Source organism: Heloderma suspectum, chromosome 9 (assembly GCF_057233095.1).
Source record: "Heloderma suspectum isolate Gila_16-S chromosome 9, 16-S_ref, whole genome shotgun sequence".
NCBI lineage: Eukaryota > Metazoa > Chordata > Lepidosauria > Squamata > Helodermatidae > Heloderma > Heloderma suspectum.
The window spans coordinates 41,307,118-41,595,475 of NC_139466.1; the positions used below are offsets into that span (position 1 = coordinate 41,307,118).

General features: G+C 45.4%; 3 protein-coding genes across 15 annotated transcripts; 1 reads left to right on the forward strand and 2 right to left on the reverse strand.

The window, feature by feature from the left end:
• Positions 1-54,943: 54,943 nt before the first annotated feature.
• Positions 54,944-134,047, reverse strand: ABCB7 (ATP binding cassette subfamily B member 7). Of its 4 annotated transcripts, none has more exons than XM_084814200.1 (17): positions 133,861-134,011; positions 106,543-106,620; positions 101,935-102,021; positions 96,108-96,227; positions 94,852-95,052; positions 86,684-86,816; positions 85,406-85,674; positions 83,672-83,760; positions 83,496-83,583; positions 81,756-81,930; positions 80,842-80,999; positions 80,143-80,306; positions 79,872-80,001; positions 73,184-73,355; positions 67,648-67,751; positions 66,242-66,349; positions 54,944-56,123 (listed from the first exon to the last, which is right to left on the reverse strand). In XM_084814200.1, exons 6-17 carry the CDS (start codon positions 86,811-86,813, stop codon positions 55,905-55,907), a joined length of 1,806 nt encoding a protein of 601 aa, XP_084670326.1. In that variant the 5' UTR covers positions 86,814-86,816; positions 94,852-95,052; positions 96,108-96,227; positions 101,935-102,021; positions 106,543-106,620; positions 133,861-134,011; the 3' UTR covers positions 54,944-55,904. The 4 variants fall into 4 exon arrangements, with proteins under 4 accessions (XP_084670326.1, XP_084670325.1, XP_084670324.1 ...); XM_084814199.1 differs by lacking the exon at positions 94,852-95,052 and adding an exon at positions 121,579-121,614 and having other exon boundaries at positions 133,861-133,925; XM_084814198.1 differs by lacking the exon at positions 94,852-95,052 and having other exon boundaries at positions 133,861-134,047.
• Positions 134,048-139,594: 5,547 nt separating this feature from the next.
• Positions 139,595-174,621, forward strand: UPRT (uracil phosphoribosyltransferase homolog). Of its 4 annotated transcripts, XM_084814210.1 has the most exons (8): positions 139,595-140,026; positions 161,163-161,205; positions 164,015-164,084; positions 167,590-167,652; positions 168,065-168,226; positions 169,054-169,152; positions 170,792-170,899; positions 172,591-174,621. In XM_084814210.1, exons 1-7 carry the CDS (start codon positions 139,662-139,664, stop codon positions 170,896-170,898), a joined length of 909 nt encoding a protein of 302 aa, XP_084670336.1. In that variant the 5' UTR covers positions 139,595-139,661; the 3' UTR covers position 170,899; positions 172,591-174,621. The 4 variants fall into 4 exon arrangements, with proteins under 4 accessions (XP_084670336.1, XP_084670335.1, XP_084670338.1 ...); XM_084814209.1 differs by lacking the exon at positions 172,591-174,621 and having other exon boundaries at positions 170,792-171,246; XM_084814212.1 differs by lacking the exons at positions 168,065-168,226; positions 172,591-174,621 and having other exon boundaries at positions 170,792-171,246.
• ZDHHC15 (zDHHC palmitoyltransferase 15) lies at positions 173,902-219,525 on the reverse strand. 7 transcript variants are annotated; one of them, XR_014784879.1, is made up of 13 exons: positions 219,372-219,525; positions 204,334-204,360; positions 200,072-200,166; positions 199,388-199,508; positions 197,555-197,624; positions 192,734-192,766; positions 190,314-190,434; positions 188,316-188,448; positions 186,588-186,714; positions 186,203-186,303; positions 182,383-182,467; positions 179,937-180,390; positions 173,902-176,661 (listed from the first exon to the last, which is right to left on the reverse strand). XR_014784879.1 is itself a non-coding variant. In XM_084814205.1 (12 exons), exons 1-11 carry the CDS (start codon positions 219,487-219,489, stop codon positions 182,424-182,426), a joined length of 990 nt encoding a protein of 329 aa, XP_084670331.1. In that variant the 5' UTR covers positions 219,490-219,525; the 3' UTR covers positions 178,320-180,390; positions 182,383-182,423. The 7 variants fall into 7 exon arrangements, 6 of the variants coding, with proteins under 6 accessions (XP_084670331.1, XP_084670334.1, XP_084670329.1 ...); XM_084814205.1 differs by lacking the exon at positions 173,902-176,661 and having other exon boundaries at positions 178,320-180,390; XM_084814208.1 differs by lacking the exons at positions 173,902-176,661; positions 204,334-204,360 and having other exon boundaries at positions 178,320-180,390.
• Positions 219,526-288,358: the final 68,833 nt, after the last annotated feature.

Genomic DNA, 288,358 nt, shown 5'->3' on the forward strand with positions numbered 1-288,358 from the left:
GTTGCAGCAGCCAGAGCAGCCTTCCCCAACTTGGTGCTCTCCAGATGCCTTCAGCCATGCGGGCTGAGGATTGTGGGAGTTGCAGCTGAGCACATCTGGAGGGCACCAGGTTGGGGGAGACTGGGCTACAGCATACCTCAGTGTTCTGTAGTGTCCAAAGGTGTGCGGAGTCACCAGGCAATGCAATGTCTAAAAAGACTCTTTGGGGCAAGACTCCTATGTACTTGGCTGCCACTGGAACAACATCCGTGAGTTGCCCCTACATCTTTCAAATGTAAGAGAAGGACATTATGATGCTTGGCACACAGAAATGTGATTAGATTTTTTATTTTATCTTCAAGGCTTAGAGAGGAAGAGCTCCCACAGCAGCATCTATCCCCAAATCCTCATCCTAAGAAAACAGGAACCAACAACCACCTTTTGAAAATCTGATTGCATTGTGAATGCTAAACACTTTTTGAAATATCTGGCACCACATATATGGTTACCTTCCAGATGAAAATAGGTATCACATGGGATTGAACTATTTCTCAACTGTTCCTTTAGTCATATTGTCTAAAACCATGAATGGGCTGTAAATTGCAATTACTAATCAGCAATGGCGTTCTGATTGCTTCACACACACTAATTTCTTCACACACTCTAATTTCAGGGCTTTAAACTGCTGCCACCCACCCACCTGAAGCACAAACCCAAACTCCCACATTGGCAATAAAAAGGACCTTTGTGAATTTCATGGAGCCTTTAGTTCTTCCTCCTCTCTAGAGCGACAGAAATTTTGCTTGAGGCATGGAGAGATTTTGGATCACATTATGCCCAGCCAATCTTCAAAAATGAGAAGAGAAAGACACCTTTGGTTAAGGAATACAGATAAGATGTCGTAATTATGGGACTCTGGATATTAGAGGTTCCCACATTGAGAGGGATCAATGATGTTCTATGAAGATGTGAAACCAAGTAATGGCTCTTATTTACATTTTCTTTTCAGGTTCCAGTTTTTGCTGTCTACTACAGCAAGAACAATCTGAGATTAACACTTCATGCATCTGGTGAGGCAGAGAGTGTCCACCAAAGCTTATGCCAGAATAAATTTATTAGTCTTTACGATGCCACAGGACTCTTTGTGGTTCTTTTCAGGTGTAATTAAGGCAATCTTGAGAAGAGGTGCTAGACTTATATGCAGCTTGTGCTGATGATGAAAAGACTTGGCAAAAGAAATGCTTTTGAAGAATATTTACATGTTTTAATTGCAGATCAAATCTACATGACACATTTATAATTGACCTGCATTGTGGCAGTTAAGCAAAATATAGTTCACAATCTTTATGGGTGGAGACAATTTTGTGAACAAAGTGTTCTAGGTGGCAGCAACAATGAAAGGAAAAGGGGCACTAGAACAAGAAAGGCTTTGCAAGGAGGGGTTCAAAGAAATGAACAGAGCACCAGGCAGGGCTCTTCATTACTACTGTTGCCTCATTTTGGCTAAGACAGAATACACATGAATACCACATGCCCTGTCTACTGTCCACCAGACATAGGAAGAGATATTGCACAACTGATCTGGGCCACAGGGTGTGGGGAGAAGGCTACTCTTCCTTTAGTTGGAGCTTTGGGGATAATAATTCAATGGAACTGTCCCTGCAAGCAAAGAACTCTAAATATACCTAGTTTTATATGGTCCACTGTCATTTTCAAAGCCAATAATCAAGACACAGATCAGTGAGAATTGTCACCATGAATTCCTAAGCACATTTGTGTGCAAATGTTTTAATATATCCATCTTATCACCTCCTGATCTTTCCTTTACCAATCACAAATGCCACCAGGGTGCCAGTTCTATTCCCAAAACAAAGATATAGGATTGGTGGTACAGGATTAATTAATTAAGAGAGATTTAAAGCATGAAGTTAAGTTCATTCTCTCGTAGAAATGAAATAAAGCACTGGTGCATAGCAGATTTATTCACTGAACAGGTTGACTTAACAGACATGATGCACGTCAAACCCTACTCATGGGCTTACATAATTGTTGACTACTTAACCAGTTTGCTCTTTTGTCAAATATTGTTTTAAAAAGCAGTTTATGGATTATTGCTGCCTCCTGCAACATCCCCATATATTAACAACTACATTCAAGTCAGCTGAAAGTGGAAGTTGGATGTTTTCTGCCTCTGTACTGATATCCAACCCCACCACCCATCACAGTCCTATACATATAGCATGTGTAGAAAATACCATGTTCCTAATGCAGATCATTGAAAGCACATGCTCAAGAACCATTGCTGGCAGTCCTGTAATCCCCTTACCCACCCTCTTTGCCTGCCCTGCCAAGTCCATGCAGGCAGAAGGGTTGTAGCCTCTCCAGCTGCTATTGTTTTGACTGCTGATGTCACAGAGGGGGGCTGATCAGCTTTCGGCTAGGGAAGAGGGGGTCAAAGGAGGCCTCCATCACTTTAACATTGGAATTTCATGACTGAATACTTAATTATTTTAGAATGCTCATGCCTTCCCCATACTGGTATCCTCCAGATGTTTTGGCCTTCAGCTCCCAGCATTCCTGACCATTGGCCATGCTGGCAGGGACTTCTGGGAGTTGAAGTCCAAAAAATCTGAAGATCTACCATCTGCCCACTCATGACATAGGCAATAACAATTTGATTGGAGCACTATCAGTAAAATTGGTTCAGAACTTTTTGATGGAGGACAGGCAGATGGCACTGACTGTTTACAGAAGGTGGTTTTATCTGTTATGTATTTCACACACATTGCCTACCTGAAGTCCACTGGATAGAGTAGGCTACAAAATCTAAATAAAATACATATGTACAATTTACTTTCTAGCACTCAGATTTTTCCCCCCTGTAGTCAGGATAGCTACCGCATTACCATGCATCTCAAGTGGTATCAGCAAGTAGGTACCTAAACAGATCTAAATGCTAGGGTGTGTGGATAGCAGGGAAGTAAATAACGACCATAGAGAAGAGAAAAGCAAGCTCCATGGGAGAAGGAGTGAGGTAAGCTAGAAATACAAATGGGAGAGTAGGGCAGAACCAATTCCATGGCCAAGAAAAACACTGACACTAGAAAAATCCCCCCACCACACATTTACCTTGCAATTCCTCCTTATACACACACATACTCCTTCAACTGATGTGAACATACATCAGTTGTATGTTCATCCAGATTGGGGAAGGCTAATATAGAATTATCTTTACCAAAAATTAAGCTTCCAGATGGAGCTAAAGACATGAGTGGACCCTTTTCTGCATCCCAAGTTCCTTCACAGCTGTGTTAATATATTGTGATAATATTCTCTGTAATTAGTTAAGCACAGTTAATAAGAGAGTTTGAAGCCATTTTTTTATAGGTCAGCTATCATCATCCACATAGGTAAAATCCTGCACTTTGTAAGCCAGCTATACTCTTCTGGGATGGCACAAGTGTACAAGCAGTTGAGAAATTATAGCATCAAACTAAAAATGCAAAACTCTAAGAGCCCAATTTATAATTGCTCACTGGAAAGATGTTTAATGATATTCATAGCTGCATTTTTCACTCAAGTAGTGTTTCAAATAATCAGCCAGTTTTATTAGATTAGCCAGTTTAACATGGAAAGTGACCATTAACTTTAATGATTTGGGGGTCTGTTGACCATTTCTCTTGCCCCCCCCCCAAGTTATTTCCAGCATTCAAGCTTATGTGCTGTAAATAAGTAGCATAGAGTCATGTGTTAGCCAGTGTGTAAAGGAGTGTAAGAACAGCAAATCACTCGTGGCCTCTTTCACTTCCATGATCTGGAACATTTCCCAGCTGCTACCAAAAAAACCCTGATCACTATCAGAATGCCAAGAAAATAAAGACAATTCCACTCCCTGCCCCCCTCCCTTAAAGTGCTTTAATACCAGAATTTAACAGAGTACTAAATTCCTCAGCAGACCCCCATAGATAAATTACTGAACAGCTGACCAAGAACTACTTGATAAATATTTCTCCATGAACACCGGACAAGTAGGTACATTTTCATTCTGAAAGAACGAGCGAAAATACTTCTGTTTTTAATTGACTGCTGCATTTAAGTTTAAAGACAAGGTGTCAAGAAAGAGGCAGTTTGGGATCCATAATACTCAGGCCTAACGCACATCCACACACAGAGACCTAGTATTTGTAACATCCATTCACTTTTCGGCGAGCCAGCAATCCTATACACGCACACACACGTCTCTCTTTTTTCCTCCACTCCCAGGGGATCATACATTAAAACAGCTGCTAATTAATTATGATAACCTCTGGCCCCTGCATTCCACAGAAAACCAGGAGCGAGAATTCGGATTTTTAAGTATTCCACGTTTAACAAAGGCGATGGGATTGCGAACGGTCCCCCCTCTTCTTTGGCAGATCTACAAAAAAGGGACTTGGGAACTTAAAACCATGCGCTCCCCCCACCCCCCCACCCCCACCCCGCTTTGCATGCCCCCTTCCTTCCAACCCCTCCCGATCCCCCCCTCGCGCCCCCCGCCCAGGATTGGAGGCATTTGGACTGGCACAATCTCGGCTTCCCTTCCGGCACCCCTAACACCGCTCGCTCGCTCCAAAGAAAAGCCATTGCTAAGCGCCCCTCTCCCCGCCAGCCCTTCCTGCGGCTTTTTGGGCCTTGTCGCCCACCCCGTGCAAAGAAGAGGGGGGCTCCTGAGGAGGGCTGCGGCGGGGCTCGGGCTGCCTGCATTCGCCCCCCCCCCCGCGGCTCGCCTCCTGCCCTCCCCCCTTCCCGGTCTGCTGCAGCGGCAGCTCCAACCAAGCCCGGAGAAAAAGCCGCCGCCGCCGCCGCCGCGTCCTTCCCTCACGGGCACAAAAGGGCTCCCCCGCCGCCACCTCACCTCGCGCGCAGAAAGGCGACGCGGGCTCCTGCTCGGGCTCCGTTCCCGAAGGCTCACCTCCGAGCGCGGGAGGCGGAGAGGCCTGCGCGGGGACGGGCTGCTCCCGCGGCGTGAGAGCGAGTCTGCGGCGGCGGCGGCGGCGGCGGCGGCTGCGGCACTCGCGGCCGCTTCTCCAGGAGCCCGGCGCTCCAGCGCGTGCAGGTGGACGCGCCTGCCGCTGCTCCCGCAGCCTCCGCCTCCGCCTCCTTCTCTGGGAGGGGAAAAGGATGGAGAGGGAGCCGCCGCCGCCGCCGCCGCTCGTGTGGCGAGGGGCTCCCCGCAGCCGTGCCAGCCGGCGCCCGCAAGCTTCGGCCCCGCGCAGCTCTCGTCGGCCGGGCAGGGAGGGGGGCGCGCCTGCCGCCGCCGCCGCCGCCTCCTCCTCCTCCTCCTCCTCCTCCTCGGCGGCTGCTGGGGCTTCCTCGCCTCCTCCGCCTCCCAACCCACTCGGGTTGCTTTTGCCCATTCAGAAGGTGCCTATTGCGCTCCCGCCGCTGCCATCGTCGCCGCGCCGCGCCGCGCTCGCTCGCTCGGGCAGGCTTCCCTTCGCCCGCCCGCCCGCCAGGCGCACGCTCGCGTCCCCCCTCCCTGCATACTATGTAGCCTCTCCCCCCGCCCCCCGGCAGCGTTTGAAGAGCGGCGCGCGCAACAACGCGCGGCCACCCGGCATATAAAGGGCGCGCAACCCCCGGCGCTCGGGAGGCGCGCTTGGGGAAGGCTGTGGCGCACGCAGCGCCGCCGCCGCCGCGCGCGCGCGCGCCGCCGACCCTGCGCGCCCGGCTTGCCGAGGAGGGGCGGCGGCGGCGGGAGAGTCTTTCATGGCGTGTGGAGCGGAAAGTTCAGAAAGAGGAGCGGGCATGCAAGGATGCCCCCTTCCCTTAAAAGCGGCGTTAGCAACCACAGACGTCAGGGCTTCGCCTGTGCAGAGAACAGCTGCCCGAGCTCCGGCGGCTTCTCTTGCCTTCTCTCATGAGTATTTCTGTTACAACCGGATGCGTACAGTGTCTAAGCTGTCCTTACAACAAGCCTGTAAGGGAGGCTAGTATTATCTCTGCCAGTGGAGGCTGGGGGCTCCAATGGCAGTGGGGTGGTGCATCCGGTCTGGGTTTCAGTCAGAACCAGCCAGCACTCTAAAGGAGCTGTCCAAGGTGCGGAGCACTCCACTGATATCGGTGCCACCAGCCTCCACTGATCTCCGGCCTTGGCCTTCTCTGAGGGAGAAGGCCAGTCCTCCCCAGACCCACTTCCTGCTGCTTTGCAGGCCCCAGGAAGAACCTGTACTGGGGAGGTCGGTATTGTGAGCTGCACCCTGGCAGGCAGAAACTCTCCAGGATTTTTGACCAGAGTCTTTCCCAGCCTTACCTGCAAATGCGAGGGACTAAAACCAAGACCTTCTGGACACAAGACTGCAGAGGGGTTCTGTTGTAAAGTCTCTTAACCACGACCCTCCACCAGATGTCTATAGTATTATTTCGTAATAGTATTTAGAAGTTGCCTGAAGGCAACATACCATATTAAAAACCAACAATGCAGGGAAATAATAAAAATAACTAAAATCCAATATCATAATCAAAAAGAAGCTTTTGATTAGATAAGAGGAGATAAAGTAGACTCAGTGCATCTGCTTCATAGCATACACAAAGTTGTGTTCACCCAACACATAAATAAGCAAAAGGTTGTTTACTTGCCCCATACATCACTATTACCTCCTGAAGACATATTGCTATAACAAAAACATAAAAAGCAGGGTATATAGATGTCACACATTTAATGTAAAATAGGGGTTTCACCTCCACATCTCCTTCCACTGCCAAGTCACAGCACTCAAGCATGTGGCATACAAATAAAGGAAATGATTTTGAGCATATGCAGAATGGACTTTCCCTCATTATTAAGTATCCTGTCACATCTGGGCTCTTTTTAAACTGATGATGTGGGGAGGGGGAGGAGCAATTTTAAAGGGTGGCAAGATTTCATCCATGGAACCAACAGATTCATCAACTAACGCTTCGAGTAATTAATGAGTGCAGGCAAATTTCAATCACAGTAGCACCAAACCACAAGCAAAGGGCACATTTCAAAAATAACAATAATTCTGTAAAGCAGGGGGCAGGCAATATGTCACAGGCACCTTCCTTGGTGGCCACCAAGACACCTACTCCTCCCAATTCTTATTTTTAAAATATTTTAATATTTTCTTACTGGCAGCTGGGATTGCTTCAAACTGAAGTGGGAGCCTCTAGCTGCTGCCCTCTTAAGTTCCCATGATGCCTGTAGGCAGGTTCCTTGTTCCCTGTGACTAGCAGTGCCCACCCATAGCAGCCATTTTATGGTTGTACCAGTACAGTTTCTCCAATGGGCCCAAAGGCTGTAAGATGAGTATTCTTCTTCTATTGTGTTATAGACTGCTACAGACCAGGCAAGTCTGTAGCAGGAGTGAGATGACAACCCAGGACTTCCTGCTTCATAGTTCCATCTCTTAAAGTGCAATCCTATGCATGGCTGGTTGAGGAATGCTGGGAATTGTAGGACTTTTTCTGTCTAAACATGCATAGGATTGTGACCTTTGTCGCTATGCTACACCAGGTCATGACAGTTATAAAAGTCATCACAGAGAGCCAGTGTGGTATAGTAGCTAGAGTGTTGGACAGGGAGTCAGGAGATCCGGGTTCTAGTCCCCGCTCAGCCATGGAAGCTCACTGGGTGACTTCGGGCCAGTCACAGACTCTCAGCCCAACCTACCTCACAGGGTTGTTGTGAGGATAAAATGGAGAGGAGGGGCCTTAAGTATGCCACCTTGGTTTCCTTAAGGAGGAAAAAAGGCAGGATATAAATGTAATTTATAACTCAACAAAGCAAAGGAGATCGTTACCTTGTCGTGATGCTGGAGCTTGAGCACCTCAATGACGTCATGAGCTAAATCGTGAAGGGACACCCAAGACGGGAAGGTCATGGCAGGGAGGTCAAACTAAATACGATCCCTGGGGAAGGAAACGGCAACCCACCCCAGTAGTCTTGCCATGAAAACTAAATGGATCAGTACAACCAGAGATATGTCAGTATACCATTGGAAGATGGGACTCCCAGGTCGGAAGATGGTCAAAATGCTACTGGGGAGGAACAGAGGATAAGTTCAACTAGCCCCAGATGTGATGACGCAGCTAGCTCAAAGCCGAAAGGACGGCTAGCAGCCGATGGTGCTGGTGGTGAACGACGAATCCGATGTTCTAAAGATCAACAAACCATAGGAACCTGGAATGTAAGATCTATGAGCCAGGGCAAATTGGATGTGGTTATTGGGGAGATGTCAAGATTAAATATAGACATTTTGGGTGTCAGTGAACTGAAATGGACTGGAATGGGCCACTTCACATCAAATGACCACCAGACCTACTACTGTGGACAAGAGGACCACAGAAGAAATGGAGTAGCCTTCATAATTAATAATAATGTGGCTAAAGCAGTGCTTGGATACAATCCAAACAATGACAGAATGATCTCAATTCGAATTCAGGGTAAGCCATTTAACATCACAGTGATCCAAATATACACCCCAACCACAGATGCTGAAGAAGCAGAAGTAGATCAGTTCTATGAGAAGCTGCAGCACCTACTGGATAGTACGCCAAAAAAAAGATGTTATTTTCATTATAGGAGACTGGAATGCTAAGGTGGGTAGTCAAACGACACCTGGAATTACAGGCAAGCATGGTCTGTGCCATGAAGCAGGCCGCGGTGGCTTAGTGGTTAAGATGCTGAACTGCAGACCGGAAGGTCGGCAGGACAGCAGTTCAAGACCCAAGTGCTGCGTGACAGAGTGAGCTCCTGTCTTCAGTCCCAGCTCCTGCCAACCTAGCAGTTTGAAAGCAAGAAAGTTGTTGTTGTTGTTGTTCAGTTGTTCAGTCGTGCCCAACTCTTCGTGACCCCATGGACCATAGCACGCCAGGCCTTCCTGTCCTGCGCTCTCTCCCGGAGTGTGCTCAAGTTCATATTCATTGCATCGGTGATGCTATCTAGCCATCTCATCCTCTGCTGTCCCCTTCTCCTTTTGCCTTCAGTCTTTCCCAGCATCAGGGTCTTTTCCAGAGAGTTTTCTCTTCGCATTAGGTGGCCAAAATATTGGAGCTTCAGCTTCAGTATCTGTCCTTCCAATGAGCAGTCAGGGTTGATTTCCTTTAGGATGGACTGATTTGACCTTCTTGCAGTCCAGGGGACTCGTAAGAGTCTTCTCCAGCACCACAGTTCGAAAGCATCAATTCTTCGGCGCTCAGCCTTCCTTACAGTCCAGCTCTCACAGCCATACATTACTACTGGGAAAACCATAGCTTTGATTAGACAGACCTTTGTCGGCAAGGTGATGTCTCTGCTTCTTATTATGCTGTCTAGGTTTGCCATAGCTTTCCTCCCAAGGAGCAAGCGTCTTTGAATGTCATGGCTACAGTCACCGTCTGCGGTGATCTTGGAGCCCAAGAAACTAACATCTGTCACTGCTTCCATTTCTTCCCCTTCTATATGCCAGGAAGTGATGGGGCCAGATGCCATGATCTTCGTTTTTTTAATGTTGAGTTTCAAACCAGCTTTTGCACTCTCACCCTCAAGAAGAGGCTCTTTAGATCCTCTTCGCTTTCTGCCATTAGGGTGGTATGATCTGCATATTGGAGGTTGTTGATAATTCTCCCAGCAATCTTAATTCTGACCTGTGATTCATCCAACCCAGCGTTTTTCATGATGTACTCTGCATATAAGTTAAATAAGCAGGGTGACAATATGCAGCCTTGTCGTACTCCTTTCCCAATTTTGAACCACTCGGTTGTTCCATGTCTGGTTCTTACTGTTTCTTCTTGACCCTCGTGCAGGTTTCTCAGGAGATAGGTAAGGTGGTCTGGTACTCCCATCACTTTAGGAATTTGCCACAGTTTGTTGTGATCCACACAATCAAAGGCTTTAGCATAGTCAATGAAGCAGAAATAGACGTTTTTCTGGAATTCTCTTGCTTTCTCCATGATCCAGCGAATGTTGGCGATTTGATCTCTAGTTCCTCTGCCTCTTCGAAACCCAGCTTGTACTTCCGGTAGTTCTCGGTTCGCATACTGCTGAAGCCTAGCTTGTAGGATTTTGAGCATCACCTTGCTGGCATGTGAAATGAGCACAATTGTGCGGTAGTTTGAACACTCTTTGGCGTTGCCCTTCTTTGGAATTGGAATGTAAACTGACCTGTTCCAGTCTTGCGGCCATCGTTGAGTGTTCCAGATTTGTTGGCATATTGAATGCAGCACTTTAACAGCATCATCTTTTAGGATTTTAAATAGCTCAGCTGGAATACTGTCATCTCCGCTAGCTTTGTTGTTACTAATGCTTCCTAAGGCCCACTTGACTTCACTCTCTAGGATGTCCGGCTCAAGTTCAGTGACCGCAAGTAGATAAATAGGTACCACTTCAGCGGGAAAGGTAACAGCATTCCGGGCACCTTGGTGTTCAGTCATGCTGGCCACATCACCACGGAAGCATCTTCAGACAGCGCTGGCTCTTCGGCTTAGAAATGGAGATGAGCACCACACCCTAGAGTCGGACACAACTGGTTGGGGACACCTTTACCTTTTTTTACCTTTATAGGCTTATAGAATTTTGCCAAGACAACTCACTGTGCATACAAACACTCTCTTCCAACAACCTAAGAGATGACTTTATACATGGACTTCACCAGACGGTCGACACCAAAATCAGATTGACTATATCCTTTGTAGCCAAAGGTGGTGGACATCTATGCAGTCGGTAAAAACAAGACCTGGAGCTGATCGTAGTTCAGATCACGAACTTCTTATTGCACAATTTAGAATCGGACTAAAGAGAATAGGGAAGACCCACAGATCAGTTAGATATGAGCTCACTAATATTCCTAATGAATATGCAGTGGAGGTGAAGAATAGATTTAAGGGACTAGATTTAATAGATAGGGTCCCGGAACAACTATGGACAGAAGTTCGCAACATTGTTCAGGAGGCGGCAACAAAAAACGTCCCAAAGAAAAAGAAAACCAAGAAGGCAAGATGGCTGTCTGCTGAGACACTGAGACTTGGGGAAGCAGCCCAAGAAAGAAGGAAAGCAAAAGGCAACAGTGATAGGGGGAGATATGCCCAATTAAATGCAAAATTCCAGAGGTTAGCCAGAAGAGATAAGGAATTATTTTTAAACAAGCAATGCTCGGAAGCGGAAGAAGATAATAGAATAGGAAGGACAAGAGACCTCTTCCAGAAAATTAGAAACATCAGAGGTAAATTCCAGGCAAAAATGGGTATGATCAAAAACAAAGATGGCAAGGCCCTAACAGAAGCAGAAGAGATCAAGAAAAGGTGGCAAGAATATACGGAAGATCTGTATAGGAAGGATAATAATATTGGGGATAGATTTGACGGTGTGGTCAGTGAGCTAGAACCAGACATCCTGAAAAGTGAGGTTGAATGGGCCTTAAATAGCATTGCTAATAACAAGGCAGCAGGAGATGACGGTATCCCAGCTGAACTGTTTAAAATCTTGCAAGATGATGCTGTCAAGGTGATGCATGCCATATGCCAGCAAATTTGGAAAACACAAGAATGGCCAACAGATTGAAAAAAAATAACTTATATCCCCATACCAAAAAAGGGAAGCACCAAAAAACGTTCAAACTATCGAACAGCGGCACTTATTTCACATGCCAGTAAGGTAATGCTCAAGATCTTGCAAGGTAGACTCCAGCAATTCATGGAATGAGAATTGCCAGATGTACAAGCTGGGTTTAGAAAAGGCAGAGGAACTAGAGACCAAATTGCCAATATCCGCTGGATAATGGAGAAAGCCAGGGAGTTTCAGAAAAACATCTATTTCTGTTTTATTGACTATTCTAAAGCCTTTGACTGTGTGGATCATCACAAATTGTGGCAAGTTCTTGGTGGTATGGGGATACCAAGTCATCTTGTCTGTCTCCTGAGGAATCTGTATAACGACCAAGTAGCAACAGTAAGAACAGACCATGGAACAACAGACTGGTTTAAGATTGGGAAAGGAGTACGGCAGGGTTGTATACTCTCACCCTACCTATTCAACCTGTACGCAGAACACATCATGCGACGTGCTAGGCTTGATGAAGCCAAGGCTGGAGTTAAAATCACTGGAAGAAACATTAACAGTCTCTGATATGCAGATGATACCACTTTGATGGCTGAAAGCGAGGAGGAGCTGAGGAGCCTCATGACGAAGGTGAAAGAAGAAAGTTGAAAAGCTGGGTTGCAGTTCAACCTCAAAAAAAGCAAGATTATGGCAACCAGCTTGATTGAGAACTGGCAAATAGAGGGAGAAAATGTGGAGATAGTGACAGACTTTGTCTTTCTAGGCGCAAAGATTACTGCAGACACTGACTGCAGCCAGGAAGTCAGAAGATGTTTACTTCTTGGGAGGACAGCAAAGACAAATCTTCATAAAATAGTGAAGAGCAGAGACATCTCACTGACAACAAAGGTCCACATAGTTAAAGCAATGGTATTCCCCGTAGTAACCTATGGCTGCGAGAGCTGGACCATAAGGAAGGCTGAGCGAAGGGAGATAGATGCTTTTGAACTGTGGTGCTGGAGGAAAATTCTGAGAGTGCCTTGGACTGCAAGAAGATCAAACCAGTCCATACTCCAGGAAAGAAAGCCAGACTGCTCACTTGAGGGAATGATATTAAAGGCAAAACTGAAGTACTTTGGCCACATCATGAGAAGACAGGATACCCTGGAGAAGATGCTGATGCTAGGGAAAGTGGAAGGCAAAAGGAAGAGGGGCCGACTAAGGGCAAGATGGATGGATGATATTCTGGAGGTGACGGACTCGACCTTGGGGGAGCTGGGGGTGGCAACAGCAGACAGGAAGCTCTGGCATGGGCTGGTCCATGAAGTCACGAAGAGTCGGAAGCGACTGACCAAATAAACAACAAAATAAATGTAATAAATAAATAATGAGCCAAGATGGATATTCAAACAACTCACAGAATCATTGTCTCAAGGGTGTATATACTGCATTGCAAAAGTTAACATGCTGCATCAAGTTGGCTCAAATTCAGAGCCAAGAAAAACAGGATTTTGTGACCTGTATAGATGATGCACAAGTTTAACGTTTGCATATTTGTTGTGCACAGTTGTTTCCACTTCTGGCAGTAATGTAATTAGGATGAACACAACCTGGACAGGGCCACAGAATGAACATCAAACATTCATGAAATATATGGACACTTCCTAAAATAATTCCCAAATCCATGTTGTTGTAAATACTTTATTTGGCCAACCAAGAGAACACCCAAAAATTTTGCAAGCTTTTGAGATGCCTGATCTCTTTTTCAGGCAAGACGTTAAAAAGGCAAGTGTGTGGGGGGAGGGGGACTAGATGGTAAAGTCACATTGTCTGCAAATCCCGGCATGACTTGCTGACCTACAGACTCCTTCTCCCACACCACACCTGTGGCTAACTAGTCTGGATTTGCAGAAAATGTGACTTCAGCATCTAGTCACCATTTTCCCCATCCCGCCCCCCTCACCTGCCTTTTTAACCCTTTGCTTGAAAAAGAGATCTGGGGGTCTCAAAAGCTTGCACAATGGTGGATTTTGTGAGGGCGGGGTGTTGGTGATTTTTTGGTAGGCCTAATAAAGGTATTACAGCAACATGGATTTTGGAATTAGTTTAGGAAGTGTCCATATATTTCATGATCTTTTGACATAGCTACCTTTGCTTTTTTACCAAAATTATGTGGATGATACTTTTTTTTTTTTAGTATGGAGTTAAGCATGTTTCGAAGATATAGATGGAAAGTTAAGCTACAGGTTGTTCACAGGTTTATTCAGGGCAGTATGCCAGGTGGAATGGCAATAGTGTAATGTTCTCACTGGCCCTCTACCTGCAGCCTAACTCAGTAAAGCACATTAAGGGTGCAATCCCATGCATGTTTAGACAGAAAAAAGTCCTACAACTCCCAGCATGTCACAGCCAGCTGGTGGAGAAGGAGAAAAGCAAAGACATGCAATATTAGACAGAAGCAACTAATTTTTTTTAAGTATCTGGTTATGTTTTTCCTGTGTTGCAAGAAAATGCAGTGGCTTTGTTAAAGGGATTGCAGTAGCTTCCAGTTTGTTTCTGGACACAACTGAAAGTTCTGGGTTTGAGCTATAAACACTTTAGCTAGACCCAGGCTATTATCAGAAGGATCACCTTCTCCTGGCCGAACCTGGCTGTTCACCCACAACACCATCAGAGGCTCTGCTCTAGGATTGGATCCAAGTAGCTACAGGGGTTAGGTCCAAACCTAGTCATACTTGAAATAGACCCATTTAAATTAATGGGGCTTATGTTAGTCGTGACTAATCCAAAGTCCCATTGATTTCAATGGGTCCACTGTAAGTATGACTAAGTCTAGATTCAACCCATTAGCTAGAATGAAAACTGTATGTCAGGAACAGCTGGGGCTTGCATTAGGAATCTTTGGGTGTCTGTATGTACATCAGGACTGCTACAGACCTTCACCAGAGCTTCCTCTGTCTTCACCCTGCCCAAGCATAGTTCACAATCTTTTGTTCTAGCTCGCACGCTGATGCTCCATTTCCCCTGAGTTTGCAGCTGTCCCATGTGAGAAATGTGATACACCAAATCCTCCGTGAATGTATGGCCATTCTCCTTTCAAAAGCAAAGGGGGTCAGCATTGCACATTTCCAGGATTAAATCTAGAAAATATTTTTTTAAAGGAAAATATTACAGCAGGCAAAACTCTTGCAGTAAACGCAGCTGTGGTATCTCTCGACACATTTAATTTGGATGAATAGGGTTCTGCAAATGAAAAGTCATTAGCTTACCTGCCCAAATCAGGAGGGACACCACATTCATGAAGATAGATTTGAAACTAAATTAGGGACCTCTTGAAATCAGGAACAGCAAATTGATGATACAATTATTATGATATTACTCGAAAGGAGTAGGAGTGGGGGGAGAGAAAAATCACTCATAGAAGAAATGAAAGACAAGCTTTACATCAACATAGGTACTGAGGTCAGTGCTTCATTTGTACAAGTCAGCCAGTCCGCTGTGGGGGTGAAATTAAAGGGCATGTTTTCCGATAGTTTACACCGGAAAATTTAAGCTTTGCAGATCATTTTAAATGGTGTGGTGGAGGGTTGCCTAGCATAATCTGAAAACATGTCCCTTTTTCACAAAGAAAGATAAAGACATTCTTGTAAACGTGCAAATCCAAGGGTATTATGCTAACTAAGTGCCATGAAGTGACCCAAACTACATAAAGCTAAATTACCCTTCCTCATTGGCCATCCACAGCTTAATGGAAAAGGTAAATAAACTTGATAAATCATGGTAGAAAAGGATTTTCCATTTTGAAGAGTTAAGATAAAATTTTAGGGATTATGCGGGCTGCAGAAACAGTATTTGCTTTCTGATTCCAAATATTGTTGTGATTGACCTGTGAGATTTGCATTCTGCTCTTTCTTCAAAGGAGAACAGAACCTGCTGCTGGTATATGGAATTTCAAACAGTCTTCCTTCCAAGTACCATCTGGGCCTGGAATTCCACGTACCAACATCAAGCTTCTTTGAGGCTTCAGAAAGGGTATACCAGGTATACCAGGGCTCCTGCATTTGAACTGGTACAGCCCAGTGACCATGCTGGCTGGGAATAAAGAGTGTGGCATTGGCCATACTGGCTGGGAATGATGGGAGTTGCAGTCTGACGCATCACAAGGGCACCAGCTTGGTGAAGGCTGGTCTAGCTTGTGTAAGGCAACTGCTATGTTAATGGGGATTTCTCCATGGGAACAAACCTGCTTGGTGGATGTTTTCATTCCATTGTCTTTTTGGGGAAAATTGCTGCTCTGTAAAGTGAGTGTGATTATTTTTAAAATGTATAGATAGTATTTTCCATGTAAAATGCCCAAACTGGATGCTTTGTAAAAAAATATTTGTAGTATAGTTCAACTGTATTTCTTAGTATGGGTTGGAATGTTTTCCAATTTTTGATTATGAATCTAGTGGAGTACAATAGTATTTCATTGTTCTATGTTCATTTATAAGCTGCCAAGTGCCATATTGCAAAAAGTAGGAAATCCTGTAAAATAAAATCATCCGTACTAGAGGGCTGGAAAGTAGTCAATGTAACACTAATTTACAACCTATTCATTATTTAGTTTTGATATTTATATACTACCTGTCATACTACTATTTGCAGGTGATGGGCAAGAAGAGTAAAAAAATATAAAATTCCGTATAGGATATAATAAAATCCAAGGCTCTGCAACATATCTGGTGGATAAGAACTTAAAAGCATTACAAGCCGCCAAATGCCAAGGTAAACAAAGATGTCCCCAGCATGCAACAAAATTGTAGGGATGGGCAGATTCCCTACCTGCCGGTCCATGGGGAATCCGCATGTGGGGGGGAGGTGATCCATTCCTCCCCCCGGAATCCTCTTTGGATGGCTCCATTCTGCAGCAATTCCACAAAGCTGCTGGCCAGGTCTGAAGTGCCAGCGATACGGCCACCATGCCGTATTGCTGGCTGAAGGGGACTTGACTAACTGCAGATGCAAATGGTGTCCTGGACACCATTTGCGTCCACAGTCAGTCTCCTTCAGCCAGCGATATGGCATGGCAGCCGTATCACTGGCAATCCCAAGCTGGAGGATCTGGACGAAGAGGATTCCACAGGGAGGCGGAGGTAAGTGTTCCTTTCTGCCACGGACTCCAGGAGAGCCAGATTCTTTAGAATCTGGCCTCACTGGAGTCTGTGGCGGAATTCTCCACCATCCCTACAAAATTGTAGCAGTGTCAGCACATGTCTTATTTCTGGGTGAAGGCTAGTCCAGAGCACAGGAGCCATAATAGAGAAAGCTGTCCTCCTGCTTGTTGCCAGATAAGCATCTAAGCCAGTTTGAATGTAATGAGAAGCCACCATGGGTAAATTTCCCCGTGGGGTGGTAGCACTGGTCACCATTTTGAAAATTCAAGCCACTGCAGGGGCTGTGCTATGGCTTGCCATAACGTGCAAACTGGGTGAGGGTGGATTGTTGGGGTGGTTAACAAGCCACCCACAACACTAAAACAGGCAACTATGGCTTGAACGTTAAAAATGCAAAATGGCAAGCTCCATGGGGAAATTCACCCATGGTAGTGTGCTGTTATGTGTGAACCAGGAGCCTGACTTCACGGGTGGTTTGCTGTGGATTGGGACCATTTGGAGGTCCTTTGTGGCAGATGGTATCATGGCCAGTCAGCAGCCACCCCGGAGTTTACTTGTGGGGAAGCTGCATTTTTGCAGAGTACTTTTACTCTGTTGTTTTTCTTTATTTCAGCTCCCCTGTGGTTCAGCTGCTGTGTGCCTATCCCTCCACTTTAAATTCAGTATGATCAGGGCATTCCTAGGGATGTGTGTTTAATGTGGCTGTGCCCTCGGTAACCTATGTAACTGAAGTAACTCACCTGCCTTTCCAACACATCAAAGCCCTAGAGCGCTCTTTTGAGCCTTCAGAATCACCCTGCATTTCCTTTTTACCAGTGGGAGTAATTAGCCTCAGTGATTATGGACTTCTCTGATGTTTGTGTTACTTCACTTCTCCGATGTTGTGTTAAATTGCTTCTCCGATGTTTTGTAAAGTCGCTTCTCTGATGTTGTGTAAAGTGGCTTTTCTGATGCATAAGAGCTTTATCACAATAGCAATCTGGCAAGGTCTCAGTATCACAGGAGCCTGTCTATGCAAGCAGGGAGAAAGTGCCCAGAGAAGGAGAAGGTGTGTGTGTGGAAGCTGTAAGTCTGTGGTAGTTTGCTGGAATGAGCTGAAATTGCAGGGGTGGGCAGTTCTCAAGGGTAGCCTTCAGATGCTGCACTGGAGAATCAAGGATTTTGGCTTCTTCAGGGAAATCTGTGCATATTGGGGGAAAAGGGGGTGGGAGCAATAACTCTGTGACAGTTGCTGGAATGGGGTGAAATTGGGGTGGTGTGTTGCTCTCATGGGGAGCCTTCAGATGATGCACTGGATAATTGGGGATTGTGGCTTCTTCATGGAACAGTGAGCATTTTCCCCCTATCCTCCTATTTTCCCCTATTCTCCTCTTTCCTTTGACATTAAACAAATGCTCATAAGGGCTTTTCACAGTAGCAATCTACCACAGTCTTGGGATCACGGAAGCAGAGAAGCCTGTCATTGAGCAGGGAGAAGTGGCCAGAGAAAGAGAAAGGGGGGTTGGAGCTAGAACTCCCTGTTTGCTGGAATGGGGCTTATTTGCACTGGTGGAGTGCTGTCATGGGGAGCGAGTATCTAGCCTTCCTTTTTAGCTCTGTTTCTAGCCTTTAGAATTGCAAATCAGTTGCTCTCCATACATCATAATGTAGTAGCAGGGAGGAGCCTCTGTCATTGGTTGAGCAGCCTCTGCCAGGTTGATAATGTTCAGTTCTACTCCCTGCACCCCACCCAGAAATATGTTCCTTTCAAACACTATGTGACCCGTGAAAACCAGATTTGTAAGGTACAGCACACTTCGCTTTTCTTGCTTCGTGTGTCCCTGATGGGCCAAAGCTGCTTCCATGAAAATCTGGATAATACTCTTAACGCGCTTCTCATTCCGTTGTCATGAAGATCCCCTGCAGGCCTCTGTGTAAGATGTGCTGCAACAGGAGGGTGCTGAAGATGACTGCAGTGTTGGCAGGTCTATTCGGGAGTAGGTGATCTCTCAAGTATCTTGGTCCCGAACGATTTGAGGCTTTATAAGTCAGTACCAAAACCTTAAACCTGGCCTGGTGGCAAACGGGTAGACAGTGCAGATTTCTCAACAAAGGTGTGAGATATTTGTGGCCAGGTATATGAGTCAACAGCCTGGTCACTGCATTCTGCAAGCATATGGGTAGCCCCACATAGAGTGCATTACAGTAATCAAGATGTGGGATTATCAATGTGTGTGTCACTGTAGCTAGGCTTATTCATTAGTCATTTTTAGGCTGCAATCTTGTGCACACTTTTCTGGGAGTTACACCCCGACCCTCCTGAATACAGTATGACTTACTCCCAAGGAAACATTGCACTGTTAGGGAGCAAAAGGTTTTGGCCAGGATCTTGACTTAAATATCCTAAAAATATAAGAAGAGCCATGCTGAAGTAGACTAAGAGTCCACCTAGTCTAGCATCCTGTTCACACAGTTGCCAAACAGCTGCCCACGGGAAACCCACAAGCAGAACATGAGTGCAACTAGGGATGGGCAGATTCCCTACCTTCCGGTCCGTGAGGAATCCGCCTGCAGAGGGGAGGCGATCTGTTCCTCCCCCTGGAATCCTTTTCAGCTGGTTCCACTCCACGGTGATTCCACAGAGCCGCCGGCCAGCTCCAAAGCGCCAGCAATACAGCCGCCATGCCGTATCGCTGGCTGAAGGGGACTTGACTGCAGATGCAAATGGCGGCCGTATCGCTGGAAATCCAGAGCTGGAGGATCCAGCCGAAGAGGATTCCGTGGGGAGGCGGAGGTAAGTGTTCCATTTCACCACAGACTCGGGGGTGTGTGTGTGTGGATTCTTTAGAATCTGGGCTCATTGGAGTCCGTGGCAGAATTCTCTGCCATCCCTAAATGCAACAGCACCCTCCCCACCATGTTCCCCAGTAACTGGTGCACATAGGCATACTGCCTCTGATACGGGAGGTGGCATAAAGCCATCAGGACTAGTAGCCATTGACAGCCTTATTCTCCATTAATTTGCCAATCCCCTTTTAAAGCCATCCAAATTGGTGGCCATCTCCACAACTTGTGGTAGCAAATTCCATAGTTTATGTGCTGTGTGAAGAAGTACTTCCTTTTATTTCTCCTGAATCTCCCACCATTCAGCTTCATGGGATGACCTTGTGTTCTAGTATTTTGAGAGAGGGAGAAAAATCTCTCCCCATCCATATTCTCCACATGCATAATTTCGTACACCTTCAACATGTTTCCCCTCACTCGCCATTTTTCTAAGCTAAACAGCCCCTACATGACTAAAAGTCCCTCATAGGAAACTTGCACCAGCCCCTTGATCTACAGTGGCGAAAAAAGTTTGTGAACCCCTTAGGATCATCACATGTTTCCAACCTAAAATGTTATTAGATCTTAATCGAACTCCATAATCCTAGCTAAAGAACAATAGATAACCTGATTAAACAAATGACACACAAGCATGATGCTTTTTCAACATTTATTTATCCACAACTGATTCAACATTCAATACCCATGTGTGAAAAAGTATGTGAACCTTTAGAGTCGGTACCTGGTGGCACCCCCTTGAGCAGCAATGACTTCAAGCAAGTGTTTCCTGTAACTGTTGGTCAGTCTCTCACATACGTTTTCAGGAATTTTGGCCCACTCCTCCTTACAGAACTTCTTCAACTCAGTGACATTGGAGGGCTTCCTTGCATGAACAGCTCACTTCAGGTCCTGACAAAACATTTCAATGGGGTTTAGGTCTGGACTTTGACTAGGCCATTCTAAAACATGGAATTTCTTCTTCCACAGCCATTCTTTTGTAGATCTGCTTGTATATTTTGGATCATTGTCTTGTTGCACGACCCACTTTCAGTTCAGCCTCAGTTCACAGACAGATGGCCTGACATTCTCCTCTAGAATCTTCTGATACACTGCAGAATTCATGGTTGTGTCAATGATGGCAAGCTGTCCAGGCCCTGAGGCAGCAAAGCAGACCCAAACCATCACATTCCCATCACCATGCTTGATGGCTGAGATGAGGTTCTTCTGTTCAAACTCCATGTTTGTTTTTCACCAAACATAACATTTCACATTGAGGCCAAAAAGTTCTACCTTTGACTCATCTATCAGGAAAACATTGTTCCAGAAGTCTTGGGGATCATCTATGTGATCTTTAGATAACTTCAGATAGGCAGCAGTGTTCTTTTTAGGGAGCAGTGGTTTCCTCCTGGCTATCCTCCCATGAACACTATTCTTGTTCAGTCTTTTTCTGATTGTTGAGTCATGAACACTCACATTAGCCCAGGTGAGAGTGGCCTGCAGATCCTTGGATGTTACTCTGGGGTTCTTTTTGACTTCCTGGATGATGTGCGAGTTTGTTCTTGGATTGATTTTGGTAGGATGACCTCTCCTGGGTAGGTTGTGGTCTTGAACCTTCTCCATTTGTAAACTATCTGTCTGACAGGGGATTGGTGGAGCTCCAAATCCTTAGAAATGGTTTTGTAACCCTTTCTAGACTGATGAACTGCAAGAGCTGCATTTCACGGTCCTCCGAGATGTCTTTTGATCGAGGCATGATGTGTTTCCACACAACCATATGGTGAAGACCAAACTCACCAAGTTTCTGATCCATTTATAGATTGGGGCCTCCCAAACTCACCCTTGAAGAGCTGCCTAATTACTTAAACACCTGATTCTAATTATTCCCTTTAATTGAGCTGATGCAACGAGAGGTTCACTTACTTTTGCACTTACCCTGACACTTAAGTACTCATTGTTTGCCTAATTTATACATTGTTTTATTTCACAAGACATGGAATCGGTTAATATAAACCCTATTGGATATTAAATGCCAGGTCGGCCCAAAATAAAATCTCCCTCATCTATGATTTGATTGTGGATGAGGGGGCTGACCTGGTATGTATTACTGAGACCTGGGTGGGGGAACTGGGAGGGGTCACTCTCTCCCAGCTGTGCCCTTCTGGGTACTCGGTGCAGCACCAACATCGACTTGAGGGTCGGGGGGGGGGTTGCCGTGGTCTATAGGAATTCAATCTCCCTCTCCAGGCTTCCTGCTCATTCGAGTGCAGATCTTGAGTGTTTGTACCTTGTGTTGGGTACCTGGGACAGATTAGGGATTCTGTTGGTGTACTGCCCACCCTGCTGCCCATCAGACTCCCTGCCTGAGCTGACGGAGGTGGTCTCGGACTTGGTGTTGAGGACCCCCTAGGATGATGGTCCTGGGGGATCTCAACTTCCATGCCAAGGCTGCTGTATCCAGGGCGGCTCAGGACTTCATGGCCGCCATGACAACCATGGGACTGTCCCAACATGTCATCGGCCCAACGCATATAAAAGGACACACGCTTGATCTGGTTTTCTCGACTGGGCAGGAGGATGGTGATCTGAAAGTGGAGGAATTAACATCTCTCCCTTTGTCATGGACAGATCACTTCCTGCTGAGGTTTAGACTCCTGGCAGCCTTCCCCCTCTGCAAGGGTGGGGGACCTATTAAAATGGTCCACCCCCGGAGATTAATGGATTCCGATGGATTCCAGAGGGCTCTGGGGGATTTTCCTGCTGGTATGGCTGGTGCTCTTGTCAAAGCCCAGGTCGCTCTGTGGAATGCAGAGATGATCACGCCCAAGCACCCTCTCCCTCTGAGCAGAGCCCGGCCAGCTCCTTGGTATACACCTGAGCTGAGGGCAATGAAGCAAGAGGGGAGACGGCTAGAACGCAGTTGGAGGAAAACTCGTGCTGAGTCTGACCGAACACAGGTAAGAGCCCACTATCAAGCCTACTCTGTGGCAGTGAGGGTGGAAAAGACACAGTTCTTTTCCACCAGCATTGCATCTTCTCAGTGTCATCCAGCGGAGATTTTCCAAGTGGTTCACAGCCTGTTACATTCTGGGCCAGGGAGAGAGATGGTGGAACCCTTGGTGGCACGCTGTGATGAGTTTGCACGGCACTTTGAGGATAAAGTCGCTCAGATTTTTCATGAATTGGACACCACTATTAATGCAGTTCCATTGGTAGAGGCGTTCAGAGCACTGTCTGGTCCAGTTTTATTGGATGAGTTTCAGTTACTGAGGCCTGAGGATGCGGGCAAGGTGCTTGGCCAAGTCCGATCAACCACTTGTGTGCTTGACCCTTGCCCTACATGGCTTATTAAATCAAACAAGGCGGGGATGTCTGGCTGGGTCCAGGAGGTTGCAAATTCCTCCTTGAGAGAGGGAGTGGTGCCTGCTGCTTTAAAAGAGGTGGTAATTAGACCACTCCTGAAAAAGCCTAACCTGGACCCCGAGGATGTTAACAATTATAGGCCAGTGGCCAACATCCCCTTCCTGGGCAAGGTGATTGAGCAGGTGGTTGTAGGACAGCTCCAGGCACTGTTGAATGAAACAGATTATCTAGATCCATTTCAATCGGGCTTCAGGCCTGGTTTTGGAACAGAAACTGCCTTGGTCGCCCTGTGGGATGACCTCTGCCGGGAGAGGGACAGGGGGAGTGCAACCCTGTTGATTCTCCTGGACCTCTCAGCAGCTTTCGATACCATCGACCACGGTATCCTTCTGGATAGGTTGTCTGGGTTGGGAGTTGGAGGCACTGCACTACAGTGGTTCCACTCCTACTTGGATGGCCGATTCCAGAAGGTGGTGCTGGGGGATTACTGCTGTGTGCCATGGCAATTGTGCCATGGGGTTCCACAGGGCTCTGTTTTATCCCCCATGCTGTTTAACATCTACATGAAACCGCTGGGGGAGGTTATCCGGAGGTGTGGGCTGAGGTGCCATCAATATGCAGATAACACCCAGCTCTACCTCTCTTTCATCAAAACCAGGTGAGGCAGTGGCTGTTCTGAACCACTGCCTGGGCATGGTAATGGACTGGATGAGGGCCAATAAACTGAAACTCAATCCAGACAAGACGGAGGTACTGTTAGTGGGTGGTTCGTCTGCCCGGCTAGGTGATATTCAACCTGTTCTGGAGGGGGTTGCACTCCCCCTAAAGGATCAGGTTCATAGTTTGGGGATGCTCTTGGATCCAGAACTGTCACTTGAGGCACAGGTGAACTCAGTGGCATGGAGCACTTTTTATCAGCTTAGGCTGGTATACCAACTACGCCCTTATCTGGACAGAGATAGCCTAGCTACAGTTATCCATGCTCTGATAACTTCTCGTCTGGATTACTGCAATGCGTTATACGTGGGGATGCCTTTGAAAATGGTCCGGAAACTTCAGCTGGTCCAAAATAGGGCAGCAAGATTGTTAACAGGGACTGGCCTGCGAGCTCATATTACGCCAGTACTTTTCCAGCTGCACTGGCTGCCAGTCCATTTCCGGGCCCGATTCAAAATGCTGGTGTTAACATTCAAAGCCCTTAACGGCTTGGGGCCAGGTTACCTGAAGGATCGCCTCCTCCCATATGTGCCTGCTCGGAACTTAAGATCATCCTCAGTGGCCCTTCTCCGTGAGCCCCTGCCAAAGGAAGTGAGGCGGGTGGCTACTAGGAGGAGGGCTTTTTCTGCTGTGGCACCCCAGCTCTGGAATGAGCTCCCTAGTGAGGTTCGCCTGGCACCTACGTTGTATTCCTTTCGGCGCCAGGTAAAGACCTTTTTATTTTCCCAGGCATTTTAGCATTTTAGCTTTCTAAATTTTTATCTTTGCTGTTTTAAATCTGTATTTTAAACTCCTGCACTGCTGCTAGGTTTTATTGTGGTTGTACAGTTATATTGTGGTTTTAATGTTCTATATATTTTAAATTGTTTTATTGTGTGTTGTTTGGTTTTAATTTTTGTGAACTGCCCAGAGAGCTTTGGCTATTGGGTGGTATAGAAATGAAATGAATAAATGAATAAATAAATTTATTTATTTATTTAGAAAATGACTGGTTTTGATTCATGAAGGCTATCATGGTAAAAATATGGAATTTCCATAATTATCCTTAAGGTTCACAAACTTTTTCTTGCCACTGTAGTATTATGAGAGAGGAAGAAAAATGTCTCCCTATGCATTTTCTCCACACTTCTTGCCATCTTCCTAAGAACAATGACGTAGGAGATGAAAAACTATGAAATAATTTCTCATTAAAGTGTTTGTGGGACATCTGATACCAGGAAACCCCCCAAAAGGGGAACTCTTTTGCTCACTCAGAGAGATGTTGAAGATCTTAATAAGCTACCCTGGCCCTTTTAAATAAGTGAGGGCTCCATGCTAAGGTAAAATAATTTGGAAATAAGATTGCAGCCGTTAACAATATTGCTGTTTATGAAATCCCAGTTGTACCAATTGGATTTCTGTTGGGTCATTTTCCTGTTTTTGTCCAACATACCGAGTCTGAGCTCATGAGAAATCTATTAATTGCAGGAAGAATCTGTGTTGCCAGGTACTGGAGAATTAAAAGATCTCCATCTGTGAACTAAAAGCTTTATTTCGTTACAGAGATGAATAAGCTCATGAGATACAAACATTTGAACTGACCAGGGGGTTGGACTCGATTGTCTTATAGGCCCCTTCCAACCCTACTATTCTATGATTCTATGAATCAAGGTATACCATTCAAAGACAGTTTTCTTGTAAATGGAATTTCTTTGCGTTGCATTGTTACGGGAATGATCATACTCCGTATTCTCCTGGTGAATATAATATTCTTTCAACTTTGTAAATTTAGGCAGCAATCCTATGGTCATTGAGAATAATAATAATAAATCACAGAGGCCATGTTATATTGGTATTCCAACTCTACCCACCAAGAGGGAGGTCCATGGGCAAAGGAGAAGGTCCGCTCTTGGAAGCCTCCTCTGTGCAGCAGCACAAAGTTTCGCTGCCATTGCTCCTTGGCCATCAAAACTCCAATGGCAGATAAAGCAAAAAGGTGCCCTTCCGAGGACAGATCAGGGGCTTTGGCTCCTGTTCCCTGACATACCCCAGAGTTGGAGGGGATGACGACATTATGCCATAGTTTATTTAGTAGTTCATTTGGAACTCCCTGTCAACCAGTCATTAAAGGCCTAAAGGGGAGGGATGACACCCCCATATTTCCGCTTTGCCAACACGAACCCGGCAGGGTGTAGGAAGTGGCAGTTTGGGCACCCTGGATTTTCCCTCCCCTGCACCCCTGGGATTGCTTGCCTGGTATGTTTATTTGAGGTGCACAGGTAGAAACATCTATTCTCTAAGAAGGCATGTTTTGATATTCCTTCAGATATTTTCATCTACAATGAAAATTCAGCCTCTTTCTAACTTCACACAGTTGTCTCTTGCGTCTGTCAGAATGTTAGTCTCAATGGGTCTTTAATTATGTTGCTTCACTGAGTCGTAAACCAAATTTAATCTGTCTATCCAAGATGATCACCAACACCTAAAAACCCAAATAAGTAAATTTGGTATGGTGTTGAGAAAACCCAGTGCAGACCTCCACATATTTGTACCTCAACGGGGGTGCAGGACATATTTATTTATTTAAAATATTTCTACCCTGCCTTTCCACAGAAGAGCTCAAGGTGGCTAACAGAGGTCAAACCACACATTAACATTTGAAAAGAACACTTATAAGCTAATACTAAAACAGTAGCCAAGAATTAACGGAATGCATCAGCAATACAAAAGTTATACAAAAAACAAACACAACTAAAACCAATTCAATAAAACATCCAATTCCAGTCCAGATGCCTTCCCAAAATGGAAGGTTTCACCATCTTTCAAAGGGCCATTGAGGAAAGTGCAAGATACAGGGCACTGGTGCCATTGCTTTTGCTAGGGAAATGCTCAGGTGAAATTTTGGCTTTCATAGCCCACCTGTCAGGGTGGAAACTGAGCCAATAGAGCCCCAGAGCAGTTCTGATTCTGAGAAGGAACAGCAATCCGTAGGAGAGGAGCTTGCTCATCTCTCACAAGCACAGCAGCTGGCAGAGATTCCTCCTGCCAGCATTCCTGGGAGAGATAGTGACCCTGGCAGTGAGAGAGAGCTGGAGGGGGGCTTGCTGGATGCTCGGCACAGACGCAGGGAGCGATGACAGATGGAGGGCGCCGAAAGGAGGCATTCCGCTCGTTTGGCACTCAAGCAACAGTCGCGTCCCGAGGACCCAAGGGAAAGAGGGAGGATCTCTCCCTAGCCCATAAGTTCAGAGTCTTCCCATGGTTCCCCTTCAAATGCGGATCAACTGCCTTACGTGGAGCTTAGGCTACTCTGCTATCTTTCCCCAGTGCTGTTCCTTGCTTAGTCACCAGTGATTAGTATCTAAAAGAGTCATAAAGTAATAAAGGAATAAAGCCTTGGAAAGAATCCTCGTCGTCTGTGTCCTGAGTTGGCTATTGGAGGGGACTGCAACAGGCAGCTAGGGCGCTCCTGACACCACCAAGCTAAATGCACCAAGCCAAATATGGTGGCCCCCCAGGGACTCAATCAACCACATTTTGCTGTTTAGCTGGGAGTGAAAAACTGGAGAGAAGGTGGCACTTTGCAGGCCATAACACATGGCTGGCTGGCTACGTTTGGCTTGGTGTATCGCAAGTTATCTAGGCCTGGATTAGTCTATTAAACCATGCAGTAGCACAGCACCATGGAGGCACTCCAAGACCGATGGTGCCACTGCCAGGGTTTCTTCTTCCTGCCCAGGCGTACCACAAACTCCTGCTGATTGAAGGACTGCCTGCCCCAGGACTGATCAACCTGGGATTTAGTATCAGCCAGGGAGTCTTTGCTTGTGATGCACTTGAGGAATGTGGCCTGTGGGGCTAACACATGTGACAGATCCACAACCCAAACCATATATTTTCATGAAACGTAAGATGCAAATGTCCAATTGCACTTTTCTGGCAGAGGTGATCACCCTAACTGTGAGACCATTGATGCATTACAGCAGCCATTGGGAGCCACATTTACATGGGAAGGAAGCACATCATTGAACCCATCCATGTGATTCCTGCATCCCCATATTTATTAGAACAGAGAAATGTGTATGAACTTGGCCTTTCTAGAAGTATGCATAAAATGTGCTGAGCACAGACCTCCTTCTCCTATTGCAGCAGACAGAGGAATAAGTAAGGGTCAAGCTGCACATGTCTTCTAAATAATGTACATATATGATCTTCTTTTAGAACCCTAGTTAAAGGGCTGTGAAATGTTGGCAGCAGTATGAACATGAAAGCTTTTACTTACCCTAACTCTTGCCCTGCCCCGGCCCTCAACAATCAGCATCACTGCTGGCAAACTATACACACACACACAGACCTTCTTGGGTGCTCCCTACATGGAAGGTTTTCTCTAATGCTACTGTGGCGTAAGGTTGTTAGGGGCACATGACATTGTGGCCAGTCTGCAGCCACCCCAGAGTTTACTTGTGGGGAAGCTGCATTTTTGCAGAGTACTTTTACTCCATTATTTTTATTTAATTCAGCTCCCCTGTGGTTTAGGTGCTGTGTGCCCATTCCTCTGCTTTAAATTTGGTATGATCAGAGTATTCCTGGGAGTGTGTCTTTTGCCTGGCCGTGCCCTCAGTGACCTAGGTAACTAGAGTAACTCACCTGCCTTTCCAACACATCAAAATCCTAGAGCACTCTTTTGAGCCTTCAGAATCACCCCACATCCCATTTCACCAGTCAGAGTAATTAGCCTCCATGATTATGCACTTCTCTAATTTTTACATTACTTAGCTTCTGTGATGTGTGAAATCATTTCTCTGATGTTGTGTGAAGTCGCTTCTCTGATGTCTCGTAACTTCACTTCTCTGTGATGCTTGCAATAAGGGCTTAAGCGCATAAGCCTTTATGTGAATAACAGCCTTATCACTACAGCAAGGTCCCAGGGATACAGTTGCTGAGAATCCTGTCATTTTGAGCAGGGAGACGTGCCAAGGGAAAGAGAAAAGGGGGTTGGAAGCTATAATTCCATGATAGTTTGCTGGGATGGGGTGAAATGGGGGGGCTGCTCTCAGGGGGAGCCTTCAGGCATTGCACTTGAGAATCAGGGATTTTGGCTTCTTCAGGAAAAAGTGCACACACTGGGGAAAATGGGGTGGGAGCAATAACTTCACAACAGTTTGCTGACATGGGGTAAAATGGGGGGGCTGCTCTCAGGGAGAGCCTTCAGATGCTGCACTCCATAATTGGGGATTTTGGCTTCTCCAGGGAAATCTGCGCACATTGGGAAAAATGGAGTGGGAGCAATAACTCTGTGATTGTTTGCTGAAATGGGGCAAAATTTAGGTAGTGGGGTGTTCTCATAGGGAGCCTTCACATGCTGTATTTGTGTTGTTTCTAGCTATCAGAATTGTGAGTTAGTTACTCTCCATTCATAATAATGTAGTAGAAGAGGGGAGCCTGGTCATGGCCTGGGAAACAAGCCTCTCTCATTGGTTGAGCAGCCCCTGCCTGGTTTATGACATTCAGTTCTACTCCCCTCCCCCCCCAACCCAGAAGTATGTTGCTTTCAAGGGCAGTGTGACCCGTGAAAACAGATTCTAAAGGTATGGTACATTCAGTTTTTCCTGCTTTGTATGTCCCTGACGGACCAAAGCTGATTCCATAAAAATCTGGATAACACTTCAACTCACTTTGTATTCCGTTGTCGTGAAGATCCCCCCTGGTGTAGCTCACTGGTAGAACAAATACCCTGCATGAAAAAGGTCCCAGGCTCACATCTCTAAATAGGGCTGGAAAAGACCCCGCTCTGGATACCCAGCAAAGTGAACCATTGTCTCTCAAGGCAGACCCAGCTTGAGCAACCTTTTTTGGATGGACAGCTGCACTGGTGGGCAGGGCCACAAAAACATCTTTTACACACACACACACACACACACACACTCCCCTTCACACAGCCCTTCTATTTATCTCTCTCTCTCTCACTCACACACACACACATATACCCATCATAATCACTCTTCATTCTGCCAAACATGGAGCGGGGAATGCAATTTGCAGGGAGACTATGGTGCATATGGAGGGGAGGATTAACTGCCCCCCCATCAGTGGAGACCGGTAGCTCTGACATCAGTGGGGCAGTGAATCCACTCCGTGTTTCAGTCAGAACTCTAAAGGAGCTATTCAAGGTGCTTCACTTTGGGACAAGTGTTAGGTTTAATATTATATTGACACTATTGTTTATATTGTTGCTGTCTTTCAAAATTTTGATATTTTATACAATTTTAATATTATCGATTATTTAATTATATTTTTAATGTTTGTATATTTCTATTTATATGTTTTAACTGTAAAAGTTTTTAATGTTGTAAAGCCACCTCAAGTCCCAGTATTGGGGAAAAGATGGAATATAAATATAATAATTATAATAATAGCTTCCACTCAAAATTTCATGAAAATGGGTTAAATGGTGTGGCTGCAAGAGTACATTTATGCTGCTAAGGGGTTGGCATCAGCCCACTTGGTTTCAGGGTCAAAGCCAGTAAAAGCACCTTGGAGAGCTCCTTTAGAGTTCTGACTGTTCTGACTTTAGCGCTCTTCCAGTATTTGAAAGGTTGTCACAGAGAGGAAGGCCAGGATCTCTTCTCGATCATCCCAGAGTGCAGGACACGGAATAATGGGCTCAAGTTACAGGAAGCCAGATTCCAGCTAAACATCAGGAAAAACTTCCTGTTAGAGCAATACGACAATGGAACCAATTACCTAGGGAGGTAGTGGGCTCCCACACTGGAGGCGTTCAAGACAAGGCTGGACAGCTACCTGTCAGGGATGCTCTGACTTGGATTGCTGCATTGAGCAGGGGGTTGGACTCGATGGCCTTGTAGGCCCCTTCCAACCCTACTATTCTATGATTCTATGAAACCTGAAGCAGATTCACCACCCCACTGATATTGGAGCCATCAGCCTCCACTGACCCCCTCCCTGCACTCCCATGGCGGTGGGAAAAATGTGACAGCGGAATTCACCCCCGAGGGCCATGTGCAGGCTGCAGGTTGCCCATAGGTAATATAGACAATACTGAGCTATATGGACCAATGGCATAAAGCAGTTTCCTATGTCCCTCCCACCAACCCCTCAATCTGCAACTTCTGCAGATGTGTTGCCTCTCTCCCATTGAAAGGCAGGTCAAGGATCAGGAGGAGTGAAGCATCAGACACACACAGCTTCTTCCCTTCCCCTCTTCCAAAGCAAGGGCCCAGGTGCGTACGTGTATGCATATTCATATTGGGGAGGGGCAGAGGAAGACAGTGCAGAACATCAGAAGAGCCCTGCTGGATCTGTCCAAAGGTCCATCTAGTCCAGCATTCTGTCCACACAATGGTCAACCAGCAACCTGTGGGAAACTCATAAGTAGGACATGAGTGCCACAGCACCTTTCCACTCATATTCTCCAGCAACTGGTGTACATAGGCATACTGCCTCTGATCCTGGACTAGTAGCCATCGATAGCCTCCTCCATGGCTTTGTCTAATCCCCTTTCAAAGCCATCCAAATGGATGGCCATCACTACATCTTGTGGTACTGAATTCCACAGTTTAACTTGGGCACATTTCCTCCTCCATTAAGCTGTTGCCTGCCACCTGTTTACTTGGCATGGCTGAGTGTTATAGCTCAGAGCATGACAAAGAGAAATAATGTCGAGAATTGCCTGTTAATTATATCACAGAGAAATGAGCTTAGAGGGCAACATCCACTGCATTGGCCTTAAAACATTGCACCATGACAGGGCATATCACCCTCCAGCTTGAACATAATAAAGGTCTATGATAAAAATAAAAAAAGCCTAACCAGCCTTTTATACAGCATCTGTGGCTCATGTCAGCCACCACACCAAACCTTGGTTAATGCCAACCATAGCTTAGAGCCCAAGCCACGGTGTCAGCTTCCAGACACACAGGCAAACCATGGTTTACTGCTGCCTGTCTATTTACCCACCAGCTCAGCACTCCAGTTTCTAGGTGCAGTGCATGCCAGCACTGGAGCAACAGCCATCCCTATGACTTGTAGATTCAAGCGTTGCACTAGACCAGTGTTAGTACAAAATTATGCTTTGTAAGTCCACTTCATACCATGGGTTCCAGTAGCGAATCCCTGAAAACAAATCATGGCTTATCCACTCAGGTACTATGCTAAAATGTAGTTACACCTCCTTGGCCATGCTTTGATGCAGTGCCTGAACTGAGCCCTGGCATCAGCTAATATTGAAAACCTTGCTCAGTGTTAGCATCCACATCGGTGCATTTCGAAGATTATTTAAAGGAGTTGACCACTCCTGTTGGTATAATTTCAAGGATCCCAGCAGGAGCAGATGTTCTTCCCTATGTGGAATTTTATTTTGCCTTTCAGTTTTCACAGTAAAGAAGGAAAATTAAAAATGCATTAGAAAGTGAAGAAAACCATGTGGTGGTGTGTGGTGTTTTTTGGTGTGTGTGTTTTCCAGATTGTTACTGGTAGAGGATCCTTTTTGAACATATATTTATAAGCAGCTTGAGTCCTAAAGCTTGACCAGAAGGAAACGTGCCTGCAAAGAATTGGACTTCATTCAGGAAGGGCCAGCGGCCAATAGATGAACCACCACACCAACATATGCCCAAAATGGTCAGTCGTGTAATCTTAAAGTGTGACTCTTATGCAGCAGATGCCAAATCTATGCAAACCATTTTAGGTGTCTTTTAGGAAGACAAGAGAGCATTGTACAAACTAAGAAAATTAATAACAATGCCCAGTTCTTACTGAATCTTCCTCTTAACTCCAACTGTGCCACAGGAGGATTACAAAAACTGAAATCCTCTAACAGCCTAACCAAATAAAATATTTTCAGTCCATCCTGGGCTTGTTTGGTCCCTCCCTCCTTCCCCTTCCCACTCACATGTTGTACTTTTTAATCACTGGTACTTCAGTGACAATCCTCAGTTTATTTGGAACATTGAGTAGGAGGAAAGCTTTAAATGTACAAATAATTTTGTGATATCTCCTTGAAGAGAGTGTTCACTGTTCAAAGCACTGAACACAGAAAAAGAAGCTCCAGAGAGGTAACTGCAAATAGAGATTAATGCATTTGCTGCTCTCTTCCTTCCATGGAAAGACACTGGCAGAGATCCAGATGATGGGACTTTTGTACTAACAATCCAGACAAGGGAAATAATTTGTACACAATGAGAGCATTTGGAGACCATCTAATGACCCAGGAATACCAGATTACCACCCTGCAGGTACTAAGCAAAGTTGGCAGGGATGCAAACCAGGCTTAGGCAACATCAGAAGATCCCCCCCTCTATGCTTCCTCAGCAATAGCTGTACTCCTGCTAGTGAACACGGAACTAACAGGCTCTCTTTGTCCTCTCTCTGGTGGCATCCTAGGCTCATCACAGCCATCAAGTGTGTGTGTGGTGGGGGGAGGCAGGGAAGCTTAGTTTCCTCTGCAGTTGCCCAAGCAATGGCAAGTTCAGAGCAACCTTTACAGGGCAGGTTTTCTTTGGACGACGCACCGTGCCGACTCACAGTAACTTTGCAGTTATTTCCATATGAGCATAATAAGAATTTTGCTGCTAACTCAGGCCTGGCTGATACATGCGGCAGAATGAAACGTGAATGAGGTGGGAGGGCCCTGAGATTTGAAACAGCCCAGCACCCTCCGCTCCCGACAGTGGCCCATCAGATGCTTTTGGAAGCAAACAAAACCATGAAGGTGCTCCCCCGCTCCACTCTGTTTGTCTCGCAGCAGGTACTGTTCAGAGGCCTCTTGCCTTTGGACATGGAGGCTTCATTTAGTGTCATGGCTAATAGCTGGTGATAGACATCCACCCATGAATGTTTGTAATCCTTAGAAGAACCCATCTGAGCTCGGAGCCAGTCCTTTCAGGCTGCAGCCCTGTATACCCAGGGGGTGGGGACCTCTCTGAGCCTGAGAACCAAATCCAATGTCAGAGAAGCACTGCAGTGGGGGGGGGGGTGAACCCAAAGGCAAAAGGGGTGGGACCAAAAACACAGAAAAGGCAAACAACACCAGCACATGTTAGTGTAGAGTTCTTCCTGCCATTCAGTGAGCTTTTGGAGAGGTGTTTCAGCTTTTTCGAGCGGGGAGGGGGGAGAACAGTGCAAAGGTGAGGAAGCCACCAAACCGTCAGTGGCTGGGGGAACGAGGGTGGGGGTCACAGCCATGGGGGAGACCCGGAGGTCCAGAGGGCAACCCCAGGAGGGCGGTTTTGGTCAGTGGTCCTGAGGCTTCCCACTCCTGCTATACACACCTATCTGGGAGTAATCTCCACTAAACTAGATGGGATTTAGTCTTGAATAGGCAGGTCTGGGATTGTGCTGTCCATTATTATGGGCCTAAAGTAACTCAGTTCAGTCTCTCCCCCCACCCCCACCAACCAGATCAGCTCTTGCCCAGCCAAACCCCAAACTGGTGCTTTCAGCTCTCCTCACTCTCGCAGGCAAAACCCAGTTCCCGTCCCAGCAGGGAAAAGGAGAATCATTTTGCATAACAACTCATTCTACTAGTGTGTGGCAGGTTTCCAGTGTCAATTCCCAAGCATTTATGCCAACACTGCAGTCAGCTAGAATTACTATCCATTGGGCTTCCAAGAAGATATGTGAATATTCCGTTTACTACTCCTATTTCATGTCACTAAGATTGTGTGTCTGTGTGTGAGAGTGCCACTAAGATTGTGTGTGTGAGTGCGTGGTGCACGTGCACGCGCAAGCAGGTTTATAAACTGCCACTCACCAGGTCACCTGGGACAAGTAAGAACTGTCTTTAGGTGATCAGACTGGGGATGAAGCCTCCCCACGCCAGGCCCGTAGCCACAGGCAAAGCCAAAGAAGAGGTTTCCATGGCCAAACCTGGACCCCTGCTGGCCAAGCTGCAACACTGCTGCTGGAAGCCATCAGCCTCCCAGGCCAACTCTCTTGGCTGGCAGTTTGCCTTGCTCTACCCCTCTCGGGCATTAGCCAGTAGGGAGGGATACCATTCAGTTCAAGCAGCCTTCCCCAAGTTGGTGCCCTCCAGATGTGTAAGACTACCACTCCCATCATTCCCAGCCCAGGGAATGAGGGGAGTTGCACTCCAACACAGTTGGAGGGCACCAAGTTGGGGAAGGCTGAATTAAAGAAATCCTAGTGGGATTAATTGTATGAGTATTCATTGATCAATTAAATTTGCATACGAGTACAAATAGTGCTGAAGCAAAAACATTGCTCTTCGTTTGTAGGTGATAGGTGCCCGTGTTGTAGCAGGCTTCATCTCTCAGGGATGAGGAAGACAATTGGATGGGCTTACACTGCAACAAAGCAAGCCCTATGACCAGCTCTCAGACTCTGCTCCTTGCTTTTCCCCCTGTTTCTTCAGCCCACTTTGTTCTCTGCCGTATAACGAACTGCTTTTTGGCACTGACTGGCTAGCTCTGTGCCCTTTAAAAGAAGTGATGCAACCACTTTTCTCTTTGGCTCATTGCTTTAAAAGGCATCTCAACACAAATCCATGAACTGCCATAGAACCTCAACGCTTTGGTCCTCGCATGAGCAAAAGTCACGCTTGCTGCCTTTTCACGTTGCCATGGCTGTCAAGACACATGAAGCAGGGGAACCAGAAATACAGTGACACTGGTTTAAAATGTAAACAATTTCTCTGTAAAAATACTTGGGGCGCTTTTAAAAAGAAAACATCTTCTCGATCATCCCAGAATGCAGGACACAGAATAATGGGCTCAAGTTACAGGAAGCTGTTTGGTTTTAATTTTTGTGAACCGCCCAGAGAGCTTCGGCTATTGGGCGGTATAGAAATGAAATAAATAAATAAAGCCAGATTCCAGCTGAACATCAGGAAAAACTTCCTGTTAGAGCAATACGACAATGGAACCAATGACCCAGGGAGGTGGTGGGCTCTCCCACACTGGAGGCATTCAAGACGAGGCTGGACAGCCATCTGTCAGGGATGCTCTGACTTGGATTCCTGCATTGAGCAGGGGGTTGGACTCGATGGCCTTGTAGGCCCCTTCCATCCCTACTATTCTATGATTCTATGTGTTTGAAATATTTTAAGTATTTAGCCTTTATGTTGCTGTGGTGCAGTGGTCAATTTGGAAGTGCAGGCGCTCATCATGGCGGTCCTGAGAGCCACGCCCCCAAGGAGAGTCCAAAAATGCAGGCTGCTATGTGGATCCCTCTCAACAAACCAGCTGTAGCAGTTTTCATCTCTATCAGGAGCAGGCCTTCTGTAAAGTTATTTGGCGTTAATTACCCATTCCAGACCAAGTCACCCCAAAATACTTTGCATTTCAACAAGAAACAATATATTGTTGCTGGGAAAATTCATTTCCCACCAGCTCCTGTGAGGATTGCAATTAAGCTCTGAGGGAACCGGGAATGCAGGGGGGTGGGGTGGCGGTGATATCAGCAACCGTACTAATAAAGAAGTGCTGTCGCTGCATTCCTGTGAGCCCTGGCTCCCACTACGCTACTGGTTCCCAAACTATTCCCCACATGACCATGAAGGCTAGAAGCTTTTAAAAGAGAGAGAAAACAGCTCAAGATGGATGCTGCACAGTTCTCAGACTCTTTTGTGGACTCAAACCCTGTTTGTCAGATCCATTAACTGTTATCCTCAGTTGGTGTATTGTGGGTGTATACATATATATGCATGTATGTGTATATATTTATACACACATACATACACGCATGCACATACATGGGGAGGGGGGACCCATTATGAACAGTGTGGCTAAAAGGCCAGGAAATGCAGGAGGACCAGTTGGTCTGCAACATTTTTATGCAAAGCTGAAATGCATACAATATAAGAACAGATACAATGAAAACTATGCTTATCTTGTATGCTTTTGAGCTTTGCATGTAAATGTCACAGGCCAACTGGATCTCTTGCATTTCCTGGCCTTTGCCTCCACCATTTACAATTTTAATCCATATCCCAACTGTAGGTAACGCTTCATACATATGATTGAGTTTTAGAACACAAAAGCCTACACTACAATAAAACAAGCAGAACCAAGGTGCTGCAAGACCGTTGTATTTCCTCCAATAGACCACTGCAGCCACCCCTCTGGAATCCAAGATTCCTAAGATGCCATGCCAATAAAATACAGGCATTTTTATTCTTTGAAATCTAGCTATTGGCTGCTACATTTTTGCAGACCAAAATGGGCAAAGGCTGTGCCAAATTGTTCTGTACGCACTATATACAGAAAGGTTGGTATGTGATTATGCATTTTTTTAGCCATAGAATATTTGAGGCAGTTTAGCACTGCAGTTTAGTCTGTGTGCACAGCTTCAAACAGTGTGAATGTTCTAGTTGTTGATGTGACAGGTACAGAAGTACAATTCACTATGACATTCTACACATTCTGGCACAGCACTTTTCACAGCCATCTTAGGTCTATATGGCTTCAGAATGCCTTGAAGGAGCACATCATTAGATCCTTTCCTATGTCAAAAACTCACCAACCATGCATACATACATACACACACACACACACACACACACACACAAACCAGAAAACAAAAAAAAAATACAGCATACCCATTATCACTTCCTATTTGATATACAAACTTCTCTTTTTTCAGAAAGATTGTTATGTGGTGAAGCATTCATACATGCATATCCCCTATTCTGAGGTAGTATAGTCCAGGAAGGCAGCACCATGGATGTGAAAGATAGACCAACAAAAGTGTAATTTACAAATATATTTAGTGCTAAACGATTTGGCTTCTGTTGTTGTTGTTGTTGTTGTTATTATTATTATTATTATTATATTTATATCCCATTTTTTTCCAATACTGGGACTCAAGGCGGCTTTACAATGTTAAAACTTATACAGTTAAACAGCTGTAATTCATCAGTAGCTGTGATGTTAAATGGATAGCAAGAGTGGCAGTTTGGAACACTGGAGATGAAAATTCCTAAGAAGAAAAACAAATAAACAAACAGACAGAGGTGTGAGTTGTTGTACTCACAAAATTGTTATGCCACTTACACTCACACAAATAATGAGCATAAACAAAGCAAACTTTATCAAAACAAAGAATTAATAAGATTTATTTGCTATCACTCCCAGGTGATTTAAAAGCTTGACCCAAGATTTTAGAACATCCAAGATGTGCTTAGTAACTCTTCTCTGAATTTCACCATACAGGCTAATTTCATTTTGTTTGCTTTTTTCTTCACATGCAGATTGGCTCTAAGGCAAATGTACATGCTGTTTCTTTTTCCAGTTCTTCATATATTCATGTAAGATAATCGCATAGCAAAGGCCTATTTTAAAGATGCATTTTAATTCCCTTGGTCCCCCCCCCCCCCGAGAGCATCCAATCAAGATGTGTATGGATGGGGCTTTGCTGCTCCCACCTTTTTGTATTCAAAACCAATTCTACCAGTTGGATTGCTTGCCTTCTTTTACTTGATACTCCTTAAACTTCCTTTTCTTGACCAAGGGGCTCAGCAGGACAAAAGTTGACAACTCCTAATTTAGGAACAAGGAATGTACACTTGTCTTACTAAATAAACTTCTTTGGTCCAGAACCAATCAAAGCATGGGCTTGAAGTACAAGTAATTAACAGTCGACCCATTTTAAAGGCTTGCAAACACTCAAATTGTCTGTTTTAAAAGCAAACCTGAAAATTGCCTTTACAAAAAGTAGTGTGCGTTGAAAATGCTGGGGATGGAGTGTCAGTTCCAATAGGGCTTATAGCGGAGTAAGATAAGTAGGCAGCCACTCTGGAGCCTTTTAAATTTACACACTTTTTGAAGTTATTTATAGCAAGGTGGTAGAGTGGAACATAGCAGGGTTTCTTTTAAGAAGGACTGAGGGCATAAAATTCAAAATACACAAAAAGATGTTGAAGTATCCATCCTATAGAGCTGGACTGTTCTGAAACAAGGACTGTTTTCTTCTATGCATTTCTGAACAAACAATAACATAACATTGCAGCAGGAAACCCTCCCCCTCATGAATGTAATATCACAGATTTCCACATGAAATGCTCCAGTCTTTGGAGGTGAGGTGGATGAAGAGTGAGGAGAGGGCTTTTCATTTAGGACCCTGGATGTGCAATACCTTTCCCAGGCAGGTTCAAAGGGTACCAGCATTATTATGTTTTAGGAAGCAAATTAAAACCTCCCACCCCCAAAGACTTAGGGAAGGAACACAGCTCAGTGGTAGAGAGCCTAATTTCCCTGCAAAATATCCCAGGTTCAGTCTCCTATCCGGGCTGGGAAAAATCCTACTTGTCTGAAATGCAAGAGAGTATACAGAGGGCTTTAAAAAGAAAAGAAGTATGTAGCATGAAGGTCAGTTAATACTAATTGAAACTAACAGTAATCTGTTATTAGGCAAAAACAGAAGAAAACACTTGGGGCTTTTGAAATGCCACTCCTGTCAGTGTAGACAAGACTAAGCCGCTGGTCTGATGGCTTCCCATGTTTAATAGCTCTGCTGTTTTTTAATTGTTTTAACTTAGAGCAGTGCCTTCCCACCTGAAGGCTGCATGTACAGGAGGGAGAAGTGATGAGCAGCAGGGGAGGTAAGCTAATTTAAAGATTGTGCAAGCCGAACATGGATAGTGCCACAATAAAATGGAGGAACTGGCAATAATTTGTGTGTGTATCTATCTATCTATCTATCTATCTATCTATCTATCTATCTATCTATCTATCTATCATCTATCTATCATCTATCTATCTATCTGTCCCCTGTGAGTGTCCTGGCAGAAGGGAAAGACCACAGTTGGGTGCTATTCACTCCCAAAGCCTTTCCCTAGCAGACCACACATGAGTCTCTCCAACACTGGGGGAAGAGGTGCCCCTTTTCGGATTTCTGCTAGATTCCGAGTGCCCGCTTGCATTTTGAAGAAGTAACAGTGTACACTCCTTGTTTCAATTTCTCACATTTCAATCCATAAACTGGTCTCTGTCAACTCTCCACTCTTCTCTTTTTTGTGCAAGTTTTTTCCAGTCAACCATGTTTTCACTTTTTTTCCTTTTTAATTTGCTTTATGGAGCTGTATCTAGGCTTTCCTATTGTCCACCTTCCTTTCAATTTCCCTTCCATTATATTGTGAATTAGTCCCCTATTTCTAAGAATTTGCCCTATCATACTTTATCACCTCTTCTGTGCTTTGCATTAAGCCCTTATCCCTCTCCAACCTATCTAATATTCCTTTATTAGTTTTCCTTTCTATCCAACTCACTTTACACTTTCTTCTCCAAGACTGCATTTCAAAAGCCTCAAGTTTTCTTTCTTCCATTTCTGCCTTGTAACAAATTAGTAGTTTCAGCTAGTGTTAGTAATAACCGACCTTCATGTAATATGCCTAATTTCTCTTTTAAAAGCCCTCTGTATTCTCTCTTGCATTCCGCTCCTCAAAATCTTTCTGTGTTAGGAAAAGGCCTACAAAATCTGAGCTCAAAGCATGTTATTTGAACATGGATTCAAACTGATGCTACAGTACAGAGTTCATTCTGCATTTTGCTTTTTGCATACTAAAGGTAAAATCCTTCTCTTAAAAAAAAAAAAAACACCACACCACACCACACACGCACAAACACCCAAGGCTGAAAGCTTTAGAGGGCACATTTTAATGTTGGAGGGATATGTTTTCCTTGACAATTTTATTGATGGATACAAAGCACAGAAGAATAGCAGCGACTGTGCCAGCAAGCTCGGATGGCACATTTGTCTTTCAGCCCTTGAGATTCAGCTTTACATGTGGCCTTAGGCAGGTTTTTAAAGAGCTGTTGTTCTTTCTTCACATCATAGAAAAACATACCTTGCCATTTAGTACAATCCGTTGCACTGGCTGAAGGGGAGATACAGAATGCAATAATACCAGCATGTTTGTCTTTGTTCAGTCGTTCAGTCGTGTCCGACTCTTCGTGACCCCATGTACCATAGCACGCCAGGCCTTCCTGTCCTGCGCACTCTCCCGGAGTGTGCTCAGGTTCATATTCATTGCATCGGTGATGCTATCTAGCCATCTCATCCTCTGCCGTCCCCTTCTCCTTTTGCCTTCAGTCTTTCCCAGCATCAGGGTCTTTTCCAGAGAGTTTTCTCTTCGCATTAGGTGGCCAAAATATTTCAGCTTCAGCTTCAGTATCTGTCCTTCCAATGAGCACTCAGGGTTGATTTCCTTTAGGATGGACTGATTTGACCTCCTTGCAGTCCAGGGGACTCGTAAGAGTCTTCTCCAGCACCACAGTTCGAAAGCATCAATTCTTCGGCGCTCACAGCCATACATTACTACTGGGAAAACCATAGCTTTGATTAGACGGACCTTTGTTGGCAAGGTGATGTCTCTGCTTCTTACTATGCTGTCTAGGTTTGCCATAGCTTTCCTCCCAAGGAGCAAGCGTCTTTTAATTTCATGGCTACAGTCACCGTCTGCGGTGATCTTGGAGCCCAAGAAACTAACATCTGTCACTGCTTCCATTTCTTCCCCTTCTATATGCCAGGAAGTGATGGGGCCAGATGCCATGATCTTAGTTTTTTTAATGTTGAGTTTCAAACCAGCTTTTGCACTCTCCTCTTTCACCCTCCACAAGAGGCTCTTGAGATCCTCTTCACTTTCTGCCATTGGGGTGGTATCGTCTGCATATCGGAGGTTGTTGATAATTCTCCCAGCAATCTTAATTCCGACCTCTGATTCATCCAACCCAGCATTTCTCATGATGTACTCTGCATATAAGTTAAATAAGCAGGGTGACAATATGCAGCCTTGTCGTACTCCTTTCCCAATTTTGAACCACTCGGTTGTTCCAGCTCTGGTTCTTACTGTTGCTTCTTGACCCTCGTACAGGTTTCTCAGGAGACAGGTAAGGTGGTCTGGTACTCCCATCACTTTAAGAATTTGCCACAGTTTGTTGTGATCCACACAATCAAAGGCTTTAGCATAGTCAATGAAGCAGAAATAGACGTTTTTCTGGAATTCTCTTGCTTTCTCCATGATGCAGCGAATGTTGGCGATTTGATCTCTAGTTCCTCTGCCTCTTCGAAACCCAGCTTGTACTTCCGGTAGTTCTCGGTTCACATACTGCTGAAGCCTAGCTTGTAGGATTTTGAGCATCACCTTGCTGGCATGTGAAATGAGCGCAATTGTGCGGTAGTTTGAACACTCTTTGGCATTGCCCTTCTTTGGAATTGGAATGTAAACTGACCTTTTCCAGTCTTGTGGCCATTGTTGAGTGTTCCAAATTTGTTGGCATATTGAATGCAGCACTTTAACAGCATCATCTTTTAGGATCTTAAATAGCTCAGCTGGAAATCTTAAATAGCTCAGCTGGAAACCAGCATGTTACATAGTAGCAAACTTGGGGGTGAGTTAGAGTGCTTTTTGCTGAAAGTATCCATGGCACCAATATGTATCCAGCTCTTTCTAAATGTCTCCAGTCCAGACATTTTCCAAGGCAGGCAAATAAACCTAAGGCACCAAGTTAAGCTGGTAAGCTAGGACAGTAATGCTACTTAAGGTTCTGCCCATTATGCCTTTATCCCTGTAACTTAACTGGTTGTTGCTTTCCCTGTGAACGACCACAGCCAAGAGAAGACTGGATCCCCAATAAGATGTTCTAGGCGAACAACAAATCACCCCCACCCAGATGAATCTGCCTTTCCCTTGAGATCTTGTTAAGAAGATCTGCTTTGTTTCCCCCACAGCAGGTACTGTATCTGAGGGTCAGGGTTTTTTCTGTGGGGGCTCCTAGTTGCTAGAATGCCCTACCAAGAAGAACTGTAGGTAACCACACAACTTCTGGCCAAGGCGCATCTTTTTCAACAGCCATGTTAAAGGAATGGATTTTTGAAGGGGATCCTGACAGCTGCCGTCTGAAGAGTACGTGTTTTAAAAATATTGTTAATGGTGTACCAGTATAATTTTACCTTGATGATTTTGGTTGGTTATTTTAAGCTCATCTATACTTGTTTGGGTCATTGAATATACCTTTAGAAAGGCAAGATAAAAATATAGAAAATAAATAAATGTTATGACTGCCCCTCCAACCTGGGCTCCCTAGACCACAGAGCTCCCTACCATTGTAACTTGCCTGAGTAAGAACTGGGAGTTGATCCACTTGCCCCAGAGATTATCATATTCCCAGGGGAGGTCAGTCACAGCCCAGTTGTCACCTTGTTCCACCTTTCGTATAAAGGGTTGCTGCCATAGGATGTTTGATTCAAAATTGAGGACTCCATTGCTGGAAATGGTCTTTACCAGTGAGCTGGAGGGTTTCTTAATTTGATTTCCATCATGGTGCTCAAGGTGGCTAACAAGAAAAAAACAAAAACACCTTCATTAAAACAACCATAAAATAAATATATAGGAACAAATACCCAACAAAGCAGCCTGCACGCCAAAGGCCTGCTTGAATAAAAATGTCTTTACCTGCCAGCAGAAGGACACTGGAGAGGGAGCCAACCAAGCTTCCCTTGGCAGGGAGTTCCACAGCCTGGGAGCAGCCACAAAGAAGGCCCTGTCCCACATCCCCACCAAATGCGCCTCTGATGGCGATTGTACCAAGAGATGGGTCTTCTCCCCTGAAGACCTTAAAACCTAACCAGGCTCATTTGGGAGGAGGCAGTCTTTCAGGGTTCTCATGTCCCACAGCATAGCTCAGACGTGCTGTGCATCATACCAACTGTATTGAGAGTTTACTGAGAACATAGAATCAATCAATATGCAGGTGATGCAATGCGCATCATTCAGCAATCCAGACAAAACAAATGACTACCAGTAGTGCATCCAGTTTATACGTTTTATAGATTTGGTTTTTTTTCAATGTTATAAATGTAAAAATTTCTAAACACACACACACACAGATTTAAAAATGTAAAGTGTTTCAGTATAAGACACCATGGTATAACTGAAGATGGTGTTTTATTCCAAAACATTTTACATTTTAAAATCTCTGTATGTATGTATTTAGACATTTTTAAATCTATAAAACATTTTAAAAATTAAATTAATACAATGTATAAACTGGAGGGGCTACTGGTGGGCATTTGTTTTGTTTGAGAGCAAGGATGCAAATTGCCGGAGTCCGACTTTGACATCCCTACACATCCAGGCATGTCTACGTTATGCTAGATTTCCCATTGGTCCTCCTCTGAGTCTGCAGCTGGCACAAAGGAAAATCAGTCTCCATAGAATCCCAGCATGCCTGTCTTCTGCTTCCTCCAGTTCCTTTCCTTTCATCCAGGTCTGCCATCAGTCCTACTGCACTTCAGGGAGACAGTGTGGTGTAGTGGTTAGACTGCCAGATCTCCATTCAAATCCCTGCTCAACCATGAGGCTCAGTCTTGCACCAGTCACTATCTCTCAACCTAACCCAGCTCACAAGGCCATTTAGTTTATGTCATTTTATCTATTACATTTCTGTACTGCCCAACAGGCAATGCTCTCTGGGCACTTCATAAAGCAAGAAAACAAAAATATAACAGACACCAAAAAAGTTTGAAACAACAAATACAACCATAATAAACACCAGAGCAAAAGCCAGCAGCACAGCAAAGCTACAAAAACTCAGTAATGCTTAAAACCCCCCTGAAGGACTAAAAGGACTGGGAGGATAAAAGGTCTTCACATGATGCCAAAAGGTCCACAATGTAGGTGCCAGGCAAGCCTCTCTGGGGAGGTCATTCTGCCACTGGGGTGCCACCACTGGAAAGGCCCTCTCCTTAGCAGCTGCCTCATTTGACAGGGGCTCCTGGAGGACAGCCTCTACAGATGACCTTAGGATGCACTTGGAGGCATATATGGGAGGAGACGATCCTTCATATAACCTGCCCCTAGGCCACTTAGGGTTTAGATGGTTAATACAAGAACACTGAATTGGGGCTGGAGATGGAATGGAAGCCAGTGCAGATCTTAAAACCCTGGCATAATAGGGTTGTCTTGGCTAGACTCAGTCAACAATCTTGCTGTGCTGCTTTGGACCAGCTGAAGTTTCCAGACTGTTTTCGAAGGCAGTCCCACATACAGCACATTGCAGTAATCCAAATGAGAGGTTACCAGAGCAAGTAGAACTGTCGCTAGGCTATGTCTGCCCTGATAGGGTCATCGTTCATGTCTCAGCCTAAAAAGGTGCTCTGTGCCACCGAGGCCACCTGTGCCTCCAGTGACAATCATGGATCTAAGAGCACTCCCAAGCCATGAGCCTGGTCCTTAGGGGCAGCGCAATCCCCTCCAGAACAGGCTGAACACCACTAACAGTACCTCCACATTGTCCGGACTGCGTCTCTGTCCCTCCATTACCGCACCCAGGCACTGATTCACAGCACCCACCAGCTCACCTGGATTTGATGAGGTAGAAAGAGCTGAGTGTCACCCACACATTGCTGACACCTTAGTCCACATATCAGGGTAATCTCCCCCAGGGTTTCATGTATAGGCTGAACAGCGTAATGGATCAGGTAGAGCCCTGTGGAGCCCCATCACTGCCAATGGACAGAGAAATAATCTCCCAGCACTACTTTCTGGAATTGGCCATCCAAGTAGGAGTGGAGCCTCCATAACACACTGCCTCCAGCACCTGGCCCAGATAAGCTATCCAGAAGGATACCACGAGCGACAGTATCGGAAACTGCTGAGAGGTCTAAGAGAGTCAACAGGGTCATACCCCTGCTGTCCCTGTCTCAACAAAGGTCATCCTACAGGGTTGGTGCGAGGGTAAAATGGGGGCAGAGCTCCTTGGCACAATAATTAAAAACGTTAAATATTTTGGTAGCTGAAGTCAAACATTGATGCCATTTTAAAGCTGAGCTTAGGGGTTGGGGAAGAGATCGTCACTACCTTCACCTTGGATCAGAGGGTTCCTCATCCATAGGTATTGTTCTGATCTATGTAAATATTTTGGTTACACAATTGCAAAGCTTTGATAATGTACACCATCACCATTGGCTGACACCTTCCAAGACATAGATAGGCTAACTGTGACCAGGTCTAGATTAAAAGATGTGGTCTAAGTTCATTCCATCTCCCTGGTCAGATACTGGCCCTGTTTGGACATAATGGTAGCACCCAGTGGCAATTTGTAGGTTAATTAATTAACACACAAATTGCAAGGATGCACACTGCATGTAAGCTGCTTCTGGTTTCCTGGAACAACCTAAGAATACAGCATATTTTTAGGTTGTTTCTGTGACATCCAAATGGGGGCACTTGGGGTAGTTAGTGGGTAAAAACAAAACAAGTTAACCCAGGAACAAACCATGGGTTGCTGTTGGACACTGTCAGGTGCGAACAGGGCCATTGTCTTGAACAGTTGACCAATGTAGAGTGATGGTGATGGCTAACAGAGACACAGGACTGGGATTGTTAGTATGGCATCCACCCCACTGTCTTGTCTCCCTGCCTGAGCTGATAGAAGTGGTCTTGGGGGTGGTGTTGAGGACCCCAAAGTTTTTGATCTTGGGGGACTTCAACATCCTTGCTTGGGCCACCCTTAGGATTTTAAGGCTGTCATGGCAACCATGGGCGGGTCTGAAATTATTTCTTGATGCCCTAAACGATTGTGCCCTAGAACAGTTGGTCATGGAACCAACCAGAGGGGAGGAGACCTTGGACTTAATCCCAAGTGGTGCTGCCCTGGACCTAGTACGAGATGTAAATGTTGTTGAACCAGTTGGAAACAGTGACCACAGTGCTATCAGATTTAATATATATTTAAGTGGAAAAGTGCCCAGGAAGTCCAACACTGTGCTTTAACACTGTTAAAAAGCACAGGAGCAGATGCTGGTTGAAAAGTTGGCAAAAAATCCCAACTTCAGGTATAGCCTGATAGGATCTGAGCTAATGGTGACCGAACAGGAAAGAGATCTTGGGGTCATAGTGGACAGGTCAATGAAGATGTCAGTTCAGTGTGCAGCTGCTGTAAAAAAGGCAAACTCCATGTTAGGCATAATTAGAAAAGGATTTGAGAATAAAACTGCCAATATCATACTCCCCCTATACAAATTTATGGTGCGACCACACTTGAAAATCTGTGTACATTTCTGGTCACCACACATAAAAAATACATTGTAGAGCTGGGAAAAGTGCAGAAAAGGGCAACGAAAATGATTAAGGGGTTGGAGCATCTCCCCTGTAAGTGAAGGTTACAACAGCAGGGGTTGTTTAGCATGGAAAAGGGGGGGGGGTAAGTGGAGACATGATAGAGGTCTACAAGATTATGCATGGTGTGGAGAATGTGGATAGGGAGACATTTTTCTCCCTCTCTCAAAATACTAGAACCCAGGGTCATCCCATGAAGCTGATTGGTGGGAGATTCAGGACAGATAAAAGGACTTCTTCGCACAGCGCAGAGTTGAACTATGGAACTCACTACTGCAGGACGTAGTGATGGCCACCAGTTTGGATGGCTTTCAAAGGGGGTTAGACAAATTCTTGGAGGAAAAGGCTATCAATGGCTACTAGTCTTGATAGCTATGTGCTACCTCCAGTACCAGAGGCAGTGAGCCTATGTACACCAGTTGCTGGGGAACATGGGTGGGAGGGTGCTGTTGTGCACATGTCCTGCTTGTGGGTTTATTTAAAATATTTCTTTGCTGCCTTTCAGGGCAGAAGCCCTCTCAAGGGTTCCTGGTTGACAGCTGGTTGGCCACTGTGTGAACAGAATGCTGGACTGGATAGACCCTTGGTCTGATCCAGCAGGGCTCTTGTGTTCTTATGATTGCAGGCAGCTTCACCCCTTTGCAGGGGTGGGGGACCAGTTTGATGCTTCACAGCAAGTAACCTACAGATCCAGATTTCCTGATATTTCCAGGGGACTTTCCTGAAGATAAGGCTGACAATCTTGCTGTCAAGGTTGCCCTGATGTCTTGGACCCCTGAGCAACTCCTTAAGGATCTCTCATCTCCTTAAGAGTCCCACCTTCCTTCTTTTAATCCTCTCTTCCTGGTAACATGATTTAGGCTGCAGACATAGGGTGACTGACACTCTGGGCACAGGCATTGAACAAAACAGTTTACTAGTAGATTTAAAGCAAACCAATTACAACTACAGGTATGTACACAATAGAGCTGAGTGATACAGAAGACATTTAAAGAAAATAAAAGTTGCAAAATGCACGTTCCTTTACCCTAGCTGTCCTTAGACTTTTCTAGGCTGCTACTTTCTGCTCAGTCATCAGACTCTGCTCTCATTTCAGGCTCTGGCTGTCTCTGCAGGCTCTGGTTATCTCTGCTCTCGCTCTGGCTGCAGCCTGGCCTTTCTGACTCTTACTGGCTCTCTCCCTCTCTTTATCTATCCTCCTCCTTCACAACCGAAAGTACTGCTTCAAACCTGAAGAAATGAAACTTACCCTTAACCAGAGAAATGAAACTACACCTCGCAGGGTTACCTCCTCCCAACAGAGAACTCCGGGCATCAAAGCCTGACCTTTGTCTCTGTAGGCATCACACATTCACACATGCCAAGGCCTTAGTTGACTCCTGGACAGGGTTGGTGTCAAGGGTAGGCATGATTGGGCAGCTACCAAGGGCCCACATCCCAGGAGGGCCCACTGACAAGAGACCCCTGGAGTTGTTCCTCCACCACTGCAACCTGCTAGTTCATTTGTCTCTCTCTCTGGTCCAGCATTCTTGTATTCTGAGGAGCTGAGAATTATGAAACGGCAAGGCAAAGACCTAGAGCACATACAGTCAGGGTCAGAAATATTGGAACAAGGATAACTGTTTTGGCAGTTGGCCTCTGTACACCACCACATTGAAGTTGAAAGGAAACACACCCAGATGGGAGCGAAGTCTGGACTTTCAGCTGTAATTCAAGGGGTGAGACAAAAGTGGGGCACTAACCATTCAGGAAGGACAGCCAGTGGCATACCCCCCCCCCATCGTTGGTGGCTCATAAGAAATGGAACAAACTGACATCATTTCAAACTTAAGGATCGCCTTTAATACCTGGGTGAAAATCCTTTGCAGTCAATGGCTGCCTGAAGTCTGGAACCCATGGACGTGACCAAATGCTGAGTTCCTCCCTCGAGATGCTTTGCCAGGCCTTCACTGCAGCTGCCTTCAGCTGCTGCTTGTTTGGGGGTCTTTCTGCCTTCAGTCTTGTCTTCAGTAAGAGAAGCATGCTCTCTTGGGTTGAGATCAGGTGACTGACTTGGCCACTGAAGAACATCCCACTTCTTTGCCTGGAGAAACTCTTGGGGAGCTTTTGCTGAATGTTTTGGGTCATGATCCATCTGCAATATGAAGCGGCGTCCTATCAGTTTGGCAGCATTCGGCTGAATCTGAGCAGAAAGTATAGCCCTATACACTTCAGAATTCATCCTGCTGCTTTTATCAGCAGTCAGGTCATCAGTAAACACCAGTGACCCAGTTCCATTGGCAGCCATACATGCCCAGGCCATAACATTGCCTCCACCATGTTTGACAGATGATGTGGTATGCATTGGATCATGAGCTGTTCCTTTCCTTCTCCATACTCTTCTCTTCCCATCATTCTGGTACAAGTTAATCTTGGTTTCATCAGTCCACAGAATCTTATTCCAGAACTGGGCAGGCTTTTTTAGGTGTTTGCTGGCAAAGGCTAATCTGGCCTGTCTGTTCTTTAGCGTTACCAGTGGTTTGCACCTTGTTGTGAAGCCTCTGTATTTACATTCATAAAGCCGTCTCTTGACTGCAGATGTTGACAATGACATGCCTACCTCCGCAAGAGCATTCTTGACCTGGCTAGATGTTGTGAAAGGGTTCCTCTTCACCATGAGCAGCATTCTGCGGTCATCCACTTTAGTTGTCTTCCGTGGTCTTCCAGGCCTTTGGCTGTTGCTGAGCTTGCCAGTTAATTCCTTCTTTTTCAGGATGTTCCAAACTGTTGTGTTGGCCACTCCCACTGTTTTTGCTATCTCTCCGATGGTTTTATTTTGTTTCCTCAGCCTAATGATGGCCTCCTTCACTCGCATGGACACCTCTTTGGACCTCATGTTGGGGGATCCAGTGAACAGCTACCAAATGCAAATGTAACACTCAGAACCAGCTCCAGGCCTTTTATCTGCTTGATTGGTCATGGGGCACCCAGGAAACAGGCCACACCTGGCCATGCAGCTGCTTGTCAGCCATTCGTTCCATTACTTATGGGCCACCAACGATGGGGGTGTGTGTATGCCACTGGCTGTACTTCCTCAATGGTTAGTGCCCCACTTTTGTCCAACCCTTTGAATTACGGCTGAAAGTCCTGACTTCGCTCCCATCTGGGTGTGTTTCCTTTCAACTTCAATGTGGTGGTGTACAGAGGTCAACTGCCAAAACAGTTATCCTTGTTCCAATATTTCTGGCCCTGACTGTATGGCAGAAAATGCAGATCGAACACAGGTTAGAGTCTGTCTTAGGGCCTTTTCTGAGGTGGCAATGGCAGCAAAAGTAGGCTTATTTCTCTGCCAGCAGTGCAACTACACAATGTCAGGAAATGGAATTCTTTTGGGTGGTAAAGCACCCGCTTAGGGCAGGTCCTGTAGGTAAACATGTTTGAACTCTCAAAGGCCTGATGGATCAATTGGCATTACATTTTGCAGACAAAATTGTTCATATGCCATAGATGCCATGACCTAGATGCCAGTTTTAACAGAACTGGGGATGGATGCAACCGATGCATCGTCTGGTAGTATTATGGATTCTTTCTAGCTTGCACAGCCCGAGGACATGGACAAGCTGCTTGGAGGGCTGAGACCAACCACCTGCTCTTTGGATCCTTGCCCATCATGGCTTGGGAAATCTGTCAGGGCTGGGATAATTATGTGGGTATCAGAAGTGGTGAATGCCCCACTAAAGGATGGGCTTGTCCCAATTATTTTAAGAGAGGCAGTGGTGGAATTGCGTCTGAAATGCCGTATTTCAATTTTATGGATCTGGATAACTATCACCCAGTCTGTTGCGCCATTTCTTACGCAAGGTCCTAGGACAGGTGATGGCTCTTCAGTCTGTCTTGGGAGGATACTGATTATTTAGATCCATTCCAGTCTGTTCCTGGTTTTGGGACAGCAACCACTGGGGAATGGTGGATAGGCAGAGTGTGATCCTTTGGTTTCCTTGCATCTCTCAGCAGCTTTTTATATCAGCCATGATATCCTTCTGCATTATCTCTCTGGGCCAGAACTTTGGGGCATGGTGTTATGGTTGTTCCAGTCATATCTGGAGAGAAAGGAGCAGAAGGTGGTACTAGGGGACTTCTATTCCACCCCATCACCAATGGCTTTTGGAATTCCTTGAGGCTCCATCTTGTCCCCCATGCCTTTTAAGGTGTACATGGAACTGCGGGATGAAGTCATCTGAGGTTTGGGCTAAAGTGTAAAGTATGCAGGTGACATGCAGTTCTACCTCTCATTTCCATCCTCTAATGCCAAGGTGGCAGTTGAAACCCTGAATCTTGGGGCAGTTTGGGGATGCATGAGGGTAAACAAAGCCTAATCCAGACAAAGCTGAAGTCTTGTGGGTGGGGAAGGCCGCTGATCTGGAGGGAGGCGTGCAATCGACCTTGGATGGGGTTGCACTCTCCCTGAAGAGCCAGGTATGCAGTTTAGCTCTCCTGGACTCAGAGCTTACCAGAGATGCAGAAGGCATTGGTGACCAGGAGTGCTTTCTACCAGCTTTAGCGGGTCCACCAGCTGCAGCCCTCTCTAGAGAAAGCTTACCTTGCTTCAGTAACACATGCCCTGGTTACACTTTACATGGGGTTGCCCCCAAAGATGGTCCAGAACCTACAAGCAGTGCAGTGTGCAGCAGCTAGAATGCTCGTAGGAGCATCATCTTATGCCCATCCCTGAGCCAGCTACTTTGGCTGCCCATTTGTTTCCAGGCCCAAGTTAAAGTGCTGCTATTGGCTTTTAGCTACTGGATATTGTTTTAAGGGGTTGATTATGTATCTTGTATTTTTAATTATGTTGTAATGCATTTTGTGAGGGGTTTTACCCAGAAAAGTGGACTGTGAATCTATTAAATAAAATCCAATTAAACAACTTTTACCTTTGTAATAATGAGACATTATACTAGGGGTATAGAACCTCAGGCCCGGGGGCCAAATTCGGCCCTCTGGATGTCCCAATCCGGCCCTCTGAGGTTCCCCAGAAGGCCACACCCCTTCCCTCTAAGCCCCACATTTCCCCGTTCTGCCTTCATGCAGTTTTCCCTTTAAGCTAATATCCTGATATTTTCAGCCTCACCACCTTTTGCCTTTAGCTCACCATGGGAATGTAGCCCCCAAGAGCTTCTAGAATGGACTTCAGCCCTCGGGCTGAAAGAGGTTCTGCACCCCTGCATTATACCATTGTGGGATGGGACACAGAATGTAAGGAGTCTTCCTTCTTCTAACCCATCATTCTCCAAGATTTCTCCTTGGCTACTGCTCAAACCCAAAGCACCACAGTTATTCTAATTTTACTGACATTACTGCTGCACAATGACTTTTATTCCAAGAATAATCCCCAAACCATGCCTTCTAGGTAGGAGCAACATTCTACTAAAATCATCAGGCTAACTGTTTTGTGCAAGGAACTGAGACAATATTGGTTTTCCTCTTGGAGCTCTTGAAGCTGCTACAAAAAAGTAATTTTAGCAGGACAGCCATTTCTATTCAAAAAGAAATCAATCATTTACTCCAGAAATAATTACCTACACACAATAAACATGAGGTATGATAAGGTTTCCTAAGGAACATTTTATGTACAATAATTTTACTGTGGGGTGGCCTTTTTTTGTAGGTTATCTCTACTGTAACTACATCTTATTCTATTGAACTGAAATAAAGGCCTGGATAAAATTTAAAATCTGAATTTCAAAGTAGTTTTTTTCAGCGTTACAATTAGCAATCTCTCACCCCCCATCTTCCCTAAAAGATTCAGTTAGGAATAAAAGCCAAAAGAATCTGCAGAAAAGCTGGCCATTGTCCTCTACAGAAAGATGGACACAAGGACTGCTCAGACAGCCGGGATTCTACATGGCCTGCAACGAGGAAGAGGCTTCAGGGCTCTGTGCACCCTCCCTCCTCTGACCTGCAAAAAGTAACCAATGAATTGGGAGAGCCAGCATTTTTTGAACACGGGATCTCCCTCACATAAACATACATGGGATAAACATACACTTACATTCTACCCATGAATGCATCCCAGGGTTGCTCTTGATCTCATCCTGAGTAGAATCTTGTGGAAGAAAATCCGAACAGACCCGCACTCCCTTGAACTCCTAGTCAACAGGGCTAGCAGCACTATTTAGCCTGACGTTACATGCTTTTGTGATCCTACTGACCTGGTTTAACTGTGGCAGAACAGCCTGTCTCCAATTCAAGGACCATGCAACGAAGCTCACAGAGCATGGGGATTCCAACGTTAACAGCGGATACCACTATTAAGTGGCTTCACCATGTATTACAAAAGAAGGCTGGTATAAGATTCCAAATACAACATCCACTTGACTTATCAAAACTATAGTTGCCTACAAATGAAAAAAACCAATGAGCCTTGGATAACTATGTGACCTCCGACTAAAAGCTACCATGCTAAGCAAAGTTTTTGATATGTACTAAGTGAGATGAATAAGGGTTTTCTGGGATTTTTTAAAATGCCAGAACAATTGATATGGTAGCAAATATAAAAAAAACAAAATGAGAACTATTCAGAATGTTCTGGTATCCAGCATGTAAATGAGAACATGCTACTGCTTTTCAATTTTCTACCCCCTGCTCTTGTCTTTTAAATGTTGATCAAATAAAATTTCAAAATGTATCAGTTTTACTGTAAATTAATAAATAATGCAAGTTAACAAGAACTCCCAACCTTCCCTTCCCTGTAAATATGGCCCCGACAGAAGTAAAACACACAGGCCATTCTTTAGGGTAAGGTTGGTAGATTAGAACAATTTTTTTTCAATGGATGCCAAAAGCCCTAAGCATTCACAATGTGCTCAACAAAAAAGGTGACATTCTTTCTTCACAGCTATCCATTAGACCCTTCCTTGGATGAGAGGAATCTGCAAGAGGAACAAAAAGACCACCACAAGACCAGGATGCAGCAGTAACAGGCAAGTATGTCTGATTTAAACATGATGCTCAACCTAGTACGTGAAAAGGCGAGGAGGAAGTCTTCACTTACGGGAATAAATCATGACACAGAGACAGCTTCACTTCATACTGAAACCCATCTAGAGTAATAACAACCGTATCTAGGGTGAAGCTGCCACTCTGCTCCCTCCAAAAACAAGCATGTGGCCTAGTGTAGCAACTGCAAATTAGGAATGCTCATCTAGAACACCCTTCCCCAACCTGGTGTCCTCCAGGTGTCTTGGGCGACAATCCCCATCATTCCCAGGCAGCATAGCTCCTGACGATACTGGCTGGGGATAATGGGCACAGTCCTCCAACACATCTGGAGGACACCGTGTTGGGGAAGGCATATCGAGGAGAAAAGCAGGTTCTCTGCTGAGATGAATGGAGATCGTTATCCCCACAGGCAAAGCATAAGAGAGCCTGCACCACTGCATTTCATGCCATTTCCTGGAGAAACGCCTGTGACTTTCCACACAAAGTGGCTTAAATCAGCTGTCAAGCGCACAGTGGCATCCATGCCAGTGTAATTTGGGGAGGCATGGCGATGAAACCCCTGGTTCAAAAATGTGCAAGAAACCCATCACAATTCAGAGTTAATGAGTGAATAAAATCTGTACGAAGAGCGCCAGTAGCACATTGCACAAAGCCCAGCCTTCTTCAGATGCGCAACTTCTACTTTGGCACTTGCACAATCTCTGGTGTGCTCCAGCACCGGCTCTGTGAGTGGCGAAGGATACTTATAGCACACAACGCTAGATGTCGAATGAACCGGGTTTATAAATTAAGAACCATCACCACGACGCAGAGCTCCGCGGACGCCTGCCTGCTTGTGCAAGTTTCCTTGTTCATTTGAGTGGAAGGCGTTCCTTATGTGAATAGAGCTGCTCCCTTCCACTGCAATGGACAACGAAACTCTGGTGGGAGGGGTACATACATTAGCGCCCACACATGCACAAAAGATTTCTGGATCAAGGTGCAGGTCTATTAAGACAGATGAAAATCCAAGCCTAATGCTTTCATATTGTGAAACAAAAATCAGAAACAGAAAAACCAGCTATATATACAATTTTCGTGCACACAGCCTCCCTCCTTCCTAACCACCCACAATAACACTATAGGAACAGGTAAAGGAGTTACAGAAAACATCTTATCAGCTTTTTCTAGCAGATAAAGAGATATATTACATTCTTTGTAGCCTCTGCTATTCTCTGTGCTAATTTCAAGGAAGAGACACATTCAGTTGGAGAACATGAGAAGACAGATCCCAAATTAAAATCAATTCTGAACTGTCGCCACACATTAGCAAGACTTTGCTTTTCACACACAATAGGAAAGTTACTCATCTTTGTATAGTAATGTCTTCTAAACAGTATTTTTTAATAAAGGTCATTTCATGCACCAACTTATCAATTCCTTCAAAGAAATAAATGTTCTTCATCAATAAGTAAGACATAATTGAGTCCAACTGATAGGTGCTCCAAACTGTGCCCAAGGATTTGAAGGTATTCTGTGCTGCACTACAAAAACCTCACTTACTGGTAAGACAATAGCTCTGACAATATCTGTATTGAATTTTCATTAGAATTTAATAGAATCATTTCCTTGTGCATTTCTACAAATAGTAGAGAACTGAGATGAACTTTATTATGTTGCCTTGCAAGGTGCATTGATCATTTTAATGTATACATTTTTGTTCATAATTTGGAGGTTGTACTCCTTGCAGAAATATGTACGTTTTGTGGGATAAATGGAAAAAAGTGTTGAGGGACTAAGCAGAAATTTCTCTGCTTTGGATTTGCTATTGCAGACTTGATGGTCATTATTCTTTATGAAACGATACAAATTCTATCAAACCCAACAATTATTTAAGAATGTTAATTTTTCATTTTCCCTATTAACATGCATGTTTGAGTTAAATTGGCTTTTGTTAAAATCAATATATAAAAACATTTTTAACCCATCATCAGTGGGGAAGAACAAGATAATGCAAACACTTCACAGTATTCTGGCCAGATGATAGGGATTTATGCCACTTAATAAGCAATTGCTGGAAAAGTTTCTGAGACTATCACCAAAAACATGTGTTAATCAGATGTTCCAAGACAGTTTCAACCTGCTCCCACCGATTGCAGTAAATACCAGAGAGGCCAAGAGGCAGATGCAAAATCCTTTGGCTAAAGAAATTATGTTCCATGGAAAAAAACCTTTTTACAAAGTCAACAAAATCTCTGAATTGTTTATTCTGTTGAATGCAGACAACAGCTTCAGTGCTGTTGTGTCACCATTAAACCAGGAGGGGTGAGGAACAGACTCAAATTCAGCATGAACAGTTCCCACAGCCTTTCACACTGTTTATGATTTCTTCTTGTAGCTTCTTCCTTTCCTCCTCTTTGGACATGTGATTGTTTCTCTCCTCCCACCTCTCGTCGTTATTTCTGTTCAGCATCCGGCTGCTCTGCGTGTGCCACATCTCATAATAGAGACTGCTGGGACTGGTTAGGAGATCTAAATGCTTGCCACGCTCCGCAACTTTACCCTGTTTTAAAAAAACATGAAGTTGGTGATCAAACAGTATCAGCTCTCTGGAGCAGGAAGGCATCCAACCCACAGCCCAGAGAACAAACATTGCACAGGCAGCCATCCTCATTTTAATAGGGAAAGAGCAGCCCGCCCAGACTAGGTGCAGCACTGCATGCTGAAAGCATCCACAGGCCGCCATGTGTGTCAACACAGACACACAAGTGTGTCAACAAGTGTGTCTGTGTTTGCACAGGCTCTGTGCAAACGACCAGACTATTTAAAGGTAACAATAAAACAAAATGCTGTGCTCAGGCAATCCCTGTACTCTGCAGCGAGCTGAATGCTTTAGCCTGTAAAAGTTATGCACATACTTACACCTGTGTTGCACAAGTTCGACTATTTTGAACCATGTATTGCTCTTCCTTGCTGTTGGGGAGGGTTGGGCCACTAACCCTGTATCGCTTGACCAGTGGAAATATTACTTCAGCCATGCCTCCAGGTTTGACTATTTCACAGTTTCAAGCTTTGCTTTTCAGCCAGAAAGGCTAGGAATTTTGTTGTTTTAAACACAAAACCACAATCCTTGGAAAGCTGAATTCAGTGCCCCACAAAATCATGGCAGACACAAATCCGTGATCACAGACCAGAATCTGTCAGGCTTGGAACCTAGCTATGTATTACATTTGTCAGGTCAAAACACCAGGCACATGTATGCTACAGACTCTTGGAGGCCGAGAACGGTGATGCTCCCCTGGCAGACAGACCAAGGGGATTAGGAAGCTGCTGGGTTCCTTTCTCCCCCCACCCCCTCCACTGCTCTTTTCTGGCCTTATTCCTCTTGAAGGAGCCATCTGGCCTACATGTCAGGAGCATAGGAAGCAGTCCTGTAAATGGTCAGACTGTTTATCCATCCAGGCTAGCCTTGACTACTACAACCAGCAGGGGCTTCTCCAGGGTCTCAGGCAGCAGGGTCTTTCTCATCACCTGCCACCAGATGCTTTTAACTAGAGGAGATGCCAGGGATTGAACTTGGGACCTTCTGAGTGCAAAGCCTGCACCCTCCCACTGATCTGTGGCCTCTCCCTGGGAGAGAGAGGTACAGGGACATTTAGCTACTAAGAGAGAGGAGGGAAGATGGTCACCCCTCCAGCTCTCTCTTCCTGTCTCCTGCAGAGCTTCAGAATTATCCACCTTCAGGTCAGAGCCTGGCTTACGTGTCAAAATGGATATGACTGTGGTGGACAAGTTTATTTTCATGTGCCTGATGCCCCATTCCCACACCAGGCAACAGTGGGGAGTCTGTAATACAGTAATAGGTATGGACATGAGAGGGGCCCTCAACCTTCCCCTATTTATTTTATGTATTTATTACATTTATATTCTGCCTTTTTTCCACCTTAAGGAACCCAAGGCAGCGTACATAATCCTCCTCCTCCAGTTTATCCTCACAACAACAACCCTGTGAGGTGGCTTGGGCTGAGAGTCTGTGACGGGCCCAAAGTCACCCAGTGAGCTTCCATGGCTGAGTGGGGACTAGAACCTGGATCTCCTGACTCCCAGTCCAACACTCTAGCCACTGCACCACCCTGTTCCCTAACCTTGCTCCATCCATTGCTTCTGGCACTTTCCTCCATTACTCGCTCACTTCCAGTATCTGAGCCAGGCAGGGAGAAGAGAAGCATGTGGAGCAACTGTTTCAGGGGAGACAGGTTGCAAGAGGGTGGGTATGGAGGTTCAGTGCCCCTTTTCCCCACATGGGATAGTCTGTCTAAGACAGACTATCCCATCCTACATGTGAATGGGGCAGACATGTGGAAGATGCCCCCGCCCCGCCCCGCCCCGCCCAAATCACATCTAGTCTGGCCCTTCTCCATAGCCAGACTTAGAAGTACTCAAGAGTTACAGGCTGCACAAGAAAAAAATGCTCTCTGGGTCTTCTGGAGTGGGAGTGGTGTCATATCTTCCCTCCACCTGTTAAAAACTTAGCATAGATGAGTTACATCAGCTGAAACTGATCAGCCTGAGAGCGAGCCAAGAGTGCTCCAGCCAGTAATGAGGCTGGCTCTGCTGCAGGGGCACCAAACCAGGAGAAACCAAGCCAACCAAGTCAAGGCAACCTGATCTATTTGCTTTATGCAAATTGTTGGTTGGAAGTCACTGGAACTGCAAAAACAAACGGTTTGAGTAAGAAAGTGGATCGAAAAGGCTTGCTTAAGAAGCAGGTGAATATACAGAAGACATATCTGTACTAAATTTTGCACAGAAAGCAACAGATGACCAATTCAAAGGACCAGATTTTTATTACTGAGTGGGGAAAAAAGAGGTACTTCAAAAGCCTTTTAAAACTTTCATGAATTATTTGAATTAAGGCTTTGTTATGTCTTGCTATTCCAACGTCTGGAGGTTATAATGACATCAGAAGCACAATTCTGATTTAAACTTCTGATTTATAATTGAAGCTTGCAGCCTTGCAACATCTGTTGGATTAATACAGTGGTAAATCAACAGGACTCTGATTCACGTTATACATATTTTTCTTCTGCTTTCAATAGTTTTTTTTTAACAATCAAGCTCACAATAGGTCACACTAATTTACAATTCATCAGTAAAAAAGGCAAGTTTTTGAAACAGACAGTATGCAATGCTTTTCCAGCAATTTCAGGGGAACAAAAAGCTTCCCATCCTACAACAAAGCCAGTGCTAAACTTGCTGCCTAATACTTTCAAAGAACAACCATTTATTCAGACATTTTTTATTATACATTAAATTTACTGCAAATATTTATATTGTGCAGGGAGGTGGCTGCAATAACATTCCAGGTCCTGTTCTCTCCCCACCCCGTTTCATTTTTGTTCCATCCTTATTTGACTAGCTGGCCTGTAGCACTTTGCAAGACATAAGGGCAGAGCCAGCTGCTTTCTGCAGAGCAGAAGTCACTGGCATTTTATGAGCTAGCCGGCAGTCAGACATGCATCAAGCAGCCTCACTGAGATCATCATGAGGTCTCCACTGAGCGAGGGCTTGCAGAAGTAAGACACTTCATGGGCCTCGGCATCCCAGCTGTTCCATTACCACTAATGAGCCAGTTTAATAGGGTATTTTAAAAAATCCAGTAATTATCATTTAGTTACTACAACTCATCCTTACCATGCCAATACATTATAGTGTTAAATTTGCTGCATACAATAGATATGGAAAATAGTTTTAAAAGCACAATAAAGACAGCCAGAAGAACAGTGTTTGAGAAATGACAAACCAGGTGCAGGTTCATTCATCTATAAGCATGCTTTTGCATCAAACAGTAAGCAGCCAGATAGGAAATACATTTACTCCTGTCTCATTTTTGTCTCTGTTACTTGTATCTCAGCAATGCCATTACCTTACCACGTTGGCTCTATCCTATTTAGTGGGTGCCAACGCTGTCTTTGGATACTGAACAGTACAGAAGTATACACCTGCATGCTTTTAGACTCCGTGATGGTTTCCAACAGGTCTACGGACATAATTATGGACCTTGACAAGTGTACGAAGTCTTGACATTCCACCAACAGCATCCAGACTCCCTACTCTCAGAGAATCCTGGGCATTTAAGAACGTAAGAGCCTTGCTGGATCAGACCAAGGATCTAGTCTAGCACTCTGTCCACACAGTGGTCAACCAGCTGCCTGTGGGAAACTCGTAAGTAGGCCATGAGAGCAATAGCACCCTCTCAGTCATGTTCTTCACCCAGAGAAGAGCCTTCAGTGTGGTGGCTCCCTTTCCTGTGGAACTCCCTGCTTCTGGAGGTCAGGCAGGTGCCAACACTGGGTTGTTTTCGGCACCTCCTGAAAACAGCTCTTTCCCAGGAAGCCTTCCTTGGTTAACCAGCCTTGGTTTTATTGGCACTCCGTTTTTTTTAAAGAATAACCTTACTATCATGTTTCTTCTTTTATATTTTGTTTATTTCTTGTTGTTCACCACTCTGGAATCTTTTTCGATATGGAGTGGTATACAAATGTTGTAAATAAATAAATAAAATAAATAAGCATACTGCCTCTGAAACTGGAGGGAGCATATAGACATCAGGACTAGTAGCCACTGAAAACCTTTTCCTCCATAAATTTGCCTAATCCCCCTTTAAAGCCATTCAAATTGGTGGCCATTGCTACATCCTGCGGTAGCGAATTCCATAGTTCAGCTCTGCGCTGTGTGAAGAAGTCCTTCCTTTTATCTGTCCTGAATCTTCCACCAATCAGCTTCATGGGATGACCCCGTGTTCTAGTATTATGAGGGAGAAAAATGTCTCCCTATCTACTTTCTACACACCATGCATAATTTTGTACATCTCTATCATGTCTCTCCTCACTCACCTTTTCTCTAAACCAAACAGTCCAGCTGTTGTAACCTTCACTCATAGGGGAGTTGCCCCAGCCCCTTGATCATTTTAGTTGCCTTTTTGTGCCCCTTTTCCAACTTTACAATATCCTTTTTTAGGCACAGTGATCAGAACTACACACAGTATTCCAAGTGTGGTTGTACCCTAGATGTGTAGAATGGTAGTATGATACTGGCAGTTTTATTTTTGATTCCTTTCCTAATTATGCCTACCATGGAATTTTCACAGCAGCCACACACTAGGTCAACATTTTCACTGAGCTGTCCACAACACCCCAAGATCTCTTTCCCAGTCAGTCACCACTAGGCTCATTTCCCACCAGCTCGTATGTGAAGTCGGGATTTTTTGCTCCAACATGCATCACTTTACACTTGCTTATGTTGAACTGCATTTGCCACTTGGATGCCCATTCTCCAAGTTTGGACAGATCCTTTTGGAGTTCTTTGCGATCCCTTTTTGTTTTAACCATCTTAAATAATTTAGTGTCATCTGTAAACTGTGCGTGTACAGTCCCCTAACTTACTGGTGTTGGGGGACTTCAACGTACATTCGGAGGCCATCCTCACAGGAGCACCTCGGGACTTCATGGAGACCATGGCCTCCTGGGAGCTGCACCATATTCTAACTGGGCCCACCCATGTAGCCAGTCATGCACTAGACCTTGTGTTTGTTTCTGGAGAAGCGGGGAGTGATCTGGAAGTCGGGGGTATATCCACCACCCCCTTGTCATGGTCAGATCACTATCTGGTGATGTTGGACTTCTCGGTTCCACAACCCCTCCGCAGGGGTGGAGGACCCATTAAAATGGTCCGCCCCAGGCGTCTTATGGATCCAAATGGATTCCTGAACGCGCTTGGGGATTCTCTGGGGCATGCCAACGGCCACTCGGTCGAGACCCTGGTGGGTGGCTGGAATGCCGCAATCACTGGGGCATTAGATCGGGTGGCTCCGAAACGCCCTCTCCCCCTGAACAGGGCTCGGACTGCACCATGGTTCAATCCGCGGTTACGAGCTCTGAAACAGGAGGTGAGACGGCTAGAGCGCCGGTGGCGGAAGTCTCACTCCAAAGACGATCAGACACGGGCTAGAGCTATATCTTCAGCCTATCACGTGGCGGTGAAGGCAGCAAAAAAGGAATATTATGCTGCCTCCATCGCGTCTGCAGAGTGCTGCCCCAGGAGGCTGTTCCAAGTGGTCCGGAGCCTGGTTGGTCCTGTGGCTCCGGAACCACTGGAGCATTCTAAGGCCTCCTGTGAGGCCTTGGCAAGGCACTTTGCAGATAAAATTGATCAGATTAGGTGTGTTACTCTGCACACTGTGGATACAGTTAGTGAGCAAGAGGCGGCCTGTGGCAAATGGGTTTTGTGGGATCGGTTCCAGCTTCTTCCTCCTGATGAAGTGGACAAGGTGCTTTCATCTGTTCGGCCGACCACCTGCTTACTTGATCCTTGCCCATCTTGGCTCATTATGAGCTGCAGAGAGAGACTGGGTGAGGGGATCAAGGCGGTGGTGAACGCCTCCCTTGAGGAGGGAGTGATGCCATCAGCCCTCAAGGAGGCAGTGATAAGACCGCTCTTAAAGAAGCCCTCCTTGGATCCTCAAGTTCTGAACAACTTTCGCCCAGTCTCAAATCTGCCATTTTTGGGCAAGGTGATTGAGCGGGTGGTGGCAGTGCAGTTGAAGGCACACTTGGAAGAAACTGATTATCTAGACCCATTTCAGTCGGGCTTCAGGCCTGGGCATGGGACAGAAACGGCCTTGGTCGCCTTGGTGGATGATATGAGGAGGGCTCTGGATAGGGGTGAATGCTCCTTCCTTGTTCTCCTCGACCTCTCAGCGGCTTTTGATACCGTTGACCACGGTATCCTCCTGGACCGCCTGGAGGGGTTGGGCATTGGAAACACTGTATTGCGGTGGTTCCGGTCCTTCCTCTCCGGCAGGTACCAGAGGGTAGCACTGGGAGAGGAGGTTTCGGACCCGTGGCCACTTACTTGTGGGGTGCCACAGGGTTCCATCCTCTCCCCGATGCTATTTAACATCTATGTGAAGCCACTGGGGGCTATCATCAGGAGGTTTGGGGTGCAGTGTCATCAATATGCGGATGACACGCAGCTCTACCTCTCATTCAAATCTTCACCAAGGTTGGCCGTAGAATCCCTGTCCAAATGTCTGGAGACGGTGAGTGGCTGGATGGGGAGGAATAAGCTGAAGCTCAACCCTGACAAGACCGAGGTACTTTTGGTGGCAGACAAGAGGAGGCTGGGGGATGTTGACCTGGTGTTGAATGGGGTACAGCTACCCTTGAAAGACCAGGTCCGCAGCCTGGGGGTCATTTTGGACTCCCAGCTGTCCATGGAGGCTCAGGTGTCAGCTGTGAGCCGGACATCGCTGTATCAACTCCATCTGATACGGCGGCTGCGCCCCTTCCTTCCCGACCATCTGCTCCCATCGGTAGTACATGCCCTGGTCTCCTCTCGTTTAGACTACTGTAATGCGCTCTACGTGGGGTTACCCTTGAAGACGGTTCGGAAACTGCAGCTGGTACAGAACGCGGCGGCTCGCCTGATTAAAGGCAGCCGCCGGCGAGATCACATCACTCCAGTGCTGAAGGAGTTTCACTGGTTACCAGTTGTTTTCCGGGCCAAATTCAAGGTGTTGGTTTTGACCTTTAAAACCCTATATGGTTCCGGCCCAGCCTATCTTAAGGAGTGCCTCCAGCAACACCAGACAGGCCGCTTAAGAAGATCAGCCTCGGATGGCCTTCTCTCTGTCCCATCAGCCAGGACAGCTAGACTGGTGGGGACGAGGGAGAGGGCCTTTTCTATGGTGGCCCCCACTCTGTGGAACTCCCTCCCTAGGGAACTCCGTCATGCCCCCTCTTTAATGAGCTTCCGTCGTGCATTAAAAACGTGGTTGTTCAGGCAGGCATTTGGGGTGGGTTAGGGTATTTAAAAAAAAAAAATTATGGTAAAATGTTATTGTTTTAAATTGTTTTATGGTGGGTTGTACATCGCCCAGAGTGGCTGGGTGACCAGTCAGATGGGCGATTAATAAATTTAATAAATAAATAAATAAAAACTCGACTTGGATTCCTGCACTGAGCAGGGGGTTGGACTCGATGGCCTTATAAGCCCTTCCAATCCAGTATTCTATGCCTACCTTGCTGCTCACTCCGAATTCCAGACCATTTATGAACGGTGAAAAGCACTGGTCCCAATACAGATCCCTGTGGGACCCCATTATTCACACCTCTCCATTAGGAGAATTTACCATTTATTCCTACACTCTGGGGGTGTTCAGGTAATTTTACAGGGAGAAGAAGCCATTGTGGTGTCTCTCCCTGCGCACGCTGCATGTGCGACTGCCATTTGCATAATGCCCCGCAATGCAGTGCAGATTGGCATGTCGTCCAAACTTAGCACATGGGGCTGGCTTCGAATCTGCCCTACAACCCCTAGTGTAAATTGTGGTTTATAGGGTGGGTAAGAAGCCAGCCCTGCCACACTCTGGATTTGGACAACCTGCCAACCCGTGCTGCATCATGGGGAATTCTGTAAATGGCGGTTGCACCCGCAGCACGGTGGGGGCAGGAGGAGAAGGTACGATGGCTTCTTCTCCGTACTGTGAATCATCCTAACCCACTCTCTGCTTTCTATTCTTTAACCAGATACTGATCGGGGGGGGGGGGGCTCTCTCCTCTTATTCCATGACTGCTAAGTTTGCTCAGGAGTATTTGGTGAAGGATGTTGTCAAAGTCCCTCATTTGCTGCAGATGCCTTGCATTTCTGGGGCCCCCAGGCATTCCAGGACATACTCTCAACTGGTACTAGGCATTGCTATCTTCTCATCAAGGAATTATTGATAAGCTTTCAAGGAACCATAGGGCCCCCAGAACACAGCTTGAAAAGGCACTTCTCTAAGACACAGGCTGTCAGGGTTCAAAGGAGGGCTATGCATCTGTGAGAGAGGGCTGTGGAATTGGCTCAAGCTCCTCAAGCAGGTTTCCTTGCAGGCATCTGGCGAAGGAACAAGCCGCTGTTCTGTTCTCTCTTGCATGCATATCCTAATCAAGGTTCTAAAAGGGACCCTTTTGAAGTTTGTACTGTCCAAAAAGGCCTGCCAGAGAATAAGCATACGAGAGATACCAAAGGTGGAGTTGTATTAGACAATGATTTTTGCCTCTACAACAATTATAGTTGTCAACTATAAATCGTATTGCATCCTTCTATGACCTTTGTGATTACTAGTATTGATGATATAAATTGAGTAATTCAGCCTTCCACGACCTGGTATCCTCCAGATGTGTTGGACTACAACTCCCAACATCTTCAGCCAACATGGAGGGCAATGGGGTGGGAAAGGCCGGAGTGATCCAATGGCTGTAACTGTGATTTTATGATGGTTTTGAGTTTTATCATTTTTATTTGACTGCTGTTTTGCCTCAAGTGCCTAGTAGCAGGACGGACAATCCATACATGTATAAAACGATACAAAACTATTAAAGAATTGTCAGGAAAACTCATTATTTTATTAAAGCCCTAATGGATCCATGAAATATGGAGATGGCTCTAGCAAATGGACACGATCGCTCCTAAGCATCTCCCATCGTCAGTTAGAGCCCATTCAATGTCTTGGATCTCTAGGGTGTTTGGGGCAGTGAAGGAACCAGGCTGATGGTGCAAACTCAAGTGGTACCTGCCTTGGAATGCCCTCCCTACAGAGGAAGTTCCCTTCATAATGCAATTCCAATTGGCATCCACAGCCTTTTAGAGCCAAGTTAGAACCATTTTAGTCTCTTGTACTTTCTCCTGAATTTATATTGTACTGAGTTGTTTCTTACAAGTGGGAGGTGGAACAAAATGTAGTGTAGAGAGCTCCTTTCATGGCAGCCACGCCCCTTTCAAGGATATTCCATTCCATTCCTCCTTCCCTCTAGCTCTCCATTTCCTTCCTGCCTCCTGCAGCCAGCCAGCATTCTGTGGCTAGTGAGCAAGCTCAGTCCTATTTTTGGGTCCTCTTTCCACAGGGTTTTTCCCCGAAAGCGTTTTTTTTGTCCTTCTGCAAAGTCTGGGGTTCCCCCTTGACTGCCGATTCCTTTCTTGTGTGAGTAGATGGTGCTGTTTTGGCTACATAAGGACTGACATTTGAAGAACTGAAAAACTATTAGTAATGTAAATTGCCTTCGGCACTTATGTGGAAAGGTTAGGTAGAAAGAAATTACATTAAATATTCCAGAAATATCCAGTTACAATAGAGAAGGGTGCATCAGACTTCTCATCTAATTAAGAGTATCAAGCCACAAAAGAAATGTCCACTGGGACATGATTTTGGTGTCCAATCTTCTTTTTTGTTGAAAAGCAAAACAATGTACGCATCTGAAAAGTAGTCACTCCTGGTATGATAAAAACCATGAACTAGACACACATTAGGAATCCACCGACATAAGAACACAAATACACTAGAGGTTAAGAAATGCACAATGCTCCCACCATCACTAAGCTACCTAGTGAAAATAATTTATGATAATCCACGTAGGAGGCTGATATGTACAGTTGGTTTCTCTCTTTCTGTCCCCCCTGCACACTCACCTATATTCATGTGTACATGAATATACATACACAATTCCAGACACTGATAATGGAGCATGCATTACTAGTGAAAATGCACCTTAAGAGAAGGCAGCTTGACTGTAAATTGTGGACCCTCAAAATACACACAAGATCACTAAAGCAACTTCCCATCAGGAAGTTGGTTCTCACCTGATCCAGGACAATTATTTCATCTGCATCAACCACCGTTGACAACCTGTGTGCAATGAAGATGGATGTTCTGTGTCTCACCATGTCCCTCATGGCATTCAAGATGTTCTGTAAGATTGAAGATATGTGCAAGATAGAACGATTTATGCCTTTCAGATGAGGGGAAAAACTATCTCAAGGTAGATAAATAAAAATAATTTCATCACTTGTTAAGAAGAGTCACCAGCAGTTCCAAAGTCACAAAGTAGGAAAGAGGTGGTAGGTGAACTTAATTAGTGGAAGTACAAGAATTCAGATGCCATTCACTTATGAAACCCTCCAACACTGATATTTCACAGACACAGTCACACAGAGATGATACATCTTTATAAAGTCTAGACACCCCCAAGAGAATGGGGTCAGAGGGAACTCTGCTGGGCTTTTAGAATATAGCTTCTAAATAGGAGAAATATGCATAGTGATTTCTTTGTGCTTCCTCTATAATGTAACCCCTTTAAAAACACAGTTGAGCTGGGCAATATACACATTTAACTTTCCCTGAAATACAAACTACCCTCTTTTGCTTGGTTGGTGCACACCTAGGGGGAAAAGAGTCATTTTTTACTAGCTGCTTTTGAAGTACAGCTGTGTTGTGTAAACATCCAGCTTCATCTGACAACCTTGTAAAAATACAGCAAAATGAAAGGCAACAAATAAGTAGAATGTTCACTAGAAATTCACACTGAAATCTGTGAATGGGAATTTAAGCAGGTTACTGCTAACAGGTGCATCATTTATCTTCCTACACTCTAGAAAGGACTGTGCACATCGACTGTCAACGACCAGGCAATCTCATGATTGGAGGTCAACAGGTAGGCCAAGTAACCTAACACGAGCTGAGACAGTTAGCTTTTGCTATAGACAAGAAGACTCATTTAGGAAATTATTGTTGGTTCCGAGATTTCTGTATTTAACCGTTATGAAGTTTGATGCAGTTGCTACAGCAATGTCATGACATCTGTGTCACAACATCCTGATATTTCACAGCTCTATCAGCGAATATAAATTGATACCAGGCCAGAAGTTGCGCACACCTGACTTGCATCTCGGTAAAGATGCTCCACAATGAGCTTTATGCAAATATAATTTACAGGACCTATTTTAATGAACAGAGGCAACCAATGGGTTCCCTTTGAAATGAAGGTTTCATCTCTCACAGCAAGCAGCTTAGGCAATTCCAACTGCTTCAACTGGTGCAGGATATTGTGCAAGAACCCCATTCAGAAGTGAATCCAATTATTTCTGCATCCAGCTCTAGAACGTTGGCCCTGTCAGTGACCCAACATTTGGTCTTTGGGAGCTCAGTAGAGTGGGAAGGCACAGTGCATAAGCATGCAGCAGGAAAAGTGTTCTGCAGCTTAATTTACCTCTTCTGTAATGGAATCTAAAGATGAAGTAGCTTCATCATAGAGGATAATGGGAGGATTCTTCAAGATGGCTCTTGCTATAGCAATTCTCTGCTTTTCTCCTCCTAAAAGACGGAAGATCAAACAAATGCAGTGCAGTTATTTTTGCCTTGAATGCTACTCCAAAATCAAAGAAACTACACCCAACACATATAGCCTTTGCACCTCAAACTTTATCAAAACATTAAGCTCTTCAAAGCAAGACTGCCATTTAAGTGCAATTGAACAATAAATAAAATAAATGCAGTGCTAAAACGGCAAATGCCACACAATGGTGACAAAAACTTTGTGAACCCTAATGATAATTATGGAAATTCCACAGTTTTATCATGATAGCCTTTGGGCACCAAAACCAGTCCTTTTCTAAATAGCCAATAGGGTTTATATTAACCAATTCCGTGTCTTGTGAAATAAAACAATGTATAAATTAGGCAAACAATGAGTACTTAAGAGTCAGGGTAAGTGCAAAAGTAAGTGAACCTCTCGTTGCTTCAGCTCAATTAAAGGGAATAATTAGAATCAGGTGTTTAAGTAATTAGCTAGATCTTCAGGAGTGAGTTTGGGAGGCCCCATCCTATAAATGGATCAGAAACTTGGTGAGTTTGGTCTTCACAATATGGTTGTGTGGAAACACATCATGCCTCGATCAAAAGACATCTCGGAGGACCTCAGAAATGCAGTTATTGCTGTTCATCAGTCTAGAAAGGGTTACAAAACCATTTCTAAGGATTTGGAGCTCCACCAATCCCCTGTCAGACAGACAGTCTACAAATGGAGAAGGTTCAAGACCACAATCTACCCAGGAGAGGTCATCCTACCAAAATCAATCCAAGAACAAACTCGCACATCATCCAGGAAGTCAAAAAGAACCCCAGAGTAACATCCAAGGATCTGCAGGCCACTCTCACCTGGGCTAATGTGAGTGTTCATGACTCAACAATCAGAAAAAGACTGAACAAGAATAGTGTTCATAGGACGATAGCCAGGAGGAAACCACTGCTCCCTAAAAAGAACACTGCTGCCTATCTGAAGTTCGCTAAAGATCACATACATGATCCCCAAGACTTCTATAACAATGTTCTTTGGATAGACGAGTCAAAGGTAGAATTTTTTCACCTCAATAAGAAATGTTAGCACTGAGTTCGAATAGGAGAACCTCATCCCAGCCATCAAGCATGGTGATGGGAATGTGAAAGTGTGGTTCTGCTTTGCTGCCTCAGGGCCTGGACAGCTTGCCATCATTGACACAACCATGAATTCTGCAGTGTATCAGAAGATTCTAGAGGAGAATGTCAAGCCATCCGTCTGTGAGCTGAAGCTGAACTGAAAGTCGGTCGTGCAACAAGACAATGATCCAAAACATACAAGCAGATCTACAAAAGAATGGCTGCAGAAGAAGAAATTATGTGTTTTAGACTGGCCCAAAGTCCCAACCTAAACCCCATCGAAATGTTGTGTCAGGACCTGAAGTGAGCTGTTCATGCAAGGAAGCCCTCCAGTGTTAATGAGCTGAAGCAGATCTGAAAGGAGAAATGGGCCAAAATTCCTCAAAACCAATGTGAGAGACAGACCAACAATTACAGGAAACGCTTTGCTGCTCAAGGGGGTATCACCAGGTCCTGAATCTAAAGGTTCACATACTTTTTTACACCTGGCTATTGAATATTGAATCAGTTGTGGGTAAATAAAAGTTGAAAAAGCATTGTGTTTGTGTGTCATTTGTTTAATCAAGTTATCTAATGTTTTTTACCTAGGATTATGGGGTTAGACTAAGATCTAATAACACTTTAGTTTGGAAATGTGACAATCCTAAGGGGTTCACAAACTTTTTCTCGCCAGTGTATTATAATGAATAAGACTCATACAAAACATCGACTAAACCTTACATCATAGCTACGCTCCTTTTAATGGGTGCACCAAGATGGGTTTTTCTGAACAATAGGCAGGCTGATCCAGTATGTCTGACACCCACAAGTCACATGGAAATTATGTCCATTAGCGGACCAGACATAGCAGAGCCCAGAGGAGCATCTGCTGCATCATATACACCATGTTACAATTTATAGCTAAGAGTGTAAATCAGCCATGGAGGAACCTGATATCTGTGCAAGCCCCACTATCCAGGGCACCATCTCCCCCTCGCCCAATCTCCTAAGGTTACCATCAGGTTAGTTGTTCCATGCCCCTTCAGATAGGATTATTGCTATCAAACATGCAAGCTTGTTTTTAGAAATTTAAAATCCATTTCAGATTTTGTAGGCATCACAAGTAATTAATGGTTATATATGCATCTGTCTTCCCATGCTACATTCCAAAGATTTGACAAGGCCTCCGTTTAATACCTTCATATTCTTGGTGATGTGCCCTCCTAACTAGCACTGACTTGTTTTAGCAAACCACTTTAGGAGGATAATAATCTCATTTCACTTTGAGTCTTAAGTGGCTGTGCTGAAGCTGAGCAATAAACAGAAATTGAACTATTCACCCAAGATGTGATTTCTGCTTCACTCTCCCTTTATACAAAGCATACTCTGAAGTGTGTTGAATTTGCTATTGCCAGTATTTGAAAAAGAAATGACCCCACAATGCAGAGCCTTTTCTCCCATGCCCATTTCAGAGTCTGTACGTGTCACTCTCATGACAAAAAATTAAATACGAGGACTTTTTCAGCCTGACACAGCCAAGACTGACGCTGATATGCTGAGCCATGCATGAGTTCTTCGAACACCTGTGCACAAGGGACATTTCAGGTGTGACTAAATTGCTTCATGGAAAATTCTTCTGCATAAGGAACAGAATAACCTCTGTGCACAGTCATGTATGACAAGTGCATTTTGCTGTATACAGATGCACTGTGAAACGGCAATTAGCTGCCACTTCCCAGCACGGATACACACACGCCTAAGAGCATTTGTGCACAAGTGTCTCATTGGACAATCTCATGGTACTCTGGCCCAATCCAGACAGCGTGCAGCTAAAGACAGTCATTAGATTGTGAATGTGTCACAGGTTCATGCACTCCCCCCTCCTCGCTTTAATAAAGGTGTAGCATTACGTCTGTACTGGTGCTTTCCTTGTAACCAGAATGTGTAAACCCAGTTTAAACTGTAATTACAAAGGGTCAGGAATGATGCCAGTGAATAGGGTCTTCTAAAACAAGACTGCTTTCTGTGTTGCAACTCAGTCACATCTGAAGCAGCTCTTAAACAGCCATTTTACTGGAAATACTATTGCTGTCTATTGTTCTCTCCACACCATCCTGCAAAGCAGCACATTTTTTGGATATTTATAATTGTAGTTTCTATGCTTCAGATCACAACAAAGGCATTACAATTGTACAGACAGCGCCCCCCCATTCCACCTTCACATCCTCGTGGCTGCAATCCTGCAAAGTTATGCACGTGCAACTCCCAGCAAAAGTAACATGACGCTCATAAAATGACGCAGAAGACTGCAGCCGCTGGCTGTGCTGTGACCAAAAGAATTTCACAGTATTTATAAAGGCAACCAGGTTTTAAATGCATTGTCTAAGGATTTCATTGTAACATTTCCTTCCCACTGCATTTCCAGCCTTATGAAATGAAGGGAAAGCTCTTTACCTTTTGCAGCGCTTACAGTGATTACTATATATAGTCATGTATGAAATAAAGGATGTTTTACTTCTACTATAGTGGCCTATTTGCTATGATTCTGCCCATGGTAAGTCAATACTATAATTAAAAGTACAGCATTTAATTAAGGTAAATTGTAAACTTTCAAATTGAGTTACTGGGCTGCTGCAATATCCACTTTAGAAATTAAAAGCCCAGCAAGGAATCAGAAGGACCCTTACCATAGTAAATGTTGAGCATATAGAAAGAGTGTGTGTTATTTAAATCATGAACAAACAAATGTCTCCACCCCCTCAGGTTTAACATTTAGGAAGTCCCCAAAATAAGTGTCAAAAGATGTCCAATAGAGTGTGCTTTCACACATTCACCTATCAAGAAAGCCACCATTAATAGGCATGCTCCTAAGATCCCTTGCGTAACACGGGGAAGCCTGCCTTTGCCACAATGCGATAGTCTCCAGTTTTAATGTTATTGTTCTTTTTATGTTGAAAGGATATACGCCAGCGCCCTATAAGAATACTGAACTACATGAAATATGCAGTATTTGCTTCCTATGATTAGAGGATCTTTTCTCCCATGGTTGCAATTGTACTGTGCAGGGTGGAACCTGTTTCTCAGAAGTCTGGAGACATTTCATAGCTTCCATTTCAGAGGGCAAGGCTCTAAAACTATAGTGAGAAACTTGAGAGTAGGAAGGACAGTCTGATAAAAGCTCAGATCTGATCAGATCTTTCAACAGTTGGTGTGGGATGGGAGCTATGACTCAGAACTGCACAATGTCCTCCAGCTTCAGTTCACCTATCCCAATACTCTGTGAAACCATGTAGCAAGCTACAAATAAGTAATAAAAACTCTATTCTTCTTCCTTCTATCTTCCAATTCATGCTAAACAAACCAAACAGTATAGTGATGCAAACTAAAGCAATTTTGCTAGTATGGCATAGTACCTACTTAAAATAGATATTTTTGTCCCCAATAATATATTTAAGGTTTACTGCCAAAGAACAGAGAAGTTAAGGCCTGGCAAAACACCAGAAAAAATGGCACCCCCCCCCCCCCGGAACTTTTTTTTGTCTTTGGAAAAATTAGGGTTTTTTTAAAAAAAACCCATCAAACCCCTCCTCCCATTTTTTTTCCTGGGCCTTCAAATCTCTATCAAAGAATTTTAGAGTGTATAATCCCAAAAGACAAATCATGATTGTTTTTCTTTAACATCAAACCTAGATGTTTAATATCAAAGAAGTTCACAAGGAAAGCTAAAAGGCCACTCTTAAAGAGCAAAGAGATGAACAAGTCTTCCCTACACAACCCATCACCATTTACCATCATCCCCCTTAAGTCCTATTTTGCCATTAAATCTTCTTATTTACACCCAGCCAAGCAGCACATTAGAAGGATCATAAAATCATTTCAACCTTTAAATTACTTCATTTCTAACATGACCTGCTAACACACACTAGTATTTATTAGAGAAAGGTTGCACATTTACAGCTACCCATTTATACTCATAACAGATGCATCACAAAAGATCTTAATATACTTGCCTAAGCCTATAATGTGCCCATGTCTTACTCCACACAGCAGCCATTAATCATCTCAATTCTATCCAAATATTTTGTTGACCACTGTAGCACACATTTCATTATTGGGAGGGAAGGGATGAAGAGCCATGGCAGCTCTCTGTTCCCAGTAATACAGTCTTCTGACAAGCTTGCTGATTAGCACTGGAATTTCAGTGCTGCTGGATGACCATTTAATATTAAACTCAGCATTTACCTTACTGCTAAACAAGTCACATTACCAACAGGTGGGGTGAGGTATAAACTGTGCACCAAGCCTGAGGCTAGATAGAAAGAGTACAGGTGTGGAGACATTTATTAGCCTACCTGACAGCTTCAGACCTCGCTCACCCACTTGTGTGCTGTACCCATTGGGCATTCTGAGAATAGCATCATGGATTCCTGCCAGCTTTGCCACAGCATAGACTTCTTCTGCAGAGGCACTGATATTGCCGTACAAGAGGTTGTAGAAGATGGTATTATGGAAGAGAACAGCATCCTAAGACACAGGCAAGCAGAACACACCTCTTAAACACATGCTGATTGACAATTCCGAGGGTTTTCTGAGAAGTCAATAGCGAATTGTCTAGAATCTTCCACTAAGCCCCTTCAGGCAACAGTGCTTCCAGGACATTTTAATGAGAGGTTACAGCAGCTGCAAGAATAATTCTACTCCAAGCAAGCAAAAAAAAAAAAAAGGGGGGGGGGAAGGGGAGAAGCAGAGATGTTTTTTCTTATTTTGGCATAAATAAGAATGATTATATAACTTAAGATGCAGCACTGAAACCGTGCAAGGTTATCTAGGATAGCCTCATTCACATTCAGATACTACTAAATTGTCAGTTTCTCAAACTATGCAAATTCTGCACTTATTTTGTACACTACCTCCCTACTACCGTAATCAAAATAATTGAGATGATAAATAAAAACATACAATATAAAATCACATAAAACAGAAAATAGATGGTAAGATACACACAGTGCAAAAATAGAAACCAAAAACAGCAACACCACATCAAATAAAAACCTTGCCTAAATAAAACTGATTTTAACATGCTGAGTGAAAGACAGAAGGAAGGAAGCAGGAAAAGTATTTCAAAAGAAAGTTCCACAAAGTCTGGATGCTACCACTGCTTGAACACCTTCCTAATCTCAGGCAGGAGGAGTAGCTGGAAAAAGGCCTTAATTGATGATCATATATGGGGCGGATAATATCTCCTTCAGCAAAGGAGATCGTTACTTTAGCAAAGGAGATTGTTACCTTGTCGTGGTGCTGGAGCTTGAGCATCTCAATGACGTCATGAGCTAAACTGTGAAGGGACACCCAAGACGGGAAGGTCATGGCAGAGAGGTCAGACTAAATACGATCCCTGGGGAAGGAAACGGCAACCCACCCCAGTATTCTTGCCATGAAAACTAAATGGATCAGTACAACCAGAGATATGTCGGTATACCATTGGAAGATGGGACTCCCAGGTCGGAAGATGGTCAAAATGCTACTGGGGAGGAACAGAGGATAAGTTCAACTAGCCCCAGATGTGATGACGCAGCTAGCTCAAAGCCGAAAGGACGGCTAGCAGCCGATGGTGCTGGTGGTGAACGATGAATCCGATGTTCTAAAGATCAACACACCATAGGAACTTGGAATGTAAGACCTATGAGCCAGGGCAAATTGGATGTGGTTATTGGGGAGATGTCAAGATTAAATATAGACATTTTGGGTGTCAGTGAACTGAAATGGACTGGAATGGGCCACTTCACATCAAATGACCACCAGATCTACTACTGTGGACAAGAGGACCACAGAAGAAATGGAGTAGCCCTCATAATTAATAATAAAGTGGCTAAAGAAGTGCTTGGATACAATCCAAACAATGACAGAATGATCTCAATTCGAATTCAGGGTAAGCCATTTAACATCACAGTGACCCAAATATATGCCCCAACCACAGATGCTGAAGAAGCAGAAGTAGATCAGTTCTATGAGGATCTGCAGCACCTACTGGATAGTACGCCAAAAAAAGATGTTACTTTCATTACAGGAGACTGGAATGCTATGGTGGGTAGTCAAACGACACCTGGAATTACAGGCAAGCATGGCCTGGGAGAACAAAATGAAGCGGGACATAAGCTGATAGAATTTTGCCAAGACAACTCACTGTGCATAACAAACACTCTCTCCAACAACCTAAGAGACGACTTTATACATGGACTTCACCAGACGGTCGACACCAAAATCAGATTGACTACAACCTTTGTAGCCAAAGGTGGAGGACATCTATGCAGTCGGTAAAAACAAGACGTGGAGCTGATTGTAGTTCAGATCACAAACTTCTTATTGTACAATTTAGAATCAGACTGAAGAGAATAGGGAAGACCCACAGATCAGTCAGATATGAGCTCACAAATATTCCTCATGAATATGCAGTGGAGGTGCAGAATAGATTTAAGGGACTAGATTTAGTAGATAGGGTCCTGGAAGAACTAGGGACAGAAGTTCGCAACATTGTTCAGGAGGCGGCAACAAAAAACATCCCAAAGAAAAAGAAAACCAAGAAGGCAAGTTGGCTGTCTGCTGAGACACTGGAAGCAGCCCAAGAAAGAAGGAAAGCAAAAGGCAACAGTGATAGGGGGAGATATGCCCAATTAAATGCAAAATTCCAGAGGTTAGCCAGAAGAGATAAGGAATTATTTTTAAACAAGCAATGCGCGGAAGTGGAAGAAGATAACAGAATAGGAAGGACAAGAGTCCTCTTCCAGAAAATTAGAAACATCGGAGGTAAATTCCAGGCAAAAATGGGTATGATGAAAAACAAAGATGGCAAGGCCCTAACAGAAGCAGAAGAGATCAAGAAAAGGTGGCAAGAATATACGGAAGATCTGTACAGGAACGATAACAATATCAGGGATAGATTTGATGGTGTGGTCAGTGAGCTAGAGCCAGACATCTTGAAGAGTGAGGTTGAATGGGCCTTAAGAAGCATTGCTAATAACAAGGCAGCAGGAGATGACGGTATCCCAGCTGAACTGTTTAAAATCTTGCAAGATGATGCTGTCAAGGTGATGCATGCCATATGCCAGCAAATTTGGAAAACACAAGAATGGCCAACAGATTGGAAAAAATCAACTTATATCCCCATACCAAAAAAGGGAAGCACCAAAGAATGTTCAAACTATCGCACAGTGGCACTTATTTCACATGCCAGTAAGGTAATGCTCAAGATCTTGCAAGGTAGACTCCAGCAATTCATGGAACGAGAACTGCCAGATGTATAAGCTGGGTTTAGAAAAGGCAGAGGAACTAGAGACCAAATTGCCAATATCCGCTGTATAATGGAGAAAGCCAGGGAGTTTCAGAAAAACATCAATTTCTGTTTTATTGACTATTCTAAAGCCTTTGACTGTGTGGATCATCACAAATTGTGGCAAGTTCTTGGTGGGATAGGGATACCAAGTCATCTTGTCTGCCTCCTGAGGAATCTGTATAACGACCAAGTAGCAACAGTAAGAACAGACCATGGAACAACAGACTGGTTTAAGATTGGGAAAGGAGTTCGGCAGGGTTGTATACTCTCACCCTACCTATTCAACCTGTACGCAGAACACACCATGCGACGTGCTGGGCTTGATGAAGCCAAGGCTGGAGTTAAAAGTGCTGGAAGAAACATTAACAATCTCCGATATGCAGATGATACCTCTTTGATGGCTGAAAGCGAGGAGGAGCTGAGGAACCTCATGATGAAGGTGAAAGAAGAAAGTGCAAAAGCTGGGTTGCAGTTCAACCTCAAAAAAACCAAGATTATGGCAACCAGCTTGATTGAGAACTGGCAAATAGAAGGAGAAAACATGGAGGCAGTGACAGACTTTGTCTTTCTAGGTGCAAAGATTACTGCAGACGCTGACTGCAGCCAGGAAATCAGAAGACGTTTACTTCTTGGGAGGACAGCAATGACAAATCTTGATAAAATAGTGAAGAGCACAGACGTCACACTGACAACAAAGGTCCGCATAGTTAAAGCAATGGTATTCCCCGTAGTAACCTATGGCTGCGAGAGCTGGACCATAAGGAAGGCTGAGCGAAGGGAGATAGATGCTTTTGAACTGTAGTGCTGGAGGAAAATTCTGAGAGTGCCTTGGACTGCGAGAAGATCAAACCAGTCCATACTCCAGGAAAGAAAGCCAGACTGCTCACTTGAGGGAATGATATTAAAGGCAAAACTGAAGTACTTTGGCCACATCATGAGAAGACAGGACACCCTGGAGAAGATGCTGATGCTAGGGAAAGTGGAAGGCAAAAGGAAGAGGGGCCGACCATGGGCAAGGTGGATGGATGATATTCTGGAGGTGATGGACTCGACCTTGGGGGAGCTGGGTGTGGCGACGGCCGACAGGAAGCTCTGGTGTAGGCTGGTCCATGAAGTCATGAAGAGTCGGAAGCGACTGACCGAATAAACAACAAACAACAATATCTGAGATGGTGGTCCATTTAGATACCCCAGGCCAGGACCAGTTAGGGATTTATATGTTTAACACTATCACTGCGAATTACACCCAGAAACAAACTGAAAGCCAGTGCAGATCTTTAAGCACTGGGGTAATATGCTCGGAACAGTGAGTTCCAGTTAAAAACATGGCTGCTGCATTCTGAACCAGTAGTAGCTTCCGAACATTTCTCAAAGGCAGCCCGTGTAAAGCACATGACTGAAACCTATCCTGGACATTATTAATCCATTTATGGCTTCAGACACCTGTTGAGTTTCCACAGCCTCACCTGGAACCAATGAAAAGAAAACAAAAGAGCTGCGTATCATCAGCATACTGATGACACCACACTCCAAATCCCTGGATGACCTCCCATAGCAGTTAGGGAGATGATAACACAGTATGGAACACTGGAACCCTGCAGTATAAATGCCACTTGCTGGATCAGAGGTTTCCCAGCACTAATTTCTGGAATCTTTCTCCTGCAAAGGAACTAAAGCACCACAATTTTGTGCTTCCAGTTCCCAATGCCATCCAGGATACAGTGGTCAGGGGTATTAACAGCTGCTTAGAGGCCCAGGAGGATCAACAGGATCTCTCTCCCTTGGTTTAACTCACAGCATAGGCAACCTAGGACTGTTCCCTCTCAGAGAGGCATGCCTCATTTTCTGGGCCCAGCCAATCACTCTTTTCAAGTTAGATGGTACCCCACTTACAGAATAAATTCCCCCAAAAGGTTCGCCTGGTGCCCATGTTATCTTTTTGGTGCCAGGCAAAGTCCTTTCTTTTCTCCCGGGCATTTTAGAGACCTAGTTCTAGATTTTTATGGCTGTTCTATCAATTCCTGTGCTGTTTATTGTTTTGCATTATATGACATTTTATTATTTTAAATATTTGTATTGTATTTTATATATCTAACTGTTCTATGGCATTTTAGTTTTTTAACTGTTTGTAATCTGCCCAGAGAACACTAATTCTGGGTGGATTGGAAATTTAATTAATTAATAGATGGTATCAGCCTGGATGGGCGAAGGCTGAACATGGACACGGGAGGCTGCACTTCTCTCCAAGCACCCCGTCAGCATCCTTGAGCTGCACAAACTGAAATTCATCTAAGCAACAGTGACAAGAAGAATCCAGCAATTGTACTGCTCTCAGTGTGGCATCTACATTAAGACAGATGCAAAAGATGACTACCCTCAAAATGATTTCAAAGTCTGTCAACAGCAGGCTACTGAGGGCTCTCTTAACTGGACTCAGGGGCCAAGATGCAGTAAGCCCTTCGCCACTCAGAAAAGTTCCACTGGACGGAAAAGAGTGGATGCAGTGGTGGCAGGGTAGGTTCTTTTCACTGCCATCATCACAGTGACACATGTCTTCATTGCGTCGTGCTTGGACTACTTTAATGAGCTCTATGTTGAAGTGTATTCAGAAAAGTCAGGTGGTTCAGAACGTTGCAGGCAGGCTGCTGACCAGGGTACAACTTCACTGGCTACCAGTCTGCTTCCAGACTCTTTTGAAGTGCTGGTTATGACTTATAAAGCCCTAAATGGTTTAAAAACAGGTTACCGGAAGGACTGCCTTCTCCCATATGAACCTGCATGGGTTTTAAGCTCTTTGGGAGACACCTTGCTCTCTCCCACAGCATCTGAGATGCGTTTGGTGAGGACCTTTTCAGTGGCTGCACCCAGGTGCTGCATCTTGCTTCCTAGGGAGTTTAGCCCCCCCCCCCCCCCGGTGGACTTCCATCAACACATAAACACCTTTTTATTTGGACAGGCCTTTGGCCTATGAGCTGATATGTTTTACCTACTGCTTCTGTTTAACTGGTTTGTTTTATTGAGCTGATTTGTACCTGTGCTTGTTTTATATAATACTCTGTATTTTATAGAATTGATTTATTTTGTATTGTATTTTACTTGTTCTTAGCTGCCTTGGGTACCACTGTGTGAAAAGGTGGGATATAAACTGAAGTAATGAAGAATCGCTGGTCTGCATGTGTGTCTGTTCATGCTTTGAGATCCCCATCAGAGCCTCACCTTTGGGTTCCCCTGTCACCTGAGGCTACCGGAGAGCGGGCCTCTTCAGTGGCAGCCGCCTGCTCTGGAATGCTCTCCCCAGACAGGCTTGCCTATAGCTCACCCTGATGTCTTTCTAGCACCAGGTGAAGACCTCTTCATTTTTTCAGGCTTTTTAGCTTTTGTTGATCTGTTTTATCTGTATGCTGCTATTATAGAGTTGCTGGTTTAGCTTATTTTAATGTTTCGGGGTATTTTATAGTTATTAATATTTTATTCTGTGCTGATAACGCACTTGAAAGGTGGAATATGAATCTAAAAAATAAATAAATGGAGAAAGCTCTAAGCACGAGCTCGTGTCCATTTTCAGTGTCAAACTGGTTTGGATTCTTCTGTCCTTCTGTGTTTCAGTCGTCATCCCAGCTGCTCTGTTGCCTCAGTTTTCAAATCATCACTGGGGCATCTGTGGCTGCAGCAGCAGCATTATGGTTTTCAAAATAGGAGAAGCACAATACCTGAGGTACGACTCCAATCGCCTTCCTCAGGCTTTCCAAACTGACACTTTGTATGTTCTGGCCAGAAACATAAATCTCCCCTTTCTGAGGTTCATAGAAGCGAAATAATAATCTTACTATTGTGCTTTTCCTAACAAAGAAAAGAAAAGAGAGAGACATGAAGTTAGAACTTGGATTACTTCCCTGGCATTTAAGAAAAAACACGTTTTTATTGCCATTTAAAAAATGAAATCAATCAATGATGCAGAATTTTGCACATCCGCTTACCCACCCTGACCCACTGCCTCCTACAATGGCCACTTTTCTTCCTGCAGGGACTTCAAAAGACACGCCACTGAGGACTTTCTGCCCCTCGAGGTATTCAAAATGCACGTTATCAAAGGCGATGGTAGAAGTCTGTGGTGTGATCTGCAGGGGCGGAGCCAGCTCTTTATCCTATTAAAAGAAGAGTGCTGCTTTACACATTGCCCAGAAGGTATTTCAAAGAGCTTAACAAGCTAAACAATTGATCTAATTCAAAATGAGGTATGGGCAAATGCTGTAGCCTGAAGAAGTTCGAAAATGATCCGTTTCAATCACACAGGTAAGTCTTTCAACCCTCGTCTCCCCCTAAAGCTCAAGAATTTCTGTTGTTACAGTCCAGCTTCTAGGCAGCGTTTTGCACGATAAATTCTGCATCATTAATTAAAACGATGAAATACGACTTCAATGCATGGTGCACGCACAAAGTGCAAAGACTGCAAATACCGCTTTGCCATTTTTTTAAAAAGCTTTCAGAAACGCAAGATTAAATAAAGCTTCTGCGCTAACCACTCTTACAAAAGAACAACCTGAAGTTCCTCACGTATAGCATTCCTTTTTGGAATGAAAATTAGTTCTCAGACAAAGCAAGATTCCCATCAGAAGGTGACCCCATTCATTCTAATATATTCTGTAAGGCTTTAAGAAACATTTTATGGGCAATACTCACTTTAATTTTTGTGTCTACGTTAAGCAACGTAAACAAGATATTCATGTCTATGAGCGCTTGTCTTGTCTCTCTGTACACTGTTCCCAGGAAGTTAAGGGGTAAAGAAAGTTGGAACAACAGTCCATTCACCATTACCAGATCACCAACTGTTAGGTTACCTTAATGACAGAGAAAACATAGTGTTTGAGTATGCCTACTTACCAAGATGTCCAGGAAACTTTTTAGCTATTTAGCTATATTCCTCAATATAAGCTGCAGCAACTTCAAAACAAGCCTTGATTAACTCAGTTCAACTCTGCATTCAACATCCATTCACATCTTAAAACTAAAGTCAGATGACTTCTACACTTTAGGTTATAGAATTTGAAGAGAGGAAGTGGGATAATAAGCAGGTGGTAGGGAGGGGGAGTTATGCAAGTGTGTCATGAATTTGGGGGGGGGGATATTTGGATACTGCCATTGCTCATGAGGTCAATTTCTATATGGCTGCAACATAATTTTGTCTTTCTTAAGGCATTACAGGCAATTTCCACCCATGACCAAGAAGCAGACTGTTCTTAAAAAACATTTTATTCTACACCTTTCTTTTTACCTCATGTTAATAGCCATCTGGGTGTCCCACCCACAAAGTTCCATGGCCAACTGGCAGACTCTGCTCCACACCTTTGAGAATCTCTGCAATGTGTTACTGATAAAACTGTTCCAAGAACCAAACATAGTCCTTGAAAATAAATATCCATGAAGAGAGAACTATCTCTAAAGGGACAGGCAGACATTGTTTGCAAGAAAAGTGAAATTAAAAAAGCCAGTCATTAATTTAGTCCACTCACTGCCTTTAAGGACTTCCATTTATTTAAGTATGCATGCAAGGTAAAACCAAAACCAAAACCAAGTTTATTCACATACAAGGCTACCTGCAAGAATTCCCTGGCTAGCCAGTACCATGACAGCTGTTAGCCCGATACTGAATATAGAACTTTGTCCAAAGTTAAGCAGAGCTAAGGTAGTGGTAGTCTTGAGTGAGGCATTTTCATACTTCTTCAAATAGCCATCATACTGTTGGGCTTCATACTTTTCATTATTGAAATACTAGCAAATAGAAAAAAAACATTGTAAGGAGTCACATCCTTAGGAATACATTGGGCAAATGATGATTTAGTACATAATTAGCTGTGCACTCTTATGAAGCAACACTGTAAGTATACTGTTGGACCAACAAATTAGCAACAGTATCTGACCTGCCAACCCCAGACACATCGTATTTCATGTCTGCTTCCCATTCCTGGCGGCCAACAGCTACTCAGTTACAGCTGCCATTCCCTCCCCATGATACTTTGCTCTGTTCCAACACTTATCACATTGTTATCCCATTCTTCCTGTTCCAAGAAGCTCAGGGCCTTATACACTGACCTCAGTCCACTACAACAAGCCTGAGAAGTAGATCAGGCTAGGAGAGCATGACTGCCCAGTATTACCTAGTAAGCCTCCTGGCTGAGTGGGAAGCCCTGCATCACATACACCTTGCATGACCAGCCTAACAACAGGCTTTTGGAGTGACTTGCAGATAATAATATAAAACAATGAAAATCAAAACTGAATATCAGTACTATTAAAATCACATTACTATGTGGTATATAAAAAAATGCAGCCCTGCACAGGTGGGGTATTATTAAGAAACCCAATGGCCACAAGAACCAGCAAGAAAAGTGCAAGGGCATGAGCAATTTGTGGGGTGAGGGATGCGGAGAGAAAGGGCAGAGGCCTTGGTGAGGCTGACAGAGAATATGGCCTGATCTGGCATACCTAGCGCTCTGAGGAACAGGGACACGCAACATTGTGTGAAGTTTAAGAGGATTAATTTGCACTGAAAAATAGCAGGGAGGTCCATGGGTTGCTTTAAATGGTAGGTTTCACATCACACCATTATGTGATGCACCTAAACACTCATCAAGGCATATTGGGGGAGAAGTACAATATGCACAATGTTTTTGCTGAACCACCTTTGAGTATGAACAACATAGTACAGTTTTCTGAGCTTGTAGATAGGCACTTTTGCATGAATACTGCTGCTCCTAATTTCTCTATGCAGCAGCAAGACCTAACAAGCCCACAGATTTTGAGGGCTGGCTAGCAGAAATCACACCAGCTTTGGAGCAACCAGTGGCAATGGGGAGAGTGAGATTTCTTACTTGTTTGTTGGTATGAGCCCTGTCACCTCTAAGCTGTGGTATCCATTTTGGAGTTTAAACAGTAACTAAGAAAGTACAGCCAAATATGGTCAGCAGAATGATAATTCAAGATGGCTCAGGTGTCACTTTAAAAGCAAATGAAGAGGTCCTAGTTTACACGATCTCCTTTATATAAGTTAGAAACAGTAAACAAAGACCCATAATTGATAGATTTAGGCTCTTCAATCATATTTCCCCTATGAGATACCATTTTGTTTGAAGAGGATATATAAATGGGGGGCATACTTGAAGCCAAAATATGTAAAAATTCTGAAGAAATACTTAAGCAGGGGTTAATTCAGCAAGTCACTATTATGAAGAGAAGGGAGCAAATACAAGTTCCTTTTGAGTAAAGAAAAAAGGCATTAATGGATAAAGTCTATAAGTTAATGAGAATATGAAAAGTTAAAAATGTTAATGGCTCACCTTCACAGTTTCATAATTCAGCAGCGAGTCAATTGCAGCATTACCTGCATCATTATCTGCTTTGTTCATTTCTATCCTAAATTTAGTTCTGCAAGACAAAAAGTATGCATATAGAGTTGTTCCCATTGCAGCTCCACAAAATAGTTAATTCTAATTACTTTGGGGAAATGCCTTACCTCCATTGTGTAACTCCTATTGTGAACATTGTGTATGTTCCTAACGTCCCCAAGGTTACTAGTGCGAAGTGTGCACCACATTTATAATACTGAAAGAGGGAAAAAGGAAACAGTATCAGTAACAGTTTTCCAAGATCTACCATTTAGATCTACCATGGTATCAATATAGACAAAACTATAGGGTCGCGGCATTAGGAAGGTTGAGAACCACTGATCTAGATGTAATGTACTATGAAAGACAAGGGGAATGATAATCTTCAAGTCAAGCAGAAGTGCAGAGGGATGGCTGAGAGGTCAGTGATAAAGACAATCCAGCTCTTTGATACCACACACACTTGGGGCTTTCCATAGCCTTGCATGTTCTTCAATATACACACAACTAGCATACGTGAGCTGCCCTATTTGTATCAATGGAGAAAAAAAGGTCTGTACGTGCCAGGAGACATACACAGATAGGCCCTCTACTGAAATGAATGGAAAAGCCGCTTCAGGTGGGCAAGCTTCATGGGAACATGGAACTCCAGTGATGGAGGAGATCGAGGAACTGCCACAACAGCCTCAAAATAACTTCTAATGATTTCAACTATACTTGGGCCCTATTCATATGGTTACATTTTACAACCGTAGTTGTTGGGGCTCCCCACCACGCTGTAATCTTAAAGTATAAAAGGAGGTACTTTCCATACCAGTACAGGCTGTCCCAATGAAGGCTTCGCACTGATGTGACTAGGGCTATCCACACCCATAAGTTATCCATGAAGCATCGGGGCTAGCCACTGTGGATAGGGGATGGTTTTGCAGCCACAAAGGTAATGTATGAATCGGATCTCAGGTGTCATTAGGATCATGATGTAAGGAAGTCAATGAAGCAAATTCTGGGCTGATTCTTGTGGTTCCCTTTACCACTCTTCAGTTTTCTTGCATTTTACATGTGATAAAGCAGTTGTGAGAGACACCCACCAGAGGCTCCAACTCTAATTTGGTAGACTATTGCTCAGCCCATTTATTATGGCATAATCCAACCAAAGTGAAATACTTATAAGACCCATTGATTTCAATGGCAGAGATAAAGGATGTGATTAACTCTGAAATCAACGGAAGACTGAACAAGTGCTTCACTTTGGGATGAAATGCATCCACTGTTATGTTACTATTTTGAGAACCTAAGGAACTATTTGAGATAAAGTGCAGCTAATTTAAAGGTGAATTATTCTGCATGCATACGTCAAGCATAAGAAATGTTGGCCTGGTTCAGGTGCTATAACATCCTCTATCCTCTATGTAGACTAGGTGGAGGGCATGGGATGGATTAAGTAAGATCTGACCCAGTGTAACCACACTGACAGCTGCCATTACCTGGCAATGATCTGCAAAGACTATTCTCTCTTTCTCTCTCTCCCACTCACGTGAATCACTGCTAACAAGTGGAGGGTACAGTTGACATGAAGAATTTTGCAGCACATGAACTGGGTGCATGTGTAGTTAAGTTGGAGAAAACATCATCTTTAAATACTGACAGATACATCTGGAAGCAGATGTCAGACCCAAAACTACAGGTTTGTTTTACACAGTGTAGATTTGGAACTGGCACTGGAATCAATCATGAATTCCAAGATCTTGTTTACAGTACACAAACTTGCCTATCTGTCTTGTCAGTGTCACATTTAAACAGTCTACTAAGTCGCTGCTATAAATAAAATTATAAGTGCTGTAATTTTGCTAAGCAACACATACCAAAATTCCACTAACAAGCGCCACTTCAAACAAAGTGGGCCCCAAATTGAACACTAGAGCACTGAGCACAAAGCTGATGCCTCTTGTTCCTCTGTCAATGGCTTTTGATAATGCTCCAGTCTGCCTGCTTAGATGGAAACTCAAGTCCAGGTTATGCAGGTGGAGGAAGACATTCCTTGCTATCCTTCTGATGGAGCTTTGGGCTACTTTTCCGAATACAGCATTTCTAGCTTCATTAAATAAAGCAGACCCAGCTCGTGAGATGCCATCTGGTGAAAGAAACAGTAAGATATTATTTTTAAAAAGAACACACACACTGGGATACATCCAGATTTAGTCATACTTAGAATAGACCCATTTTCTCTCTTTCTCCTAACACTAGAACCCAGTGGGGTCATCCCATGAAGCTGATTGGTGGGAGATTCGGGACAGATCAAAGGAAGGACTTCTTCACACAGTGCAGTGTTGAACGATGGAATTTGCTACCCCAAGGCGTAGTGATGGCCACCAATTTGGATGGCTTTGAAAGACGAATTCCTGGAGGAGAAGGCTATCAATATTATAGCCTATCATAAAGTCCTGATGGCTATATGCTATCTCCAATATCAGACGCAGCATGCCTATATACACCAGTTGCTGGGGAATATGGGCAGGAGGGTGCTGTTGCACTCAAATTTTCCCTGTGGGTTTCCTGTGTGCAGTTGGTTGGCCACTGTGTGAATAGAATGTTGGATCAGGTGGACTTTTGCTCTAATCCAGCAGGGCTCTTCTTATTTCTTAATGGGACTTAAGTCAGGACTAACTCAAGTCTCATTGATTTCAATGGGTCTACTCCAAATATGACTAAATTTGGATCCAACCCACTTATTTTATTGCTCGTTGGTAAGACCTTAACAGATGCAACATTTAATTTCGCATATTTCTCAATATCACTTATTAGGTTGAGACTTCAAATATATTACCAATTAAGTCATTTTAAAGCTCAGACTTCATTTGCAGACCTTTTAACAAGCCCAGAGAATGAACTGTTATTACAGCAGATTATTGCTATAATTATTTTAGTCCAGAACTCACCAGTTCTTTATTTAGTATAATAGAACTAAAAAAAATTCACAAAATGCTAGTAACTAGATGTCAACAAAGTAGGGAAAACTCCACAGAATAATATCCATCCCAGATGCTTAGCAGTGTTAGCAGTGAAAGGTCATGTGCATTAATGTTCCAAAACCTTCCCGAAGAAAGTCAGCACCTGTCAACAGATTAAAGAATCACACTTACATCCAATCAGAACAGCTGTTGCCATGGTTGCAACTGTATTTGGTGCATCATTCAGGTTCAGAACATTTCCAGACATCTGGTTGAGGTTGTCTACTGCATATTTAAACATGAAGGGAACCACTATATTCATGGCCTAAAAAGCACAAAACACAGCAATTATGCAAGATGTGCTAAAATGTTTATTTATAAAGTATAAATATTTCCCCTGAATTAGCTGCAATTATGATATTTTGCTATTAACTACTTAGCGGGACGACACTACAGATTTCAGGGATAATGGGCACTGCAGTGAGAGGCCTGCTCTCCCAGAGCAGAAGTGCAAGCTTCCCACTGGCTCTCCATAAAAATCAGTTTTTATCTCAACTAAACAGTTCATTGAGGATGTGCTTCACCTCTTTTTGGAGACTCATTAAAGCGATGACAAGACTGGGAGACACAAAGTAGAAAAACTCCACACAGCATATATTTATAGTGTCACTAAGTTATAAAGAGTCATTGGAGGCTGTTCAGAGCATTTCAGCTGGAAATATTTATAGAACAGAAGGCAATAGCCTTTCTGAACAGGTGGGCATTGGCCAGGAGATGCAGTGGGGTGAACAGCACCAAGCAACCTTGCCACATCCTGAGGTATAAACAACTGAAATGTATCCAAGAAAACTGGATCGCAGGAGGAGGAAGAGGAAGATTTGCAGGCTTCCACTGTAGATGGTGTGCCCTGCAAGGAGTCTGAGTTGAACTACCTGAACAATTTTATCTGCAAATATTCTGTGAAACTGTCTTTCAATAGGAGCAAAGACCTTATCCCATAACACTACAGTTACTTGTGGTGCTGCTGTGTCAGCCAAAATCAACTATCAGCCAAAGCTTGCCATAGTCCTGGTACTGCAGGCAAACATGAGTGGGGAGGAGAGGGAAGTCTGGTAATGTTGGTCTCTTTTCATGGTTGATAATATCAAAAGCCATCAAGAGCTGCACTCACCCCATTCATTTCCCAGCCTTCAAAAGTTCTGGAGCCACAAATGAAAAGGCCCTCATCCTAGTAAATATTAATTTATCTTCAGGAAAGTATGGAACCTCAAGCAGGGCTTCATTTGCAGATCTCATGAAGCCCCTCCGCTGGTTCTCCTATGAAAACTGTATTGTGCCTCACACCGCTATATACTGCTGAACATCCAGTCCTGCCCTTAGGCACTAACCTATATCAGAATATTATGCAAAGTTCCTGAAGATTTCATACACTTGAGATTTTAAGATTGAAAATCACTGTCAGTGAAAAAACAAACAGGTTGTTGTGGCTGGAAAATAACTCCAGACATAGAGCTCCAAGGAATTGAAAGTGTGTTAAGTAGATCTTAAAGCTTTAAGGAAATATACTGCTCTGGAATTGTAATTTCCAAAAATGCCCTTCAGATAAAGAAAAACAAAAGTTGGTCAACTCCCTTTGGTGTTACTTGCCTAGAAACTCAATTTTCAGCCGTCCTTTTATTTTTAATAAGGCATAACACCACTCCATCTGTGTTGCATTGTGATGACCATCATTTAGTGGGCATAAAACAGGTTTCCCTAGGAGATGCTATTCAGTAGAAATGAAATTTATTGTAATGCAGATTGCCCTGATTTGCTGCAGATTCCCATAAGTCCCTCTGCAGCCATTTTACTTTTCAAAAACAGGCTACATGGTATGATTTAAGCTACACTTAGAATAGCTGTGGTTTCTAAATTTCTAAAGCTAAGAGGCTGTAGCCCCCTTCAAGGATCCATCTCAACCGGCAATTACATTAATTGGCACCACTATGATTTTGGAAGAGAATTCCCTTTCCCTCCAATGTAGCTCTACCTTTAAAAGTGTTTAAATGAAATTTAAAACTGGTCTCTCACTCCAAGAGGATAAAAACATGAATCAGAATGAGGCAGCATAATATCATTCATAACCAGTTTGTGTTCCCATCATCCTCCACCCCTCCCTGTTCAAAACAAAAGTGACGGTTCCATTGCATTTTACCCCCTGTGAGTGATGTATTAGATACTAAAAGAAGTCCTTCATGGCTAGGCTCCAGAGAGCCACTTTAGGCATACCCAGAAAGTCTTGCATGCGCCCAGTAGGATTTCTTTTACACTATTTCTTCTTTGAACAGCACCCCCCCTCCCCAAATGCCATAACAGAAATTGCTTTTGAAACTCCCCTCTGTTTCCAGAGCAGTTTGCCAGGCAGCTTGGAGAGCTGCTGTTCAAGAAATACAGACTCAAAGCCTCCTTGGGAAAGCAAAACTAGAGTGAGGTTCTTTGGGCCATGGCCAACGCTTACATTAAAAATAGGGTTTCTAGAATAGAGTACTATCCTAATGCTCAAGCATTAGAATACTGAAGCTAAAACTCCAAGCCTAACACAATGGCAGAAGTCTGTGGTATTATCTAAGTTATGGGTGCATGTGCACGTACACACACACACACACACAATACCATAAATTAGATTTGTTAATCACTGATACAGAATGGTATAACAGGAACCTAAAACTCGACATTTGGATAATTTTACTCTGACCAGAATAAAGGGTAGGGAAAAGCAAGTGTAGCTTTAACACACCCTTTGTTGGTATTGCAGATAAACCGCTGCCCTGCCCTGTAGCACTGCAAGGCAGAAAAATACAGTACAGTACACAAGCAGGGAGTCTTGCTGTGCCCACTATTGCAAGCTTGTGTCAGGCACGTCAGTGTTTTCACAGCCAGACTACCTGGGTAGAAAAGGAGAGCAGCTCACACACCTTGCTCCATGCCCGCTCCTCGGTGAGCAGTAAGGAACATAGGAAGCTGCCCTATATAGGAGTCTACCCAAGTACTGGCAACACTGACTGGTAGCGCCTCACCAGGGCTTCAGTCAGGATTCTTTCTTAACCGCACCTGGAGATGCTGGGGACTGAACTTGGGACCTTTTGTATGTGGAGCAGGTGCTCTGCCACTTGAGCTACAGTCCTTTCCATTGCATGGTAATGGCTATTAAGTTCTTGCATCTCCAGAACAGATGCACTTGAGCAATTCATTACATACAAGTCTTGAATTCTATGTATTTCTCTTTCCTGCTAATTCCAACATATATACACATAAATGCACGCTTTTTGTTTTCTCAAATGCGGCTTCTCTTCTGTTTTAGTTCTCATAGGTCACAGATACGTTGGTCTAAATCCAGCAAGTGCACATGCAGGGATCCAAAGTTTTTAAAGCCAATATTTTGTAGCACAGGTCCTAAAACCCAATGGAAGTTTTAACACATTGTTAATTCATCTGGAAGTGTGTGTGTGTGGTGGGGGAGGAAGAGGCAAATGGAAAACAATTTTTATTAGGTTAGATGCATATCACCTGCGCACATATTAGGGTCCTGCTGAGTTTAAATTTTTGGGTTTTTCGATACCCATTTTTTCAGTTTAGAAGAAAAAGAACTGAGAAGCTTAAGAATGCCTGGAGATAACTGGGGTTAGATAAGCATCTTCACTATGGTTTTAAAAGCTCAGTGTTTTGAGACTCACTATCCACTTACTATGGATTTGCAAAAGCTCTAAATTTGTGTTAAAAGCAGCTGCACATATAATTGGCCTGCAGTAATGTTACAATGTCAGGCACAAAGGAGTGGCGCAGTGTGGCGCAGTGGAAGGTTGGGAGGGAAGAAAACAAGACTCAAATTCCTCTTCAGCTGTGAAGGAAACTGGGCATATTTTGCTGGACCAGTGCAAATGTAATACTCTCAATGCTTTTACTTATGGTTAAGGGATCTGGCTGCAGGACCACGTGCTCCCTCGCCACCAGTGCAGGCTGCCCATGGCCAAGACAAATCAGGTCTTACTGTTAACCAGGTTTTGAAGCTGGTTAACAGTACGATTAAGGACAGTACTGACATAAGGGAAGGGGGAGGCAACAGTACACGAACCGACAGTTAAGAAAGCAAAAGCATTACTTTTGTACCGACCCTGGTAATGTGAGAAACTGCTTTGAGCTCCCAGAAAGAGGGGTGGATACAAATGTAATAACTGCATAAATGAAAACACCATGAGCAGAGGTCTAGTAGCTGCAGCACAAAATGCTGTCAGATCCCTACTGCTAGAGACAGCTAGAGTAGTGGCAGGTAGGAAGATGAGTGGAGCTTTCTGGCTTCTTGGGACGTGGCCCTAGCAGTGGCTGCAGGAAAAGAAAGCCAGTAGATTTTTCATTAAAAGACCATCCCCTAAGGGTTCATAAGGCTGACTCGAGCTAAATGAGTTTAGATATTGCATTGACATATCCCCTGTTGATTAGGTAGATAAGAAGCACTCGCGAGGCAGGCATATTATCCATTTTAAAGTTCCCCTGGCGTTCAACATGCACGCTTTGCATTTTCAGCTAGTTCCCCTCCCAAATGTAGAAAAGTAACAGTTGGCAGCAACGCAGATACTGCGGAAGATGTGCCCGAGTCATAAATAATGGATTCTCAGCCCATGAGCAAAAGGCGAAAAGACTGCAAACGTGACAGGAGGTGACAGCAGCTCCTATCAAACATGTGAATTCAATCCAGCCTACTGTGGATATATGCAGCTTGATCCACAGCCCAGCAGAAGGGAAGAGCTTAAGCCAATTTAGACCACCAATGTTATCTCTGTGCAATTCCAAGTGCTTCAAGCTTAAATAAAACATAGGTGGGGCTGTTACTATTGCCAGCAATACGGCCATGGTTTTGGGAGAAAGGAAGTTTATAAACAATGCTTAGATCAGCCTTCCCTCAAACTTGTGCCCTCCAGATGTTCTGGGACTGCAACTCCAATAAGCCTTGGCCACTGGCCATGCTGGAGGGGGCTGATGGGAGCTGCAGTCCCAAGCACCTGGAGGCTGTTTAAAAATTTACCTCTTTGTACCTTCCACACAACAACACATCCATGGGGGAGGGATGCTTTCCCCTAGTTTGTGGTAATTGCACGTTACTCAGTACCTATGTAAAGCACAAAGCGACTGCTGAAATGAAACTTCACCTGCCCACCCCTTCTCCCCTACCATGTGCATTGCTGCATTTACTCCAATGGAGTTATTTTGTTCAAAATCGCTGAACACCAGTGCTTGAGTGCATGGCAATATTTTAATTTAAAGAGTTTAACAGACTACCCCTAAATTCCCCCTGATGAAAAGCTGCTCTGCTTCCTCCCAGTCCTAAGAGAAGACAGCCATCTCCAGTCCTAGCACACCTACTCCATTCCTGCTGTTGCTGCCATGACGAAGGGTGTTTGAAAAAAGAAGACAATGGTATGTTATCTGCACACACAAGCACTGGAATACATAGCGCTACTTCAATTAAAGTAGAAGAAACTGACAAGGACCTCCTCCCTCATCCAATGCAGTTTGGGGAAGCCTCTTCATTGCAGAGGTGAAATGGACAAGGGTTTCCCCCTGAAAACTCTGTAATGGTGGAGAGAGGGGGCAGCAAAGGTAATGCAGTGGGGTGATGGGCAGGTAAAGATGTATCTTCACCCACACCTGCCAGCCATGTCAAAAAGCACAGCCTTAAACCAGGTGAGAAAAGTAGAACTAGTCGGTTCACATTGCATCTGAAAGCTCTCTGCTGCTACTGCAATGGAAAAATGCTAAAAATGGCTATACTATAAACTAGCACTTCCAAGAACATGATAACAGTAAAATGACAACTAGAATGCAATGACAGGAAATAAAGTTGCCTCGATTCTCACAGGAGTAGCTTCCTTCCATACAGGTTCAACATTAATCAGTCTGCAATAGTAACCAATTTAATTCGAGATGCCAAGCCTCAGCTGGAGGTGGTGTTTGAGCTGCCCCTTGTTCATACTGTTCAAGTGAGGTGTTTGGTGCTATTACAAAAATTAAGAACATTTACAACTGGGACCTGCAACAAAATGTTGCAGTGTGGAGTGCTCCTGTTCATGGCTGGATGGCATCCTACCCTCTTCCAGGATATTCCATTCCATTCCATTCCATTCCATTCCCCATCCCTCTGGTTTTCAGTCTGCACCCTCCTGTAGTCATCATTCCATGCTCATTGAGCATGCTCATTCTTCACTGTGTTACTTTTGGGTGGTTTCCTACACTGAGGTCCCATCCCCCCCACCCCCGCAAAGATATTTTGAACTTCTGCAATATTTCTCCAAGCCTGCTGGGAACTCCTCTCTTGTTTGTGGACGGTGCTGTTTGACTATGTAAGAACCAACACTTGAGGTTCTTCTTAGCCTGCCCCAACTTGATGCCCTCCAGATATTTTGGACTACAACTCCCAGCATTCCTGACCATTGGCCATGCTGGCTGGGGCTGATGGGACTTGGTGCAAAACATGTGGAGGGCACCAAGCTGGGGAATACTGGCATATATGATTGAATACCAATAAGCACCATGGAGAATACAGACACATTCTTTGCTGAGAGAGTTTATAGTCTATGTGAGAGGCAAAAGGGTGGCAGGAAAAGATTGAGCAGAGAGAAGGGGATGCCTAGCCAATTTTCACACTAAGTAGGAGACACATTTAAAAAGAGAAGTTAAAGGATGGTTCGAAAGTATTTGCACAGAGATTCTGAAATGCAGTGCAGAGAACACATGACAGATGCTTGCTGATATGCCCAGCAGAATTTGGCCTGGATTATCATATGCTCTCTGTACATAGCTGGACACAGAACAGAATCCAAAGAACTATATAAGCATTGCTCACCTTTCCCAAAGCAACCTGTTAAATCACTTTTGAAAGCACTTTTAAAAGCAGTTGTTGATACAGGAGAAAGAGGGGACAGACAGACTGACAGACGATAGACAATAATAGACTCTCTCTCTCTCTCCTCATCAAGATCTAAACCCACTCAATCCAGTTTCATGCCTGGTTATGAAACAGTCACAACCTTAGTGGATGACTTACACTTAAAACTGGACAGGGGAGAACATCCCTCTTGGCTCCGTTGGCTTGCAGTGGCTTTTGCTGCCACTGAAAATGGTATTCTTCTAGGTTGTTTGCCTAGCATGGCATCTAGAAGTGGTGCGCTGTCGTGGCTCCAGTCCTTCCTGAAGGAGTGATCTCATAAGGAGAATGGAGATCAGTGGACACCTTTATCATTGACTTATGGTGTCCCTCAAAGAGCCATCTTGTCACCTGTACTGTTTGCCATCTACATGAAGCTGCTGGAAGATTCTAGGCTTCACTCCTGCATGCTGAGGTAGTGGCCGTGGCCAGCAGCGGTTTTTCTGAGCTTATGCTGGTGTGCCAGTTACATCAGTCCTAGAAAGGACAGTTCTGGCCATGGTGACACATACCTTAGCTACATATTACTGCATGGGGCTGCCTCTGAACAAGGTCCAGAAATCTTAGCTGGTCCAGAATGCAGCAGCTCGAGTGTTGTCCGAAGCCAGTTCTTGGGAGCATGCAACTCTTTTATTACAATAATTGTACTGGCTTCTGGTCTCTTTTCAGGTACACTTTACCTTTTAAATCGCTAAATTGCTCAAGACTGGAATATCTAACTGTCTTCCATGAGCCTGTCTGTTCATTATTATCTACCAAAAATGCTATTTTCTATGCTCCATTGGCAGATGATGTAGAGAGCCTTCTCTGTGGCCTAGGCTGCAGAACTCCCTATGTATGGAGGCTCATCTTACACTCCCTCTGATGGGTCTGCTGCTATCTTGCAGGAAAAAAAATCCTTTTTCAGTAGGCTTAGGCCTACTGAGCTGGTTCTTTTGCTGATCTGCTGGAGAATAAATTTTTGTTTATTTTATCTGCTATAGTCTTATCTTAACTTGTTATTTTGTTATTGTTGGTTTTTTTTTAATACACTGAGTAGATTGTTTTTAAATGGGAAGACAAGGTATAAAAATTTAATAATATTAAATAACACCAATGTAAAAAAACCTCATTCAGCTACCAGGAACGCCTAGCATGAGCCAAAGCAGCTCTTTAGATCTTGACTATAATATCTGACTAGGAACTGCAAGAAGTTACACTTGAAGGCAAGCAATCATCAAGCCAAACACACTGAGAACCAAAATGTTGCCTGTTCCACTCACTGTTCAGCTAAAATAAAATAAATGGCCTCTCTTAGAAGTGTTCTCTTTTTATCATCTCTATGCCTCCTCCTTGCACCCTCCTCCCCCTTTCTTAACAAGGCAAATCTGCTGAACATAGATAAGAGAATGTTTGGTTCAACCTGGTTTAGCACTGAAGGTTATTTCTCACCAACACAGACTTTCTTCCCAGTAAAATATTCTCTTTTGGATGGAATTTAACACAGCTGCAGATTCATTTCAGCACTGTGGATCACAATTGCGGTATGCACTAGTTTGAGCCACTGGATTCAAATTCAAATTAGTAGTTGGCAATTTGTGTGTCCCATTAGTCAAAAATAAATCTGTATGTAGAAAAGCAGAGGGAAAACCAAAAAAAACAGGTTTGCTCTTCATGTATTACTCTAAATTCTTGCAGAAGTCTTTCAGGATAACCACTGAATACAACACCAATATATATTATGAAGCTGTTCCCTCAAAAGACGATCACCATGAATCAACACTTTTAGGCTTATTTTATTTCTTTATATTTCTGTACTATCCAATCCTAAAGAGTTATAGGGTAATTCATCATTATAAAGCCTGAGGGACATCAAAATAGAACCTACCAAATACCACCAAGATTAAAATTGCAAGTATTTCCCACCTCTGAAATCTAATTTCAATCCCAGTTAGTGAACGCCTGAGTAAATGAAGGCTCTACAGCAAAGGATGCTTTGACAGACTCCAAGGGAAGAGGATGCAAAAACGTTGCCAGAATACTCTCTCCCAGGGCTGATTAAAATGGGAAAACATGGAGGCCACCCACATGTAGCAAGCCTTTTGTCCATAGTGTGCCACTAAGCAGAGAAGTGACATATTAACTGTGCATATTATCCGCATGCTCATCTAAATGGGAGTATGCAATTTCACAGGGAAAAGATGACTTCTCCTGTGGCAGACAGTTCTTGGTGGATAGCTTGCCACAAAGAAGCAGCCACTATGTGGCTACCTGTTTATGTGACTTTGAAAAAGCCACTGAATCACATATGAATCACTTTCTCCAGGCCTCCCCACCTGAAGTGTGAAGACCCTCCCACTGGAAGCAATTAAGCGTTACATTGGAACCAACACTGACTGAAGCTAAAATGCAGTTAAGGCTAAGCAAGGCAGAATTTATGTACAAGAAAGATGGGGGTGGGGGTTGCTGCTGGAGGGACAGAGCATGCAATCCTGTTCAACGTGGTCACGCCTCTGAGAGTGTTACATGAGGACAAACCCTCAGTGTCTCATAGTCAGTCACTGAGATCATGATGGAATGCAAGGAAATGCCATCTTTCAAGATACAGAAATGGAGCCATTTCTAGCACTTACTGTAAAAGCCTTGTCCCCTGTTTCAACACAGTGGAACAGCTCTTACCTTTGCACCTGCTAACAATCCTAGTGATATGGCAACTCTGGCACGCAGGTCAGGTCTATCTTTGGGCCACACGTAGGAGAGCATCGCTTTGATGATCTTTGTGCCATCTATTTCTTTCAACTGTGGAAACAAAACACTGCATTACAGAAGATAACCCAAATACATTTCACAAAAATGATGGCTGCAGAATTTCAACCCAGAGATACAAGTTACTTTCAGATTCCAACAGTTGTTTAAGGAAGAAAAATATGCAGCACAAACTGAGATTCTTTCAAAGGGTACACAGTAATGTCAAGCCTAAGACCAAGAAAATTGTTCTAGGTGGTTTAATTGTGTGTAAAATGTCACCACTTCTTTTTAACAGAATGGCTCTGAAGTTGGGTAATCATGCATTATGAGGCGGTTTAACAGCCAAGTGAAGAACTATAGCTTCTCTCATAAATTGAAAGACTGTCCTGTCCTGTGTTATTAATTCTTTGTTTTAAAGCTCAAACGAATCAAACACAGCTGCGACCGTTCTTCTGTCATTTCATGAGTGTTTCTATATTGTCAGGTAAACTCAAAAGATAGCCAAGTATTTTTATATTCAAGTATAAAAACCAGCAACAGCCTTATATTCCAAAGCTAATACCACACATCATAGCATTGTTTATCATTTCAGACCCTCCCTATGTGTTCCCATACCACAAAAATGTAAATGACATCTATAGCAGTTGTGAACTGTAAGAAGCAGAGCAGATGTTATATTAGCTGGCCAATCAATGGGATTTAGGAATCAGTCAACAAGATCACACACCCTCCTCCTGCCTTTCCCATATTGCACAGAAAGCTGAGAGTGTTCCAAACCAAACTTTTAGAATCTAAGATTAATCCTGGGAATGTTCCAGGTTTGACTAAACAAGGAATAAAGTCAAACATCAAATCAGAGTAAGTGGGTACAGGAAGAGAATGTGAGATGAGATGAGATAAGCATTTGATCCCATGACCCATCCTTGATCCCTCAACTGATGCTAGTGGCCAGCAAGCATTATTGCTGGACTGGGCCCAAGGAAGAAATCAAAATGCAGGCTGTTCAGGTGCATCTTTGGGCAGTGGGATGTCTGCTCCACCTCCAAACCATAGCTAGAAACCACGAGCAGAAGCAGGCTTCTAACGACAGACTGATAGCACACAACACTAACAATAGCTATCAACAAAAAAGAAGGGGGAGAGAACACCTGGGTGAAGTAGAAAGCAGAAGAGCCTGTGGTGTGCTCTCAACAAGGCAGCATTGAACATGGCTGTGATGAGATGCTTGCAGCTATCAAAAAATCTAAGCAGCCATGCCTCTCCTGCACTGAAGTCTCTTTCATTTCAGGACAATATACACTTGCAGATTCCAGTCAATTAAAAAAAGCAGGCAGCATACAAAAATAGTGTGTCCTTTGCAAGTGGGATACTTAAGAATAATATTTAGCATTCAGCTTTTTAGGTACGCAAAAGTGCTTCATATACATTATTTAAGTAATTCATTTCTCTTTCCTCAATTTCAAGGAAAATAAAACACTCAGTTTTGATAAAATACCACCAGGCCGCAACTGAGAGGGATTTCAAACGATTATATTCAAATATTATTTATTATGTGTCCTGTGTCCATCCTTTGGCACAAACAAATCCTGAAAAAACTAACACAAAACACTAGACATTGAGTATTTTACTGGTAGCAAATCAGATTTCATAGACGAACTTCTAAGCTCTCACGGCAAACGCTTAATGGTTGCAACTCTCCAGAAACCCTATAGCTGGTGGCAATTACTGTAGCTATAGGCTCTATATGCAATTCAAAGAACAGTCAAAAGCTAATAACTATAACCGTGTCAGAGATCGATACAACTTGGTTTTCCCATTGCAATCTCTACTGCTCAAAATACAGAGTAAGGGGCTCAAATGATTCCTGGTGTAAACCATCCCAGGCAATCAAAGACAAGGGTTCTAGAAAAAAACCCAAGTGAATGCACGCATGCAGAGATTTAGTCCAACCTTGAAATCTTTGTTGGTACATCCATGCTACGTAGTTCAAGGCCTATCAAATCCAAGAATCAAAACCTAGGTTCAAGAGTAAGTCCAAAGTAAACCTACATATTGCAGAGATTTCTATGACCATAGCTTTCACTTTGGTATCTCCACACTACATGGGTCAAGGCACAGAAATATCCAAGAGTCAGGATCAGTTCAAGCCAGCAGGCCCTCTGGGCTATTGAAGACAAAGATACATAATCCATAGCAAACAAGAATTCAAGGTCTATTAAAAGTATAGCAACATGTTCTATGGTGGGTTCTTAATGATTCACAGATCAAACAGGCTTCAGGTAGAATAGACTAAATCCAAGTGAGAAGTGTTTCTCACAGCTCAGAAGGAGGGAAACCACAAACATCAAGGGGTACAGGCAGTAAACTACGTACGATAAAAGATGAACATTAAAGACAATGCTCCCAGCAAAGACTCCCAGCCTGGAAATCAGCTTAAAAGCAAGGGTGGGGCTGCAACAACACTCCTCTTAATGATGCAATTGACATGGGAAGCTAGCCCATAAACGAGATGTACACCAAACAGGGCGTTTCTATTCTGCCTTCTTGAGCTGATGTATCAACCTGTGTCACTCCTCTGAAAACCGCCCTGCCTCTTCTGCTAGTTTCACATGGAGAGGCTATTAGTTGTCTTAACTATAGGCTTGATATTCAAAGTCGACCTCTAGCAGCTGGACGGGAGAGACTCACTCCCCTTCCGCTAGTTTATCTGAGAAAACTGACAGAGATACACTCACATTTCTTCTGACATTTCACGGGCTGATTAGGCCCAAACCAGCCCCCGCCTCCTCTTGCCATTATGCAAATAACTAGGCATAGCCAAACTGTTAGGGCCTGGGCTTCTCACTACTGAACTGGGCTCCAAACCCTTCTGGACCTCTTCTGATCAGACTCTGAATGTAAACTATACAGCTCACTGCCATAGGAGCCCAACATCATGTATTTATTTTTTATTTTTTATATTTTATATTTTTAATCCACTCAGTAATCAGTGTCTCCTCTGATTATATTCAAGTACAGTAGAAGAAAAATTGCAGGCCTAGATGTAAGAAAGCAGTAAAATCCAGATTCCGTTTACTATATTCTCTCCCACACCCCGCCCTACCTCCATCAGAGGCAGCCAAAGTGTTAAGATATACTTAAGGATGTTGACAATCTAAAGTATTTGAGAGCAGTACCATTATAAGTACCTTTTATATATATATCCTTCAGAAGGTGCATATTCTCTACTGACAACTTATAAGTCTCAAGTGGGTACAAAATAAATTTCTTCTTATCCCTCAACTCTAAAGAATGGGAGAAGAGTGATAGCATACGCAGAAATCTTTCCCTTTTAGGTACACATGCATAGACAGTCTCACATTTCAAGCAGATGGAAGAGATGTTTGAGCACCATTAATGATTTGAAAGAAAGGAGAACTGGTGCCCAGTTAACATGAAAGCTACTTGGAGTTGTTCAAATTATATATTGCTATTAGCTTGTCACAATTCCTAGAGAAAAGCTATTTGAAAAAGCAAGGAGGAAACAGTTACAAACAAGGAATTGAATCTGGCTTTGGTTACAAGGCAACACAGATAATGCAGAAAGGAGTTACAAAGCAGCACATAGACTGCCATGAACAATGAAGGAGGGCAAGGAGAAGATCAAGGTAAAGAATCTGTAAAAAATACATATTAGAGAAGAAGTCCACATGAACTGAATCAGGATACAAAGGTAGAAAGGTGTGAAAGCTGATGTAAAAGTCACACAAATCCATTAAGAGTGGCTTCCACACAAAAAGGTAATGGTATATTCTTTCCTCCACATTTAAAGTACGCTTAAAAAATGATATTTCTATGTATGAGTAGAGAACAGAAGTAATTCTAGTTTAACTAGAAAAATCAAAGATACCAAAGAAAAATCTGAATCAAGTCAGTGGTTTTATTCATTTTCAGGGCATATTTAACAGCTGTTCTGTGGCTAGCATAGCTGGACCCAATCCAGTGGCAGCCTTTCAGCATTCCTGCAGCAGAGAAGCTTTGTAAGAAGTGATGCTAATAATGCTTTTTAGTCTGGCATGCACCACCTGCAAAGCAAGAGCGCTTAAGGTAGCTTTTGCATTTGTTTGAAAGATACACACACACACACACACACACACACTGTACCACTTACAAAAACTCACTAATACTGCTATCTATGAACACATACCTGGGAGTAAGCCACTGAATACAGTGGGACTTACTTCCATGTAATCATACATAGGATTGAGCTGCATGTGTTAGACAACTAATGATAATAAAAATGGGAAGTCAGCATTTCCTTCTTTGTCCCAGAATGCTAGATGCAATGGGACATTTGCAACAACTACTTGTAACTAATTAATTTAAGGAGCAATTCTATGGCCCCTAGACAGAATCAAGGAAAGCCATGTAGCAGTCTTTAATAATTCCACTCACCATGGCAGACATGACAAGTTGCCAGCCTTCCTCCCAACTTTGAAGCTGCAGAGAAGGTCAGAGATCCTACTGGCATTGCATGGGGATTCCTCCACCTTCCCCACTCCACAGTTGGGAGAAAGGCTGGGGGTTGTTCAGCAGCTGTGCAGCCGAGGCATCTGAAGAACCTTGGCCATGCAGGGCCAAACTGGCAACCCTCTTACATACTGGTCTTTCCTGCAGGAAAGGTGGGTTGAGGGTTGGATGCTATTGCCTAAAGGTGCTCACCTGGCCATCTTCAAGAAGCTCTGCCAGAATAGCCACTCTCCCTACCCATTCTTCCCTTGTTGGCAGGGCAGGAGGCTGCTCAAGGGGTGGGTGTGAGAGAAGAGCATTGGAATCTAGCAACTGCAATTTTTGACTTCACCAGCAGCTGTAGACTCCTGCCACTTGGGTTTCTCCCTCCCCCAATCTTCTTACTGTTCCTTGCATATAGACACCTATATCAATTGCCTTACTAGGATCGTTTCAGTTGGTTGGGGACTAGAGGCTACCTCTGGCAGAAAGTAGCGAACTCAGAGGCTTGTGATGAACTGAAATGTAGTTCTGTATGTGCCTGGATTTAAGCATCCACAGGAGTAACAACATCTAAAGCTTAGGTGACAGGCATTTATTTATTTATTTATTTATTTGTGAAGTATTTTTGAACTGCCTTTCAAGACAGTTTACAAAATAAAACCATAAAATAAAAATATAAAATGCAGTTAACCAAAACAGCATTTTTCATCCTCATTCCCCCGACCCCACCACTGCCTTTAAGAAAGAATCTTATGCATATTATGTATTTTCACTTATTGCCAACTGCCTTGGAGGCCTATTATCAGGCAAACATTTTAATTAAATAAATAAAAAAGGCTATGCCCCTGAGGATCAGGACTGTCATTATGTAATCAAGGATGCCGGGAGAGAGGAAGAGGCGTTAATGTCTAATGGAGAAGCCAGTTCTGTCAATTGTTTCATGTCTCATAAAAACTGCTGGTCACACTCATTAAAAAAACTCCCACTGGACACCTTCTGCCTAGGGCAGAGTCCTTTCAAATCATAGGAGGATACATTGGTTTTAGTGGCTTCGTTCTTGCTTCAAAACAATAATCTGAACCATCTTATGCAGATGAGGATGTACTTTTGGTCAAACTGGTTTAGAGAAACTAGAAAAGAAATATGGGGAAAATGCCAGCAGAATTCACCCCTACCCCCGAAACAGATAAAGGACAAACTGTGTGGACATTTGTTTATATTGTGCTGCTATGCAGAAACATAAATGTGCGTCAACAGCAATATTTACCCCATCCTTTGGATCTGAATGGAGTCCTCCACCTGCATGTCCATGCCAGCATGTTCTTTTATCAATCTGAGACCACCCCTGAAGATCCTGTGCAAGGAAGAACACAGCAAACATGGACTTCAACCATTATAGATGCTACAGTGAAACAGATTCCAGTGAGTTTTGCCAGTGTGTTAAGGAGGGTTTCATTTAGCTCTGCTTTCATTGAAAAGGCTCGGGCTACTGTGAAGCACAATGTAGTCTGGAAAAACTGTATTTTTAGAAATACAGTAACAAATCCCCATGAAAAAAAGGCTAGTGGTCTGGCAGCGGATCTTCACTAAAAGCTCCTTCACACATTAAGTATTGCCCTCATGGAAAATGTTTCTGCTTAGGAGGCAACATGAACCCTGTGTGGAGATTACTACATGTGATAATCACACACATAAGTGTGTAATGTTTTAAACACTCATGATAGTTATAAACCAAACTCAAGGCTGCCTACAACAATATGAAATTGAAAGTAGTGTAATTAAATACACCTAACAACAACAACCAATTCAAGAAGAGCACATCTACAATACAAAGATCTTTTTCACCAACAGCAGAATTTTCCAAAAACCAAATGTCCTCTGAAAGAGATGCATCTGCATTCCCTTGGAAAGGCAGAAAGCAAGAGAAGCTCTGGAGCTTATCTGGGGAGCTTTATGTCAGCCTCAAGTCAGTCACATTTAAGATCCTGCTCCTTGCTGCAGATATCCTCACCTCACACTCTGAAGGAACATGGAGCAGAGCCCAGTCCATAGACTACAAACCGTGGCAGGACTCATATGAGTTAAAGCAGTCCCTGAGATTTGTGGGTCGTAGGCTGCGAAGGTCTCTTTAAAAAAAGGTAAGCACTAGCACCTTGAATTGGTTCCATAAATTGCAGCTGGCTGGAAAATGTGACTAGCTGTAGCTTTCTGGCACATGTAAACCAACCAATTTTACCACCGCGTGAGTAAAATGCACGCATGGACAATCGTCATGCCCTTTTGTGACACAGCTTGCCATGATGAACGAATATATCATTTATTTATTTATTTATTTACACCTGAGATCTTCCGTTTTCAAGTAAGAAGAGAATGCTGCATTTAGAATGTCACTTTTCAAAGTGCAGCTAGGCTTTAATCAAAATGCTTAACATCTCTATTATGTTCGAACACCAAGAGCAATTTGGCAAGCATCATAACAACAATGTAAAGCACTTATACAGACCTTAAGAAATGCTTACAAGTGCCATAGAAAGCATTAATTCACTGCAATTCTTTGCAGAAAACATCATTGCTTCTGCTTTGAAGAATGGGAGCTAGGAGGTTATAGTGAAAGAAGCTCTATAAAGAAAAATAATCTAACGTGCCTTGAATAAATTTTCCATCAGAGATCACAAAATGCATAATATGTGAACTATATCACACCTGGGCCAAATTAATGTTGTTTGGATGCAAGTAGGTATTTTGATATTTGCATTTCTAAAAATGAAGCCACCACTCCCAATTGTAATTATTGGTGGTGCGAGGGAGGGTGTTATATACTAAATTACATTAAAATATCCTACCTACATTTCTGATTCTAAAATTCCAGTGTCTAACTTAGGTTGTGATCATGCTTGAGGTACTTGTTCTATACAGATACTATACGCCAGCCTTCCTCAACCTGGTGCCCTCCAGATGTGTTGGACTATAACTCCCATCACCCACAGCCACCATGTTCAACAGCTATGGAGGATGGGGTTGATGGGAGTTATAGGCCAACACATCTGGAGGGCACCAGGTTGGGGGAGCCTGCTGTAACCACTTGATAATAGTATGATGTCAGCATCATGCAGATTTTAAAATTATTTATGGCATTTATGTAGGACGCCCACCATGATCTCTGGGCAGCTCACAAATGAAAAGACCATAAAGAAGGTACCAGAGGAGCTTCTCTGGGGGGCGTGCTAGGATTCAGGCAACCTGGTTCCCTCCAGATATTTTGAACTTCAACTCCCATATGCCCCAGCCAACATGCTAAATCAGCGGGGATTCTGGGAGTTGTAGTCCAAAGCATCCAGAGGGCAGCAGGTTGCTTACCCCTGTTTGTCTTGTTAGGGAAGGAAAGTCTGCTGTCTGAGGTGAATGTGCCATCATGGCAGCCATTTAGTTCTAGGAGAAGCCAGACGTTTAACTTGCTCTATTTGTGACAATGAGCAAGCCTTGAGAGATTTACGCTTACCCTCAAGTGTGCTATTGCTCCTGATGTTCAGTTCTGACATTATGGACACTCAGTATCCCAGACTGATTTGGATTTTGCAAGAAGGTGGAAAGAGCTCACACTCTCTCATTTGGTGAGCCCACCTCCCTCCATTAGTCTTTTTATCATTTTCATACACACGTTGTAACTATAGACTGAGAACACTAGTCATCTTGTCTTCTGCTTAAAGCGCACTGACAACAAAAATCCACAAGCATACATCAAGTTGCTTTCTCTAACTGGAATCCACATCAGAAAGATCAGTAGTTTCTAATCTGAGGGCTATATGGAGCTGCAGTTATATGTGTCGAAAGTATAAATAAGCTGTAGTTGCTGAATGCTATAGGTTTCCTTACATAAAGACCATCAGCTTAAATACTTGATATTTAATATAAAATATTAATATTAAGAGCATTGAACAATGAAAGGGAACCCCCCCTTGTATTTTAAAATACTAATTAAGTAGTCTCTAGTAATTATGAAAGAAAATGGATCATAAACATTCCCTACTTCCCCCCAATATTTCCACCTGTGCACATGACTCTTGCCCTTTTGGCTTTTAACAAAGAGTAGGTAGGGATTGTCCAGCTTTGTCAACAAAGTGGTTCAGTGGAAAGTGAAAGGTACTCTGCATGTGCTCAGGACAGCATTACTATATTCCGGCTGGCTAGTGGAAATAATTGTTGTCTTATCAAGCCTGAACATAAGAAAAGCCATATTGGATCAGACAAAGAAAGGGTCCATATAGTCCAGCCTTTCATTTAAGTGGCCAGCCAGCTGCCTGTGGGAAGCCTACAAACAGGACATGAGCGCAGTACCCTTGGGCACAATTTGTTGGCCCCTGATAAAGCATTATAGAACTAACACTAAAAAAGTAAAAGAAAACTACTGGGTGGGGTCACTCCCAACAGGGAGTAACCCTCTTAGCAGAAAGCTGTAACTGGGTACAGTATGTTTTCCTTTCTCTTCCTGTTCTAAATTTTGTTAAAGAATGCCATGGTACCATCTTCTGTCTATAATCAGAACCAGGACCAGGTCCGCAGCCTGGGGGTCATTTTGGACTCCCAGCTGTCCATGGAGGCTCAGGTGTCAGCTGTGAGCCGGACAGCGCTGTATCAACTCCATCTGATACGGCGGCTGCGCCCCTACCTTCCCGACCATCTGCTCCCATCGGTAGTACATGCCCTGGTCTCCTCTCGTTTAGACTACTGTAATGCGCTCTATGTGGGGTTACCCTTGAAGACGGTTCGGAAGCTGCAGCTGGTACAGAACGCGGCAGCTCGCCTGATTAAAGGCAGCCGCCGGCGAGATCACATCACTCCAGTGCTGAAGGAGTTGCACTGGTTACCAGTTGTTTTCCGGGCCAAATTCAAGGTGTTGGTTTTGAACTTTAAAACCCTATATGGTTCCGGCCCAGCCTATCTTAAGGAGCGCCTCCAGCAACACCAGACAGGCCGCTTAAGAAGATCAGCCTCGGATGGCCTTCTCTCTGTCCCATCAGCCAGGACAGCTAGACTGGTGGGGACGAGGGAGAGGGCCTTTTCTGTGGTGGCCCCCACTCTGTGGAACTCCCTCCCTAGGGAACTCCGTCATGCCCCCTCTTTAATGAGCTTCCGTCGTGCATTAAAAACGTGGTTGTTCAGGCAGGCATTTGGGGTGGGTTAGGGTATTTAAAAAAATATGTTTATGGTAAAATTTTATTGTTTTAAATTGTTTTATGGTGGGTTGTACATCGCCCAGGGTGGCTGGGTGACCAGTCAGATGGGCGATTAATAAATTTAATAAATAAATAAATAAATAAATAAATAAATAAATAAATAATCGTCTTGAATATATTTGCTTTTTGCTAATAAATGTTTTAAAACATAACCTGGTTTTATGTGCATTTATTTATGAAACAACTGTGCTGGCTATGAGTCCAAGAGTGAATCATGGGCTGTGAACCTTATTCCCGTCTACTAGGCAGGGTTGCAGGGACCTGTTCTAATGGGAACACTGTTATTTAAGTTTTAAAAGCTCAAATAGAAATTTGAACTGAATTATTCCCTACATTGCCTACTCCAACATGAACCTGTACTCAGGTCATCCTGTAAGTAAGGTGGTGGTGGCACAACAGGAGAGGGGGCCTTCTTGGTGGTGGTGCTGATTTATGGAATGCTCTCCCCAGTGAAGATTGCCTATTATTTTTATTTATAGAGCACCAGCAATTTGAATGGTGCTTACAGAGTACAAGGGGACATGTCTCTTCCCAGAGAAATGTTGCTTCTTACATTATAAAAGGAAAGTTAGAGATTAAGCGAGATGCATTTTTCTCCACCAGCAGAACTACAGGAGGAAGAAAAGAGTGCTCAATCCTACCTTTGTAGCATCCAATAGCTGCCTTGAATAGCATCTTCCTGAACTCTGCCATGTGAGTCTGTTTAATATTGGTGGAATCTGAAAAGAAGAAAAGTGAGACTGGGGTAATTAAGAGCACAAAGTCCATGATCAGAGAACACTTCAACGATTTCATGTATACATGCCTGGCATTCTCAAAGACCATTTGTTTCTGAAAAGCAACAAAAGATAATATGGAGAATGGTGGGGAGCAGGTGTAAGATGCCTCCAACTATTTAAAATGCTAAATGGCAATGAACCTTCCCCTTCCCACCCTGTGTTCTCACAAGACTTGTGTTCCTTCTGAAACCTTTTCATTTTCCTTTTCATGTTCCTTTTCATTTTCTGAAAGCCCCACATCTCTTCCAACTTAATATTTTCTTCTCAGTTGGCATGTGCATTAATCTGAGATAACTTCAGTTCTTCTGTTGCACATTTTCATGTTCTCTTTATATTTGCTATGATCTTAATATAGTCCCTCAGTCCTGGTTTTCAGTGAGTTTTTCATTTAGAAGACCAGACGAACTCACGGAGGTTGTGCCCCAAGATAGTGCCATCATAGGCTGGGATAAGGTTCTTTGCCACTTCAGACAAAAGGGTTGTCTGGTAGACCCTAAGAAAAGCTATCTACTGAGACTATTCAAGGCTATTCAAAATGTTGGTCCCACCGAGACCAGAGCTGGAAAAATACCAAATATCTGATGCTGGAGAACTCTCTCACATCCAGCTTCTGAGCCTCTTTCTTTTCTGGGCTAATCAAGTCCACCTCTTTTAATCTGTGCCGTAAGAGAAGATGGGGGGGAGGGGCTAAATAAGAAATTTCACAATTAGTAAGAATGCAATCTTATATTGCTTATAGCTTACTAAGTAGCAACCACCAGCTCTCCAACAATTTGTGACCATTTTGGGATTTCCAGTTTGAAATCCTAAGCCTTTACCATTGTTGCCAAAGGCAGCACAAAGGAGAGGGTACCTTAAAACACAGAAAAAACATGGACAAAATCAATGGAACCAATAGAAAGTGGGTAAATGTTAGTAACAGAAAATATATATAGAACCCCATTTTAATGAAACAGCTGGTCATTATAGATATGGTCAGTGAGCTGGTTTCCCACGAAGTCCGGAGTTTATTTTGTAATCCTGTCGACGACGACAACAATAATAATAATGCTTTGGGATCCTTTACCAACTGTAATTCTACTTATGTTGTATATATGATTATCTATCTGATTATGTATCTATGCCCAAAATTATACGCTGGATACACCACTAGGATAACTTAAATCGAGGATAACTCCACACACTTCCTGGAGTACCACTGTACACCCTCTGATGTTTTGGTTTTGGTTTTGTGTGTGCGCGCGCGCTTTGAAATAGGTTCAATTTATTTATTTATTTATTAAATTTATTAATCGCCCATCTGACTGGTCACCCAGCCACTCTGGGCGATGTACAACCCACCATAAACAATTTAAAACAGTAAAATTTTACCATAATTTTTTTTTTAAAAAATACCCTAACCCACCCCAAATGCCTGCCTGAACAACCATGTTTTTAATGCACGACGGAAGCTCATTAAAGAGGGGGCATGACGGAGTTCCCTAGGGAGGGAGTTCCACAGAGTGGGGGCCACCACAGAGAAGGCCCTCTCCCTCGTCCCCACTAGTCTAGCTGTCCTGGCTGATGGGACAGAGAGAAGGCCATCCGAGGCTGATCTTGTTAAGCGGCCTGTCTGGTGTTGCTGGAGGCGCTCCTTAAGATAGGCTGGGCCGGAACCATATAGGGTTTTAAAGGTCAAAACCAACACCTTGAATTTGGCCCGGAAAACAACTGGTAACCAGTGCAACTCCTTCAGCACTGGAGTGATGTGATCTCGCCGGCGGCTGCCTTTAATCAGGCGAGCCGCCGCGTTCTGTACCAGCTGCAGTTTCCGAACCGTCTTCAAGGGTAACCCCACGTAGAGCGCATTACAGTAGTCTAAACGAGAGGAGACCAGGGCATGTACTACCGATGGGAACAGATGGTCGGGAAGGTAGGGGCGCAGCCGCCGTATCAGATGGAGTTGATACAGCGCTGTCCGGCTCACAGCTGACACCTGAGCCTCCATGGACAGCTGGGAGTCCAAAATGACCCCCAGGCTGCGGACCTGGTCTTTCAAGGGTAGCTGTACCCCATTCAACACCAGGTCAACATCCCCCAGCTTCCTCTTGTCTCCCACCAAAAGTACCTCGGTCTTGTCAGGGTTGAGCTTCAGCTTATTCCTCCCCATCCAGCCACTCACCGTCTCCAGACATTTGGACAGGGATTCTACGGCCAACCTTGGTGAAGATTTGAATGAGAGGTAGAGCTGAGTGTCATCCGCATATTGATGACACTGCACCCCAAACCTCCTGATGATAGCCCCCACTGGCTTCACATAGATGTTAAATAGCATCGGGGAGAGGATGGAACCCTGTGGCACCCCACAAGTAAGTGGCCACGGGTCCGAAACCTCCTCTCCCAGTGCTACCCTCTGGTACCTGCCAGAGAGGAAGGACTGGAACCACCGCAATACAGTGTTTCCAATGCCCAACCCCTCCAGGCGGTCCAGGAGGATACCGTGGTCAACGGTATCAAAAGCCGCTGAGAGGTCGAGGAGAACAAGGAAGGAGCATTCACCCCTATCCAGAGCCCTCCTCATATCATCCACCAAGGCGACCAAGGCCGTTTCTGTCCCATGCCCAGGCCTGAAGCCCGACTGAAATGGGTCTAGATAATCAGTTTCTTCCAAGTGTGCCTTCAACTGCACCGCCACCACCCGCTCAATCACCTTGCCCAAAAATGGCAGATTTGAGACTGGGCGAAAGTTGTTCAGAACTTGAGGATCCAAGGAGGGCTTCTTTAAGAGCGGTCTTATCACTGCCTCCTTGAGGGCTGATGGCATCACTCCCTCCTCAAGGGAGGCGTTCACCACTGCCTTGATCCCCTCACCCAGTCTCTCTCTGCAGCTCATAATGAGCCAAGATGGGCAAGGATCAAGTAAGCAGGTGGTTGGCCTTACAGATGAAAGCACCTTGTCCACTTCATCAGGAGGAAGAAGCTGGAACCGATCCCACAAAACCGGTTTGCCACAGGCCGCCTCTTGCTCACTAACTGTATCCACAGCGTGCAGAGTAACACACCTAATCTGATCAATTTTATCTGCAAAGTGCCTTGCCAAAGCCTCACAGGAGGCCTTAGAATGCTCCAGTGGTTCCGGAGCCACAGGACCGACCAGGCTCCGGACCACTTGGAACAGCCTCCTGGGGCAGCACTCTGCAGACGCGATGGAGGCAGCATAATATTCCTTTTTTGCTGCCTTCACCGCCACGTGATAGGCTGAAGATATAGCTCTAGCCCGTGTCTGATCATCTTTGGAGCGAGACTTCCGCCACCGGCGCTCTAGCCGTCTCACCTCCTGTTTCAGAGCTCGTAACCACGGATTGAACCATGGTGCAGTCCGAGCCCTGTTCAGGGGGAGAGGGCGTTTCGGAGCCACCCGATCTAATGCCCCAGTGATTGCGGCATTCCAGCCACCCACCAGGGTCTCGACCGAGTGGCCGTTGGCATGCCCCAGAGAATCCCCAAGCGCGTTCAGGAATCCATTTGGATCCATAAGACGCCTGGGGCGGACCATTTTAATGGGTCCTCCACCCCTGCGGAGGGGTTGTGGAACCGAGAAGTCCAACATCACCAGATAGTGATCTGACCATGACAAGGGGGTGGTGGATATACCCCCGACTTCCAGATCACTCCCCACTTCTCCAGAAACAAACACAAGGTCTAGTGCATGACCGGCTACATGGGTGGGCCCAGTTAGAATATGGTGCAGCTCCCAGGAGGCCATGGTCTCCATGAAGTCCCGAGGTGCTCCTGTGAGGATGGCCTCCGAATGTACGTTGAAGTCCCCCAACACCAGTAAGTTAGGGGACTGCACACGCACATCAGAGACCACCTCAAGCACCTCGGCCAGGGAGTCAGTCGTGCAGCGGGGTGGACGGTACACGAGCAGAATCCCCAGACTGCCCTTCGGGCCCAACCTCCAGTACATGCACTCAACAACCTTGGTCTCCCGGAGAGGGGGTCTGGTGAAGACCAAGGGCTCTCGGTAGATAACAGCCACTCCCCCTCCCCGATCCCCAGCCCTCGGCTGCTGTGCATACGAAAATCCAGCTGGACACATGGCTGCAAGGGTTGGAGCAGCAGCCTCGGCCAGCCAGGTCTCCGTAATACATGCCAGGTCTGCACCCTCATCCAGGATCATGTCATGGATGAGGGAGGTTTTCTGGGTAACAGACCTGGCATTGCAGAGCAGCAAACGAAGGCCAGAAGATGGGGTCACGCCTCCCCCAGCCATCCTTTGGCTCTGGACAGGCCCGGAGCAGGGGACAGATACTACACATCTCTCCCTCGTTCCCCTTAGCTGGCATGGCCTGCCCCTAGCGCTTCAACAAATCCCTTTCAAAAGATTGCCTTCGGATTAACTATTTGCTCAGTGGGAAGTATTTTAGACACATAAATGTGATGTCTCCTATAGGACTGAATGACAAAACGGATTATCAGTGCTTTTAATAATTACCTATATGTTTTCCTGACCTGGAAAATTAGTTTTTTCATGTGAAAGAGCTATCTTTGCCATTTAAAAAGCTTGTGGGTTTACTCATGAGCAATTAGTCTTCTCATATGTAAGTAGCTAATGATAAAATGTTTGCTGTTGCTTTTAGTCTTTGGATCATGGACAGACAGCTGATTTTAATTGCCCTATATAAATAACAGAGGCAACTTGTGGCCCTCCAGATGTTTTGGCCTACAAATCTCATCAGCCCTAGCCAGCATAGATAATGGTGAAGGGTCATGGGACCTGTAGGCCAAAACATCTGGAGGGCCACAAGCTGCCCAACTTTATTGTTGTTGTTTATTCGGTCAGTTGCTTCCAACTCTTTGTGACTTCATGGACCAGCCCGCACCAGAGCTTCCTGTTGGCCGTCGCCACACCCAGCTCCCCCGAGGTCGAGTCCGTCACCTCCAGAATATCATCCATCCATCTTGCCCATGGTCGGCCCCTCTTCCTTTTGCCTTCCACGTTCCCTAGCATCAGCATCTTCTCCAGGGTATCCTGTCTTCTCATCATATGGCCAAAGTACTTCAGTTTTGCCTTTAATATCATTCCCTCAAGTGAGCAGCCTGGCTTTCTTTCCTGGAGTATGGAATGGTTTGATCTTCTCGCTGTCCAAGGAACTCTCAGAATTTTCCTCCAGCACCACAGTTCAAACGCATCTGTCTTCCTTTGCTCAGCCTTCCTTATGGTCCAGCTCTCGCAGCCATAGGTTACTACGGGGAATACCATTGCTTTAACTATGCGGACCTTTGTTGTCAGTGTGATGTCTCCGCTCTTCACTATTTTATCAAGATTTGTCATTGCTGTCCTCCCAAGAAGTAAACATCTTCTGATTTCCTGGCTGCAGTCAGCGTCTGCAGTAATCTTTGCACCTAGAAAGACAAAGTCTGTTACTGCCTCCACGTTTTGTCCCTCTATTTGCCAGTTCTCAATCAAGCTGGTTGCCATAATCTTGGGTTTTTTGAGGTTGAACTGCAACCCAGCTTTTGCACTTTCTTCTTTTACCTTCATCATGAGGTTCCTCAGCTCCTCCTCGCTTTCAGCCATCAAAGAGGTATCATCTGCATATCAGAGATCGTTAATGTTTCTTCCAGCCATTTTAACTCCAGCCTGGGCTTCATCAAGCCCAGCACGTTGCATGGTGTGTTCTGCGTACAGGTTGAATAGGTAGGGTGAGAGTATACAACCCTGCCGAACTCCTTTCCCAATCTTAAACCAGTCCGTTGTTCCGTGGTCTGTTCTTACTGTTGCTACTTGGTCGTTATACAGATTCCTCAGGAGGCAGACAAGATGACTTGGTATCCCCATACCACCAAGAACTTGCCACAATTTGTGATGATCCACACAGTCAAAGGCTTTAGAATAGTCAATAAAACAGAAATAGATGTTTTTCTGAAACTCCCTGGCTTTCTCCATTATACAGCGGATATTGGCAATTTGGTCTCTAGTTCCTCTGCCTTTTCTAAACCCAGCTTATACATCTGGCAGTTCTCGTTCCATGAATTGCTGGAGTTTACCTTGCAAGATCTTGAGCATTACCTTACTGGCATGTGAAATAAGTGCCACTGTGCGATAGTTTGAACATTCTTTGGTGCTTCCCTTTTTTGGTATGGGGATATAAGTTGATTTTTTCCAATCTGTTGGCCATTCTTGTGTTTTCCAAATTTGCTGGCATATGGCATGCATCACCTTGACAGATTTTAATCTTGCAGATCTTGCAAGATTTTAAACAGTTCAGCTGGGATACCGTCATCTCCTGCTGCCTTGTTATTAGCAATGCTTCTTAAGGCCCATTCAACCTCACTCTTCAAGATGTCTGGCTCTAGCTCACTGACCACACCGTCAAATCTATCCCCGATATTATACTTCCTATACAGATCTTCCGTAATTCTTGCCAGCTTTTCTTGATCTCTTCTGCTTCTGTTAGGGCCTTGCCATCTTTGTTTTTGATCATACCCATTTTTGCCTGGAATTTACCTCCGATGTTTCTGATTTTCTGGAAGAGGTCTCTTGGCCTTCCTGTTCTGTTATCTTCTTCCACTTCCGCACATTGCTTGTTTAAAAATAATTCCTTATCTCTTCTGGCTAACCTCTGGAATTTTGCATTGAATTGGGCATATCTTCCCCTAGCACTGTTGCCTTTTGCTTTCCTTCTTTCTTGGGCTGCTTCCAGTGTCTCAGCAGACAGCCAACTTGCCTTCTTGGTTTTCTTTTTCTTTGGGACGTTTTTTGTTGCCGCCTCCTGAACAATGTTGCGAACTTCTGTCCCTAGTTCTTCCGGGACCCTATCTACTAAATCTAGTCCCTTAAATCTATTCTTCACCTCCACTGCATATTCATGAGGAATATTTGTGAGCTCATATCTGACTGATCTGTGGGTCTTCCCTATTCTCTTCAGTCTGATTCTAAATTGTACAATAAGAAGTTTGTGATCTGAACTACAATCAGCTCCATGTCTTGTTTTTACCAACTGCATAGATGTCCGCCACCTTTGGCTAAAAAGGATGTAGTCAATCTGATTTCGGTGTCAACCGTCTGGTGAAGTCCATGTATAAAGTTGTCTCTTAGGTTGTTGGAGAGAGTGTTTGTTATGCACAGTGAGTTGTCTTGGCAAAATTCTATCAGCCTATGTCCTGCTTCATTTTGTTCTCCCAGACCATGCTTGCCTGTAATTCCAGGTGTCGTTTGCCTACCCACCTTAGATTATTAATTAGGAAGGCTATTCCATTTCTTCTGTGGTCCTCTTGTCCACAGTAGTAGATCTGGTGGTCATTTGATGTGAAGTGGCCCATTCCAGTCCATTTCAGTTCACTGACACCCAAAATGTCTATATTTAATCTTGACATCTCCCCAATAACCACATCCAATTTGCCCTGGCTCATAGATCTTACATTCCAGGTTCCTATGGTGTGTTGATCTTTAGAACATCGGATTCGTCATTCACCACCAGCACCATCGGCTGCTAGCCATCCTTTTGGCTTTGAGCTAGCTGCGTCATCACATCTGGGGCTAGTTGAACTTATCCTCTGTTCCTCCCCAGTAGCATTTTGACCATCTTCCGACCTGGGAGTCCCATCTTCCGATGGTATACTGACATATCTCTGGTTGTACTGATCCATTTAGTTTTCATGGCAAGACTACTGGGGTGGGTTGCCATTTCCTTCCCCAGGGATCGTATTTAGTCTGACCTCTCTGCCATGACCTTCCCGTCTTGGGTGTCCCTTCACGGTCTAGCTCATGACGTCATTGAGGTGCTCAAGCTCCAGCACCACAACAAGGTAACAATCTCCTTTGCTGGAGCCAACTTTATTATATAAGACCTTTACTCTGCCACATTTTGTGAGCAGCAGCCTTGAGCCAATTTCTATTTTTGAGATTTTTGAATTGTGATTTTCACGATGAAGATTAGTATTATACAGCTCTCATATGATAAAGGTTTAGCTTTATATTGGCAATAGCATATAATATTTATTCTATATTACAGCTTCTGGGGAACAATAAACCTCTTTGGGGGAAGTTCTGGATGTTTTACTTCAGCTACTTAATTTGTATTGCCAGAACTGTGTATTGCTAGATAACATCTTCCTGTTTAAATTATTTCTTGTATTTACATTCTTTTATAAGAAAATAGGTGCTTTGGAAGAGATATACAAGAGGCCAGATGGTTATTTTCAGTTGCCATCCATGGGAAATATTCCCTTCATAAGTTGGTTTTGATTAAGTATTAAAGTGAGATATAATTTTGAGATCTCAGCAGCAGCAACATCATTCAACTTTACAAGTGTAGATGTTCAGCCTATATATTGATTTTTGCTACCGTTTCTCATGTATCATTGTTGTAACATACCGTATTGCCCTTTTCTATTAGTAATACTATCCACTTTACATTGTTCATGGGTTTCCATTGACTTATTCTGTGGTTTTTCTGCCAAAGACAGCACTACACAATACGATTACTGAAAAAAAAACATCAGTTTTTCCTAATTTCAGTATGCCACTTATCACTGGACTGCTTCATATTTTACTTTGGGGGGCAGGGATGTTTACTTAATAAGGTATAAATAAAAACGTCTATTTCTGCTTCATTGACTACGCTAAAGCCTTTGATTGTGTGGATCACAACAAATTGTGGCAAATTCTTAAAGTGATGGGAGTACCAGACCACCTTACCTGTGTCCTGAGAAACCTGTACCAGGGTCAAGAAGTAACAGTAAGAACCAGACATGGAACAACCGAGTGGTTCAAAATTGGGAAAGGAGTACGACAAGGCTGTATATTGTCACCCTGCTTATTTAACTTATATGCAGAGTACATCATGAGAAACGCCGGGTTGGATGAATCACAGGTCGGAATTAAGATTGCTGGGAGAATTATCAACAACCTCCGATATGCAGATGATACCACCCTAATGGCAGAAAGCGAAGAGGATCTCAAGAGCCTCTTGTTGAGGGTGAAAGAGGAGAGTGCAAAAGCTGGTTTGAAACTCAACATTAAAAAAACTAAGATCATGGCATCTGGCCCCATCACTTCCTGGCATATAGAAGGGGAAGAAATGGAAGCAGTGACAGATTTTACTTTCTTGGGCTCCAAGATCACCACAGACGGTGACTGTAGCCATGAAATTAAAAGATGCTTGCTCCTTGGGAGGAAAGCTATGGCAAACCTAGACAGCATAGTAAGAAGCAGAGACATCACCTTGCCGACAAAGGTCCGTCTAATCAAAGCTATGGTTTTCCCAGTAGTAATGTATGGCTGTGAGAGCTGGACTACAAGGAAGGCTGAGCGCCGAAGAATTGATGCTTTCGAACTGTGGTGCTGGAGAAGACTCTTACGAGTCCCCTGGACTGCGAGGAGGTCAAATCAGTCCATACTAAAGGAAATCAACCCTGAGTGCTCATTGGAAGGACAGATTCTGAAGCTGAAGCTCCAATATTTTGGCCACCTAATGCGAAGAGAAAACTCTCTGGAAAAGACCCTGATGCTGGGAAAGACTGAAGGCAAAAGGAGAAGGGGACGACAGAGGATGAGATGGCTAGATAGCATCACCGATGCAATGAATATGAACTTGAGCACACTCTGGGAGAGAGCGCAGGACAGGAAGGCCTGGCGTGCTATGGTCCATGGGGTCACGAAGAGTCGGACACGACTGAACGACTGAACAACAACAAAAACACATATCACATGGATACACTCATCATGTGGCAGAAACTGGGCACTATTCCCTGTCTAGTAGACACTCCATGACAAACCTGGGCTTGCTACAGTGTGTAAAATGGCCTTTCACCCAAACCCTACTGGAAGATAGTTAACGTAAGTCTCCTTCTAACTGTAATGTTTCTGAAACTCCAGTGTGACATCACAACAGGCAACATTAAGGTGGCACAACTATTATGGTATTTGCTGGTAAATACATGCACGTATAAAATTATGCATGGTACAAAGAAAGGAGATAGGGAGTTCTTCTCCCTCTCATAATACGAGAACCCAGATCAAACGGAATGGTGAGAGCTCCAGCACAGGTGAAAGGACATACTACTTAGACAGTGAATAAATTATGGAACTTACTACTGCAGGATGTGGTGATGAGAACCAACTTGTGCAGCTTTGAAAATGGATTAGACAAATTTGTGGAGGAGGAAAATTCTATCAATGGCTACTGATCATAATGGCTATACATTATCTCCGTTATCAGAGGCAGTATGCCTCTGTATGTCAGTTGCTGGGGAACATGAGCAGGAGGGTGCCATTGCATTCAGGTCCTACTGGTGGGTTTTCCACAGGCAGCTGGTTGGCCACAGAATGCTGCACTGAACAGGCCTCTAGTCTGGGGGAGCAGAGCTTTTCTTAAATTACATACACACACACACACACACGCCTATATATCAGGGGTGGAGAACTTCAAGAATTCCAGAGGCCATTGCCACCCTGTGAACCTGCCCACAGGTTGCACCCACCCACCCCAGTGGACGCTGGGAAAAAAGCCTTCAATTTTTCTCATAAACTCCATTTTCCCCTTGAATTCTCTTCTTTTCTGAAGTGTTTACAGCTGAGCTTTGGGTTAGCTACAAATATATTATATAGATTTTCTGCTTTTGTCCAATTAGTTAATGCTGAACAGGAATTAGATTAGAATGAAACCTATTTGTTACCTCCTTGTAAAGCAGCTTGTTCATGATACACGAAAAGCTACCTGGAAAGATTACACTTGCACCCTGATTTTACACACATTGCTTGGCAAGTCCTATTGATTCCAATGTGTAATGTGCTTAGTATCAAGATGGCTGTCAGTCTGGTACTTGGCTTATTGCTTCAGTCTAGTCCGGTGACTTTCAAACTGACCTTTAGCTGAGACTGCAGGCATGGCTGCAGCTGTTATATTCCATATGAATCAATGGAGACAGCTAGCGCCAACTATCCTGCTGGCTACTATGCTCAGTATTCAATTATACTCAGAAGGTATACAAACTGAGGGAAAAAACTGGCCAAAATTTTAAAAGCATTTTAAGTTTCAGTGACCAAAACCGGAGTCTTAATCAATTGGATATGAAACTGCTTAAATTTGCTTTGATCATGTACTGGTTGTTTGGGTATATAAGAATAACTGATCAAATATTTACATTAAACCAACTGATCATCATCCTCTCATGCACTTGTTAAGGCATGGGAGGATACTTTTCTGGAGTCCTTGAGGATCTTACTGATCATGAATTTAGCTTCTTTTTGCTTCTCATATGGGGAAAGTTTTTGTTTGCATTAAAGCAGTTTTCAGCTCACCACGGTCTCTTAGCTATTCAGCTAGTGCTTGCACCATTTCACTGCTCAGAAATGTCAACACAGAATTTTAAGCAAGTGTTAAAGATAAATGAAGTGGTTCGAATACATATTATTTACAACAAGTATTTGGCATAATTGCTAAGGTTTCACATGCTGTATTGGCATTTTGGGATTTCTGTTTTGCCGGTTCGCTGGTTTAATGGGATTGTACCTTTAGATTGTAATGCTGCACCTACATATCTTCAATTAAATTCCATTGAACTCAATGGGGCTTATGTCTGAGTAGACATGTATAAGATTTCTTTTTAATTTATTAAGGTAACCTCAGTAATGGAGTTTGGTTGAACTACATTACTGAAGCTACCATAATAAATTCAAAGAGTGATCCAAACATTTAGATAGACTAACATTCAAACCATTACTTTTTCCAGTAATGTTACTAGAAACAATGAAAGAATAAACATGCTTCTACCTTATGCAACCATGCACAAAAAAATAACTTTTGTCTCTACTTTTATCTTATTTAATTTTGCAGCTGTAATGCCTGGCTGCAACAATGGGCTGGATGAGGGCTAATAAATTGAAGCTCAATCCAGACAAGACTGAGATGCTGTTAGTGGGTGGTTCTTCTGGCCAGATCGAGAGTGCTCAACATATTCTGGATGGAGCTGCACTCTCCCCAAAGGAGCATGTTCGTAGCTTGGGTGTTCTCCTGGAGCCATCTTTATCACTGAGGCTCAGGTGACCTCAGTGGCACAGAGTACCTTCTACCAACTTCAGTTGGTGGCCCAGCTACACCACTATATGGACAGGGATAACCTGGCTTTAGTTGTCTATGCCCTGAAATACTGCAAGGCATTCTACGTCGGGCTGCCTCTGAAGACGGTTCAGAAGGTGAAGCAAGTGTAAAATGTGGCAGCCAGACTGGTAACAGAGACAAGATGGTCTGACCATATGACACTGATTCTGGCCTGCTTGCACTGGCTGCTTGTATGTTTCTGAGCCCAACTCAAGGTGCTGTTTTTGACCTATAAAGCCTTACATGGATCTGAACCACAGAACACCTCTCCCGGCATGAACCAACCCATATACTATGCTCTGCATCTAAGGCCCTCCTTTGGGTGCCTCCTCCAAGGGAGGCTTGGAGGGTGGCAACAAAGGAGAGGGCCTTCTCAGTTGTGGCCCCCAACCTGTGGAACGATATCCCTGAGAGGCCCACTTGGCACCAACATTGTTGTCTTTTCAGCACCAGGTTAAGACCTTCCTCTTCTCTCAGGCATTTGGCGGCACATGATGTGTCTTTAATCGGTCCTGGATCTGTCTTTGGTTATGACTGACTGTTCAAAGTTGTTTTTAGTTATATGTTGTCCTTGTGTATATTGTCTGTGTGTTTTATATGAATGACTTTTAAACTTTGTATATTGTATTTTAATGTTTTAATTTCTGTAAACCACCCAGAGAGCTTTGGCTATGGGACAGTATAGAAATGTAATAAGTAATAATAATAATAATAAAGATGTGTAGGAACTAATTTGTGGTGTGTGTTTTTCAAAGATGACAGCAGAAAGACATTTTTAAGAATGTTATGATACAATCTGCCTTAGTGATACAGGTTCTGTAACTACACACTATTTATCATAGTTCATTGATTATTTCAGATGCACTATTTCTAATACTCTAGCACTACAATCCTATACATGACTACTCAGAAAAAGCCCCACTGAGCTCATTGGGGCTTACTTCCAGGTAAGTGTGGATAGGACAGCAACCTAATTAGTAAAAAAAAAATTACATTTATTTGGACAACTTCTCCAAGGTCATCAATTAATTACTTGTTTTCTTTGGCTGTAGGTTAAATCAGCAAAGAGGTAACAAAGATTTTCTTTAATGAGAACAAATCCAACAAACGTAAAGGATCATAAAGCTGTAAGGCTACAAGGGATTAAACTAGGCCGGTTCATACATACGGTCAACCCACTTTAAAAAAAAAAAAAAGAACAAGGCAGTGTGCAAGTGTATGCTGCCCGTTTGCTCCCACTGCAAGCAGGAGCTGCTAAACAACAATGGACCTTTCATCTGTGGTTTGTTTAGCATATGTGTGAATCAGGAACTCTGGCTTGTGTCTCCCACAACAAGCCAGAAAAATAACCAAAGAACAAACCATGGGTTCATTCTCTAGCTTGTCAGGGGAGAAACAATCCAGAATTCCTGGTATGCACATCAGAGCAAACAATCCAGGGATTGAGTTGTGAACCAGGTCAATGTATTATTTGATGCCTTGACAAGTCTAAAAAGTATTTAAGATTATTTGTTTAACCTTCAGCATTTGGATACCTCTGCAGGGGATGTGTGTACCCAATTAATTACAGAGAACCTCTAGCACTGCTAAAAAGGGGGACCATATCCCTACGAACACCCACAGCTTTTGCATATGCTCTAACCACAAGCCAGTGGGTTTCTCCTGGCAGGGACTGCTAATATGCACATGCAAACCATAGCTCTGTTTTGAGGACGTACCTTCCTGTCCACTTTCATCACTCTAATGGGTTCTCACCACCCTTGGTTCCCAACTCCACCATGGAGCAGGAAACACCTGTGCTGTTGCCACTAATGCTATGAGGCTACTAGTGACTTCCAAATTCTTTTGCCAGCTGCGTCTTCAGAGGTGGCTGGCAGGTGGGCCCACCAGGAGAGGCAAACCTCCTCTTTCACTCTACCTCATCACCCCCGACCTCCAACCACTGGGGATTATTGCAGGTCCTAATTTGTCAACCCAATTTCTCGCCCTATACAAGTTTCAGAACACATACCATTGTATGTATGCTATTAAATTTATTTTAGCTGTCTGATGCAATTCTTTTGAGAAAAGCATAGGCATGTTCAACTTATGACAGACATATTTCTATGGCTGGCAACTGATCTTAACACCAACGAGACAGTCGTAAACAATGCACCAGCCAGCCAAAGTACAAATCACTCTGTAGTAAGGGCTAAGAGATTCCAGCAAGATCTAACCAATTAAACCAGATCTAACCATTTACTTATGTGATACGTTCTTTCTCATGTGGTTCAGAACTCAACCATCACAGATAATGGCTCAGCCATCAGAACCTAGCTTGCAGCCCATCTAACAAAATACACATACCATACAAGCCAATAGTGGGATAGAGCTTATGAGCAGGAAACAATAGTGCGCAAACAACACTGGTTCAGTTTTCAGAATAAGGGAGATCTCACATTTCAGCTGTAGAATTTTTCAGTTCAGATGTTACTTTCTACATTTCCTTTCTAGTTATGTGTTTGTAATTATTTTTAAATAGAAGATAAAAATGACATCCCTCATCTATAGCCTGAAGATATACAATCTACCATTTCATTATGCTGTATGTACAAACCAGTCCTCTACTTAGAAAGCAACAACATATGGAACATATCAAAGAAAAAAGAAATTCTGACCGAAAAACTGTAATATTGACTGCTGTCCATGAGAAATAGCTGCTACTCTTGCCACAAAACATACATGCAGGTGTACCTATATATCGCCATCGTATAAGTCCCCTTTACTCTGCTGTACGTATAAACCAGGGCTGGGAAACTTGTCCCCCCACCTCGATGATTTGGCTGCCAACTCCCATCGTCTCTCACTTGGATTTGAGGGAAACAAGAGAGAAAGAAGGGAGATAATTAGTGTCAACTGCATCCTGATAACACGAAACTCTAAACCCTTGGCTATGCTGGCTAGGGTGGATGGGAGTTGTAGGCCAAAACATCTGGAGGGCCACAAGTTGACCACTCCTGATATACATGATGCGTTGTTGCTGTTTTTTTGAAGAAAGCAAAGGGATGCATTAAAAGCCATTAAGAGTGCAATCCTATGGGGATAGTCGGCCGCCTCTGAACCTGGAGGTGACCGACGATCCAAAGAAGGGTGGGCGGAGTGTGGAGGGGATCTTCTCCTCTGCTCTCCAACTGCCCTGCATTTCCTGCTCGATGGCCGATACTGGCTGTCTAACCAGAGTGGCTTGGAGGGGGGTGCGGAGAGGGAAGGCCAGACAGCACATAGGGAGCATCGTAATGGTGCTTCTACAGCTGCTGCCCCTGGGAACGCCCCCCCCCATGCTACTCTTCCAATCATGGAGCCGGGGACCAACTGCGCCTCCTACGAGGTAGCAGGGGAGGGGGCGGGGAGGTGGTTTTCTGGGAACAGACCTTGGGAGAGCTGGCTCTGAGGTCGGTTCCCGAAAGCTGAAAAATCCTATGGCCGTGTAGCTGCTGTCTACCGGCCTTACAATTACACGCTTATATAATTAAACATGAGTGTTCATAAGTATCTTTGAAAAGAGCTGAGATAATGGCTCAGCCTTAACTATGAATTTTAACATAAACCGCTACACGTTATGAATCAATCTATTCTAAATACATGATTGTTGTAAGCGAGGGTTGAGGAAGAAGGATAGAAATACTGAACAAATGGCAAGAAAACTGACATATAAAGGTGGCAAATGTCAAGCAGCACTACAGAAGTAGATAAACTGGAGACAGTGTTGCATGCCAACCAGCTTGAAAACAGTGGGTGCATATAAGCTACTTTCTGGAAACCATTTCCCAAATACAGCACGTGGCAAGAATGCTAGAGGTGCTAGCATTTCTAGATAGGCAAGAAAGGATGGCCTCCAGGAGTCAAGCAGCCAAACTTTGGTAAATTGGAATGTTGATTTACCAATGTTTAATGTTGGTATGTGTGGGAAGGTTGGCTACTTAAAATGTCTGTGGGCCAGCAACGTTTGCAAGCTTATTTGCAAGACTGAACTATTCACCTGTTTGCATGAGTCCACCAACAATTGCCACTGGGCAAGTACACTATTGACAACATCTATACATTATTATCCCAACCTTCCTCCAAGGAGCTCAGTGTCAGGGTGGACACTGAGCCCATAGAATCCCAGAGTAGTTCTGATTCTGAGGAAGAGCAGCCGCTCCTGGGAGAGGAGCGCGCTCATCCTTCCCAGGGCCAACAGCTGGCAGAGATTCCTCCCACCAGCATTCCTGGCATAGATAGCAGTCCCGAGAGTGAGAGAGCGCGGGAAGAAGACTGCTGGACGCGCGATGCTAACACAGGGAACGGCGCCAAATGGAGGGCGCGGAAAGGAGGCGTAGTGCCCGGTTCGCGCGCAAACAACAGTTGCGCCCAGAGGATCCAAGGGTAAAGGGGAGGGACTCTCCCTAGCCCATACGTTCAGGATCTGCCAGTGATTCTCCTTCAAACGGGGACCAACTGTTCCAACTTAGGGCATAGGTACTCTGCTGCTCATAGCTAGTTGCTAACAGTAGAGTTGTTAAGTTGTAAAAGAGGAATAAAGCTTTGAAAAGAATCCCTTTGTCTGTGTCTGGACTTGGCTACTGGATTAGACTGAGAGAGCCCTTGACACTCAGGGTGGCATGTCCCATCTGTCCACCCCCCCCACACACATATATAGACACACAATCATTTTCTCTTCACAGGAACTCTGTGATACATAGCTAGGCTGAGAGTGTAACAGGCCCAGGGTCAATCTGTGAGCTTCACAGCCAAGATGGAAACTAAACCCAGATCTCTGCAGTTTAAGTTCAACTCTGCTCACCACTCCAGCTCCTACTTTTGGTTCAGCAACAAATTTATCGGAAAGGTTGAAACAAATAGCATTCTAATTTGGGAAAGGACTGTAGCTCAGGGGTAGAGCATGTGGTTTCTATGCAGAAGGTCCCAGTTTCAAACTCTACCATCTCCAAGTAGTGTTGAGAGAAACCCTTCTCAGGAGAGCCACTGCCAGTCAGTGTAGACAATACTGGCCTAGATAGAACAATGACTCTGTATAAGGCAGCTTCCTAAGGACTGTTATTTGTCAGGGGAGCCTTTTCAGCTTTATACTAGTTAAACAGTTATCATCTAGCTGCAGAATTAGACTTTCCCCTTCCTGCTATTAGATTTAGGGTGAAATCCAGCAATGCCCACTTACATGTGATCAGCTTTCCCTGGCTTCCACCCACAGACACTGACCTGGATTGCATGATCATTGCAGCCCACCATGCCTTATTAGCCATGGTGGGCTGCAGCATCTGCAGCCATCAGGTTGTCAATCTAAACCCGTGCTCCTTTTTGCGCCTCCCTGATCAGAAAGTGTTATAATAATTGGTGACTTCAATTACCCTGACAAAGACTAATTAAAGGCATGTTCCAGTCATGACAAAGAGGTAATATTTCTAGATACTCTACCCTAGAACAGTTGGTCACAAAACTGACCAGAGGGGAGGTGACCTTGGACTTAATCCTAAGTGTTGCTGGGGACCTAGTGCGAGATGCAAGTGTTGTTTAACTGCTTGGAAACAGTGATCACAATGCTATCAAATGTAACGCATACTTAAGTGGAAAATGACCAAGGAGAGTCAACACAGTCACCCTGGACTTCAGAAGAGGAAACTTCTCCAAAATGAGGAAACTGGTAAAAATGAAGTTGGGAGGGAAAGTCAAGAAGATCAAATTTCTCCAAAATGTCTGGGGTTTACTCAAAACCACAATAACAAAAGCTCAGCTAGAGTGTATACTGCAAGTGAGGAAAGGAAGTACGAAATCCAAAAGTTCACCAGCATGGTTAATGAGCAGTGTCAAGGAAGCTATTAGAGACAAGATTTCCTTTAGAAAATGGATTATGGGGTGCAAAATAATAATAATATATATTAAGGAGCATATCGATAATAATGTTATCGATTTGCTATTTACAGTTCTTTGAGAGTGTCAACAGGCATATGGACAGGGGTGATCTGGTAGTCACTGTTTACCTGGACTTCCAAAAGTTGTTGTTTATTCGGTCAGTCGCTTCCGACTCTTCGTGACTTCATGGACCAGCCCACGCCAGAGCTTCCTGTCGGCCGTCGCCACACCCAGCTCCCCCAAGGTCGAGTCCATCACCTCCAGAATATCATCCATCCACCTTGCCCGTGGTCGGCCCCTCTTCCTTTTGCCTTCCACTTTCCCTAGCATCAGCATCTTCTCCAGGGTATCCTGTCTTCTCATGATGTGGCCAAAGTACTTCAGTTTTGTCTTTAATATCATTCCCTCAAGTGAGCACTCTGGCTTTCTTTCCTGGAGTATGGACTGGTTTGATCTTCTCGCAGTCCAAGGAACTCTCAGAATTTTCCTCCAGCACCACAGTTCAAAAGCATCTATCTCCCTTCGCTCAGCCTTCCTTATGGTCCAGCTCTCGCAGCCATAGGTTACTACGGGGAATACCATTGCTTTAACTATGCGGACCTTTGTTGTCAGTGTGACGTCTGTGCTCTTCACTATTTTATCAAGATTTGTCATTGCTGTCCTCCCAAGAAGTAAACGTCTTCTGATTTCCTGGCTGCAGTCAGCGTCTGCAGTAATCTTTGTGCCTAGAAAGACAAGTCTGTCACTGCCTCCACGTTTTCTCCCTCTATTTGCCAGTTCTCAATCAAGCTGGTTGCCATAATTTTGGGTTTTTTGAGGTTGAACTGCAACCCAGCTTTTGCACTTTCTTCTTTCACCTTCGTCATGAAGTTCCTCAGCTCCTCCTCGCTTTCAGCCATCAAAGAGGTATCATCTGCATATCGGAGATTGTTAATGTTTCTTCCAGCGATTTTAACTTCAGCCTTGGCTTCATCAAGCCCAGCACGTCGCATGGTGTGTTCTGCGTACAGGTTGAATAGGTAGGGTGAGAGTATACAACCCTGCCGTACTCCTTTTCCAATCTTAAACCAGTCCGTTGTTCCGTGGTCTGTTCTTACCGTTGCTACTTGGTCATTATACAGATTCCTCAGGAGGCAGACAAGATGACTTGGTACCCCCATACCACCAAGAACTTGCCACAATTTGTGATGATCCACACAGTCAAAGGCTTTAGAATAGTCAATAAAACAGAAATAGATGTTTTTCTGAAACTCCCTGGCTTTCTCCATTATACAGCGGATATTGGCAATTTGGTCTCTAGTTCCTCTGCCTTTTCTAAACCCAGCTTATACATCTGGCAGTTCTCGTTCCATGAATTGCTGGAGTCTACCTTGCAAGATCTTGAGCATTACCTTACTGGCATGTGAAATAAGTGCCACTGTGCGATAGTTTGAACATTCTTTGGTGCTTCCCTTTTTTGGTATGGGGATATAAGTTGATTTTTTCCAATCTGTTGGCCATTCTTGTGTTTTCCAAATTTGCTGGCATATGGCATGCATCACCTTGACAGCATCATCTTGCAAGATTTTAAACAGTTCAGCTGGGATACCGTCATCTCCTGCTGCCTTGTTATTAGCAATGCTTCTTAAGGCCCATTCAACCTCACTCTTCAAGATGTCTGGCTCTAGCTCACTGACCACACCATCAAATCTATCCCTGATATTGTTATCGTTCCTGTACAGATCTTCCGTATATTCTTGCCACCTTTTCTTGATCTCTTCTGCTTCTGTTAGGGCCTTGCCATCTTTGTTTTTCATCATACCCATTTTTGCCTGGAATTTACCTCCGATGTTTCTAATTTTCTGGAAGAGGACTCTTGTCCTTCCTATTCTGTTATCTTCTTCCACTTCCGCGCATTGCTTGTTTAAAAATAATTCCTTATCTCTTCTGGCTAACCTCTGGAATTTTGCATTTAATTGGGCATATCTCCCCCTATCACTGTTGCCTTTTGCTTTCCTTCTTTCTTGGGCTGCTTCCAGTGTCTCAGCAGACAGCCAACTTGCCTTCTTGGTTTTCTTTTTCTTTGGGATGTTTTTTGTTGCCGCCTCCTGAACAATGTTGCGAACTTCTGTCCCTAGTTCTTCCAGGACCCTATCTACTAAATCTAGTCCCTTAAATCTATTCTGCACCTCCACTGCATATTCATGAGGAATATTTGTGAGCTCATATCTGACTGATCTGTGGGTCTTCCCTATTCTCTTCAGTCTGATTCTAAATTGTACAATAAGAAGTTTGTGATCTGAACTACAATCAGCTCCACGTCTTGTTTTTACCGACTGCATAGATGTCCTCCACCTTTGGCTACAAAGGTTGTAGTCAATCTGATTTTGGTGTCGACCGTCTGGTGAAGTCCATGTATAAAGTCGTCTCTTAGGTTGTTGGAGAGAGTGTTTGTTATGCACAGTGAGTTGTCTTGGCAAAATTCTATCAGCTTATGTCCCGCTTCATTTTGTTCTCCCAGACCATGCTTGCCTGTAATTCCAGGTGTCATTTGACTACCCACCTTAGCATTCCAGTCTCCTGTAATGAAAATAACATCTTTGTTTGGCATGCTATCCAGTAGGTGCTGCTGATCCTCATAGAACTGATCTACTTCTGCTTCTTCAGCATCTGTGGTTGGGGCGTATATTTAGATCACTGTGATGTTACTTCCAAAAGGGTTTTGACGAAAACCCTCACCAAAGATGCCTAAGTAAAATTAACAGTCATGGATAAGAGGAGAGATCCTCTTATGGATAGCTAAATGATTAAAGAACAGAAAGCAGAGATTAGGGATAAATGGTAACTTCTTGCAATGGAAGGATGCAAATAATGGGGTCTCCCAAGGATCTGTATTGGGACTGGTGCTTTCTAACTTGCTGATAAATGATGTGGAGTTAGGGGTGAGCAGTAAGATTGCCAAGTTTGCTGATGACACCAAATTATTTAGGGTAGTTAAAACAAAAAGGGACAGTGAAGAGCTCCAAAAGGATCTGTCCAAACTTGGAGAATGGGCATCAAAATGGCAAATTTGGTTCAACTTAAGCAAGTGTAAAGTGATGCATGTTGGGGCAAAAAATCCCAACTTCACATAAACTAATAGGATCTGAGCCTAGTGGTGACTGACTGGGAAAGAGATCTTGGGGTTGTGGTGGACAGCTCAATGAAAATGTTGACCCAGTGTGTGGCTGCTATGAACAAGACAAATTCCATATTGAGAATCATTAGGAAATCTATAAAAAAATAAAACTGCCAATATCATAATACAAATGATATGTTGTGCTACTTGGAATAATGTGTACAGTTCTGGTCACTGCAACTCAAAAAGGATATTGTACAGCTGAAAAAGATGCAGAAAAGAGGAATAAAAACTATCAAGGAACTGGAACAACTACTCAGTGAAGGAGGTTACAACGGTGGACATATTTTAGTTTACAAAAAGGCATTTAAGGGGAAACATGATGGAGGCATATACAATTATGTATGGTGTGGAGAAAGTGGGTAAGGAGACATTTTTCTCCCTCTCTCATAATACTAGAACCCAGAGTCATCAATGAATTTGAATGGTGGGAGATTCAGGACAAATAAAAAGAAGTACATCTAACACAGCTAAATTTAAACTTAAACCCAGTTAACCTATGGAATTTGCCTCAACAAGATGTGGTGATGTCAGGATTTGTCCCATCCCAGTAGGTCCCTGCAGCTTCTGAACCAAAGTCTGCTGAAAGATCCAGCAGAGCTGTGGGAAGTTAGCAGCCATGGGAGCCTTCTCTGCCTAATCTCTCAGCTAATTACTGGAGAAAGGAAGGGCAAACTTCAGGAGAGTGGGTTGCCTTATTGGAGCACCTGCAGGCTCTAGCCTTGAGCTGAGTTCTGATTTATTATCTGAGAAATTTTCTATGGGAACCCAGCATGAAGGAAGGAGGGCAGTTTAGGGGAGGTCTCTCAGCATCAGCTCAAGAGGGCAGGGCAAAGATGCCCTGTTTTACCATAGTATTTGCTGTCAGGCCAAGGTCCATTGTCAGGGCAGAATAACTGATAATGGGCTAGTAACCATACCCCTGTTTATAAGCCAAAGCACAAATGAGAGAGCCTTGCTGGTATCAATGTATTTTAGTACCTGGAATTCTTCCTCATCTGTGACGGTCTTCCTTTACCGAACACTTTCTGCCTGGTCTGTTTGTGCTTCCTGAGAATAACATGGAAACTCCAAACTGGCAACTAATGCTGCACAAGGAATTTGGGAGTTTGTCTGGTTCCCTGCCAGGGAACAGCTGCTGTGTCTTTACTGCCTAGCCCTTCCATCAATTGGAGTACCAAAATGCTCTCTCCCCTGGACCTTTGTCTTTTGTCTTGTATTGTTAAAACCTACTGTGGAATATAATGTTGCTCTTTTTACAGACTATAGATTATTATTTGCCGTGGACAGACTACCTTTGTCTTTGACTGCCCAGAATGCCTTCAGGTTTGGACTATCATTTATTTTATTTAAAACATTTGTATCCCGCCCTGTATCATTAAGATCTCAGGGCGGTGTACAGATAAAATCAATAATTTAAACACCTGAAAACATATTAAACCATGAACAAGCTAATACCAATTACAATCTAAAACAATAAAACAGTTAAAACAGTGTGCTACTTTAGGGAATGCATTTAGCCCTCAAAGCTTTGGTAAAAAGCCATGTTTTTACTTGGCACCGAAATGAGACCAATGTTTGTGCCAATCAGGCCTCCAAGGGGAGGGCACTCCACAACCGGGGTGCCACAGCAGAGAAGGGCTTCTCCCACATCCCACCATAGTATAAGATTCGCACTGGCAGGATGGAGAGGAGGGTCCCTCCAACAGATCTCAGTCCTCGGGCAGGCATATATAGGGAGAGGCGCTCCCTCAAATATCAAGATCCCAAGCCATTTAGGGCTTTAAATGTCATCACCAAAATCTTGAATTCCAACCGGAGGCGTATTGGCAGCCAGTGCAATCCCTTTAAAACTGGTGTTATATATTTTTTATAAGATGTTCCAGTCAGCAGTCTAGCTGCTGCATTTTGTACTAGCTGCAACTTCTGAGTTGTCTTCAAGGGCAGCCCCACGTAAAGTTCATTGCAATAGTCTAATCGGGAAGTTAACAGAGTGTGTACTACTGTGGCTAAGTTATCCCTGTCCAGGAAAGGTCGTAGCTAGCAGATCAGCCAAAGCTGGCCCCCAGTACTCCAGGCCACGGAGTCTACCTGGAGCTCCAATGACAGGGATGGGTCTAGTACTCCCAAGCTATGCACCTGCTCCTTCAGGGGGAGCGCAACCCTGTCCAAGACAGGTTGCTTACCCAATTCCTGGACTCAGGAACCAGCAATCCACAGAGCTTCCATCTTGGCAGGATTTAGCTTCAGTTTATTTGCCCTCCTCCAGCCCATTACAGCCTCCAGGCACTGTTCCAGCACCTTCACCGCCTCAGCCAACTCCAAGGAGAAATAGAGCTGAGTATCATCAGCGTACTGGTGACACCCCACCCCCAAATTGGTGAATTTTAAGACTGTTGTTTTGTCTTGACACCTGTACAGTAGATTTCCAATGCAGACTCAGTTGTTGAACCTGATCTCTGCTGGTGTGTGTGTATTTCTAGCCTTTCTGATTGTAGGCCTGTCTCCTGAACCAAGATCTGCCAGGGGCCTTTTTCAGTAGAAGCTCTGAGGGGGAAACAGCTCTGCTGCTCAGGGCTCCCTCTTGCCTAGTTAATTCCTGGACACATAGACTTAGTTCGTCCTAAGACCCCAGCAATGTGAGAACCTGAAATATGGAACTTCTCCAATAAGCCAGGACACTGCCTTGTTGTGACTTATTCCAGCATCCTTGAACCTGAGTCAGCTTGGGGTTTCTGTGCGTGGAAGTCCTGTATTTGGGATTGTTCCTATCTCCGAGGGCTCTTTGGCCTAGCCCATTCTTGAATCCCTTCACTTAGTTTGGCTTGTACCCCTGCCATGTAGCAATCCTGTCAAAGGCAGTACTCCAAGAGCAGGGACTCTGCCTGTCTGCAACTATTCTTGACCCTAAACCTGACTCAGCTCGGGACTACTGAGCACGGAGATCCTGCCTTTGGGAATGTCTCAAGTTTTGCCTGGGGGTCTAGCCGTGACTCCTCTTGAATTGTGAACCATAGACTGTTTTTTAATCTTGTATTGTGAATCTGGATCTCTAGGTACTTTGTACCCCTAGTGTTGCTCTAAGAGTTAAGTCTCTGAATATGACTATGTACTTGCTTCTGGACTATTCCTTAATCTAAGCTCTAGCCATTAGCTCTCAAGATAATTGATTTATAACTTCTAAGCTTAAGTGCCGGGACTTCTGAAGTGTCCTTCAACTCCCAGCATTCCCCAGTTAATGCATAGTATTACACCCTAGATGTCACGAGTGTTTCTGAGTGCAGGGAGTGGGACAGTAGTTCAGATTCCGAAGAAGAACGCCAGACAAGGGGGAGGTATTTTTCCAGGCTAGTTCAGACATGGCTAGGCAGGCTCCTCAGGTTTCAAAGATCCAGCTGGAGGAGGAGGGTCCCGCTTCACACACACCCCTGTGAGAGATAGTGAACAGGGATAGGCAGGGTTTGGGGAGTCTGAATTAATAGATGCCAGGCGCAGATGCAGAGCAAAGAGAGAGAAGGCCGGGGAGGAACTTAGATGGTCTACCTGATTGGCCTTGCATGAACAGCTGCGCTTAGAAGCCTCACAAGAGAGACAGAGACCTCCCCTCACCCCTTCAGTTAAGCTAGTGAGACCGCCTTCCTTTCAAATGGTGGGCAACTTTCTTAGCTTCCTTTTGAACCCCCTGAAAGCATTTCCTTGTAGGCTGAGAGTCACTGAGAATTTGCATCTGTATGACCCCTTGAAGTAATGGAATAAAAGTTGTAGACTGAAGCCTCTTGTCTGTTTTTGATTCGGCGTTTGAAGTTCAGTGGGGGCAAAAGGAATCCTGACACTAAGAAAGATAATTTCTGCTTGCCTTTTTTGAGAAAAATCAACTTTGTAATATTTCTAAATATATTTAACTTGTTATTTTTGTCTGTCATTATTGAATCAAAACTGAGAGCTCTCCGAGGTCTACTCAGCTGATGCAATGATTCAGAGACAAGGGCTGCAAGCGTTTTATATGACTGTGATGTAGGGCTGCCACTTTTTGTAAAATGTAGGGTTTGGCCATATTTCAGAATTATTGTCCATAATAACTACAAATTAAGCACAGTGATTTCCATGGACAAGTATGCTTAACTCTCTGCAATGTACTGTGGCCAATAAGCAGGAGAAAATTTTGGATGCTTCTTCCATTCTTTTATTCCTGTGATCTATTTCCCAGAAGAAACAATATTTCTGTTGATAAAAGCAAATTTCAGGTGGAAGATAAGTAACAAGTGATGTACTAATTCTTTTGACAGATTGAATTAACAAATAAGCTCCTGATCAACACAAGGCAACCTACATACTCTCTCATGCCAATTTGATGCAATGACATGGAAATCTCCTTCTATTTCTAATAATTAAAATAGGCGATTAGATACTTGGCATTATGTAAGTAGCAATAAGGCCCTTCATTTGGCTTGGCTCTTCTGACATGGTAAATGGCTGGACTGTCCACAGCTGCAAAGACCTTATATGTGTGTGCGCGCACTCTGCGCAGACACGTATTGTACATCCTCCTACAGGACTCCTTGTCAGTGACCTGGTTCACATGTAACAACAACCCATCAGTTTACAAATGGATGGGTTGTCATGCACAAGTGGGCGCAAATGGGCACACTGCATGCAGCGTGCCTGCCTCCGCTGCTTTACTGCACAACACATAATCAGCTCCTTCGTAGGTTGTGCAATATGACTTCCAAACCTGGACCTCTGGGTTGTTTAGAGGATAAGCAACACAGCAGTTAACGCATGGTTTCTTGTTGGGTTAACCACTGAATTGTTTGGTCCCTAAACAACCCAGCAGCTAGGATTTGCACGTTATGCTGCACAACCTACTAAGGAGCCGATCGTGGTTTGTGTGGTAAAATGGAGGAGGCAGCGCACCCGGTCATGCACCCAATGAGAACTAGGCCATCAAGTGTCCAGATAGAAGGAACATTTTGTTCTCATTTCAACAGCATCTTCAAGAACAGTACTTTAATTCTCCACAAGTGGAATCTTCAGCACACATACTAAAACTGGAGAAGTGAGTTTGCTATTAGTATAGGATAGGAGTGACAACAACCACTCGTTTGTCTAGGAGAAAGTAAAGGGGCTGCATTTCATGACATTGGCAGGGGCTCAACCTGCTCTCAGTAAACCCAGAAATGGAGAATGCAAGATTGCTCCTATCTACATAAGTCCATCCTAGGTGTACTTATTAGCAATATTTATATACTGCTTCTCATTTGAATAAATCCTGAAGTAGTTTAAAAAATAATACAAAAGACAGAGAATGGTATCATATTAGAGGTTCATTCAAAGGCAGTTCATGGCTGGGGGAAAGCCACGGTAAAGAAATAAGTTTTCAACAAACACCTAGAATATGCCAGCAATGGGGCCTGACATACCACAGAGGGAAGATCATTCCACAGGGCAGGCGCCGCAAGGGAGAGAAGGCTCAACTCTGGGTCACTGCCTAACGGAAATCTGAACGCTGTGGAACAGACATCAGGACTTTCCTTGAAGATTGCAGTAGCCTGGGGCGTTGATACAGAGGTCCAGGCCGCTGCTATATTATCATCATTATTGCTATTGTTGTTATTATTTACTACTACTACTACTGCTACTACAACGTCAGCTTGCACTGTGCTTTATGGAGAAGCAAACCAGAAGCCAGATCCGAGTGCCAAGGAGGTTGCAAGCGAGAATTAAACCCCAGGGCAAAGTGTCGCTCCGGTCTCTTGGTTACAACAAAACGTGACAGACGTATCCCGGGAACTGGCTTTCCCACGCACAGGAAACCCCTGCCCGGGGAGGCGCAGTCGCCCTTCTGCCCGTCCCCGGGATTTCTGCCCCACGCGAGGTGACCCTCAGGGGCCGGGACGGGCACGCCGGGCTGCCCTTCGTCGCCTCAGGCTCAGCTCCGGCAGAAGGCGCGCGCTCGCCGTCGTCGTCCCCCGCCCGGCCGGCGGCCGCGGCGGGAGCCGAGCCCAGCCCAGCCCAGCCCAGCCCAGCCCAGCCCAGCCCACGCACCTGGGAGGTCTCGGGGGGCGGCCGGCCCCTCTTCCAAGCGTGAGCCCAGGCCGCCCCCGCCGCCGGCCGCCACAGCAAAGAAGTCAGGAGCAGCCTGCGCCGAAGAGAAGCGGCGGCTGAAGGCGGCGGCGCCGACACAGCCCTCAGCAGCGCCATATTGGCGAGGAAAGAGGAAGAGGGGATTGTGGGATACTGGAGGACTATAAGCGGGGGGGGGGCACCGGAAGTGCGAGGCTCCCGCGTTCGTCTTTCAGTCTAACCTACCTCGCAGGGTTGCTGCGAGGAAGGAGTGGGATGGGGACGGGGAACCGTGGACATGGGGGAAGGGCGGGATAAAACTCTAAGAGTAATAGACAGCCGTCATCGTGGCTGGAGTTAACAATAAAACAAGAAGCCGGAAGACAAAACTAATGAATTGCCGGCATCAGTGGGTTAGTTCCACCTACGTAGAGTACATCAGACCCATTGAGATCGATAACGCCCCATTTATTTCAATGTGCCTGCTGTATGTCTGGCTCCAGCCCACTGATTCCAGCAATTCATTATTTGTGTGGCCCAGCTTCACGCGTCGTCATTTTCATAGCATGACTCATTTTCAAATGCTAGCAAAATTGCTGGTCATAGTAATAATTAACCATCATATGGTGGGGGAAGCTTCTGATTAATTTCTGACTGTTGTGCAGCTGTTATCGGCACAGGAGCCCTGCTGAGGGTGGTGCGTGCGTAGAAGCTGCCAGTCCTAGATAGCCGAGATCAATTTTTACGGAAGTGCATCCTGACCCCTATGCATGTTTACTCGGAATTAAAGCTTGCAACTTTGGAGACACTCCCCTGTCACTAGGAGGGCTCTTATCAGAATTGTATTTGACCATGCTTGCCCTGAATAGTGCCACCTTCTGGAATATTAAAAATAATTCAGGTGATTTACAAGGCAAGCCACATTTTACAAATCAATTGATTTAGCGTAACTTTACAGTAAAAATACACTTTTTGTAATTAAATTAATTTCTAGTAATTTTATAATGAAAGTACACATTTGTGGTTAATTTCATATATTGACCTACTAATACTGGTAATCATGAATGGAGGAAGTTTCATAACTACATTGGAAGCAATGACATTACTAGACCCTGTGCAAAGTGAAGAATAGAAGCAACAGCCTGCTTACACTCCAGCAGATCTATTTACTCCAACAGAACTGATCCAGAGTAAGCAGGATATGGACTGCAACCAAAGAGTACGAGCAGTTCTGGTCACATGTGACCTCAGCAGAGCAGCTTGCAATTATAACTACTCATGGCTAAGTCCCATGTTAGGAAATTAGCATGTAAATGCAGTGCACCCCATAACATGACCTTTTCTTAACTACATTTGTATTGCATGTTCATACTGCAGAGACCCAGGTCCCTGAGATGTGCACACACTGTGAAAAAGACAAAGACAAGAAGTATGTTTGCTGTCACAAATTATGGGGTACACTATTGGTATATACATGGCACATATCTATGTAGTGTACATGCTAATTTAAGCACCTCTAAATAGAATTCAAATTGAAGAATATTATTAACTAGGAGTTAATGAAAACTGTATCCCATATTATTGGAGTGGTTGTTTTAATGGACTGGCAAGGAGAAATTACATGCAGAGTAATCCTGTGCATGTTTACTTGAAAGTAAGTCCCACTGATTCTATGGGACTTACTATCTAGTAAGAGTGTCATGCAAAATTAAAAAGGCATCATGCCATGGGGTCCATGGCACAGACAATAGTTGAAGCACTGTGATCACCCATTTTATACCAAAGAACAAGTGGCCTGTGATCACAATACTGGGAATTTCAATTTCTACCATTAGAACTTTCCAGTCACCTTGGTTTACTTGACTGTTTAATTTAAAAGATTTTTGGAGCAAGATGGGCCACCAGTAACTGTTCTGGAGCCACCACAGGATGTTTGGATAGGGCTCATGACCATGGAGCATGTCCTTAAACCGTCACAGGCCGATGTGCAAATATGGACTAAACGTGTGCCAGCACTGCTTCCATCAGTGCAGTGAGAACATCGACTTAATTACATTGGATTAAACATCAGATTATGAAGAGATGTAGAGGCTGGCAAACGTGGAGGATTTGGACTGATAAGCATCACTCACCATGCATACTATTGTGTACATAAAAGTAGGGCTTTCTTTACTCTGATTCCCAACTATGCTAATTTCTACCTGTTAATCTAACAAGACATCAAAACACTAACCATATTTACAAGATGTATTGTTATATGTCGGAGGGAGCAATCCTATGGCTGCTAGACAGTGACTAGATGGCCATAGGATATTGTGTTATCCAGGAACTGACCTCGGAGACTGCGCTCCGAGAGAACCGACCTCCCCACACTTGGGAACAATCCCATCCTCCGCACTCACAAGAGGAGCGCAGAGTGGCCAAAAAGAGGTGTGGCTGGGGGCGTTCCAGAGCGGGGAGGGCAGAAATACCAGTATGACACATCCAATGTGTCATACGGAAGCCTTCTCCTCCGCTCTGTCCTCCTGTGGCTAGACAGCTGCAATCGGCTGTCTAGCCAAAAATGCAGGGCAGGAGAAGCACAGAGGGAATAATCCTCTCCTTGGTTCTCCTGCCCTGCTTTGGATAGGTGGCCGCCTATCTAGATAGGACTGCGCTCTTCATGTCTGACCACAAGAGTCAATTTGTAGTTCTTATGTTAAAATGGAGTTGTTAAAAAAATATTTCTATCACGCCTTTCAGCTAAAGCTTCCAAGATGGCAAACAATAAAATTAACATTAAATTAAAACAGTACAATATTTAAAATTCAAACAGCAGTGAACTCAGTTAAAAAAAAAAAAGCAGAGGAAAACCAAGAATAAAGTCAGTCATTGACAGAAGTCGGAGAGAGGCTTGCAGCTGTGTCTGCTAAGAGCTAAGTAAACTAGAGCAAGTTATGTATCCTGCATATGTAGGGTGATAGGTTGTGCTTGTTAAAACCTTTAACAACTGTGTACAAAGCAAAATTTGGCAACTGTTATATGAGCGTCAGCTATGGGGCAGTATAAAAATGTAATTAATTATATGCTGCACCTTGTAAGTGGGCGCTGGAAATCGGGTTAACTAGGTAAGGGCAAAGCAAGTCTTCTTCCCAGTGATAGCCAACCTGGGGAGGAACTGGATCAGGCCGGAGGAGATAAAGGGTAGCCAGGCATTTGGAGAGCATGTCAGGCCCCTTAGGACAGGGCAGGCACTATATCTGCAGAATTTGTGGTCTAATTGTATGGGATGGGTGGGTAAGCAGGACAGACGGACAAGGTAAGCTACTCAAGTGGGAATTGTTAGCCACCTATTCAGTGGTATTTATTTATTACATTTCTAATCTGCCCAATAACTAATGTTCTCTGGGTGGATCACAAACAATAAAAAAACTAAAATACCATAAAACAGTAAAAAAAACCACCGTAAGATAAAATATTTAAAAATATAAAATACTGAAAATAATAAAATCAAGATGTGGGACCAATATGTGGGATCTCAGCTGATAGACAATGCATTACCTATCTTTCAACTGGATGCCCTGGTAAACTAGTCAGAAGAGGTTACATTATATGCCGCCTCAGAATAAAAACTGCAATAAAAGTACATGTGTCAGAGCTTCAGGGCCTCCCCTTTGCACGATCACAATCGACTTCGAAATGGAATTTTCAGAAATCTGCCCCGAAGTCCTACTGTTGTTAGAACATTAACCGTGCAGTCCTATAGGCGTCTTGTTGTTGTTCAGTCGTTCAGTCGTGACCCCATGGACCATAGCACGCCAGGCCTTCCTGTCCTGCGCTCTCTCCCGGAGCGTGCTCAAGTTCATATTCATTGCATCGGTGATGCTATCTAGCCATCTCATCCTCTGCCGTCCCCTTCTCCTTTTGCCTTCAGTCTTTCCCAGCATCAGGGTCTTTTCCAGAGAGTTTTCTCTTCGCATTAGGTGGCCAAAATATTGGAGCTTCAGCTTCACTATCTGTCCTTCCAATGAGCACTCAGGGTTGATTTCCTTTAGGATGGACTGATTTGACCTCCTTGCAGTCCAGGGGACTCGTAAGAGTCTTCTCCAGCACCACAGTTCGAAAGCATCAATTCTTCGGCGCTCAGCCTTCCTTATAGTCCAGCTCTCACAGCCATACGTTACTACTGGGAAAACCATAGCTTTGATTAGACGGACCTTTGTCGGCAAGGCGATGTCTCTGCTTCTTACTATGCTGTCTAGGTTGGCCATAGCTTTCCTCCCAAGGAGCAAGCGTCTTTTAATTTCATGGCTACAGTCACCGTCTGCGGTGATCTTGGAGCCCAAGAAAGTAAAATCTGTCACTGCTTCCATTTCTTCCCCTTCTATATGCCAGGAAGTAATAGGGCCAGATGCCATGATCTTAGTTTTTTTAATGTTGAGTTTCAAACCAGCTTTTGCACTCTCCTCTTTCACCCTCCACAAGAGGCTCTTTAGATCCTCTTCGCTTTCTGCCATTAGGGTGGTATCGTCTGCATATCGGAGGTTGTTGATAATTCTCCCGGCAATCTTAATTCCGACCTCTGATTCATCCAACCCGGCGTTTCTCATGATGTACTCTGCATATAAGTTAAATAAGCAGGGTGACAATATGCAGCCTTGTCGTACTCCTTTCCCAATTTGGAACCAATCGCTTGTTCCATGTCTGGTTCTCACTGTTGCTTCTTGACCCTCGTACAGGTTTCTCAGGAGACAGGTAAGGTGGTCTGGTACTCCCATCACTTTCAGAATTTGCCACAGTTTGTTGTGATCCACGCAATCAAAGGCTTTAGCGTAGTCAATGAAGCAGAAATAGACGTTTTTCTGGAATTCTCTTGCTTTCTCCATGATCCAGCAAACGTTGGCGAGTCCCGCTGAGTTCAAAGAGGGTACTCTAAAGGTGCCTACAGGATCGCTGCATACGTTTTGCAAGTGTAAATGTTCTGTAAGCTCGTATATTCCTAGGAGAGTTCAAGTAAGATGAAGTACCGTGACCGGGCAGAATCCCACTGGCCGTGCATGGGGGAAACAAGTTCATTAGCCAGGGAATATTAATTTGGTCTGCCCTATAGCTTTGCTTGGCCCTACAATGAGCCGTGCTGTCTCTCGGTAACTGACAGGAATAGGATGTCCCTGAACGTGCAGACAACACGCTTCCCTGCTGCAAGAACTTTCGCCCAACCGACCAACGAACAGAAACGAATCTCGCCGCGTTTCGCGGGCGCGGCTTCGCCCAGAGGATCCTGGGAAGTGGAGTTTGGGGAGGGCTCCGAGAAAGGGCCGTTAGCGATCTCTGTTCCTCCACAGAACTACACCTCCCAGGTGAGGGGAAAAAGAGAACGGCTATTCTAACACGCGTTATCAGTACACGACTCGACGTCTCTACTCAGAAGTCAGCCCCGCTGAGTTCAGTGAGGCCTACTCCCAGGTAAGTAGCCCGGGGAGGGGGGCGCGATTATGCAGCTCCCACTGTTAGAGCGCCATCGGAGTACTCGGCGTGACGAGGCCGAGAAAGGCGCGCGCGCGCCCTCCCTGAGGTAAAAAGCGGCGCCTTTCCGTCGGCGGCGGCGTGAAGACGTCGCGGGCGGGGCGGCCAAGCCGCTGTGGCGGCTCCTCGGCGGTGAGTGGCGCGGGCGCGGGCCAATGGGGGCGGCCGGGCGGGCTCCGGCGTCACAGCCCCGCGAGCGCAGGGCCGCGGTGGGCGGGGCGGCGGCTGAGGCACCGCCGGGCGCGTGTCGGCTGGGCGCTCGCCTCGCTCGGCGGCGCATGGAGGCGATGCCTTGCCACGACCCGCGAGTGGGCTCGGCCGGCGCGCCCCGCCCGCAGCAGCAGCAGGGGGCGGGAGACCACGACTGCCCGCCGCTGGAGCCGGGCGGCGGCGGCGCGCCCCGGCAGCTCCGCTTCGCCGATCCCGGCCCGGGCGCCGACAGCAGCCCTAGCCCGGATAGCAGCAGCTGCTGCTGCAGTGGGGGCGGCGGCGGCGGCGGCGGCGGCGGCTGCTACTGCTCGGGCAGCAACGGGGCCCCCGACGCGGCTCCGTCCCCGCCTCGCGACCTGCCGGCGGGCGCCCAGCTCAAGCTGCTGCCGATGAACGACCAGATCCGGGAGCTGCAGACCATCATCCGGGACAAGTGAGTCGCGCGCGCGCGCGGGCCCCGAGGGGCTGCTCTCTGAGCATGTGCCGAGTGCCGGGGCGGGGGGGAGAGGGGGCGGGAGAGGGAGAAGCCCCTCGCCCGGCGGCGAGCCCGGGCGGGCGGGGCGGCGCGCGCCTCCTCTCTCCTCCCCCTTCCCCCCCCCGCCCAGAGGCGGCTCCATCCTCTTCGCCCGCGCCCCCGCATGGCCCTGGGGCCCAGGGCAGAGGGGGTGCGCCGTCGAGGGAGCGCGGGGCCCCAGAGCCTCGGGGCCTTGCGGGGGTTCAGCCCCACAAGCAAGGGAGCCCCCCTCCCTCTCTCTCCCCCCTCTCTCTCCCCCCCTCTCTCCCCCCCCCCCGACACACACACACACACTCAGAAGCCCCCGGAGTCGCCTTCGCTGCGTTCGGGCACGTGGAAGTAAGCAGGTCCCAGTGCTGTCGTGCGAAGCTGGGAGGAAGGAAGGACCTGCGTTTTGCTCTTCAGTGGGGAGGAGAGAAGGTGTTCGTGGGGACGCAAACAGAAGGGGCTCTTCGGCAGATGGGGTCTGAAGGCGCTTGAGGCAGCCACCTTGCTGAAGCTAAGCAGGTTTGGGTCTGGTCAGTGCTTGGAAGGGAGACCACCTGGGAACCACATGTAGCCACCTTGAGTTCCATGATGGAAGAAAGCCTTAGCACTTACTGTAAATATAAATGTATTTATACTACAGTATCAATGTAGTAATAATAGTAAGTGCCAAGGCTTGCGTAGGGACTTTGAGCAAGGTGAGTGTGGGAGTTCCCGGTCAAAGTCATGCTTCAGCTATTAACACTAGGTTGGTTTCAGTAAAGTAGCTCAGCCCCACCCATCTGTCTGAAATACCGGAATGGTGATACTGGCCTATGTAGAGCTCTTCTTGAAACGATGATTGAGATAATGGGTTGAATCCAGTCTTAATCGTACTTCGAATAGACCCATTGAAATCAGTGGCATTTCAGTTAATCGTGATTAATTTCAGCCCCATTGATTTCACGGGGTCTACTCAAAGTATGATGAAGCCTGGATCCAACACAGTATATGATGTGCTGTGAATACTAGAAATGTACTTTATACAGGTGAACTACTACGTATTGTGCCCATCCCAATTTCCTGGAGCCAGAAGGAACATCAGCAGGTGACACCCTTACCAGCTGACTCTGGACTAACATCCTGTGTTTCTAAAGGGCAGTTGATGGGGTGTGATCCTCAAAAGTATTAAGGGAGCAACAATCAAAAGGGGTGTTTTCCCTTATCTCTCTAACAGCCATGGCAAAATAGCAAGTCACAGAGCCGGAGTGATTCATTTCCCTCAAGCCTGTGCCCAAGTTCAGTGAATGGGGACCTATGTGTCTATCTCTGCTGTCTCACTGTTCTTGGCTTGCCCCCAGGCCTGGTTTTATCATGTGAAGATGGCCTGGTGACAGTTCTTCTTAACTCCACTTGTATTTGACCAGTATTAAAAGAAATTTTTTTGCCCTCTGTGAAGAAGCAAAAAGCTGTAATATAAATGTCTCTTGGCCAGTTGGCCAACCTCTGAGGTAATACAGATGAATAAACATGACGTGAGGATAGGGCCAGCATGTACTTGAGACTAGGATGCCTTCAGGTCTTTCACTACTGGCTTGCAAGCAAAAGAGCCAGTCCTGTATTTTAGTGAGCAGAATGATGATTGGGCCCCATGTTGATTGGCACTACAGATACCGCTTTTGCTGGTCATTCATGGAGGCGCTACTGCATCCTAAGATGTTCAAGACCAGCCACACACTGCTGCTGCTATAGGAAGCATGTGTGAGGCTTTGCTTAGACAAGAGATTTACCTTTTAAATAACTCCTGTAGTCTGGATCTCTCAAGGCACTTGCATTGTTTTGTTGTAGTGCCTTATGGGCTTACACTTACCAGCTTGGTGAGCTGCTTCCTCTTCCTCCTCCTAAAAAAAGGGGGGAGGGCGGGAGAGGTGACGCAAAATCATGCGACTCAGGCTTACATATATACAGATATTTTCATGGGGTGCCTGTATCTCGGAGGGAGGGTGGGTATGCCTGCTGGGTAATAAGTGTGTGAATTTGCCTCACATCTCCCTTTTCTGATGGGTATTGCTTGATTTTATAAGGCTAAAACAGTATTATTTGATTTATACCCCACTTTTCTACCAAGAAAAATGGCACTCAAGGCGGCATGTATACCTCCTTGATTTTGATCCTGGACTCGATTAGGATCAGGCAGGTGTCTTGGGGTTTATTGAGAGGGCTTTTATGTTTGACGGTTAACATTAATTGGAAGCTGGCTCCACTTCACCAGTTCTTGTTTACATTGAGAGCACACAGCAAAGTAAATGAATAGGCTTGTCAAAGCTGGTGCCTCTGAGACAGGGATGTATATTTTGCTGGCTCCGCAGCTGTGATCTGAAATGTGTACTTGGAGTTTTTTTCTTTATGATCTGATGCTCTTTGTATCCTATTCTTAACATTAATTCAGATACACAGGAAATCATGATAAATACATACTACAGAAGCCCCAAATCCACAGTTGGCAATACCATTATTAGGACCAACCAAAATTCCAGAAAAGAGGCATTTCTTTCAAGATGGTGATTGCATCTTGAATTAAATTAATTCAGTCTGCAATCTCCATCTTGAGATTGTGGGGCTGATCACATGACACGATAGCCCACTGTTTAACCCACGGTGAGTCTCTGGCATGTGTGGCTGCCATTGTGAATATTGTTTAACTCTTGTATAACCCACATTCGTCAGATTGACATGACAACCCCCTGGCGGGGGTTGCATATGCAATTTGGTGCCTGCGGGCATTGTGGGTTAAATAAACTATGATGAGGTGTGGCATGTCATCCAAACCCGGTGTATGTCTAAGTTGCACACCTCATGGCCACAGCATGTGGCCTAATTTTTGTGCTTCCTTGGTCTCTGCTTTTTACATCATATAGCCTGAATTTGAAAGATTGCACACTCATTTGTGGCAGTTTGGACTCGGGTGGCTATCCTTGTTCTTTATAATGTAGAAATATAATCAAAACACTTTTCAAAGCAGGTGTATTAAATAACATGGTGCATTAAAAGGCTTAAAACATTTCTTTTGCTTTCTGAGCAACAATGACGCAGGACTTCTGAGTCTCCCTGGAAAGAGTTCTAAGAACAGCGCCTGTAATGAACATATTTAAACTTATTGTAATGACAGATTACAACCTATTACCTACAACAAGAATCTCTTCTGTCTTGAGTAAAATATTGCGAAAATGAATGGTACTCTAATAGTGGAAGTTGCATAATCCATCACAGTAGTGGGATGAGGATATGTTTGATCATATCGGTGCCAAGGAAAAGGTAGCATGCAATGGGCTGTGTGTTCCTTACTTATATGGCAGGTATGTCGAACTTCCTGCCCATGGGCCTAACATATTGCAACACTTCACCGAACTCACTTTAGTGTTAATGTCATAATGTGGTCTCTGACAGTGAATGAATTTTACCATGTCTCCCCTTCATCTTTGTTACGCTGTACTTATTATTTATCTAAAGCATTTTTACCCCACTCTTTAGCCAGAAAGCGCCTGCAGTGTAGCTTACAAATATAATTACCAAGATGGTCCCTGCCCTCAGGCTTAAAATTTAAAAGACATGGCATTCAAGGGAAAAGGGAACAGGGAGAGAGGAAGAAAAAAGCAAGCCCAGGCAGCAATTTTTAAATTTCTTATTGTGACCACCTGGGATGGAAACAGTTTATGTAGCCTGATGGAATGGCTACCTTAGGTGTCAGCTGGGGAGAGCCACATACAGCTGGTCTTCCAACAGAGGGGAAGGAATAACAGTGTTTCTCTTCTCTTCCTTTGTTTGTGGCCTGATGGAAAGGCTGCCGCTAGGTGACATTACTTGTATAACTGAGACTGTCTTGCTTTTCTGTTTCCATTCTGTTGTTGTTGTCTCAGCTTCTTTCTTCAGCCTCTAATTTTTTGTTGTCAGATAAATAATGGAACAGTTGTGCATTAGAACAAGAGAGTATGACTTTTGTTTGCAGGGAATGTTGCTGGCATAGTTGGCCAGATTTCTTTTTTGTGAAGTCATTATAAATAAAATCAGTGTGAACTTACAGTTATTGCTAAACTGGAATGGAGGCTTTTTAGAATGGAGGCTTACTGAATTGCAGCTATGCTATCTACAAAGTTGTTGCAATAAACTACTTTCTAACTGGTTCCTGGTTTTGGATATATGCATTGAAACATACAACACATGGTGAGAAGCTATATTTACATGCAGCCAGCAGTAGACAGCACTGTGATTAGTTGTGTGCTCCAGGGCAAGAAGAACGGTTGCTTGCCTTCTCTGACATCACACATTTATTATAGCCGCACCCAGCAGTGCTACTGTGCCATGGGCAGTGTAAGTATTTCCATTACAAAATTCTGTCCTCTTGGTCTTAATTAAATCCCTTCCTATTAGTAATGCAACATATTTTTGGAAATGCAGAATTTAGTTTGTGAAATTCAGTTTAATGTACTAGACCAGTGTTATATGTATATGCAGTGCAACTGAAAGTGTAATATGGAAACATCTCATTGGCCAGAAGTTGCATTCCTCAGTGTTCTGACTGCCACAGGCTTTGCTGGAGTTTTGTCTTGTTTCATGACTTTGTGGACAGAGAGAGAGAGAGAGAGAGAGAGATGGACAGGCAATAATCTAGTCCTTCCTAGTATTAAGTCATTAGTGTAAATGTACATGAACAAAGAAGAATAGAAATAGTTCTGGGTTCTTGGGATGAAATTGAGAGAAGGAAACGAGAATGATAAATCCTCAAAAATAACCCAGTGGCATGAATAGAGGGAAATGCTTGTTATTTCATTAATACCCTGGCAATAGGTTCAGGGCAGACAAAAGGAAAACACTTCTGTTCACAATACATAATTAATGTACAGAATTCACTATCACAAGTTGTGATAGCCAGTAGCTTAGGTGGCATTACAAACCCACCTGTTTAGTAATGGGTGTTTGAATCAGTGCCTGGGTGCGGTAATGGACTGGAGGAGGGCCAGTAAACTGAGACAGTATGGAGGTATTGTTAGTGGGTGGTTTGTTGCCTGGATGAGTGGTGTCTAACCTGTTTTGGAGGGGGTTGCTCCCTAACACTTCGTGGGATTACCCCCATGACTGGAATACAGCAATTGAAGGATACAACTTGTTCAAAAAGAACAGAAGGAACAGAAAGGGAGGTGGAGATGCACCATATGTTAAAAATACATATCTCTGCACAGAAATACAGGAGGATGAGCTTGGTAGCCCCATCAAGAGCATCTGGATCATAATAAATGGTGCAAAGTATAAAAGGAACTTGGTGGTCGGAGTCTACTACCAGCCACCCAATCAAGGACAAGACAAGGATGGAACTTTTGAAAAGCAAATAGCCAATGTTTCGAGGAAGCATGCTGTAGTAGTAATGGGGGACTTCAATTTCCCTGATATTTGTTGGGAGACAAATTCGGCAAAACATGGCCCCTCCAAGAAATTCCTGACTTGTGTTGCTGATAATTTCCTCCTACAGAAAGTAGAGGAAGGAGCTAGAGGATTGGCTATCCTTGACTTGATCCTAACCAACAGAGATGACTTAGTGGATGAAGTAGCAGTTACAGGAACTCTGGGGGAAAGCGACCATGTTGTACTTGAGTTCTTGGTTCTAAAGGAAGCAAAAGCTGAGTGTAGCCAAACTTGTACCCTGGATTTTAGGAAAGCCAATTTTAATGAACTCAGAACAATGATAAGTAAGGTCCCATGGCAAGTGACTCTAATGAGAAAAGGAGTCCAAGATGGATGGGAGCTTTTAAAACAGGAAATTCTCAAGGCACAATTACAAACAATTCCAACAAGAAGAAAAGGTGGAAGATAACAGAAGAAGCCAATGTGGCCTCACAAAAAGCTTAGAGATGACCTGAAAACAAAAAAGGACACATATAGGAAGTGGAAGGAAGGCCAAGCAACAAAGGAAGAGTACAGGCAGGTAGCACAGAATTGCAGAGATGGTGTCCGGAAGGCTAAAGCTGAGAATGAGCTGAGGTTAGTGAGGGATGCTAAAAGCAACAAAAAGGCTTTTTTCAGCTATGTGCATAGGAAAAGACAGAGGAAAGAAACGGTGGTTCAACTATTAAATGAGGGTGGCAAAATGATAAGAGATGACAAGGAAAAGGCAGAAGTGCTCAATTCCTACTTTGGCTCAGTCTTCTCCCGGAAGAGGGTCTATGAGCCCCCTGACAAAGGTGAAGTACAGGCTGAAGGGGCAGGATTGCAGCTTGAGATCGATAGGCATATGGTCAAGGAACACCTAATTACTCTGAATGAGTTCAAATCTCCTGGGCCAGATGAACTGCATCCTAGAGTAATAAAGGAACTGGCAGAAGAACTCTCAGAACCACAGCCTATTCTCTTTGAGAAATCATGGAGGACGGGTGAAATGCCAGATGACTGGAGGAGGGCTAATGTGGTCCCTATCTTCAAAAAGGGTAAAAAGGAGGAAACTGGGAACTACAGACCAGTCGGTCTGACATCGATCCCTGGGGAAATTCTGGAGCAGATGATAAAGCAATCCATCTGGAAGCACCTTGAAAACAATGCAATGATTACTCGAAGCCAACATGGATTTGTCAAGAACAAATCCTGCCACATGAATCCGATCTCATTTTTTGATCAGGTAACCTCCCTTGTGGACTATGGGAATGCTGTAGACATCATATTTCTCGACTTCAGCAAAGCTTTTGACAAAGTTCCCCATGATCTCCTGATGAGCAAACTAGCTGAAAGTGGGCTAGATGAAACAATGATCAGATGGATCCACCATTGACTACAGAATTGGACTCAAAGAGTGCTGATCAATGGGATCTTCTCAAACTGGGGAGAGGTAACGAGTGGGGTACCGCAGGGCTCAGTCCTGGGCCCAGTGCTCTTCCACATTTGTACTAATCACTTGGAGGAGGAGGTGCAAGGAATGCTTATCACATTTGCAGATGACACAAAATTGGGAGGGATAGCTAATACCCTGGAAGACAGAAACAAAATTCAAAGTGATCTTGATAGACTGGAGCACTGGGCAGAAAACAACAGAATGAATTTAATAGGGATAAATGCCAAGTTCTTCACCTAGGAAAAAGAAACCAAATGCACAGTTACAAGATGGGGGATACGTGGCTCAACGACACTACAAGCGAGAAGGATCTTGGAATTGTTGTCGATCACAAGCTGAATATGAGCCAACAACGTGGTGTGGCTGCAAAAAAGGCAAATGCTATTTTGGGCTGCACTAACAGAAGTATAGCTTCCAAATCACATGAAGTACTAGTTCCCCTCTACTCAGCACTGGTTAGGCCTCATCTTGAGTACTATGTCCAGTTCTGGGTGCCACAGTTTAAGAAGGATGCAGACAAACTGGAGAGGGTTCAGAGGAGGGCAGTGAAGATGAAGACTGGAAACAAAGCCCTACGAGGACAGATTGAAAGAACTGGGCATGTTTAGCCTTGAAAAGAGAGGACGGAGGGGAGATACGATAGCGCTGTTCAAGTCCTTGAAAGGTTGTCACAGAGAGGAAGGCCAGCATCTCTTCTCCATCATCCTAGAGTGCAGGACCCGGAATAATGGGCTCAAGTGACAGGAAGCCAGATTCCGGCTGGACATCAGGAAAAACTTCCTGACTCTTAGAGCAATATGACAATGGAACCAATTCCCTAGGGAGTTGGTGGGCTCTCCCACACTGGAGGCATTCAAGACAAGTCTGGACAGCTATCTGTCAGGGATGCTTTGACTTGGTTTTCTGCATTGAGCAGGAGGTTGGACTCGATGGTCTTCTAGGCCCCTTCCAACCCTACTATTCTATAACAAAAACAGAAGTGCAGCAGGAAGAATTGGAAGAAGACAAGGAGCTACCTCTTAGACACTGAGTGGGGTTAAGTTCACCCACAGCTGTACTTGCTTCAGAGGCTTGTTCCTGCCTCCCCTTCACCCAATGATTTGCCCACTCTGCGGGTCAGTTGTGGTTGCAGCTCTCCCTTGTAAAAGGATTGGTTTTGTAGTCTGGGGTACTCTTGGATACAGGACTGTTACTGGATGCATAGATTACCTCGGTAGTGCAGAGCACCTTTTATCAGTTTAGGCTGATACGCTGACTATGACTTATCCAGACAGAGATAGCTTAGCTACAGTTATCCATGCTCTGGTAACCTCTCCAGTGCCTTATATTCCAGTGCCTTATTAGTGAAGATACCTTTGATTATAGTCTGGAAACATTAGCTCATTAGGGCAGCAATAGTATTAATAGGGACTGGCTGATACAACCCTATTATGTCAGTGCTTTGTGATCTGCACAGGCTTCCAGTTCATTTCCAGGCCCAATTCAAAGTGCTTATGTTAACCTTCAAAACCCTAAATGGCTTTAGGCCAGGTTACCTGAAGGATCATTTCCCCCCATGTATACCTTACCTCAACAGTAAAAACAGACCACGGAACCAACGGACTGGTTTAAGATTGGGAAAGGAGTATGGCAGGGTTGTATACTCTCACCCTACCTATTCAACCTGTACGCAGAACACACCATGCGATGTGCTGGGCTTGATGAAGCCAAGGCTGGAGTTAAAATCGCTGGAAGAAACATTAACAATCTCCGATATGCAGATGATACCTCTTTGATGGCAGAAAGCGAGGAGGAGCTGAGGAACCTCATGATGAAGGTGAAAGAAGAAAGTGCAAAAGCTGGGTTGCAGTTCAACCTCAAAAAAACCAAGATTATGGCAACCAGCTTGATTGAGAACTGGCAAATAGAGGGAGAAAATGTGGAGGCAGTGACAGACTTTGTCTTTCTAGGCGCAAAGATTACTAAGACTGCAGCCAGGAAATCAGAAGATGTTTACTTCTTGGGAGGAGAGCAATGACAAATCTTGATAAAATACTGAAGAGCAGAGACATCACACTGACAACAAAGGTCCGCATAGTTAAAGCAATAGTATTCCCCATAGTAACCTATGGCTGCGAGAGCTGGACCATAAGGAAGGCTGAGCGAAGGAAGACAGATGCGTTTGAACTGTGGTGCTGGACGAAAATTCTGAGAGTGCCTTGGACTGCAAGAAGATCAAACCATTCCATACTCCAGGGAAGAAAGCCAGACTGCTCACTTGAGGGAATGATATTAAAGGCAAAACTGAAGTACTTTGGCCACATAATGAGAAGACAGGATACCCTGGAGAAGATGCTGATGCTAGGGAAAGTGGAAGGCCAAAGGAAGAGGGGCCGACTACGAGCAAGATGGATGGATGATATTCTGGATGTGACGGACTCGACCTTGGGGGAGCTGGGGGTGGTGACGGCCGACAGGAAGCTCTGGCATGGGCTGGTCCATGAAGTCACGAAGAGTCGGAAGCGACTGACCGAATAAACAACAAAACAATACGTTACCTACTGTGAACATCTTCAGAGGCCCTCCTCTGGCTCCCCCGCATCAAATGAGGCAAACCTACTAAGGAGAGGGCCTCTTTAGTGGTGGCATCCCGATTTTGGAATGCCTTCCTCAGACAGGCTTGCCTGGTGCCTACGTTGTGTTTTCCCAGACTTTGTACACTATGTGTATTACATTATATTATTAATATTGTATGGTTTTAAAGTTTGTTTTTGTGAACCACCCAAAGAGCTTTGGCTGTTGGGGCTGGTGGTGGTATAGAAATGAATTAAAACTTCTCTTTACTGAATTTTGTTAGGATACATGCCCATAAGTACAGTTAAGGCAAGGAGAAACAAGGAACCAAGCAGAGTAACCCAAAACACAGACAATGCAGGTGGATAAACACTATCATTTGTTTGTTTGTTTTTCCTTTACATTTGACTGCATTCGCACGACACGGCAACCCACCATGGGCACCCAGTCACGGTGGGTTGTCGTGTTGTGTGAACCCTCCGGGTTTTCCTCAGGATGGCTTAATTTTGGTGAACAAGCCACCCTGAGAATCCATGGCTTGTTGTTAGGTTGTTTATACCCATGGTTGGTTGTCATGTCATCCAAATCCAGGAGAACTATCTTATTTTGGGTTGCTGTGATCGGCTACAGTGTAGCTTGGCAAGAGCAGCAGAAAACTCCCTGCTGTTCTTTGTGATCTCGCTAGTGCTGCTTCCAACCTCCTTCACTAGTGACTGCCCTTCCATTGATGCCAAAATGGCACTTTGGAAGGACTGTCACTTGTTTGCCAACTTTAAAAAAAAAATCAGTGCCTCAAAATTGTGCAAGTGGGGTTGTAATTTTTTATATATATTTTTGTTGGTCTTTTGCAAGAGTGCACTTATGGCTGTCCAATATGTGTAGTCTTTCTTGCCTGGTCAATTTCCTTGTACATTTCACCTGACAAAAGGGGGGGGGATGAGGGGCATTAGGTAACATATAAGCAAATTGAAAAGATAATGCTGCATATAGACTAGTTTGCACCCAGTTGTGAAGGACCAGGGGAGAAATAACAGTAAGATAAAGGAGGGACCCAATAGCGCAGTCCAGAAGCACCAAAAATGGGGAGTGGAGAAGGTGAATGGAGTAAGTTCACCAAAGGTATTGGGGGGGACGGGGACACCCACAATATATACCTCTTGGCAGTGTGATTGTTGGAGATGAGTCCAAGCCCCTTGAGATGTCAGCTCCGATTCTAAATCAACTAGATTAGAGCCCCAGGGTTCCCTAGAGCCCCAAGATGCTGAGAGAGATACCTCCAAATGCATTGACAAACAGATTGCCCAGGCTGAGTTGCTGCCTCCTCCCTCCACCATAAGAACTCAAGTTTCCGAGGAGGAGGAAGACGGGTGTGACTTGAGAGATGCTAGGGCTTATTGCAAAGGAAAGTGGGAAAAGTTAGGAACAGGGCTCAGATGCTCCACCAGGATAGCCACTCTTAGAAGCCCATGTAGGAGGGAGCCACTGTAAGGGAGGGGCATCACTGCGAAGCAAGTTTGGCCATGAGGTTCATGGGCAAACTGTCGGCAACTTCACTACCCCCCCCCCCCCCCGTTCATCTTCTCTGATTAGAGATCACAGATTAGTTGTTCAGGGCCTGTGGTGGTCTGAGAGCTTCCTCAAATTTGCATTTGTAGAAGGGCTAGTCTTTAGCAAAATAAAGCCATAATAGCCTGAAGCTTTGACTTTCTGTGTTGTTGATTGCGAAGGGGGAGGACAGATCTATTCCCAACTGCGATCCTCTCACTTTTAAGTGTTGAACTGACACTTCTCAGTGTCCTCCACTTTTTCAACACTTCCCCAAGTTTCCAGCAACTTCAGGAAGAGGAGATATTAACTCCCCCACTTTTCGCTGCTCTTTTTCAGAGCAGTTACTGCGCTTCAGTGGATGTGCACAAATCTCCCTGACAGTTTAAAAACAAAAAACAAAACCCTGAGAAAGCAACTGCATGAGACAGAGTGAATGGGGCTCCATGGGGGTTGGGTGGGGGAATGTAAGTACTGCCACCCTCTGTGGGTTTTTTGCTTTTAAACTGTTGGGAATTTTTGCAGAAATGTAAAGCCTGGGAAGTAAATGGAGGGAAAATTTGCTCAAATGTAATGACTGAGTACATGGGGAAATCTGCACATCTGTAGTAACTGTGAAAAGAGCAGCGAAAAGTGGATGAGCCAGTATCTCCTCTTTCTAGACTTGCTGGAGACTTGGGGAAGTGTTGAATGGGAGGAAGACACGGAGAAGTGTCAGTTCAACTTTTAAAAGCAAGAGGATCACATTGCCAAGGGGAATATATTGTGGGTGTCCCCCCCACCACACTTTTGGTGCACTTACTCCGTTCACACCCCCCCCCATTTTTAGTGCTTCTGAATTGCGCTATTGGATCCCTCCTTTCTCTTATTGTTATTTCTCCCACGATCCTTTGCAACTGCACTCAAATTAGCCTATATGCAGTGTTAACTTGTCAATTTCCTTGTATGTTACCTTCTGCACTTTAGCCCTCCATTGACAGTTGCCTCATACAAGGACATTGACAAGGCAAGACTGCACATATTAGACACTCTTGTATACTTGCAAAATAATGGGGGAGAGGGAATTTTTAAAAATATTACAAACATTTGTGTACTCCCCAAGCACCAAAAATGTTTTTTTTAAAGGTGGTAAACAAAAAGGGGTAGCAATGGGAGTTGGGAGGGTGCTGGAGTGAGGAGACAAGATGGGTTCTGCCACAAAGGTGTCTGGAATACATGCTGGAGTCAGCTGGAGGACTGAGGGGGAAGGAGGGGGAGAACAAGCCACAGCAAGCTCAATCGTCTATTGGGTGTACTGTGGGTTGTTCAGCGAGCAACCGACTCACTGTGTCCTATTCGCAGGGTGGCTTAGGATGATGTGTGAGCTCCCCCTCCCCAATGTTTGGCAGCTGAATGTGTGAGCTGACTCCGGTTTAGTTTGAGGTGATGCAAAACATTCATCTGGAATGATCCATTCACAGGTGCATGTGAACCAGGCTATAGATTCCAGAAAAAAATACGAGTGCTTTCCCCTGGGATTGGAGTAACCATAGGCTCCTGGTTACATAGGTGTGTAGATGTGGATGCTGGACCTAGGAATCCTGACCATCACCCCCCAACCCACCCCCAGCCCTGCTTGGAGTTGGTTCCTAGGAATCTCAAATATTTTGCTAGTTTGGCTTCCTGGAAATATGCCCCCTTCTGCTCTTAAACTATAAGGACAGGTTTTGATGACTGATGTAATAATCTTCCACAATACCTCAAACTGAATGCATGGCAATGGAGTCAGCTGCCAACTATCAAGTGTACAGTAATCAAATGGAGTAAAATCAAGTCATTGGGTTATGAACCTTAGCTTCTGAATGTGAATTCGGGGAATTTTTGTTCTTGAATTCTACTGTAAAGGAATTGAAGGCTATAGTTCCCTTTGGTAGTCTCTGAGTGTTTCAATCTCATTGTCCTTTACTTAATTGCCAAGCCTTGAATACAGGACGCTCTCTTTCCCATCCTCCCTCCACCCCAGCATGTGTTAATAAACAAGCATATATGGGCGGGCAACTTCAGGAAGTCTGGGGACCACATGTATATATATATTGCGGAAACGTGTCCATCGCTACTATGGAGTGCCAAAAGGGAACATTTTGCTTATTTGCAACCTAATTTGACCCGTTTGGAGCTCTGTAGAAGCTGCAGTTGTCATCCCCCCCGCCCCAATAAATACATTAAAAAAAAAAAAATTCTGAGCCAGCCCAAATTTGGCAGGGGCCTCACAGGGGGCTCCTGGGTTGTCATATGTTACCCACTCCTGATTTAAAAGAACAGCAGAGAAATATGTTAAATCTGTTTTGCTTCACTCAATTCGGGAGGTAGCATGGTAAACATATGGAGAGTAAGTTGCATATGGCTTGGAATTTTTGTATCACCAACTTCTGATGTAGTTCTTCTCACTATGTCCCCTCCAAAGAAAGTTACTTATGCTCAAGTCCTATTGGAAACAATGAGATAAGTTAGTTGAGTCACTTAAAACTTCCATTGATTTCACTGGAATCTAAGGGCAACTATCTTTCACATAGGCTGCCTATATGGGTGACAATCCAGAGAAGCACTTTTCAGTTGTTACTGGGAAGTTGAGGAAGGCTTTATGGGCCTACAGATACCGCTGAGATAGTCCTTGAAGGCTCTTCTCTGGGTACCCTTATTTGCTGAGGATAGGCAGGGGGCTGTAGACGAGGGTTTTTTTTTCCTGTAGTTACACACTCACTGTGGAACTCCCTCACAAGGCAATTTCTAAGATGTCCGCTGTGGGAACCTTGTTCTCATAGAGCACTGGCCAGGCCTATCAGGCATCAGTAGTGCTCTGCATAAATTGAGGGTGCACTCTAAAACACACTATTGCTCTCATACTGCTGAACTTTGCAGGGGAAGTTCAGTAGATCAAATTAAACATGATGCAGGAGATCTATGACTGGATCTTTGTGTGTGTGTGTGTGTGTGTGTGTGTGTGTGTCTAAATCTGAGCAGGGGCACTGGGGCAGGTGGAATTTAATTTCCCTATGTCACCTTTTAAAATCTAAATTACCTCCCTTAAACTGCTATTAGCTTTGTGGAGTGTGTGTGCAGAGAAATACAGTATTTGTGCTTGATTTTTAAAAAGTTAAATAAATTGGGAACTATATCACATGTAGTTCAGTCCTCATTGAAGAACCCCTGAGAAACTTTGAAGGAACTCCAGGCTTCCCTAAAGGAAAGTATGACCCAGTTCACACATCATTGCCAATTCCTGCGTTGTTTAACTCAGGAATTGGTGGGGGGCATGGGAGTGAGTGAGCACCCCGCCTCCTGCCCACTTGTCACTTCCACCTTCAATTAACAACCCAGGAACGCCTTGTTCCTGGGTTGTTTCATGATGTGGAATCCTGGAAACTTTCGGTTGTTTAGGGGTTAAACAACTCAGAGTTAATGCAACAACAAACCATGGATTAACTTTGGGTTGTTTAACCCTGAATAACCCAGAGTTTCTGGGTTCACACGTCACAATTGAAAGTGGAAGCGGGCGGGAGGGAACCAGCCCCGGTTCACTCACAAACAATCTATGATTAACAAACGATGGGTTATTTGATCGTGTGAATGGGGTCTATAGAAACGATTGCCCTAATCTAACCAGTTATGTGTGAAAAGGAACTCACTGCCTTTGGATGTGTATTAACCTAAGCAGTCATTTATGAGAATTTGGTTTTTCTCTTGGGGCTCTTCATAAGAGAGGAGGTGAAAAGTTTTGTTTGTTGATGATGTTTTGTTGCACAATTGGAATTTTCCTTTGTTGCGGTTAGCAATGTGAAGGCCTGGGGAAAAACTGGAAAAATTCAGGGGGATGGACGGACTTCTTTTTCCTGAGGACTATAGTTGTTTTTCTGAAAAATTGAACAGCTTTGGATTAGGAAATATTTTCTTTTAGAATTTAAGACAAAGTACTTACATATTGTTACCCAGCCTTTACTCCCCCCACCCATGATTTCTAAAAACTATATAATAAGAACACTTTTATAGAAAGACTAGAGATGTAAAATGTCTGGAAATAATGAAGACATGGGGAAAAACGTTTTTTTTAATCCTCTCTGTAAGATTCCCAGCATAGTTACTTCTTTCATTCCTTATTAAAATTATTGATCTAAAGTATATTTTACCTATAGACATTTATACTCCATTTCCCAACTTGTGGGTAGAGTCACCATTGTGCATTCTTGACAGTAAATGTGCATTCTTGACAGTTTGGGTTTTGTTCTATAGAGCAGGGGTCCCCAACCCCCGGTCCGTGGACCATTCCTGGTCCGCGGCTTGTTAGGAACTGTGCCGCGAAGGGGTGTGCGGAACCCCCTTACCTTGGGGCCGCGGGGGAGGAGGCTATCCGTCCCTCCCCCTTGGAATCCTCACTGGCCCTGGCTGGCTCTGCTCCATGGTGAGTCCGTGGAGCTGCCGGCCGGCTGCTGGCGGACTTCTGGCTGCTGGGATGCAAATGGCGTCTGCATAGCGGATGCTGTTTGTGTCCCTATTCTTCAAGTAATAGGCTACGTAAATCTTTATGTAGCCTATTACTGCAAAGAACAGGGACGCAAATGTATGTGGACACCATTTGCATCCCAGCGGCCAGAAGTCTGCCCGTGAAACCTCCCCCCCTCCCCGGTCCATAGTTCAAAAAAGGTTGGGGACTGCTGCTATAGAGGCCTGTGTTTCTGGTGCTGTAGCAGTCATTTAATGTAATTCTAATTATTCAGAAAATTATTATAAATTTACTAACTGAGTTTACTTTTAAAAGGTTCAAAATATAATGATATTTTTAATGAGCAAACTAAGTTATATGTAAAATAACTTTAGGAACAGAACCTGTTCCTCAACCTGGTGCCCTCCAGATGTTTTGGACTACAGTGTCCAGAATTCCTGACTATTCTCCATGCTGCCTGAGGCTGATGGAAGTTGATGTCCAAAATATTTGGAGGGCACCAGGTTGGAGAAGGCTGTCTTAAAGCACCAAGGTGGCTTTAGATCTGTAAAGAGCACTAAAAATATAGGTTAAAAATCCTATTTAAAAACACCTTAAAAAATAGGTATTGCTTATTTTTGAATTTTTTCCTCTAAATTTACATTTGTTTCCAGCCCCCCCCCATTTCCCCCCCCCCCCCCCCCATGGCCTCAAAGTTCCAGGAAATTTTACATCTCTAGTTGCTGTGCTTGACAACTATGGTAGTTCAGAGGGCACAAATTTTAAAACCTTCAGTGGACTGTTTTGCAGTTTTAGCTACTGAATGTTTGCAGGTACCTCTTGTTTACTTCTGTATTCTGACTCCATTGGAGTAGGATTTACATTCATCTTGTGAAACATTCATTCCTACCACAGAGATTATATTGCCTGATTTCAAGGCTAATGCTGGTGGTGCTGCAGTTCACAATGAAAAAAGGGGTTGGAGGCAGTTAGACCTGAAAACTGGTTTCCATAGAAGCAGCTTGGAGCAGTGTTTTTCTATTATAATAAAATCCACAGTTAACAGGAGGCAGATTTGACTGCTGGCACTGTGTATGTGGCTGTGGATTGTTTTTAACTGCTTATACTCGGACCCTAAAAACATACATCAGTGGCTCATTTTTGGAATAGCAGAACACCTCTGCATTACTAGTCTGCTAGTAGAATGGTTGGAGTTCCTTATCCAAAAATAGTATTATTCCAGCGACAGCCAGCTGGCCAGATATGCATGTACACTCACCCTACTGAATCTTAGTGATGGAAAGGTTTTATGCTATGTTTTAATGAAGGTTTTGTTATTTTGGATTTTATTGTTAGCAGTCTTGAGCACCGTTTCTTGGGTGGAAAGACAGGATAGAAATTAAATTAATAAAATAGATACTACTTTTATCTTTTGGTTATTGCTATTTTATTTGAAAGTTTTATGCATTCTGTTTTAAAATGTGTGTTGTTGTTTTTTTAATGATGGGCCACTGTGTTTTATTTAAGATTTGGTTAATCTGGATTTTATTGTTAGCTGCCTTGAATGTCATTCTTTTGGCAGAAAGGCAGGATAAAAATAAATAAGCTTTCTCCTACTTGTAAAGAAAAGAAAAATGTTTCCATGTTGTAAGGAATATTCTACATCTGTTTGTTTTTTCTATGTAACATGCAAATTATAAGTAAAAGGTATTTGTATGCAGATACTGTGTCACTGCCTTGTTGTGGCGAAGGGGCTTGCGTAACTCAGTGAAGCCATAAGCTATGCCGTGCAGGGCCACCCAAGACGGACAGGTCATGGCAGAGAGTTCTGACAAAATGTGGTCCACTGGAGAAGGAAATGGCAACCCACTCCAGTATTCTTGCCAAGAAAACCCCATGGAACGTATCACAAGGCTAAAAGATATGACGCCGGAAGATGAGCCCCTCAGGTCGGAAGGTGTCCAATATGCTACTGGGGAAGAGCAGAGGGAATTTCCAAGTAGCGCCAGAAAGAGTGAAGCGGCTGGGCCAAACCCGAAAGGACACTCAGCTGTGGATGTGTCTGGTGGTGAAAAGAAAATCCGATGCTGTAAAGAACAATATTGTTTAGGAACCTGGAATGTCAGATCAATGAATCAAGGTAAGCTGGAGGTGGTCAAACATGAGATGGCAAGATTGAACATCGACATCTTGGGAATCAGCGAACTCAAATGGACAGGCATGGGCGAATTTAATTCAGGTGACCATCATATCTACTATTGTGGGCAAGAATCCCTTAGAAGAAATGGAGTAGCACTCATAGTCAAGAAAAGGGTGGGAAAAGCAGTACTGGGGTACAATCTTAAAAATGATAGAATGATCTCAGTACGAATCCAAGGCAATCCATTCAACATCACAGTAATTCAAGTCTATGCCCCAACCACTGAGGCTGAAGAAGCTGAGGTTGATCGGTTCTATGAAGACCTACAACACCTTCTAGAACTAACACCAAAAAAAGATGTCCTCTTCATCATAGGGGATTGGAATGCTAAAGTAGGAAGTCAAGAAATCACCGGGATAACAGGCAGGCATGGCCTTGGTGTACAAAATGAAGCAGGACAAAAGCTAATAGAGTTTTGCCAAGAGAACATGCTGATCATAGCAAACACTCTTTTCCAACAGCACAAGAGGCGACTCTACACATGGACGTCACCAGATGGTCAATATCAAAATCAGATTGATTATGTCCTTTGCAGCCAAAGATGGAGAAGCTCCATACAGTCAGTCAAAACAAGACCTGGAGCTGACTGTGGCTCAGATCATGAGCTGCTTCTTGCAAAATTTCGGCTTAAATTGAAGAACGTCAGGAAAACCACTAAACCGTTCAGGTATGACCTAAATCATATCCCTGATGAATATACAGTGGAGGTGAGGAATAGATTTCAGGGATTAGACCTGACAGACAGAGTGCCTGAGGAACTATGGACGGAGGTCCGTAACATTGTTCAGGAGGCAGCAACTCAATCCATCCCAAAGAAAAAGAAATGCAAGAAAGCAAAGTGGCTGTCTGAGGAGGCTTTACAAGTAGCTGAGGAAAGAAGGGAAGCGAAAAGCAAGGGAGAAAGGGGAAGATATACCCAACTGAATGCAGAGTTCCAGAGAATAGCAAGGAGAGACAAGAAGGCCTTCTTAAATGAACAATGCCAAGAAATCGAGGAAAACAACAGAATGGGAAAGACTAGAGATCTCTTCAAGAAAATTGGAGATCTCAAGGGAACGTTTTGTGCAAAGACGGGCATGATAAAGGACAAAGAAGGCAGGGACCTAACAGAAGCAGATGAGATTAAGAAGAGGTGGCAAGAATACACAGAAGAACTATACAGGAAAGATCTGAATGTCCCTGATAGCCATGATAGTGCGGTCACTGAACTTGAGCCGGACATCCTCGAGAGTGAAGTCAAGTGGGCCTTAGGAAGCATTAGTAACAACAAAGCTAGCGGAGATGACAGTCTTCCAGCTGAGCTATTTAAAATCCTAAAAGATGATGCTGTTAAAGTGCTGCATTCAATATGCCAACAAATCTGGAACACTCAACAGTGGCCACAAGACTGGAAAAGGTCAGTTTACATTCCAGTTCCAAAGAAGGGCAACGCCAAAGAGTGTTCAAACTACCGCACAATTGCGCTCATTTCACATGCCAGCAAGGTGATGCTCAAAATCCTACAAGCTAGGCTTCAGCAGTAGGTGAACCGAGAACTACCGGAAGTACAAGCTGGGTTTCAAAGAGGCAGAGGAACTAGAGATCAAATCGCCAACATTCGCTGCATCATGGAGAAAGCAAGAGAATTCCAGAAAAACGTCTATTTCTGCTTCATTGACTACGCTAAAGCCTTTGATTGTGTGGATCACAACAAACTCTGGCAAATTCTTAAAGTGATGGGAGTACCAGACCACCTTACCTGTCTCCTGAGAAACCTGTACGAGGGTCAAGAAGCAACAGTAAGAACCAGACATGGAACAACCGATTGGTTCAAAATTGGGAAAGGAGTACGACAAGGCTGCATATTGTCACCCTGCTTATTTAACTTCTATGCAGAGTACATCATGAGAAATGCCGGGTTGGATGAATCAGAGGTCGGAATTAAGATTGCCGGGAGAATTATCAATAACCTCCGATATGCAGACGATACCACCCTAATGGCAGAAAGCGAAGAGGATCTAAAGAGCCTCTTGTTGAGGGTGAAAGAGGAGAGTTTAAAAGCTGGTTTGAAACTCAACATTAAAAAAACGAAGATCATGGCATCTGGCCCCATCACTTCCTGGCATATGGAAGGGGAAGAAATGGAAGCAGTGACAGATTTTACTTTCTTGGGCTCCAAGATCACCGCAGACGGTGACTGTAGCCATGAAATTAAAAGACGCTTGCTCCTTGGGAGGAAAGCTATGGCCAACCTAGACAGCGTAGTAAGAAGCAGAGACATCACCTTGCCGACAAAGGTCCGTCTAATCAAAGCTATGGTTTTCCCAGTAGTAATGTATGGCTGTGAGAGCTGGACTATAAGGAAGGCTGAGCGCCGAAGAATTGATGCTTTCGAACTGTGGTGCTGGAGAAGACTCTTACGAGTCCCCTGGACTGCAAGGAGGTCAAATCAGTCCATCCTAAAGGAAATCAACCCTGACTGCTCATTGGAAGGACAGATACTGAAGCTGAAGCTCCAATATTTTGGCCACCTAATGCGAAGAGAAAACTCCCTGGAAAAGACCCTGATGCTGGGAAAGACTGAAGGCCAAAGGAGAAGGGGACGGCAGAGGATGAGATGGCTAGATAGCATCACGGATGCAATGAATATGAACTTGAGCACGCTCCGGGAGAGAGCGCAGGACAGGAAGGCCTGGCGTGCTATGGTCCATGGGGTCACGAAGAGTCGGACACGACTGAACGACTGAACAACAACAACAACTGTGTGTGTAATGTTTTCTCCATAACTGCAAGGCTCTTACTGTTGGCTCATAATAAAGTTGACACTGACTACTCTTGAAGCTGTTTTGTGTCACACAGACGTTTATGGCAGCTAGGAGCTTATGCTCTGCTGCTTCAGGAAGTGGATGGATTAATAGTGCAGACCTTCCTGAGGAGAGGACTGCACATCTGGGAAGGACCTTGACCTAGTATGCACATTCCATTTATCAGCAGTCTTAAGTGCTGCCACTTAATTCTGATCAGAATAAGCAGAATGTGGCCATGTTGGATCCCTGTATTTTTTCTGTTGTGTTGATGACTGTTTCATATTACCAAGCAGCTCATTAATTCATATCTATATTGAATGGGCTATTACTTCACTTTCTGATTGGCTGCCTGGATAAGGCTATGGGAAAGAATAAAAATGTGGGACACAGATTCATAGAGCTAAAGCTTAGCTTCTTTGTCATACTGTTAACACATAAGAGGTTGTTGTAACTTTTCTCAGGAAATATGTTGGTTCCCACTGTAATGACTAATGTTCAAAGACCTTGGTGATAACATTTCAAAGAGGTCAATCTAAGAGTCTAGACTTTCTTTCCCTCATAATATAATTATGTGCATTTGTCTAGTCCTGGTTATTTTAGTGTATTCATATATTCTGGTGGTTGAAATTTAAGTTGGATAATCTTACTAAAAATAATGTTTTGTTCTTTTTCTCCAGGACAGCCAGTAGAGGTGACTTTGTATTTTCTGCTGATCGCTTGGTAAGCGAATGTTTTCACATGTTTTCTGTATTAAGCTTGAGTTAATTCGGGTTTCTTTAAACTTGCAGGATATTTGAAAACTAGTCTTTAATACTCTTAGTCTTATGCGTTAGTAATCCTATGCACCTCTACTATAAAATCAATGGGGCTTCCAAATAGGATAATGATTAGATTATTCGTATCCTACACTAAATGCTGTTAACTGAACTTGATGTCCTACAACTGGCTTTGCTGGCTTGGGTTCATTTTATATATTTAATGTGCTTTTTCTGATTTCTTTGCCAATCAAAATTGGACAGAACAGGTAAAAGCAATTTTTGTGGATCACAGTGGAGTCCTGACTACCTGACATTTTCAGTGTGAGTTTACTTAAAACATTAACTGGTTTTAAAGAATGGGTAGATGTTGTTACAGAGTGGAGAATCAGCTGTCATTCTTCAGTGCCAGCTTGTTCTTGGAAATGTCTGTTCATATGAGAGAACTGGCAACCATATGAAATTCATAATTTACAAATTATGTTTTCCCTCTGGCATTAATAGGAAAGTATAACTACGAAAAAGTCTTATTTTGTTGGGATAACTTCTTGGATATCAGGAGTAGAGAACCGGTGGTCCATGGGTTGGATGCAGCCTGCAGGGCCTGCCCATCTGGCCCATGGCATCCCCTCCTTGGCTGTGACCTCCACACAGCAGTTAGTCCTTTTAAAAGGTTCCATCAGTGCCACAGGAAGCTTTCTGAGGTCTAATTGCTGTGTGAGATGGGTGATTTTTTTGGGGGGGGTGCAGCTGAGGAGGGAAGGATTAACTCTGCCCTCCTTGCATGCTGTAACACCCCCCATGGTCCTCCTGTTTGGGCTTTTAAAAAAGCTTCTGCTGGTGGCAGAGGAAACTTTTGAAAAGCCTAATTCATAGAATCATAGAATAGTAGGGTTGGTAGGGGCCTATAAGACCATCGAGTCCAACCCCCGCTAGCTGCGAGGTTTGCTGGGGGCGGGGATGAGGAGGGGAGGCAGCTGGAGGTGAGATTTGAGATGGAAGTGTGTGTGTGTGTGTGTGTGTGTGTGTGTGTGAGAGAGAGAGAGAGAGAGAGAGAATATGAAGAGTATGGGGTGGTCCAGCTCTGCCCCCAACAGGTTTGCCTGGAGGGAATTGGCCCTTAGGTAGGAAAAATATTTTCTGTCCTGGCTGTATACCCATGCTTAAGGCCACTTCACATGGACATTTTTCCTGCATGGAGATGCTCTTTGGGGTGGGTGTGTATATCCTGCCTTTCTTCCATATTGAATCTTAAAGTGATTTATATAGAGTTCCAGGTAGTCTCCCAGTCAGGCACTGACCAAGCCCAGACCCGCTTAACTTCAGCAAGGTTGCTGCATTATGTGCTCACTGTTGGCCGTGAAGACACCATGTGTTGCTGCTGTGTTGGCTTCCAAAGAATGATAACTACACAATAAGCACCCCTGCCATGTGATGTTGTGCATATTTCTTCCTACATGGAAGAACAGTGTGTGGGAGGTAGCCTCTGGATGCCTTTGGCTTGAAATAACAGCAGTCAAACTCACACAGATGACTGTTGGACATCTTGATTTTTCTTTTGAAACACTCCAGAATCAAAGTGACCAAATGAGTGAATTACGTTGTGTGTTTCAGGCAGACAGAAGTGGCAAAAGTGATTCAGGCAGGGGAAAATCTTCAGTGGATTGTCCCTAATATATTTGCCCTTGTTTCTGTCCTGTCACTTTAAAGCTGTTGTGATACGTAGAGGGGGAGGCTGATAACTTCATAGCTATGGCACAGTGCTGTTTGCAGGTAGAAAGCTAAACTCAAAGTTTGATTGTGCTGCTAGGACTCGGCCTGGTTAACTTGGAGTTTGGCAGACATAAGAGGTTCTGTTCACAAGAGAGTCTCTGCTTGCTGGTTGCAATAACTTTGATATATGTTGAGAGCGACATAATCCTTGTTTGTTCCTAAGCAGAATGATGTGCTAAAATAATCACAGGGGCTGCTTTGTAAATACTGATATTCCAAATAATTTGGTAGAACTCAGAGGCTGTAGGAGGTTGATAGCTCCATAGTGCGAAGAACTGATCCAAAGACCTGCGCAACTAGTTCTATTAGGCCAAGGGGGCTTTGTGCATGTTTTTGAACAGTAACTTCCGATGCTGCATGGCAAGACTCTTCTGAAATGTTGGGTGGTCGATATCAGAAGAAAAAAAAAAAATCCTACCAGGACTGTGCAAACCTAGATATGTCTCTGAAACAGTTTTTTGGATCTCAGTCAGTGAAAGTAAGGCCTTGATGACCTTACTTGATAGCTAGGCTTAGCAGGTATATCAGTAGCAGGTAAATGAAGGATAAGAGGACATGACAGAATATGCTGAATAGCCATAAACATCTAGGCAAAGGGAGCTAAACTGGAAGCCTTTTGCAGGAACAGAGAAGAATAAACAGTAGCTTTGGAGTTGTTCGGTTTTCTTCTTTCTTCTTTCCAGTATGTAAGTGTCATGTATATAGTATGCTGTGCAAATAAACTATTATTGCAATAGCTTTGGAGTCATTGTGTCTTACTGGCATAATTTAACTTTAATGTTGAATGATTTGTAGGTGGTGTAGATGGTGGAATAAAGACCATTGGGCTTATTTCTGAACGGTCCAAGATATGAGGTGGGGGAGGGGGCAGGTAGGCTGTGTTTATACAGAAGGTGTGAAATGAAACCTTTGTGGCACATTTGTTAATGTTTTATTGAAACTGGAGCTTTGCTATGATGGTGCCTCTAATCTCCTCCCCCTGATTTGAAACTCTCTTACAGATCAGGCTTGTAGTTGAAGAGGGATTGAATCAGCTGCCATACACAGAATGCACAGTAACCACTCCAACAGGTAATAGAAAGAGTATGCCCAGACTAGCTGGATAGATATCTTTTAGATGATTTTCTCTAAAGTCATCAATAGAGTGGATATTCTACTAATAAGAGAAAATACTAGCAATGTGGTGGTTTATTAAAAAAGGAAAGATTTTTAGATATGACTTAGCAAAAACCAAGCCTCCTTGGGTTGTGGTCTCTGTCTGCCTGTCTATTTATTTATTACACCACCAATCTTGTAAGAGACCTGCCAGGTGCTTGACGATCTCCCTGTTTCTGTACTCCTAAGATGGGAGTAAAACCAGAAGCTTATTGAGGCCCCGGTGAAATCGTTTGGATTGATGGGTCACAGGGTATTGAAAGAATACATGTAAAGTGCTTTGAACACTCTAAAGTGCCATATACATTCTGAGTAACAGTAGCCTGATGTAAGCATATGATGCATCAGATTTATCTGCAGGCAAGATGTCTATAGACTGCAAAAATTCCAGTAGAGGCAATTCCTTGTGCTTCATTGTCTTATGAGCAGTAAGCAACTCCATGTTGTGAAGTACAGAGGAGTAATCAATATATACTAGATGCTGTCAGGGTTTTTTTTTTTTTTTTAAAGTGAGATTAATCTGTACATCTCCCAGTTCAGTGCCCCAGTCATTCAAATGTCTGCTTGCTTGTGGTCAGAGTTCTGTTGCGGCATGCATCTGACTCCAGCTGAAATCGATGTGTCACTGACAAATGAGTTATAGTTATGAGTGGTTTTCATTTCTGATAGTGATGTATCCTTCAACATGTTCTTTAGAAGGTTTTCTTGCTAAGTGGTAGCTTTACTTTTCTGCCTTGATCAAGTCATTTTTTACCACCATGAAAGGGACAGGATCAGTTGGAAGTATTGTTCAGTCGTTCAGTCGTGTCCGACTCTTCGTGACACCATGGACCATAGCACGCCAGGCCTTCCTGTCCTGCGCTCTCTCCCGGAGCGTGCTCAAGTTCATATTCGTTGCATCGGTGATGCTATCTAGCCATCTCATCCTCTGCCGTCCCCTTCTCCTTTTGCCTTCAGTCTTTCCCAGCATCAGGGTCTTTTCCAGAGAGTTTTCTCTTCGCATTAGGTGGCCAAAATATTGGAGCTTCAGCTTCACTATCTGTCCTTCCAATGAGCGCTCAGGGTTGATTTCCTTTAGGATGGACTGATTTGACCTCCTTGCAGTCCAGGGGACTCGTAAGAGTCTTCTCCAGCACCACAGTTCGAAAGCATCAATTCTTCGGCGCTCAGCCTTCCTTATAGTCCAGCCATACATTACTACTGGGAAAACCATAGCTTTGATTAGACGGACCTTTGTCGGCAAGGTGATGTCTCTGCTTCTTACTATGCTGTCTAGGTTTGCCATAGCTTTCCTCCCAAGGAGCAAGCGTCTTTTAATTTCATGGCTACAGTCACCGTCTGCGGTGATCTTGGAGCCCAAGAAAGTAAAATCTGTCACTGCTTCCATTTCTTCCCCTTCTATATGCCAGGAAGTGATAGGGCCAGATGCCATGATCTTCGTTTTTTTAATGTTGAGTTTCAAACCAGCTTTTGCACTCTCCTCTTTCACCCTCAACAAGAGGCTCTTTAGATCCTCTTCGCTTTCTCCCATTAGGGTGGTGTCGTCTGCATATCGGAGGTTGAAGGTTGGAAGTATAAGAATGCTTAAATAATCGTGTTTGGCTTAGAAACTGAGTGAAACTACTTCTTAAACAGAAACAAAGAAACTGACACAAATGGTCTGGGGGGTATTTTACTACCCCAAGCAGCACTGAAATGTATCTTGGGATAGTAAAATGTCCCCCAAACAATGCTGTGTGTTTTCAGAAGAAAGGTGCTTAGTTCTGCTTTCTTGTATTTGGACGCATTTTTAATCCCAGTATTTTTGTATTTGATGGGATAAAAAAGACCCCACTGGCAAAGGTCAGTTGATTATGATGATTTGTCCCAAGCTTCATTTGGTTTTCTAATAGAAAACTTGGGGCACTTAAATCTGCTTCCCTGGATCATTTTATCTTGGAAAAATTTTACCCAGCATATTACATTGGCTAGAACAATAAAGCACCCTAAACTCTGGAATCAGTTGGCTTATTTATTTATTAAATTTCTTAACTGCCCATCTGGCCGGTCACCCAGCCACTCTGGGCAATGTACAGCAATACGAACAGTTTTAAAACAATAAAATTCTACAGTAAAAACACCATATTTCTAAAAATACCCTAACCCACTCCAAATGCCTGCCTGAACAACCACGTTTTTAATGCACGACGGAAGGTCATTAAAGAGGGGGCACGGCGGAGTTCCCTAGGGAGGGAGTTCCACAGAGTGGGGGCCACCACAGAGAAGGCCCTCTCCCTCGTCCTCACCAGCCTAGCTGTCCTGGCTGATGGGACAGAGAGAAGGCCATCCAAGGCTGATCTTGTTAAGCAGTCTGTCTGGTGTTGCTGGAGGTGCGCCTTAAGATAGGCTGGGCTGGAATCATATAGGGTTTTAAAGGTCAAAACCAACACCTTGAATTTGGCCCGGAAAACAACTGGTAACCAGTGCAACTCCTTCAGCACTGGAGTGATGTGATCTCGCCGGCGGCTGCCTTTAATCAGGCGAGTCGCCGCGTTCTATATCAGCTGCAGCTTCTGAACCGTCTTCAAGGGTAAACCCCACGTCGAGCACATTACAGTAGTCTAGATGAGAGGAGACCAGGGCATGTACTACCAATGGGAGCAGATGGTTGGGAAGGTAGGGGCGCAGCTGCTGTATCAGATGGAGTTGGTACAGTGCTGTCCGGCTCACAGCTGATACCTTAGCCTCCATGGACAGCTGGGAGTCTAAAATGACCCCCAGGCTGCGGATCTGGTCTTTCAAGGGTAGCCGTACCGCATTCAACACCAGGTCAGCATCCTCCAACCTCCTCTTGTCTCCCACCAAAAGTACCTTGGTCTTGTCAGGGTTCAGCTTATTCCTCCCCATCCAGCCACTCACCATCTCCAGACATTTGGACAGGGATTCTATGGCCAACCTTGGTGAAGATTTAAATGAGAGGAAGAGCTGCGTGTCATCCGCATATTGATGCAGATTTTGAAATTTGTTGTTTTTTAAGTCCAAGGTGCTTTTTCTGTACAGAACTCCCCACCCTTAAATGGAGAGTAGGTGAAACTTGGGAACACTTTTACTACTGTGCAGGTGACAGTATCTTGGAAGTTTTATAGGTCTACTTTTGTGGAAACTCTGGAATGAAAAGTGCACCTAGAATAAAATTCTACCCCTTGTCATTGGAAGAGGACTAGTCACCTTTTGTTCTCTGCAGAACCATGATGGATACACTTCCTTAAAATATTTCTAGATCCTCAGATTTGGGTGTTTGAACATGTCCCTGTGCTGTGTAAAATATGCCTGAGACTTTAAGTGGCTCACAGATTTTTTGTTGCCCAACTTAAAATAGGATAGAAAATTTGGGTTAAAGGAAAAACACTTTTTAACTACTGATTGTGTGACTTTTCAACAGGGTACAAGTATGAAGGGGTGAAATTTGAAAAGGGAAACTGTGGAGTCAGCATAATGAGAAGTGGTAGGTCACTTAAAATTGAGTGTGTGCTTTTCAGTGTTCCTATATTAATAGAATATATTGCTGTTTCCAACAATGATGGAATTCAAATTGGGAGTAGATGCATGAAACAAATGCTCATCATATAAGTTATTTAATTATATTAAGGCAAATAATACAGCCGACTGCTGGGAGTAACTGACAACATGAGTATGGTGTAAGCTAAGGGTTAGTCCCATATGCCCTTTCTAAGGGCCATTTTTGACACAACCCTTCTTGGCTTTGATTCCCATGGAAAATGGATGTATGAAGTGAGTGTTCACCATTTCCTATATATAATATGAAGGGTACATCCTTTGATTTGGAAGTACTGCCCATGAAACAGGCTTGCCATTCCTTGATGCGTAACTCTTCCTGTTTTCCTCCCCAAATGGAGGAGAGGCAATGGAACAGGGTTTGCGTGACTGCTGCAGATCCATCCGAATAGGGAAGATCCTGATACAGAGCGACGAAGAGACCCAGAGAGCCAAAGTGTACTATGCAAAGTTTCCACCAGATATCTACAGGAGAAAAGTTCTCCTCATGTACCCAATACTAAGTGAGTGCCTTAAGGATTGTTTTATCCTAAGCTGTTTGAATACAGAGTGCTCTGTTGGAAAGCAGATCCATCATTGGCTTTGGCTTGCCTTGGGGCATACAACATGGGATTTCTCAAGCTTTGCCAGCATGTATATTAGTTGAACTACATTAGCTGGCAAAGCACTGACTGTAGATGGTACCTTTTGGGAGAGATGTATCTAATGATGTTAAATAAATGTCATTTGAATCACTGGAGTACAAACAAACATAGAGAGTGTTGATGGTAGGTGTAACTGATAGAATGTAATGGGATGGCAGGGGTGGTGGGAGAAGTATTTCACCAATTCTTAAAGGTTAATGAAATGGCTGGTCTGATATTTCATGCTAAGTGCTGAGCTATTTTATTCTAGTTAACCAAATACTTTATAATGTTTTGAAAAATGTATTGCAAGATGATGAAGTCTCCACAGTGTGACTCAAGCCTCCGTCCTAAACATACTCATTGGGAATTAATGGGATCATTACATTATCCAAGTGTGTAGGATCAAGATGTAAGCATGCGGCTGCCACCCATTCTGAAGCTCGAGCACCGTATCCCCTTACAGTGGATCACTCAATGTTCAAGTGTTGAACAGCTTTCTTGACTCATGAGCAATACGAGCTATCTTAGATGACAGTGAGCTCATTGCCTTTCTTGTAGAAGGCCTGAATCCACAATAGTGGACAGTCCAGACTGATGGTAGAATAGTTGCTGTCCAGCAAGATGATGCCAATTGTGACATACGTAACTCGAAAAGACACCAGGGTAATTCTCTTTTCTCTTCTCTCCGCCGCTCCCCGTGTCAGGCACTGGGAACACTGTGATTGAGGCTGTAAAGGTTCTTATAGAACACGGAGTCCAGCCAAACGTCATAATCCTGCTGAGTCTGTTCTCTACCCCCCATGGTAAGTTAGAGCAACGAGGCAGACCAAAGGCCAAAGTAGATTTGATGAGGTAGCTGGGTTGCTTCAAGCACTTTTCGTCCCAGCCTGGCTTATTGGAGATGGGCGGGGAGATACCCACTTGAAGCAGCGGAATGAATTGAGATGCGTTGGGGTGGAAGGGCTAGCTTCCCTTGCCTCCGTGTTCCTTTTCTCTAATAAAAACTACATTCTGCAGTCTGTTTTTAAGTGGCCTGGCGCAGTGTTAACCATCCAGTGATGCCATCATTTCATTACTGCTTCCTAGTTACCTGAAACCATGTTGGTTAGATTGGGTTTTAATAGGAAAGGATATTGCTACTATGTACTTCTGCTTAGTCAAGGACACCTAGCATTGTGTTTGTTTGTACCCTCCCAAATATCTGTATTAAAGATCAAGTGTATAGATTAAGGTTATTTGCAAGGTTGTTGACCATTTCAAGCAGTCTAACTCAGTAATTAGAGCAGACTGCTCACATGTTCTCTCGTCATCATTGCTATAAAAGCTAAGCAGCTTCTTTTTTCTTTGTAAAGAGATTGGACGTTCAAAGGATCTTAGATTCTGAGCTTAAACAGTGTATAATCTTACTGTATACACAGTTCAGCCTTTGGTTTGTCTAGAAATTCTGTAGTGACTCCTTATGGCTGGTTCAAGTTGTGCTAACTAGTTCAAAATGAAATATTTTTGTCTGTTTAATGGAAAGTGAAGGAACTGAGCTGTTGCCTTCTATTTTGTGGTCCAGGAAAGGCATGCAATTTACCTATAGAAGATACAATACATTTTGGGCAGGATCCAGGCTTAGCCATGCTTAGAGAAGCCCACTGAAATCAGTTGGGCAAGTTAACCATAACTGTCCTAAGTCCTATTGATTTAAATGCACAACTAAGTGAATTGAGCCCAATGGTTTTTTTTGCCTTGATCAACAGTTGTATAGTTGGTTTGCCAAAACCTGCATGATTAGATACAAATTTATAACTGAAGGTATATGGAAATTTCAGCTGCCAGCTCAAGGCTACCTTCAATTCGCACTAGAAAGAAAAATGATGATGTAAACTGCAGAATGACCTTTGGCTACAGAATACTAGAGCATTTTAAACGGTTTTTAAACCCTTTTCAGGCTATCTTTTCCACTGAGCAGCCCCTTCATGGTGCAAGGGAATCTTGGAAAGTGTCTTTTCTCTTGGGGGGCGTGGAGGTGTCCCAGTCTGGTCTACTGGGCTTTGCTGCTTCCCAGGCAAATTGTGTTCTAGAAGGTGCCCCTCTGGTGGTACATTACAGGAGGTGCATCGGACTCTCCCTGTTGTGGACTTCGAGGCAGAGGGGCTTCATTAGCCATTGATGATATGGGCTTGTAGGGGTCCAGGATCGTTGTGTACGACCATGACTTAAACACGTTGCCGAGGCACAGCTATTTTACATTATAAAATACTGTGGAGGAAAAAATATTTGAAGGGAGTGCATGCCTGCAGGGATTGCTACTCGGAGCGTGTAATTAAATAAGATGATTGGATGCAGTCTGTGTGCATTAGACAGATTAATAAGGAAAGGCCACTTGGTTGTAGAGCAGCAAATGTGGTTTACCGAAATGCTGGTTTCAACTACTCCCTCTTTCTTCTTTTAAAGGTGCCAAATCAATAATCCAGGAATTCCCGGATATCACAATTTTAACAACAGAAGTTCATCCTGTTGCACCCACACATTTTGGACAGAAGTATTTTGGAACGGACTGAAGTACTTAACCAGTTTGTGTCTTGTTACTGTATGATATTGCTATACTGTTTTTCTACGTTTTATAATTTGAAGTGGAGATATCTTTGGGTATATTTAACATCTCTTTTCTTTTGCCAAAGTTGAAAAGACCTAGGCCAATTTTTTTTTATTTATAAGGAGAAATATTTGGTCTTAAGTTCAATTTTTATTTTAACAATGAGTTGAGAGCAATGAAACACATCAGGCTATGACAGACTTCTAATAATGCACATGTCCAAATTGCTGCATTTCATAGTTCCTTTTATTTATTCTTTTGTAGCCAGTTTTAAACGGCTGCTTGCAACTGTAAAATAAAATAACTGTGAAGGCACCATTGTCTATCCCTCTAATTACTCAGTTCTTATGGCACCACTGGAAGTTTTCAGAAGAGATGGATGATTCTCCGGTGGCGCATTGCTTTGGGCCCTAGATGTTCTCCAGATTAAGTTTTCAAACTACATAGTAGTTCTATCCCTGTAATAAAGATGTGTAAACAAACTGTGCCCCAATCCAGAAGGTGGTGTGTGTAAGGCACTAAGACAGCTACTCTGTATCCAAAACAGGTTTTTCAGGTCATAGCCTGTAAATGGTAAAATAGTTTGGCTTTGATACAGTTACAACGGATTGCTGATAGTTATCTGTTCTTAACCTGCTGGCACACCAGAACCATCTAAGGTATGGATGTTGTGAAAAGTCAGCAGTGTTGTCTTATAGCACTGTTATCTCAATCTTTTTATTCATAATGAGGAACTCTTAGTTGTGATTGTATGTAATTGAGGCCTGAGGCTATTTACTTCCGTCTCTAGAGCAAGGTTCTAACCCTTGTGGCAGTAAAGATATGCTTGGAAGCTTTAGGGCACAATCCTGTGACTGCTAGACAGTGGCTAGACAGCCATAGGATTGGTCGGTTCCGGGGGAACCACCTCTCCGCCCCCTCCCCTGACACCTAGTAGGCAGCGCGGATTGGCCCCGGGCTCCATGCTTGTAAGAGCAGAGTGGGGCAAAAGCAGTGTTCCCGGAGGTGGGGCGGAGAGTGCAGAAATGCCAGTATGACACTTCCTGTGTGTTGTCCGGCCTCCCCACCCTGCGCTCCAGTGTCCTGCTGCTAGATAGCAATCAGCTGTCAAACTGCAAATGCAGGGCGGCTGAAGTGTGGAGGGGAAGATCCCCTCCGTGCTCTTCCTGCGGTGCATTGGATAGGTGGTTGCCTCCGAGTTTGGAGGTGGCTGCCTATCTGCATAGGATTGCTCCCTCCAGGTGCAATCCTATGCATGTTTAGGCAGAAAAATGTCCTACAACTCCCAGCATTCCCCAGCCAGCCATGGTGCCTGAGGAATGCTGGGAGTTGGACTTTTTCTGTCCAAAACATGCATGAGATTGCACCTTTAAATATATAAGTGATCAATGCCTGCTGAAATCTTAAAGCCAGAGGGGTGGTTGATCTTCATTTCCAATTGCTGGAAGCTGGAGCTTTATGGTCCTCCCTGTGATTAGCAAAACCAGGAAAAAAATACTAAAAATGGCAGAATAAATTATGTAAAACAAAGCACATGAATTAGTTAATTTATACAGGACTGAGAATTCAGCTTTCCTTGATGCACAACCTAGATTGCCTGGAAGTAGTGTTTCTTTTTTTTGCATACAGTAAACACAGCCTTGCTTCTAATTTTTAGAACACTTTCATGGTCTAGTCCGCTAGAAATGCGAATAGTGGAAAAAATTGTCCTGGATATATGAAGTATCTGAACCTGTGGAAGGCAAGCTATTGAAAGGCTCACATTTGGAATACTTCGAATAAGATGCTCCTCCTCAAGACTGCGCAAGATTTCTGTGGTCTAAGAAAAACCATCTGAGCTTAATTCAACTGTTATGCTTTGCACTGTTCCGTCAAATTCTTGTATTATAAGCATGCAAGTCATTCCGGTCATGTCATGGGCCCTCCCTTAACTCAACCATTTTAAATGGTTTTAATGCAGCCCCTCTAATCTGCTGTAGATTTTGCTTTTAAAAGATCCAAATAGTACGAAACAAAATGCAGTGCTTAGGTGATACAGAACTCTCATACATCAGTTCTTAAACATTTGACACCCAAATGGAAATATTTGTATAAAAAAGCAGTTGTGAGCCACATTTCTTCATATAAAGACACCAGCAGTATCAATATTCACACACATACTGTGCATACCATTCCAGCAAGTTGCTTTCTAAGCTCCCTGGCAATTTGAAGTATAAAATGCTGTAGCCCTGCTGCTGTTACTGCTGTAGATTGTAAGCCTTTAATGCTTCTACTGTGCTATTTCCATGTTCAGTACACTGTCTGCTTCATAACTGGTCCTCCATACGGGCTGTTCCTTATGCAAGGTGGGAGTATTTCTTTCAGCAACAGCCTGGGGTACCCATAACATGAACTGTCTCTAACTGCTTGATGGTGATAGTATTGGATTGGGGCATGCTACAAGTCATTACTGTCACAACTGCACCACTGCAGACTTGGGCTACAGGAGAAGAAACCTGTATTTTACCTAAAGGAAAGTATGTTTCGAATGGACACAGTTGATTAGAAGTCTTGGTAAACTACTTGAAGTAAAATTGTTTTCCTTACCTCTTAAGGTTTAAGCCTTAGGGGAACTGTTCCATAAGGATGGTTGACCCCAGATCCGCAAGCTGAAGGAGTCAACACATATTTCTGATTTGTGCAAATGAGTTAGTTAAAAACGAACTGTTCAATGGGTCATATAATGGTTGTTGATTCAACAAATAGTCAGTGACTCTGAACGTATTATGGGACTTGAAAGTGCCTTGAGGTAATTGGAAAGCTCCAAGCAGAAGTATAAGAAAGGTACACAGGTACAAATGGTACCTCATTGGTCCAGTTTCCATTTTGGAGCTCCTTTGGTATTCTTTTGAATCCAACATGAAAGAACATAAGCAGTATACAAACTCATAACAGATTTTAAAACATATTTGAAATATAGTCTTTAAACTTCATTCTATCAAATATTTATTGCAAAAGATTTCCATGCTTAAGGCTGCTACAAAAGCATGAACACACACTTTTTGAATGAATAAACCTGAGATAATGGAATAGTTCAACATTCAAGAGGCTCAAAGTGGTACTTTCTGCAATGATCAAAATGCTGAATATAGATTCAGATACTGAGAGGAGGCTTAGTTTTAGGGGGAAATAGTTCTATTCCATGATACTTAACAGCAGTCCATTTCATACGCGTTTGTTGAAAAATCAAATGGGGAAATTGCACTTCTTTGAAATATTATCAATTACATAAATGAGCCTTAATTATTCTAGAATCACGTAAAGCCAGAGCATGGACTCAATTGTGACAGTGAACAGAATATTTAAATGTGCACAATGAAGGGCCCTAAGCTTGTCCCACCAACTATCAGAAAAATGATACCATGAAAAAGTAAGAAATATAGTCAGGAAAGGGCCATGCAGTGAGCTGCCACTTTCAAGACTCCTAATAAACTATTTTAAATAAAACAATGCTGCAGTACAAATGATTTGATTACTTGAACAGCAACAAAATGCTAGGCAGGGCAGCAGGTTTCACAGGAATAAAGTCAAGCTGAGCTAGCCAGTTAATCAACAGCTGAGGGTGGTACATGCTAACGTCTGAGGGAGTATTTTTGGGTGGGAAGAATTGCTCACCTGCAAGTAGTCTTTATCAGTTATTCTCACCCATCCTCATGAGAAAAATGCAGTCTTAAATGGGGAAAACAGGGCAATACTGAACTGCCTTTGAATATGAAGCCTGTTCCAGCCCTCTAAGAGGAGCAGAGGAAGAATTGACAGCTGTAGCTTTACTGCATTAATTGGAAATCTAGTTTTTGAGAAAACCACAGTATATAGGCTACACTCTGTGTTCAGTTATCTGCCTCAGTCATGTTCTTTTGTTACTAACGAGTGACTTGAGGGAAATAAAGCCACTGTATGCTTATACACCAGTTGAACTTTGCTGTTAGTATGCACAGACACTTTTCTGTTTGACGATGGACAGCAAGAAGCTCAAACGTGCACCGTCCTCCCATCAGCGGTAATAATCATGATTAACTCCACCTAATATGTTAACACAATACAAAAAAACCTGGCACATACATTAATTTCAGCAGGCTGAACCCTAGACATACCTGAAGAGCAAACAGGGGGCGAGCAAGCAAAATGACCTTCAAAAGCCAGTGCCTGTTTGTGTTAGTGCATTACAGCAGTGTCTCAACAAACATGCCCTGCTCAGCCAAACCAGCCTCTGTGGCACTCGTGTAACCTGCTGTATTACTGACAGTGGTTTACAGGATGTTGGGCTGCAGGGTCATGATGGCACTGTGCTAGATTTTCAAGAAGCTTGCAGAGGAAGGGGCAAATTGGTTCCTGTAAATCGCTGCTTCTCTAGTGTAGTTCTGCCACACCCTTTGCCCAAGGTGGGCAGAAAGGAATGACGCATCACATTCATACTGCCATTGCAGGAATTTCATGTTCCTGGTACTGTGCCAAGTACAAAAATTGTGCTTTCAGTCTATGCCTCAGCTGACAGGGATACCACCCCATAGTTTCTGGATAAGCAAACATTTGTTACATCAACATGCTAATTGAATCTTACATTACGCTGGCATGCAACAAGCACACTATTTATTGATCAACCCTGCATTCTCGCCAACATCATTCTTTGCTCCATAGATACCTAAGACCAATTCGGTAGTATCCTCATTTACAAAATTAACCAATATAGTGTAGCAATATGTGAAAAAGACCTAGTTCTTTAAACAGTAATATACTACCCAACTTGTCATTACCAGTCTTTTGTAGACATCAATGTGATGTCCTAAACTGCTAGCCAGAGCAGTGTATCTGGAGGCTGTATAAAGTTCACAAGGGATATTCTGTACCACTTCTGAGAAATTAATTGGGTGGAAACTGTCCACGTGCGCCATCTTCTCGTGAAGGCAATTTTACACCACTAAGTTATCTAGTGTTGTGTCTGCACTGTACCTCCATCATACTCCTTTTCTCAACTAGGATGATACAAACCCTATAAAAGGTTCTTTTTTTAAACAGGAACATCATGACATGCTCACTCGGTCCATATGACACTTAGTTACATATATAGTGTAGGACAGGTTGTGCATAGAGCACAGCTTGCACCTCCAATGCGTAGATGCTGCCTTGTATTTTTGTAGCACAGGGAGTCTAGTTAATATTCATTACAAATTAGCCCAGGTACAGGAGGCCAATTTGTCTCATTAGGATTGGATTCCTGTGTTCTGTTTAGATCAGTGAAAACACAAGAGGTGCTTTGCATTTCCATGAAAATACTGAAGACATTGGAAGTGGCTGTGAGTGAATACTTTAAGTGGCTGTTACGTCCACAGTGGCTGCAACTAGATCGTGTGTGGGCCTGTGGTTCTCCCCACCCTGGATAACAAGTGCTCATTCAGCACAGCTGATCTCCATACGTTGCATGTCCCCTGGGTGCATGCACAACAGAGAGGGATGTTAATAGGATCAGTCTCAGCCGCAAGGTTGGTCACTTCAAGAAGCAACACTGGCATGGATTTTTGTTCGATATCCTCCTTTGATAACAGTTTTTGTATTTTCAGTTTAGCACAAAGGCACTGGAACAAGAGTAAGAGAGGGAAATACTGTCCCTTCTTCAGGGTATTTGCTTAGTTCTTTTGGCTAAGAAGGTCACCATTCTCTGTGTTCTTGGATTATGAAAATATAGGAAAATCTGAATGAAACACAAGAAATGGATGGTTGCTGAAAGTGACGATACTCTTAATGGTACAAGTATTTAATATTTTCAGTTGGATATACTGAGGAGGCGCTTTTGCTGTTTTGAGTAGCCCAGCCTTCCCCAACTTGGCACCTTCCAAATGTCTTGGACTGCAATTCCCATAATTCCTAGCCAACGTCCAGGCTGGCTTGGAATTATGGGAGTTGCAGTCCAACACATCTGGAGGGTGCCAGGTTGGGGAAGGCTGGAGTAGCCTATCGCCTGTGTGATCCATAATGTTGGCAAGGTTCTGTTCCTTGCTTAAAACACGCAGTGGCACTTGTGAAATATTCCTTCAGTTTTGGGATTTACCAGTGAGGAATCTGAGTTCTTGGAAAAAAGATTCATGAAAGAGAGGAGATACAAGCTATATCTACATTTCAAAAAAAAGTTTTCTATACTTGGGTTTTTATCTGAGATTAGAGATAATGCTGATAGTTGTGTACAGTTAATGCATTGTTAGGAAGCCTGGTAACAGATCTCTCTCATTCATGAGCGCACAAAATCATCCTTCATTGACTTGTGGTGTTCATTATACTTTCCGGGATTGTGTGTTAGCAGGTACTTGAAAATGAAACAATCCTTTGGACCAGAGTCTTTCTAAACTGATGATTGTTCATTTATGAAGTCTGGTTGCTTGCAATAAATGGATTGCTTAGGTGTGTCCAAAGGTAAACTTAGTTAGTTTTGGTTACCTGATAGTGGGAAATTTTATTTAGGCATGTTATGAAATGAAGAATTCCACCACCACCCCTGCCCAGGGTGTTTAAAAAGACAATTTACATCTATTCGATTTATGCTGTTTCCAGCTGAACAGCTGCACAACCCCCAACAGGCTGGCGTGGTAACAGAAATGACAACTGGAAGAACAGTTTAATAGTGACATGGTTTATTAAAACCCTGGGTTGTTGTGAATGAGTGGGAACACATGAGCATGCTGGATTCCATGGGAGGAACTAAACAACTGGGACAGACAATCCCAAGTTGGAATTCAGGGTTAAACTGGCTTGTCTCTCCCACAACAACCCAGAGCCCCCAGTTGGCATGCAATGCCAAAGAACCTGGGGACAGCATCCCTGGGTTGTTTAGCCCCAGCAGGAGCAATTGGGCTGCTGAAGTCAGCATGCTCACTCACCCCCACTTGTTTTCTCCCAAGAAAAGTTGGTAAGAGCAGCTCTGGCTTCCTGCAGCTCCTGATCCTATATGACATTAGTAGGTAGATTGGGATTTACTAGCATATCTCTGGGTGATTTGCAGGAGATCTGTGAGGATTTCTGACTCCCATTTATTTAACAACAACGAATTGATTTTTCCACCTAAATTAGGCTGCTGAAATGACAAAAGCTTGGGATAAACAGGAGTGGACATTTGGGTGAAAGGGTTGTGAGCTCAGTTCAGTTCTGGCACTGAAAACAAATTCCTAGGCTCAGAGGCACCCTGTTCTTTCATTCGAAGTGTGGATCTTGGGATTCTAGTAAATAACGGAATAAATCTGACAAGCCTGAAGTCTGCCCAACCCTAACTAACAGCATAGAACTTATGTCCCAGGAGGTGCAGTTAGAGGCAGATCTCAATAAGGGTCCTGTTTTCTTCATAATTTTTTCTAAGAGTGATTTTAACATATTTACATTTGCTTCACTACCTTTCAGTGTTTGATCAGCTTGGAATCAATGGCCTGAGCTGAGTTTGCTGACATGTTAAATAAAAATTAATTAAAATGTACTGGCTCCAATCAAGGAAAAGGAGCTGGGGGAAACACAGTTTAGTAACAACAGTAACAAGGTAGTACTACTGTTTGGAGAAGAATATAAATGTAATCTGTGAAAGCTGTGCAAATGTCTATTTTGCATCAAGTGTACATCACAACGATGATACATAGAAACAATTTCTCAACAGACATACTGATAAAACATGCACGCAACAATCAATATACTGCAGATAATCCAGGGAAAGTGAAGCCTAAAGAAGTTCCATTGACACTGATACGGTTTAAAAACACAGTTCAGATTCTTTCAGTGGGTTTTAGACCCACTTCATTTTCTCTGGTTTGTCTGTCTTCATTCTGGGGTAGAAATAGTGCATTAAGTGCCACTCATTGAGTCTAAACCCTTCTGGAGACAACGGGACATGTGTTTGAGGCCCCATAAGTGGGACCAGTGAAAGGGAGCAACTCATGAAAGAAATAGCACAAGGAACTCAGTTAAAAAGTTAAAAATGGTGATGCATCTGCTTTCCCAGTTTCTGTGTATGGATGTGTAAAAAAGAATTCCTTGCTGCGGAAGGACAGAGCTTTTAAAACTCCACCGCTGCAATAAACACGTCTAGGACTACAGTTCAATGTCTATAAGAAGGCTTACAATTTGGTATACTGTCTCCACTGGACAGCTTTCTCTAAAATCATCTTTGCTTTTCCCATTTGTGCATTGTTACTGACTGCAGCAACAGAGAAATCTCTCAGGAAAAAGTCTTATTTGGCTGGACCTTGAGATAAAAAAAAAAGGGCCCTTCTGTCACCAACACTTCAGGTAGAGTTACAAAAAGAAAAGAAAGTCAAGCAAGTCCTAGATGCCTAAAGGCAAGTCTGTTAAACATTTGAAAAAAGATGCTTGATTTTATTTTTAAACATGGTGGCACACACATTCTTAGTACCACTGCTCATCATAAGATTAACCCTCCCTCCCTCCCTCTCTTCCTTCTACAAAGTCTGATATGTGCCTGTGTCAGAGCTGTTCCACTTGAGCCTGCTAGGGATTCATATGACTGAATGTTCCTCCAGACAAAAACTTTTCCCTTTACATAGAAAACTAGCATGTCAGGAAGATGGCTAGGCTAAGACCCTTCTTTTTGGCATGCTACTTTTCTGTGTGGAGGGAAACTTTTGTACAGAGGAGTATTCAGTCATGTGAGCAGGTACAACTTAACCATCTTGGGCAGTATTCAGCTACTATTGTGCAAGCCAAACACAGGCATTCTACATCCAAAACCTGGCCAGTATTTGTAGTTGTACTAATAGATTTCAGTCAACAAATGTACTTTTGAAAATGTAGGCATTTGCAGCAAGGATTGTACTTTAAGGATCGTAAAAACTTTACACTGCACCAAAGAGACTGTTTTCAGATCAAAAGGGCGAGAATTCTTCGCAGAATCAAAGTTATGGATAAAGAAAGTGAGTATATGTATTTTGGTGGGGAGGGGGGTATTTTCAGCCTACATGTGCAGAGCATACTCACCCGGGGTTTCTAACAAGAAGGCTTGATTTGGCAACCACAATTCCTGCTCAAAAGCACTTGTCCAAGTAGTTAAGTTAAGCATCCATCTACTTCTTGTTATAGAACCATTCTTGCTAGTTGGCAAGATGAGACATCACGTGAAGTCCAGGGTGTTAGATAGCTGCCTTTAAGGCGTTTGGAAATGCATTTACACTGTTTCACTTATTCTTGATAAGACATATAAAAGGAAACGGTCACGAATGGGCTTAATCACTCCAAGGTTGTCCTGTTAACAATCAGTAACGTGTAGGAACCCTTGGAAGCATCACCGAGGCAAGTATCCTGAAGAACCATTTCAGAGAGCCAGGATTAGCATCTGAGAATGATGCTTTCTTGTCCTGGAAAATTTATGTGCTTCCTTTCCTTTTATTCCGAAGTGTCCACCGTTGGAGGAAGCAAATGAGAGAGAAGGAAGCTGAAATTCAAGGGGGGGGGGGAGAACAGTGTACGGATGAGTCCAGGTGAAGGCAAATTCCTTTCCTCTGCTCCGAGAACCAAACTTGACGTGACATCACACACCTTTGCATTTAACTGACACAGGTTTTTTTTGGGGGGGGAGCAAACAGCTGCTGGGAGAGGGGTAGCAATTATGAGGATTGCAGCAGGCAGGATTAATAATTTGCTGCAGTCTTGATGAAAATTGCTCCCCAGAAGCTGCTACTTGCATTGGTAGGAAAGCTCCCATGGGTGCTGCAGAACTAAACCATTAGCTGAGGAGGCGATTATGAAAGGAAAGGCAGCAATCAGTATGGGGATTTTGTGCAACTGCCTTTCTTTTAGGGCAGAGCTAGCCAATACACAGAATGCCTCGCTGCTGTCAAAGGGATCACTCCACGGCCTGTGTTATTGTGAACGAGAGCCTGCATGCTGCCTGATTGCTCCCGCTGAGAGCTGGGATGGCTAAACAACCCAAGGATGCTCCATGCCTGGATTGTTTGCTGTGATGTATGAACCAGGAGCTCGAGCTGGTCTCCCCCACAACATGCCAGGACTGGAACTTGTCGGGGGAGAGACAAGCCGGAATTCCTAGTTCGCATGTCATGGCAAACTACCGTTATGCCGCTCCCACTCACAGCAGGAGCGATCGAGCGGTATAAACTGGCACACTCAACTCGCTCATGACAACCCAGAGTTTTAAAAACCCTGGGTTACTGTTATGTTCAATTTGGGCCTATATTATCTTCCCTGCCCCCTGTAGTAACACTGAGCAAAGGTGACATTATCAGACTTCCCCTGCTCCTCTTCATCGGTTGCCACTCACGGGTGAGGAAACTCAATGCAATATCCTATCATGGGGGAGAGGGACAAGGAGATGGGGGGCTGCTGTTTGGGGGGTGGGGAGCCATGCTTTCTCTTCATGGTCTAGTTCTGCTCTTATATTATGCCACTGGTCCTGATCCTGCTACTCCCCCACCTGCAGTCTCTGCTAGCAGCAATCAACATGGAACATTGCCACAACCTGCGGTCGGGCATATCAAATCAGTGCGACACCTAAAAAAGGCCCCTCCTGCAGTGAGCCATGGGCAGATCATTTCCACAAGTGATGATGCTCACTCAAATTAGTTTCTGCGTTGCCACTATCCACAAAGCAAAAAACAAAACCCAAGGCTACCTTGAATAGAATGTGTGTGTGTGTTAACACTTTCTCTACCACTTGAACAACATTCACAAGTAACACGTTCCTGAGAGTTACATTTTCACAAGTCTGTTTTTGCATTTCTGGAATCCACTGAAACACATTTCGGAGAAGATCTGTGATCAAGTCTCCTGATGTTTTGATTTCATTTTAAAGAGGGAGGTTCTGATTTGGATATAGGCAACAGCTCTGGGGGAGGGGGCATTTACCTGTCTATCTCTTGTTTGCCTGATAAATCCCTGATTTCCTTGAAATCCCCCCCCCCCCGCTATTTAGAGTAACAGCAGAAAAAATACAGGTAAGATACAAGTAGCCATCTTCTGTGATACCCATTCATTTCTGGTACTCGAAACAAATGTTTGGGCTCAGAATTTAATTCTATGTCTTTTGCACTAAGGTCCAGTTGATGGCTCTTGGGCTTCTAGTAAAAAAGTAAATCCCACAAGTCTGAAGTCTGCCCTCCCCTGCTCTAATGTGATGTAAGATAGCCCTTCTGTGAGACGAAGGGCACCTTTGGCTCCAATCTGTGGTTTGATTAGGGCAGACAGAGCTTCCATTATAACCCAAAGATCCTCTTGTCAGTATGCTTGTCCTTATGCCTGTCCTTTTATAAGAAGGGAATCCTGGGGCTATGAGCAGCAGAGTGAGAACCCCAGACTGAGAACTTACCATCCCTCCCTGCAGATCCAGGTCAAATTTACACTTATGAAACAAATGTTGATCAAAAGCCAGTGCTAAGATTTTTCTTTAACCTGAGGATAAAATGCTTACCTGAGACAGGCAAGTTTTGTACCATCAGCCTTTCAAAAATGCTACGTCTCCATTTCCACAGAAAGGAAGGAACCTTGCTGGCAATCTAGATAATAAAAAACATCAAATGAGGCAGAATCCCAAAGACGGCCTCAGAAATCTGAACGATGCAAAAAACAGTATTACAGTAAAAAAAAAGAAAAAAAATAATGGCAGGCCGTCATTCTTGCCAAGGGTTACCCTCCCGATTTCCAATCTAAGACCGCTTTATTTATTGGCCATTCAAGCATGGCCTTTAGTGGCTGCCACAATGATGGAATAGATTCCAGTTTGAAAACTACATGTCTTTCTGCACTGGCTCTAATCTGGGTGTTTGTCTCTTCTAGCACAGCATTAAAGATTGGTAAGGAGAGAGCACAGTTTTTACAAGCTGCGACATGGGTTTCTCAAATGCATCTTTCTCATAGTTTGAGGAAGATTTGATTCATATAATTCGTAAACCTAGTTGTTCCCCAGCCCAATTTAAGAGAACAAGTCAAGTTTCAGCACTTAATACATCGCTGATGATTATAAAGACACATTAAGCAGCAGGAGTTTGCTTAAGCTTGGGTATACCTTCTTTTCAATATCAAGGTGGTGCAATTAGCAACTTCGGGGTGCAGGACAAACAAAGGATTGTAGTGTCACAGAAGGGAGGACATTAGTCAGAGACACTTGAAGCTTTTCAGTTACTGATGGTTACATGTCTCCTGTGCTTATGCCTGGAGGGAGAAGCCTGGGGAGGAGAGCAGTTCTTACTTCACTTGAGCTGTGCAGGTGCTGGGGAATAACCACAGGTGACTCTCAAGGATTGCTTCTCCACCTGGGGCAATGAGCATCACTGAAGCAAAGGCACCTTTCAGTTGGCTTCCCCCCCATTCTGTTACATTCACACTGCCCATTCCAGATCCAATGGCATTATACATCTCATGGAGGGTGACAGAGGGTGTGGATGTAACCTGGCTGAAAGGAGAATAGCCTTGATGGAAATGGGTGAGGAGTTACTAAATTTTGCAATGAAACATCCTTCAGAACATTCTCCAGCACAGAAGAACATCAATGCTAAAGCAGACAAGAGCAGAACAGAAGCATCACATTGTCAAAAAGGGAAAGTGGGTTTCACTAAGATTCCTTTCAAGTGCTTCCAGTACACTAAGATTTTGCAAGACAACTTGACAAGTTTGGTGGCACCTTGACAGGTTTTATTGGATCTGCAGGGAGGGGTGGGTGGGAATGGGAGCATTTAGAATCTAAAGCCTGCTTGCTTGCTTAATTGATTTCATCTAAAGCAGAAGCCGTGCTGGGATTGCACTTCTTTTGAAAGACAGACTGTGGTGGTTCAATCTGAAAAAGGAAACATTGGATGCCTTCTTAGCTCTGTGCCCAGATTTGTGCAAGATCAGCAATGAATGGAGTTGGCACAAGAGGAATTGCCAGTGGCATGTGGCATCTCATTTTAGCCACATGTAAAATGTTTGGTGAGGTTTTTAGAACACTGACACTGCTAAGAGCTCTTTGCTGCCTGAGACAGGGACAGGGGAAGGTGTCTGTGTGTGAATTCAGGGGGCACTCCAGGATCCTCTGCAAACTTGACAAAGAATTCTGGGGTGTGCTCTCAGTTTGCACAGAGAGGGCTGGTCATATCTGGAAGCAATGCAAGGGCCTTCACTTATCCACCTCTTCTTGCTTTATGTGCACTTCTTCAAGCCTTGTTTACTTGTCTAGTTGAAACCCAAAGCGAGGAGACTGTGAGCTTCAATGCACCAGCTCAAGATGAAGCGGGGCAGCCAAGAGGGTGATATGTGGGACCAAAACGGATCAGGGTCAGAGAGTCAGGAAGGAAGGAAGGCATGGTCCCTTCCATTAAGACCAATACACTTTTCTCCATAGAACCATAGGGAACTTGGAGATGGTCTAGTCCACATATGGGCGACCCACAGACCGTGGGCCACATGCAGCTCTTGGCTGCTTTCTGTGCAGCCTTGCCCACTGTTCCTCGCTGCCCAGCTGATCACCCAGCAGCTGGAGGGTGGGAAACAGATTTCTGGGGTTGGGGAATGGGAGCCTTGCCCTCCTCCCAACAATTCTGATGCAGACTGTTTCCTCCCTGCTAATAGTGAGGAAACAGGTCTCTGGCTCCGAGTTGCTGCAGGGGGGAAGGCTTTAACCTCCCCATCCAGTGACTGCTGTTTCCTTGCTGCCAACCCCCTGCTCAACGCCTGACAATGAGCAAGGAGGTCTTCCCAGGAGCCATGGAGGTGCCAGCTTGTTCCCCCTAGCTGCATCCCCAGCAGGGACCCCTCTCTGAGAGGAGAGACTGACCAGGATGGTTCCTGAAAGGAAACGGGGGACGCCGAGGCCTTCTTGATGTCTTCCTATAATCTGCAAGAAGAGAGCCACAGTCTGATGACGGCAACTGGGGCAGAGCAAGCAGCTCATTTCCCTGGCCCGCTGGCGTGTGTCCTACCTCTCAGATCCCAGTCTGAGTAATGGGTGGGAACACACGTAGCTGGAAGGTCTCACGCAGGATTCATCGCAGCCCACAGTTAAACCGTCACACCTGCTTTCCCAAAGCACAACCTGCTGTACACAGGGCTGGCTGTGGCAGGCAGCACGGTGAAGCCGCCTGCTTCAGGCAGCGCCATGGGGATGGGCGGGACAGATGGAGATGGGAACTGGTGTCTGAAGGGCGCAACGAGTCTTCTGAAAGACAAATGCCTGGCCGAGAAGGCTATCAGTGGCTACTAGTTCTGATGCTACCTCCAGGATCGGAGCGTGCTATCAGAGACACTATGCCTGCGTATACCAATTGGTGGGGAACACGGGCGGGAGGGTGCTGTTGCACTCGGGTCCTGCTTGGAGGTTTCCCATGGGAGCTGGTTGGCCACTGTGGGAAGAGAATGCTGGACTGGATCGAATCCAGCACGGCTCTCCTGATGTTCTTAAAATTATTGGCCCAAGCTCGGGTCGGAGGCCTCAGACCATGGAATGTCCTTGGCCAGCACCTCAGAGAGGATTCATCAACAAAGCTGGGGCAGGAAATCCTTCAAGCTGTTCTTCAGTGAGCCACTCTGGCTGCTGTTGCTCTCCATGCTTAGGATTCAGCCCAGATCTTCCCAGACAGCTGTTCTACTGCGTGAGGGGCAGTTCTGTAGCAACAGCTTCACCCTTCCTCGTGATTCACAGAGATCTAGACCTGACTGAGTAAACCTCATTTACGTTCAGTGACTGACTTGTGTGTAGGGATGTACGGATTTTGTAAAATCCGTTCCGTCCGAGTTTCATGGATTGTCAGGTGCTTTCCGTTCCGTTGTCCGCTCACTGGCAAAATTGGCTTTCCCCCTCAATCTCCCAAATTTGTGCAAATTCACATTTGCCCAATTCCCACCAGAATATGCAAATCCCCCCAAAATGTGCATTTTAATGCTTTAGCGTATGGCGGAAATGCACATTTTCAGCCAGTGTTTTTTTATTTTATGTATTTTTCTACAACAAAATTTGCGTAAAACTTTGGAAAGTAAAAAAAAACCTGGTTTGTAAGTCCATCGAATCCATGCAACTTGGGAAAAGCTGGTCAGCTGGGGAACCCGCGGGTTGGATTCATAGAAATCCAAACTCCTTTGATTCCATTGTAGATTTCTCTAACATCCCCATTTGTGTACTTTGTCTGTTTTAGTAAATCTTTTTAAGATCCCACTTTGCATCAGAGGCCCTCACTCTACTCTACCCTATTGATGCATAAATAACACCCCCTTTTCCCTGTCTGCTTCATGCATCTGATGAAGTAGCCTCACATCCTTACCGTGGTCATAATCCAGCCCGTCTTCTTCCTCTTCGTTTGCCAGGAGTGGATTCTGTGCTTCACTCAGTGTTCTTGTTGGGAAAAAGTGTCCATCACCCTTACTGTGGGGACAAAAGTGGCACAGCGGTGAGGGAAGCAGGCCGCTTCCAGCCTGCTGAAACGAAGGAAGGCCACCTCATTCTCTCTTTCTAACTGCAAACATCTCGCAAGACGCAGACTGGATCCATGCCATGGCTGCCTCCCTGGCCTGCCTCTACGACGGTGGGGAAGATGAGCAGTTCCGTGTCTGCTCTGGCGGTTGCCATATATGCAGGGACAAGTCCTGCTTTCCTGATAGGAGCCCCCGCCCTGCTCTCAGGCCTGAAGCAGCTTCCTTTCCACTTACCTGGATACCACGGGGAATAGCCAGAGTCTCTTTTCCTCTCCAAACACTTGTTGAAGATTTCTGACGAAGCCTAGGTTGAATCCATTTTTATCAGGGCCGTTCGGAAACATGGGAGCCGAGAAAGCCTCTGCAGGCAAACACAGGGCGCAGATGTACTCTCATTCTCCCCAATACTGAACTTGGTCTTGACTGCCTCTCAGGCTGGAAGTGGAACAGAGCCATCCAAAAGCAAGAGGGTGGTTTCTGCATACCTGGAGAGCTGCCCAGGTACACAGTAGTATATTCACTTGTAAACTAAAAGCACCCCCCCACACACACACCCTTAAAATCCCCAAATGGCCTGATGAGGATTCAGTGACTTCCAGGACCTACAGAATAGGGCAAATGAACCATGAAATGCTGAGGGTGTTAGTTGGGGGAGGGTGGTGCGGGAAGGAAAATGGAGCGGATGGGGTGGCCTGCTTGAGCCCCTAACAGCTTATTGAATCTTGGAGGGAGGATTAGGGCTGGAGTGATATGTGCCATCAAGTTAAAAACCTCTCCTCAAGCTATATAGAGAGGTTTCCGGGGTGGAGGAGAAAAAAGGACACTCCTTCCCCACACTCCAGACCCACCTTCCCCAGCAATCATTATATAGCAATGATTCATACTCAGCCAACCCCATCTCAAAACTCCTTAGTGCTATATAGTGGGGGAAGATTTCGGAAGAGCGGAAAAGAAAAAACGCCGCCTTTTTCCTCCCACCTCCCTGCCCCAAGCACCCAAACGGCACTTCAGGGCTGGCTGGAGACGGTTGCAGAAGCACCCCCTTGCGGGCCGGGGACGCACCCCAACCTTTGCTTGCGGGTCCCCACCTGTTTTATCCCCCCTTCCAAAGCCTTTAGGGGCAGCGCCCATGGCTCGCCCCCCACCCCCCTTCCCACACACAGACACCCATCTTTTCCTCACACCAATACTGCAGAGCAGGGCAGGCCGGGAGATCGCAACTGGCCCACAGCCAGCAGGCGAACTTCAGGGCTGAGCAGGGGTTTGAATCTGGGCCTCCCTTGGCATAAGCCCAATGCTCCATCCACTGTCCCACACTGGGAAAGTCCATGACAAGCTGTGTGGACGTTAACCACAACAGAACAGCGGCCCAGGCAGGCGGAGAACTTCAGGCGCCCTTTTAGCAGCATACAAACCATTAGTGGGGCTGGGGCGGCGGCAGCGAGCGCAGACATAAGAGGGGCATGGTTGGGACCAAGTCTAATCCAGTGTTATATTTAAACTAACAGGCCTTAGTGATGCTGACCAGCAGATCAGCCTTCCCCAACCTGGTGCTCTCCAGATCTGTTGGACAACAATGGCCAAGCCGGCTGGCAGATGCTGGGAGCGGCCGTCTGACACATCTGGAGAACACCAGCTTGGGGAAAGCAGGGTGCTGCTCAAATCCGGAATCACTTGGTAACTGTGGCGCAGCCTGTAAGAGCAGCTGATTTGCAGCTCCACCGTCCAATCACGCGGGCAGAATCGACGTAGAGGAATCAAGGGGCTGTGGGGGAGGGGGCAGGGCAGAATCTGGGATATGAGGAGGAGATGTGCTCTGCCAAAACAGACTGGGGCCTAGCAGGAGTTCCAACCAGGGGCGCTGGCTTCAAGCGGGCTCGAGGTTTTATTTTTATTTTTTTCATAGTTTAAAAAAAATCTCTCCCCACCTTCTGTCCATAAAGATCACATGCCATATCTTACCCAACGTGGACCTGTTTCGACTGACAAGCCAGCAGTGGTAGCCGAAGAGGAACAGGAGGCTTACAAAAAACATGATTGCCACAAACAAAAGGAAAAGGACATGGAACTTGGAGCGTTCATTGGTCAGTTCCCCCTGTGAAGAAAAGCAAAAGAGGATGAATAGGAGAGGAAAAACTGAACAATATTACAGTTTCATGCTTCTTTGTTACAGATCTGGCAGCTGTCAGTGAGGGTAGTAGACAGTTACTAGAAGTAACCATGGCGTGATTCAGTACACGCTCATTTGTGAATGTAAGGGACACAAGTGTGCAGAAACCAAACAACTGGCTGGATTCCACTCATTGGAGAGGTTTATAATCCTGCAAAAAACACTGCAGAATAGCAACCTATGTCGAAACCAAATCCTGCATATCTAGTTTATTTTATTTTTTATTGACGTGCACTTCTGCTTGTGCAAGGCAACCCTGCTGAATTCTACTGACCCCCTCCCCTGCTCCATCATTTCCCATTCCAGAGGGTTCCCTGGCCCTCAGAAGTGGCTTTTGGGAGGGTGCAGAGGCCTTTAGTGGGGTGGGGAACCAGGAAAGCCCTGCTGCGTAGGGGGAGCTCCGCTTGTCTATCTCTACATCCAGCCCCTGAATGTACTGGTGGTTCCATCTTAGTTACATTTTTGTAAGTCCCTTCAAATAACTTGTTTTAGAAAAGTGACTCACGCGTAATAATTAAACTATCAACAAGGGTTTTTTGGGGGTTGGGAGAGACAGTCCCTGCCTGCAGACTTGCAATCTAAAAATGATGCAACACACAAGGAAAAAGGGCTGGGGAGGGAAGAGGGGAAAATTAAACAGACTTTCAGCAGGGCTGGTGGAACGGCCCTGCTTCCCCCTCTCATCTCTGGGAAAGATGAGAAAGTAATTGGCCAGGCTGGCTGGGGATGATGGGAGTTGTAGTCCAAGACATCTGGAGGACACCAAGTTGGGAAAGGCTGTTTGTCAGGGTTCCCCTTATGAACTGGACCCCCTGATGACCTGGACCCCTTGAGCAACTCCTTAAGGATCTCTGGCCTCAAGAGTCTCACCTTCCTTCTTTTACCTTCCCCTTTCCAGTAACATGGGGTTTAGGCTGTAGCCGTGGGGTGACTGATACTCTAGACACAGGGTTTAACCACAACAGTTTACTGCTAAATTAAAGCAAGAAAATCACAGCTAAAGGTATTTACACCATAGAGCTGAGAGATACAAAAGGCCTTAGGAGAAAATAAAAGTCGCAAAACACAAGTTCCTTTACCCTAGCTGTACTTAAGACTTTTCCAGGCTGCTTCTTCCTGCTCCCTCTTCAGACTCTGGTCTCCCCGACTCTCCTCTTACTCTCTTGCTCTTTTTATATACCCTCTTCCCTCAAAACTGAAAGTACTGTTTCAACCCTGAAGTAATGAAACTAATCCTCTCAGGGATACCCCCGCCCAACAAAAACCCAGGCCTCTAAGCCTGACCGTTTTTTCCTTTGCTTCTGTAGACCTCAAGACCATCGCTATATGGGAATAGGCTACCAAGTACATTTTTTGTGGGCTAGCCGATTTTTCTTATACTTTGTTTGTAAGGCTACTTGGCCTGGGCTAAAATTGCCTGTTTGTTTTGTGGGTCACAGTGCTTGCTATTGTGGCTTCATGTTGTTTGCTCACTAGCTGAGAGGGGATGAAGTGGACCCACTTTTCAATTTTTGGATTTGGCCAAACCATAATCCCCCCCCCCCCCCCGGATTTATGAACCTAAGAAACTGCCTTATACCTGAGTCAGACCTATTGGTTCACTGAGCACAGTGTTATCTTCTCTAAACAAGGGTCCCAGGCAGGGGTCTTTTCAAGCACTACCAGCTGGAGATGCCAGGGGTAGAGCTTGAGTCTTTCTGCTTGGAAGCATGTGCTTTATCACTGGGCCATGGCCATTGCTTTAACTTCAGGACCCACTGCATAAAAAGTAGCCACGTTCCAAAACTTACCGTCCAATACTTGATGAAATACTTGAAGACTGTTGTGGCAATATACATGCAGTACAACAGAGAATATGCTAAGAACAGTAGGAAGAATTTGTAGTTAGAAAATCCAACGCAGTTGTTCACCCTGGAGGGCAAGGGATAGCCAAAAAACACACAAAATGGATTCATTGTAATGGAGCAGAGAGCAAAGCGAGAACAATGAAAAGCACTCGGATCTCCTCGATGGAGCATAACTGCACAGTGCAATCAGCCCAATGAACAGTCCCCAGCGCCTGCAGCACTCCAGCATAATCCCAGCCTGCCTCATTTCTGCTGCATCCCAGGCTCATGCAAAAACCACACCCACCGAAAACACGAGCCACCTGCTTCTTAAGGTCAAATCCCTAAGAGACAACCAGCTCAAATTCTTCATTACCACAGGCATTCAATCCAGACTGAGGTTTAAAGTGCTCTCCAGACCAGGGTGGCTTCAGCTAGCAGCTCTGAGTCTGCTGTGCGTGAACAGCCACTTGACAAAACCGGGATACTGATCTTCCATAGGTGTTCGTTCTTGGGAAACCTTTTATTCTGGTGCACAGCAAGTATGAATGCCACCAAGAGGTAATTCTGAATACTATTGGCTACAATTCTAATCATTAGGAAATCCATCCCACAAAACTTGGGAGAGGAGTCCACTAAATTCATGTATTTAGCTAAGGGCAGTCAGTCACTTGACCCCTGCCCCCCCCCCCCAACACACACACACTGCTTTTTTTTTTTTTGATGAACATCAAAACAGGAGAAGAAGATGTATACTGCACAAATAACAGTATTTTATTGGTGGGAAAATGCAGTTTCCCCCTCTCCAGTAGTTTGCTATTGCAAGTCCTGTATGAAAATGTGTTACATGTTTTTCATTTTATGACTTTTATATCCTGCTTTTCTTCCTTCAAAAATGGAACTCATGGGACCATACAGAGAGGTCCCAAGAGGTCTCCAATCCAGGCATTACCCAAGCTTGCATAGCTCCAGGAAAATTGATGCATCATCTGTCTTCAGACCATGCCCCAGACCCGTGTGTCAAGGGCACCTACTGGACAGTGACCATGGCATCACTAGCTCCTTCCCACAATGCTCCTGTGCAACTTTTAAGAAGTGTGGGCATGATCTACTCCTCCACTTGGGCATGCAGGGCTGCATTATAGATAATGATTGAGCCTCCCCATCCTACACCCCTCTCAGCAGGTCAGAGCTCTGGAACCCACCTAGGAGACCTGCCCATGCCTCCCACAGCTGCAGCAGCTCTGCTCCTTCTGAGGGTCAGTGACGCACAGTTGTCTCCTGCCTGTAGTACGAGCTGGCTCTTATGTGGAGCATGAGCAGCCTGTGCGTTGCATGTATGAAAAAGGGCGGATCATGCCCCTTGTTTAATCTTTTCACATGTGAGTGCTCAGCCACTGAACTCTTCATTGCAGGATCGTTCTTTTAGCTGCTTTAAATACAAACTTAAGCAGCCAACACAAGAAAAGGCACCCTCCTGCAATGTCCATCCAAAACACACTTCCCCTGAATTAACAACCCCCCTCCAAAGATCCCTGTTCTTCTCACCTCCCCTCTCTTCACAGCCAAAACAGATCAGAAAGGCATATCCCATCTCCACCCCCCACCTCATGCAAACCTACTTGCCTTGGATCATGCACCGTGTGTGTGTGTGTGTGTGTGTGTGTGTGTGTTTGGGACACATTTTGCAGAACTGTGTAGATAACAATCTCACTCTGAATGTGTGTAAATGACACAAGGAAAATTAACTACAAGTGTACAAGTCTACAGCCAAGGTAAAAGGAGAATTACAGTTGGTAGAACAAGCATTTCAGATCTGAACCTCCTGTCCAGATCTGTGAAGGACAAGAACTGAAATTGGACCCCTCTGGTTGGCAGTAAGGATAACTTTTGGATAAGTAAATTGAACTGTATAAAGAACTAGAGCAAAATCAGCCGATGTTGGTTTCGTCTTCTTATTCCAGCTGCTTCAAAAGCAGAAGCCTACCAAATTGGTATTTCCAGTGGCAATACCAAATGTTGTGTACACAGTTGTTCATCAATAATACAATGTCATACACAGAGTGCACGCATCTACCATTCTGGATCCACTCCAAATATCTGCATGCCCACAATATTACACACACAAAACAACACACTAGCCAAAGACTATCTGAAAATCTGTCCCAAATTCTAAGTTCGTAATTTTAAATGGTATTGGTAGAGTGGGCTCACCAAACTCAGAATTACATGATTCTCTCCCCGAGAATCGTTAATATACCTTGACAAACAGGGACATTCTAGGAAGACACAGAAAACAATGTGTGCGTTACGGATTGGTTGAAAGGCTCTCCTAAACAATCCTCCTTATTCAGGAAGCTGAAAACCCAGTAAGCTTCACTCACCATGGGCAATGATGGTCCATTTTTAATACACACCTGTAAAAAGAGAAAAGTGTCAAGATTAATCCCCAAGGGAACAGAAACATAGTTTCTTTTCTTTTGTTGCAGGTTATCTGAAACCCCGGTATATTTTTTTTCATGTAGTGATATCACCTTTGAGTGAGCTGCAAAATTACCTCGTCCAAATCTCACCTCTGCCTGCCTAGGAACTCCACTCCGCATTAGAGGGCCTCTTTTGGGATTGCCCTGCCCCAGCCCGTCCCTGGGGGAGGGCGTTCTTAGCTCTTGTGCTCCAGAGTTGGAACAACCTCCCAAGACAGGTGTAAAGCCTAGTGCTTTCACTGCCTGCTTTTGGTGAAGGCTATTTCACTTCAACTAAAGTCATGCCAAAAATCCCACACACACACTTGAGCAAGGCCATTTGTGAACATGGGGAGGCCGTGTTTGTGAACTTCGGGGTGGAGGGTGAAACTCTAACACGTTTTGTGAAGGTGTGTGGTGCCCTTGCCTTCTTAGAAATCCGAAGTGGCCAGAGGTGTGTTTTCTCCTTGTGTTGACTTTGAAAAAAGTGTTGTTACTGGGAGCAGTCATGACACTGCTGCCATCTCCCCCACACACACACACGCACGCCTTCTCACACACACACCATGCCCCAGGAGTTACTGGCTCAGTGCCCCAGGTATTGACGATGTCATTATGCAGCATTCTGTCCCCAGGAATGCTGCCGGGTTGCTGTGGCCAGCCAGGAGCACAGCTCTTTTAAAAGTCTGAAGCAAGAGAAAAAGAAAACCACCTTCAGCCACCTCTTCTCTTTTTTTTAAATGTAGAAGCGCCCGTGAAAGGTGTGAGAATTTGCCTGGCCCCTGAAGATCAAATCAATCTTCAGCGGCCTTTCTGCCCACCCCCATGAGATGCCCAAAAGGCTGAACCAAATATTTCAGCCGTTTTAATTTAATTGGGCCTTTCCAAATCAGTGTTTACCCAGGATTAAAATAACTGCAGCTGCCATTTGATTCTGGCATGTTTTACTTTGCAGTTTTAGATTGTTTTATTGGACTTGTTTTGAGATGTGTTCACTATTCTTTTATTGTTTATTTGCACTGTGTTGTTTTATTAATTTTATCATGATAAGCTGCCTGGAATACCTTGTGAAGAGATGAGATATAAAACAATAAAGACTTATTATTAGAATTTACTGATTGATTTAACATATCTTTAGCCTGCTCTTCAGCCCCAAAAGCTCCAGGAGCATCTTACAATCAGTCATAGAAAAAGACAGTCCCTGCTCCCAGGCTTACCATCTGCAAAGACACAGCACACAAGGAAAAAGGGATGGGGAGGGAAGAGGAAAAAAATGTGTAGACTACCAAAAAAACAGACCCAGGAAGGCGCTATGCAGATGAAGGAGCGTGGCTGCTGTAAGATGCCAGCAGGCTTGAACCAGAGAATCTGTCAGCTGGATGGGGACTTCTTACGCCCTGCAGCACAAAGAAGCTTACCAGTGGAGAGACCAGTGGGCCTGAGCCTTGTGTAGAGGGATGGAATGCTGCCACCAGTCAACCCAAAAGCAACCAGGTGACCTGGGGAGCCAATGGGGCCCCACTGCCCTTATATAGGAATTCTCCTGGGCATGATTCCTCAGTCTAGCCACTTCTCTCCCACACACGTTGCTCAGACAGCCTTGCCTGCCTGCCCCGAAACCTGATGACCAGCCTGCTTGGATCATGCCACCTGCCTCTGATCCTGCTGGACCCTGACAGGTATGGAGAGAAGACACAAGCTGGGTTCTCAATGGCTGCTGTGGCAGGTTTAGTTCGTACAGCAAGGGTGTCCCTGCTTACTTTCTTTCATATCAGATGAAAGAAGAGTGTTTTTGCGTTCCCTGTATCTGTGGCAGATACCCTGGGAAACTCCGAGAACTGCGGCTGCAGTATCTTGAACACAAGGAAGTCTGAACATCCACATGCTCCGATTACACCACAAAGCTGGTTCCACACTCAGCGGTGCTGAACCTGAGGGCCTGTACACAATCCTGAGGTCACACCCAGGCACAGCGGGCTGCACAGGCGCTGGCGTGTTGCTTTCTCCCACGCTGAACCTGACCTGTGGCGCAGTGTCAAGAAGGGCAGCCATCATTACCGGCGCAATTCAGGCATCATGCCAGGCCAGGAGTGACGAGCCCGGGGAGGTAGCAGTGCGCTCAAGGTCTGTGCTGCCACCGGAAAGGAACATGATCAGGCCAGAGCAGGGCAGGGCAAGGAGGCAGATGCATTCAGCAAGTCCAAGGCTCAGGCTGCCTGAAAGCATAGAAGAGGACAGAGGATGGGGGCTTGTGGCCCACAGAGAGGGAGGGATGCTGAAGGGACCACCATGGCTTCAAATTTCAGGGTGGGGTGTGTGTCCCAAGTGGGACAGTGGAGGTCCTGCAAAGGAGGGAGGAGTACCATCCCCATGGAGAACCAGCTCTTTCAGATCAAGAGGGAGCTCACTGCCTCCGCCTCAGACGGAAGAGGGGGTGGGGGGTGGCTGAATGAGGTCAGAGAGGTCGCAGGCAAGAGGGGAAGTCCCACTGAGGTTTGTGCCAACTCTGGTTTGAGACCAAGTCCCAGTTTGTACAAAGGCCAGCTTGGTTTAGAGCTGCTTGCCTGCCCTTGTTTTTGGTCCTCTCCACAGCGTACGCCCACTCCTGTCTCCGTGGTGAGGTGGCTTCTAGAGGCGGAATGATGCTCACGACGGGGCCTTCTCCCTTCAGACATCACACCAAACGAACAGTTAACTAGTGCATCATCTTGAATCAGTCTTCAGCTTTGCTAGTAGAAGGACAACCACATTTTTCTTCTGCTCTCCACCTTACAAGGGACCCAAGAGTTCCGACGAGTGCAAAAGACAGATCCGCTGCCATTTATCTTTTCAAAGGGAGACTGGCCCTTGCTTCTTTGTTCCAGTAGTCCTTATTCCAACCCGAGATCTTTTTGTGCTGGGCACAAGCTGATGGGGAGAGCAATCCTATGGCCCCTAGACAGCATCTGGGGGCCATAGGATAGTCTGAATGCCTGGATCTGAAGTCAGAGCCAGCACTCCGCCCTCGGACCCAGGAGTCCAAGGTCCCCTCCTCCTCCCAGCCGGCACAGAGAGAACTGCGCTGGCCAGTAGCGTAGTGGCAAATTCAGAAGTTCAGGGCCCTTCGTGACAGTCACAGCCACGCCTCCTTCTAAGATTGTCTAACCTTGTAAGTCATACAGCCCTCAACTGGGATCCAAAAACACTGCAGCTGAGAGTAAGGCAGTGGCATTTCAATTGAATGTCTGAGAAAAAATGCAGGGGTGTTAAAATCTTTTTCACCCACTCACTCAAGCACAAACATTTTAGGTTTCAAAATATGATACTCTATGGAAGCTTCACCCTCTCAACTCAGCCTTCTTGGACAGATCCCTTCTCATTTAAACAGCCCCTTTGCACACTCCCTTAGTGTCCCAACGTTACCCATTAGCCTTCCCTAAGCTCCTTCATTATATCTCCCCCCTCCCCCTCCAACAGAAACGTCCACATACCCAGCTGGATTGAACTATGCGCACGTGTGCACGCGTGCAAACAGAGTGGTGCAGTGGTAAATTTGGAAATGCAGGAGCTCACTGTGACAGCCTCCAAGGGCAGTCCAAAAAATTCAGGCAGCTGTGTCGATCCAAATCAACAAACCAGTTCTAGGAGTTTTCATCTCCACCAGGAGCACGTCTTTGGTAAAGCGAGTAGGTCTTAATGGCCCATTCCACACCAAGTCATCCCAAATACTTTGCATTCCAATATGGAACAATATAGTGTCACTTGGAAAATTCATTCCCCTACAGCTACAGTGAGGATCGCAGCTAAGCTCGGAGGGAACAAGGCATTCTGAGGGGGGTGGCCGATGACATCAGAGTTCCTGCTAATGAAAAAGTGCCGGGGCTGCGTCCCTGCGAGCCCTGCCTCCACTAAACCACTGGTGCCAGCTCCCTCTCTGAGGTACCTCAGAGAGGAGGGCAGGGGGCGGTTCTATGGGCGGGGAGGGGAGGGGCCTTGGGAGGCCAGCTTACAAAAAATCCTCTAGCCCTCCCCTTGCCTCCTTCCCTCCCCACAGAGCTCCAGCTAAAAAGCCCATCTAGCAAAAATGCAGTGCGGGATGAGCACAGAGGCACAGATGGCCTTCGCATTCCTCCTGCTCTGCGCAGGCTGCCCATCAGCCTCCAAGCTCAGAGGCTGATGGGCATCCTGACAGGATTGCGCCTTAATTAGTCTGCCATGGATCACAATGTATTCAAGACTGTTACATATTTTAACTGATGCTTACACAGGGCCCTTTCATTCATTTGATTTCCAGCCTGCTTTTCAACCCAGAAGAATCCCCAGGGTGCTTTTCCTAAAACAATAATTCCATTAAGGCTGCTTCTTCCCCTCTGACAAAGGACATTTGCCAGCACACTTTCTTCTCTGCTTTCTCCACCCTTTCTTTTTTGCTTTACATCCAGCCCGAGGAAAAGTTCTATGAAACGTTAGAAAGCTTGTGCAGTACTGCAGTACCACTTTTGGATGGTCCTAATAAAGGCATTATGCTACTGTCGCTGCTCTAAAATGGAAGAATGTACAGCACCAACTTCAAACAGGATGGCGGCGTCATGTTTTTAGATGTTCTGTCGCATAACAAGCTCCCTGCAAGTGAAAGACTAGCACATCAAAGAGAAAGGCCCTAGCCCAGCCTACCTCACTTACCACTGTGCTAGCTTTCTACTTAATGCTAACTTTGTGCTGCATAAGTTCTAGATGTATTGCAGACCGCTCCAGTAAACTTACATAGCACAAACTGAACAATGGTGGCAGCGGTCCGGTTTGATGAGTTGGCATCTATCACAGAATCGAATGGCTGGAAAGGGACACAAACAAAAATTGCTCCGTTAATAATGATCATCATGCATGTGAGCAAATCCTATTCACTAGGTGGCTTTAAGCAACTTCTCAGCTTCACCCCCCCCTACACACACACAAAATATGGGGATAATAATACTGGCCTGCCTTACAAGGTTGTTACAAGGATTACTGAGGTAAGGTATGGTGACTACTTTGAACGTTTGAGTATACTATACCAGCCTTCCCCAACATGATGCCTTCCAGATGTTTTGGACTACAACTCCCAGCATTCCCGACTACTGGTTTTGCAGGCGAGGACCGATGAAGTCCCAAACTTCTGGAGAGCACCATATTGGGGGAAGGCTGTACTATTCTCCTCCTCCTCCCCCTCTTATGAAATCAGGAGCGTGGATTTGAAAAAGTTCCAGATATTCAACCAGCCCAATAGCTTTCAGCTCCTTGGCAATGAGCAAACATTAGACACCTGCAAAACATGTTTGCGTTGCGGCTCTGAAAATTGCACAAGTGTCTGTTACCTAGAACAGATTTGAGTCTATTTTGTCCTACTAATAAAAACAACCAGTCTTGAGCTTTGCATTTCCTGTTAGTGTCAAAGAACCGAGAAGTGTAAGATTCCATGGCAAGAATGACCAAATCAGCCACACCAATGGCCAGGCTACTGCCATTGGGAGCCCATTCTGCAAGATGCAATTAACTTTTTAAAGACCTACAGAATCCAGCTCTACTGATAACGAATGAATGAAACAGCCTTAGACTGAGCCAAAACACTGGTCTGTCTAGCCCACCATTGTCTACTCCGAGTGGCACATCTCCAGCATCTCAGGCAGAGAGAGGGACTTTCACATCACTTGCTTGCTACCTGGGATCCTTTAGCTAGAGACGTCAGGAACTGAACTTGGGATGTTCTGCATGCAAAGCTTGTGCTCTACCACTGGGCCATCATATTCTAAGAGCGCAGTTCTGATAATTCTAATATTAGAATTATATTAATTCTAATTAATTCAGAATTATACAGAATTCTGTATTAGAATTCTATATTAGAATTCTAATTCTAAGATAGTATTCTAATATTGTTGTTGTTGTTCAGTCGTGTCCGACTCTTCGTGACCCCATGGACCATAGCACGCCAGGCCTTCCTGTCCTGCGCTCTCTCCCGGAGCATGCTCAAGTTCATATTCATTGCATCGGTGATGGTATCTAGCCATCTCATCCTCTGCCGTCCCCTTCTCCTTTTGCCTTCAGTCATTCTAATATAGAATTGGATAATTCCAATAAAGAATTGGATTCCTCAAAGTACACAGTAGGTGGAGATTGAGACAACATGTGGTGGCAAAGCATCTGACCTATAAATCAAGATGGTCTTTAAGGGATTTTCTCTCTACCCCAAAAAGACTGAGGAAAGAAGGTTTGTAGCTCAGAGGCAGAAATGCTCTTTGCATGCAGAAGGTCCCGGGTTCAATCCCCCGCATTTCCAGGTAGGGCTAGGAACGAATCTTGCCTGAAACTGGAGAACCGCTGTTGCCAGTCAGTGTTGACAATACTGGGTTAAATGGACCAGTGGTCTCACTCAGGTAACACTGCTTCCCATGTCCCTAAGTTAGAAGGGAAATCCTTTTAAACATATATGATTCTGTCTGCATTAAGGTTCTTAAGACCTAAGGTTGGTAGCAGTAGGGATGTGCTTCACAAGGTGGGTTGCCAGCGTGTGCCGTTTAGGCTGATGGGGCGGACATCGCCAAAGTCGTCTGTGCAGCTGACCTCCGTTCCCTGTCCTGGTGTACACCGGCAATTTCCGTGCCATTTCAACAAGTATTTGCCTCTGCCCCTCCGGTTGCTCTTCATTCTCGTAGCGCTCCTTGTCAGCGTAAGACATGTGGAACTGGAAGCAGAAGAGAACTGGTTACACCCACATGGTGGGAAGAGTGCTTCGTTTAGTCACTCCCCCCGTTTGATGGAAAGACCATGACTGGCAAAGGGAGGTAGTACAGGGCCAGTGGCAGAGTGTGTTGACTGTCACTGTTGAAGAGCAGTGGGATCATGTTTTGTGTCCTCCACCCCGGCCCCCGGCTTTCCCCCTCTGCTAGGATCTTGTGGTGGTCAGTTCCTGTCACAGGGGCCAGGCTAGTACCTCCTTCAGAGCTACAGTCTCCCGACAAAGAGCCATTTGCTCAAAACATGTTGGGATTAATGCAATTTGCATCAATAAATGTGACTCCTGCACCTGTTGGACATTAGACTGTTCCTCTTCCAGGTGCTGCTGCTTTGGTTTAGGATCTTGTAACATTTCCCCATCAGTGTTACAGCTGTCTGCCCTCCTCACCGCGGATCTCAAACTATGAGGGGAATTGTCTGTCTTTAGTTTACCATTCTTATGCTTAGGGTGGTTGAGACAGTTGTGCCAACCCCCTTCTTTGTTGCTCTAGAGACTTTCTGTTTTTTTACCTTTTTGTCCGGTTGCTGCGGAGGAGTAAATATAGACTTCCAATACGTCCATACGAAGAACAAGAAGATGATATGGAATATAGTGAGGTAGGCCACTAAAGGGGAAGAGAACATCCTTGAATTAAACAAACAGGGGCACTGGTTTTCTCCATGCTCTTCATTTTATTACTTGGCTTCCATGTCAGGCTAATTTTAGAGAAATAGATATCTTATATAAGAATACAGTAGTGTAAGGCTTACTACTAGAGATCTACCAAACCGATTTTGCTCATTTTTGTTTTAAACTGAAGCTTGGTAAGTGTAGACATGCAGAAAATGTTGAAACTTTGAAAGAGTTCAAAGTTTGAGCTTTGAACAGCTTGGGAAAGGAGAAGGGGGGGATGAGGCATATACCCCACACTGCATGTAATATAACATGTGACACAGTGTATGTAGGCATGTGTAATAATGCTTACTCCTGTGAGCTCTTAGAGTGCTGGGCCAATGAAAGGACAGGCATAGAATGCTGGGAAAGAGGCTGAAGAAAAGTCAGTTGGTAATAGAGGAGAAGGAAAAGAAGCTGAGGAGAAAGAGCTGAAAGGACACCAGAGGGAGAAGAGAGGAAAATCTTACAACACATGTTTTTGAACTCAAACTTGAAGAAATGGTAAACAATCTTTTTTAAAAGAACATCTTTTTTTTCACCTTTGCTGGTTTATTTGTAGTAATTTATTTTAAAAGTGTAAGGTTGATCCAGTTGCAAGGGAAATGGGCAAATACATTTTTATCCAATCATTCTCAGACTACTAGCCCCCATGCAACATGGGATGTGCACTAGTATTTGAATGAACTCTCCCTCAAAGCAACTGCAGCTTATGCGAATGAAAGAGAAATGCTTTTTAAAAAAGTGTTCTGTTCCATCAGAAAGCAAGATATGCTTTATCTACTTGAAACCTTGGTCTATGCAAATGACTAAAGGCCCAAACTACACATGACATTAAGCAAGTGGATTAACACTGCATGTGTCATTTTAAAACTGCAAATAGCAGCTGATGGGAGGGTGCAATAAAGATTGGGACCATCCAGGCGGGGAGGGGGTATTTAACTTTTTCCTCCTGCTGTAGCACCAACAAAAATCATCCCACTCTGAGGCTGCTATTTGCACTGGGAGGTAAGTTCCCACTGGCCCTTAATAAGGAGATGGACAGAGGGCTGCTGCTGACAGTAACCTTCTGATCTTGCACAAAAAGAGGAAAGGCAACTAAATCACCACTTGTACCCAAAACGAGGCCTGCTGTCAGTCCACAAACATTGCTGTCAGTGCTGTCAACACTGGGAAATGTCCCTGCCCCATTGGTTACTGAGGGAGCCAGGGAGACAATGAAGCTGAGGAGAAGCTGTCAGAAAAGGCCTGGATAGAAGGGGCTGGTTTTTATATTGTGCCAGGCAACTGGTCCATCCAGCCCAGGAGTGCCTGCCTTGATTTGGAAACAGCAGCTTCCCAGAGTCTCAAGACAGAAATCTCTGCCAGCTCCACTGCTTCAAAGGTATAAAAAAGGAGAAACACCCAAGTTTTCATACATGAAAAATATGGGTGAACATATCAGTTCGCTGGGAGGACTCATGATCATAGTAAAACACATAGCACCATTTAGTTATTCATTATGGAAGTTATTTGCTGCTCAAGGTCACCCAGGGAGTTTCATGGCTGAGCAGGGACTTGAACGGCATCAATCTGGCCCTGGTCTGGTGACCATACCACACAGGCTCCCTTGGGTGGCCAACATACAGTCCAGATCCTTTCATATCAGCCCACTAAAGATGGTGCAGCTGGAGACTTCCAAGAAGAGACCATGCTTAGTTTAGCCAAGGTGAAGGGGTGTTTTGTGAGTCCTGTGAGCCCCCACTTGCATTCTGATGGGAAACAGCCCAAACAATTAAGAACTGGCCTCTTTCTCAGCCTCCAACTCCAATATGGGGATAATTATACAGGTCTAACATGCAGGACCATTATAAAGGTTACTGAGATCATGTATGGCTCTAAGCAACTTTAGGGGAAAAACTAGATAAATGCTATCATACTATCAGAATCATAGAATCATAGAAGAGTAGAGTTAGAAGGGGCCTACAAGACCATCGTCCAACCCCCTGCTCAATGCAGGAACCCAAGTCAGAGCATCCCTGACAGATGGCTACCCAGCCTTGTCTTGGATGCCTCCAGTGTGGGAGAGCCCACCACCTCCCTAGGTCATTGGATCCATTGTCGTATTGTTCTGACAGTCAGGACATTTTTCCTGATGTTCAGCCAGAATCTGGCTTCCTGTAACTTGAGCCCATTATTCCGTGTCCTGCACTCTGGGATGATCGAGAAGAGACCCTGGCCTTCCTCTCTGTGACAACCTTTCAAGGACTTGAACAGCGCTATCCTATCTCCCCTCAGTCTTCTCTTCTCAAGGCTAAACATGCCCAGTGCTTTCAGTCTCTCTTCATAGGGCTTTGTTTCCAGTCCCCTGATCATCTTTGTTGCCGTCCTCTGAACCCTCTTCAGTTTGTCTGCATTCTTCTTAAAGTGTGGTGCCCAGACCTGGACACAGTACTCCAGATGAGGCCTAACCAGTGCTGAATACAGGGGGACTAGGACGTCCCGGGATTTGGAAGCTATGCTTCTATTAATGCAGCCCAAAAGAACATTTGCCTTTTTTGCAGCCACACCACATTGTTGGCTCATATTCAGCTTGTGATCGACAACAATTCCTTCTTGCTTGTAGTGTTGTTGTGCCACGTATCCCCCATCTTGTAATTGTGCATTTGGTGTCTTTTTCCTAACTGCAGAACTTGGCATTTATCCCTATTAAATGTCATTCAGCTGTTTTCTGCCCAGCACTCCAGTCTATCAAGATCACTTTGAATTCTGTTTCTGTCTTCCAGGGTATTAGCTATCTTGCCCAATTTTGTGTCATCTGCAAATTTCATCATCATTCCCTGCACCTCCTCCTCTGAGTCATTAATACAAATGTTGAAGAGCACTGGGCCCAGGACTGAGCCCTGCAGTGCCCCGCTCGTTATCGCTCCCCAGTTTGAGAAGATCCCATTGAGAAGCACTCTTTGAGTCTGATTCTGTAGCCAACTGTGGATCCACCGGATCGTTGTTTCATCTAGCCCACTTTGAGCTAGTTTGCTCATCAGGAGATCATGGGGCAGTTTGTCGAAAGCTTTGCTGACGTCGAGGTATATTATGTCCACAGCATTCCCACAGTCCACAAGGGAGGTTACTTGATCAAAAAATGAGATCAGATTTGTCTGGCAGGATTTGTTCTTGACAAATCCATGTTGGCCTCGAGTAATCACTGCATTGTGATTACTCGACTACGATTATCATCATCACTGTATTCCAATGGCTTAGATCGTAGCAACCCTTCCATGACTGGCACAGGGTTGTGTTCGCAGCACAGACTTTCCTGCCTCTCTATGTGCAGGTCTTGTGCCCCACCCCTTAAATCTGTTCCTGGAGGTTGGAGGACCCTTGGCAATGATGTAGTACAGTCTTCCTCAGCCTCATGCCTCCCAGATGTGTCGGGCAAGAACTCCCATCATCCCCAACCAGCATGACCAATGGTCATACCAGCTGGAGATGGTGGGAGTTGTAATCCAGCACATCCAGCAGGCACCAGGTTGGGGGAGGCTGGTGTGGCAGGTGCTGCAGGGGGCTGTAGATGGAGGAGGAAATTGGCAGAAATACCCCCCACACACACCTGCTCATGAATATCAGAACAAGCCACTGCCTTATGAACTTTTCTACACGAGGCTGCTAATCGCTGTATCTACTTTCAGTTTCGTCACATAATTGAGATTTGAGCTCTATGCTAAGAGATTTTCCTTTCCTGCTTTTCCGCTACATAACCTCTAGGTGGAGCTGTGCTATAGCAGAATAGCACAAATACACAAGTAGAAACAGTGCTTTCAAAAATAATATTCCATTTTCCCCATTCCCCCAAAAAACTGGGAAAATGCTCGAAAAAACAGAAGCAAAACTGGAAGATCACTACATCGTCTAAAGAACCTGTAAACAACTGTGAGTTTGGAATCACAAGTGCACAATAAATACCTCATGTAGAAAAGCTCCATCTCTCCCCCCCTTAATCTGCAAAGTAGTGAAGCCAGTTCCCTTTCTTTTCCTATAGAAGGTGACTTCCAGTTATAATTTTTTTAATTTTTTAACAGAAGAACAATATTTTGAAATAAGAACAAAGGACAAAACTATGATGTGATAAATATGCACACACCTCTTTCTATGGAGTTGCTCAGAGTCACTGAAAGAGAAAACAGAGACACACTTAAACGATATGCAAAAATCCCTGTGGTGTTCTCTAATATTTTCCATAAAGAAAATATTCTAAGAATATACTCAAGCTGAACATGTCTGAAGATTAAAAGAAATGACCTTCTATTTTATTGATCACATATATAACCACACATCACCAGCTCTACAGCATCATTATTCATTTTATTCACATGAATCATCTCCATAAGATATGCAGTTGTTTCCATTCTTCTGCATTCTCCACTGCTACAAAATGTAACTTTTCTTGGGAGTCCCACTGGAACTACCAATTGAGAGATAACTCGGTCTTCTCTAATAACCTGTCCAAATGACATCTTCATGTCTGCCTCCAGCATCATAGACTCCAGCTGCTTTTGATTCTGTGTTAGAAACTGAGTGTAGGGATGCCTTGAAATTCCCAACCAAAAAAAGTGCATCTAGCCCAAAATCAACATTATGTGGCTCAATTAAGGATTGGGCTACTCACACATGCAAGACTTATCCCAAACTGAAACTAAACACATGTAACCATGGGCATGTATATCTGTAAGAAAAGGTAGGCAAATATAAAGTGAAACAATCTTAAATACTGAAAAATCTGAGGATTATAATTCACTGAGGTTCATTCAGCCTGATTATCTCTACAGCCTTGCCCCACCCCGCATTTTCTAAATACACTCCCCTGCCCCAAGATCAACTTGCAAGATGCAGTGTTGTCATGGTCTAGCTGGAAAAATGGTTTTGATCTGATCTTGGTTCTATGTTTCTCGCAATGAACGAAGCAGGCATTCATCTCAGCCTAGTTCCAAATAAAACAATCCTTCCAAGCACAACAGTTCAGTGTTCCTTCGTATCACAGAATAGAATTTTATGTTCTGAAAGAAGTTTGCCCGATCATGTGAATGATGAATGATGAATAAGAATATCCACTGAAGGACTGGAGCTACCCAGAGCATGAGAAGTGGCTGAAAATAAGCAGGCTGCATTCAAGAAGTTCATTAACAGAGCTATACAAAATTAGAAGCAAGAAGGGATTTTAGTTAATGAAAACTTAAGTTAAATCTAACAAAATGACAATGATTGTGAAACATTTCCTCTTTTACTGTGGTGCCACACAGCCCAAGTCCACAATTGCCAAGGACACAAGCTCTTGTCCCTCTGTCCTTATCCCTCCAAAAATTCACCCTGCACCTGTTTCAATTCCTGGCAAAAACTCTGCCCAGTACATTCCTTATTATGGAACCAGAGGGCTGGAGCACAACACATGACTCATCAATTGCAGTGCCCTGATGCAAGCTGCGCACCATCCACTCCAGTGTAGATGGTTGGAAATATTCTTAAAATGCCTTCTGTCCATCATCCAGATTTAGGGACTGACTGGCTAAGCCAGGGATGGGAGACTTCAGGTTTATGGGATCTACTCTATTTTTTACTAGAACCTGAGATGGACCAACCAGAGTCAAGTGCAAAACAGTGCTGTGGGCAGGGAGACACATGCTAAGAATGAAAGAACAGGCTGCCTCTGAGCACATGCTCAGCCTGGGAATTTGTGACTGGTAACAGAACCAGGCTCACAAGGCTTTTCACACAAAAGTACTCTCCTGGCTTCTCCCCAAGCTTTCTTTTTTAGCAACTTGGGGGGGGGGGGGCTTTTTAGCTGTTACACAAGTGTGAGTTGGAAGCCCTTGCTATCTGCTGCAATTTACAGAGAGATACCCAGACCTGCCCATTCTTGAGCTAAACTAACCCAAACAAATAGTTGCCCATCCAGCTCTTAAAGCTCTATAGTGATAAATGTTTTTATAGAATCATAGAATAGTAGGGTTGGAAGGGGCCTACAAGGCCATCAAGTCCAACCCCCTGTTCAGTGCAGGAATCCAAGTCAGAGCATCCCTGACAGATGGCTGTCCAGCCTCGTCTTGAACGCCACCAGTGTGGGAGAGCCCACCACCTTCCTAGGTAATTGGTTCCATAGTCGTATTGCTCTAACAGTCAGGACATTTTTCCTGATGTTCAGCCGGAATCTGGCTTCCTGTCGCTTGAGCCCATGATTCCGTGTCCTGCACTCTGAGATGATCGAGAAGAGATCCTGGCCTTCTTCTCTGTGACAACCTCTCAAGTACTTGAAGAGCGCTATCATATCTCCCCTCAGGCTTCTCTTCTCAAGGCTAAACATGCCCAGTTCTTTCAGTCTCTCTTCATAGGGCTTTGTTTCCAGTCCCCTGATCATCTTCGTTGCCCTCCTCTGAACCCGTTCCAGCTTGTCTGCACCCTTCTTAAAGTGCAGCGCCCAGAACTGGACACAGTACTGCAGATGAGGCCTAACCAGCGCTGAATAAAGGGAACTAGTACTTCCCGGGATTTGGAAGCTATGCTTCTAATAATGCAGCCCAAAATAGCATTTGCCTTTTTTGCAGCCACACCACATTGTTGGCTCATATTCAGCTTGTGATCGACAACAATTCCAAGATCCTTCTCGCTTGTAGTGTTGCTGAGCCAAGTATCCCCCATCTTGTAACTGTGCATTTGGTTTCTTTTTCCTAGACACAGAACTTGGCATTTATCCCTATTAAATTTCATTCTGTTGTTTTCTGCACAGCGCTCCAGTCTATCAAGATCACTTTGAATTCTGTTTCTGTCTTCCAGGGTATTAACTATCCCGCTCAATTTTGTGTCATCTGCAAATTTGATCAGCATTCCCTGCACCTCCTCCTCCAAGTCATTAATACAAATGTGGAAGAGCACTGGGCCCAGGACTGAGCCCTGTGGTGCCCTGCTCGTTACCTCTCCCCAGTTTGAGAAGATCCCATTGATAAGCACTCGTTGCCACCCAGCTAGAATATATCCGTATTTATCTAGATTATACTGGACCACATAGAGACAAGGGCAAAATCAACTAACATTGCAGTCGTAACCATACAGATCCCAATTATTTCAAGGGCGCTTATTTCCAAGTAAGTAGAAAGGCAGCCTAAAACAGAAGATGTTAGCCAGTGACACCATCTGATAGCACATCCCATCTGGTTTGTCAAGTTTCAGCTGCTGCGCTGCAAAAACACTTGCTGGCTAAACCTGCTTTTATAGTCCCACTCTGGTAAAAAGAATGCTTTGATGGTGAACGGATTCACTGTACTGGGCGAGCCAGAGAGGGCCCTGGGCTCTTCCTCAACTGGAAACAGAAGGATATGAAGACAGAATGATTTATGATACACCACACCACCCCCACTTTCGTGCCACGGCCGCCCTTCCTTTCAAGAAGCTCAGGGTGGCATGGTGGAGCTGATCTCGTTTTATCCTCACAACTACCCTTGCGATCTAGGCTAGGCTGAGAGATGGTGACAACCCAATCCTGAATTGGGGTTGGAATCTCCCATTACTGCCAACAGACAGAATGAAATTCTTTGATTGACTGATTTATTCTATTTCTTATATTTATGTCCCACCTTTTCCGCCAAGGAGCACAAGGTGGCATACACAATCCTCCTCCTCTCCATTTTATCCTCACAACAACCCTGTGGGGTAGGCTAGGCTGAGACTCAAGTGACTGGCCCTGTCACGATCCTTCATCCTCCCCTTCGCAATCAACACACTCCAGGATACCAGGTGTCAGGCTCACTACTTTATATTCTAGCTTCCTTACAAGTGCAAATTCTAGGAAGCTCTCAGATTGCAATGAGAACAGCTAATCCACACATTTATGAATATCAATGGGGGAGCCGAAGTGGAAGTGAGAGAAGTTGCCAGCAGTCTCAGCAAGAATGTCTTGGCCAGATTCGCTTCGCAGGGGTGCCCCTCCCTTAAGGTGGCTCCCTCCTACGTGGGCTGTCACGCATAGCCAACCTGGAGGAGCGTCTGAGCTCTGCCTCTTAACTTTCCCCACTTCGCTCTGCAACGGACCCTAGCATCCCTCAAGTCACGCCCCTTGCTTTCCTCCTCCCCTGAAACCCGAGTTCTCATGGAGGAGGAAGGGGTGGGGGGCTTCAGGCTGAGCCATCTGTGACTCAAGGTCTTGGGAAGAAGGCCTTGCCATATCTGAGCTCACTAGGGAGGGAGCCTCCCCCGGTTCTGGCTGTTCCCATTCCGAATCTGATCTGCTAGACATCTCCACATGCTCAGATTCATTCCTGACAGGCCTACAGTCACCCAGTGAGCTTCATGGCTGGATGGGTACTAGAACCCTGGTCTACCCAGTCCAGCACTCTAACCACTACACCATGCTCACTCTCTCTTCTTTCAGAGAGGTAAGGCAGAGGGAAGTCAATGATGGCTCTCAGTTTCTATCTGCATAACTATAGGGGAGCTGTGCAAGTTCAACACGAATAAAACCACCAACTGTGTATGTTGCAGAAGGTAAGACTACACCAGACCCAAGTCTGCAAACCCAGTTCTTTGCAGAGTCCTTGCAAAGCAGTGGTGGAAAGGTGTGGTTTGAAGCAGCAGGTGGATAGGAAGAGGTGCTCAAGCCCTCCCCCTTCTGGCACTTTCCCGCCGCAACCTCTTTCCCTCAGCTATTTCCCCCCATCTGAGGTTCTGGCAGCATGTTTGGTGCATAATGGAGAAAAACAGCTGGGAGCGAAGATGTCGTCAGGGGAAAATGGTGACGGGAAAGGGTTGAGCTCCCCCTCCCACCCACTTGCTGCTTTTCCAGTTCAAATCACAGATGCCCACAACCACTTTGCAACCAGCTTGCCAGACCCCGTCTGTGACCGGCACGGACTCCTGCCCTCAGCACCAAACACAACGGGTGGCTTCTTTGCTTCCACAACTGCCCTGAACCGTCATGCGGTATCCCAAACAAAGAGGTAATATCCATCCACCGCAGGGCAGCTTGTATTCTTCTGTGATCACACGCTCATAATTTGGTGACAGTACAGAATCTGGAAAGCTGATTACCTGCTTCTGTGTTTTAATTAAAGAAGCTCTTTATTCTTATGGCATGTTAGAATATATGCATGAGACATCTGAAGGTGACTCTTATGTGCTTCATCATTATTGAGACATTAATGTGCTCCTACAAGGCATCAATTAGAACTGGTTGTGCGCCCATCATGTTCTCATGTTAAAACTGCATGTGACTTTTGCAACTGATGTGACCTGCAAGACGCATCCATCCCTGAAATGGAGCATGAGAAGATGGGATGGCCATGGCTAAAGCCAGGACGTAAGAAAACACGTTGCTAGGAACAGAGGCAAGTCCAAACAGGCTATCGTTTTAAAATGGCACTTTCATTATTGCTTTTTGTGTTGTTGTGGGGAGCTAGCGGCAGAGAGGCTTCGTTTTTTACTCTGCTGAGTCACTGGGCACCTCCCTAAGGAGAGCTCTGTGTGCATCACGCAGAGTGACGGCATCTTGATGATAGCCTCTTGTTTGCAGTGTACGTTCTCAGAACTGATCATGTGCGTACTTGCGTTCCAGTCACAGAGGCATGTATCTCTTGCTCCATAGGGCATTCCATGTGTCCATTCTGCTGAGACTTAGCACCATTTCACACACTGCATCTTCTCTTATATAGAGATAAGCATGGACTCACCCACACTGCTGGCAGCCAGATTAATGTTCCTGGCTTGAGGCAAGCTAATTCCTTCTGAGGTGTGTGGCTGATAGAGATTGAACCCTGGCTTAATGCAGATGTGATGAGGCTTAACATGCCTGTGACTCAGCTGTGGGTTTTGACCTCTACAAATGCTGCATTCCCATGATCCAAAACCTTTCTTAGTTAACATTGCTGGGTGGGTGTGTTTTAAACAGACACAGCAATACGTTTCCAGGATGCTTTGTATCAGGCGCACGGAGAGGAGCATGGCACGACAACGCTTTACCCTTCCTTTGAATAATCTGTACAGCTGCTGCTGTCTTCCTAAAGGGCTGATTAGCTCCTTCCCGAGGCTCCTGTTGACTCTCACAGTAGGACCTTTCTTGGCACCATCAACTTGAGGGCCTGCCTGAGTGGGAATGGATGTTTGTAACCTTGCGGTTTCCTGGCAGCTTGTTCTTTCCCCTCCTCCCTGACATGGCAACATACTCTAGCCGGCAGCTAGAGCACATCCATCCGCTCTTGTTCTCATGCTGCGGCAGCGTCTGCCAGACGGCCGATCGGTCGCTCGAGTCTGGCTTCTTATCCAAACTCTCCAGCAGGGGTTGCAATGTTAATGGGATGAGACATTCCCCCTGGAGCAGGGCGTCTCACTGCCACATTGATTCCAGCTCCTGTCTGTCTATGAGGGAGTGGAAGACAATGGGGTATGAGTCAGAGCATGGTGGATGCCACACTGTTTACATGTCTGAACCAGATCACAGGGTGCAACAGGAGAATGGCTGACAAGAAGAACATGGGCTAATTCAATGATTTTAGTCAAAATAATTTACCTCCCATCTAGGTGAGAGAAATGTGTGACATTCAGAGTTGCAACGTCCATAGTAGTGGCACAAAAACAGAGAATGAAATCTATTGCAATAAATACCTTGTACTGTAAAGATGAGCATGGGTATTAAGATGTGCTTCTAAAAACATGACGTGTCTCTACATGCACCTTGTTTGCTTTTCACTTCGGGTGTAGTCTTATTTAATCCTCAATTTTACTTACTTACAATGCCGGTGAAGCCTTGAAAAATCTAACTGGCTTAACAAACCATCTTAGACTACAAGAAAAACTGTATTCTGCCTCCATGTGCAAGGAGCAAAGAACCAAACCGGAGAAAAGTGATTTTAATCTATATCCCAGATATTTGTTCCACAGGAAATTTCATGTATCCCTTCTATTAGGATTTATTTATATTAAAATGTCTGTTTCATCAATCTGCCCATCCTGAGTTCTCTTGGCAGCGAACAGCAATAAAACACAGCCCCCAAACCAGGACGTCACTGCTACTGTCAGAGCCAGCCATTAATGAAGGTCTTCTAAAGAAAACCATTTCAACCAGCTGCTTAAAGGATTCTGTGCCTCCCTTGGCAAAGAATTCGACAGGGAGGGTGCCACAATTGAAAAATGCTGCTGCTTCTTGCCTGCGGACACACATGGCATGCCTCAGATGGCAAAACAGGGCTTCATCTGATGATCTTATCATCTGGGAGCAGCACATGGGAAAATACATCCACTCTAGAGAATGAGCATGTAGGGCAGTGTTACAGCTTCAATATCAGCCTGAATTAATCTCCTAAGTCTTGGTATAAGGATAATGTGCTCACAATGGCTTGTTCCTCTTAGTAATCCAGCTGCTACATTCTGAACTAGTTCAAGTCTCCAGGGTAGCCCTACACATTGCAGTATTCCAACATGCTGGGTGCATCACAGTAGCCAAATCTTTGTCTTCCAAAGGGTAGACAAGGCTGCCCGTGCACCAGCCGTTCCCACAGGAAATTACTCGCAATGCTTGCAGAATGGAACAGGGCAGCAGAGCTCACAGAAGGGATTGCTCTAGAAAGCGCTAGCTTCCTCTTGTGCTGGCAGCAGGTCCCGCTGGCGCAACCTAATCAGCGGAGGCGCATGGCCAGCAATGGATAAAAGGTGTCCCCAACCAGTCGTGTCCGACTCTAGGGTGCGGTGCTCATCCCCGTTTCTAAGCCGAAGAGCCAGCGCTGTCCGAAGATGCTTCCGTGGTCATGTGGCCGGCATGACTGAACACCGAGGTGCACGGAACGCTGTTACCTTTCCCGCCGAGGCGGTACCTATTTATCTACTTGCAATTTCTTGCTTTCGAACTGCTAGGTTGGCAGAAGCTGGGACTGAAGACGGGAGCTCACTCCGTCACGCAGCACTCGGGTCTCGAACTGCTGACCTGCCGACCTTCCAGTCTGCAGTTCAGCGTCTTAACCACTAAGCCACCGCGGCCCTCCAATGGATACTGCTCACAAATAGCAAGCCAGCCAATGCTGCTAAAAAGCACTCCTGACCACAGATGCCACCTGCACTTTCAGGAGCAACACTGAGTCCTGCAGTACACCCAGGCTGCAGACCGGCCTCTTAGAGAGAAGTGCCACTCCGCTCACGGCAGGCTACAAACCAGTCTCCAAGGTCCCTGCCTTGCTCAGCATCAACAACTCTGGCTGATTCAGTCTGGGCTTCAGTCTGTTGACTCTCACACAGTCCAGGCTATGAAGGACATCCTCCAACTCGCTCGGATTTGAGGGAAATAAGAGAGATAATTAGTGTCACCTGCATCCTAATGACACCAAACGCTAAACCCTTGGCTATGTTGGCTATGGCAGATGGAAGTTGTAGGCCAAAACAGCTGGGGGGGGCACAAGTTGCCCACCCCTGCACTACACACATCTGCAGTGTGTTGAAGCGAGAAGTGTTAGCAGGTCTGTGTGTACTAAGCCCCGAAACACAAGAGCCACAGCTCTGCTCCTGTCACTGTTATCCTAGCTAAGTGCGCAATACAATGCATGAAGGCCAACAATGGATCTGCTCATGTCCACTTTCCACCCAAATGGAGTTGAGCTAGTGGTGGTGCTACAGAATGTATGAAGTAATGTATAAATGTGGATCTGAACAGCAATGGCAGCCCAGCTACAGACATAGTGAAAGATTCTGATCTACTGGAGCTGACAATAGCTAAGAATCAAAACCACTGGGCATTGCTGGAGTGGGGCTCTGTATTATCTGTACTGCTACATTCCCATCACACAATTAGGAAACTCTCTCTGCATCCCTCCAGAATACTGAGCACCTCGGCATTCCATTTCCTGAGGCAAATTCCACAGAGGAAGCCATATTAGTCTCTTGTAGCAATCCACCTCCCACTCCTGCCAAAATCCCCCCAGAGAGCCCTCTGGCATCTTAAAGACTAACACATTAACTGGGGCGTTAGGTTTCATGCCCACTCCGTCAAATGGGAAGGGCCATCAGAGCTCAGTGGCAGAGCCGCTGCTTTGCATGCAAAAGGTCCCAGGTTCAATTCCAGGCATCTCCAGGCAGGGCTGGGAAAAGCACATGCCTGAAACCCTGGAGAACCATTGTTGCCAGTCAGCGTTGACGATAGTGGGCTAGATGGACCAAGGATTTGACCTGGTATAAAGCAGCTTCCTACGTTCCTAAGTGTACCCAAAGATAACAGTGATGTAAGCACACACACACGTATACATATACACAAACAGGACAGTGAAGGAATGGCGGGGTGGGAGGTGCGGAGAGACACCGTTTTGCAATCTGACATCAAAAGGTGACCTATTCAGAAGGCAGAGACACAATACATGCTTTACATTGAAATAAAAGAAGTTCAATCAATAAAGCTTAACAAGCCCATAGGTGTAGACCAGTCCAGATACACCAACTCTTATAGGCCGCTGGTCTCAATTTGCATGGCACCATAAATGAGAGCTCATTACTAGTGCATCATTAACTTGACATTGTGGAGGGTGTAGGGCTGCTGCCAGAATCTTTCACCCCTTGTCTCCTCCTCTTCTCTCCCCAGCAACGTCTCCTAACAAAAAACACATGATGCAACATCACTAAGTTCCTAGTTTTCTCACCCTCATGAGCGGCAACTGAGGAAATGAAGCAAGGGCAGGGAAACTCAGAGCATGATCATTTCATGCCACGCAATTTGTATTTACAAAAGAGGGAGAGGAGAAGATTTTGGCGGCAGCATACATTCTCTGTATCCACTAGTTCCAGCCAGGGTTAACCAAACCAGGTCTTGATTCAAACCACAACAAATGGTGCCAAATTAGAGTATAAACGCCAGTCCAGCAACCTCATGCGCTATCCAACAAGATTACTAGTCCTCACAGCTGGGGAGAAGACCTTAGAAATGATCAACCAGAGCCTGCCACAGACTCAGAAAGCAGAAGAGGACATGGTGTGGTTCCCAAAGGACAGGAAACTCCCTTTAATACCTCTCTTTAATACCTTATATACTTGTTCCTCTCCACTATCAGTCTTTGACATTCACACACCCCAAGAAGCCGACGCACCTTTACCAAGTCAATAAACCTCTGGAAAGGTGGGTACCACACCTATTTCTGCCCTTTAGAACAAGGAACCAAGGAAACTCGTGAATGAGCAGATCAAGACAGATCAAAGATCCATGTTGTTGAGAGATCAGCCCCATCATAATTGAGCTTTTGACTTTTCCTTGCTTAACTAGCACCAGGGAAAATACAGTGAATTCAGACAACCAATTTCCCCTGCATTGTGACCTTTTGGTCAGCATCATGGTGGACAGTCACCAGCATCCTGACCATGTGAATGGATCAACACAGACGGAAATAAATAAATTCTGATTTATTCCTAACCAAGTGCTGTTCCATTCACAAGGCTGGGATGCGTGCGGCTGTGATGAGATCACTGAGACCCAAACCAATATCTGATGCTCAATTGCAGGCATCATTTACCCAACCTGATTCTTAAAAACAAATAAACAAACCCCAAAGCAGCTGTGGAAGACTGTGAGTGGAGGACTGGGGTGGGGGAGAGGGACTCACACCTTTTCTCCTGCAGCTGGAAATGCATGCGGGTGGGGGACAATACCAAGAGGAAAACAGCCACAAGTGAAAGGGTTAAGCACACACACACACCCCTTCCTCTGGCCAGGGCGCTGCTCAAGTATGCAGCCTCTGTGGATTATGTATGTATTTATTTGATTTGTACCCTGCCTTTCTACCAAAAAATGGTACTGAAGATGGGAAGAAATACAGGCAACTGATAGTTGTTTGAGCCTGAAGAAGTCACTTTGGCCCTGTGCAACTAAGCTTAGCTTAGAATGTTTCTTTTATTTATTTTGAAATGTACCTGTTATCTCCATTCAAAGTTCATCCAATAAACACACACGGAGAGACACTCCCCTTCTTTCTTGTTAGTGAAGGAGGGAATGAATGTTGCTATCTCACCCCCCCCCCATCTTGCAGACTTCCAGCTCTGTACTTTAAACAGCTGTGTGACAGGCAAATGTTTATCTGTGTGGTATAATGGAGAGAGTGTTGGACCTAAACCAGGGAGACCTGGGTTCAAATCCTTGGTCAGCTTTGAAGCTCAGTGGTAAATCTTCCACAATCTGAAACCAAATCACCAACTCTACATCCACCCAATCCCTGCACAAGTCTCCCTTTAAACAGGCTCACTTCCACTACTATAAGTCATTGCAAAATGAGACATTATTATTATTACCTCCATCATTATCATAATCATATTATCATAATAATTTTAATTATATTTTATTAATTCCATTTATAATTAATTTTTACAAATCCATTTGAAGCAATAACAGAAGTTAAATCTCAATCCTTCCAGCACAGTATCTATTTTGGATCAGCCCTGATGTGATAAGTATGTTGTACTGGAGATTGAAAATGAGGGTTCAATAAGTCCAAATATTTAATAGAAACCCAATGACCAAGTCATCTGTGTGCCTTACAGACCCACCCTTCCCCATTCTTCCACTCTACGTCAAGACGCTATTGCCCCCTGCTGCCATCCTACAATCTTCTCTCTCCACGCTGTGTAGCACAATTCAAGCTGGCTCCGGAGCGCAGCAAACTCAGGACATACAGAACGGTTGGTGGCAACATGAGAGTTTGTGCTCTTCCCCATCCGGGTTAAAAATCAGGAAGTCCCTGGTCTAAATCTCACCACTGCCACAAACTCACCAGATGGCTTTAAAGTAAGCCACCCTCGGCCTCAGTCCTTCAACTGCACTATGGGGAAGACAACACCGGCCCACGTTACAGGGCTGTTGTAAGCATCACAACATGATGATGCCTGTGAAATGCTACGAACCCTCAAAAACACGACAGAAGTATTACTACAAGTATTACTAATAGAAGTATTACCAAGGCCGCCAAAATCCTGTGGCTGACATGGAGCCCAATCCTGTCCATGCTTAGTCAGAAGTACATCCTGTTAAATTCAATGCAGGAAGCACAGCACCTTGTGGCACCTTAAAGGCAATGGGTTGGGTAGTATCCAATGTTAGTCCAGTTGAATAGACCCCTTGAAATGAATGTGACTTCAGCTAGTCGGTCCAAAACAGAGCAGTGAGATTGTTAACTGGGACTGGACAATGAGATCATATTATGCTAGTACTTTTGGCTGCCAGTCCCTTTCTGGGCACATTCAAAGTGCTGTTATTAACATTCAGAGCCCTAAACGGACTGGGGCTAGGTTACCTGAAGGATCACCTCCTCCCATGTGTACCTGCCCAGACCCAAATATCATCTTCAGGGGTCCTTCTCCAGGAGCCCCTGCCAAAAGAGGTAAGGCAGGTGGCTATCAGGAAAAGGGCCTTTTCTGCTGTGGCCCCCCTGGTTGTGGAATGAACTCCCTAGAGAGATGTGCCTGGCGCCTGCCTACCTTGCAAAGGCGAAGACCTTTCGACTTGAAAAGGGCCTTTTCTGCTGTGGCGCCCTGGATGGGGAGCAAACTCCCTAGAGAGATGGGCCTGGCGCCTGCCTACCTTGCCAAGGCGAAGACCTTTCAACTTGAAAAGGGCCTTTTCTGCTGTGCCGCCCTGGACGGGGAGCGAACTCCCTAGAGAGATGGGCCTGGCGCCTGCCTACCTTGCCAAGGCGAAGACCTTCCGACTTGAAAAGGGCCTTTTCTGCTGTGGCGCCCTGGACGGGGAGCGAACTCCCTAGAGAGATGTGCCTGGCGCCTGCCTGCCTTGCCAAGGCGAAGACCTTCCGACTTGAAAAGGGCCTTTTCTGCTGTGGCGCCCTGGACGGGGAGCGAACTCCCTAGAGAGATGTGCCTGGCGCCTGCCTGCCTTGCCAAGGCGAAGACCTTCCGACTTGAAAAGGGCCTTTTCTGCTGTGGCGCCCTGGACGGGGAGCGAACTCCCTAGAGAGATGTGCCTGGCGCCTGCCTGCCTTGCCAAGGCAAAGACCTTCCGAATTGAAAAGGGCCTTTTCTGCTGTGGCGCCCTGGACGGGGAGCGAACTCCCTAGAGAGATGTGCCTGGCGCCTGCCTGCCTTGCCAAGGCGAAGACCTTCCGAATTGAAAAGGGCCTTTTCTGCTGTGGCGCCCTGGACGGGGAGCGAACTCCCTAGAGAGATGTGCCTGGCGCCTGCCTGCCTTGCCAAGGCGAAGACCTTCCGACTTGAAAAGGGCCTTTTCTGCTGTGGCGCCCTGGACGGGGAGCGAACTCCCTAGAGAGATGTGCCTGGCGCCTGCCTGCCTTGCCAAGGCGAAGACCTTCCGACCTGAAAAGGGCCTTTTCTGCTGTGGCGCCCTGGACGGGGAGCGAACTCCCTAGAGAGATGTGCCTGGCGCCTGCCTACCTTGCCAAGGCGAAGACCTTTCGACTTGAAAAGGGCCTTTTCTGCTGTGGCGCCCTGGACGGGGAGCGAACTCCCTAGAGAGATGGGCCTGGCGCCTGCCTGCCTTGCCAAGGCGAAGACCTTTCGACCTGAAAAGGGCCTTTTCTGCTGTGGCGCCCTGGACGGGGAGCGAACTCCCTAGAGAGATGTGCCTGGCGCCTGCCTGCCTTGCCAAGGCGAAGACCTTCCGACTTGAAAAGGGCCTTTTCTGCTGTGGCGCCCTGGACGGGGAGCGAACTCCCTAGAGAGATGTGCCTGGCGCCTGCCTACCTTGCCAAGGCGAAGACCTTTCGACTTGAAAAGGGCCTTTTCTGCTGAGGCGCCCTGGACGGGGAGCGAACTCCCTAGAGAGATGTGCCTGGCGCCTGCCTGCCTTGCCAAGGCGAAGACCTTCCGAATTGAAAAGGGCCTTTTCTGCTGTGGCGCCCTGGACGGGGAGCGAACTCCCTAGAGAGATGTGCCTGGCGCCTGCCTGCCTTGCCAAGGCGAAGACCTTCCGACCTGAAAACGGCCTTTTCTGCTGAGGCGCCCTGGACGGGGAGCGAACTCCCTAGAGAGATGTGCCTGGCGCCTGCCTGCCTTGCCAAGGCGAAGACCTTCCGACCTGAAAAGGGCCTTTTCTGTTGTGGCGCCCTGGACGGGGAGCGAACTCCCTAGAGAGATGTGCCTGGCGCCTGCCTGCCTTGCCAAGGCGAAGACCTTCCGACCTGAAAAGGGCCTTTTCTGCTGAGGCGCCCTGGACGGGGAGCGAACTCCCTAGAGAGATGTGCCTGGCGCCTGCCTGCCTTGCCAAGGCGAAGACCTTCCGACTTGAAAAGGGCCTTTTCTGCTGTGGCGCCCTGGACGGGGAGCGAACTCCCTAGAGAGATGTGCCTGGCGCCTGCCTGCCTTGCCAAGGCGAAGACCTTCCGACCTGAAAAGGGCCTTTTCTGCTGTGGCGCCCTGGACGGGGAGCGAACTCCCTAGAGAGATGTGCCTGGCGCCTGCCTGCCTTGCCAAGGCGAAGACCTTCCGACCTGAAAAGGGCCTTTTCTGCTGAGGCGCCCTGGACGGGGAGCGAACTCCCTAGAGAGATGTGCCTGGCGCCTGCCTGCCTTGCCAAGGCGAAGACCTTCCGACCTGAAAAGGGCCTTTTCTGCTGTGGCGCCCTGGACGGGGAGCGAACTCCCTAGAGAGATGTGCCTGGCGCCTGCCTGCCTTGCCAAGGCGAAGACCTTCCGACCTGAAAAGGGCCTTTTCTGCTGTGGCGCCCTGGACGGGGAGCGAACTCCCTAGAGAGATGTGCCTGGCGCCTGCCTGCCTTGCCAGGCGAAGACCTTCCGACTTCCCCCGGCCGCGTTTTTAAAATCTGCCCCGCCGCTAGGTCTTCACTCCGGCCGCCGTCCTTATTTCGCGGTCCTGATCTAGCGCGTCTCGCTGCTTTGGTGCACGTCCGCGGCGTTTTCGCGGCTTCCGTTCTGTGAACCGCCCGGGGAGCTCTCGGCCGCGGGGCGGTGCACAGGTCTGGTCACCAGCTGGCCGAGTGACGCGCGCGCCTCCCGCGCTCGAGCCGGGCCCGCCCCGGCCCGCCCCCCGCGGGCCCCCGTCGACGCCCGACGCAGGCTGGGGCCCAGGTCCCGACGGGCCTACTCGGGCAGGGCCGAGGGTGCGGATCCCGCCCCGCGTTTCCTCAGGAGCAGAGCCCTGTGGGGGCCCCGCGGGCTCCTCCCGGCGCCGCCCCGCCCGGCAGCCGCGCCGCCTCACCCAGGCACAGCTCGAAGACGTAGGCGTAGTAGGACCACAGCACCACCAGCGCGATGAGGAGCACGGGCACCCAGCCGCAGACGCGCTGGCAGCGCCGCAGGCCCCCGGGCAGCGCCATCGCCGCCGCCGCCGCCCCCGGCGCCCGGCCCGGCGCGGCGCGGGCGGCATCGGCCATCTGCTGAGCGCGCCCGGCGGGGCGGGGCGGCGCGGCGCGCTCGCGCGCTCCGGGCTCGATTCCCGCGCCTGGCTCGGCCGCCGCGCGACGGCCGGCCCCGCCCGGCGGAAACGGAGCGCCGCTTCGGGCAGTGGCGGCTGGTGCCGCCGCGCCGGTGGGGCGGCGCGTGCGCGCAGCCTTCGTCGGAGCCCCAGGAGCGCGATCCCGGGCGGGTCTGCCGGGGAGGGAGCCCCGGGCGCCCGGCCTTCCCCGTCTGCAGCTGGCTGGGGGACGCTGGGAGCTGTAGGGCTGTTTTCTGCCTCGACGTGCCTCGGATTGCACCCTTACTTACGCCTGCAAGGGTGCAATCCTGCGCCGGCCGGCTGGGAGCTGTAGGGCTGTTTTCTGCCTCGACGTGCCTCGGATTGCACCCTTACTTACGCCTGCAAGGGTGCAATCCTGCGCCTGCCTGGCTGGGAGCTGTAGGGCTGTTTTCTGCCTCGACGTGCCTCGGATTGCACCCTTACTTACGCCTGCAAGGGTGCAATCCTGCGCCTGGCTGGCTGGGAGCTGTAGGGCTGTTTTCTGCCTCGACGTGCCTCGGATTGCACCCTTACTTACGCCTGCAAGGGTGCAATCCTCCACCTGGCTGGCTGGGAGCTGTAGGGCTGTTTTCTGCCTCGACGTGCCTCGGATTGCACCCTTACTTACGCCTGCAAGGGTGCAATCCTGCGCCTGGCTGGCTGGGGAAGAGCCCATTCTGAGCACCCTCCGGGAGAGAGCGGAGGACAGGAAGGCCTGGCGTGCTCGGGTCCACGGGGTCACGAAGAGTCGGACACGACTGAACGACAACAAGTTCTTGTCTTAGTTGTATATCATACATTGAGTTCACAGACATCATCTCCTTTCTCCTAATTTTAACATAACAGGATATAGATAGTGATACCCCTAGGCTAATCGGTAATATGCACTCAGATTAAATATGCACCACAATTAAACCATCCGACAATAATTTGTTGCAGAACTCAAGAGTCAGAGAGACCACGGAGTGAAGGAAAAAGAGATTTTCTTTATTTAACGCGTGGGCTTTATGGCTGGAATCACTTCCAAAGAGCCAAAAGCCCCGATTCACATCAGCACATTGTTTTTATAGATATTGTGACACATAGGAAACGGCTCCTCCTCTCCCTCCCGTGTGGGGTTGCAGTCCTCAACATTTCTTCTCCTGGAACCATTGTTTATAATATAAGAAATGGGTTATAGGGTAGCCATGATAAGCAGAGAACAGCAGAGAACATGATATACATATCACTATGACCTTAGCCTTTGTTGACAAGTTAAGAGATTCCTGCGTCTGGTCAGCTTACAAACATGTATTTCAGAGAGCATGAGCTCAGCAAGAACATGAAGCATGAGACTGCATGAGGCTACTTAGTCTGACTCCCGATATGGCTGCTACAAATTCACATTAAGACCAAACAGAGAAATAATAATAATAATACCTAAACAGCAGGAAAAATGACAACAGGAGAAGCAGACTTTGTCGCTGGAGTCAGCCAGGGCCTCATCCTCCCAGGCCAGGTGGTAATGAGCCATAGACATGGGGCTGAGTCCCGCTAAGTCTGCATAGCGTTTAGCAGCTTTACACAGTGGCCCTATACATGTCTATTCAGATGTAAGTAGGTATAGGAGTGCAGCTTTAGGATATATAATGGGGTTGGGTCCAGACTTAGGTATCCTTAGAGTAGACCCATTGAAATCAGTAGGGCTGAAGTTAATCATGACTACCTAAAGTCCCAATGATTTCAGTGGGTCTAGTCGAAGTATGACTAAATTTGGACCCAATCCTGTGTGTATTGATTTGTAATATATATACACATTATTATTACTTGCTGGAAAGGATCCCCCTCCCCTCCCCACATGAGTTAAGAGAACTGGGGGCACAGGCAGAGGTGTCATCAGGTCAAATGCACCTTCTGCCCCGAATGGGACCATATCGTCACCCCATGTCTTCTGTACAGTACCCAGCACCTTTCTGGGAGTATGGAAGTCTAGCAGGCATTTCTAACATATTTATTACTAATATTTGTAAAACGTTTAATATTATAAAATCTCTAAGTGGCTACACAATGCAATGGGGGAAATTCAGCAGTATAGCATCTGCAGCGCCATCAGTTTGCATGGCCCTCTCTGGAAGGGGAGATGCCCCCACCGCCAACAGTCTTGGCCAGACCTTCCTGGAGAAGAGCAGGCTGAATTGGTGGCCAGCCATGTTGCATTTTTAAGGGAAGGTGTAAAAACTGGAATGGAACAAAACGGGTCGGAATGGACCCTTTATTTTAAAAAAAACATGCCAAAAATAGTGGCATGTGTTAGAAACACTTGAGAAAAATATTTTAGGACTAAATCCATTGCAATATTATATTATTATTAACCCCATAATGCCCAGAACACATCCAGAACATAACAAAACGGCCCAGACCAGCCACTTCCGAATGAGAGAAATCAACCAAACTCACCAGTCACGCATAACTCCATGGCAGTGATGCAATATGCCACAAAATGTCCACAGAAACTATGTTCCAATACCTGTTCCGAGCAATAGTCTGTAATGAAGAAAAATGGCCTGGAATGGCAGCTTCCATGTGAGAAAAACCAAACAAACTCACCAGTCACGCATGAATACAGGGGATTGATATAATCAGCTACAAATCTTCTGAAGAAACCACATTTCAGTAGCCATACTAGGCAATAGTCCATATTCTGCAAAATGGCTCAGAACAGTTACTTCCAAGTGAGCCAAAGAAACCAATTTCACCAGCTACACATAACTATACAGAAATGGGTATCGGAATGTGGTTTCTGTGGACGTTTTGTGGCTTCTTGCATCCCTGCCATGGAGTTATGTGTGACTGGTGAGATTGGTTGATTTAGCTCATTTGGAAGTGACCGTTCTGGGCCATTCTGTTCTGTTCTGGATGTGTTCTGGGCATTATGGGGTTAATAATAATATAATATTCCAAGGGATTGTAGTTATGTGTGACTGGTGAGTTTGGTTGAATTATTTCACATGGAAGTTGCTGGACACACATTTTAAGTAATGTCTGTTTTGGCTTTTATTTTTGTAATTTTCTGTCTTAGTGATGATAGACAGTGGGATTTTCTCCTGCCCCTAAATAATAGAAATGCATTATTTTAAGGGGAAATGGAAGCTCATTGCAGAATTGGTTGGGGCCTCTCCCAAGGCTGTGGCATTGAGCAACACCCTCCGCACCCCGGACAGCCGTTCCTAATCCTCCTGACTCAGGTACAGGTGGACAGCCCAAGGGAGCAGCATGAGAAGGGATTCAGGGCTGATGGAGTTGGCATGTCCAACACATCTGGAAGTCACCAGGTTGGGGGAGGCTGATTCTCTAAGATGAGAAGCATTAGCTGCCTTCCTTGAAACTGATCTCTCAGCTGAACATTTGACCAAGGGAGTTTCTCCACAATGATGGAAGGAGACGCCTATTGTGGCTTACCCGGATTTTTCAAGGAGCTGGCTTTGCTCCATGCAGGGCTCCTCGGGCGAGTGTTATCCCACTGGTAAAAGTCGCTTCACAGAACATACTTCCAGTAAGGGGGGCAGTTTGGAGTGAATGTCATCTGACTGCCAGGGCTGCTCAACCAATAAGAGAGGCTCCCCCTCTCCAGGCTCTCCCCCTTTCTCCTTTGAGAATAAGAGAGGCTCCCCTGCATTCAGGGGACAAGCCTCGTTGACCACAATGGGAGCTACTTCTGAGTAGACAATAATTGGTTTGTGTTGGGAAACACGGGCGGGGGGGGCGGTGGACAGAAACAACCTTCTCTTTCCCCCTCTCCCCCCCTTACTTCCTTAAATAAACAATCTTTTCTGGAACAGAGTGTTCTAGCTGCCCTGGTGAGATCAAGCGAAGCTTCGACATCACGGCTCTCTAAAAGCGTTATTTCGATTCATGAGAATCTCCGTGTGCATTTTGGGAACAAGCCTCATTGACCACAGTGGGAGTTACTTCTGAGTAGACACACATATGTTTGTGCTGGGAAATACAGGGAGGGGAATCAAAGGGAGGGGAGACCAGCCCCCTTTCTAACACGATGCTGCGCAGGAACGAAGGTCTGAATTAGTTACTTCCGAAGGCAATAAGCCAAACAAGGGAGAATAGCAGCTTGGGGAAAGCACTTTGCACCCATTAGGGAATAAGTGCTTTAAAATGTGTTATTTCAGTTGAGGGGGATCTGTGGTGTGTGCATTCACGGGACAAGCCTAGTTGAGCACAATGGGACTTATTTTTGAGTAGACGCTAATTGGTTTGTGCTGGGAAACACCCCTTGACCTGGCTCATGGTGAAAGGCACACCCCTGGGCAGGGCCAGCATACCAGAAGACAATGCGGAGGTTGGGGCCCATGGCAACTATACCGGGGAGAACCCGACTTGAGGAAAAGAATCAGACTTTAAGCAGGCTCAGGAAATCCAGTTTTTCCGTGAGAAGTTCCGGGCGGCCGCTGGGAGGCCACGATGTCACCTGTCCCTAACAACCTCCAAACACAGCCAGCCTGGAGTAAATTGCTCATGGAGGACCCCCCCCTCCCGCAAGTCGTTCTCTAGATCTACCAATGAGTAACTATTTCCACCTGGATGCAGCAAAACAGAAAGTGAGACAGCAGGGCCCCTGCATCGGCTCAGCTGGGACCCACTGGAGGCTCCGATGTCAGTGGGGCGGTGAATCTGCTCCAGTTTTCGTCGGGCCCAGTCAGAACTCTAAAGTTCTTGTGCCTTGGACAGCTCCTTTAGAGTCCTGACTGGTTCTGACTGAAACCAGAGTGGATTCACCCCTCCACTGACTTTGGAGCCTCCAGTGTTGGCACCATCGGCAGCCATTTGGCCCATCCTCTCCCCAGTGGTCTCCCCCGGTGGCCATTCCCCTGGTCATGAAAGGTGTGTAACCTCTGGAAGAATTAATGCAGCTATGCTCCATTCTGCCCCCCCCCCCTGACCCCGCTTCCCTGCCCCAGGTCTGGGCTGGTGGCCAGCACACGCATCCATCTCAGGGCAGGCGGCCCACTGTTTCCACCGTGAATGTTGGGGCTCCGTGGAGGAGGGCACCAGGCTTGGTTGAATCCGTGTCCACACGGAGCCTTTCAGGTGACAGCCTTTGTCAAAGCTTGCGGCTTGGGGGGCCACCGCTTCACGCTGCCCCAGCCAGGCCTGTTCTAGCCTTGCTGCATGTCAGCAAAGAACAGCCAGCCAGAAGAACCAGGCAGAGGAGCTAGGCTTCTCTACCGAGCCTGAGTGTTAGTGTGTGTGTGTGTGTGGGGGGGATTTGGGGTGTATGCATGTTGTGTTCGCATTTTGCAAACCTGAGCTGGTGTATGTGTGCTGGAGGGAGACTTCTTTGCATTGCAATTTGAGGCGGTGGTGTTTGGGTTGCAGCTTGGGTTTGTCTGGGGTAGATGTCTTTTGGTCAGTTGGGGGAGGGTGTGTATTTGCATTGCAGCGTGGGAGGGAGATGGTCATTTTTGGTGTGTGTGCATGGGGGGGTTACAGCCTGGGGCGGGGCGTATTTTGGTGAAGGTTTTGTTTTGTATTACAGCCTGGATTTATATATTTATTGGTATGCGGGTGGGGTTCATTGCAGCTTGCATGGGATTTGATTACTTTTTTGAAGGGCTTCTATTTGCATTGTAACCTAGGGTTTCTTGTATCTGAGGTAGGGGTTGCATTGCAGGCTGAGTTTGTTGGTTGGTAATTCTTTGAGCGGAGAAGACTGGACTGCAAGGAGGTCAAATCAGTCCATCCTAAAGGAAATCAACCCTGAGTGCTCATTGGAAGGACAGATACTGAAGCTGAAGCTCCAATATTTTGGCCACCTAATGCGAAGAGAAAACTCTCTGGAAAAGACCCTGATGCTGGGGAAGACTGAAGGCAAAAGGAGAAGGGGATGGCAGAGGATGAGATGGCTAGATAGCATCACGGATGAAATGAATATGAACTTGAGCACGCTCCGGGAGAGAGCGCAGGACAGGAAGGCCTGGTGTGCTGTGGTCCATGGGGTCACGAAGAGTCGGACACGACTGAACAACAACAACAATTATTTGAGCGGGGGGGGGGGGGTTGCATTGCAGGCTGAGTTTATTTGGGGTTAATTTTGTGGGGGATAATTCTGTATCCATTGTAGCCTGTTTGGAGAGGGGGTGTTGGTATACAATTGGGGTTGAGTTTGAAATACAGTTTGGGGGTGGGTGAGCGTTGGTAACTCTTTTTCAGGGGGAGCTGTGTTTGCCTTGAAGCATGGGTTTTTGTTTTTGGTAATTTGGGGGGGAGGAGTTCTGCGTGCATTGTGGCTGCAGTGTGTGTGTGTGGGGGGGGGTTAGGGTGCTTTTTTGTAGCCTGGGCTGTTTTTTTGGTATTGGGAGCAGGGAGGGTGTTTGTGTTTGCATTTCAGTGTTGGGTTTTATTTTGGCATCCTGGGAGGTAGGCATGTGTTTGCAAGCCTGGGGTTTTTGGGGGAGGGATAATTTGGAAGGGAGTGTGCCATCCATCCCACCAGCCCCAATGTACACCAGCTGCCATTGCAAATAGATCTGAATTTGATATAGATACTTCCAAATCACTGGCTTTTCCCTATACAGTCAGGGCCAGAAATATTGGAACAAGGATAACTGTTTTGGCAGTTGGCCTCTGTACACCACCACACTGAAGTTGAAAGGAAACACACCCAGATGGGAGCAAAGTCAGGACTTTCAGCTGTAATTCAAGGGGCTTGGAAAAAGTGGGGCACTAACCATTCAGGAAGGACAGCCAGTGGCATACACACACACCCATCGTTGGTGGCTCATAAGTAAGGGAACGAATGGTTGACAAGCAGCTGCATGGCCAGGGGTGGCCGGTTTCCTGGGTACCCCATGACCAATCAAGCAGATCAAAGGCCTGGAGGTGGTGCTGAGTGTTACATTTGCATTTGGTAGCTGTTCACTGGAACCCCCAACATGAGGTCCAAAGATGTGTCCATGCGAGTGAAGGAGGCCATCATTAGGCTGAGGAAACAAAATAAACCCATCAGAGAGACAGCAAAAACAGTGGAAGTGGCCAACACAACAGTTTGGAACATCCCCAAAAAGAAGGAATTAACTGGCAAGCTCAGCAACAGCAAAAGGCCTGGAAGACCACGGAAGACAACTAAAGTGGATGACCACAGAATGCTGCTCATGGTGAAGAGGAATCCTTTCACAACATGTAGCCAGGTCAAGAATGCTCTTGCGGAGGTAAGCATGTCATTGTCAACATCTGCAGTCAAGAGACGGCTTTATGAATGTAAATACAGAGGCTTCACAACAAGGTGCAAACCATTGGTAACACTCAAGAACAGACAGGCCAGATTAGCCTTTGCCAGCAAACACCTAAAAAGGTCTGCCCAGTTCTGGAATAAGATTCTTTGGACTGATGAAACCAAGATTAACTTTTACCAGAATGATGGGAAGAGAAAAGTATGGAGAAGGAAAGGAACAGCTCATGATCCAATGCATACCACATCATCTGTCAAGCATGGTGGAGGCAGTGTTATGGCCTGGGCATGTATGGCTGCCAATGGAGCTGGATCACTGGTGTTTACTGATGACCTGACTGCTGATAAAAGCAGCAGGATGAATTCTGAAGTGTATAGGGCTATACTTTCTGCTCAGATTCAGCCGAATGCTGCCAAACTGATAGGACGCTGCTTCATATTGCAGATGGATAATGACCCAAAACATTCAGCAAAAGCTCCCCAAGAGTTTCTCCAGGCAAAGAAGTGGGATGTTCTTCAGTGGCCAAGTCAGTCACCTGATTTCAATCCAATAGAGCATGCTTCTCACTTACTGAAGACAAGAGTGAAGGCAGAAAGACCCCCAAACAAGCAGCAGCTGAAGGCAGCTGCAGTGAAGGCCTGGCAAAGCATCTCGAGGGAGGAAACTCCGCATTGGGTCATGTCCATGGGTTCCAGACTTCAGGCAGTCATCGACTGCAAAGGATTTTCATCCAGGTATTAAAGGCGATCCTTAAGTTTGAAATGATGTTGGTTTGTTCCATACTTAAGAGCCACCAACGAGGGGTGTGTGTGCATGCCACTGGCTGTCCTTCCTGAAAGGTTAGTGCCCCACTTTTGTCTCACCCCTTGAATTACAGCTGAAAGTCCTGACTTCGCTCCCATCTGGGTGTGTTTCCTTTCAACTTCAATGTGGTGGTGTACAGAGGCCAACTGCCAAAATAGTTATCCTTGTTGCAATATTTCTGGCCCTGACTGTATATCTGAAAATTACAGTTACTTATTTTTACTGCTTGTTGTCTGTGGCAGTTTAGGGCAAAGACGTGTAGAACCCATCTTTGTGTATCGCCCCACCCCTGGCTTTGGAGAAGTAAAATTCATTTCAACTGAATGCAGTGAGGGTGCGCCCAGACCTGCTCTAAAAACGTATTATTTACTCATGACAGACTGAGGCTATGTGCCATTAAGAACTGTGGTGACAGGTAGAAGTTCCATGGGTGCAGTTTCTCACCCACTGCTTAAATGTTTCAGTCTATGCACGTGGTACATTAGTTACTACCATGCACAGGTGCTTTCCATGCAGATATTTTGCAACAGGTGAACCTGCCCTCGGCTGGACAGCATTCAAATTTCACATCCTAGATGCTGCCCCCCCCCCATCATTGAGGTAGACAGAGAATCTGGATTCAAATACTGAAAAAGTGAAGTTTACATAAACTTTGTGTTACAAGCTGGAGTGTGTGTGTGGTGTTTCCTTCAGCAGAAATCCATCTTTCACCTGCAGAAAACAATATGCAGATGAAGTACAGCACTTCTGTTTCCAACATTAACTGATTAGTGCAGCAGCATAACTCAACTTTTCATGATTATACACTTTTTCAGAAAAGCATCTGAAACTATCTGTGGTCTAACACATGGTGATCATTTTCAGGTATTGAGACATGATATTTTGCTACTAAAATGAAATTAAGACCGTAACAACAGGACACCACTAGAGGGTGGTACAGTCCACACAATAACCCTTTACTGTAAATCCTCGATTTAACAAGCTGCCACAGTGATCTCTCTCTATCTTCTCTTAAAGTATGAAAGAATCTCCTGTGCAGTGGAGGCTGGTGGCTCCGATGTCAGTGGGGTAGTGAATCCGCTCCGGGTTTAGTCAGAACCAGTCAGAAGTCTAAAGGAGCTTTCCAAGGTGCAGACCTTGGATAGCTCCTTTAGAGTTCTGGCTGAAATCTGGAGTGGATTCACCGCTCCACTGACATCGGTAGCCATCAGCCTCCACTGCTCCCGTGTTAAATAAGATCTGAAAGTCCGCATTTTACTTTGACAGTTCCCTTCACGCATCTCAGAAAGAAAGCTATGAACAAAACAGTGTCCAATTCATCTTGAAGTACCTTTTTTCTGCAGCATAACATGGGCTCTTTTATCACCTGATCGACTGTAGCTCGCACTATCAGCGCTATGACCACCCCTCTTCTTAATTATGTCCGTATACATCTGCGTGTCATATATAAATCTGCAAACGCTCTGTGTGGTTTTCTGTTGAGATCAGTTTTCAAACGTTGTGCCTTCGTGGAAATGTTTCAACGTTGATGATCTTCGAAGAAATCCCTGGTGCAGTGCATACAGCATGCAAGACGCTGGGCACCAAAGTGGCCTCATGTGGGTGGAGCGCGTACCCTGGAACGCGCTCATGAATTGCAGGAGAAGGTCAGAAGCAGTGGGCAAGGACAGGGCTGGAGTCAAAGGTAGGCGTGGTTGGGCTCCTGGCAAGGGCCCACACCCCAGCAGGGCCCCGCTGAAAAGAGCCCCCTGGGCTCGCTCCTCCTCACCCCTGCCTCCTGCTCTGGCCCAGACAAGGGTGGTGGTGAGAAGGAGGAGCAGCGGATGCCGTGGCCTACTTGCTCCCTGGCTCTCTCCCTGTCAAGCAAACAAGGGGTAGCGGAGAAAGAGGCTGAGGAGCAATAGCAGCTAGAGACAATGGCGGTGAGCAGGTAGACTCACTGAGGGAGGGGCCCATTGAGAGCATCTTGCCCAGGGGCCCTCAAAAATCTGGAGCCAGCACGGGGCAAGCTGTCTGTCAGTGTAGTGTGCCCACCATTTCTGAGCTCCTCATTGAGGAACACCAGTGTTTCCTGAAACACAGTCTGAAAATCATTCTAGGTATGAGCTGAAGTGACCTCCCCCCCACAACTGCCCCACTTAATTTCAGTACCCCATTTGTGGGCCGAGAAATGAGAGTGGGGAATATTTTGCGCTTTTCCAGAGCGTCGAAGCTGCAAGAGGTGGTGGCAGCTGCCCCCTCCTCAAAGCCCCCACAGAATGGCGGTACATCAGGACTTGGTGTAGTTCTGGGGCTGTGTGTGTGTGTGTGTGTGTGTGTGTGTAGATGGCTTCTGCTATTGGGAGCCACTACACCTGCCCCCCCAGAAGCTCACTTTGAATGATGCTCCATCTTTGCTCAGAGTGGGATTCTGAGAAACAAGATGGTGTCTGCTGGGCGATGGCCAGTGAGAAGTGTACTGTTGGTGCCATCACAAAAAGGTACACTGGAATGGAGTGATTGTGGCTCTCTTTCACCCCCCCCCCGGCCATGTTCATCAGCTCTAGCTGCTCTGCCAGCTAGCAGAAACAAGATCCAAAGGAGTTAATAGGCACATGTAGAGCTGATGAGTTGGGACTCGGTGGATTCTGTGCCATTTGTTTCATGAAAAAGGAGAAAGGGTCCCACGTGTTGGGTTTTCCCCCTCGTCCCCACATGAATGCATTCTCCACAGCCTTTCCCAGCATGGGGATATGCATGGAGGAGAAAACCTGCACCTGTTGCATTTCTGCCAGTCATGCAGCTTTGAAAGGCAACAGGTTCAGGTTTTCCCCACCAGTGCCTCTCTATGCCGGGGAAAGGTGCCGCTGTTCGGAGGCTGCACAAGGGACTGGAATGTAGCAGATGCAAGTTTTCCCATCACGGAGGAGGGATGGTGGGCAAAGCTGCACCTGTTCCATTTCTACCAGTCATGCAGCTTTAAAGGCACAACAGCCCTGTCCGGGGGGGAAATGCCCTCAGCATTACCCGGCCTGATGCCCTCCAGATGCTTTGGATGTCAAGTCCCATCAGCCACAGCCAGCATGGCCAATGGTCAGGCATCCTGGGAGTTGTAGTCCAAAACATATGGAAGGCACCAGGTTAGAGAAGGCTGCCCTAGATGCATGATAATAAAATAATAATAGAAAAAGGAACTTTATTCATTTATTAATTAATTTTATTGCATTTATATCTCGCCTTCTTTCCTCTTGCAAGGAACCCAAGGCGGCTTACATGATCCTCCTCCTCTCCATTTTATCCTCACAACAACAACCCTGTGAGGTAGGTTGGGCTGAGAGTCAGTGACTGGCCCAAAGTCCCCCAGTGAGCTTGGCCAAGCGGGGACTAGAACCCAGATCTCCCAGCTCCCAGCCCAACACTCTCACAACTGGAATATGCCTCAAGGACCTTGTCTTTCTACACAAATTGGGATCCTTATCAGAATATATGCTACTGATCCCTTCACTGTCAGAGGAAAGGTCTGGGGCGGGGGGCAGGACACAGCGTTTTTTGATGTCGCCTCTGGAACTGCGCCTCAGGGAAGTCTGGCACCATCTCTATTGCCCTTTTGGCAGCAGTTGAAGTCTCCATTATTCTCCCTGGCTTTTTAGGCTGTTTAGTTTGAGCAATCGCCTTCTCTTAGAGTGTATGAATCTTTATGGGTACCGTTTCATTTAACAATGTTGAAAACCACTTTGGGAAGTATGCAAATGCTTTGAATCAATTAATGCGCCTCCCTGGCTAGCTTGGGCTGCCACATTTCTAGCTGGGGGTTGCAAACAATAATGCAGGGCCGGCGCCATGTCTGAGGGGGTCCCTGGGCAAGGTGCCCCCTGGAGGTGGCCTTGGCATGACCCGTGTGACCCCTTCCCAGCACGTCAACCGTAGCGCGGTCCTACTGCTGACAGCAGCAGCGCCACCATCCAGTGCTGTGAGGAGGAGTGGCAGGGATTGGTGGCAGGAGTGGTGCTGCTGAGCTCAGCTGCAGCAGGGATCAGTAGCAAGCGTGCCAGCAGCTCCTCTCAGCCACGCCTGGCTCTGCGAGGAGGAGTGCAAAGCCATACATCTGGGGCTGTTGCCATCTTACTTCACCTCTGTGCTCCTCCCCTGACGGAGCATCACTCCGGGATGCTACACTGGGGCCTTGTCAGGGTTCCCCTTGTGACCAGGACCCCCTGAGCAACTCCTTAAGGATTTCTGGTCTCCTTAAGAGTCCCGCCTTCCTTCTTTTACCTTCCCCTTTCCAAAAACATGGGGGCTAGGCTGTAGACGTGGGGTGATTGACACGCTAGACACAGTGTTTAACCACAACAGTTTACTGGTAAATTAAAGCAAGCAAATCACAGCTAAAGGTATTTACACAATAGAACTGAGTGAGACAAAAGGCATTAAGAGAAAATAAATGTTGCAAAACACACGTTCCTTTACCCTAGCAGTACTTAGACTTCTCCAGGCTGCTTCTTCCTGCTCCCTCTTCAGGCTCTGGTCTCCCTAACTCTGCTTCTTATTGGCTCTCTCGCTCTTGTTATATACCCTCCTCCCACAAAACTAAAAGTACTGCTTCAGACTTGAAGGAATGAAACTTAACTGGGGAAATGAAACTACTCCTCTCGGGCATACCCCCTCCCAACAAAAAACCCAGGCCTCTAAGCCTGACCTTTTTCCTTTCCTTGCCTCTTTCAAGGTTCCCCTTATGACCTGGACCCTCTGAGCAACTCCTTGAGGATCTCTGGCCTCCCTAAGAGTCCCGCCTTCCTTCTTTTAAACTTCCCCTTCCCAAAATGTGGGGTTTAGGCTGTAGACATGGGGTGATTGGCACTTCAGACACAGGGTTTAACCACAACAGTTTATTGGGAAATTAAAGCAAGCAAATCTCAACTAAAGATATTCACACAACAGAGCTGAGTTATACAAAAGGCATTAACATAAAATAAAATTGCAAAACGCAAATTCCTTTACCCTAGCTGTCCTTAGACTTTTCTAGGCTGCTTCTTCCTGCTCTCTTCAGGCTCTGCTCTCACTCTTGCTGCTGCTGCTGCTCTTGCCCTTCCTGCCGCCGCCTGGCCTTGCTGATTTTAGTGGCTCTCACCTTCCTCACTCAAAACCAAAAGTACTGCTTCACACCTGAGAAAATGAAACTTAGGTGGAGAAATGAAACTCCTCCTCCCACGTTAGCCTCTCCCAACCAAAAACTCCAGGCCTCTAAGCCTGTCCTTTTTTCCCTTTGCCTCTGTAGGCCTCAAACCTTCACAGGCCCCAAAGACATACCAGTGACTGACACCTTCAGCCACACAGCCCAGTGCTCCTGTCAGGGCTGGGCCCTATTTCCTTTTTAAATGAAAAATTAAACGATTATTCATCAATTGCACTGAGCCCTCTGGGATGCTGGGACTCAGCCCTTGCCCAAGGGTGCTGGGTGCTCATGCCAGGCCTGAAACAATGAATGGAGAATCAGTGATTTCCTCATAACCAAGAGAAACTTCCATGAGCCTCTTGTCGAGCGTCTGTGTGTATTTCAGCATCTACAAATCTTTGCTACAGAAAAAATGTAAAGGGAAATCTTTGGAGGGCAAAGCTGAGTGGGTCAGATAGGCAGAGCTTGGGAAATGTGCACTTTTATGGGAGCTCCGGCCGCCACTGACCATCTTCCTTTTTACACTAGACGTTGCACTCAAAAACAAGCTCTAGTGATTTAAATGGAGGCTGCAATGTCACAAATTAAGCTGGTTTTGTTTTAAAAAATAGGTTGAACCAACAGTCCTGGTGGGATCTATTGGCCCGATGGTAGCTGCAGCCTTTGAGGACACCATAGTCTTTGAAAGCAATGAGAGTTGAAGTCCAAAACATCTGGAGGGCATGAGGTTGGGAAAGGCTGATCGAATTGACCTTCTTGATGCCCGAGAGTCATCATGAGAGATTGGCTTTTTCTTTTTTTGATTGGTTCACTACACCTGCCATGCGTTCCTTTGGATTTGCTGGGCATTATTTCAGCGATGAAAAGCCATTCATGGGTGCAGGCAGGCAGTGGATGCCATATGCAGTTTTTTTAATTTCCTGATGGCAGGCATTCCTCACAGGCAATATTTATTTTTTGTTCTTCATCAAGACTTTTTATTAACATTCTGCTAGATCCTTCTAACTGCACCTGGTCTGTAAGGAGTCATATGTGTTGGCATCTTTACCCTTGGGGACTAAAAGGGATACTGCAGGTGGCTGCTTTAAAAAAAGGGGGGTGGGTGGGAGGAAAAAAGCAAGTGGGAGCTCAGAAATTCTAAATCATCATCAGCTGCCTCACCAAAGCATGGTGGCTGAGGACAGCTTGCAAGGAAAGAGGGTGCAAGAGTGTGTATTTGTTTTCTTGTTTGTACTGGAATGCAAGAAGGAATGTGACTGGACTTACGCAAAGACACCACCCATGTTGTATGGACCATACATCAACAGCAAGTGTCGTTTGTCTGTTTCTAGCAAAGAGCTTCCAAACTACTCCGCTGATCTCTGACTCTTCTACATTGCACCACTGAAGTGTTATCCACAACCTCAGAGCCTGTGGTCAGTTCTTATATAGCCATTGATTCAGGGCAGGCAGAAGGAAATACTTCTTCACTAGGGATGGCTGAGAATTTCATGTTTTCATTTTTTATAAGAATGTCCCCAAATCTGCAAATTTCTCCATATCCAAGATGGAAAGAACTTGAGATTAAAAAAGAAATTGAAGGTGGGAGAGACTGACAGATTTGTCCATCCAGGCTTTGAGTGCTTTGCTTGTAAATGTCTGGGCTTGAATCCCTGTGTTTTCAACCGTGTTAGTGCTGAATTAAGGTTGCCAACTCCTTATTTTGACAAGCTCCTCATCTTGAACAGCTCTGTGGCAGGCAGGCAGGCACAACGTGGTCCCCTCCATTTGGGAATAGCTGTTTGTATTTCATTTGGCCAGTGCAGGTGGGTGAGAATTTCAGTTCAGTTTTGATACAAATTCACTAAAATCCACAAATTTCTTTATATTTAGGGTGGGAAGAACTTGAGATTTTAAAAATTCAAAAGAGAAAGAAATTGACAGATTTATCCATCCGCATTCTTCACACAATGCACAATTAACTTGTGAGACTCACTGACAGTCATGGAAGAGGAGATATCTTATCCCTTTTAGCATTCAGCTGCCCCATCTGTGATATCAGAGCTGCTAAGACAATGGCAGACAAAGCAGACGTAACACTCTCTGCAAGCAGGAGGCAGCCAAAGTGACAAAGTCTTGAGGAACGCAGGAAGCAGCCAGGTGAGTTAGGCAGCTGTGTGAGTTTAGCAGCAGGGTGAAGAGGCCAGGGCAGCAATACCTAATTTCTCTTAAACCAACTGAGCTTTTCGAGTAAACAGGTTCTATACACAAAAAACAGTTACGAATGCAGAAAGCTATCAGAAGTATGGGAGCTATTCAGTGTATTGTGCAGAGTTTCACATGTATGACTATCTGTGGAGCTGAAGTCATGGTTGGATGCTTGGTTCAATGTGCTTCAGGCTGACAGGGAACAAGATTGTTCCCTTGAGGCCAAAGTAGCTGACGGAGAGGCTAAGAGAGACAGAAAGGTCTGCAGCGTGACACCGGGCCAGTATTTGTGAAGCACCAGCTGTCTTGGACTGGGGTCTCTGGTAGCAGAAACCTTCCTCCCTGTGCTAGCATCACCATTATGGGGGGCTAAAATGGCATTGTAGCCACAAGCTCAGGGGGGTCAGGTGGTGCAAGGGACCAGTCATGTTCCAGCCAACTCTATAGAGCTGCTGACTCTGAGCCGGCTGCCCAGTCTGAACTGTAAGTAGCTCACGATTAAGGCTGAGCTACTCCCAGACTTCATGGATCACTGAGCTACTCCCCTTCATGGATCACTGCCTTGTTGTGGCGAAGGGGCTTGCGTAACTCAGTGAAGCCATAAGCTATGCCGTGCAGGGCCACCCAAGACGGACAGGTCATGGCAGAGAGTTCTGACAAAATGTGGTCCACTGGAGAAGGAAATGGCAACCCACTCCAGTATTCTTGCCAAGAAAACCCCATGGAACGTATCACAAGGCTAAAAGATATGACGCCGGAAGATGAGCCCCTCAGGTCGGAAGGTGTCCAATATGCTACTGGGGAAGAGCAGAGGGTATTTCCAAGTAGCGCCAGAAAGAGTGAAGCGGCTGGGCCAAAGCCGAAAGGACACTCAGCTGTGGATGTGTCTGGTGGTGAAAAGAAAATCCAATGCTGTAAAGAACAATATTGTTTAGGAACCTGGAATGTCAGATCAATGAATCAAGGTAAGCTGGAGGTGGTCAAACATGAGATGGCAAGATTGAACATCGACATCCTGGGAATCAGCGAACTAAAATGGACAGGCATGGGCGAATTTAATTCAGGTGACCATCATATCTACTATTGTGGGCAAGAATCCCTTAGAAGAAATGGAGTAGCACTCATAGTCAACAAAAGGGTGGGAAAAGCAGTACTGGGGTACAATCTTAAAAATGATAGAATGATCTCAGTACGAATCCAAGGCAAACCATTCAACATCACAGTAATTCAAGTCTATGCCCCAACCACTGAGGCCGAAGAAGCTGAGGTTGATCGGTTCTATGAAGACCTACAACACCTTCTAGAACTAACACCAAAAAAAGACGTCCTCTTCATCATAGGGGATTGGAATGCTAAAGTAGGAAGTCAAGAAATCACCGGGATAACAGGCAGGCATGGCCTTGGTGTACAAAATGAAGCAGGACAAAAGCTAATAGAGTTTTGCCAAGAGAACATGCTGATCATAGCAAACACTCTTTTCCAACAGCACAAGAGGCGACTCTACACATGGACGTCACCAGATGGTCAATATCGAAATCAGATTGATTATGTCCTTTGCAGCCAAAGATGGAGAAGCTCCATACAGTCAGTAAAAACAAGACCTGGAGCTGACTGTGGCTCAGATCATGAGCTGCTTCTTGCAAAATTTCGGCTGAAATTGAAGAACGTCGGGAAAACCACTAAACCGTTCAGGTATGACCTAAATCATATCCCTGATGAATATACAGTGGAGGTGAGGAATAGATTTCAGGGATTAGACCTGATAGACAGAGTGCCTGAGGAACTATGGACGGAGGTCCGTAACATTGTTCAGGAGGCAGCAACGAAATCCATCCCAAAGAAAAAGAAATGCAAGAAAGCAAAGTGGCTGTCTGATGAGGCTTTACAAGTAGCTCACGAAAGAAGGGAAGCGAAAAGCAAGGGAGAAAGGGGAAGATATACCCAACTGAATGCAGAGTTCCAGAGAATAGCAAGGAGAGACAAGAAGGCCTTCTTAAGTGAACAATGCAAAGAAATCGAGGAAAACAACAGAATGGGAAAGACTAGAGATCTCTTCAAAAAATTGGAGATCTCAAGGGAACGTTTTGTGCAAAGACGGGCATAATAAAGGACAAAGAAGGCAGGGACCTAACAGAAGCAGCTGAGATTAAGAAGAGGTGGCAAGAATACACAGAAGAACTATACAGGAAAGATCGGAATGTCCCTGATAGCCATGATAGTGCGGTCACTGAACTTGAGCCAGACATCCTAGAGAGTGAAGTCAAGTGGGCCTTAGGAAGCATTAGTAACAACAAAGCTAGCGGAGATGACAGTATTCCAGCCGAGCTATTTAAAATCCTAAAAGATGATGCTGTTAAAGTGCTGCATTCAATATGCCAACAAATCTGGAACACTCAACAGTGGCCACAAGACTGGAAAAGGTCAGTTTACATTCCAATTCCAAAGAAGGGCAACGCCAAAGAGTGTTCAAACTACCGCACCATTGCGCTCATTTCACATGCCAGCAAGGTGATGCTCAAAATCCTACAAGCTAGGCTTCAGCAGTATGCGAACCGAGAACTACCGGAAGTACAAGCTGGGTTTAGAAGAGGCAGAGGAACTAGAGATCAAATCGCCAACATTCGCTGGATCATGGAGAAAGCAAGAGAATTCCAGAAAAACATCTATTTCTGCTTCATTGACTATGCTAAAGCCTTTGATTGTGTGGATCACAACAAACTGTGGCAAATTCTGAATGTGATGGGAATACCAGATCACCTTACCTGTCTCCTGAGAAACCTGTACGAGGGTCAAGAAGCAACAGTAAGAACCAGACATGGAACAACCGATTGGTTCAAAATTGGGAAAGGAGTACGACAAGGCTGCATATTGTCACCCTGCTTATTTAACTTATATGCAGAGTACATCATGAGAAATGCCGGGTTGGATGAATCAGAGGTCGGAATTAAGATTGCTGGGAGAATTATCAACAACCTCCGATATGCAGACGATACCACCCTAATGGCAGAAAGCGAAGAGGATCTAAAGAGCCTCTTGTTGAGGGTGAAAGAGGAGAGTGCAAAAGCTGGTTTGAAACTCAACATTAAAAAAACGAAGATCATGGCATCTGGCCCCATCACTTCCTGGCATATAGAAGGGGAAGAAATGGAAGCAGTGACAGATTTTACTTTCTTGGGCTCCAAGATCACCGCAGACGGTGACTGTAGCCATGAAATTAAAAGACGCTTGCTCCTTGGGAGGAAAGCTATGGCCAACCTAGTCAGCATAGTAAGAAGCAGAGACATCACCTTGCCGACAAAGGTCCGTCTAATCAAAGCTATGGTTTTCCCAGTAGTAATGTATGGCTGTGAGAGCTGGACTATAAGGAAGGCTGAGCGCCGAAGAATTGATGCTTTCGAACTGTGGTGCTGGAGAAGACTCTTACGAGTGCCCTGGACTGCAAGGAGGTCAAATCAGTCCATCCTAAAGGAAATCAACCCTGAGTGCTCATTGGAAGGACAGATACTGAAGCTGAAGCTCCAATATTTTGGCCACCTAATGCGAAGAGAAAACTCCCTGGAAAAGACCCTGATGCTGGGAAAGACTGAAGGCAAAAGGAGAAGGGGACAGCAGAGGATGAGATGGCTAGATAGCATCACCGATGCCATGAATATGGACTTGAGCACACTCCGGGAGAGAGCGCAGGACAGGAAGGCCTGGTGTGCTATGGTCCATGGGGTCACGAAGAGTCGGACACGACTGAACGACTGAACAACAACTCCCAGACTCCGAGCATCTTTACACCAGCCTGAAATCCGGCATTTAAAAGGGGGCTTTCTGCTTCCGTTTTCAATGCAGGATCACGACAAACTCCCTTTACATGGGTTTCTTTCTCCCCCTCCCCTTTCCCCCTCCTTCCCCCCCTTCCATATGTTTCATTGGTCTCACTCCTCTTCTTGCGGCTTTTCCTTTTTCATAGAGGGAATCAAGCGGAACACAAGCAGGGTAATTTGATACCTCATTATCTCCCATCTACTTAAACATGGAATAAGAGCGCAATCCTATGCATGTTTAGACAGAAAAAAGCATAGCTGGCTGGGGAATGCTGGGAATTGTAGGACTTTTTTCTGTCTAAACATGCATAGGATTGCGCCTTAAAGGTCATTTAGTGTAGGAGATGCCCTGGAGGTTCACAACGTCATCTAAAGGGCCTGCAAACTTCCGTGAGTGAGCAATCTCAGTAGCAGGATAAAAGCCCTGTGTGAAGCAGCCCTCCCTTTGCCCCCTGGCCACCCTGCCTGCCTCCAGATCATCAGCTCTTACCGAATCCATGCTTGCCATCTGACCTAAGGTTGGAATAATGGCTGGAATGTACTGTGCCATTCCTTCACTATGAGCACATCTGCTGGAAAGATGACTCAGAAATTTTAGAAATCAAAATAAATATATTTTCCAGGTATAAAGAATCTGTAATCACTCTCATCTGCTTCTTGTATTTTCTGTATCTCCCCCATGCAACAACATGCCAAAATGCTTCCAGCATGGCTGGACTGAAGACAGTGAAGATACAGCTATGCTGAATTTCCTTCTTGCCTATGAAATCAGTGGTTCGTAAATAAGTATAATTGATATAGGCAAAGCAGAGTACTCTATAGATCTCTGAGCAATTTCCATAAGTCATCAGAGCATTTAGTCATTTATTTACAGCGTTTATTTATTTTACCCAACTCTTCAGCAAAAAAAGAAAAAGAAAAAAAGAAAAAGCCCCCAGAGTGGCTTACAAAGATTAATAATAAGATAGTAATGCAAAAAGACCCCTTCATGGATCACTGCCTTGTTGTGGTGAAGGGGCTTGCGTAACTCAGTGAAGCCATAAGCTATGCCGTGCAGGGCCACCCAAGATGGACAGGTCATGGCGGAGAGTTCTGACAAAATGTGGTCCACTGGAGAAGGAAATGGCAACCCACTCCAGTATTCTTGCCAAGAAAACCCCATGGAACGTATCACAAGGCTAAAAGATATGACGCCGGAAGATGAGCCCCTCAGGTCGGAAGGTGTCCAATATGCTACTGGGGAAGAGCAGAGGGTATTTCCAAGTAGCGCCAGAAAGAGTGAAGCAGCTGGGCCAAAGCCGAAAGGACACTCAGCTGTGGATGTGTCTGGTGGTGAAAAGAAAATCCAATGCTGTAAAGAACAATATTGTTTAGGAACCTGGAATGTCAGATCAATGAATCAAGGTAAGCTGGAGGTGGTCAAACATGAGATGGCAAGATTGAACATCGACATCTTGGGAATCAGCGAACTAAAATGGTCCATGGGGTCACGAAGACTCGGACACGACTGAACGACTGAACAACAACAACAACAATGCAAAAAGAGCTTCTGGTTCAATTTGTTGTCAACAGCCAAATCTTATTTCATGTAAGCAGTGGAGGCTGGTTGTGAATCTGCTCTGGGTTTCACGATGGTGGTGAATCTTTCCAAGGTGTGAAGCAGAACTTTAGACTTCTGACTGGTTCTGACTAAACCTGGAGCAGATTTACCATCCCACTGACATCGGAGCCACCAGCCTCCACTGCATGTAAGCATCTGGTCTGAACTCCCTGACTGCTAATAATGGATATTGGGGTGATGGGTGGGGAATAGCTGATGGCTCTGAAAAAGGTACAGCTTGTTATCAATCCATAGCATGGTTCTGCCAGGGAAAAAAAAGAGTCTTTCCTCCCCCAAAACCGGCTGCCTTGATGACACATGTTGGCCTGAACATTCCAGGACATTATATAGCTCACAAGATTCCCTTCTCTTTTTCTCCCTTTGATGCTGATGAGTCTCACATAGGGAACAAGTTTCGGGGAGAAATCCTCCGAAAGACCGGCTGCCGCTCCCGCCCCGCTCGAACACCGGATGAACCGCCAGCCGGACCCGCCGCCGGGAGGGACATTCAGGGAAGGTAAGTCCCGTCCCGGGGGGGGGTGCGGGGTGCGGGGGGGGTGCGGAGGATTTCTCCCCGAAACTTGTTTGGGGGGCCGAACACGTTGGCGCTCGGCCCCCCGAAGTTTCGGGGAGAAATTCTCCGCCATCCCTACCTGAATGTCCCTCCCGGCGGCGGGTCCGGCTGGCGGTTCGTCCGGTGATCGAGCGGGGCGGGAGCGGCAGCCGGTCTTTAGACCAGCTGCCGCCCCCGCCATTGCAATGAAAAAAAACAAAACAAAACCCTCCCCTGATAGGCTACGTGACGATTAACGTAGCCTATCACGGCTAGATTTGCAAAGTCAGCCGTGATAGGCTACGTGAATCGTCACGTAGCCTATCATGGGTGACTTTAAAAAAAAAAAAAAGTGTGCACGGATAATGGCGGCCCCCATAGGGAGCCGCCATTCCCCTTCCTTATTTGGTCGCTGTAGTCTACGTAAATGTTTACGTAGACTAAGGCGAAAATAAGGGCAACGCTATTTGCGTTGCCCTTATTTTCGCCGTAGTCTACGTAAACATTTACGTAGACTACAACAACTAAATAAGGAACGCGAATGGCGGCTCCCTATGGGGGCCACCATTCGCGTACGCGCTTTTTTTTTTTTAAAGTCACCCGTGATAGGCTATGTGACCATTCACGTAGCCTATCACGGCTGACTTTCCAGATCTAGCCGTGATAGGCTACGTGAATCGTCACGTAGCCTATCAGGGGACGTTTTTTTTTTTACTTTCGTGTTCGCGGCCGGGCGAGGCGGGAAGCCTCCTCCCCAGCCTGAATTTCGGCTGGGCGAGGCGGGAAGCCTCCCCCCCGGCCTGAATTTCAGCCGGGCAAGGCGGGAAGCCTCCCCCCCCCGGCCTGAACTTCGTGGGGGGAGCAGTGAAGCGCTCCCCCCCACCGCGAACAAGCTGCGAGAAAAGGTAAGTGACTTTCGTCCACCCCTACGACGCTATTCATGAATATGGGCAGATTAATTTGACTACATTCTGCCAGTTTTTATTCCAGTTTGATAATAGCTGAGCTCACTAAGATAGTAGCGCCTAATAAAAGTCTGTAGCTTTCTGCTCCTGAGTACTGAGAGTTCAAAATCTCCCACTTGGGCGATTTATTGTAGGAAACATTCTTTCCTCCTACGAAGTATGAACTCAGTAGCCATCTGGGAGCAACTGGTGGACAGGGTGGCCTGGCTCAACCCATGACAATTCTGTGGAAACATGAGCAAATGAAGTACTCGGTGGGTTGCCTGTGGTCATGTCTTAAACAGGGCCTGCCCAAATGTTTCCAGTCCCCTCATTTGACTTTGAATGCCTAACATCTGGGACAATAGCTCCTGGTCAAACCTCACTGCACATGAAGATTCTGGGGACTTTCAAGGACCAGTCAAAAGACATTTGTTTAGCTATTCCATCCTATTCCAGATTTCTTTTTGTGGAAATATAAAAGATGGAAGAAGCAGTGGGAAAACTTCAGGGATGGGGGATTACAAATGGAAGCTATCATTGTCTGGACCCCCCCCTCTAAAATTCAATGAATGTGGCAGGGCAATTGCACAAGAAAAGCTTTGTCTGCAGGGGCACTTAAAAAATCTGGAGCCCAAGCCTATTGGACAAAAATATGCATAAACTCTGCATATGTTTGTATATATGCAAATTTTGACATATTTACTAGGATTTATTTAAATTTCACAGGAGGCAAAGCCAGCGAATTAATTTCTCATCCTATTATTATTATTTTACATTTCTATACCACCCAATTGCCAAAGGGCAGTTTACTAAAGATTAAAACCTTAAAAATACAATGTAACACATAATATAAAAAACATTCACAAAACAATTTAAAACACTTAGTATAAATCCCAGGGCCAGTTAAAACCATGTGCTGTTAAATGCCTGGGAGTAGAGGAAAATCTTAACCTGTTGCCGAAAGGATGACAATTTTAGCACCAGCTGGACCTCACTGGGGAGAGCATTCCGCAACTGGGGGGCCACCACCAAGAAGGCCCTCTCCCCTGTTGCCATCCTCTGAACCTCCCTGGAGGAGGGTCTCAGACAATTATCATACTGTATAGGTAGCCTTATACTGGGAGAGGCACTCCATCAATCTCAAATAAAATATATATTTCAATTAATTTGCATCCTGCCCTGGATCATCCCAAACCAATAGAAAACATTTTTTCCGAAGCATAATTGCCATGCAGGGGAAGATTTTGGGGGAGTGTTGCAGCATGTGGAGAGTTAACCTTCCCTCCCCAGCTGCAATTCCCTTTGAAAGTGGCCTCATGCTGGCAATTAAGCTTAGAAAAGACCTTTTTCCATTGCCACCAAGGGACACTCAGGCCTCTGGTAAATAGATTTGGGGTTAGAGCCCCATGGGCCCAGGCCCAGCAATGTCCCTGTTTTTCTGGAAGCACCCAGTCTCAAAGAGTAGTGTGAGAATGTCACAAGACATTGCTCACCTCTGACCAAAGATGTCGTCATTTCAGTTGCCCTCCATTGCACATGTCATGTCCCATGAGCCACAAGAAAACTATTTGGCAAATTATGACATATGAACTTTGGGGACATCTTTTATAAGCAGAAGATCTGCAGCCTAGAGAGTAAATGCTTGCTTCTTTGGCAAGTGCCACGTCCTTCAGTCTGCAGCTAGTAAATTCACAGCTAATAAATCACAGGTGTTATCAAATGAAGTGCAGCCTTTTGGATCTGAACCAAGTTCCCAGAAGAAAAACCAACCCCAAGGTCTCTCAACCAAGGCCCTGGCTAAACTGGACACAATAAAGGAAATGTTTATTTGAGGGGTGGGGCTTACAGTTATGAATCAAATAAGGGAGTAGGCATTATGACTGGACAAATAAATCAGACACATAAATGGGAAAATGGAAGAAGTGAAACCACTAAAGGAAATGCATCCCAACAACCAACCAAAAAAAATCTTGACAAATTGGGATATGTAATATATAAAAAATAGGCAAAATAAATGTGCATACACAAGACACATATACCAACTTTATAATGTCAAACATAAAAGATCTCTTTTATCTTTTATATTCTTTTAAACTGTTGAGCATTTTATATCCTAACATTTTAATATGTGCCTGGGAGGACTATTGGGCAACTCAGGGGGTCGGGGAGGTGCCACCATAACTGTGTTCACGGGCAGGGGGAGGTATGGCGTTGGGGGATTAACAGGCCAACTGTGGAGAAGAGGGGCTAGACACCTTACAGCTGTCCCCTCTTCTGGTTCTTCCCCCAACCTGATGGTTCCTGGCAGCCTTACCAGTCTGCCCTCGGGTCTGGTGCTGCTGCTGCTGAATGCCAGGTCGGCCCAAAATAAAATCTCCCTCATCCATGATCTGATTGTGGATAAGGGGGCTGACCTGGCATGTATTACTGAGACCTGGGTGGGGGAACTGGGAGGGGTCACTCTCTCCCAGCTGTGCCCTCCCGGGTACTCAATACAGCACCAACACCGACTCGAGGGTCGGGGAGGACGGGTTGCCGTGGTCTATAGGAATTCAATCTCCCTCTCTAGGCTTCCTGCTCATTCGAGTGCAGATCTTGAGTGTCTGTACCTTGTGTTGGGTACCCGGGACAGATTAGGGATTCTGTTGGTGTACCGCCCACCCCGCTGCCCATCAGACTCCCTGCCTGAGCTGACGGAGGTGGTCTCGGACTTGGTGTTGAGGACCCCCAGGATGATGGTCCTGGGGGATCTCAACTTCCATGCCGAGGCCGCTGTATCCGGGGCGGCTCAGGACTTCATGGCCGCCATGACGACCATGGGGCTGTCCCAACATGTCATCGGCCCAACGCATATAAAAGGACACACGCTTGATCTGGTTTTCTCGACTGGGCAGGAGGATGGTGATCTGAAAGTGGAGGAATTAACATCTGTCCCTTTGTCATGGTCAGATCACTTCCTGCTGAGGTTTAGACTTCTGGCGGCCTTTCCCCTCTGCAAGGGTGGGGGACCTATTAAAATGGTCCGCCCCCGGAGATTAATGGATTCCGATGGATTCCAGAGGGCTCTGGGGGATTTTCCTGCTGGTATGGCTGGTGCTCCTGTCGAAGCCCAGGTCGCTCTGTGGAATGCAGAGATGGCTCGGGCGGTTGACACGATCGCGCCAGGTGAAGACCTTTTTATTTTCCCAGGCATTTTAGCTTTCTAAATTTTTATCTTTGCTGTTTTAAATCTGTATTTTAAACTCCTGCACTGCTGCTAGATTTTATTGTGGTTGTATCGTTATATTGTGGTTTTAATGTTCTATATATTTTAAATTGTTTTATTGTGTGTTTGGTTTTAATTTTTGTGAACCACCCAGAGAGCTTCGGCTATTGGGCGGTATAGAAATTAATTAATTAAATAAATAAATAAAATAAAAATTTAAAAAACAAGCAACTTACTGCATCACTCAAATGCCCAATGCATTTCGACAATAAGGTATTCATCAGTGGTGAGATATTCCCAAATTATTATTTCTCTAAAATAAACCTACACAATTAGAAATTAGAAAACTACAAATAGATATCCTAAGCATATACACTAAACATATATAAACCTTATTGTTGTTCAGTTGTGTCCGACTCTTCGTGACCCCATGGACCATAGCACGCCAGGCCTTCCTGTCCTGCGCTCTCTCCCGGAGTGTGCTCAAGTTCATATTCATTGCATTGGTGATGCTATCTAGCCATCTCATCCTCTGCCGTCCCCTTCTCCTTTTGCCTTCAGTCTTTCCCAGCATCAGATGGCCAAACGACTATTCACATTAAAAAAAGACAAATGGCAAAATTAATCAACACAACCAGTCTGTCTTTTCATTTAAACCAACAGGAGACTTACAGTACAATCCTACACAAGACTACTTGAAAGCAAGTCCTTGAAAGCAAGCAAGTCAGTGGGGCTTGCTCTCAGGTAAGTGTGCATAGAACTGAAGCCTTAAAGAGCAATCCTATGGTCCCTGGGCGAGCATCCCAGGGACCATAGGATGGCTCGGAAAACACCTTCCAAGGTTGGAGACAGCGCTCTGACCTCAGACGGGGCAGTCAGAGATCACTCACACACACACACACACACACACACACACACGCACACACACACCTGCTGTGCTGGCTGCCTCTCTGAGGTCAGAAAATCAACTTTGGAGTGTGGGAAAGGGGGCGCTCTGCTGGGAGGGGAGAAGTCCAGAGAGACCAGGACACAATTCATTTGGAGCCTCCTCCATCCTCCTTCCCTCCTGCTTTGAAGCACCCTCGCTAGAGTGGCTGAGAAGCCCATCTAGTGAAAGCAGCATAGAATGGGGGACAGGGAGGCCAAGACTGCTTCCGCCCACCCTGCCGGCTTCAGCCTGGCAGGGCACAGGTATCTCGGAAGCCTCTGAGTTTATCTCATTAGGTGAGATGAAATCTTGTCCCCCTCATTAAGTGATGGAGAGGGCAAGGATGGGGACATTGGGAGCAGGGCCAGTATACGCAACCCTCTGTCTCCCTACACACGACACGGTCCACTTCCCTACTCAGGCATTAATGCCTGAACAGGGCTGAAATGTTTACAGGATATGCCACACTTTTTTGTTGCAGCTCTCTCTTCTCAGTCCTATTCGGGCATTATTTGCACAAGAAGCAACGTGGACAGAAGGGTGGGGATATTTAGCCCTACCCCTGAGGTCACACAGATATTCCCAGCCCCTGATGTGATGGTGGTGAACTCCTGCAATAGGAGAGCCTTTTGTATCTGTGAAGGCTCCCCATGATTTAGACCTGTGGAAAACCAGGGTTGTACATGGTGTGGGGAACCTCCGCTGATACGAAAGGCTCCCTGTTGCACAGAGTCACGATCATCAGGTCAGGGGCTGGGAGGAAGCGTGTGACCTCAGGGGCGGGCATAAATATGCACCTCACCCCCACCTTTATCTGTGCTGCGTCTTTGGTAACTAACACCTGAATGAGAGTATGGTTTGTGTAATAGGTGTGTAAATACAGGTATCTGTACATCATACTATGTCATATCTCCAGCTATATCCCTGCTGATGACTTTTGCTCCTTTAGATCCACCACCCTCAGTTTTTTTAAGGTCTCCTGTTTCCTCAAATGATTTCGCCCTTTTATCTCTTGTTGCCCCTTATGCCTGGAGCCATCTCCCAAGACGCCACCCTGCTCACTTCCTTTCAATCCCTCCTCAGAACCCGCCTTTCCCACCTACTTTTTTGGCATAGCCCCTTAGTTGCCCTACCCCAGTGTGACTCTGCTGAAGTACAAGTAGCAGAAGTAATTGCCTATTCTTCCCCCTTTTTCCTGCCTCCCGTTCCTTCCTCTGTCTCCCTTGTGCCAAGTTTTAGATTATAAGCCTCTCGGGGCAGGGCTCTGCACCTTTTCTGCCTTGTAAAGCACCATGCACGTGGGTAGGGCTGCGTCGATAGGGTTCATAAGGGGGTGAACAAGGGTGAGTGGTCAGTGGAGGCCGGTGGCTCCGATGTCATTGGGCAGTGAATCTGCCCTGGGTTTCAGTCAGAGCCAGTCAGAACTGTGAAGAACTCTAAACTCCTTTAGAGGTCTAAGTGGCTCTGACCGAAACCCAGAGCAGATTTACCGTCCCACTGACATCGGAGCCACCGGCCTCCAGTGTAAGTTGTGGAAAGGTGATCGTAGAGGGGGAAAAGTAAAAGCGGACCATGAGTCAGAAACCAAAGGCAAAGGGAAGATTCAAAGCTGATCAGAACAAGTGGTTTGCCATTTGTATGATCAAGTTCTCTGAACCCCTCACCCCGCCCAAATCAAGTTTGAAATCTATTTTAAAATAAGTCATGCAAGACTCACCTGTGTGTTTCTGTAGCTGTCAACCATTCCTCTGGCTGTTTGTGCTTTTTCATAATTATGTTTTCATTCCACGCTACATAAAATGCATGCCCTCGGTCACTTAAAGCAAAGGTGAAATTACTGTGGCAGTTTTATTCTCATTTACATTCTTAGATTCTCTCAATCTTAATGCAAATCAACACAGAGCATGTTAAAACATTTTGCAAAATTAAGGGCCCAAATTAGAGTAGTGGGTTTCCCAGAGATACTGGAGAATGATCAGACAAATGTTTCTTTCATTCTTGCTCTCTTATTGCATAACTAGAACAGACAGCTCCGAATCTAAAACGTTAAAAAGGTCTCCCACATCCATAACAAGAAGTGGTATCCAGAAACTTTTAGGAAATGAGAAGAGACAAGGATGTTCCTATGAGCTTGGAACCAAAGATGGGGAGCTAAACTGTAAAGTGACATAAACAGCAGTGTGTGTTACACATCAGTTCAGGGAAGAAAGAGATATCATGTTTTATCTCACAGCTTCTCCCATTCTCCAGTTTGCTGCCTTTGCAGTCCTTGATCTTTCTACCCAACGGCACACAACTTTGTATGTCTGAATTAATCTATCAGTGATTAATGCAGTAATTACTTACATCAGTGTTTCTCAAATTTCTCAGAGCTGAAACATTTTCTTCTGAATTAGAGGCAAACAATTCCTCTAGAACCCAAAAGGGATTATTTTTAGAAAATTGTAACAGTGAAAACTACCCACCCTCAGATAAGAATCACCAAGGGTGTTTCTGTGTATCATTGATACACAGAACCAGTGTATCAATGATAATTAATTAAATTATTAAATCAATTATATTATATAATTAATTAATTAATAATTATTATAATTATTATTATAAATCAAATATTATTAAATCAATGATAATTAATTAAATTAAGACCAGTGTAATGGTTCATGCAAAGAGACAAGAACCAACCTCCCTTAGAGGTGGACACTTTGATCTCAGAGCTTCCATTTAATAATTCACCAATTTCTCTTGCATCCCAATAGGGTGTGCACATGGTTTGGGAATTGTTTGGCCATTTCTACATGAGGCCTTTATTGTGTGCTCATGATTAGCCACTCACAGAAGTTTGTGGGTCCTTTACATGACATCGTCAACCTCCAGGCTACATCCAGCAGTATTTCCTGGTTATTCCACCCTAAAAAGATCTGGAGATAATAAACTATTTAAATTTATTGCGGGTTTTCTCCGGTGTGTAAAGTCAGCTTTGCACTATTAAACAACCACTAGATGGCGCTGTTTCATTGAAAACGATGAAGCGCCAAAATTGAAAACTTCCTCGCTCAGCAATCATGTGGTCGCCATTGCTCACCATCTGGGAGCCAGTGGTAAACGCGGAAAGACTCCAGAACACAGAAAACCTGGTAAGACTGCGGGTTTTTTCTTTGATGTAGAGATGCTTGGAGTCATTCCAGTGTGTCTAAATAATTTAAAATGGCACTTTAGGGCACACCTCACTGACAAAAGGACCCTTGAATTGCTTCTCGTGTTCACCACAGCTAGTCCTCTTCACCCCTGCTGGTTCACCCGCCTCTCGCTCTGGCTCACACAACGGCGATGGTGGGACGGAGGAGCAGGAGATGCCGCTGCCAACATCCTCCTTGGCTCTCTGCCTGTCAAGCAAGCAAGCGGTATCAGTGATGGGACAGGGGAGGAGGAGCAAGAACAACAGAGGTGGTGAGCAAGTAGAGTCACTGGGGGAGGGGACCCATGGAGGGTTCCTTGCCCAAGGGCCCTCCAAAACCTGGAGCTGGCTCTGGGGCACCTCATTAAAAACAGGAGGAGAGCCACTTGCACACCTCTGGTCCCACATGCCCCTGCTCCTAGGCCAGTGCCTGCCTCTCGCCTTTCTATCCTTTTGGATCCTTGTGGGACTTGCAGGGACTTTTGTTTCTTAAAATGGTGCATTTATACCTGTGCAGGCCATTCACCTCGATGCCTTTTAAATCTCAGCCGCAAATGTGTTTCAGGAGACGCCAAACCTGGCTACTTTCAGGTCAAAGAGCTCGGCTGCTTTGTAACCCCATCTCAAGCTCCCTTGCCCCTTCACTTCCTGTGGATGGCTTCAAATGGATCAGGGTGTGAATGGACGGATCACTTGCCAGCCTGGCTAGGCTTCGCAGAGAGCTGCCGATCAAAGCAAATGCACCTGACCTGTAGGATACGTCCGTTTGCAAACCCAAATTTGTTGCATTAGCACATTACACTTTTCGGTGTATGATTAAAACAACACAGGTATAAACCTAACAAATGCAACGTGTGAAGTCTCTGTGTAATTTCACAGTCCCACACATTGCAGCTTGCAGTGCAATCCTATATTCATGTCGTGTCAGAGGTTTATTGAGTTCAACAAGACTTCCAAGTACAGGATTGCAGCCTTAAGCATTGCCATGGCAGGGGTGGGCTATTCCAACTGACCCTTGTAAACGGAATTCTGTGGAAATTAGTCAGCAGCTGAGAAGAAACTTTGGATCCAAACTTGATGCACACAAGTCTGACTTTGAACATCTCTCCCAGGAGAGGAGGTAGAACTAGAAAGCCTTTGGCTCAGAATCCACTTCTGTGGCTTGCTGCCATCTCTAGTTCTCATGAAAACAATGTACATCAAGTTTCCTCTACGGGTTTAATTTCTTTTGGTGATAATTTGAAACAATCTGTTCCCCATCCCACAAAATCCTGGATCGTTGCCTTTGTTCAGCAAAGTCAGAAAAACTCAGACACTAACTTCATGAAATGCACAAAATCCCACCTATATTTTCACTTTTGACACATTTTTGTAAGATTTCCATGCCACTGGGTTTGGTGGATAGCTAAACAGCAATGAGCAATTATGTACAAAGTCAAACAAGCATAGAGCTGTCCCTGCAGAAAAGAGGGGAACTTGGCTGGGTTTGAACAAGGGTAATTATTACAACAACGGAGGGGGATCCCGGAAGAATATAGAGGCCATGGGAAATGGCTGGTTTGCTTCGCTGATGAAGAAATGTTTTTAGAAAGAATAACCATCAACATTCTAGTAAGCACTGTGCTAATATGCCTCCCCTCAGCTTTACCACCACAGACTGGGAAGGGGGGGGATATTGGGGGTGGCAGCACGACCCGAGCTGAAGTGTGGGGGAATTTACCAGCGACAGCTCCTGGGTGCCATTCCTTTACCTCCCACACTAGAAGCATTGCCCTCATTCTGATTGCTTCACAAGGACACCTTGGATGTGATAATGTGGCACAGTCTACGAAACTTCCTGCTCTGGCTCTGGAGCCTTGTCAGTAACAACAGTTGCTTGCCAGCAGCAGAGACTGGGATCCCTGCTACCACCAGAACCATGAAGCAGGAGGCACTGTCAAAAAAGGCCAAGGGGAGGTGTTCTGTGAACGCTTCTCCCTTCTCCCCAAGTCCCCCACTTTTGTGCCGATTTTGTTGTGTGTAGGGGACTTCTGGCTTGGTCTAATGCAAACAGTGGTAAAGTGTGGAATACAAACTGAGCCCACCTTTAAAAAAGAAAAGAAAAATCCAATATCTTTTAAGATTACCTCAAGTCAGCTAAAAGAAGTCCTGCTAGAAAACACCCATCTTTCTCTTGACACTGTACAGCTTCAGTTACCACACAACCCCCACGTATATCTGCCTTGCAAGAAATATCGGAGCCACTTGGAAAAATCTCTCCAGCTACCACCTTTTTATAGTGCTGGGAGCTGGTTTTCCTGGTAGGCTAGTTTTTTAGCTGGTGCAGCTTTCCCATCTTATCTCCTCAGCTCACAGACTGCCCTGGCATAATTCCCTCTTCCCTGCCCCTATTCAAGGCACAGATGCTTTGTTCTACATTTAGAGTGGCCGCGTGTCCTACTTTACTAAGGAGAGGCCTCCGTTTGAAGGTCTGTCAGGTGAGGCGACAGCCCTCTGTTTGCAGGTGTCCTCTGTCTTAAGGGCTGTCCAGTTTAAAGGACCACAAGAAGAGAGGGCAGCAGGGGCCTTGAAATCGCCCATCAGCAGTTTGCACCTGGACAGCAGGCTGGGCAGGCACACAGCCCACCTGGCCCCTGTCTTCCCCGCTCTGGTGAGATGTATGAAAATTCTGCTTAAATTATAGTAACTATTTCCAAATGTGTGTGTACGCATTTGCTTGTGTGTTGATGATATCTATCTTTCTGTCTGTCTGTGTGTATTCATTCAATGTATGCAAATGTTATGCAAATCCATGGCCTTTTGTTCCTCTTTTTTGGTGATGGTTTTTTTTCTTTTCTGGCAATGGTCAAGCGGCTGCTGTACCTTCATTATGCTGCTCATCCTCTTGCCCAAACTCAACCCACTAAGACAACCAAGAACAGTAGCATGGGACTTAGATATAGCTCTGCATGGCAGCTGGATCGCTTCTTTATTGACCTCTTGTGCTTCATCCTCTGAGCATGACAAGACAAGCTTCTGCAGTGGTGTGGAAAACCATTGGCTTCGACACGTTGCCTCTCTTAGCTTCCACCCAAAGCCTTTTTATCTTTATCTGCTACATTTATCGGCTACCATGTATACCACCATGAGCTGCTTCGTCTAAGCAGCTCACGGTGATGTACGTAGTTTTCCTCCCAGCAAGTTTATCCATACAACAACCCTGTTAGGTAGGTTAGGCTGAGAGATGGTGATTGACCTGCTGAGTTTCACAGCTGAGGGAATTTGAGCCCAGGTCTCCTCAGTCTTAGTTTAGCCCTCTAACTATTAAGTCATGCTTGCATAGAGAACTGGCACATCTGGCTAGAAGCTCCCTCTCACCTTCCCCTTAATTCCCTTGCCAGTACCATCACACTCCCTTCCACAACAACCTCTCTTCTCTCTCTCCTGGGGAAAAAGAGCATTTGGGTGCTGCAAATGCCCTGAGTCCTCTGGAGTTTTGGAGTGCATTGCCATCAGAGGAAACACAGCTCTATTTCTCATTCACATCGCAAGCGTGACGGTGGATGGACTGAGCAAGTGGGTACTTGGCCTCAGTCTTGGACTGGATGAGGGCTAACAAACTGAAGCTCATTCCAGATAAGACTGACACTGTTAATAGGTGGCGCCTCCATCTGGGATGGGCAAGGTGCAACCAGCTCTAGATGAGGTCATACTCACCTGGTAGGAGCAAGTGCATGTACTCTTGGGTCCATCATTGTCAACAGAGATACATAGCCTTCCATCAAGTTTGATTAGGGGCCCAGGATGGGGCTTGGCTCCAGTGGTCTACACTCCAGTAAACTCTGGATTAGATTACTGCAATGCACTTTTTATTGGGCTGCCTTTGAAGACCGTCCAGAAACTGCAGCTAGTGCAGAATGTGGCAGCCAGACTTTTGACTGGAACTAAACATACCAGACATGTAACTCCCGTTCTGAACCCCTGCACTGACTGCCAATTTGTTTCTGAGCCCAATTCAGAATGTTGTTTTGACCTATAAAGCCTTGAACATCTCAGGACCCGATTACTTCAAGGACTGCCTTTTCCCATACAAACCTACCAGACCATGAGATCACCATCTGCGGCCCTTCTCTATGTGTCCCCTCAGACAGATGTTTGGAGGGTTCCAAGGAAAGAATGAGCCTTTTCTGTGGTAGCCCCCCCCCCCCAACTCTTTCTCCAGGGAAATTCAGTGGGCACCAACTTTGTCATTGTTTTAGGTGCCAGGCAAAGACTTTCTCTTTTATTGGGCGCCTCTGAACTTGGAGGTGACCAACTATCCAATGAAGGGCGGGCAAAGTGCAGAGGAGAATCTGGCCACCCTGCATTTGCGGCTAGTCAGATAATTTCGGCTGTCTAGCTGGAGCACCTCGGGGGGGGGGGAGCCACAGGAAACATTGTACCAGCACTTCCAACATCCCCGCCCCTCCCTGCCCTCAGGAACACCCCCTTTCCCCCCACTCTGCGGTGCTGTTCCAAGTGCAGAGCCGGGGACAAACCCCACCCCCTATGACGCTGCGGGGGGGAGGGGATTTTCTGGGAACCGACCTCAGAGCATGGGCTCCAAGGTTGGTTCCTGAAAGCCGAAAAATCCTATGGCCGTCTAGCAGCCATAGGATTGTGCCCTTAGTGGCCCAGCTTCATTGGCTATTTTTGTTTTCACTCCTATGCTGGATTGGTGTGCTTTTGTCCTTCTGGTGATCTTTTAGATGGATATTTTTGTGAAATTTGTATGGTTTTAATGAAAATCTTGTTTTATACTGCATTTGGAGTTGGTGTTGTTTTTATTATTTCTTTGTAAATTGCTCAGGGACGCCTTTTAATTGTGCGAAGCAATACATAAAGGTAAAACTAAACCAGAATAGAATACCACTCCATGAAAGGACAACAACTATAAGGGATTTTCTCCCTAGTAAGGAGAAAAGAAATAGCAAAAGTGATGAGGCAAGAACAGGGTGAAGTTTAACTGTAGAATGCAGGCATGGTCTGAAGTCACATGATGCAGCAGCTTTGCTGACGCAAAACCTGGGAACATGCTGTAGACGGCTTTGAGTTCCAAGGAAGAAAGATAGGAAATAAGTTAAGGAAATTAGCATAATTGATAGATTGATTAATTATCTGCCTTTAAACCAAATACAAACCTTTAACCTGTTGACAGCCCTAGGAAAGAAATATGTTGGTGTCCTTGAATATGCTCTTGACTCTTTGACCACGACCTATTAGATGGAATTGGACTGGCTTCTCTATTAAGGTAACTGGGCACTAATGTATAGGATGTTTCTTTACATTAGATGCATGTTGTTTTGGAATACATCTGGCTCAGTCTCCAGGTTCACATTGGGCCAACTAGACATTGCTCTAAAAGTGCGTCTGCTGCTCGTAGCAGAAGCTGCATGTTTAGCTCCCCATATGTAGTTTGTAGGAGAACTTACCCATCCTGTGGGTACACCCCACCATAAAATAAGTCAAGCCATAAAAGAAGAGGACACAAATTAGCATATGCAAAGTTACATATACAGATGCAAGCTTAGAAAAAATACTATAATTCAAATAGAAATACATGACATCTCACCCCAGTGGGTGTCCTGCTATGGCTTGCTCAGACTCAGCCACGGGACAGACTAGGGCAAATCAATTTAGCAAAGTCAGTAGACAAGCAAGGGACAAAAGCACAGGGTCACCAGTCCAGAAGAAAGGGCAGTCCAAAAGCAGGGTCTTCTGAAGAGGCCCAAGGTCAGTGACACAAGACATCAGTCTGAGAAAAAGCAAGTGATTGAGAGCTGAAATAAAAGTGCTGTTCCAGCAAGCAGCAAGTCTCAAGTGAGAGCTTACAAGCTAGAGCTTCCAGAGCCTCACCCAGCACTCAGCTGCAGCACATCAGAGGCTTCTGAAAGACGTCCTCCTTGTGAGGAGGGCCCTACTTTGGAGGAGTCCTTTACTCACAAGGAGCCTTCCTTTGCAAATGGGCACTCCTTCTGACAGTGATCATTCCAGCCTGCCTCTTGAGATGCTACTGCTTCCAACTTGGTGGTCACTCAGCCTCTATCTTGGAGATGGAGTTCCCCTTGTCTTGCAGGAGAGGGAAAGCTCCTCCTGGTCCTCCTCCCAGTCTCCTGGCATGAACTGCTCCTCAGTGTTGTTTGCTCCTGGGAGCTCCAACTCCTCCTCTGAAGAAGATTCTGCCATCAGGGACCTGACAGTGGAGAAAGGTGGCAAGGTGAACTCTGTGCTGTCCAGGTGTTAATGGTGGATGAGCAACTTCAAGGCCCCTCCCCTGCTCTCCCTTCTTATGGCTCTAAATCTTTAAACTGGACTTAGACTGGACAGACCTTCAAATAGAGGATGCCTTCAAACAGAGGTCTATCCTCTGTAAAGTAGGACACATGGCAACCTTAACCATGACATCACAATTTCCTGCATTTCCCTTGTCCCCGCTCTACAACATTACCCATTGCTAATGTGTGTGTGTGTGGCAGGGGGATGAAAAACATTGTGACATCACAACATGAGTAGATCTACTAGATGTTACAAGGGAGAGTGAAAGGCGCACTTAGCATTTTCGGCGGCAGCTGCACATTTAATATAATGTCTTGTTTGGCCCCATGTCAATGGGAACCCTCAGTCGACACATAATTGCTAAGAAAAGAAAAAGAAGAATCAACATTTTGCCTCTCACTCAGCAGCTGAACTGTGCTTGAGCTATGGCTAGCACAGATGAACAGCAACTGCATTACAACTAAAACTTAATTCATACCAGTTGTGGTGCAGAAATACAAGCTGCTATACGGAGAGTTGAAATCATGTGGACGGTACCATCTGTGTATAATTGTTCCAGATACATTTTCCATTACATTTTCTTCTGGAGGAGCGGGACGGTATACAACTGAGTAGGAATCATAACAATCACGCATTACAAAATATCAATCAAGAAATCACACTTCCATGGAGCGGAGGGGTGATTTGCATTTCATTCTGACACATACAAACGGTCTCTTTCTAAACAATGTCACAAAAAATTATACAAAATTCAATTTTTATTCCAAATATTGTAAAGCAATAGGCCAGACAGATGGACAGGTATGGCATTACTTCATTTGCAGCATGCAAAGTTTGGCTGTGGGCCCAAAGAGTGCAAATGTTTCAGGAATCCTTAGGGGTTAACAGGCATTAAATTCAGTGAGGCCCTGAAATTAGACTATCTGGAAATTGTTGCTCTTTGTTTTAACCCTGGAAGGGGCCATTGGGCTGGGAAAATCACTACTCTTGATTAATTGACCTGTCACTTTCAGCTCCTTTATACAGTTTAAAAGGAGATGGCAAATGCTGACACATTTACAAAGAGTGGAATGGGGTGCAGGGAAAGGAGTTTTTGGGGAATAGATTTATAAGAGCTTTCTGTGGGGATTATGTAAGCAAATACGTCGAATGTGGAAAACCGCTGCACCAGCCACCCTGCATTCCAGACTAAGTTCTGACTTGATGAGCAACACCTACACCTGAAGGCAGAGAGATACTGACCCCTTTTAAGAGTGCCCTTCGACTGAGCACTGTAAACACACCCAGTATTTATCTTGTGGGGTAATCACTGGAAAATGAATTCAGTAGGGTTGCAGAATGGTTCAGCTTCGATGGGCCAAGGCCTGTTGTGGAGAGTACCTAGCAGCTAGCACCTGTAGGCAAAGTGCTTCTCTGCCTTCAGTCTAGACCCTGAGTGCTTCTACGCCATACATCCACCCTCTCAGTGCTTCTACACCATGTATCCAGCCCCTGTATGCTTCTACTACCGAGTGCTTCTACACCATACATCCACCCCCTCAGTGCTTCTACACCATGTATCCAGCCCCTGAGTGCTTCTGTGCCATGTATCCAGCCCCTGAGTGCTTCTGTGCCATGTATCCAGCCCCTGAGTGCTTCTATGCAGGGGTGTTGAGCCTCAGGCCTAGGATCCACCTGAGGCACCATGCTCCTACATCAAATGCACTGTCAGATACTTGGACTGAAGGGCTTGCAAGTAGCTTCAGCAGACAGGCCGGTACCAGAGAGGTGAAATCTGGTGGCAACACAGAAGGAGAACCTTCTGGTTGCTTGAATAGGGGCAAGGCAGCAGATCTGGGAGCTGTATATTAATATATCCTCCAACTGTTCCTTTTCACCAGGGACAGTCTCATATTTTCTGGTACCTGATAAAAGACTATCCCTGTTTGTGCCTTTTTTCAGTTTGGGGAGATGTTGGGGATTTCTTCTTCTTCTTCTTCTTCTTCTTCTTCTTCTTCTTCTTCTTCTTCTTCTTCTTCAAACACCTGTTAGTGTACACACACATGCCCTTGCATTCTTCCAGTATCAGCTGCTCTCTGAGTCTCCAGAAGTTGCGTCTTAAACCTAATACATGTGCATGTAAATACATGCACATAGACACAAAATGCTAATGCATAGTTTCCCATCCATCGTAATCATAACTGCCTATCCAGTTAGAAGGACTCCCTGCTTCAGAAGCCAGTGCCAGGCAGACTTTGTGAACGAATAGCAGGCAGAGAAGAGTTTTCAGCCAGGAGTGCGTGACCTGGTGCAGTGACCCTTGGTGTAGCAGGGTATGCATTCCAAGCACACCGTGGTGTCCCATCTTCCTCTGGGAAGAGTCAGAGGGCAAGCATTAAATGGCCATATTTCCCACCCAGCTGGGAATTAAGGGAGCTGCAGTCCCAACACAGCTGGAGAACACCAGGTTGGGTAAGGCTGCATAAGACAGTGGTGCCCAGCTAGTCTTCTCTTGTCACTGATGGCCTAAGCCCAGAAGATTCCCAGCTGGAGTTGCCTTCAGGTTCCTCTTCTAACAGGAGCCCTGGCTGGGGAGCCACAGTCTCACCTGCAGGGCCCCCTGACATGCACACTCCTCTCAAACGGATGATTCGTACTCACTGGAGAGGGGCAGCATTCTTGCATGGGTCCCTTGTGCAACCACTCCCATGACTGCACACCTCTCAGCTGGCCATGCACCCCTGCAGACTCCTGGAGAGCTTCATTAAAGAGGTAACAAATGCAACAGGCACTGAGGCTCGCAGACACCGGGCTGACTGAGGGGAGGAGGAGAATACAGAACAGCAGTCCCAGCCACTGAGTTCTGGGAGGGGCGGTAGCGGGAACCAGTCTCCTTGTAACCCTACACAGACCGCGGACTACAAGGGGTATGGGTAGGCTGACCATATTTCCTTGAGACAAAAACGGGATATTGGGATGACAAAAATGGGACGGGGTTATGTAATGTCCCACCGGAGAGTTCCGCTGTAATAAAAAAATAGCTAACAGCCTGTTGAACCGAAATATGAGTCTGAAAAGTCCGAATCAAACTGAATGTAGGGCAGAAAGAATCTCTATGGGTGGAATGATGGTAGAAATAACAGTAAGGCTCACCCTCTAGGCTCCCACACGCTGAATGGGGCTTAGCGACCGCCTCCGCCACTGCAGACAAGCAAGGGGGCGGTGTCTGATCGTCGCTAGCTCAAGAAGCCTGGCCCTGGCTGGACAAAGCAAATGGGACTTCCTCTTTCACCACACTAGTAGTTTTACTGCACGCATTGACTAGCATAGAGCCTTAAGATAAACGCATTCAGCTTTTTACAAAAAATTAAAAACGGGACAAAATTGACATTTATATTAAAACGATGGACGGTTGGGAAATATGAAAAAAACAGTACTGTCCCATTTAAAACAGTACGTATGGTCAGCCTAGGGGTGGGAAAAGCAGGCACCCAACAGGACTGTCGATTTCCAGGAAAGGAAGGGGGTGGTAGGGGCGAGAGGAGCCTTGAGTGTGACAGGTTGCCTTTTGCTGTGCCCAAGCACATCTTGACTGGGCCCAAAATATATTTAGCCTCACTGAATCCATAAACCTATTTTTCAGTTGTTAGGATATTTCTAGTGGAGGCTGGTGGCTCCAATTGCGGTGGGACTTTGTTCCATTCTGGGTTTTAATCAGAACCAGCGAGAATGCTAAAGGAGCTATCCAAGGTACGGAACCCATTTGGAGGATATTTCCCCTTCTCCCTGATACATCCACTCCTCCATCTATCACTATTTTCAAAACCACACCTAAAAACTTACTTTCTCTCTTGATTTTTCAAACTGAACATCTATCCCCTCTTCCTTCCCCTTTTCTCCCCGTTTCAATTTCTAGCACCCTTATTTTCCTCATGTGTCTCTGTGGTCAACCTGGAGACAGGGACTGTCCAGTTATTTATTATGTTGAGACATCGATTTTATTTATTATTAACACTTGTATACTGCTGTATTTGCTAAAACGCCATCAAGGCAGTATACAAAGTCCTGCTGTTGTGTTTTGTAAAAATATCTGTATTTCTGTTGTTAACAGGCTGATGGGCTATGATGCACCTACCTCCACGCCTCATTGTGGCCAAGGTGCTTGTTGTGGAAGACAGCTTGACAAGGATATGAAGCAGAAGTTTTTAGTAGAATTGGAATCTTCAATAAATCTCTTGAAAATGCAGACCCTTCCTTGTTTAAAATTGGCCAATACTGGCAGGTTTTTAAAAGGCATCTCTTCAGGTTGCTATGACAATTTTGGAATTTAAGTCCCTTAAGGTGCAATCCTATGCAAGTTCAGACAGACAACAAAGGCCTACAACTCCCAGCATGTCCCAGCCAGCATGACCAATGGTGAAGAAGTATAGGACTTGTACTTAAAGAGATCTGGAGGGTCCCAGGTCAGCTACCTATTCCCCAAATGATTGCTTTTCTGCATCTGTGAAAATTTGCATCTCTGCTACATTCTAAATCCAGATGCAAAATAAAAAAAAAATGGATTCTTTGTTCAGGAGAAAATACAGTTGGTTGAAAGAGATTAATATTTACTCTCTGCCAACATCCTCTGCCCAATAACTGCAAAATAATTAACCACGAATACCCATTTTGCAGCACAAACAACAAAATGCTGAAGAGCGTTGTGGCACCTTAATGAATTTATTGTGGCATATGCTTTCATGGACTCAAGTATGCCAGCAGGAAAAAATAGTGCAAAATGTATATTTAGGCTGCAGTCCTATGGGACTTACTCCCAGGTAAGTGTGTATAGTATACATACCAACCTGGGGGCAAGTTCCATTGAACCCAATGGGACTCTCTTCCAAGTAGACATGCAGGTTTGTAGACATGTAGGTTTGCCCCATTAATGACTCAGGATGCATCAGCACTACAAAAGTGAAATCAGTTTGAAAAGAGCTGAACTGTCATGGCTTCCGCCAACAATAAACTGGAGTTTTGTCAAGATGTGGAGAACTCTTTCTGGAGATCCCTCATCACATCATGGAGCCTCAATTCCAAACATCCTCGGTTGGCAAATGAGATAGTTAAACCATTTTGAAAGCGATCTAAACTTGTAGCACAGACATACTCTCCCTGGTCCATGCCCATTTTTAGCATTTCAGGGGTGGGGGATACTTTTTCCTTAAAAGCACAGCACATATTTCTAGGTACATACTTTTGTGCAAAAGTCTTTCAAGAATGCAGCTGCAGCCAGCTCTGTCTCTTGCAACAAGGAATGGTTAGGGAAAAATCTGTACAAAAGAAGACTTCCAGCATTCCCACTCTCAGGTATGGAATCTCTGGAGAAGCTGTTCTACATCTAGACCTCAATGGTGTTCCACTGCAATTTAAGAACAACAACAAAATAATCTTGCTTAGGGTGCAATCCTATGCATGCTTAGACAGAAAAAAGTCCTACAACATCCAACATGGCTGGCTGGGAAATGCCGAGATTTGTAGGACTTTTTTTCTGTCTAAACATGCAAAGACTGCCGCCTTAATTGCTCTGTAATTATTAGAAGGCTCTTTTGGAAGAACTTTATCATTTTGAAGCCTACATTCCTTCCAACAACTTGGTAATGCTACTTAATTTGGCCTCCTTCTTTTTTTTACCTAGTACACCACCTAAAAGGACAGGAAGGCCTGGCGTGCTATGGTCCATGGGGTCACAAAGAGTCGGGCATGACTTAACGACTGAACAACAACACCAACAACACCTAAAATTAATCTCCAGTTTTGCTAATATAAAAAGTGCAATTTTTCTCTTTACTTCTGTTCCCTTTCTAACATGGGACCTGGAGAACTGCTAGATTGTGTACTTTCAAAACGGAGGGATCAGCCATTGTGTCTCTTTGTTCCAGCCATCCCAAGTGTAACGTGAAACCTGTACAGAGCCCAAGAGCGCCTACTTCATCTCCACCTGTGCTCCTTCTTAAGAGTGCGACTGAATGTAGACTTTGGGGCTACAACATCAATCCTGTTTTTCTTCTTCTCCCCCATCCATCTGCCTTGCTTAACATCCAGCCTGGTGAAGAGTTCCGGAGAACCCCAAAGCTTGCTCCCTACTGTGTGACATTTTTTGTTGGTCCTAATAAAGGTATTGTCTGTCAGGGTGGAAACTGAGCCAATAGGACCCCAGAGCAGTTCTGATTCTGAGGAGGAACAGAAATCCGTGGGAGAGGAGCTCGCTCATCTCTCACAAGCACAGCAGCTGGCAGAGATTCCTCCTGCCAGCATTCCTGGGATAGATAGTGACCCTGGCAGTGAGAGAGCGCTGGAGGGGGGCTTGCTGGATGCTCGGTGCCAACGCCGGGAGTGACAACAGATGGAGGGCGTGGAAAGGAGGCGTAGCGCTCGTTTGGCGCGCAAGCAACGGTCGCGTCCCGAGGACCCAAGGGAAAGAGGGAGGATCTCTCCCTAGCCCATAAGTTCAGGGTCTTCCTGTGATTCTCCTTCAAACGGGGACCAACTGCCTTACCTGGAGCTTAGGCTACTCTGCTATCTTTCCCCAGTGCTGTTCCTTGCTTAGTTGCTGGTGATTAGCATCTGAAAGAGTCATTAGGTTGTAAAAGGAATAAAGCATTGAAAAGAATCTTTTTCATCTGTGTCTTGAGTTGGCTATTGGAGGTGACTGTAAGAGGCAGCTAGGGTACTCCTGACATTGTCCTGCTGATGGGTTTTGCAATACATGAGGGTGATCACTGTGATATTCTAGCTGAAAAATGCTGTTCAGAATTATTGCTCTGCGTTTTGAGCCAAGCCCTCTTCAGGCATTAAGATCCACACATTCATTGAACGGGTGATGGGCCACACTGGCTGAACTATGTGCAAATGTTTCCTTTTGCAGATTTCCACATCAGTGCATGGAAGTGAGGTTGGTGGGGCTAGTTACCGCAGCCTGCTCCCCACTCATGCATGCAGTGGGTCAGATCCAGACTTGGGCCCCATCTACACCGGGCTTTTACTCCGGGGCGGGTGCAAGTCGAAGTCCCTCATGATAGATGACACAGTTGTGACTTCGCAGCCATGTGTGGTTTTCGGATGCGGAGTTCCAAGGAGTTGTTTTACTGTGATTTTGGGGTTTGCTGTGGGTTCCCCCATGGTTGCGGGCTGTCTGTTCCTTCCCTGAACCTTCACATTTTACAGTGGACGTGTTGTAGGCATGCGTAGTGCCTGTGTCACTCTGTGACGCCCCTTTACTCCCCCCATCCCTTTGCACCTGCACAGTTACAGAGGCACAGAGGGGCATTTTCATCTATTTAATCACACTTTCGCACAGTTTTGCAGCTTCGCATCTTCGCAACGGTTGTGGACTCAGTACCCAAGGGACAGGGGGCAGGGGTCTTGGGGAAGGACCACCATCACTCTGGCCACCATTTTGGAGCAATGGCTAGGCAGGTAGCACTCACGCTTCTGAGTACAAACCATCGCAAGAGTCTCGGGCCAGGGAACTGACAAACTGATGGTGCGGAAATGAAGGAGCACAGAACACTCACTTTTTACCTAAAAAGGGATGGAAAGACACAGTGGAGCCCCTCAAATACAAAACAGCCACTGAAGTCTCGCACCCCCACACTCATGGGACTGCACAGTTGCTCATTTCAGTAAAATGGGGGAAAAGAGCTCAGCGAGTCTGTAAGGGAAGGGCGCAGTACATCATGAGTGTATCACAGGGCATGCTGATGCGAAGCCGCATTGCTGCACAGTTGTGACAGGGTGGGGGGGGGGTCAAAGCGATGCCATATAGATGCAGCCCTGGTCAGAGTAAACCCATTGAAATTAATGGACTTAAGGTAGTCTCAAGGGCTCCAGGCTGTGTGCATTCAGGGCAGAACTGGGTATTACAAAAGATATTATTATCATCATCATTAACATTTCTATACCGCCGAATAGCCGAAACTCTCTGGGCGGTATGAGGCTGTTGTCAAAAATGGGATTCCTGCATTAATTTCTCCTTCTCCGCAATTACGTGTGAGTAATTGTCTAGTAACAATTAGTCACATGCCCTGGTGTCATCAAAGTGTGCGTCCTCCCCACAACACCAGCAGCAGCCAATGCAGCACACCTGCTGAAAGTCTGCTTAATTTTTTTCTCTTCCTTCCCGATCCCTTTTTCCTTATGTGTCATGTCTTTTTTAGATTATTTCTTATGTCTTATTTACTGATAGACTGTAAGTTACTCTGGGAGCTTTTTCTGGCTGAGGAGCAGGATAAAAATATTTCCGATAATAAATGAATGAATGAATGAATAAATAAATATCAGGGCATAGGGTAAGTGTCAGTACACATTACAGAGAAAGGACACATTACAGAGAGGGAAACCTCAGCATAGCAATACCATTGGCTTCAGTCCACCATGCTTTAAATACTTCTAGTTTAGATCACTGCAATACACTCTACATGGGGCTGCCTTTAAAGGCAGTCTGGAAGCTTCCGTTGATATTAAGGTTGTTGGAGAAATCTGCAATGGAAACAAATGAGTTCAGATTTCTATGACCCATGGATTCCACAGCAGACTAGCTTTTCCTGAGTCACATGGATTCCACAGATATGCGGACCGTTTTTTTTTAACTTTCCTGAATTTTACTTAAATTTTGTCATAGAAAAATATGTAAAGTAAAGAAACACTGGCCAAAAATGTGCATTTCCCCCATAGGCTCAATCATGAAAATGTGCATTTGGGGAAGGATTTTCATACTGGGGTATGTGTTGTGCATTTTCACAAATGTGAATTTGCACAACTTCAGGAAACTGGGAAAATTCCAATTCCCTCAATGAGCAGATGATGGAATGAAAGGCACCTGACAATCCATGAAATGCAGATGGAATGGTTATGACAAAATCCATACATCCTGAGTTGATATAAAATGCGACAGCCAGAACTTTGTCTGGCCCTCGCAGCTCACAGCCCATAATGGTGACCTTGGGTCAACTCACTTGGCTTCCTGTTTGCATCTGGGCTCCATTCAAGGTACTGGTTCTAGCCTTTAAAGCCGTAGATGGCTTAGGGTCAGTTTATCTTAAGGGCTGTGTGCTCCCATGCATGCCAGCCCAGGAATCCAGGTCAATTCTAGAGGTCTTGCGCTTGGTGCTATCTTGAGAGACTTGGTGAGTGAGCACGAGAAACAGCGCTGTCTCTGTGGCCGTGGAGTTCCTTCCAGTTGAAACACATCAGGCTTCCTCTTTGGCCTGTTTGGATGCAATGCTGAACTCTGGTGCACGAGCCTTGGGGGTTTGGTTCATGTGTTTGCTTTAAGTGTTGGTTGTATTGTATGTTATTTGTTGCGATTGCCTCCTTGTTCAAAGTCTTAGAACAGTGTGTTTCCCATGGAGTTTGAAAAGAACTTGCCCACAGTATACACACAGGTAATGTTGCTATGGGCATATAAACAAAAGCTTTGTTCACATGGCCAGACAGGGGAAACTGCACACCTGTAGGGTGAGAATCATGTTCCCCCACTCATTTAATATCCTGTGTTTAGCCATCTGAACTGTCATGGCCGCTGACCTTGGGGCCCCATAATGCTTTGAGGAAGACTGTCAGGGCCCAGCTCCAGCACTGCAGTGAGCCTTGTAGGTTATTTATTTATTTCATTTCTGTACCGCCCAATAGCCGAAGCTCTCTGGGTGGTTCACAAAAACTAAAACCAAACAACACACAATAAAACAATTTAAAATATATAGAACATTAAAACCACAATATAACAATACAACCACAATAAAACCTAGCAGCAGTACAGGAGTTTAAAATACAGATTTAAAACAGCAAAGATAAAAATTTAGAAAGCTAAAATGCCTGGGAAAATAAAAAGGTCTTCACCTGGCGCCGAAAGGAGTACAATGTAGGTGCCAGGCGAACCTCACTAGGGAGCTCATTCCAGAGCCGGGGTGCCACAACAGAAAAAGCCCTCCTCCTAGTAGCCACCCGCCTCACTTCCTTTGGCAGGGGCTCACGGAGAAGGGCCGCTGATGATGGGTTTATAGCCAGGTTATAGCCAGGTTATAGCCAGGATTTGATTGGAAGTAGCCTGGAAGGGTTTGGGCCTGTTCAGCCTTCGGAATGTCAGAGTCTGTGTGAGCTTCTCTCTGGCAAGGTTCCCAGAGCAGAGCCAGGGGGAGTTACCCAACTCCCTGTCCACCTGCTGGTCTGGCCTTGGCAGGCGGGGAGGCTGGAAGCTATCCGTGAGAACCTGACAGAGGTGGGGTGGGGTTTGCAGAAGCATTGCCCAGGATGAAGCCTCACTGCTGCAGGGCTGAGCAGTGCCGCCCTGTTTAGACAGGGGCCTTCCTGAAAGGCTAAAGGCCCTTGTCTGTCAAGGGGTCCGGAGGGGGTGTCCTACAGTCACGCCTTTCCTTTTAAGCTGGTGCAAAGGCGAAGAGCCTTTGCTAGGAACATCACGTCTTCATTGCCTGAAGCCTTCTCTGTTTGGACTCATCATCGTCTGGGTTTTTGGAGGCACTCTGCACATGGACTGGAACTTTGGATTGTTAAGGACTTGCCATGACAAGTACTGTGAGGCTTTTCATAGACTTGAACTCTCGTTGCTGTGGATTGTGTGTCTGTGTTTGCAGTCAGCTCAGTGTATGGCAGGCTGGGTTTGATCTACGACTTTTGGACTTCCCTCTGCCAGAACTCCTGCAGTGTGGAGTTGCCAATGCAGAAGTGGTGGCCTGGAACTCCTTACGTGTGTGGGTATGCCCTTCCCTTGATCTTGATGGGCCTTGACCATATAGCCTAGAGTTATCAACAAAAGATTCAGAGTTGGACTCTTTACGGGTGTGTGTTGTTTAGGCCTTTCAATAAGTTATCCCAATTCCCTGATGGATTCATTCCAGGAATCATTCCAGGAATCATTCCCTTTCCATGTCTGGGGTTGGAGCCCCGTGAAAGGATTGTCTGGGTTGGGTACCCAGGAATCCAGCATCCCTTCCCTTGTGTTCAGAACTGTGGAGATGGCAACGGAGAAACCACGTTGATGAGGATCTCAGTCACGGTAGTAGTGTTTAGCTTTGGACTGTTCTGGAATTACATAGAGCCTATAGATACTGACCATCAGCTATATGATTTCTGAAGAGTGTAACCATTCAGCTTTTGCTATGGGATTCCCGGCAATAAAGAAATCTCGCTGATTTGGGTGTCCAGTCTCAGACTGCCTGAGTGTGTGCGCTGGCGGAGTGGGAAACCTGACAAAGACTCTGATGAGGATCAAGCGATGACTTAGTGGATGAAGTAGCAGTTACAGGAACTCTGGGAGAAAGCGACCATGTTGCACTTGAGTTCTTGGTCCTAAGGGAAGCAAAAGCTGAGTGTAGTCAAACGCGTACCCTGGATTTTAGGAAAGCTGATTTTAATAAACTCAGAACAATGATCAGTAAGGTCCCACGGCAAGCGACGCTAACGAGAAAAGGAGTCCAAGATGGGTGGGAGCTTTTAAAAAAGGAAATCCTCAAGGCACAATTACTAACAATTCCAACAAGAAGAAAAGGTGGAAGACAACAGAAGAAGCCAATGTGGCTTCACAAAAAGCTTAGGGATGACCTGAAAACAAAAAAGGGCACATATAGGAAGTGGAAGGAAGGCCAAGCTACAAAAAAGAGTACAGGCAGGTAGCACAGAATTGCAGGGATGGCATCACGAAGGCTAAAGCTGAAAGCGAGCTGAGGTTAGCGAGGGATGCTAAAGGCAACAAAAAGGCTTTCTTCAGATACATGCATAGTAAAAGACAGAGGAACGAAATGGTGGTTCAGCCATTAAATAAGGATGGCAAAATGATAAGAGATGACAAGGAAAAGGCAGAAGTGCTCAATTCCTACTCTGGCTCAGTCTTCTCCCAACAGAGGGTCTATGACCCTGCTGGCAAAGGCAAAGTGCAGGCTGAAGGGGCAGAATTGCAGCTTGAGATCAATAGGCATATGGTCAAGGAACACCTAATTACTTTGAATGAGTTCAAATCTCCAGGGCCAGATGAACTGCATCCTAGAGTAATAAAGGAACTGGCAGAAGAACTCTCAGAACCGCTGTCTGTTCTCTTTGAGAAATCATGGAGGACGGGGGAAGTGCCAGATGACTGGAGGAGGGCTAATGTTGTCTCTATCTTCAATAAGGGCAAAAAGGAGGAACATGGGAACTACAGACCAGTCAGCCTGACATCAATCCCTGGGAAAATTCTGGAGCAGATTATAAAGCTATCGATCTATAAGCACCCTGAAAACAATGCAGTGATTAGAATCATAGAATCATAGACTAGTAGGGTTGGAAGGAACCATCAAGTCCTTATTATTATTTTAATAAACTCAGAACAATGATTTGTAAGGTCCCATGGCAAGTGACGCTAACGAGAAAAGGAGTCCAAGATGGGTGGGAGCTTTTAAAAAAGGAAATTCTCAAGGCACAATCACAAACAATTCCAACAAGAAGAAAAGGTGGAAGACAACAGAAGAAGCCAATGTGGCTTCACAAAAAGCTTAGGGATGACCTGAAAACAAAAAAGGACACATATAAGAAGTGGAAAGAAGGCTAAGTAACAAAGGAAGAGTACAGGCAGGTAGCGCAGAATTGTAGGGATGGCGTCAGGAAGGCTAAAGCTGAGAACGAGGTGAGGTTAGTGAGGGATGCTAAAAACAACAAAAAGGCTTTCTTCAGCTACGTGCATAGTAAAAAGCAGAGGAAAGAAATGGTTGTTCAGCTATTAAATAAGGATGGAAAAATGATAACAGAAGACAAAGAAAAGGCAGAGGTGCTCAATTCCTACTTTGGCTCAGTCTTCTCCCAAAAGAGGGTCTATGACCCCCCTGGCAAAGGTGAAGTGCAGGCTGAAGGGGCAGGATTGCAGCTTGAGATCGATAGGCATATAGTCAAGGACTCTATGCCTATATAGGCATATAGTCAAGGAACACCTAATTACTTTGAATGAGTTCAAATCTCCAGGGCCAGATGAACTGCATCCTAGAGTAATAAAGGAAGTGGCAGAAGAACTCTCAGAACCGCTGTCTATTCTCTTTGAGAAATCATGGAGGATGGGGGAAGTGCCAGATGACTGGAGGAGGGCTAATGTTGTCCCTGTCTTCAAAAAGGGTAAAAAGGAGGAACCTGGGAACTACAGACCAGTCAGTCTGAAATCAACCCCTGGGGAAATTCTGGAGCAGATGATAAAGGAATCCATCTGGAAGCACCTTGAAAACAATGCCGTGATTACTCGAAGCCAACATGGATTTGTCAAAAACAAGTCCTGCCAGACAAATCTGATCTCATTTTTTGATCAAGTAACCTCCCTTGTAGACCGTGGGAATGCTGTAGACATCATATACCTCGACTTCAGCAAAGCTTTCGACAACGTGCCCCATGATATCCTGATGAGCAAACTAGCTCAAAGCGGGCTAGATGAAACAACGATCTGGTGGATCCACAGTTGGCTACAGAATCGGACTCAAAGAGTGCTTATCAATGGGACCTTCTCAAACTGGGGAGAGGTAATGAGTGGGGTACCGCAGGGCTCAGTCCTGGGCCCAGTGCTCTTCAACGGTTGTATTAATGACTTGGAGGAGGAGGTGCAGGGAATGCTGATCAAATCTGCAGATGACACCAAATTGGGCGGGATAGCTAATACTTTGGAGGACAGAAACAAAATTCAAAGTGATCTGGATAGACTGGAGTGCTGGGCAGAAAACAACAGAATGACATTTAATAGGGATAAATGCCAAGTTCTGCACCTAGGAAAAAGAAACCAAATGCACAGTTACAAGATGGGGGTTACGTGGCTCAACAACATTACAAGCGAGAAAGATCTTGGAATTGTTGTCGATCACAAGCTGAATATGAGCCAGCAATGTGATGTGGCTGCAAAAAAGGCCAATGCTCTTTTGGGCTGCATTAATAGAAGCATAGCTTCCAAATCCCAGGAAGTACTAGTTCCCCTCTACTCAGCACTGGTTAGGCCTCATCTGGAGTACTGTGTCCAGTTCTGGGCACCACACTTTAAGAAGGATGCAGACAAACTGGAGAGGGTTCAGAGGAGGGCAACAAAGATGATCAGGGGACTGGAAACAAAGCCTAATGAAGAGAGACTGAAAGCACTGGGCATGTTTAGCCTTGAGAAGAGAAGACTGAGGGGAGATATGATAGCACTCTTCAAGTACTTGAAAGGTTGTCACAGAGAAGAAGGCCAGGATCTCTTCTTGATCATCCCAGAGTGCAGGACACGGAATAATGGGCTCAAGTTACAGGAAGCCAGATTACGGCTGAACATCAGGAAAAATGTCCTGACTGTTAGAGCAATACGACAATGGAACCAATGACCTAGGGAGGTGGTGGGCTCTCCCACACTGGAGGTGTTCAAGACGAGGCTGGACAGCCATCTGTCAGGGATGCTCTGAGTTGGATTCCTGCATTGAGCAGGGGGTTGGACTCGATGGCCTTGTATGCCCCTTCCAGCCCTACTATTCTATTCTATTCTATTCTATTCTATTCTATTCTAGACTCTATGAGTCCAGCACAGGAATGTGTTGATCATCCCAGAGTGCAGGACACGGAATAATGGGCTCAAGTGACAGGAAGCCAGATTCTGGCTGAACATCAGGAAAAACGTCCTGACTGTTAGAGCAGTGGGGGACCTTTTTCAGTCCAAGTGCTGAATTCCAGTTGGGAAAAGATCTTGGGGGCTACATTCCATCTGTGGGTGGGGCTAAGGACAGAGTGGGTATGGCCAAATGTGATTGTTATTTTAAGCCTACTCAGAAGTCAGCAGAAAAAGCCTCTGCAAGTCTACTCAGAAGCAGGACTGCATCATACAGTACTTTCAAATAGCATCCAAGATACTGTGGGTCTACACATGTGTAAGCAGGATACGTTTCTCCATATCTGCTCAAGAGTAAATGGGACTGATTCACTCAATAGCACTTTCAAATAACATCCCCAAAACCAACTGCCATGGCCTTGCCATGACTTGACTTTGCCTTGAACTGACTTGACTTTGACTTTACTTGCTTGTGCATTTAATTTGTGTTGCCTTCATTTGACTTGACCTGGCTTGCCATGAGCATGCCTTGACTTGCCATTGCCTTGGAATTGCCTTGCCCTTGCATTGCCAGTGGCATTGCCTTTACCTTGACCTGACTTGTCTCTGCCTGACTTTCCTTGTCTTGCTTTGATTTGACCTTGCCTGACTTGGCCTGCCTGCACCCATTTCATCCCCAGTTCTCAAGCCCAAGCAGAACAGGGTATGAATAGGGTTAGTGTCTTTTTCCACTTTGAGGGCTTGAGCAGAGGTTGTTTCACCCATCTTCAGGCTGAATATTCCTTGTGCAACTCTTTATGGTATGTATGTAGTATAATAATTCTACTCCCAAGTAATGATTTAAGCTTTGTTTAACTGTGTTCCCAAATTGATGTGTGGCTTTTTCTTTTTCTGAAAGGCCATACAAAGTGAATCAATGCTTTTGGGAAACATAAAGCAAAATTGATGGTGCACAAGATCAAGACACCTTTGTGGTCCAAGAGGGATTTGAGCACTAGGTTATGATCCTCCTTGATTTGTTCCCCAGCCCCACCTCAGTATTGTGAAAGATCTACCCAGAAGCTGCTCCCTCAGTCTTGACTAATATAAATCATTGTGCTTGCAAAATCTACGCCTCTTGGGGACAGTTGGGTTGGAATGCCTGCAAGATGATAACCTCCTTTTGAGGGAGATTTCCATGAAAAAGATATTATAAATATATGGCCAGAAGAGTGAGTTATCCCAATGAGCCAGTTCATAGGACACACTGGCCCTGGTTCACATCTGAGGTGCAGCACCCAGGTGATCATCTTGTTTTTCATATAGTGCATGAAGTTTCTGGAGCCCAAACTGCTCTGGCTCATATCCTTCAAGAAAGTGTGTGGCCATTTAAAGATTCTTACTGATCTCCTGTTCAAGAAATGCAACACTGGATGTGAGCGATGCTCTGACTGACTGGGAACTGAAGCAAAGAGAGCTGCTTCGCTACGGAAGTCGGGGGCATACTAGTCATCATGTATTAGAATGTCCCCCACATTCTAGTCATCTATGGCCTAGTTCAAACACAAGATTCTGAGTCTGTTAGGGAAAACAACCACCACACACAACAACTTGCCCATGTATTATTATTATTTATTACCTAAATTTATATGCCATTTCTATGAAGTAATCAAACATGCAATATCATTGAATGTTCAGTATCATTGCCACCAAAATACAACAATAAAACTACAGAATATTAAATGAATACCAATTAGAAATAAAACTACATACTCTGCTGTGCACTACAATTGTGTACAAAAATGCACATGAATTTTCATATGGACTTTTTGTGTGTCTTGTTTTTGAACATACGGGCATATTCCCATCTTTCAGAAAACTTGAAGAGGAAACGACTATTGTTTTATAGACTTATATTTATATACTTCCTTTCAATCTGTAAGAAGATCCCTAAGGCAGCTTACAGTTGCAATAAAACATACAAACCTAAACAATGGTCTAAAATACAAATAACATTGAGCTTCAGCTATTGGGCGGGACTGAACTGTAATAAATGAATAAATAAATGCCTACAAGAAAACAAGGTGCTGTACTGAATAGCACGTATAGTTAACAACGGCAAAACTCTGCCTGTGAGCTTACAATCTAAACAAAACATTAAATGGTAAAACATCCGTAAAACTCATGAGTCAGCAATAAAACCACTCCAACCTAATGCGGCATATTTTTAATTCATATCTTACATCATTTGTCTTCTGAGAGCTTGGTTCTCTTCTTACACTTTGCCTTTTGGATCTGGTTGATGCTTTCCAAGGATTTCTTCTGTATATTTTAAGAGACTGCAATGACTGTACTGCAGGCATCTAGGAGTCTTCAGACCTCACCACAGGTAAGTTTACAAGCATTCCTTGGTCACTAACTGATTTTCACATGCTTTTAAGTGTTACCACAACTAGGTTCTGCTTGGGGACCAAAACCTGGTCCAAAGCCTTATATTGAATTTCAGGTTGGCATTTGTCTCTCAGGAATGTTTGTTTTTAAGGACAAAGGTGATTTCTGAGGGTGACTTCAGATTTTGTAAATCAACAAAGAAACTGCGAAAAAAATAGTTTCGGATGAATTTACATAATACCATGCTGACTAAGGACCCCTTTAATCTTTGGTATGATTAAGGAAGAGAAAAGCAATTGGCAAAGTATTCTTTTTGTGAAACTAAAGAATTAGCAAAGGCTTCTGGAAGAGAGACAAATAACTTCAAAGAATAAACTGACTTGTAAGTCATAAAACCAAGTAAAATCTATCTTTACACACACACACACACACACATATATGCATGTATGTAATCTCTAAATTATCTAATCTTTTCTGTATATCTGTCTACATATGCCTAAACTAATTATTTTTGGAAGTTCTATTTTACTGCAGGGCTGGGAAATTTTTATTTTGCCAAGGACCACATCCCCTCAGGGGTAATATTTGGGGGCCACATACCGGTGGTAGGTGGAGCCAGAGCCAGTCATGGGCAGGCCCAAAGATACCCCACACTCTTCCTCTCTCTAACACACACGCCTCACCCCCACACCAGTCCATTCATTCACACACACCTATCTATCTACTCACCCTCCCAATTCATCCCACCTCAGGCACACACACATGCATTGACATGGGTGGTTAAAACAAAAAGGGATTGTGAAGCGCTCCAAAAGGATCTCTCCAAACCGGGAGAATGGGCATCTAAATGGCAAATGCGGTTCAATGTAAGCAAGTGTAAAGTGATGCATGTTGGGGCAAAAAAATCCCACCTTCAAGTATAGCCTGATGGGATCTGAGCTAGCGGTGACCGACCAGGAAAGAGATCTTGGGGTTATGGTGGACAGCTCAATGAAGAAGTCAACCCAGTGTGCAGCCGCTGTAAAAATGGCAAACTCCATGTTAGGCATAATTAGAAAAGGAATTGAGAATAAAACTGCTAATATCATACTGCCTCTATCTATCTATCTATCTATTTATTTATTGCATTTATACCTTGCCTTTTTCCCTCTTGCAAGGAACCCAAGGTGGCTTACATTATCCTCCTCCTCTCCATTTTATCCTCACAACAACAACCCTGTGAGGTGGGTTGGGCTGAGAGTCTGTGACTGGCCCAAAGTCACCCAGTGAGCTTCCATGGCCGAGTGGGGACTAGAACCCGGATCTCCCAGCTCCTAGTCCAACACTCTTGCCACTACACCACACTGGCTCTATACAAACCTATGGTGCGACCACACTTGGAATACTGTGTACAGTTCTGGTCACCACACCTAAAAAAAGATATTGTAGAACTGGAAAAAGGGCAGAAAAGAGCAACTAAAATGATTGAGGGGCTGGAGCATCTCCCATGTGAGGGAAGGTTACAACAGCTGGGATTGTATTGCTTGGAAAAAGGAGGGTAAGGGGAGACATGATAGAGGTCTACAAAATTATGCGTGGTGTGGAGAATGTGGATAGGGAGACATTTTTCTCCCTCTCTAAAAATACTAGAACCTGGGATCATCCCATGGAGCTGATTGGCGGAAGATTCAGGACAGATAAAAGGAAGGACTTCTTCACACAGAGCATAGTTGAACTATGGAATTTGCTACCACAGGAAGTGGTGATGGCCACCAATTTGGATGGCTTTAAAGGGGGGTTAGATAAATCCCTGGAGGAGAAGGCTATCAATGGCTACTAGTCCTGATGGCTATGTGCTACCTCCAGTACCAGAGGCAGTGAGCCTACTTACACCAGTTGCTGGGGAACATGGGCGGGAGGGCGCTGGTGCACTTGTATCCTGCTTGTGGTTCCTAGTCGCCAGCTGGTTGGCCACTGTGTGAACAGAATGCTGGACTAGATCTAATCTGATCTCATTTTTTGATCAGGTAATCTCCCTTGTGGACTGTGGGAATGCTGTGGACATCCAATACCTCGACTTCAGCAAAGCTTTCGACAAAGTGCCCCATGATATCCCGATTAGCAAACTAGCTCAAAGTGGACTAGATGAAATAACTATCAGGTGGATCCACAGTTGGCTACAGAATTGGACCCAAAGAGTGCTTATCAATGGGATCTTCTCAAACTCGGGAGAGGTAATGAGCAGGGTACCGCAGGACTCAGTCCTGGGCCCAGTGCTCTTCAACATTTTTATTAATGACTTGGAGGAGGAGGTGCAGGGAATGCTTATCAGATTTGCAGATGACACAAAATTGGGCAGGATAGCTAATACCCTGGAAGACAGAAACAAAATTCAAAGTGATCTTGATAGGCTGGAGTGCTGGGCAGAAAAAAACAGAATGAAATTTAACAGGGATAAACGTTCTGCACCTAGGAAAAAGAAACCAAATGCACAGTTACAAGATGGGAGAGACTTAGATCAACAACACTACAAGTGAGAAGGATCTTGGAATTGTGGTAGATCACAAGCTGAATATGAGCCAACAATTTGACGTGGCTACAAAAAAGACAAATGCTATTTTGGACTGCGTTAACAGAAGTATAGCTTCCAAATCACATGAAGTACTAGTTCACCTCTACTCAGCACTTGTTAGGCCTGTCACAGTTGAGTAGTAGTAGGAATTAAAGAATTCTTACCACACAGGCCAGTTCACACTTGCAAAAGCCTTGTTTATTATTTGGTTAGGAAAACAGATAGTTGCAGCGGATCTCTCTTCATACATGCAGGTATGAAGAAGAACACTTTCAAATGGTGCTTTGCACTCTTTATATCTGACATTTGTCACAGGCTGCTCCTTCCATTGCTCCCCCTCCCATTTTCCTGTGACCTTTAGACAATGTGGTAAGAATCACATGAAAAAGATAGAACGGGCAAGTTTCTAAAGCAAAGTTTTCTAGCACAGCCTTTTACCAAAATACAGAGCCGAGAAATAGGCTCATACAAGATGGAGGTCCAAACATAAAATGGCATTGCTTTAATTGATGCCCTCCACCTTCCATCACAGGCCTCATCTTGAGTACTATGTCCAGTTCTGGGCACCACACTTTAAGACGGATGCAGACAAATTGGAGAGGATTCAGAGGAGGGCAACAAACATGATCAGGGGAATGGAAACAAAGCCTAATGAAGAGAGACTGAAAGCACTGGGCATGTTTAGCCTTGAGAAGAGAAGACTGGGGGGAGATAGGATAGTGCTGTTCAAGTCCTTGAAAGGTTGTCACAGAGAGGAAGGCCAGCATCTCTTCTCCATCATCCCAGAGTGCAGGACACGGAATAATGGGCTCAAGTGACAGGAAGCCAAATTCCGGCTGGACATCAGGAAAAACTTCCTGACTGCTAGAGCAATATGACAATGGAACCAATTCCCTAGGGAGGTGGTGGGCTCTCCCACACTGGAGGCATTCAAGATGAGGCTGGGCAGCCATCTGTCGGGGATGCTCTGACTTGGATTCCTGCATTGAGGAGGGGGCTGGGCTCGATGGCCTTGTAGGCCCCTTCCAACCCTACTATTCTATGATTCTAGATGGATCCTTGGTCTGATCCAGCATGACTCTTCTTATGTTCTTATGACATCCACGTATCCATCCATTCGATTCTCCCCTGGTTTTTCTTTCTCTCCCACCCCACTTTTCCCTCTCTGCCTCCCCCCTGCCCCCACTTGCTGCCTCATTGTGTCCATTTGACTTGCAGCAATCCAGCCACTGCTGCAGCAGCAAGACCAAGATAGACACCAGGAGGCACACCGACACAGGTGTGAGCTCAGAAGCCTGACCACAGAGCATACTGGCTAGAGTGCCTTTCCAAAGAATGCTATTCTATTCTAGCCACCATCTTATGTGGTTGGGCCTTCAAGCTTGCACGTGTACCTGCTGCCAGTTTCTGTCTGTCTGTCTCTCTTTCTGCTAGCAGTGGCAAGACCTGGGGCCTGTCTTCATGAGCAACTTAGTGTGAAGTTAGAGCAGTCTGAATTCCTTCATGACAGATGACCAATCTGCTGCTCTTGAAAAGCCACATTTTCTGAAGCTCTTTTTACTCTGACTTTTTTTTACTGAAAGCAACTCCCTGGCAGTTTTGCCACAGTGTGCCATGTCCCCTCTGCATTCAATCCTGGGCATGTCTCTGTGACCTGGCAGTGATGTGGTCAAATGGGTGAGACTCCCCATTCCCTCTTGTTTCTCCAATGGAAGTAGTTTTTCCCACTGAGAAAATCCCCAGGAGCGTAGCAGCGACCCATCACATTACCGCAGTAGTGGGGACACTCATTCATTTTAGCTAGCCTGCTTTTAATCTTTAAAATATCCCCCCTTCTGGGCATGTTTACTCAGAAGTAAGAAATAAATCTCACTCCTCTGTAGTGAAAGGTTTAAAGGCTAATTTTAGGAACTTGCCCTGAAGCGTTCTTTTGCTTCTCCGATTCTCTCTTAAATCGCTATTGCGATGCTGTGCTTCTTTGATGTTATGTAGTTTCAGGTTGATTCTCTGTTGTTATGTAAAGTCCCTTCTCCCCTTTATCACTTTATTGAAGTAACGATCTTTTGGGGTTATGGGAGCTTCTCATTGTGAGCAGGGAGAAGGAGAAGGGGGGGTTTGGAAGCAATAACTCCAGGGCAGAGTGCTGGAACAGGGAAAAATTGAGGGGCTGAGCTGCTCTTAGGGGGCCTTCAGATGCTGTCCTGGAGAATCAGGGATTTTGGCTTCTCAAGGCAAAAGTGCACACATAGGGAAAAATGGGGTGGGAGCAATATCTCCATGGCAGATTGGAGGATTCCATTGCTGGAATGGGGCAAAATTGGGGGTGGGGGGAAGCTCTCAGGGGGAGCCATCAGATGCTGCACTGGAAAACCAGGGATTTTGGCTTCTTTGGGTGAATCTGCACACATGGGGAAAATTAGTTGCTCTCCATTCATAATAATGTAGTAGCAAGGGGGAACCTGGACAAGGGTGGGAAACAAGCCTCTCTCATTTGTTGAACAGCCCCTGCCATTTGATGATGTTCAGTTCTACTCCTCTCACCCCACCCGGAAGTATGTTCCTTTCAAGTGCTGTGTGACCCCTGAGAACCAGATTTTAAAGCCAATCGGCTTACCTTACTCCATGTGTCCCTGACAGAGAAAAGCCGATTCCATGAAAATCCAGGTAATACTCCAATGCTCTTCTCATTCCATTGTCATGAAGCTCCCCCCACCCCGATGAGGAAACCCGGGCAAAGCAGAGGAGAAGGCGCGCAGAGGAGAGTGGAGCAGGGCAGATGGAGGAGAGGCTTCAGACTGTATCAAGATGTTCTACGGCCCACATCCAAACCAGAGGCTCTCCGCTCCCCACCCCTGCTCTAATGTGACCAAGAAACAAAACCTAGGGTGGGGCTTTGCAGAGGAAGAAGTGGAACCATGCAGGCAGGGTCAGACTCAGTTCTGAATTCTGTGGCAGGGGTGGGAAACCTGCCATAGAAACCTGGTAGCTGGACTCCAGCTCCCATCATCCCTGGCCACTGGTCATGCTGGCTAGAACTGATGGGAGTTGAAGCCCAGACACATCTGGAGGGCCATAGGTTCCCCACCCTGTTCTGTGGGGTAGAGTAAATGGACAGAAATATGGGACATTGTTGGCGGGGAAACGTGCCCCTTCCCCCAAAATAGAGGCCACGAGCAGCACATTGGCATCCTTCTGCTTTCTCCATTAGGGAAGTTTGTTGGGGATCCATCCTGTTATTCCAAAAAGTACCTCCCTGACAGGGATCCCTCAGCATGGTGTGCAATGTGTCCTTGTGCACATGGCATGCAGAGCTATTGATATGCCATATTCCTAGTGGCTGTTCTAACCTTCTTTGGGAGATTTAGCTAGGGATATTAGAGAATTCTGCCACGGACTCCAGTGAGTCGGAGTCCGTGGTGGAGCAGACCACCCACCTCCGCCACCCTGCGAAGTTGCCCCGGAACGGATCCTACCTGCCACCGACCGGGTCCGGTCCGTCCGCTGCCGTCCTGCGGAAGAAAATGGCGTCCGGCGTAGCGGATGCCATTTGCGTCCCTGCTCTTTTTGGTGATAGGCTACATAAATCTTTACGTAGAGGAAGAAAGAGGAAGATGCATCACCCCCCAAAAGGGGAGGGGACACAAAAGGTTTGCATACATATGTCTAGATTTTGCCTATGTTAATTTATATGCATAGATGCACACTTAGAAGTAATTACTGTGATTGAAACTGAAATACAGTGAAGACTGTGGCCAGGTGAGCGGTGTGCCTGCTGCTCCAGGTGCTTGCAGTGGATGGTCATGGCCTGCAGCTCTGCTGTCAGCACCTGGCGTTCCCGCTGGGAATGCCTGCCTTGAGCCCCCACTTTCATTCTTATTTCTGGGCTGTCACGGCAATCAGCGCAGGTGGCTGGTCCTAGCCACCATTTCAGTTTCCCACAGTGCCTCAATGTAGTGGTCTGGGGCACTGTGGGAGATTCCAAGCGAAAAGGATCTTGGAATTGTTGTCGATCACAAGCTGAGTATGAGCCAACAATGTGATGTGGCTGCAAAAAAGGCAAAAGCTATTTTGCGCTGCATTAATAGAAGCATAGCTTCCAAATCCCGGGAAGTCCTAGTTCCCCTCTACTCAGCACTGGTTAGGCCTCATCTGGAGTACTGTGTCCAGGTCTGGGCACCACACTTTAAGAAGGATGTAGACAAACTGGAGAGGGTTCAGAGGAGGGCAACAAAGATGATCAGGGGACTGGAAACAAAGCCCTATGAAGAGAGACTGAAAGCACTGGGCATGTTTAGCCTTAAGAAGAGAAGACTGAGGGGAGATAGGATAGCGCTGTTCAAGTCCTTGAAAGGTTGTCACAGAGCGGAAGGCCAGGATCTCTTCTTGGACATCCCAGAGTGCAGGACACGGAATAATGGGCTCAAGTGACAGGAAGCCAGATTACGGCTGAACATCAGGAAAAACTTCCTGACTGTTAGAGCAATACGACAATGGAACCCATTCCCTAGGGAGGTGGCGGGCTCTCCCACACTGGAGGTATTCAAGAGTCTGGACAGCCATCTGTCAGGGATGCTCTGACTTGGATTCCTGCACTGAGCAGGGGGTTGGACTCGATGGCCTTGTAGGCCCCTTCCAGCCCTACTATTCTACGATTCTACGATTCTGTTTAAATGGCATCTAGGGCCAGCTACCCAATGTTGCTTGGAGTGTTGCTGCCGCCATGGCTGCCCATCACTGCTGCCTCGTAAGTCCACCAGGGCCTGCCGCCTGGGAGGAGCCCACACAAGGGCATTTTGCCCAGGGCCCCCTTGCACCTGGAGCCAGTCCTGTAAACACATATGTACATTAAGGCGCATGATTACTATGCCGCCATGGAGGGCAAGCAGTGGGGGTTGGTGGCTCAATGTCAGTGGGACGATGAATCACCTTCGGGTTTCAGTCAGAACCTTGCATAGGTCCTTTAGAGTTCTGACTGGTTCTGAGTGAAACCCAGAGCAGATTCACGGCCTCACTGGCATCGGTGCCACCAGCCGGTCCCCACTGTCCAGGGGGCTCCTGCTGGGGTGTGGACCCTTGGTAGGTGCCCAGCTGTCATGCCAGCCCAGGTCCAAGAACCTCAATCGGCACAGAGGCAAGGGAGCTGGAAAGCTGCCCTGCTCCTGTGCCTTGGCTCCTGTGTCCATGCCGTTGTTAGAGGTGTTGTTGCTGATCTATTTTATTGAATGTGTTTTCACATTTTGCGTTCATTCTTCTTGTCAGCTGCCCTGCGAACCTGGCTATAGGGAAGGAGATCAGCACTTAAACTGACAAACAGATAGCTCTGTGGTTTAGACAGGACATGAAGAAAAAATGGGGAGATTAGAAACCCAGGCCCCTCTTGTTCTTCCTCCCCAAGCAACAGGCCGCGGAGAACACCAGCGCTATGAAGGGGGGTGTTGGGGAAGCAGCGAGGAATTTAATAAGACAACGAAGCATCCGAAGGAGGTGTCTCATAGCCGCACGTAATGCTAAAGCAAACCTCCCAGAGCCCCGAGGAAAAAAAAACCCACACGGTCCACTTCAGCACTGATGAGAGTTTGCTGCAGTGTATTTTCCAGGAAGCGGTGAGCCAAGGATAACAGAACACCAGCAGGCAGACTTCAAAGCGCCGCACCCCGCTCGCTCCTGTGCATCCCAGCCGCGCCAAAGCATACACGGGCTGGAAGGCCACTCTCAGCAGCTGCTCGGTGTGTTTGACAGGTTTCCCAAACTCTTGTAGCGTTCGTGAAAGACGTTTCCAAGGAAGGCAGCATTTTCACAGCACCATTTGCAAGAGCAGCAACCCCAAAAGACAGAGAGCGGGGCGGGGGACTTGTTTGTTGACTGGATATTGAATGTTTGTGCTCAATTCCTGGGAAAATACTCCTCTGGGATTGTGTGGGCAGTATGTCAGGACATCGGTAAATGAGATTGCAGGCGAGAGTGCAGTAACCTGGCTGTGAAGTCTGCCATCAGGGCGGCCTGCATTCCGCCGTTTGCACGTCCTCTGCCTTTAAAGAAATAAATGCTCTACACTGAGCAAATTGAAATGCTGTGCTGATCTCACATCCTGCCATCTTTTGTCTCCAACCGCCACAGAAAGGGGCAAATTACTGTGACGCCCACTGAAGCCTCACCTCCTGATTCCTGGTCATCCTGCTTAGCGCCCTCCACCATGACCTCTTGAGAGTTACCAGCTGTTGCCTGAGGGATAGGCGCTTGTTTCTGATAGGCAAGCACACCTTTTTCCTGTTTACAAGGAAAGATGTATGAATGTTGCTTTTTTAGACACCTGTAATAATCACCATTTTGTAGGGGAGTCCATGTATGCATCACATTCCATAAATTCCTAGCTAGTGTGGGAGTAGATTAGCTATTTGGGGTGACACTTCGAGTCTCCTGTGTTGACGGAAGCACACACGTCTGCTTCCACATTTTTCTAGCAATCTGGTCTCTGGCCTATGTGTGTGTCAAATTTCAAGACTCCAGCTCATTGGCAAGTATCATACCAATGTTGATACCCCACCTGGCCGGGAGGGATAGAGAGGGGATAGATAAGGAGAGAGAGCCATGTGTGCGCGGTGGTGTCGTGCTGCTCAGTTTGGAAGTGCAGGCGATCATCGTGACAGTAGCATCATCCCCAAGGAGAGTCCAAAAATGCAGGCGGCTGTATTGATCCATGTCAACAAGCCAGTTCTGGCAGTTTTCATCTCCACTAGGCTCAGGTCTTTGGTAAAGCCAATGGGTCTTTATTGCCCATTCCAGACCAAGCCACCCCAAAATACTTTGCATTATAACGGGGAACAATATTTTGTTGCTGGGAAATTCTCCGCCCACCAGCTGCTGTGAGGATTGCAGCTAACCTCAGATGGAGCCAGGAAGTCCAAGGGTGGTGGCAGGTGACGTTAGTGTCCCTGCTAATAAAAAAGTGCTTGAACTGTGAGCCTGGCTCCACTACGCCACTGAACATGTCCCTAAGATCTCCTTCTGTTCCAATCCTCCCTCTGGGGGACTTCTCTTCAGAGGAGGGCCTGGAGCCACCCAGGCTGAGCATCAGGGAGGAGTTGTCTTTGCCAAGGAACCGTGAGGTAGATCAGGGGGTTCCTGGGCCCTCAGAGGAGACAGCTGTCATACCTTCCCCTCAAGACACACTTAGTCCCCTCTTGGACCCCGAGTCAGATGCAAAGCAACCACCTAGACACCCAGCATGCAGGATCCTAAGGCAGCAGACTACTAGATGCAGAAGAGGCCCCTGGGGAATAATGACTCCCTGTGAGTAAAGGCATACTCATGAGCAAGGCTCTGTTCACTAGTAGATCATTCCGCAGGTGGCACTGATGGCCTGCAGATGTGCTCTTTTTAAGCACTGAGTGCTGGAACAACATCTGTGCACCAGCTCCCAGGCATTTGCCTTGTCTTTTTTCTTTCGCTAGCCTTGCTCTTCACTGGGCCTCTCTGTGTTTCGACTTTGGATTGTCTAGTGACCTTGCCTTTGGAACCGACCCTGGCTAAATCCTTGGAGCTCTGATCCCAGGCTGCTATAAGCTACACACTCTGTGCCTTCTCCCCATACAACCCTGCCCAGATTTTAAGATCTTTCGGGAAGCCCTGCTCCCAGGATGTGGAACTCCCTCCGAGGGAGGCTAGCTTGGCTCCCTCTCTGCTGTCCTTCCGCTGGGAGGCGAAGACATGTTTATTCAAGCAGGCCTTTGGCCTGGAAGCAGGTCTGTTGGGTTGGATCTGTTATTATTCTATTTGTTTTATTATTGTTTCAATCAATTTTTTAAAATAGTTCCTATGTTTGTGAGCTGCCTCAAGTGCCATTTCCTTGGTAGAAAGGTGGGGCACTAAATAAATAAATAAATAAAGCCAGAAGACTGGAAAGTGGCCAGCATAACACCAATTTTTTAAAAAGAGATTAAGGTGGCATCCAGGAAATTACAGGCCAGTTAGCTTAATGTCTGTTCAGGGTAAATTGATGGAAAACGTTATTAAAGACATCAAGCAAACAGAAGGATGAGAATCAACATGGCTTCTGCGATGGTAAGTCCTTTCCTACTAACCTTTTAGAGTTCTTTGAGATGTCAACAAGCATGTGGCTATGGGTGATCCGGTAGATCAGGAGTGGGAAGCACATGGCCCTAGCCCCAGCAAACATTTTTATTTATTTATTTATTTATTTATTATTAAATTTATTAATCGCCCATCTGGCTGGTCACCCAGCCACTCTGGGCGATGTACAACATACAATAAAACAGTTTAAAACAATAAAATTCTACAATAAAAACATTTCCTAAAATACCCTAACCCACCCCAAATGCCTGCCTGAACAACCACGTTTTTAATGCACAACGGAAGCTCATTAAAGAGGGGGCATGACGGAGTTCCCTAGGGAGGGAGTTCCACAGAGTGGGGGCCACCACAGAAAAGGCCCTCTCCCTCGTCCCCACCAGTCTAGCTGTCCTGGCTGATGGGACAGACAGAAGGCCATCCGAGGCTGATCTTGTTAAGCGGCCTGTCTGGTGCTACTGGAGGCGCTCCTTAAGATAGGCTGGGCCGGAACCATATGGGGTTTTAAAGGTCAAAACCAACACCTTGAATTTGGCCCGGAAAACAACTGGTAACCAGTGCAACTCCTTCAGCACTGGAGTGATGTGATCTCACCGGCGGCTGACTTTAATCAGGCGAGCCGCCGTGTTCTGTACCAGCTGCAGTTTCCGAACCATCTTCAAGGGTAACCCCACGTAGGGCGCATTACAGTAGTCTAAATGAGAGGAGACCAGGGCATGTACTACCGATGGGAGCAGATGGTCGGGAAGGAAGGGGCGCAGCCGCCGTATCAGATGGAGTTGATACAGCGCTGTCCGGCTCACAGCTGACACCTGAGCCTCCATGGACAGCTGGGAGTCCAAAATGACCCCCAGGCTGCGGACCTGGTCTTTCAAGGGTAGCCGTACCCCATTCAACACCAGGTCAACATCCCCCACTCTCCTCTTGTCTCCCACCAAAAGTACCTCGGTCTTGTCAGGGTTCATCTTCAGCTTATTCCTCCCCATCCAGCCACTCACCGTCTCCAGACATTTAGACAGGGATTCTACGGCCAACCTTGGTGAAGATTTGAACGAGAGGTAGGGCTGCGTGTCATCCGCATATTGATGACACCGCACCCCAAACCTCTTGATGATAGCCCCCAGCGGCTTCACATAGATGTTAAATAGCATCGGGGAGAGGATGGAACCCTGTGGCACCCCACAAGTGAGCGGCCACGGGTCTGAAACTGCCTCTCCCATTGCTACCCTCTGGTACCTGCCGGAGAGGAAGGACCGGAACCACCGCAATACGGTGTCTCCAATGCCCAACCCCTCCAGGCGGTCCAGGAGGATACCGTGGTCAACGGTATCAAAAGCCTCTGAGAGGTCAAGGAGGACAAGGAAGGAGCATTCACCCCTATCAAGAGCCCTCCTCATATCATCAGATGAATAAATTACACCCAAAATGGCCACTACAAGGTGCTAAACAGGCCAAATTTAACTTACATTTGCCCTATTTAGTGCTCTGTAGCAGTAACACAGTGATTCTTTTCGTAATTTTTCCCCCAGGTATGCGGTCCATGGGCGTGGGGTCCAGAGAGTGAAAATGGTCCCCCCCCCTCAAGTTTTGACAACGTCTCTCACCAAAGACTCCTGAGCAAATTTAACAGTCATGGAATAAGAGGGGAGGTCCTCTGATAGATCAGTAACCAGTTAAAGAGCAGAAAGTAGAGAATAGGAATATGTGGTAAATTTTCTAAACGGAGAGAAATAAATATTGGGGTCCCACAGGGATCTGTATTAGGACCAGTGCTTTTCAACTTGTTCATAAATGATCTGGAATTAGGAGTGAGCAGTGAAGTGGCCAAGTCTGCCCCAAACACCAAATTATTAGGGTGGTTAAAACGAAGAGGGATTGTGAAGAGCTCCAAAAGGATCTCTCCAGCCTGGGAAAATGGGCATCCAAATGGCAAATGTGGTTCAATGTAAGCAAGTGAAAAGTGATAGATGTTGGGGCAAGTTATAAGCTGATGGGATCTGAGCCGTTGGTGGCTGACCAAGGAGATCTTGGGGTTGCAGTGGAGAGCTCGATGAAAATGTCAACCCAGCGTGCAACTGCTGTGAAAAAGAGGCAAGTTCCATGTTAGGCATAATTAGAAAAGGATTCAAAAATGAAACTGCCATTATCATACTCCCAGTCTACAAATCTATGGTGCAACCACACTTGGGATACTGTGTATGGTTCTGGTCACTGTGCCTAAAAAAGGATATTGTAGAGTTGGGAAAAAAGCAACTAAAATGATCAAGCGAACAGTGGGACAGTTCAACTCAGAGGAAAGGTGAGTGAGGGGAGACATTATAGAGATATACAGAATTATGCATGGTGTGGAGAAGTGGAGAGGGAGACATTTTTCTCCCTCTCTGATAATACTAGAACCCAATGGGGTCATCCCATGAAGCTGATTGGCGGGAGATTCAGGGCAGGTAGAAGGAAGTCCTTCTTCACACAGCACAGAGTCAAACTATGGGATTTGCTACCACAAGGTGTAGTGACGGCCACCAACTTGGATGGCTTTAAAAGGGGATTAGACCAGTGGAGGCTGGTGGCTCTGGTTTTGGTGGGGCTGTAAATCCATTCTAGGTTTTAGTCAGAACCAGCCAGAACTCTAAAGGAGCTATCCAAGGGGCTGAGCCCTACCCTCAAAATATGTTCAGCCCCTTGGATAGCCCCTTTAGAGTTCTGGCTGTCTCTGATTAAAACACAGAATGGATTTCCAGACCCACCGAAACCAGAGCCACCGGCCTCCTCTGGATTAGACAAATTCCTTGAAGATAAGGCTACTGGTCCTGATGGCTAGATGCTACCTCCAGTATCATAGGCAGTGTGGTTATGTGCACCAGTTCCTGGGGAACATGGGTGGGAGGGTGCTGTTGCACTCATGTCCTGCTTGTAGGTTTCCTGTGGGCAGCTTCTTGGCCACTGTGTGAACAGAATGCTGGACTGGATGGACCTTGGTCTGATGCAGCAGGGCTCTTCTTATGTTCTTAGAATGCTGCACTAATCTGTGTGCTCACTTAAAACAATGTTTATTTAGGGTCCCCCATCTGACTGGGAGTTTACAGTGTAGTAATACCCCACCCCACCCGGTGTGGAGCAGTTTAAAATGTCTGTCATATGGAGGGCTGTTGCATGTCCCTCTTTCCAGCCGCAGAGGATTTTTATTTTATTTTACTGAAAATCAGCTGCTTGCTAACCGTTCATTCCTTCTCTCATAATGTTGGCCCGTTAGCTGGAAAACTAGCAGTGCAGGCGGAAAATACTTGAGGTACCAAGGGACAAACACATGATGTATGAACACACTTTTAGTTTCGGGCAGAAGAAATAGCGAAAAATTGGTAGGGATCCAGAACGTTAAAGGCTGTGTAGCTCAGTCTGAATGTGGAAGTGAACGTTAAAAATGTATAGGCTGGAAAATGAAAAATGTCAAAATGGAGAGAGAGAAGAAAATTGGTTGTATACCTCTCAATAACCAGAGCCAGTGTGGCAGAGTGGTTAAAGTGTTAGGCTAGGACTTGGGTTCAAATCCCCACTCTGACTTGAAGCTCACTGGGTGACCTTGGGGCAATCACTCTCTCTTAGCCTAACCCACCTCACAGGGTTGTTGTAAAAATAAAATGGGAGGAAGGGAACCACGTACTCTCCTTTGAAATTCTTAGAGGAAAGATGGCATGCCGTGCATGTGCATGTGTGTGTGTGAGAGAGTGTGTGTATATGTGTATAGATCCATATATATGAGATATTGTGAAATGAGGCCCAATGGCTTCCAGAATATGCTACAATACAAACCAATGATGATGAGATGTAGAATGCAACCAGGAACCCAATTTCATGACCTGTGCGGAAGGCCCCTAACTTGCACCACCTTTAGGATCCAATGTTGCAAGAAGCTGCATAAATTCAAGGCAATGGGATGGATCCAGACTTAGTCATGTCCAAAGCAGACCCAATGAAATCAATGAGACATGGGTTAGTCATGACTTTCTTGTCCTATTGATTTCAGTGGGTCTACTCTAACCATGACTAAGTTTGGATCCAACTCAATTGTCTTTAAATAAAACCTTCACGCAGAAGGTCTCTGTCTACTTATTGGCTTAAAAGCAGCCATCAAACGTTTGCAAAAGCCGAACTACAGTATAATGCAGATACACTATGAATTTGAGTTAGTCTGTAGATGTGATATTGGGATCCTCAAAGATTTCACAGATGTGAAGAGGAACATAACTGTAAATCACCACCCCTTACATAGGAAGCTGCTGTATTCTGTGTCCACCCACCAGTCCCTCTAGCTCAGTATCATCTCCACTGACTGGCGATCATTCACCAGGGTTCAGACTTTCCCAGCTCTAACTGGAGGTGCCAGGGATTGAACCTGGGACCTTCGGCATACAAAGCAGGAGCTCTACCACGAAGCTACAGCCCCTCCCCTTTGCTGAAGGCTCAACTCCACTTGATGTAAGGGCGAAATCCAGGACCACCAAGGTAGTTATCTCTGAAATGCTACTGGTTCCACGCACAAGGCCAGCTAGACAGGCGAAGCTGAGGAGTCTCAATGTGTGGGTGAGACGGTGGTGCAGGGAGGAGGGGTTTAGATTTGTTAGGCACTGGGGAACATTTTGGGACAAACCGGGCCTGTACAAGAGGGACAGACTCCACTTGAACCAAAATGGAACCAGACTGCTGGCGCTAAACATAAAAAGGGTGGCAGAGCAGCTTTTAAACTAAACCCTGTGGGAAAGCCTGCAGGAGCTGGGAAGCATCTGGCTCGGGTTAAATCATCCCAAGGGGATGAGGATGAAAATGTTTTCGAGTACCCAAATGTAGGATGGGAGGAAATAGGCCAGGAGTAAATGGTAGAACATGATAGCCAGTCAAAGGCGGCAAAGTCTCATAGCAAAGATGCACATGCCAGAGGCATCTGGGAGGGACACCGTGTATAGGTGCTTCTATGCAAATGCTAGAAGCCTCCAAGCCCAAATGGGAGAGTTGGAGTGCTTGGTTTTAGAGGAGAAACTGGATGTAGTGGGCATTACAGAATCCTAGTAGAACAGAGAGAATCAGTGGGATACGGTCATCTCTGGATATAAATGCTACAGGAAGGACAGGGAAGTACTGGGGGAGGTGTTGCTCTGTACGTCGAAGAGGGCACAGTGTGAATGGAGTGGAACATCTAAAAGGGGTAGGTTCTTCCACAGAAGTGTTGTGGGTGATAATACCAGGCTCCAAAACTAATTCTGTGCTAGGAACATGCTATCGTCCCCCAGACTAGAATGCTCAGAATGACCTTGAGAT

What these genes read in the sequence shown, in the direction of transcription:
- ABCB7 (XM_084814198.1), bottom strand. Translation starts at nt 134,016, where the DNA reads ATGGCGCTGCTGAGGGCTGTGTCGGCGCCGCCGCCTTCAGCCGCCGCT. An exon ending in ATTCAGATCCAAAGGATGGG is followed by an intron (nt 96,228 to 101,934) that starts GTAAATATTGCT and finishes TTGTTTCCACAG; the next exon opens with TTGAAAGAAATAGATGGCAC. An exon ending in TAGCCAGGGAATTCTTGCAG is followed by an intron (nt 81,000 to 81,755) that starts GTAGCCTTGTAT and finishes TCTGTCATTAAG; the next exon opens with GTAACCTAACAGTTGGTGAT.
- UPRT (XM_084814210.1), top strand. Translation starts at nt 139,662, where the DNA reads ATGGAGGCGATGCCTTGCCACGACCCGCGAGTGGGCTCGGCCGGCGCG. An exon ending in AGTCAGCATAATGAGAAGTG is followed by an intron (nt 167,653 to 168,064) that starts GTAGGTCACTTA and finishes CCCCAAATGGAG; the next exon opens with GAGAGGCAATGGAACAGGGT. An exon ending in CCTCATGTACCCAATACTAA is followed by an intron (nt 168,227 to 169,053) that starts GTGAGTGCCTTA and finishes TCCCCGTGTCAG; the next exon opens with GCACTGGGAACACTGTGATT.
- ZDHHC15 (XM_084814203.1), bottom strand. Translation starts at nt 219,489, where the DNA reads ATGGCGCTGCCCGGGGGCCTGCGGCGCTGCCAGCGCGTCTGCGGCTGG. An exon ending in CATTGTTCAGTTTGTGCTAT is followed by an intron (nt 192,767 to 197,554) that starts GTAAGTTTACTG and finishes CTCTTTTTACAG; the next exon opens with GTGTGTATTAAAAATGGACC. An exon ending in ATTTCATCAAGTATTGGACG is followed by an intron (nt 188,449 to 190,313) that starts GTAAGTTTTGGA and finishes TTTTCTTCACAG; the next exon opens with GGGGAACTGACCAATGAACG.